General features: G+C 41.1%; 14 protein-coding genes across 21 annotated transcripts; 10 read left to right on the top strand and 4 right to left on the bottom strand.

The window, feature by feature from the left end:
- The first annotated feature begins 14022 nt into the window (after nt 1-14022).
- On the top strand, nt 14023-20801 carry si:dkeyp-84f3.9 (zinc finger protein 62 homolog). The gene is made up of 3 exons (XM_020637447.3): nt 14023-14290; nt 15723-15847; nt 16308-20801. Exons 1-3 carry the CDS (start codon nt 14251-14253, stop codon nt 19581-19583), a joined length of 3441 nt encoding a protein of 1146 aa, XP_020493103.2. The 5' UTR covers nt 14023-14250; the 3' UTR covers nt 19584-20801.
- Nucleotides 20802-21072: 271 nt separating this feature from the next.
- Nucleotides 21073-22429, bottom strand: LOC109986634 (trypsin-3). Its single transcript, XM_020637359.3, has 5 exons — nt 22274-22429; nt 21976-22132; nt 21597-21850; nt 21387-21523; nt 21073-21288 (listed from the first exon to the last, which is right to left on the bottom strand). Exons 1-5 carry the CDS (start codon nt 22311-22313, stop codon nt 21139-21141), a joined length of 738 nt encoding a protein of 245 aa, XP_020493015.2. The 5' UTR covers nt 22314-22429; the 3' UTR covers nt 21073-21138.
- Nucleotides 22430-25184: 2755 nt separating this feature from the next.
- LOC109986635 (trypsin-3) lies at nt 25185-26555 on the bottom strand. The gene is made up of 5 exons (XM_020637360.3): nt 26400-26555; nt 26102-26258; nt 25723-25976; nt 25513-25649; nt 25185-25414 (listed from the first exon to the last, which is right to left on the bottom strand). The coding sequence occupies exons 1-5, from the start codon at nt 26437-26439 to the stop codon at nt 25265-25267; spliced, it is 738 nt and encodes a 245-aa protein (XP_020493016.2). The 5' UTR covers nt 26440-26555; the 3' UTR covers nt 25185-25264.
- A 2438-nt stretch (nt 26556-28993) lies between these two features.
- LOC136179878 (trypsin-3-like) lies at nt 28994-29784 on the bottom strand. Its single transcript, XM_065958168.1, has 2 exons — nt 29342-29784; nt 28994-29216 (listed from the first exon to the last, which is right to left on the bottom strand). The coding sequence occupies exons 1-2, from the start codon at nt 29647-29649 to the stop codon at nt 29009-29011; spliced, it is 516 nt and encodes a 171-aa protein (XP_065814240.1). The 5' UTR covers nt 29650-29784; the 3' UTR covers nt 28994-29008.
- Nucleotides 29785-30313: 529 nt separating this feature from the next.
- Nucleotides 30314-34603, top strand: si:ch211-261d7.3 (uncharacterized). The gene is made up of 3 exons (XM_020637445.3): nt 30314-31623; nt 31926-32351; nt 32452-34603. The coding sequence occupies exons 1-3, from the start codon at nt 31368-31370 to the stop codon at nt 33288-33290; spliced, it is 1521 nt and encodes a 506-aa protein (XP_020493101.1). The 5' UTR covers nt 30314-31367; the 3' UTR covers nt 33291-34603.
- Nucleotides 34604-35141: 538 nt separating this feature from the next.
- Nucleotides 35142-40847, top strand: zgc:66448 (uncharacterized protein LOC327401 homolog). Its single transcript, XM_065958167.1, has 2 exons — nt 35142-35575; nt 35852-40847. The coding sequence occupies exons 1-2, from the start codon at nt 35185-35187 to the stop codon at nt 39424-39426; spliced, it is 3966 nt and encodes a 1321-aa protein (XP_065814239.1). The 5' UTR covers nt 35142-35184; the 3' UTR covers nt 39427-40847.
- Nucleotides 40848-41363: 516 nt separating this feature from the next.
- On the top strand, nt 41364-51862 carry si:ch211-261d7.6 (zinc finger protein 493). 2 transcript variants are annotated; one of them, XM_020656220.3, is made up of 3 exons: nt 41365-41739; nt 44089-45654; nt 50211-51862. In XM_020656220.3, exons 1-3 carry the CDS (start codon nt 41622-41624, stop codon nt 51479-51481), a joined length of 2955 nt encoding a protein of 984 aa, XP_020511876.2. In that variant the 5' UTR covers nt 41365-41621; the 3' UTR covers nt 51482-51862. The 2 variants fall into 2 exon arrangements, with proteins under 2 accessions (XP_020511875.2, XP_020511876.2); XM_020656219.3 differs by lacking the exon at nt 50211-51862 and having other exon boundaries at nt 41364-41739; nt 44089-49411.
- Nucleotides 51863-53333: 1471 nt separating this feature from the next.
- LOC110000856 (uncharacterized) lies at nt 53334-64444 on the top strand. The gene is made up of 10 exons (XM_020656217.3): nt 53334-53383; nt 53883-54419; nt 55003-55506; nt 56515-60134; nt 60223-60493; nt 61314-61496; nt 61597-61689; nt 61768-61954; nt 62477-62684; nt 62777-64444. Exons 2-10 carry the CDS (start codon nt 53927-53929, stop codon nt 64055-64057), a joined length of 6840 nt encoding a protein of 2279 aa, XP_020511873.2. The 5' UTR covers nt 53334-53383; nt 53883-53926; the 3' UTR covers nt 64058-64444.
- An 803-nt stretch (nt 64445-65247) lies between these two features.
- Nucleotides 65248-69804, top strand: znf576.2 (zinc finger protein 576, tandem duplicate 2). Its single transcript, XM_020656226.3, has 5 exons — nt 65248-65404; nt 66337-66528; nt 66618-66733; nt 67384-67527; nt 68020-69804. Exons 2-5 carry the CDS (start codon nt 66372-66374, stop codon nt 68860-68862), a joined length of 1260 nt encoding a protein of 419 aa, XP_020511882.1. The 5' UTR covers nt 65248-65404; nt 66337-66371; the 3' UTR covers nt 68863-69804.
- Nucleotides 69805-70375: 571 nt separating this feature from the next.
- Nucleotides 70376-75813, top strand: wu:fe05a04 (uncharacterized). The gene is made up of 4 exons (XM_020656222.3): nt 70376-70740; nt 70882-71431; nt 71744-72705; nt 73150-75813. The coding sequence occupies exons 1-4, from the start codon at nt 70648-70650 to the stop codon at nt 73909-73911; spliced, it is 2367 nt and encodes a 788-aa protein (XP_020511878.2). The 5' UTR covers nt 70376-70647; the 3' UTR covers nt 73912-75813.
- A 578-nt stretch (nt 75814-76391) lies between these two features.
- si:ch211-79k12.2 (uncharacterized protein LOC568844 homolog) lies at nt 76392-79767 on the top strand. Its single transcript, XM_029281701.2, has 3 exons — nt 76392-76602; nt 76782-77037; nt 77126-79767. The coding sequence occupies exons 1-3, from the start codon at nt 76579-76581 to the stop codon at nt 78604-78606; spliced, it is 1761 nt and encodes a 586-aa protein (XP_029137534.2). The 5' UTR covers nt 76392-76578; the 3' UTR covers nt 78607-79767.
- si:dkey-34d22.1 (discoidin, CUB and LCCL domain-containing protein 1) lies at nt 79570-91357 on the bottom strand. 2 transcript variants are annotated; one of them, XM_020656223.3, is made up of 15 exons: nt 91172-91357; nt 88089-88310; nt 87344-87481; nt 86244-86295; nt 86082-86154; nt 85855-85988; nt 85676-85713; nt 84559-84750; nt 83960-84072; nt 82618-82792; nt 82427-82519; nt 82169-82262; nt 81925-81962; nt 81738-81848; nt 79570-80439 (listed from the first exon to the last, which is right to left on the bottom strand). In XM_020656223.3, the coding sequence occupies exons 1-15, from the start codon at nt 91272-91274 to the stop codon at nt 80045-80047; spliced, it is 1971 nt and encodes a 656-aa protein (XP_020511879.2). In that variant the 5' UTR covers nt 91275-91357; the 3' UTR covers nt 79570-80044. The 2 variants fall into 2 exon arrangements, with proteins under 2 accessions (XP_020511879.2, XP_020511880.2); XM_020656224.3 differs by having other exon boundaries at nt 81738-81845.
- A 429-nt stretch (nt 91358-91786) lies between these two features.
- Nucleotides 91787-101215, top strand: LOC110000864 (glucocorticoid modulatory element-binding protein 1-like). Its single transcript, XM_020656227.3, has 10 exons — nt 91787-92148; nt 93460-93601; nt 93983-94041; nt 94320-94441; nt 94565-94668; nt 96039-96223; nt 96691-96840; nt 98522-98659; nt 99047-99163; nt 99249-101215. Exons 2-10 carry the CDS (start codon nt 93477-93479, stop codon nt 99761-99763), a joined length of 1515 nt encoding a protein of 504 aa, XP_020511883.2. The 5' UTR covers nt 91787-92148; nt 93460-93476; the 3' UTR covers nt 99764-101215.
- A 3020-nt stretch (nt 101216-104235) lies between these two features.
- Nucleotides 104236-266829, top strand: ptprub (protein tyrosine phosphatase receptor type Ub). Of its 6 annotated transcripts, none has more exons than XM_065957541.1 (31): nt 104236-104483; nt 159613-159741; nt 190278-190549; nt 198190-198271; nt 201901-202016; nt 206415-206589; nt 209891-210184; nt 217067-217384; nt 218663-218772; nt 221242-221443; nt 222955-223057; nt 223148-223421; nt 227893-227929; nt 231245-231383; nt 232371-232394; nt 232648-232802; nt 233937-234124; nt 241329-241401; nt 241501-241577; nt 244458-244475; nt 247545-247581; nt 249259-249356; nt 253373-253489; nt 254336-254490; nt 255319-255454; nt 256139-256288; nt 257854-258168; nt 260518-260643; nt 262485-262642; nt 264158-264293; nt 264410-266829. In XM_065957541.1, the coding sequence occupies exons 1-31, from the start codon at nt 104414-104416 to the stop codon at nt 264470-264472; spliced, it is 4347 nt and encodes a 1448-aa protein (XP_065813613.1). In that variant the 5' UTR covers nt 104236-104413; the 3' UTR covers nt 264473-266829. The 6 variants fall into 6 exon arrangements, with proteins under 6 accessions (XP_065813613.1, XP_065813612.1, XP_065813615.1 ...); XM_065957540.1 differs by having other exon boundaries at nt 159610-159741; XM_065957543.1 differs by lacking the exon at nt 244458-244475.
- The last annotated feature ends 596 nt before the right edge of the window (nt 266830-267425 follow it).

Raw genomic sequence — 267425 nt, 5'->3', positions numbered from 1 at the left:
AATACCTCTTTGCAACAGTTCTGCCTGTCTTTGTTTGCCTGGATCTTTTCGAAGCTGTCCTCTGAAGGTCAAGCTATTGGTAAGTAACTGTCTTCACAGCCCATCCCAATGACTACTCGGCTTTCTTATCAACCAGAAGAGGGCTTCAAGGAATGGTGTCACATCTTCAACCAGAGCTTGGAGAGAGAAGATGGACCTCCGCTTACTATTAATCATTTTATACATTTCCTAAGAATATCAGGGAACTATCTTCTCAGTGTATAAATCCTATGAAGCTAAATTATATAAATAATGGTATAATGTATACATGTTACTGATATGAAGAAATTAAGCTTCTGGCCAACGGAAGAATGGGAACTTAAATCTTAAATGTTAACCAAGTCTCCCATTAACAGTATCGCCTTGCAACTTTGAAATATTTGTTTGGCCAAGTTTGCAAATTATTCTTCCTTTACTCTTCTTTTTTTTTTAACACTGTACATAAGACAACAAGGGAGAAAGTGAAGATTATAGTACAATTCATTAAAAAAAAACTTTTTCATCATCGCAGTTTCTCTGAAAGAAAGTACTCAGGTCCTCAATTATTGATTTGAAATTTACCAAGAACTTATATTGGCTTAGAAACAGCATGTTTATGTACAGCTTCAGCTTTACATGCACATGGTCCTGTTGTGTCCTGCTGGCTCCATCATTTACACGAACATGTTCACCTGTTACTGCTTCTACTGTAGGTTTACTGTATAACAGTAAAGCTGTATAATAGTGTAACCATACGTTTTGAACAGGCTGTATTAAAGGTGGATACTGTGTGCTTGCAGCCCTTGAGGTGACACTAGTCATACTGTATTAACGTCTAGTCAAGCCCAAAAGTGCAATAGGGCCTAACAAATAATACAAATGCAATGCATAAGATAAACTAGAATCAAATGGATTGTGCACCGTGGACCCATTGCTGGGAAATTAAGTCCTCTCATTTGTCTGGCTTTAACTTTTTTTTTTCTATTCGCAAATTCTTTCAGCCAGAATAATCACATGGCCTGCAATTTCAATTGCAACCACAGCGACAAATCGCATAGAAGCCATGGTGCAAAACTACCGGTAGGCACTTCACTCTCCTTTCTGTAGTGGGCTGTGGACTGCGCATGCGCGGAACAACCTCTTGTGTCTTTCCGATCCGCGCCTATCGAAGCTGCAGCACTCAACCTTCTCAGCTCGCCGCTCAACCTCTTGGCGGAGTATCACGGTTTTTTTTTCACCGGAGAGCTGCACCGAAAGCCTTTCCCTAGAGAGTTCATGGTCTCTGCATGACCAGATGTCTATTGAGCCATTTCTTCTTCATGCCCAGCCATTGTTGCTTCGCTTCGAGGGATAAGGTCCTGGCTCCTGTGGTTGGTAAGTACATGAAAATAAAGATGGTTGAGTATTGTAGTGCAGAAGCTGGTCCACATATCCATGTCAGTTTTTCAATTCTCCGGCCTTCTTCATGAACGTGGTCGGCCACCTCCCCCTGGTTAGCTTGCACTAGCAACCCATCTGAGATGTTAGTGTCTGTTTATGTGAAGTGCAAAGCTTCAAACGCTGCACATTAATACACTTCGTGTGAAAGTCTTATTTGCATACATGTGTAAGTCATTCAAACTGTAATGCTTTATGCGTTTAACAGTAACGCCTTTTGGAAAACAACTTTAGTGTGCTCATCAGCAACAGCAAGCTAACAATACGAGCGCTGCACCCCAGATATGTTGTGTTGAGAGCAATGGTCCTCTCTGTGTTTGTTGTTTTGTTTATGTTCACCTCAATTTGGAGGCTTGTTAAGCTTGTCTTAATTTTCTCAGTCGGTTAAAGTAAGGTGCTATAAGGCTTCAATCCCCGTCAACTTTGCATGTTCTGATTAAAGATCATAGATTATGTTGTGGTCTTTTTATGTATTACCCAAAGCTCCCCCCCCCCATGTATACGTCAATAAACATAAAGACAGCAACCCAACATCTCAGGATGATTAACATCTTCAGATAGAGCCAAGCAGCCATCAGAATGGTACATCATTTTGAAAAATCAGATATCATTAAGTGGTAAATTGTTGTAGTAGCTTAATTGTTACCCAAGTATGAAAACTACATAACACTGCTAGAATGATCTTAGAACATTAAGAAGGATTGTACTTGGTGGTTATTGTGGATAATTGTGTACATGATGGCTACTTATTCATCCATAAAGACAAGCAGTCGTCTTGGATGAAAGCAGATTAATAGGAATTCCCCTTTTTGTTATTGAGAGGATTTCAAAAACAATGTCAATATGATTGTTGATCAACATTGTTTACCAAAAAATAAATCAATCCTATAGGTCCAGCTGTTTCTGGGAAATCTACAAGTAATGTCAGTTTGCAATAACCGATGTATGTTCTGTCACTGCAGCAATGCAGAATCGTTCACATCCGCACCGGGTTGCATCGTAGAAACTATTCATTTCAACACTCCTAGATTTTGAAATGCTGCAAATATTGGACAGATAGACCATTTAACAGTCCAAGCACCGTGAATAGGTTCCTGGTTTGGCAGTGCTTTGGTGTTGTCAGAAAATAATGAATTCAAATATTTATTTGCTATCAAAAAATTAATTATTACTATATAATAATTATTTAATGGAGATTCCATGAGGTGTATGCAATAGAAAAACATCATTGATTTATTGATTTTATTCTTTTTACCTGGAACAGTTGCTGCTGGGGGTACTCCAACAAAATCAACTGAGTAAAGTGACTCTAGGACCTTGTGCCTTGTGAGTAAATTTAGCACACTGACTCTCTGATGATGTGTGTGTGATATTCATTATTTGTTTACTTTATTTAGACCTGAACATCTGTTACATTAACTTTGTTTTCTTACATACAAGGATGTCAGATTTCTGGTAACTTGTATTTGGGACCAAACATGACTTCAAATTGGGTTCCAGCTCAGTAAGACTGTCATGGTTAAGCCCTTTTCTCAAATCAATATGAATGTATATGTATCACAGGTCTGCATCACCTTTGCCTTCTGCAAATGATGGGATGCAAATATACAGCATGCTATACAAAGCTGTTGGAAATGGGGCATGAATCTGTAGCTGTTGGAGGTGTTCCCATTTCTGCAGAAGACCTGATAGATTTGAAGGCAGGTCTTTGTCTCTTCATGTTGCAATCAAGGGCATTCATTAGATGCTCTGTGAGACTTTCTTTAATGACCATATTTAAAAAATAATAATCTACTTTCCCTATACTTAAATTTCATTTGTTTTGCATCAATATAAATGTAAGTTTGGGCACGCTGGTGGTGCAATGGTTAGGGCGCGCGCCCCATGTATTGAGGCTGTCGTCTCAAGCGGGCGGCCCGGGTGCCTGTGGCCTCCTTCCCGCGTGTCGCTCCCCAATCTCTCTCTCCCTGGTTTCCGACTCTATCCACTGTCCCATCTCTCCATTAAAAGCACAAAAAGCCCAAAAATAAATCTTTAAAAAAATATATATATAAATGTAAGTTCAGAAAAGGGTAAACCATTAAGACTTACTTAGAGTCTTCGGTAGTGTCTTCGGTTTACTTAGAACAACTAGAAAGACTATTATTGAAAAAATATTATTTGCAAATGTTAAACCGTGACATTCTGTTTGTTTTGTGTGATTTACAGGAAGCTCGATTGCATGAAATCAACGCCTGGATTGCCTTGTGTGTTTGGCTGCCATGATGCTTGGGTTACAGGGAAGTACTTCATCATCAAAAGTGTTTCGTTGTGTGGCATGTTCTGCCACCTTCACAGGATTGGCCTCCTTGCTAGTACATCAGGCAACCCATGCGAGTGAACTCCCCAAGGCCCCTGCTCCTCCACAGCCTAGCAGCAGCCCACATGAAACGCTGGTTTCAAGTAGAGACTCATCCACTGAGCAACCAAGTCCATCCACACTTATTCCTGAGAGCCCTTTACCTTCTTTTTATATTTGTGATTGTGGAGAGGAATTTCAGGACTTTAGTCTTATGCTCGAGCATAAGCAATCTCATGTTTCTTGTGCTTCTCAACCACAGCAAATTCCCCCCGTTGATAATAGCTGTACTCTCTCTGGAACTGGGTGTGCTAAATCTCTGACCAACCAAAATGATTTGGTCCTTAGTTGTCCTTCTACCTCAAGGCCCCCAGCTGTTGAACTATCCCCATTAACACACAGTAAAGAAGATGTAAGCTTGGAAGATGGTATTGCCATAGTAACCCTTCCTCAAGGCCAGTGTACACCCCCACAAGATGAAAGTGACAAACTACTTGAGAACATGTCAGCCAAATCAGAGCAAATGCCAGATACTGTAGAGGACACACATTTCCAGGACACAACAAATTCAGTGCATACCTTTGAAAATAGTGAGAGTTTACCCAAAAATAATGCCCTTATGAAGCTGCTAGCATCAGCATACAGGAAGTGTTCTCCAGCTTCTCAACCCCCGAATGAGATTGATAACACTGTAACCCCAAAGGAAGAAGTGGTCCAAGTTGACGTAACACCAAGAGCAAAAACTGAGGATTCCCCAGTAAATGATCTTTCAATTGCCCAGTTGAGGCGTCTGCTTTCAACACCTGGTATAAAGACAAAAGCTCCTTCCATCAGCAAAGTTCTTGAGTCCAGTAAAAAGCGAGTTGTCTCTCTGACTAAGACTTTCTCGCCTGTTGTGGTACTTGAAACTCGTCAAAAGCTTAAGGACCCTGGCAATAATAGCATGTATGGGAGATATCAATGTGGCCGCTGTCGTAGGGTCTTTCAAAACTTGGACAGACTGACAGAGCATCATTTCTTGCACAAAAAAGAGAGGATTAAATGTTGCCGTCGCTGCAAACAACTGATCATTGGGCGTGTACCGTTAAATGACAATCATGTATGCCCTCAAGTGGGAAACAAGACACAGCTGTCAAGCTCTTTCAAAAACAAGTCACCAATTTCTCCTAAAATAATGCCATTCCATAGTCAAAACAATGCAAGAAAAGTTTTCTTTTGTCCGTTGTGCAAGCACAGCTATGCACGGAGATGGAACTTAAAAATGCACAAGTGCCAGGGCCCGAGGTCAGCGCCCCCTGGACTGGCCAATTCCCCTGATCAGAAAATGCTAATACTTAGATCAAACAGTAAGGTCAAAACAGATGAGTTTATTGCTGGATCTCAAATTGCCAAGAGTGTTGCTGTGGGCACTGAAGTTAATAGTCATATCAAGGTTGAGTTTACCTCTCCAGATTCAGATCAGTCTGCAGTTTCACAGCTGGCCTGGGCTCATCCAGAAAAGAGCTTTTCCCCATTTTATCCCAAATCTTCTGTGATGGAGCTGAGTAAGGATGCTGCTTTGTGTGGAGTTTTGCAACAGAAAGAAGAAGGAAAGGGTTGCTGGGATTCATCAGCAGATGATAAAGAAGGCAGTGATGAAGAGCAGTGGACAATGCCCCTGGATGATGAAATGGAGGTTCTTAGCCCTGCAGAGAAAGCTGATAAAGGTGCTGAGGGGAAGAAATCTCCGTTAGTCCAACACGCAGAGACAGCAATCCCTAGCCTACGCTATTTTGTCAGAGATGGTGTAAAACGTTACCCTTGTACCAGGTGCCAGAAAACCTACAGTCGGCCTGCTACTTTGAGGCGCCATCTACGGTTGTGTGGGTTTAGGCCACGGGGACTAAATGTTGTGGCACAGGGTGGTCCTCAGGGTGCCAAGCAACCAAATTCCAACAACAATAGACCAATGTTTCCTTGTTTTGTTTGTGGGAGGGTCTTTAACCGCAAAGATAACATGATGGTTCACAGAAAGAAGTGTCAGTTGCAACGAACAATATCAAATGCTGCAGAAGGGACTGTTCAACAGAGTGCAACAGGCCATGCAGCAGACAGTCAAACCCAGGCGGATGATGGAGGCAACTGGGGTATTATGTCATTGCCCTCAGTACTTCCAAGGAGAGTGACATGCGAGTGTGGTGTTGGATTTACGTCACCTCGGCTTCTCCTAGAGCATTTGCAGAAGCATGCACAGGAATCATACACATGTCCATCTTGTGGAGAGACTGTCAGCTCTTGGGCAGACTATGAAGTACATTTGCAGATTCATATGCATCCTCATCACCAACTGCTGAAAGGATTACAGCCACAAAGATCACAACCTCTTTTACTTCGATTTCAGCAGCAGAGGCCTCCACAGCAGTCACCTCCCTCAGTGCATCAGCCTGCACCAAAGCAAACTGTCAAAGCAGTGCAGCATCCAAATCCATCCTTAAAACAGCAACGGCTTGTTTGCACACGATGTGGCAACACCTTTGCCACTCGTTGTTCCCTTCGAAGGCATTTAACCTGGAATCGATGCAAAGGTGCACGAGCTACAAACCCGTCCCTAAACCTGCCCAAAACCTATCACTGTTCACATTGCAACTCTGACTTCCCAAACACAATCAGTCTTTTATTTCACCAGAGGAGCGGGGCTTGCAAACCGCCCATAAAGCCGTCCATAAAGCCTGTGCGTTGCCCTGTTTGCCTTCGCTGGTTTGGCACTGTAGAAAGTTTGCAGAAACACCTGCTTACCCACAAACAGTCTGAATCATATCGTTGTGATGTTTGCCAGGGTACATATCCAAGCCTAAAGTCACTCAAAAACCATCGCAGAAGGATTCATCGCATCATGGCTGGAGACACTAATCGAAAACCACAAGAACAACTAGCTTCTTAATGTCATTTCATCGTTTCAAAAACCTTAACCTGAAGGTTGTGCATTGAGGTAAAAAAAGGAAATGTTATTATGTTGTGCTCTTCCCATAGGCTCATTTCTAATTTAGTTTTTTTGTTTGTTGATTCTTTTTTTTTCTACTGTCCGGAGATGATGACATTGTACAGCCATTTTTTAAAACTTTTTAAAATTCAACTCTACGAGAGTTTTAGTAGCTTCACAATGTAAAGAAAGCTTTACTACAATGTACATTTTGTTTAATCAACTTAATTTTATCACACAGCCTACTTAATGTGTAAATGAGTGTTTGGTAATCAAACTTTATCACAAGAATGTGATGTAGCTTGTTTGTGATGTTAATAAAGATACTAGTGTGTAAAAAAGAAAGTTTTGTTTTGTCAAATGGCAAAGATGCTGTCCTAGAGAAACACTATTAAGATTATTTAGAAATTATTTTAATATCGCTATCAAAATTTACCAAGTGTTAAGTCAATCATAAATTAAACCTGAAGTAAAATAAATTTGTCGTGAAGAGTGTGCGTAATATGAAATCTGTAAACTGAATTAATACATTTTCTAACTGGGTCTTTGTTCCACTCTTGATGATAATGTGGTGTATTTAGAGTACCCATTGAGTATACCAGATACAAATTGTTGACATTTATTTTCCTATGTTAATAAGAGTTAAGTGGTTTTTATTGAGATGTAGTGGGGTGCGTTTTGGTGTTGATCGGGTTCATCTACTTTTGGGTTATATACGGGATAATGCAAGCTAATTTCTGGTGAGGCTAGATTATTAATAAGATAGCAGCTCAGTATTTATGGTAATGATGCTACAGCCAGGCTAGATAGATAGATAGATACATACATACATAGATATTATACCAAGTAGTTATTCACATACAAGGATGTCTGTGGAGTCCAACTAATAACATGCTGTAACATGCATGATATTTACTCAGGGGTGTTTAAATGTCCATAGAATAATGAATAATGTAGAGTCTAAAAATGTAATGCATTCATGAGTCAGATGTGGAGATTTAAAAATGATACAATATCTTGTGTCCAAAAAAAAGTGGATGTCAGTTGGGGGATCGGGCCTTTGTGATGATGCCGTGGTAGTTGTCCATCATCTCTCCTGCACGTCTCAGGATCATGGAAGAACCCTTTCAGTGGAATCCCTTCGTCCTTGGCAGTGGTAGCATGGACCAGATGACGATAAGGGTGGATTTGAGTGATGGAAGCCAGTATGTTCACCATAATTAACACCAATAGGTTGATCACAAATAGTCCTATTTACTCTTCCAAAGTGCACACAGCTGAAATGCAAGATGTCTTGCTTTACCACTAGGGGATCCTGGTGTTTAGAGGCCACTAGCTTGCTTGTGATCAGACTGAGGATTGTTTCGTCTATTTCCAAGAGTTACCAGTCAAGCTCACATTGCAAACCCATTGTTTTCACAATCATGGACAAGTCTGCTGTCCGCAGATCATATTGAACTCAGAGAAAACTATGATATTAAACAATATGAAAAAGATAAACACATAATCCCCCCCCCCAAAAAAAAAAACAGCTGCTGCGACAAATGCAGGAAGAGCAGTAAATAAAAACATACTGATTGTGAATGTGCAAATCAATGCTTATAATATCACTTAATGCACAATAGATCTATAGTAACCCTTTTATCTCCTTGAATTCGTTATTTAGTCATATGTGGCATGTCTAAAAGTTTAAAATACAGTGGGGCATTGGGCTTAATATTTTAAAATGTTGGAAAGCAGTAAGTACACTAATTTGAAATCTTATATCTACAAAAAGTAGAAGGCTTCAGTTTTTCAGGCTATCTTGTAGGATGATAACTAAAGAATCAATATATTTCATGATCATATACTTAAAATAAATAATAATAACAGGAAACTAAAAGAATGTGTTCGTCTCTCTCTCTCTTCCTCTCTTGAAAAGCTCACAGAGGTATGTGATCAAGAGATCTAATTAGCTAGTAAACTGAGTTTCATACAGGTTGTTTTATTATTTTGAACATTATCTGAACAGCATTAATAACCGTGGTGATGTGTCCTAATAAGTGAACCATTTTTTCGGCCCTCTGAAAGTGGTTGATGAACATCAGTTTTTCCTACTGTGTAATAATCTCTCTCCTGTGCTGCATGTGAGGTGTTTGTGGTTGTTTTAATGTATGCGGGTCACTTCAGGGCCATGACCAGTTCACAGGAATCTAATAAAGAACAGACTTTTAAAAGTCATGTGAACATCCAAACTATACACTCAAATCAGAGCCAAAAATGGGAATTAATCATTAAGGCTTGCAGTGGGCTGCATACAGCTGCGTTCACACTGCAAGTAAAATTCACCTTAATCTGATTTTTTTTTAATGCTCCCATGTGGCTCACAATTGGTTTATTTATGACAATGTGAAACAACACAAGTCACATGAAATCTGATCCTTTCAAATAACATTTTGGCCACTTCTAGATTTGTTTCATTGTCAGCTACACAGATCCTCCATTTCACATTTTGTACATTTTGTGTTTCTTATATTTTTAAATTGTATATTTTATGTTGTAATTGCTTTCATATTTTATTATTTAAGTTCTTGCTATGTTTGCCTTATTTCCTTTATTTACAGTTTTTTGCACCAATAGTGTAGAAAGTGTATGTAAAACCAGTTCAAAACTAGAGCTTCTGCAGTGGTACACCAATTAAAGTGCAGGGACCAGAGGAGAGTTTCTTCATGCTTTATTTCACAACAAACTTCATTCCACTTGTGACAGGCATAGTGGTCAGATGATTTAACTCTTAAAGAAAAAGGAAAACAATAATCAGGGCCACACCAATAAATCAAATTACGTACTAACTAAACAATCTCATAAAGGCACAAAATCATATATTTACACATCAGGTACTCACTCAAATAATGCATCTATCAGAGTCACAATAGAGTTGTCAGCCTGTCATGCAGCTCAGCAGTGTGAAGCAAACTAAAGGAGTGAGCATGGCCTGCTGCAGGTGTGGCCTGATTGGTTCAGACTAGGCTTAAAGGGGAAGTGGGATCTGCAACAAATAGTCTACACCAAGACAAATTCCTGGTATGTGTAAATTAACTTGGCAATTTAATAACAAAAAAACAAAACGATTTTGATCCGATTCTGATATTAGATTCCCACAGATCAGAGTCTGATCCAGGCCAAATTTAAAAAGTTATTTGAACAGCCAAACGAAACATTTGGATCCAGGTAAAGTAGTATTAAGAGGACCTCCAGTCTGTAGGTGTCAGTATAGAGTAGAAGAACACTACACGATTTGTGCCTGTCAAAGCAAAGCGCGCCATACACAGAAGAAGAGGGTGGACACTTCCTCCTCTGTTTTTATGTGGCTAACAGGCTAAGTCCTATTATTAAACACCGGCTTCCAGTGTGTGAATGTCTGAAAAAGACGATCGACACGCTATCGGTGGATTGTTTCAGCCGTATATCCGACTACCGAGACAGCTGGATTTGAAGTAATTTAATGTGAAGGTAAGCCATCTTTACATTACGGGAGCTAGCAGAGGCTATCGATAGCATTGTAGGCTAGTAGCAAGCGCGCCTTCAACAAAATGACAATAAAAGAATAAAAGGTAACTCTCCTACATATTCATCCAGATAGTCAGTTTTAATAGTTAAAACGTAAAGCCTGAATGATTGTATATGATGTGTCGACAGGGAACATGTTTCATATCTGTACAGAGTTCAGATGGTTGTGTTCACATTCAAACAGCAAATACTCTTAAAATGTTAAAATGTTATTTATGACTTTTAGTTAGTGCAGCTGTCAGTGCTTACCCTAGAAAGCATTTCATTTTTGTATGTAGCATTTAGCACGATAAGCTCTTTCTAGTCATATAAATACAGTATGATACGATATATTCAACATTTTGTTGTTTTAATGATGCCCTGTTTGATTTAAAGTATTGTATAACTTGTCTTATAACAGGTTAGGTGCCTAAGTCTGCTCCGTTTCAACAGTGAACACATCCGTGTCCAACGTGAACATGGAGAGAGGGAGGCAAAAACTGCACAACATCCTGGAGGATGGTTTAGGACAAGAGTTGAAGAACGCCGGGAGGTTTTGTTTCAGCTGTGAGCAGATATTTGCAGATAGAAGATGCCTTGAGGAACATATGTGTTCTGCTGCAAGTCACATTTGCTCCTGTGGAACTGAGTTCACCGAATACAATGACATGCTGGAGCACAGTACTACACATGAACCAGGACACCAAGTGCTTGATCATGAAACAATAAGGAAGCGCAGGAATGAGAAGCGCATTGCAGAGGAAGCACAGCTGAAGAGATTACAGACGGGTGAAGTTGTTTGGAAAGCACCTAAATTAGGAAATATGCCATCAATTTCTTTGCCAGTGAAGCCGATGCTGCAGGTACCCATGACTTCAGCTCATATGCCTCAAGTTCCCATGCAGTCTGCGCTGATTTCACGACAAGTGCCTGAGTTGTACCCTTCAATGTCAGAGGCAACTATGCTCCAAAATCCTGTCTCTTCGGCAACAGACATGAAGAATATTTTTGCTGGCGTAGGTGCACCGACAGTGGATCTTTGGACAATTTACCAGCCAGTAGTGTTGTTGCAAACAGTGCGCACGTTTAGCAAGAAAAGAATGTTCTCCTGCAGTAAATGTGGGCAGTGTTTTACTTCAAAGACAGCCCTTATATCCCATCACAGTTCGCATGCTCTATTTAAAGTTTCAGGCTGTATAGGATGTGGGCTGCTGCTCTCCAGCAAAAAGATAGTGCCTCGCTTCCATGTTTGTAGCGCACCTAGCAATACTACCAAATTCAAACTCATTACTGCAAGACCGGCAGGTTACAAGGTGCCAAATGAAGCAGGGCCTGTCAGGAGTCTGAATCTGGCTCTTCCTCCTCCTCAGGAGCCAGAGGTCACGTCATTCCTAAATTTAAAAAGCCAGAATCCCAGTGCAGGCAACAATGGAAGTCAGACAACCCTCGGCAATTCAACCCTTCAGTTGAAAAACTTGAATATCAGAACATACAATCAAAGCAACCAGGGGCTTCATGTCTCTCCATCGCAGCAGTTTAGGAGACAGAATACAAATCCAACCAAACCATTCGTCTCCCTGCCACACAAGACCTACGGTCGAAATCCTAGTGCATCCATCAAAGGCAGCCAAGGGCGTCTTGTGACCCCCTCTGGACAGACGAAGAGGCCCCCAACGGTCTTATTTAGTTTACAAAGTAGACCCACGCAGACATCCTCAAGACCAAATGAATTCACATGTCGAGTCTGTTACGTTCCCTTTGAAACTCCTCAGCTCCTACAGAGGCACAAGTGTGTCAAAGCACAGGAGTTCATGGCACTGCGAGGTAGCAGAAAGAACCACAAATTAAAGATGGTGACACCAGTGGCAGGCCAACATCCAGTTCAGATGAATGGTGAGATAATACTTGGGGTTCCAGCATCCGGCAACATAAAGATACACCAAGTCATGGCTGTCAATCTAGAAAAATCGCAGGGGGTGGCTCCTGTGAATGGCGGAACCGAAGTGGATATGGATGATGATGACTGCTATATCGTGGAAAAGGGTCCAGACAAACCTGCTGAGATGATTTACCAAGTCACCTCATCTGTTCCTATTAAGACCTGATTACCTGAGTGGAGAGGCCCATCAACCGTGCATGTCAATTTAAAAAAAAAAAATTGGACCAAGTACAAAAAGACGGCAGCTTCTGGTTGAAGCATCTTAACTGATCAGGTTAATGGCACAGTATTACACTGCTTCCTGGCTTTCTCCACACTATGTTACAAGATAAAGACAGTTATAACAAAAAGTGACTTCAAACATGCATCTTTATTAAGCTGGATTTATTTTTATTTTTTGTCAGTAAACATTTAAATATATCCTTCCCAATGGTCGATGGTGGTTGTACTGCAATGATCTTAGAAGATGTAACAGTTGATTATATGATGAAAATGTATGTTCATGGTTTACCCGTTGCTGGGATAACCAGTTACAGCTGAATAGTTGTTTTGTGTTTTTTAAATATGTTTTTAAATATACCTTAGTATGATCAGAATGTTTTGTGAGGCTGTTGGAATTTACCATAATACCCCGTGTTCTTACCAGCTTTGTCACTTATAGAATACAGTATGTTGTATTAAACTATATTTTTAAACTGACAATGTCTTTGACCTTTGTTGGAAATGAAGAGCCTTGTGTAGTGGCTATTTGTCCAAAAAACAAACAAAATAAACTAATATCAAAAATAATCAAGTGACCACTGATGCACTGTGGGGGAAGTGATGTACGCAGGCAAAAGAAATCCAATGTCCATGCAAGAGCTGCAGTATTTTGCTGGTTTATTTGAGGAAAACAAACAAAAGAACAAAGAAAATCGTGGCTCCCGCTGCCTCTCTTGACCTGGTAAAAAACAATAGGCCCACCCAGGTGCATGCTGGTCCTCTACCTGCCTCTTACTTAAATAATCTCCGGTGCCCACAGTGTTACCCAAATACCTAACAAAAATACTAATGCAAAACTAAATTTACTAAACAAATAACTAGCAAAAAATAAAACGTTACCCAAAATCTTTTCGAAATAAAGAAAACGTGTAGAATAATTAAATAAACAACACCACCCAAATATTAGTAAACTAAATACAAAAACTAATTCTAACCACAATTAAATAGCTCCAATACCTTGTATAATCGGCAGCAAGTACAATTTATAAAAGGTTTATCACTAGATACATAGACAATGTACAGTGATTTTAACATTAGATCACTGTTTATACTTAGTTGTTGGTAGTTCATATAACAATGTCATTGCAGCTTAAGAAAATTATTTTACAAGACAAAGGTCTGATTAACAGGTCATGAGGTCATTTTACGACTATTTATTGCTCTTTATTGTAGGTGTGGTGGAATTAATAAAATATGAATTGTTCAATTTTGTTACAGCTGCAAGCAATATCCTTTAGTCCAGCAGAGGGACCTATTTCATAGAAAAGGATGTTGTGCGTCCATTTTTGATGAGGTAAATACATCCGAAAGAATGGATGCTGCGTTCAAGTGCTGTTTGGAAGCTTGTTTTCGTTGAAGGAGTAAAAAGTTTTCACCTTAAGGTAGGATAAACAACATATTTGGACAAATATAATTGTTAGTGGTTAATGTCATTACTTGAACTGATCGGCACTGAGTAACACTGAAGCTTACAATTCAATAGTGAGAAGTTGAAATCAAATATTCCAAAATGCTCCACAGCACTTGAAGTATCCACCCAATATGTGCGCTTGCTCGGCGTGATTGACATTTTTTTCGGGTTGCTTTGTACTTGGATATCGAGTGGCTCACTGCTGCAAACTGCCCTGAAAGAAAAGGAGAAAACCAGATCCTCACAAAAAAAAATCAAAGCGCACAGACCAATGTTTTAAAAAGTGCCAAGCAGCAGCATAGCAGATGTTAGTCTCGAGCTAGCCAGTGCTAGCTCGCTAGTTGAACAGCGGTCAGTGCATGGCTACGCGGAGACCAGTGTTGTCTCTCTCCCACGCAGGCAAGCAGTTTTTGTTCACTACCACCTGTCTTATTTCGCAGCCAAGACTGAGAAGTAGCAAGTAAAAGCGGTTATATCATTAAATAAAGTGGATTGACATGGTAGTTCACGGCTCAGTTCGTGTGGCCTGTAATGTGAAATAACAAGAGGTAGCCATTTGGCCTAGCAGAGATAACGCCTTCATTGTTTGGCATGCTGTTTTCTATTAATTACTGAATGCTGTGGCTGTCATGTCTGTCACTGCTGTTTGAAATAAATGTTTAGTGACCCGTAAAGACAGATTTTTGGTTCAGTGTGTGTATGTGTGTCGATAGGTAACCACAAACACAATCCACTTGTTTCCTTTTCATTAGAAACACTCATACCTGAGAGGAGGATGAAAGACAAGACAACATTAGAAACCACAAAGGACATGTTTTATACATTGCCTATTATGCTAACCTCAAGTTCTTAACAAATCAAACTCTTGAATTTTTTTGTTGTTGAGTGTTTTTTGTCCATAACAAACTGAGTCATTCTGGAGATGAAACAGTTGTGAGGTTTCTCTAAAAGTACAAGTAAACTTAGTGTAGAAATTCTTATGGATTATGTCAAATGTCTTTCCTTCTTATAGTTCAGCAAATATGTGTTTTAAAAGGGAACTTACTCTGTTACTATCAGGTGGTAAAAGATAGGAAAGACTTACCAGTTAACTTAACACTCTCACAAAATCTGCTTCATGGCTGTTTTCTTTCAAGCAGGTTTGATTTTGAGTTCATTGAAAGTGTTTTTATTGTTTTCATTTAGAGTCTGGCTCAGTTTTGAGTCAAGTAATAAACTATTTCTTTCTTACAGCTGCCTACAATCTGTTATTTAATCGTTAGTAAATGTTAGTGTTCTCAAATCACTCATAAGAAATATTTTTTCTTGTAAAGAAGTTGTTGCCCCCCCCCCCCCCCCCCCCCCCAAATAGTTGCTGGATTTCCTGGGATGACAATGAGGTTAGCCACCTTTTAAGTAATTGTGACAAATAAGAACATCGTGAGGTTTAATCACAACTGTGATAGGTATGTTCTTTGTACATTTGTTTTTGGAGACCTGCAACAATAAGTCTGTTGTGGCTATTTCTAGGGCTGGGCAATATGATAAAACATTTTATCGTGTTAAAAAAATGTCATATCAGTCGATATTGGACATTTTCATGATAAATGTCAAATCATTATTTCTTTCAAATGAAAAGGCAAATGGTGGAAAAGGTTTGTGGTGTTGCCCCTTTTTAGCCTGACATGTATTCTGGTTTAATTATAAGTTTAAATTTATGAATCATTTGTTATATATATATTACAGTTTTACCTCCCTGGCCTAGTTATTGTGATGTTCTTACATTTTACTGTACTAATCCACCTCAGTGATGAATGAGTAATGAGTTCTTTTATCACTGTTTAATCCACAGATCTGGACATGGGGAGTAAAATGTCCTTCGGCAGAGGACACGGTGACCAAAACACAGTCTCTGAGTTATCCTCTGTGACATCCCAGCTGCAAAACTCCGTACATGCCACTCCTGACTGCAAGCAGGTAGGTTTTGAAAACCACAAATAGACATTTGCTATAACTCAGTTTGTGGAGTAGCTTGCTGTGTAAAAAAATCGAAACCCTGTCCTTATGTGTCTGAATATTAAAAATATATAATATATCGTCATGATTTTGTTGGTCTTATGTAAAACAAATGAAAAGAGAACTATCTCTTAAGGCTGAAAATACTTCTCATACTCAATTGTACTGTTTTATTCTAATTTTAGAAATATCTTTATTCATCAACATGTGAGTTTTCTATTTGTATTCAATGTCTATGTTTACATTTAGTTTGATTAGTATGTATTTATTGGACTTTACTAAATAGAGTTGAGTTAAAAGCTGATAATACCATTGGTGAAATTATAAGCCATTAACAGTTTTATTGATGATTTTAAGAAGATATGTTCTGCAAACCATTACCATGTTTTGACAAACAGATGCATGTTCTTTCCTTCGACAGATACCTGAAGACAAGATATGCAGTGAAGAGGACCTGAACACCAGCAGGGAGGAGGAAATGAAAGCAACAGGACTGACTGAACCTGCCCCCACGTCCCACTCGTCAAGACTCTCAGATAGCCTGGTTAACTGTGAAACAGAAGACAGAACAGACTGTCAATACAAAAAGCACACATCAACAAAGGTAGGGAAAGACGCTAACTCTGAAATGACCTCTGCGACTGTGTGTAGCTCTACATCACACAGCTATGAACAGCCTGTGGAGGTCCGCAAAAAAAGAGGGCGACCTTGTAAAAAAAAAAATTTGAATATTGGTGCAGTTCAAGATGAGGAGGTCAGCACAACAAAAAGAAGAAGAGGTAGGCCAAAAAAAACTGACGTTAAAATTGTCACAACACAGGTTCCTAAAGCTGCTGTTAAAAGGGCCATTAATACAAGCTTTCCTGCACGGATACTGAGGAGTAGAGGAGAACAACAGCCTTTGACACAGGATGGAAAGACTGAGTCTGACATCAAGGAAGACTCCAAGCAAACTGAAGAGACTCTCATAGAAAGTAGCGATACATTTAACTTTCAAGATATTAAAAGACGAGGGGCTGAACTGGCTGACCAGCAAGTTCCATCCAAAGTATCCAGACTGGATGTTTCCCAGGAGGCATCGGTGGTGTTGGGCAATGACGCATGCTGTTTGAAGAAGGAGGAGACAGATAAGCAGGTGAAATTAAACTCTGAAAAGCATGAGACTGATACAGATGAAAATGGAAGACAAGTCTCCCTGAAGTCTGGGATAGGGCAAGAGCTGCAGACAAAACAAGAGGAAGGTGCAAAGCCACAAAGACATTTGCAGCCATCCACCAAGCCATCAGCGGAGTCCAAAGTTATTCCCTTAGAGAGTTTCAGCAGTAGAAACTTGGCAAGTCCCTCTCACAGTGATCAATTAAAACAGCCTTCAGACATGAGTGGCATCCAGATGTCACAATCAAACAGCATGCTTGAATCTACAGAAAACACAAGCTTGCGGGACACTAAGCCCTCCAGCGCAGATGTCTTAACGTCCTCTGAACGATTACCTAAACCTATCGGGGGCCTCCCTGCATTGAAAACTGAAAACACAGAGATAGAGCTGGATTGTTTGACTCCTGTGCTACAGTCAAATACCCGACTCAATCCCTACTCCAACATTAAATCTGAGGGTCCAAATAGTCAGGGAAAGTTCTTAAGACGCAAAAAAGGTGCCAAGAGAAGGAGGAGAATAAATAATGTTTTGTTGCCCAAAACAGAGCTTGCAGAGAACCGTGAAGGCAGCGAAGCCAGCGAAGCCCCTCGAGAAAAAGAAGACTCTAGTGAGGTGGACAAGCAAGCTAACTCAAATGCCATTCCAAATGTAATCATCACTAAAAGAGGGGGGAAAACTCTTTATAAATGTGGTTACTGTGGGCAAATTTGTAAATTTATGTCTCAGTTTGTCATCCATCAACGCATTCATACAGGAGAGAGACCGTACAAATGCACAGAATGTGGCAAAGGTTTTAGCAAAAATTCTAACTTAAATCTTCACCTCAAGGTGCACATGAGGAATAAATTGTATCGAAAGTGTCCATACTGCCAGATCAAGTTGTCATTCGCTGAGTATGCTACACATATAAATACTCATGCAAAAAGGCTGCACCTGGAGCCTGACGACGACAAATCTGAAGAAAGCATCCGAGAGCCCGACTATGAGAACAGCCCTGGACTCCAGGTACCAGTCCCCAAAGAAAAGAGAGAACAAAAGACGTGTCAGTACTGTGGCAAAACATTCCCATTTCAGTCTGCCCTCCTTAGACATGTGCGTGTCCACACGGGAGAGAAGCCTTATAAATGTGACATTTGTGGCAAAGCTTTCGGTCAGGCCTATTTCCTGCGTGTGCACGAGCTGACACACTGGTCTGTGAAGCGTTACAACTGCACACGATGTGAGAAATCCTTCACTCATTACAGTAATGCAAAAAATCACACTTGTATAGAGGAAAGAAGTGACAGACGCGTAAGGCCTTCCCTTACGTACACGTGCCACATCTGCAAGAATGTGTCGAATCATCTGCAGGCGTTCAACAGCCACATGAAAGCCCACTCCGGTGCAAAGTTGTATCGCTGCGTGTACTGTGACAAGCTGTTTGGTGTGATGTCAGAGTACAATGCCCATCGCAGTTTGTGCAGAGGCGCCTCCAGCTCTGCGATAAAAGAGGAAGAGATGGTGACATCAGTACAGTATGCAGTGCCTGCAGTCAGGTGTTCCTCTGGACATCCTTCAGCTTCTACACTCATAGCTGCAAATAGTGAAATACAGAAAAAACGCAAGAAATACGCTGCTAACTTAAAGAAACCGTTCCAGTCAACTATCATACCTGCTCACCATCACTCACACCTTGTTTCAAAGTTAAACAAACTAGATAACCGCTCTGACCCCAGGAAGTATTTATGTCCAAGCTGTGGGAGACTCTTCAGACACATGGGCAGACTCCGAGCCCACATGCTCACTCACGCCCCGGCACAAAGCTACACCTGTGCCTGCTGTGGTAAGACTCTAGAGAACTGGAAGAAACTGTGGCATCACCAGAGAATCCATCGACATAGGCGCGGCCGCTTCACTTGTCCCTTGTGTGGGCAAGGCTTTCGGTTTGTGGAGACATACAAGCAACACATGAGCAAGCACCCGGAGTTCCAGTGGGTTCAGGTCAGACCAAAGAAAGTGTCTCTGCCTTATCAGTGTGAGCAGTGCAGCTGCAGCTTCAAGACCCTGGATTTGCTCTTTAGTCACCAGATTTGCCATTCCTCAACACAAGACACGCACAAGGTCTCTGACATTGATTTATCCATGAATGATCATGCGCAGTCGAGCAGGAAAATGTTTAAACCTCCCTCGACTAACAACAACATTGTTTTACATACAGAACACGAGAACAACCACTCTCCTCTGACCACCTGTTCTAAATATCTAGACCCAGTTATTCAAGAGTCACCCAGAGGGGACATGGTTTCCTCTGTTCATATTCAGGGTGTTGATTCAGGTAAAACTATTCAATCAAGAGAAACCTGTCATGACAGATCAGATGAAAATGCACTCGGAAAACCCATTACACCCCTGAGAACTGTGAAAAGGTACCAGACCCACAATCCCAGCATATCAAATGAAGGGTCATCGGATGGCTTTAAGTGTGCTGTTTGTGGTAACACATATCCTGCCATTTCAGACCTTTATCAACATTATTTGCAGCATGCTCGATGTCAGGTGTAATGACTGAAATGTTCATACTTTACCAAGCCAATATCTAGTCACATTTTAAATTAACACAAGGGTCTTGTATACATGAGAACAAAGTATAAACATTGTTTGTTTCATACCTGAAAAAAAGTTTGAGACATTTAAATGACTTAAAAAAGGATATGGTTTGCTCACAATCATGTGTTCAATCCGTCATGCCTCAGTTTTCAGACTCAAAATTACACACTGAATGTAAGGAAAGCCTAAACTCATCCATTTCATTATTCAACTTCAAACAGAAGCCATCAGTTGCTCCTTAGTCTTTATAACTAGGCTTCTTTCAATTCAAAAGAACAGACAGGCTGAGTACATTTTAGGTTTGATTGATGTGGATTAACAAAGGGGCTCTTGACTTTATGTGATCAAGATATGGAAACATTTTGTATATTGAGCACATTGATGCCAAGCTAGAGTCAGCCCAGGGACAATGTTACATACTTTTCTCCCAAATAAGAAATTGAAAAAGAAATGTATCTTACTGTAAATGACTGATCATGGACTGAAATATACTTCTGCCTGAAAAAAACAGCGAACAATTCAAGCCCTTGTTTGTCCTCATTGCTGTTTAGCTCATGGCATTTTTATTATGAAGTTGGCGGAAACATACATTCAACAACTGATCACGAAGAAGAAAGTCTCGGGAGGTTGAGATTAAAATCTGCTCAATACTGTGAACAATTGAGTTTGGATATCCGGGCAGAGAAAGACAAATTCTTGTTTTGTCACTAAGTAGTATCATCAATCACTTAAATAACTGAATATTTGAATTTCAATCTTTAAAATAAAACTCTAAATCATAAAGACTGTTATTCAAGAATTACTTTCTCCTGGTCAACAACAATGGCATGTATCATGTCATTGTATCTGAAATCAATCTGAATCAATATCAGCTTTTCTTTCGCACATTTTGGTAACAAGTTGGCTCTGTTATCCAAAGGTAACGTGAATGCTGAAATCAAGCGATGCAGAATGTTCTTGAAGTGCTACAGGAGTGTTGTTGAACATCATTTATTGTTTACAGCGATTGAAAAACTACATTTTCATGCTTGAAGGGTCTGACTTGATTTGTTGGAGCCGTGAACATTATTAAAGATGTTTTCCTGTTGTATACAGTTGATGACATGATGTATGTATGATATGATGCTTTAGTTTGTCCTCAATCAATAAAGGTCAATTTTGTATGAAATTTAATCACTTCTGTCTTTTTTTAGGGCTAAATGTCTGCTTACATGGAAATAGACTATGCAGCTCTTTGTTCAGGATAACTGCAATATCTGTGATATAATATTATGCTGAGGCTTCGACGCGCTTGTCACTTACCAAGGGACATGACTTTTGAATGAAGTGACATATCCTCGCAATTTAATACACACAAAATCTACTGGTAGGATGTTGAAGTAAACATATCTGAAATGATGTGAATGAGTACAAAGGTGTACTGCCAGGCAATAGGACAAGAAGATGAGGTATTATTGATTTTTATTTTTTAAAGTTTTGCTTTGGTAAAACAAATAACTGTGAAGTATCTTTAGTTGGAGGACATGGTGTTGCGGATCCAGGAGTTGTAGTTGCAGACCTTGGCGTAGACTCCGGGTTTGTTCCTCTGGGCACAGCCATAACCCCAAGACACCACACCCTGCAGCTGACCATTGCACACCACAGGGCCACCAGAGTCTCCCTGATACGACACAGACAGAGAGGATAACATGTAAGCAGAGATGTTCTGAAGTTTGATTTGAAGACTTGAGAAGCAGTGGTGAAGGTTTTTGCTGGTACCTGGCAGGAGTCCTTGCCTCCCTCGAGGAATCCAGCACAGAACATGTTGGAGGTGATCTGTCCAGGGTAAGAGGACCTACAGCTGCTGTCGCTCAGGATGGGGGCATCAAGGCACCTCAGACGATCAGGGTAGTTGCCTATGAAAAGATAGTACATTACCTATTGTGCAACAGAACTATTTCTCAGATTGACTTGTAGTATTTTACTGACTTCCAGAGCCGCTCATGTTGCCCCATCCAGAGATGAGACAGCGGGTTCCAGAGCTGGCACAGCTGGAGGGCAGGGACACGGTGCGGACGTTGCTGTTCAGGGTGGCGGGGGTGCTCAGCTTGATCAGCATGATGTCATTGTCCAGGTTGCGGCTGCTGTAGTAGGGGTGACGGATGACCTTGGCAGAGTTGATGAACTGCTCTGTGCCCTCGTTGACGGCAATGTTGTGCTCACCAAGACGCACTTGGACGCGGCTGCAGAGATATACATGAAGATTGCGTCTTAGAACTGTGACAATGCACATGGGTTAGAGAGAGTAAGAATCAGGGGAGCAGCAGATGAATGCAACAGAACATCACATTTCAATATCTGTACTTACGACTTGTAGCAGTGAGCAGCAGACACCACCCAGGTGCTGGAGATCAGAGAAGCTCCACAGAAGTGGTAGCCACTGTTCAGAGAGACCTGGTAGGGCACAGAGTTCTTTCTGCACTCATAGCCTCCTACAATCTTGTCATCCTCAATGGGAGCAGCATCTGGTATGAAGAGTTTAAAAGAATATAAACTTTGCAGGAAAGCAATATTCAGAGACATGTCAAAGTTAATGAGTTTCCACTCATACCCTTTGAATGTACAAAAAGACTTTTAAATTTCCCTCAAAGTAAATTCATACTCACATGCCACTGCACAGAGGGCCAAAAGAATGAAAGCCTTCATGGTAGTACCTGTAGGAGTCTCTGTGTCGACTCAGCTGCCCTGAAGCCCCTTTTAAACCCACTGTGTCCCTCTGTTATCTGATCAGCCAAGGACATAAATTTCCATTTTCAGCCCTTTTTTCGCTGAGTTATGTGTGTAAAAACACATCTGGAGGACTCAGGCCAAGTTATTGATAATGCATCCTTTGGTCCCAGCAACACCTGAAACACGTGTGTTTGCATTAACCCTGAAATACAGGTTGGGCAAGGTATAAGCTAAGGTTAGGCCAAGGACACAAATTTCCATTTTCAACTATTTTTTTGCTCAGTTATGTTTGGGAAAGCACATTTGGAGGACCAAGGCCAAGTTATTGATAATATGTCTTTTGGTCCCAGCAACACGTGTTTGCATTAACCCTGAAACACAGGTTCATTTGTTTCTGTAAAATTGTTAAAATGTACAAAAAATCAGGAACATTCTCCCCCATGGATGCATATATTATGTGATGTTTTAAAACATCTATCATTTTAAACTATGGTCAGTTATTGATAAAAAAAAAGTTTGTGACGTGAAACAACTGGAATTATTTTTTCATTTTTTATTGCTTTTCCCTCCAGCCAGTGTTAACCAGAGTTATCATTACACTAAAAAACACCTATGAATAAGCAAACACACTTAAAAATCTCTTGGTTCAGATGGAAATAACATTGTAGTTTGGATGAAATATGTTACATAGATTGAGTAGTGTAATGTGGGACACTGACTCATGTGGGACACCCAAGCTTGAGTGCATTAATCCCTTTTTTTGACAACATGAAGAAACACGATAGGTGTTGAGTCCAAGAAGGGTTATCACGTTATTGAAATCACATGACCTTGCTGATGTGATGTCATAAATCATAGCAGGAGGATGACCAAACAGGAAGTACCCCCTGTGAAGTCCACTTCAAGGCCAGTGACATCCGGACAAAATCAATGTTAAGGATATAAATCTCTTAACAAATAAAAACAACAATACTAATTGTTTTCAAATGATCTCAGTGATGTATTTGTGTATTAAATGATGCAGTAATATTGTACTAATGTGTTGAGATTATTTTTTATTAAGAGCAATCTTTAGTCGTCCCACTTTAGGAAAGGTTGATTTTAAAGTAGGACAGCATGCTTTGACTAATGTGGGAGATTATATACTATGTTATTTAATTGGGAAACTATGCATTTTGGAAATGTCCTGCAATTTTTTTTCACTTTTTAAGCTTGTGATGCAGCAACTGTTTCAAGTTATAGATTAGGATTCAAATCATTGTCATTATTTGCCACTAGGCTAGCTTACTGTTTAACTTACAATAAACTAGCTAAGTCAAATAACTAGAATTTAGTCACAATGATATCTAATATATATAATATAATATATATATAATATAACATGGCACATTTATTAATGTACCATATGAAAAAACTTCTACCCACGTGTTATGTATGAACTTTATTTCCAAATGTGCAATAGACAACGATTTTTACATCCTGTTGTTAAAATTGGATTTAGTCGGGGTGTTGGTGGCGCAGCGATTAGTGCGCGCACCCCATGTATGGAGGCTGTAGTCCTTCAGACGGGCGGCCCAGGTTCAAATCCGGCCCGTGGCTCCTTTCCCGCATGTCATTCCCAACTCTCTCTCTCCCTGATTTCCGACTCTATCCACTGTACTACATCACCAATAAAGCAACAAAAAGCCCAAAAATAATTATTTGAAAGAAAAAAATTATTGGATTTAGTCTTGTCCCTGCAAAATTAACCCTTGTGTTAATACATGATTGTTTAGACATGATGGTAGAATGTTTATTTTAATATCAGTATTAAAGGTTTGGATGGAAAGCTTCAGGCAGATTCTATATTGACCTTTACATTTTAGTGATGAAGATCTAGTTACAGAAGCTGATACGTCTCACTTTTAGCACATTCAATTGTAGCTGTGCATATGGTGCATGCAAATATAACATAGGCTATGCAGACTAAACACCTGACAACAGACCCTGTCTCTTTGTTAGATGATCGCATTAGAAGGTGAACCTAGCTCACCACATCCTTGCTCATGTTTATGCTTGGTCCCTGCATAACAATATGTTGAAACATGCTCTGTCCTCTTGAGTAACCTGCGTGAAAACACACCTGGAGAGCTTATTGATAACAAAATCTCAAGTCCCAGCTAAAGTCACTTACTCTAATTGTTACGACGCAGATGTATTTATGGATTTGCTTAAAGTGCTTGATTCTTAAAATAAATATTTAAATTCAGTCTAAATGTGAATCTACAACAACTTTATTTAATGCAGTTACTACAACATAATAATTTAATTCTACATTCATATTTAGCAAACCCAGGAGTTTTTAGTTGAAACAACATTTGGTCTCTAATATATCCTAAGGTTTCTTTGTAAAGCTTTTAAACAGTTGATGTTGTTCTGACATATAAACTGATTCTCAGTATAAAATAAAGTCTTTAAATACAATATTAAATATTATTGAATGTTGTTACCCTGCTAAACAGAAGCAAACAAGATGCACATATTGCTCAGGGGAAAATAAATCTAATCAATTTCTGATCCAACAGTATTTATTATCCATTAGACTGACATAAATATTTTTACATATTTCTGAAAGACTCACATGCCATCAAAACTGAAAATTATTTTGTTTCTGTTACCTCATAATAAATTGTTCTATACAGTACTCCCTTCATAAAAAGCAGGAAACCTGAGCTCTGCTGTCTTTTTATGTTTTCTGTTTTATTTGTGTTTTAAAAGAATACCTTTAAAGCTTTTGATAATAATGATGTATATTCTGATTTAAATGAAATAAATCACACACAACTAAAAACGAGCATTGACAGAGAGTGGTGTAAATCATTTATTCTCTTGAAACTGATGTCATTGTCAGAGATGACTTTGATCTTTATCACTCCAATAGACTGTCTTTAGTTGGAGGACATGGTGTTGCGGATCCAGGAGTTGTAGTTGCAGACCTTGGCGTAGACTCCGGGTTTGTTCCTCTGGGCACAGCCATAACCCCAAGACACCACACCCTGAAGCTGACCATTGCACACCACAGGGCCACCAGAGTCTCCCTGATACGACACAGACAGAGAGGATAACATGTAAGCAGAGATGTTCTGAAGTTTGATTTGAAGACTTGAGAAGCAGTGGTGAAGGTTTTTGCTGGTACCTGGCAGGAGTCCTTGCCTCCCTCGAGGAATCCAGCACAGAACATGTTGGAGGTGATCTGTCCAGGGTAAGAGGACCTACAGCTGCTGTCGCTCAGGATGGGGGCATCAAGGCACCTCAGACGATCAGGGTAGTTGCCTATGAAAAGATAGTACATTACCTATTGTGCAACAGAACTATTTCTCAGATTGACTTGTAGTATTTTACTGACTTCCAGAGCCGCTCATGTTGCCCCATCCAGAGATGAGACAGCGGGTTCCAGAGCTGGCACAGCTGGAGGGCAGGGACACGGTGCGGACGTTGCTGTTCAGGGTGGCGGGGGTGCTCAGCTTGATCAGCATGATGTCATTGTCCAGGTTGCGGCTGCTGTAGTAGGGGTGACGGATGACCTTGGCAGAGTTGATGAACTGCTCTGTGCCCTCGTTGACGGCAATGTTGTGCTCACCAAGACGCACTTGGACGCGGCTGCAGAGATAGACATGAAGATTGCGTCTTAGAACTGTGACAATGCACATGGGTTAGAGAGAGTAAGAATCAGGGGAGCAGCAGATGAATGCAACAGAACATCACGTTTCAATATCTGTACTTACGACTTGTAGCAGTGAGCAGCAGACACCACCCAGGTGCTGGAGATCAGAGAAGCTCCACAGAAGTGGTAGCCACTGTTCAGAGAGACCTGGTAGGGCACAGAGTTCTTTCTGCACTCATAGCCTCCTACAATCTTGTCATCCTCAATGGGAGCAGCATCTGGTATGAAGAGTTTAAAAGAATATAAACTTTGCAGGAAAGCAATATTCAGAGACATGTCAAAGTTAATGAGTTTCCACTCATACCCTTTGAATGTACAAAAAGACTTTTAAATTTCCCTCAAAGTAAATTCATACTCACATGCCACTGCACAGAGGGCCAAAAGAATGAAAGCCTTCATGGTAGTACCTGTAGGAGTCTCTGTGTCGACTCAGCTGCCCTGAAGCCCCTTTTAAACCCACTGTGTCCCTCTGTTATCTGATCAGCCAAGGACATAAATTTCCATTTTCAGCCCTTTTTTCGCTGAGTTATGTGTGTAAAAACACATCTGGAGGACTCAGGCCAAGTTATTGATAATGCATCCTTTGGTCCCAGCAACACCTGAAACACGTGTGTTTGCATTAACCCTGAAATACAGGTTGGGCAAGGTATAAGATAAGGTTAGGCCAAGGACACAAATTTCCATTTTCAACTATTTTTTTGCTCAGTTATGTTTGGGAAAGCACATTTGGAGGACCAAGGCCAAGTTATTGATAATATGTCTTTTGGTCCCAGCAACACGTGTTTGCATTAACCCTGAAACACAGGTTCATTTGTTTCTGTAAAATTGTTAAAATGTACAAAAAATCAGGAACATTCTCCCCCATGGATGCATATATTATGTGATGTTTTAAAACATCTATCATTTTAAACTATGGTCAGTTATTGATAAAAAAAAAGTTTGTGACGTGAAACAACTGGAATTATTTTTTCATTTTTTTATTGCTTTTCCCTCCAGCCAGTGTTAACCAGAGTTATCATTATGCTAAAAAAACACCTATGAATAAGCAAACACACTTAAAAATCTCTTGGTTCAGATGGAAATAACATTGTAGTTTGGATGAAATATGTTACATAGATTGAGTAGTGTAATGTGGGACACTGACTCATGTGGGACACCCAAGCTTGAGTGCATTAATCCCTTTTTTTGACAACATGAAGAAACACGATAGGTGTTGAGTCCAAGAAGGGTTATCACGTTATTGAAATCACATGACCTTGCTGATGTGATGTCATAAATCATAGCAGGAGGATGACCAAACAGGAAGTACCCCCTGTGAAGTCCACTTCAAGGCCAGTGACATCCGGACAAAATCAATGTTAAGGATATAAATCTCTTAACAAATAAAAACAACAATACTAATTGTTTTCAAATGATCTCAGTGAAGTATTTGTGTATTAAATGATGCAGTAATATTGTACTAATGTGTTGAGATTATTTTTTATTAAGAGCAATCTTTAGTCGTCCCACTTTAGGAAAGGTTGATTTTAAAGTAGGACAGCATGCTTTGACTAATGTGGGAGATTATATACTGTGTTATTTAATTGGGAAACTATGCATTTTGGAAATGTCCTGCAATTTTTTTTCACTTTTTAAGCTTGTGATGCAGCAACTGTTTCAAGTTATAGATTAGGATTCAAATCATTGTCATTATTTGCCACTAGGCTAGCTTACTGTTTAACTTAAAATAAGCTAGCTAAGTCAAATAACTAGAATTTAGTCACAATGATATCTAATATAACATGGCACATTTGTCAATGTACCATATGAAAAAACTTCTACCCACGTGTTATGTATGAACTTTATTTCCAAATGTGCAATAGACAACGATTTTTACATCCTGTTATTAAAATTGGATTTAGTCGGGGTGTTGGTGGCGCAGCGATTAGTGCGCGCACCCCATGTATGGAGGCTGTAGTCCTTCAGACGGGCGGCCCAGGTTCAAATCCGGCCCGTGGCTCCTTTCCCGCATGTCATTCCCAACTCTCTCTCTCCCTGATTTCCGACTCTATCCACTGTACTACATCACCAATAAAGCAACAAAAAGCCCAAAAATAATTATTTGAAAGAAAAAAATAATTGGATTTAGTCTTGTCCCTGCAAAATTAACCCTTGTGTTAATACATGATTGTTTAGACATGATGGTAGAATGTTTATTTTAATATCAGTATTAAAGGTTTGGATGGAAAGCTTCAGGCAGATTCTATATTGACCTTTACATTTTAGTGATGAAGATCTAGTTACAGAAGCTGATACGTCTCACTTTTAGCACATTCAATTGTAGCTGTGCATATGGTGCATGCAAATATAACATAGGCTATGCAGACTAAACACCTGACAACAGACCTTGTCTCTTTGTTAGGTGATCGCATTAGAAGGTGAACCTAGCTCACCACATCCTTGCTCATGTTTATGCTTGGTCCCTGCATAACAATATGTTGAAACATGCTCTGTCCTCTTGAGTAACCTGCGTGAAAACACACCTGGAGAGCTTATTGATAACAAAATCTCAAGTCCCAGCTAAAGTCACTTACTCTAATTGTTACGACGCAGATGTATTTATGGATTTGCTTAAAGTGCTTGATTCTTAAAATAAATATTTAAATTCAGTCTAAATGTGAATCTACAACAACTTTATTTAATGCAGTTACTACAACATAATAATTTAATTCTACATTCATATTTAGCAAACCCAGGAGTTTTTAGTTGAAACTAAAAACTCTCTAATATATCCTAAGGTTTCTTTGTAAAGCTTTTAAACAGTTGATGTTGTTCTGACATATAAACTGATTCTCAATATAAAATAAAGTCTTTAAATACAATATTAAATATTATTGAATGTTGTTACCCTGCTAAACAGAAGCAAACAAGATGCACATATTGCTCAGGGGAAAAAAAATCTAATCAATTTCTGATCCAACAGTATTTATTATCCATTAATAAATACTGAGGGCAGGGACACGGTGCAGACGTTGCTGTTCAGGGTGGCGGGGGTGCTCAGCTTGATCAGCATGATGTCATTGTCCAGGTTGCGGCTGCTGTAGTAGGGGTGACGGATGACCTTGGCAGAGTTGATGAACTGCTCTGTGCCCTCGTAGACGGCAATGTTGTGCTCACCAAGACGCACTTGGACGCGGCTGCAGAGATATACATGAAGATTGCGTCTTAGAACTGTGACAATGCACATGGGTTAGAGAGAGTAAGAATCAGGGGAGCAGCAGATGAATGCAACAGAACATCACATTTCAATATCTGTACTTACGACTTGTAGCAGTGAGCAGCAGACACCACCCAGGTGCTGGAGATCAGAGAAGCTCCACAGAAGTGGTAGCCACTGTTCAGAGAGACCTGGTAGGGCACAGAGTTCTTTCTGCACTCATAGCCTCCTACAATCTTGTCATCCTCAATGGGAGCAGCATCTGGTATGAAGAGTTTAAAAGAATATAAACTTTGCAGGAAAGCAATATTCAGAGACATGTCAAAGTTAATGAGTTTCCACTCATACCCTTTGAATGTACAAAAAGACTTTCCCTCAAAGTACTCATACTCACATGCGGAGTTGGAGGACATGGTGTTGTGGATCCAGGAGTTGTAGTTGCAGACCTTGGCGTAGACTCCGGGCTTGTTCCTCTGGGCGCAGCCATAACCCCAAGACACCACACCCTGAAGCTGACCATTGCACACCACAGGGCCACCAGAGTCTCCCTGATATGACACAGACAGAGAATGTCAACAGTATGATGTCTACACATGATCAAGAGCGTGATAGTATGACCTCCTCATTCAGGAGGTTTCTCACTCATCAAATGACTGACTAGTTAACTCTCTGTTGATACTCTGTTGATTGTCAACTACAGATTATTCAATTCAATTCAATTCAATTCAAAAAACTTTATTTGTCCCCGGGGGGCAATTCAAAGGCACACAGAGCAGTAAATTAACAACAGTGCAAGTAAACGAAACATTTTAACCTAAATATAAAGTGTCAATTTAAATACAACTTAAAGCTTAAACTTAACTTAACAATACAAAATATAAAAGAGTAGATATAAGTGGACAGTGACTAACAGATGTAACCAGGTTAGATTAGATTAATTGACTATCAATAGATTAAGTACTAATTTGTAGTTGACTATCTGTTGATTGTCAACATATATATGACTATCAACAGTCTGGCATTTGTTAACCTGTGACTATCCAATTAAAGTGAAAACAGGCTATAATTGATTTAAATTGCAATGTATTCCATCTCTCCTACCTATAACACTGCTCTATAAAGAAATACATTTTATATAACATAAACCTGTTTGTACGTCCTTATATTTTAAAACATCTGTGTAATTTCACATCACTTATGTTCTCTCGTCTCCACAAACGTTGATTGCTCCTGAACACACCTCCTTTAATGACGTCAAAAGTACGCGACTGACCTCGGTTTGTGTCGGCTGCCGAGCTTAACAGCTGCTGCAATTGTGTTTTGGTTTTGTTTTGCCTATCATGTGCACTTATCATGAGGTAAGACACACAACAGCGTCAGCCTTGTCGTCGATTCTGCTCAGTCGTCGCTGGCTGTCCAGGCTGCTTCTGCACCTGAATACAGTGCTAGCCTGTTAGCTCACAGCTAGCTCCATTGCAGGATCAGCACCTAATGTATGCGAAATGCGCAACCATTGCGGATGTGGTGCAGACAAAATTGCGCATCAATGCGACAGAATACAGAAGTCAACATAACTAAAGAAAACAGAGAAAGCTTTCTGAAAATGAAGAGTTTTAAGCAGTGTTATGTTTTGTTATTGTATTTCAGCTCTGGGTGCGATCCTCTGCCTGGATGAAGCATCTCACAGTATGACAGCTTGTGTGTGTGTTTATCTCTGAGCTACAGTCTGCAGTGTTGTTTCATGTGTTTTATATATCAGCTGAGCATACATGTGAAGGATGTCGAGATTGAAGGGACTGCTACGATAGGAGTTCAGTCTCTCTTATTTCTAATCATACAATAAGATTGTATCCCTCACTCAAACACAGTTATATGTTGATTTATTTAAAAAAAAGGAGTGTTGTTATTCTAAATAAGAATTCTTCAACTCTATATTTCCTATAGTATCAACCAATGCTATGTGTGGTTGCTCTCCCCAAAGCTGGTTTCTGATTATTTGATGCAACATTTGGAAGTTGAAATGTATTTAGTTGGAGGTTTAGTTTCACCTTGAACTTGTGTTAATGGGGCAGCGGCCGCCAGTATCAGAATTGGCCCGCCAGTCAGTTCTGCTGTGAATCAGGTGTGACCCATGACTGAGTACTACGAGGAAGGGGGGCTGCTGTACGAGCAATCACCTCCCATGCACATCAAGGTGGAGTCTCCAGAGGGACCCTTTGGAGGGGGAGCCTCAGAAAACGGCTTCCCCAGGGAGGATGAGGACTCGGAGGGCAGCTGTGACCAAAATAGTGGATTACCTGGTGGGCTTCCCTTCAATGTGGTAGTGGTGCATCCGAACATTATGGCACCTGGCATGTCCTCAGACGACCTCTTGTCAATCGAACAAAGTAAGCCTGAATGTTTAATTTCCACATAGTGTGTGCCTGCTTAAAGGAACAGTGAATAAAACAGATTCAGGTGTATGTGTAAATGAAACTATTGCTTTAATCAGCAGTTGTTATACAGTAATATATATATTTTTAGTCTGATCTTCATGTATCATGTCTTGTTATAAGTAGTCATGGTTCAGTATGTTTTCGCTTGGCAGAGTGTAAACATGTCGGGCTCTGTCATGGTACATTTCTCCTCCTCACACAACTTGATATTTTTCCTTTCTCTAATGGGCTGTCTTCTTAACTTTCCACTGCAGACAGAGCTATGTCCGCTGCATTGGCTGCTGGTGGTGCAGGAAAAAGAAAGAGTCGTTTCAGTGGAGCAGAGCTGGAGGTGTTGGTGTCAGAAGTCACTCGGTGTGAAGGAGAGCTCTTTGGTCCCGCAGGAAGGCTTAGGCGACGAGAGAGAGAGCGCATCTGGGCAGGAATCCTAGAGAGAGTCAACGCTGTTTCGAGAGTACCGCGTACCCTTCGAGAGGTAAAGAAGCGCTGGGACGACTTGAAGAGACGCAATGGAGGCAGACTAGCAGATGCTCGCCACCGCAGCTGTTATCTGCCATCCAGCAGAGGGGCCTCGATGCTTGGCCGTCCCTCCCAGACAAGCCCCAGGCTTCAACATGCCAGGCAAAAACAAAGCACCAGACCAAAGCCCAGTTTTCCATGCTTCCCTGACTCAGATACAGGTAAAATAAATGAAACAGTTGTCAGTTCTGAATGCGCAGCTGCGAGTCCTAAAACAATTTACAGGCGTTACTAATATTTACTTACAATTATTTTTTGCAGTTGTAGGAATGGAAGGATCAGAAAGAGATGGTTTGGAGAAAGATGAGGACAATCCTGAGCACGACAGAGACATGGGAGAACCTGAGTGTGAACCAGGCGAGAACAGCATGGAGGACAAATTGGGATTAGGACTGGGTTTGGGCATAGGACCACCACCTTCTTCAGAACGATGGCTTCCTCCTTCCCCCCTTTACAGTGCTCCTTTCTTAAACGGCAGCCCCCAACCCAGCAGTCCTCAGCCATCGCTTGGAGCACATCAGGGTCCTCTGGAAGCCCCTCCACGCAGCTCCTGGCTGGAAGACGAGCTACGAGGGTTAGGAGAAGCAGCCATTCAACTGGGAAATCGGGTAGAAAAGAGTTTGCAGGAGTTTGGGGAAGGTTTCAGACAGGACATGCAGACACTTGTTGCTTCTCAAGAGACATTAGCAGTCAGTCTACAACAAAACAATGTCCTGTTGCAAAGGCTGCTGGGAGTGCTTGAAGCCCAGCAACAACCACAACCACAGCCGCATCGTGTACAACAAGCACACCAAACACAAACATCTCAACAGCACTTACAACCTCAGCCAGCTCAGCAGCTGCAACACATCGAACCACAACAGCAACAACAACAGCAGTTTGAAACACCACTGCAAACAGAAATTAAAACAAATCATCAACAGCAGCCTGTGGTCACCCAGCTTTCAAATAATCAGTCAGCGGTGGCATCGTTGCCTTCACCATTGTCCCCTGACTTACATGGCACTGTTCCCCCTGATCCACCCACAGACACAAATGGGACTGTGACGAGGCCAAGGCGAGGGAAAGCTGTTGATCACAGGCGCAGGAGACGACGCTAAAGTAGAAGTACATACGCGGACATCATGCATATTCAGTGTCTACAAATGTGACAAGAAATTGTGATTTTTTTTTTTCTTTTGGAAGAATTTTTATGAAGAATAAACGGACTTATTTTGAGTGTTACGTAACACTCCAAATCAGTAATTCATATTGCACTTACATATGTATTCAGAAAGTACTGAAGTAGATAAGCAGATTAAACAAATTACATAATAGGGTGGCCTTAACATATGCTTGGTTCTTAAGTATATACATATATGTATATAATGCGCTAACACTTTCTGAAACAAGTTGCTCATGATGCACTCATGAGATTTTTTGGCCCAGATAACACCAAACTGTAGGTGCTGATGTTTGATGGTGTCACTGCATGTCACTGTAAAAGCCTAGCAGCTGAGCAGCAAAGATCATGATGCTCTCTCTAGTTCAGTACTCAATTCAGTCTCTGTCTCAATTCTTCTGACCCACTGACTACATTGTCGTAAAGTACCTGTAATCTGCAGTTGTTACCCCATATTGTAGTTCTACAGCTAATGTAATTACCTGCTACTGTATGCTTGTGCTTTTTTACTGAGCCCCTCAAGGCTCAGATAAAAAAAAGAAGAAGAATAAAAAGCAATTTGCAAATCTGTTCGCACCGTTTACAAATCTGTGCACACAGATTTTGCGTCAATGGGAATGGATTTTGGAGTTTTTTCAGGGCTGTCAAACAATTCAATTTTTTATTGCAGTTAATCGCTTAATTATAATAGTTAATCCCAATTAATCACATTTTTAATCGCATGTTAGAAGTTCCATCATATCACATTTAAAAGTATAAATTGTAAGGCTTTTGCTTTGAATGTTTGTACTGTCTTGAGCTGAGAGTACTTTACTGTTTGAATTCAACCTTGCTTTTATTTTGAAATAAATGAAGGACCTTCTGGTCGATTGAAGGTTATGACATTAACTTAACCACAGACAGAAACTCGTTTGGGATCAAAAACTAAATCAAACAGCTAAAAGGGAGACACTGTGGAGGCTTATCCACATTTCGCATAAAGGGACAAAATAGCACGCAATTAATTGCGATTAAAAAAACAAAATGATGCATTAATTTCAGACCTTAGTTAATCACGACTAACTAGTTAATGCTTCCAGCCCTAGTTTTTTTTTTACATTTGTATTTCTTGCCTGAGCCTTGCGGGATTCTGTTTTTTTTTTTTAATGGTTTCATGAAACGTTTCCAGCTTTGGTTGGACAATAAAGTTAGACTGTGTTCTGTTTGATGTGTTTTCAGATGAAAATATATACATTAAAACAAAAAAACTGTTTTTTGGTGTTTTGAAAAACAAACAATATTCAGAGATTAACATCACAGCCGTTTCAGACTGTACATCATATGTTTCCAGTGGGATTTCAAAGCCTACATAAGTATGTAGGGGCTAGTATAATCTTGCATGCAGTATACTGGATGTGTTTGTAGATGGATAAAAAGAAAAATAATATGGCCATCTAAGTAGTTTTACAAAAGCTATATTTTGTAGATAACTACTGTTCCATTGAAATGTAACTAAACCTTAATAAAAATCAGACATGGACTGTAAATGAATCCAGCTGAACAATGTATTTTTCACGTAGCATGTTAAAAGTTGTATTATTTATTGTTGTTTATGTTTATGTTGAATTAATGAAGTTGTGAAAGCGTGCATGATGTGTATTCACATGGCTCCACACGGGTAGTGGAAGGGGACGATTTCAAATTAATTCATTCACTGAAATTATATCCTACAGCTAATTGTTGGAAACAAAGGTTTTATTTTGAAAACATGTACCGGAAGTCTCATTCCATGCTCAGTGTGTGTGCAGCGCGATCCTGTGTGTTCTTCTGGACAAGGGGGTGCATGGGGAAACATGGCCGCCGTAGACCCGTCGGAGTCTCCAAAACGACAGAAATCTCCTGCAGAGGAGGTGGGAGCATGTGGGGGGGAGACCGAGGCGACGGAGACGGGATGCAGCCTTAACCAGAACGATGAAACAACTGCTCATGAAACCACACAGAGCCCCGACGAGGTGCAGAGGAGCAGTCCTGGCGACGGAGGTGCAAGTGTTGCCAGCCATTCCGAGGTTGGTGTCGAGTCCGGTGCTGGAGCAGATAAAACGACATGCAATGCACCGGAAAACCCAACAGCGACCGGAAAAAACACCGAGGCTCCCGGCGGCGACAAGCGGGATTTCGACTGGTCGGAAAACGAAGACGACAATGAAGAGGCGCACAACGACAAGCAGGAAAATGATAAGTTTGGTATGCTAACGTTGTTAATGTATATAATAGTTAGCGTTAGCCTCAAGGCTAACCTGAGCTGTAGCTATCTCTCACTATTTTATCATAACAAAGTGTCAACCATGCCTGTGATCATTTTTTTGGACAAACTATAGCAGTCATCATGCTTTATGCATTTTCATGCACATTTGAGACGGATAGGCGTGATTGTGGTTTTATTTTGTGAGCATGTTCTTGTCTGTACACTGTTTATATCTGTTTGCTTAGTCGTCAGTGTGATGTGCTTTCCCCTTTCAGACCTCAATAATGTAACGCGAAGTGCTGAGGAGGCGCAGCAAGATACACATGTCGATGAAGAAAGTACAGATGATGCAGATGAGATAGTTGACGAGGTGGGGAGCTCTCCCAGAGATGTAAAGGGCACCAAGAGGCAGCTGGACGCGGAGGAGCCGGTGGGAGATGTTGACGGGATAGAGGACGTAGCTGAAGACGACGAGGAGGCAGACAGAGGGGAGGGTACGGATCCGACAGCCAAGCAGAAAAAGTGTCGTTTGGTGTGCAAGGAGTGCGGAGAGAGGTTCCCCCGGCGTGAGATGTTCAATCTTCATCGCCATTTTCACGCACACGGGGACGAGCTCACGCCTCTCACCTGTAAAGAATGCGGCCTTACCTTTCAGCACCGCAGCAGCCTCATTAAACATAGAAACGAACACAAAGAAAAGGAGGAGCAGCTCCTCGTTCCCAAAAAGGAAGCGCAAACCATGGAAGTGGGTAGCTTTGAATGTGCAGAGTGTGAGAAGATCTTCTCGACAGTGGATAAGCTGAGAGACCATAACTGCTTCAAAACAGTAGAAAAGCCTTACCACTGCCCCCTGTGCCGCCAAGAGTTCCAGTTTAGGGCGTCTGTCACTAAGCACATGATGACACACTCCCAGGAGAGAAAATTTACATGCCAAGAGTGCAGTCAAACGTTCCCGAACGTTATGGTCCTGCGCTACCACCAGCGATGTCACACGGCCCTGAAACCCTACGAGTGCCCTGAATGCGGCATGGTCTTCAAACACTACTCGGTCATGGAAGACCACCGTCGCAAGCACACAGACAACACACGCTCTCACCTGTGCAACATCTGCGGTAAGGCCTTCAAATACAGCAGCCTCCTCCATCAGCACCAGTATCTGCACACAGGCCAGAAACCCTTCCGCTGCCCTGAATGTGGTAAAAAATTTGCCTTTGCCCAGAACATGAAGGCACACTGTCGCCAGCATAGACGTCGGCAAACAAACTTAACCACTGAGCAGGCCCCTGTGGCCCCACATGTGGCAGTTAGAGGGGTGGGGAAAGAGAACACGCACCAGATTGAGGAAGCCAAACGTACATTTAACTGCCCCCTTTGTCCCCAAACATATTTGGCACCGGCCAACTTGAGAGCTCACATGCTGATTCACGAAGCTGAGTATGAGAAGCTGGAGAGAACACCCAGACCCCCGACTGAGATTAACAAGGTCTGGGAGAAAGGACTCACCTGTCCCCACTGCCCGAGTATTTTTCGTGAAGAATCTGCTTTAAATGTACATCTGTTAAGTGTCCACAAGTCTGTAACACAATTTGCTGAAGAGGTACAAGCCCCGCCTAAAAAACAAATTATTCCCATAAGCAGCGGAACTGTGCAGGGAAAGTGGAGAAGCGAAGGTCTGAAGTCTTACAAATGTTCTGAGTGTGCCAAGACTTTCCGCCACCGCTCAGTGTTAGAGCTGCATATGCGCATACATTCCAAGGACAAGCCTTACCAGTGCAAAGTGTGTGGCAAGGGCTTTAGGTTCAGTAGCTACTTACAGCAGCATCTCATCATCCATACAGGCAAAAAGCCATACAAATGTCCCGACTGTGGGAAGGACTTTGCCTTTATGCAGAACATGAAAACACACCAGAAGCTGCATCAGGAAAAACCGTTTCGCTGCACAAGTTGCCGCAAAGGCTACAGCGATGAAACCCAACTGCAGCAACATATGTTATCACACAATGGTGACAAACCTCACAAGTGTGACCAGTGTGATAAGAGCTTTGGATTGGCCTATCTGCTCCGGGATCACATGAACACACACACAGGGGAGAGACCCCATCACTGCAATGAGTGTAATAAATCTTTTTCCTGGTTTAGCAGCCTTCTTGTGCACCAGAAAATCCACAATCGCAAGCGGCAGGGTTTCAGCCAGTATAATTCTTTCCCCATGGCTACTAGGATGAGAGGCAGGGGCAGCAGGGGGAGGAGAGGAGAGAGGTGGGGCTGGTCTAGACAATTAGGGGGCTCAGGGATCGTTAGTTCTCAGGCATCTCCTTATCCAGTTTCTGCACTGAGAGATGCTGAGTTGCACAGAAGGGCAATCCAGACACAATCCTCCATGCTCCAATCTCGCATAGATTTACAAAGCAGACAGCAGAAAGAGCCATGGCTGCCTGACCTTCAACCTCAACCGGTGCAGTGGAAGGTCGACGGTGATGAGGTAATGCCTGTCCCATCATCACAGCAGCAGCTCGCAGCTCCACAGCAAACACAGTTCGAGAGCCCGCCACTTTCAGGCCTACAGCAGCAGCACCACCAGAGGAGTCCAGGCTGGGCTGATAGCCCTTCGATATCTCAGTCAGGCTCCACATCTGCTCAGAGCTCCGAATCATCACAAATGAAAGAAAGTCCAGCTTCTGTTGTCGGCTCCTTCCTGGCAGCTGTACCACAAAAATCCAGCCCGTTAGGAGTGAGCGAGATGGAGCAGCAGAGGCAGCTCAAACCTGTTACTTGGAGTAGCCCACCCACATCCACAGTTTTAGCTTCCACAAGCTCTTTGCAGCATGATTTTTCTATTCCGTCATATATAGATGCGGCAGCACTGTGGAGTATCAGACCTGCACTGTTGGCAAATTCACAGAGCTCGCCAAAGTTTTGTCCGGAGCTTCAGCTGGCAAGATGGCCAGGCTCCCCAGTGTCAACACAAAAGGAGCCGTCCACACCTCCTAAAAAAGAGGACAGTAGAGTGTGGGACCTGAGTAACCCTCAGGTTATACCATCGACTGTTAGCCAGCACGAGAAGCCATGGAACGGCTGTGAGCTGCAAAAGCAGTGGGCTCCAGGCTTAACGGGTGCATCGACATCAGCTCAAATAGACCAAAGTAGTGCAATGCCAATTTCAACTCCTGTTTCTCACGGGGTAGGTAGCACCTTGTGGGATATACAAACACCACCGGGTATTCCAAAGACCATAAACTCTGAGAAATTAGTAAATAATCAAGATTTTCAGCTGCAGCAAAAGCAGGTGTTGTCTGGCTGGGCCAACGTACAAAGCCAGACATCACAGAAGGTTCCTATCTCCATTCAATACGAGCCTCATCGTTTCAGCCAGGGGATGGGAACACCAGTATGGGGCTTCCAAAGTAATCCTGTGGGTCCTGCAACGCTGCTCACTGGGCAACTCAAACAAGGGAATGGACAGGAGCTGCAGCAACAGCCAATGGTATCAGGAACTCAAATAATCATAAATCAGCCTTCCCCCTTTTTCTCCTCTCCACTTGCTCCACTCCCCCCTTCTCTAGCTTTGCCTGGCTCTCACCCTCTTCACTCTGTCGCAGTTGGTGCTCTTTCAAGGCCGCCACACCCAAATATTTTTTTCACGCCACAGGCAGTCATGAGCGAGAGGTCACACATGCCACAGACTCTAGCCCTACCTCAGCTTGCCCCTCCGACAGAGCCTCACAAACTTGGACCCCGTTTGCCTTTTGCCCCAGAACGGCTCCTCCAGTGCATGATATGTGGGTGCTCTCTACCACGGGAGCTGGATCTGCAAATGCATTACTTGCAACATGCACAAGGGGAGATATGACATTTCTACACTAGCAACAAAACTTAGTTTTTTCAAAATATTTTTTACCCCAGTGGGACCTCATTTATTTCACCCTTAGTTGTGTTGTTTGGCCAGTCAAGTGGCTGGGCATTAGAAAGAAAATATAAAAGTGAAACTTGATTTATGAAAATTTGTTAAGATTGATGCATATATGTGCCATTTAATTACTTTCACCATCTTTTATTATGCATTAAAGTAATACAATTACTTACCTGGTTTAAACAACTCCTGGTGGTGCAGATAGTTGAGGTCTTACACTCTTCATTTCATTTATTGCCTATGACGTTTAGATTTAGATATAATAGTATTTTTTTTAGCTCTGTTCATATGTCTCTGAAACTGTTTCTTCATGTACAGTATACTGTGTGCCTTTTATAAGTACAGTCTGCATGTCTGCTGTCTTGATATTCTAGGCCTAGTTTGTGCTTAAAGTAGACTCAACAATGTGACCTCACTCCCTGAACACAAACTTTTTCCAACATCCTGTAAGGAATTGTTAGTTTTTGCTTTTGAGGAGGGGGGTGGATTGTTGGGCCCAAAGATTACATGCGTCAGAAAAACAATGAAAAGCTGACTGCATACAGTACAGCCTTGTTAGGAAGCACTTTTATTCACAGGGCGAATGTCCAAATATCTCAAGTAAAGTTCACATCATGGTAAATTTGGAAAGAACAAAATAATGTGTAAACAAATCTGATGTTTACATCCTTTCTCAGTACAAATGTTACTCTTAAGATTATAAGAAAAAGGGAGAAAGTTGCTTTAAAACATGATTGATGACACTGTTGTTAAATTGTGATTTTTTTTAATTTAAATTGACTTTGGCTATATGTGAGGATTTGTCATTAATATATTAAATATGGCAAAACGAACATAAACTGATGTTATGAAGTGGATGATATGCTATCATCAGTCCATTTTCAGATGATGTGTACTTGACAATTCTATGTCAAAGTGATTCTGGGCGGCACTATTTGGCACTGTGCGAATCAGATGCATTGTGCATCTCTTAACAGAATGAGTATTTCAGATTGGAATTGATCCATGTTTATAAAACAATGTCTGCTTTTGAGTACAATTCATTGTGTTTTTTGTGAATACTGAATGACTTCATTCCATAACTGTAGATTTAGTACACAATCCCGTCTCCTCTTACAACAACGGGCCATTGAGTAGCTTCGGTTGCCCAAAAACTGACTGAAAATCTTAATTTCTACTGTAAAATAAACACATGGTCAATTTGTTAAAGAAAACTGTCCCTTTGTGTCTTGACCTTTAGAGTCTGAAGGTTAAAAAACATGTGTCCTTCTACCTCTATCCACTGTTTAAGCATGGAAAGAAATAGAAATTTCCCATGATGTCTACATATTGTAATTAATAAAACTTGCCTTTGATTATAATTTTGTGTTGCACTTTACTTGTGAGGTTAATCTGATTTAAGGTTTAGAATTTGTTAAAATATGAAGTATTAGTTTGCAGAATTCATTAAGCTCAATGAACGCAAATCATGAAGAGAAAAATTAAATCTCTTTAATATTATACTTGGAGGCTGAGCAGAAGTACATGCAATAAGTCATCATTAACTGGTTGATTGGAAGATGGAAACTCCTAATGGTAATCATTGAAACATATCCCAGAATCCCACTGACTGTTTCCTCTGTATTTGAGGTGTCAAGGTGTAATTCTGAATGAGCCACGCCTGAAAATAGTAGTGTGGGGAAATAATAATAATGTTAGTCAATGGGTGGGGTCAAATTTCACACATTTATAGAAGTATCCGATCTGATGGGATGGAAGCTTCCGCCAGATAAATAATTTGGCATTAATCAAATTGAAATGGTGTTTTTGATTCAGATCATTATCAGTTGATTAACCTCCAGTCATATTTTTCATTGATTGAAAAGTAACAGCCGAAGAAGAGTCGACTTCCGGTGACGGTCGCGCTGCTACTTAACGCAAAGTGTGCGTGAGACAGCTAACCCTAGCCTACAGTTAATCTTTTATTAATTTAAGAATTTAACATAACTACGCTACTTGCTCCGCAGGCGTATTTATGGTTTTTCCCGTATTGAGTCGGGTGATTGCAGTTTAAAAAAATAAAAATAAACAGGGGTGGCGGCGTGATGCTAACGAGAGCAGGCTAAAGTGAGCTAGCAGTACTAAACAGAGCCAAGATGGACGGAGCTGCTGCGGCTGATGCGGTCAGAGAGGACGGAACTGAGAAGAAACACCACAATGGAGACTCAGCATCTGAAAACAGTGTGTGTGCATCGGCTGAGGACACTGCTGAAAGTAAGTATCCAGGCGCGGTCAATTAAAAGTAAACCTGATAATTATTTAATAAAACGTGTTCAGGCGCATCGATATCCTCCGACCTCAGTGAGGGATTAAAAAACACTTCTGGACGAGAACAGTCAGCATTAAACATGATTTACACCCATATGGAATTATTTTTAAATGTTAACATTATTCATATCGATTTTTTATGTGTTAATAATTGTACTTAATATAATGTTGCTTTTATTTCGACCCATTTAGTCAGAACGTTTGGTTTTCAATTGGTCAAAAGTCAATATTGAAAAAGCTCGTTTGCATCTATGCATTATACAAGGAATGGTCTGTCAATGTTTAAATTTAAAGTTACCATGACCCTAAAATACTGAAGCAGCTTCATCTAGTCTTGTTATTTTTTCAGATATTTTGAAACATATTTGTTTCCCATTTAAGATAAGATATAATTTATTCATCCCAGCAGGGAAATGTAGGTGTTCCAGCAACCAGCATACATACAAACACACAACACATATATACACACATAACCCACCCATACAAAAAACATGAGCCCACAAAAAAAGTGGTGTGGATGGTCCATGTGCATAAGTAGCTGTTACTCATAGATAACAGTACAGAATACTAGCTCTGCCAGTGCATAGTATGATAGATAAATAAAGAATTATTATTTAATAAAGCAGACAAGTGTGCAAATATACTAGTGCAAAATACATTTTGATATATGCAGCTCGGGCTAAAGTTTAAATGTCTTCTGTCCATACTTAAAGGGGAGTTGTAATAAAGTGCAATTGCAGTAGGTAAAAAAAAAATAGGGTTCAAACTTCTTTAGGGTTTCATAAACATTAAGTGACATTTGCAGGGGTTAATAAGATAGAGAGTACAAGAACATATTTGTGGAAGACTAAAGTGTCTTTTAAAGTAGTTTTCTTCCTTGAAAGTGCTTAAACTGTAACCACGCAGATCTTTTGTAAGCAAAATTGTCACACAATACATAATTTGAGGCTAATTCCTCAATTAAGATGTGAAAAGCCAAGGAATGTGTACAGCCTTAAAACTAGTTGCTGAATAAAAAAAAATCGAAACATCAATCAATGTTTATTTTCTTGATTCAATTCCGAAAATCCTGAAAGCAGTTATTTCCATTGTAATGAAGACTCCTCATTTGTGTTGCACACAGGCCCCACTTGACTACACAGCCGTAAAATATTTTGTGGACTCACTTTATTCCAAACCAATACAAGTAATGCACATATTATTGTATAACAACTATCAGAAGGTACAGTCATTCATTTTCTGATTTTCTGTCATCTGTGTGTATGATTGAATCAATATCAATGCATATTGGTCAATAGAGAATATTGAATGAAATCTTGACCCAAAGAATTAAAATCCAATTCAATTAAGGTTTTTGAGAAAACACAGCTTTACTAAAAAGTCAATAATGTCTGTAAATTTGAATATTGATACTGATAGTTTTTAAGTTAATTGACATGTTCTCAATAATGTAATGAACAATGAGGGAGTTAATCTGCATTTTGTAGGAAAAAGAAATGCAAGAAGATCTAAAAGTTGTGTGCTGCTGTTGTAGAGAGAACAGTAAGGGGCTTTTGTACAATCTATTTTTGTTGTTAGTTGGGTTACTGCTTTAACTGCTTGCACGTAAACAATATTAGTTGGCTTTCTTTTTGTGTACTGAGTGTCAGTGCCACTTGCAGTCAGCATCAGTGTTTTGTTTGTTGTGTTTTCTTCTACATACTGGTTCAGCCTTTCTACATGTGCTGCCATGCAGTTAATGACCTGCCGATAATAATAATAATAATAATAATAATAACAACATATATGGCTGTTTAAACAAAATGCATCTCCTACCTAATGCACTCAGGTATTAAAATGTAGCCAGTTTAAATAAGAATAATCCTAGTGTTTGCTTTAATGATATGATTCTCTCTTTTGAAGTATCTCAGTAAAGAAAATCACAGTTTTTTACAACTCAACTGTGCAGTACCACACGTTATTACCATTGGGGCCTAAAAATGCAACAGGGTCTGTTGCAATCCTTTCAAGTAACTGAACGCTTGCCTTGCTTGAACTTAAAAAGGTCATTTGGCTTATGCACTGAGTTGTTAGCCCCTCTGCAATTAATTCCAAGGCTTTTGATAAAACTGTGATCTCTACTCATATTTTAAAATAAATACTTAATTTGCCTCATTGTATTTGTGGTTGTTTTTTAGTTATTTATTGTAATTTATGTTGGATTTTTTTTCTGTTTTTGTTTTTTGATCTGTTGGTCTGTCTTTCACTGGAATCGGGAGTGGCTTTGACTTCCTTCTTTCCCCTCTCTGTTTTCAGGGGTTGGGGTTTTCTCCTGTGGGGATTGTGGAGCAGCCTTCAGAGAAGAGGCAGCCTACTTGGAGCATCAGCATCTGCACCTGCAAGAAAAAAAATATTTAGACAAACCATTTGATGGTTTTCATGATGCAGAAAAGGACAGAGACACGGCTCATTTCTGCACTTTATGTTCAATCTCATTTGTTGAATTAAATGAGTTGCACTTGCACATGGAGAAGGAACATGGTGAAAGCTCCCAAAAGGACTCCAGTGTTGAACTAAACACTGGGAAAACAAATCAACACACATATGAATGCAGTGACTGCGGGAAATGTTACGGTGTGCTCGGACACTTTCTCAACCATCAGCGATCACACACGCTAGCCTCAAAATCTGTTTTTCATGACCTTGAACATTTGAAGAAGAAGTCATTTCAGTGTGAGTCTTGCGGCCGGAGTTATTCACGTGCCTCAGCTCTTGATGCACATCGTCGTTGTCACGAGGAAAAGCTCGTAAAGGCACGCAACAGGAGTTCAGGAGATTCATTTCCCGTTGATGAGTCAACGGTTGATGCCAAGCCCACTATAGACCAGACCAACAACACTCCGGAAAAACCTTTCAAGTGTTCATGTGGAAAAGCATTTCCTGCTCTGGTGCGTCTTAAAACACATCAAAGATTCAGCCGCAACATGCTATGCTCTCCAGAGGAAATGAGAGAAAAACCAAAGAAAATCTGCAGTGAGTTTCACTGTAGTGAGTGTAATAAGGCTTTTCATAGTCATATAGCCCTCTTCAATCATCAGCGATGGCATTCTAATATCTCAAATGATCCTGCAAAAAGGTTTCCATGTGAATTATGTGGAAAAGTATTTATGACTCTAACATTCTACAACAGACATCAGCGCATGGCGCACAGTGATGAGACCCCTGCAAAGTCTTTTCTTCATCAAGTGTATCAGCTGCAAAAGAAAGCATTTGAATGTAAAGATTGTGGGCTTAAATTCTCCAGGGCTTCAGCACTTCACTCCCATCAGATCCACCACACAGAAAATTTTAGAGAAACAGAGAAGGGGGGCAATATCTCCCTTCCTCCCCAACAGAACAGTCCAGAAAGTGAGAGAAAAGACACTGAGCAGGAACAAAAGGAACCAGAGAACGTGATTCCTACCAGTGTGTCAGAAGAAGACTTGGATGTAGTTGAGATGGATGAAGATGCTGAGAGCTATGAACCTGGGGACTTTAATGTACAGGTGATAAGTGCAAGTGAATCTGAGGACGAACCAGCCCAAGACTTGAATCCTGATCTGGAGCTTCTGTGCGAATCAGATCATGAACAAAGAGATGATTGTGACACTGGAAACCTCCACAGCAGAATCTTTTCAAAACCAGAGATGGATTTGAAAATTGTACAAATTGACTTCGAGCCATCTGACATGCAGAGTGCACCGATTGAGAGCGAGCCGGCGAATTACACAACTGGGGAAAGATTTGATTGCCCAGATTGTTACCGGTGGTTTACTAGTGCTTCATCACTGCGTGTTCACAGAATGTGGCACAGCATCCGTAAGAGAAGACAACAGCCTCAAGGTCAGTCAGCGTCAGTTCACACAAACGACACGTACGGCCACGAAGCCAGTAGCTTTGCAGCACACTACAGTCACATTCATCAACACAATAATCAAAACACAAATGATGACTTAATGTATCAAACAGAGGGCTCAGAAAAGAAACATTTGGCATGCAATGAGTGTGGTAAAGGCTTCTCGCGATTATCTGCTTTAGTCTCTCATCAGTTGCACCATCCCAAAAAAAAACAATTCCAATGCCCTGATTGCATGATGTCTTACTCCTATGCTGCGAGCTTATTTAACCATATGAAAAACTGTTCTGCACAGAAGAAAGAGAACATTTCTGTCACTAAAAAAGAGTACAATCCAAAGAAAACCCTTTTAGGCCCAAAGATTTATCATTGTGAACAGTGCGGGAAGGGTTTTTGGTCTCTGGGAGCTTACTCCCATCACAAGCAAAATCCAATTCAATGTGTAGATTTAAGGCTAAGAAAAGGAGTTTCAGGTTCTTTACACTCAGTTAATAGACACCCTCGCTCCAGTGTTAAGGTTGCTTGTCCAGTGTGCGGTATGAAGTTCCGTCACAAGGGCATCATGGCATTACACATGCGAAAACACGAAAACGGAAATCACAAATGTGAACTGTGCAACAGGTCGTTTCGTCTTTTTTCCAGCCTCCTCAGACACCAGGTAGTTCATAATGACCAGTTACTCCCACCGCCCATTAAGTCTTTTCAGCATCAGGTGGAGCAGTTAAAAAAGAACACATACAGCTGTCCTGACTGCGGGAAGCTTTTTTCCCGGGCCAAAGCTCTTCAGTTTCACATGAAGAGCCACGGCTACGAGACCTCACACTCGCCATCGTCGCCCAGATCCTCTGTTGCTCTGGAGGATCTCCAGTGTGCAACATGTCTTGCACATTTCAACAACAAGGCCTCTTTGAGGGCTCATCAGAAACTTTGCAAGAAAAGAGAAGTTCAATCTGTTGATTATAAGGTTGAGCCCCTAGAGAATGATAACCAGAATAATATGGAGGCTAGGACACAGGAAACGTCTAAGCAAAAGTCCTTTAGGCATGAAATTGGAAGTGAGGAGCAAAATATGGGAAATGAAACAGGCAACTTAAAAAACTCAAGAACAACCAATTTGAAATACAAATGCAAAAAGTGTGACAGAAGCTTTTCAGTGATTGGAGCATTAAATTTGCATAAACGAATTCATGTAGAGGGTTACAAACCTGTAGTAAAAACAAAATTGTCTATGTCGGTTATAAATAAATTTAAACAGGAAGACTCGAGTAAAGGACTATTTCACTGCTCAGAATGTGGGAGGCGATTCATGTCAAACTCAGCCCTTGGCTCCCACAAAAGATGGCACAAAGAAAAGAAAATTTCACGGGCTTTGCTAAAAGATGATGATTTCAAATCTGTCAGCCAGAAGACTGAAGGTGGACCTTTTCATTGCAACCAATGCAGCAAACAGTTCTTTAACCATTGTGTTCTTCAGCGCCACCAGATGTTTAATCATCAGTGTCAAACCAAAACTGAGCCAGAGCCTGATGCAGACAGAAGTACCATGAGCAACAGTACACTGAAAAATCCTGAGTTGTCATGCCCAGAATGTAAAAAAACATTTGTGAAGCACTCACTTCTTGCTGCTCACTTTGAAAATGAGCATGGTAAAACTTGCACGGCTGCACACCTTCAAGAGGACGGACCCATCTTGGTTGACCAGCTCCCCCAGCAGGTGGATGTGAACTCTAATAAGAGTGAGTCCATGTCATCAACTCTGAAGCACAAAGTGCACCAATGTCCCCTCTGCTCTATGACTTTTGCTAAAGCAAGAGGTCTGCGTGCACACAGATGGCAGGTTCACTCGAACAGCAAAAAAAGCAAGAAAATGATTATTTTGAGCAAAAAGACACCCATTGCCTCAAGTAGGGACCTTAGAGAGAAGGGGGATTCATCAGTTACAGAAAATGCTATTTCAGCAGTGAAAAATAGCTCCGTCGACAACGAGGAGAAGAAAACTAGATTGGACCCCTCGCCTGTGAAATTGAATTCATGCCTTGACAGTGGAGAGCAGTGCAGTCCTGCAGGCACCCGCTTAGACCAGAAGAAAGCGTACCTGGAGGTAAAACATGAGCCTAATGAAGGGATCCAATCTCCCGACACATCCGCAGACAGTTCACAATCTCTTGGCCGCTTGTCTGAGCATGCAGCCAAATGCCTCTTCAAGTGTGATAAGTGTGGGAAAGCTTTCCAAACAGAGGAACAACTAGGAAGCCATAAGACCAAGGCAAAGAGCCGGCCATATTGTTGCGCCCTGTGCTGCCAAGGCTTTTGGACTGAGAATCAGCTGCAGCAACATCTTGCCTGGCACGATGAAGTCCGGTGTCGTCTCCCGAACGAAGTCCGCTTTAGGCTCAGCGCTGCTTTGAGCTCTAGGCCTCTTAAACCAATAATGCCCTCTGCTGACACCAAAGGAAAGTCCTTTCCATCCTTTTCAGTGACACCAGAAAGCCTGTCACAAAACAGCCACAAGTGCCAACAATGTGGCAAAACCTTCCTTTCACCATCTGCGTTACAGAAACACGAAACTCAGCACTGTAACAATGACTCGTATCACTGCTCTATTTGCCCCAGGACCTTCAGTGAAATACAGGACCTTATTGATCATCACCAGGAATGTATTGGTGGTTACAGAAAGCAGAGTGATGCACCTGCTGCTGTCTCATCTGGAGATACCAGTGGCCTTCCTTGCCTCGAATGTGGGACTACTTTTTGCCTAGAAACTGATTTGCACCAGCACTATACTGAACACGCCCGGAAAGCGTGTTAGACTGAACTACCTGAAAAGGACTAAGATGAGTTGAAGACACTGCAAGAGACTTTTTTGACTAGAGACTAAGACTATTTTGTTTTGCTGAGGTAGACAAACGCTTTCCCGTTTTGATTGTATATTTAAGATTCTTTATGTTGTTAAGTTCTTGAGGTAAAATTCCTTTACCTGGGCTGTTATTTACACTGGAATAGTACATGTTTAAATGTTAAAGAGAACCTCTGTAAAGTTGTGTTTAGATCACATAAAAGGAGTTAAATTTAACCATTTGATTTTCTTCAGTTTGATCTCTTTGCCCTGGTTTTTCTCCTCCTGGTTATGTGATATGCTATATGTATGGTACGTCATATCTAGATGTAGTAAAAAAAATCTGCAACATTTGTGCATGTAACCTAAATCTTGCAAAAATGAATGTGGCAAACTACTTATAACAAAGCTTTTGAAGATACTGAAAACACTCATGTGTAGCTGTTGTGATCACTTTTACTGAGGGTTTGCAGAACAATATATTCTCTGCCCAGTAACGAGAGAAGACATGAAATTCAATAATCTGCATTTTTATGGTAAACTGGTCGAAGGAAAGAAGTGATTTTGAAGATTACAGCCAATAACTACTAGAAATCCAACTTCACAATCAAGTAATCGTGTGATGTGTACAAGATGTTTAGCATTAACTGTTTTTAAAAGCTCCAGTGGTAGCTTCCTCCTGGAAAGAGTATTGATGACTAAAACTAAATGATGCTTTCATGTCGAGTGGTTGTTAATAAGTTGTAAGATGGAAAGGAGTATTTACATTGTAGCAGAGGTGTTATATATTAATAGGATTTCTCTAGGTGACTAACATGTCCCATTAGACTACCTGTTTAACTTGTTTATGAAACAAAGATGAAAACGTTCTCTTGAAAGTTCAAATAAATTGACTAATTTCTCCTGAACTTTTGGGTTGCTTGATTAATTCTGTGTCAGTTACGTCAATCTATGTGATTTCATAATTATCAATCTAGTTATTATAATATATTTACATTTCTTGATTAATGACTCCAGCCTGTTTTCTTTATCTTGTGCATCCAGAATAGATAGAAGTGTTTTCAAGTGTAAAACAATGAAAAAGTTAACAGCCTTCAAAACATTTTAAATCTTACATTTTATTACAGGAAAATAATGGTTGTATTTTCTTTTTTATCCTTTTTTAAGTATTTCACAGTAAAGTAGCAAAAGAATCGTAAAAGTACTCAAACAAATCAATATTTAACTTGAAATTCAATTCACTATTCAAATGTCTTCTGATCATGAAACATTTAAGGTTGGTCTGTTTACTGATTTGATTTTGAAACACATGCAAACTATCTCAAAATAAATTAAACCCAAGTAGCAATTGTGCTGCCATAATTACGAGTTTAAGTCTTGGTAGATTCTTCATAAATACTCGACTTTCATTAAATGAGGGAAAACAGGACTTGTATGTTTTATTGCGCACTATCCCTGTCACCCAATATTTGTACAAAGAGAAGAGCCGAAGTCTTGTAAGATTCACCTGCTGCAGTTGAACTTTGGTAACTTAACCAGTAGTGACAAGATTGAATCCTTTTTGCAAGAAGATTGTAGAAAAAATGTCCTTCATAAATTAAGCTGTCTGCTTGCTTAACAAAGTCCTGATGAAGAAAATACAGCATATGACGTGTTGAGATTTTAACTTGTAAATGATCTAAATTGTTTTTCCCCCTTCTTTTGTAGTCAAACCGAGCAGCCTTGCTTGTATCGATTGTGGACTGAAGTTTGCAGACCGAAAGGTTTTCAAAAATCACCTGCACCAGCATGCCCTGGAAGAGGACGGGGAGGAGGAGGAGGAAGTCGGGAAGGGCGACAACAGGATCCATGAGGAACAACTGGACTTGGAGAAAGTGGTAGATGGTGAAAACACTGATAAAGACATAGGTTGTGATGAAAATAGCTCTTACATAAGCAGTTCATTGCAAACAAACCCCTCCGACTCAATACCAGGCGTTGAAGTTGCCGCTGTCTCAAAGAAGAAGAAACGCAGGAATGTTAATTCTTGTTCTGTTTGCGGTAAGGTTTATAAATACCTCTCATCATTCAAGAAACACCAACAGATTCATAACAAAAAGGCTACTGTAAATACAAGTGTCCCGAACTTAACTCAATATGAGTGTCCAGAATGTGGTATGGCATTTCTCAGGAAAGCGCGGCTACAGGGTCACATGAGAATTCACAGGTCAAGTATACTGTTAAAATCGGAATATCTCAAATGTGATCAGTGTAACAAAAGCTTCAGGTCTGAAAAGTCATGGATGGCTCACCTTGAGCTCCATGAACTAAAACCGTTTTGGTGTTTAAGTTGCAACAAAGGGTTTTTTAACGAAGAGGCGCTAGAAAAACACCTGCAGAGTCACAGTCTTAAGAAACATGCATGCAATATTTGCAACAAGAGCTTCCGCCTGCATACAGAGCTTAAGCATCACTACAACACCCACTCTGGAGCAAAACCTTTCCAGTGCACAATTTGTGGGAAAGCCTTCTCCCATCCTGGAAATCTTGTTTCACATCGAAAAAAGCACGTTAGAGTTTATGCTGGATCCAGTGGGATGCCTGTTGGTATAAAGAAATCTGCTATTATTACCAAAAAGCTAGGGGTTAAAAAGCAGAGACTTAGTCTCAATAGTGTCGATGAGAAAATGGATACAAACATGGATGAGCTGCCAGGAAAGGAAGATTACACTGAGGAAAGCAGAGTCAAAAAGCCATATGTATCCAAGTCGCCTGGATCTGATAGACACGATGAGTTGGGATCAGAAACTTTACAGCTACAAACGGGACAGCAACTGGAAGAGATTGAGACACAAAACATAATCATGTACAGAGAGCATGAGGAGTGGGAGTGGGAGTGTTGTGTATGTGATATGGGCTTTGATGAAGTAGGAAAGCTGCACATGCATTATATAAAACATGCTACTGGGGAGGTGCCGATACCACATGATGATTTCTAGGGTTGAAAGCTGACGGTAGCATTTTTTTTCACACAGGTGCCTCGGGCTAAGAAACACAATGTAAAGATGGTATTTGACTCATTTTTAAAACATTGTGTATCTAGTGAGTTTATTATTTTTGTAACTTGCAGTTTCTTACAATTTTGAAATATCTTCTTGCACCAAAATATGTACGTAATCCATGGGTGATTGATAATAATGTATTGGTGTGTTCAGCAGAGGAAGACTGAACAGCATAAAGCAATTACATGATTTTCATTTTTGTATTTTAAACGGAGGATATTTTCATGATCAAAGTGACATAATCAGTGGTAAAGCTACCTCCCTCTATTTTGAAAACCTAATAAAATGCATTAAAAAAATTCTGTGGGTTTCTTTGTGCAGTGGTCAAATGGAGAGTTTTAAACAACTGACAGGATATTTGGGAGGTAAATATGCATAGCATAGAGGTGACTATGTTCCACCTAGAGTTGTTAACCATACCGGTCATCTGTGGGTTGTTGGGGGTCACATGTTCCAAAGTGGACATTTGTAAGCCCTGTATTGTTTTGTTTATTTTTTCTGTCTGACTCTATGCTTTAAACTTAATAATCTTAATCAAAACATTGTTAAAACCAACGGTCCTCCCTGGCCAGGATGTGCACTTCGTCATATTCAAAGGGGTGTCCTTGACAAAACACAAACACAGGATCGCCAGCTCTTCAGGACAGTATTCTCCTGTCCACTTTGAAGATGACAAAGGGCACACCCAAGCCTCTAATTTACTATGACCTGGATGACTGAGGACATACACAGACAGTAAGTAATGTACCTAATTGTTTACATGTGATTGATAAGTCTGCCAAAATAAGCTGTTTGAAGTGTAAAATACAAAAGTTTTCAAAGTGAAGGCTGAGCTATTAAAACATTGAAAGTAGATGAATAGTAGATGGACACTTCCATACATTCCCTTAAATCATAATAGACATTTGTTATGAGCTCATGACTGGTTGATCAGCTTGCCATACTGAGCAGTTTGAACACAACATACAATGACTGGTTCACAAGAACTGTACAGTGACATACAAGAAAATGATAGCCTACATATCATGTTCAAGCAATAGAATGACTCTTACAAATAGCCTAATTGAATGTTTTGTAAAATCACCAGTGTAGTACTGTGTGCCCAAGAACCTTTTTATTTTGGGATTTAGAGAAAGGTTTTTGTGAACTAGCCTTTGTACGGCAATGTTGAGTTGAGTGTGTCCATCACTGTGAAGGATTATTTACATCACAAACTGCAATAGCGCCGCCAACTGGATATTAATTGTACTTTTGCAAGGAGACTGAACTTATTTTCTACCCTGAACCTGATCTCTCAAAGAACCAGAACCTGATCTCTCAAAGAACCAGAACCTTACTGCTGTAGGCTGGTTTAGTCAGTTAAAAAAGGATGAGAAAATTTAATATTAAAAAAATATCGTTTTTATCAAGGAAAACAAACAACGATTTGCACAAAGTATTCATTGTGTGGTTGCTTATAAAGATAACCTTAATAATTATGAACCACACAAGATTTTAAGTTAGGCCGTGTATGACTAAGGTTATTTTTGTTACAGCTTTAAAATGGGAGATTTTGAATACTTTGGCTACTTAAAGTGTAAAATATGCACGACAGCTACTGTGAAACCCATTTTAGCTTTTCTACGTAATTCTTGACTGATACAGTAGGTGGCGATAATGCTCCGCCTGGTAGCGATTTAAAGAAGAAGAAGGCTGCTCTTGTTTAATCTTGTCAAACCACATTTCCCATGAACCATTTGCGGGATACGTCAGACGTGACGTCAGGGTGTCTGCAGCTGCTCTCTGTATACGCTTTGTGCTAAGCGACGCGAAGATGCTTGGGCCGAGGAGTCAGCATAGGTAACGTAAAATGTACACACTCCTGCATCCATAAAGCTGTACGGGTGTCTGTGCAACCGGGTCCGTCGAGATGAGATAATATTTAGCTTAATTGGCTCATCAACAACCCGGAAATGTTTATATTCGTCCTTATAACCGCATATCAGAGGAAGCTAGCACCGGGCTATTATTATCAATGTATCCGTGATTATTATGGAGAAATTAGTTCAGCAAATGATGAGCCTGTGTTGGGAAAAGTCTCGATTCATGCTAATAAAATTGTGTTATTTATTTATGTTATAGTTATCGTTATACTTGCCCAAAAGGCTGCCCCCACGTCCTTTGGTCTTTTTTCATAATACAAATGTTTTAAACCCATTCCTTCTTTAGGCTCCCAGCAGTCGCGATATTGACAAAAATATGTATTTAAGGCCAAAAAAACTTTTTGTTTAAGGTTGTTGAATTGTTATAATAATTGATGTAATATATAATTACATTTTTTTTTTTTTTTAATTCCTAGATGACTCATATTAACAGTGCATTTAAGAATCTGCACAGAGAGCCATGCAGAGTCCGACCCAGGCAAACAGTGGACAAAACCCTGTGGCCACAGCAACCGCAGAGCCTCAACTGGACATCCAGACTGAAGCTCAGCCAGCACAAAGTAGAAGCGATGCACAAGAGGAGGAAAAGAGATCCACTGCTCCCTCTGAGACTAAAACACCAGTCCCTCCACAGGAAAACAGGTCAGATGTGCAAACTGCAGAAAAATCTGCAGGTGTGGCACGGGCACAAGCAGAGCCGAATGAACCCGCCGTTCATTCACTCACTGAGCCCACAGAAAATACTGAAAGGATGGAGACTGAGCCAGCTTCAAAGCCAAGTGCCCCAACTGAACCTGTATCTGATGGAAATAAAACTCTTGAGTCTGATGGGCAGAGTTCAAAGAAAAAAGATCAAGGTGTCCGGGATGGAAGGAAATATGTCCCCTCTAAGAAAGCAATGATTGATCCACTGAAGATGGACATGTCCAAGCCGTTACTTAATCCTCTCACATGTGAGTATTTAACTTTATATGTGTGTTGTGAACTGTCTTCATTCAATTAACATTATTGGGGAAATTACAGTATTTTTTACTGTGTATTCCGAAAGATACTATTATTTAAAAATACTTCTAAGTTCGACAGATATAGTCTCACATTTAGATAGACATGTACTGTTAGTTTCTGACATTCAGGAGCAGATACAAAAAACACCAAAAGTTGGAACTAGACCACTGTTATGGATGGGCCAATAACATTTCATATACATATTGTAAAGATAGTGTTATGAAGATATACTGTATGCGTTTGTAAACTAGAGAGAAAGTATAAAATACAGTCAGTAAAGTTTAATTATATAGAATTTATTACATAAAGCGTAGACATTAAAAGCAGTTACAGGCAAGTCTAAACAGATGGGTCTTAAACCTAAACTGGGTAGAGTCTCCGTTCAATAGTTGGGCCAGGATGAATATTGTTTCTAATGTTAACACATTTAGATTCCACAGTCAAGTTGCGTTTTTGCAAGCCTTTATTCTTTCTTTCAATATTGGTCTTTTTTTAATGTTATTTTTAATCTTCTCTCCTTCCTCCTTCTAGCATCTCAGCTCTCCCTGCAGTGTCTCGAGTGCCACATAATCTTCAGTGATCACAAGAGTAAAGAGCGTCATCTGAAGCTGAGCCACCCAGCAGAATATGAACAATCAATACTGAGGAATGCCCTTTTTGCCTGCTATGTTTGTGACCGCCACTTCACAAACTCCACAGAGCTCATGGTCCACCAGAAGGCCCACGTGGAGAGGAAACCCTTCAAGTGTCCAATCTGTGGCGAGGCCTTCAACAAATCATCAGAGCTCACCATTCATAAGAAAATTCATTTTGGCCAGGGTGGCTACGCATGCACGGACTGTGGCAAAGCTTGTAAAACAATGACGTTGTTGAAGTATCACCGCCGCACACACACTGGAGAGAGGCCCTATATCTGCAAGGAGTGTGGAAGGAGATTCAACATGTCCAAAGCTCTGCAGAAACATATACTGTCCCACATGCAGGATGGAGTCGAGGAAGATGGAGCAGACAAAGCACAGCTGAAGACAGATGAGGGTAAGAACATTTCCATGTTAGAGAGAGGTTTTCATGTTAGCCATGCAGATTTTAACATGCATAGCAAGTGACACTCTTTGACTCAAACTGAAATTTGAGTACGACTTTAAAGTTGTTACTATGAACGTTTGTTCAGACATTCGTGTTTTCAAAAGCATAAAAAAGGACTTTGTTGATCCCTTGACTTGCTTGTAGTACTAAGATCACGTTCACATTTATGTGAGGGGAATTATTCAACACATTTTGAACAAATTACCATTATATGGCACAGATGTCCATATCGCTATGAAGACGCATTTGAATCTTTTTGGTGGTCCTGTAACCTGACACCTTTTCAAATTTAAAGGTCACAATGTAATACGTCCAATATTTAGTTTCGGAGCAAAGTAATTATATTAACAAATCATATCAGCCTAATCTGGACTTGTCCTGTTAAGCATACAAATGTAAGCACATTGACAAGCACACTGAACACATTAACATAGTAAACTGTATTCACACTAATTCTAGCATTTAGTTTACAGCCCCTCTTAGCCACTCATATTCAGCCTCTCATGAATGGTTTTAAGATGTTAAGGCTCGGCCACATTCTCTGAACCAAAATTTAAAAAATGATAAGGGATACAGGGTATATACGGGGCCTACAGTATATTTTACAAATTTAAAACAGTTATGGAATTTCAGATGATAATTATGACACCCATGAGCAATTTGTCTATCTCTATCACAGGGTAGTAAAGACCTTTTATAATATTGGTGATTAAACCTGTCACTTATAAAATCTTTGTTTATGCTCTTTCACATTTCATCATCTTGTAAAATTTTAACGATATTTGTTTGCATTGGTATCATACAAAACAAACAAATATTGATGGATTTTTGTTATCAACCTTAAAATTTGATTACATTCCATCCTAAAATAAAATTTAAAAAAATGTAAAACACTTTTGTCTTTCAGGATCTAGAAAATATTGCTCTGCAATAACTTTTTCCTTTTATTATCTTTAGGTATTCCTCAAAACTATCCTTGTTCTGTATGCAATGCTCCCTTCAAGAGTACCAAGACAAAGCTACATCACATGAAAACTAAGCACACTTTGCAGCCTGCTGCAGCCAGTAAGGCCCTCCCTGCCGGACACCAAGTGAAGCCTAGTACACCTATCATAACTCCAATATCTATCTCCCAACCTGTACTGCTACAGCTGGAGGCCAATGGACCTCTGCAAAAAGTAGATTGCAATATTGACACAGATCAGATTCGCAGACTCATTGAATCTTTGGGAAATGTGCAGAGAGTGAACCAAGTTGTCATATTGGGGCAGGTGCCCCCTCATGCCCCACCCCTGGAAGTTCAGCAGATATCACAACAGTCTGAAACTATGAATTTGAATCTCAATCCACCCCATATAGATTTCATGGGTTTGAAACAGCCTCAATGTGGGACTGTTGAATTGGACTCTTTAAACAACCCCTGTGACCCAATGGAACAAACCATTATACTGGAGCCCATTACGCCGGATGGACAGCTGGAAAACCCATCTTTCTCAGAACTAGGTTCCCACATAGCAGCAGTTGATGAAAGTATCCAACTGACACTTGTTCAGACTGAACAAAGAGAGAGACCAGAGGGAGATGGGATGCATCAACTTCTTCAACAGCCTGATATTAGTGCTATTCAGTGTGATAATTTAGATCAAATGGTTTGTCAAAATGAACAAAACTTAGAGCAAACAGTCATATTAGAACTTACCCCCGCCTTGATACCAACTGAGGAGCTGGAGCAATCCCAAACTGTGAGTCTAAATGAAATCTCATCATCCACTCTGGTAACAACTACTGAACTTGAGGAAACTCCACATCAGGCTCCAGATCAGATGGTAATAGACGAAGCTGATCCCAGCCTGTCCATCTCATCTCTTACTGTTGAGTTGGAGTTGACACCTTTACAAAATGGATATCAGGAAATTGTCCTAGCAGACACTCAAACACAAACTCCAAATGAATCTGAAACAAATCCCAAAGCAGAGGTTGATAAACAAATGCAAACAGTGAGTCAAGATCAGATCCTTCCTGTCCTGGATAAAGCTTTGCCTCAAGGCACACAGGAAAAGGCTGATCAAGAACCATCTGAACAAGAACCATCTAAACAAGATCAATCTCAACAAGAACGGTCCAAAAACTCGATGGTTGAAAGCAAAGAGGGAGAAGAGAAGGTGGAGAACCTGTCTGAAATGGAGACTCCATCTGCTACAGAAGAGGATCGGCCACAATCAGAGCCCAAAAAGGTATCACAGATTTCAGAGTTACCTGTAAATATAATGTCTGCTCAAGAGCTGGTGAAAGTGCGGAAAAGAAAATCTGCAAAGGCGTTTCTCTTTCAAGGATATATGCAAGAACTGACTGGATCCTTATACAACGACGATTTCCAAATTGATGCGGCCCCTGCCAAACGCCAAAGACGAAAAAAGTCTCATCTTGTTGTTAAATTTGTCCCACAAAGCAAAGAGAAAAAGATCAAGAAACAGAAAAAGCCATCACAGCCGCATCGTTCTACACAGGAAGAAGTGTTAAGGAGTATATCACCAACCGTACATCTCTCAAAGAAAAAAGTATCCTCACAAAAGAAGGCGAGAAAGGGTAAGAAAGGCAAGATAGGGGGACATTTGGTTTCTACAGCTGAAATAAAGTCACCTTCATCAATCAAAGACCCACAGGTTCAACAAAATAAAGAGGATACAAGAAAAAAGAAAAGGAAAAAAGAAGTAGCCACAAAGCATGTAAATAACATAGGTGACCAAAATACTATTGCCTCAACAGTTTCTAAGAAAAAACAGGTAAAAATGATGCAAAGAGATCAGCCCAAGATTGCAAAGGGGGGCAAGGGGAAAAGAAATTTGGCAGCTAAGCAAATAGACAAGACAAAAACAAGCGCAACTTCAGCAGACATAACAGATCCACTCATAATGGAAGACTCTCTTCTTTTACTGAAAGGTCATAAACAGCCCCAGTTGAAAGTATACAAGTTAGACCCTTCTAAAGCATCCAGCAACAAAAAGGAGGATCTACCTAATGAGTCCCAAAAAATGTCCTCACAGAGTAAAAACAACAATCTGAAACATCCAGCAAGTGAGTCTACAATTTATCCCACATCAGAGGTTAAGAAAAAGGGAGGGAGAGTCAAAAAGAACCAGAAAGCCCTTTCATTGTTGTCCTCATTAAAGGTTTCCCGTGAACCACTTGAGACAGTGCCAAACAAGTCAAAGACCACCAGGAAACGTAAAGCCTCTCCGAAAGTGGAAACTGAAGGAGTAATAACTTCTTCTCATACAAAGCCCGCCTTAGAGTGCAAGGACTGTGGGGAAAGATTCAGTGATGTCTCGTCCCTTCAGAAGCACAAGACCATGGTTCATGTCATAGAGAGCCCTGGTCTTACTTACACCAATGGCAACATATTTGAAGGCGTCTCCAGGTTGGATCTTTACCAGCTTCCAATACAGCACAATAAGGCTCTTGGGTTGATGAATGCTGCTACAGGATGGGATACTGAGCCTGAGATGGGAGAGATTGCATTAGAAGATAGAGAGCGAAACGTCTCTTTTCCAGCTTTGATTCCGTCGCCTTCTTTACCTGTTCCACCCTCAGATGTTGAAATAAGGGCTTACGAAGATAAAGATGGGACTAAAATAGAACCAGATATCCAGTCACCATATGATCAAATAATAAATAGTGATACCCATCCCAATATCCCACCTGAATCATCTTTAAGTGCTTCTACTCTGACACAGAGTTCAGAAACAGGAAAGCCTTTGGCGTCAGATGAGGGTAAGCAAGAAGTTACCCTAAAGAAAAGCTTAGAACCTGATGGCCATGGAACTTTGGATGAAAATATCAAGAAGGATTTACTTTTTGAGGAAGATTTAGTTACCTTAGGGGAAAATGATGAGAGAGATGACTCAGCTTCCATCAAAGACACAGTTTGCCGAAGTGAATCAAATGGTTCCTGCAACTCTGAGGTTAGAAGCACGAACAGACATTTTGGGCAGGCTACTAATGAAGCGTCTGAAAAACCTCAAACTTGTCAGACTGTGTCATGCTCCACCCATCAAGGGGAAATCAAAAAAGAGGAGGAAGAAGTATTAGTCCAGAAGAAAAAAGGAGTGAAAGGGATTGTTGTGAGGAATGCTTCAAAAAGTAGGGGAAGAGGAAAAGGGGGTCTTAAAGGGGATGTGGTCTCGAAGAGAGTTTTTGCTGGAGATGCTGTCAGAGAATCAGAGTCAAAAAAAGAACAGGGTGAATGTCAGGTAGTTTACGAAACCCAGCCTATCACCTCTGATTCAGAAATAACTGAAGAAGGTGGGACCAATCCCGAATTTAAGGAAGACAATGCTACTACATCTGCCATGTCTTTGATATCCATGCCCTGCACATCAGAGGAATCTCCTAATGGGCCAGAGTCGGTTCCGACAAGAATAGAGGGGATAATGAATGAAAAGGAAATGCACGAAGGAGAGGAATGCGGCAGAGACAGCTCTCCAGGTATCATACTTGAGAAGGTTGTCACCTCTACACCAAAAGGGACTGCTGACAAGGAGCCATACCTGATGACAGCAAGAAACAGCCAAAGAAAGGTGAGATGCTAACTGCACCAGCAAATGTTATACATCTAAAATCAATAAAGGATCTAACTTGGCTAATTAACATGTTTCCTCTGTCCAGGTTTTGGACAGGTTGGCTGAGAATGAAGTACAGGTCTTTGGGAGCCAGGAGATCAAGGTTGAAGAGATTATTTCAGATCCCTCACTGGCAGGATCGGTCTGCCAAAACAGACAGAGTGCAAGTATGCAACCCCAGCATCACTTTGATATAAGGACCGTCCTGGTGAAAGAGGAGTGCAGCCTTGTACTGAATGAGACTCAGGCCGCACAGGGCAGCAGCAGCATCTGTTGGAATGTGGAGCCAGTCAGTGTTGTAAACACCTCCAGTCCTGGTAAGTATTAGACCACACTGCATATGACCCCTTTGTGTGTCTTTGACTTGGGAGGAATTAATGTACATTATGAATGGAGCTATATCCAGAAGGAGATTAGCCTGTGTTACTGTATAGTATTTAAGGGATTTTGTGTTAATTTTTCATTTCAACACAAGCGGAAGGATGGGTAAAGCGCTAGCTTAGGCTTCTCCCAGAGTTTAGATATTATTTCAGACCTTTAACTTGCACATCAACAGTGTATCTCATACATTCAATTTGACTAAAAAGCACAGCAAGAGTTCTAATTTAAGGGAAGGATGTCACTTTCTGAGTCTTGAGCTCATTACACAAATGCACGCACCCCTTTAAATGAAAGACATTACAAATGGACAAATTTATTGACCCTATAATTATGCCTGGACTGGAAGCTTCACTGTAAGCAAGTGGGTGGGATGATGGGACGATGACTTTGTTGATGTTTAGCAGAGTTTGTAGCTTAAACTTCTTACTGCTTGCCACAGTGTTACGTTTTCAAACTATTGTGTTTGTACCACAGCAGCGTCCTTATACTTGTTGTAGAGATTTGAACACAGAAAGGTCACCATAAAGGAAGCATGCAGCAAACATGCAGATAACAAGTACAGATAATTTACCTTTTTTACACCATGTACCTGCCTTTGAAAAAAAAAACATGATTTTTACACTAAGAGCAATGATATATACAGTATTAGAGATAGAATTGAGCAAAGCTATTCATCCCCTTGCTCCTGCTTGGAAGGCTGGCCTTGTGAGTGTTTTGTATTCAAAGAGATGCATGTCTATGGTGTTTTCTTTTCAGTAATGAATAGAGGGGAAACAAGAGATGGTCACGTCACCCCTGAGTTCAGCACCAACCAGTGTATCTTCTACCCAGTGAAGGAAGAGGAGAGGGAGGTTCTTGTGGGTGCTGCTCAGACCAACAATGAAGATTTATCTACAGGGTCGTCCAGTGAAACCCAGCAGACAGAACTTCAAGCAACAGGTAGTAATTTAAGTGAGTCAATGTGATGTTCAGTGATAGTTGTTGTGAACCAACATTCAAAGGAAGAGCTTTGTTGTAATGTTGAATATGTATCCACCAGATGGAGGGCGCCATTCTGCACCAGACCACCAGAAAAAGAGAGTTAGACATCTGTTGTCAGATACTCGAGAGAGTGACTTTGCAGATGGACAAGGTTTGTCTAAAATTACCATTACATATAGGTATTTTTATTGACAACCAAAAGCTGACTTATCTGTATCTTAACTTTCAGCTGAGACAGACGCTGAATGGCAGCATACTCCAGACGTCCAGGACTTTCTCCTCCAGAGCTCCGATGAGGAGGATACGGTTGGATTTGAACTGGCTGACCCTCAGCTTGACTCAGAGGCAGAAGTGATGTCCTATTTCAACAAGAACCACACAAACAGCGCACAGCGGCCAGATGAAACATCAAAAAAGTACGAAACACTTGACTTCTTTTAGTCTGAAACCCTTCAAAAAAATATACATTTTACTAATGTTGTTTAAACATTAAATAATACTCAAAGCAAGAAGGTTTTAGATTAGTATCATCGTCAAACAGGGCCTTTCTGTGGGGAGTTATGCATCTTCTCTCACATGCTTGCTTGACTGCTCTGGGTACTCAGGCTTCCTCCTACAGTCCAAAGACATGGTCCTTAGTCCGGAGGTGTGGATGTGAGAGTGAGGGGTTGCTTTTCTATGTGTATGTGATTGGCTGGCCACCAGTCCAGGGTGAACCATACCTGTCACCCAGTCAAAGCTGGGATCAAACGAGATAAGCTGAATAGATAATGGATGAATGGATAGTGTGTATAATAGTTTATTGTGATCTTTAATTGGGCAACAAAAGATGAACTCAAGGTTTTATGTATTAAAAACTACTCATGTAATTGTATTTGTTATGAAATTATAATTGTTTTACCCTTGCATATGATGTAATTTTTATTCTTCTCTCATAGTTTTCCAGATTCAGAGGTCCATTCTCAGGCACATAAAGAGGGAGAAAGGACCAGAAGGCCCATTGATTACTTTTCCAAGTATTTTGGTTGGGAAACCTGGGTAGAAATTGCAAATTGCACAAATAAACTTTCCAACACGACCAATCCTGTTACAGCCAGAGCGGTTGCACAGTTTGTTGGGATCCACATTGCGATGGGAACTTTAAAGGTTTGTGCTGATTGGTAAACTATTTTTTCTTGAGTCCTTTCCATTTTTTTTTAGTCAAACTGAAGTTAACTTTGTCTCTTGCTCTTTTCCAGTTTCCCAGTCTGAGGCTCTACTGGGAGGACTTGACAAAGGTGCCCTTGATTGCTGAAGCGATGCCCCTTTCTCGTTTCCTTGAGCTGTCTCGTATGTTGAAGCTTGCTTCTCCTGAAAGGGATCCACTTGACAGAAGTGTTCAACAAAGAACACATGATAGTGATTTACATCACAGTAAAACACTCTCAAGCAAGCAAAGTGATATTTGTCCATCCAGTGATGATCAGAGGCAAGTTCACACACCAAATGACTCTAACGGTTCTAAAACCCAAACTGATCCCCTGGGGAAAGTGCAGCCAATACTTTGTCGATTTATAGCTGGGTGCCAGTCTTTGAGACATGATGGCGGGTATGCAGTTGACCAATATCCATTACCTTTGACTGGGAAGAAGCACAATAAGAAACTCTCTCTCCACTGCACTACATTAGTTGGATTCAGTGGTTTGCTCTTACATGTGGATCTTAAATTGGGTCCGTCTGGCAAAGAAGATGCTGTTGAAAAAATGGTTCCAAAAGGCAGTACGGTGTTTCTTTGCAAACAGGAACTCTCCACCCCTGCCATGCTGGAGCGTCTGTTAGTTGCTGGGGTACATGGTGCAGGCAGGGTGGGAGGGGCCCGAGGACAGATTGGAGATGAGTTTGTGAGCTCAGATGGGAAGCTGATGTTGCGTAGATCACACTGCGGCTTCATACTTTCTACTGCGGGGAATGGCCAAAGGAACATGGCTTCTCTCATTGACAACTTTGAGAAGGCCCAGATGTCGACTCATCTCAACAGAGACCTACTGAAGCTTTACTCCATCCCCCTCACTGCCTCAGCTTCAACCTGCTGGCCTCAAGCTGTGCTCTGGTACCTGACAGATATGGCTTTGGTCAACTCCTGGCTCCTTTACAGACAGGATCACATGGCGGCCTCTGCACCTTTGTCTTTCATGGCCTTTAGGTTGGAGGTGTCCAAGGATTTCATCCTATCTAGCGACTCTGATACCCAGGATTCAGTTCCTCCTCAACCCCCTGTAGAGAAAGTCCATGCAACACATGAAACCCCAAATCTTGGCCTGGTGGAAGAAAATCCTCTCCCAGATGCAGCCACGCGGTACGACGGTTCAGGCCACTGGCCAGAGCAACTTGTTGAGGGAGAAGGGGGAAGATGTCGTTACGGGGACTGTCAGAGAACATCTCGAGTGCTATGCCTTAAGTGCTGTGTATTTCTTTGTATCTCGCGAAACCACAACTGCTTTTTGAATTTTCATAGTCAAGAGGGGTTGGGAGAAAAGTAGTTTCAACAGCTGTGCTTTTGGTGTACAAAAACCCAGTGTATCAAAAAATGGTATTACCTTTTATGTCTTTAAAACTTTTCCACAATGCCTTTCACTGTCCTTGTCATTGTATTGATGAATAATTGTGCTGCAGTTTCAAAAAACATGCTTTGTTCTGTGAGCATGTTTAAGGAAATCAAAAGGAAATGTGAAAAAATGGCTCATAACCATGAATTTTGAGCTGCGGAAATGGTGTAATTTAAGTATTTGATTTTGCAATGACCATGTTTTTTGTGTTACTGAACTGACCTCATTTGCATTTCATACTGAGCTTTTCATTTGGCTCTATGAATTGAAAACGTAATTTATGTGATTTAAACAAAACAATAAAATACTTTGAAAAATGAATCGCTTGTTGTTTTTAAAGACCCTTCTCAAGCAGCTATTTTGACTCATTACAGTAGGAAAAACATGGCTGCTAAGTGCTACTACATTGGTTATGGTTTGGTCATATAGCCTATGTAACATAAGCTGAACAAGAATCTATAGTAGCAGCATTCTGAGACAAAGGCAGCAAAATATTATTCAATCATCATTGGTTATCATTGATCATTGATTAAATTGAAAATAATAATAATGTGAATTTACTATCTGTATTCAGACTCCAAAAGTAGGTATAATGCAGGCTTAGAAATTCTAAAGAAAATTACACATTATTTAAACATTGTGATACAAATTCAAGATTTTTATTTGTCACATGCTCATACAGATGTGCAGTGAAATGTAAAGACTGTTCCGCAAGGCCATGCAATAAACACTCAAATTGCTAATACACATATACAGTAAAATAGAAATATAATGTAAAATTTAAAAAAATATTTGAATATACAAAATACAGAATAATATTGATGGGACAAGTGCCTGTAAGATAGAAACGGACCATTTAGTTGTTTTTTTGTGGGTTACCATGCAGTTTAAGATTTTATAGAAAGGGATGCAGGAAACACAACAAAACAATTACAGTACGGAAACTACAATTAACACTTTTCACTAAATTGGTCTGGGTCACGTGACGGAAATCAGCCATAGATTCGGATTGAATAGAAAAGGGGGCAAGTACAAATCCACAAAGAAAGCATACTTTTTTTGTTTGGCTACTTTTGTAGTTATTATAGTGTGGTATTTGATGAATGGATATTTTTTTCCCATCTAAACATTAAATAATAACACAGTACCGAACAGTCCCCCGGCAGCCATCTTATTTGTAGCAGCCGCTATCACGACCGTACACCAGGAAGTGTCCGATCTATCCGTTGTGTTTCTGTGGGGTCAACTCTCTCAGTAACTACGTTCAAAGAGCGGGCAGAGGTAACGTAGCATGTTCAGTATTCATGTCATTATAAACCTTTCATACATGTACACTACATTACTTGCACCACATTTAAATATATCATAGATGCATACAAGCACCAAAACAACGAGTTAAGACATGGTGTTGGGAAAAGGCTCAAAAAGTATTCTTTCTTTTTGAATGGCAGCCAGTGTTGTTAGCGCTAACCAGTAGCATGCTAGCCAGCGTTTGCTAACTCAGAATCTTGTGATCTTTTTTTATTAGTATTGTTAGCTACGTACACAGATGTCGCACTTAGACAGTTGCAATTTCTGTAAACGTTTCCGGTTCCCAAGACAGAGCAGTTTATACATTTTTACCAGAAAACGGAATGCCGGATGCTCTTGAGCTTGCGCTGAGCTAGTTAGCTTAGCATCAGCTAGCGGCCTTAACAGACAGACAGTAACGTAACGTCAGCCACATTTAGCTGAAACTTGAGTTTTACTTCAGGTAAACACTTAATCAACACACAGGCTGTGCGCGCTGTGGTTCCCTCACAACATGTTTTTATGACAGCTAGCAAATACAAACAAGTTATTATTGAAATTGACGTTTTCATCTGTTGAATATAAGTTATTATTGCGGTAAAATGTCACATAGTGGTTCTAACACTTTTATGTCACTCCTTTATATTCCAGTTGTGTGTATACATCTGATTATAAACATTTTATTTATCTCATCTATTCGGTTACGTATTTACTACTTGTTTTTGCGCTGCTGCAAAATCTGCATTTCCCTTCTGGGGATCATTAAAATATTATCGTATCTTTGAGTGTTAGTACTTTTAGTTACTTTTTATCATTTAAAAAAAAAAAGATTTTATTGTTTTAAAAAAGTATCTTAGAAAATGTTGAGAATCTTATTTATGTATGTTTTCTTCAATTTTATCTTGTTTTTAAATTTCATCTAGGAAAGTTGTTGTGAAGGCTTGCGTAGAGTGCCAGGATGGACTCTGGAATTTTGAACATAGAGGAGATCGTGATGGGACGGGGACTGCCAGATCCACCCCCAGAGGTCCCCCCAGAAAAGCCTGTTGAACCATACAAGCCCAAGCCCAAGCCCATCACTCTGAATGGACCTCCTGCATCAACTGTTCAATCCTGTAAGTATGATCGTGGTCACAGCTTTTCGATGAAGCTGAACAACTAACATTGTCTCACTTTGATCTCTAATTTTCTTATGTCCCTCCAGACCAGCATGAGAATCTGCAGTGTTTCCAGTGCTTCATCACTTTCTGCAGTGCCAAAGCCAAGGAAAGACATATGAAGAAAAGTCACAGAGAAGAGTACAAGCAACAGCTTCAGCAGGTAAGCTTCACACACTATTTTTCTTTTTGTGTTTGTAAAGGTCAATCCCATGTGGTTAAAATACATTCTGGGAACATTCAAGTAGCAACACTTTGATGCAAATTTATTTGGAGATGTCATAAGAACAATTAGTTTTCATCCTTACTGACACTGAGTTGCAGTGTTCATATCTTTTCTCACCTTTCTTATATCTGTGCCTAATAGTCCTCAACCAGTTGTGAAAGTGTGTCTCTTTAGCAATAGGCACACATCTGTATCATTCTGTAACTTTCATCTGTGATCTTTTGTCCTTTCTTTTTAACTTATTGCCCAATATAATAACTGGGAAAATAAATAGCCAAACCCGAAGACAGCTAACAAGCACATTTTTTTTGTTATATTTTGTGTTGGATTTATTGTAAATTTAATATTTATTTTGTATTAAAGATTTATTGGGAATGATGTTGTACTCAAGATGAAGCACATTATATTCACAGCTTGTATGTTTGTTTTCATTGTTACTTTGTCAGTTTACTGAAACTCAATATTGCTTCAGAAAATAAACTCAATTCCCTTAAACGTGGATTTAACCTTAGAAACTATAGTGGGGGGTCTAAATCTGGACCTAATTTACCCATGTCCCTCTAATCTTGTTTTTTATTTTACTACAGGGAAACACCTTGTTCACCTGCTACGTGTGTGATCGAACATTTCCGTCCTCTGAGGAGCTGACACAGCACCAGCCAACACATAGCAAGGACGACAAGCCCTTCAAATGTGTTCACTGCAAGGAGAGCTTTAAAACCTTTTCTGAGGTGAGTAAAATGTTTTTATACTTAGAATGGTTGTCACTGGATGCATTCAAATAAAACATCAGTGGTGCTGGTGTCCTAGCAGGTAGGTCGCATGTCCGACCCCTTCGCTCCTCTCCTGCATGTCATTCCCCAATCTCCATGCCTTTTTTTGAAAGGACAGTAGATAGAGTAGTAAATCAGGGACACAAAGTCCAAAATAATTATTAAAAGTCAAGTTTATTCAGATAGCACACTTCAGCAACAAGGCAATTCAAAGTGCTTTACGCAAGACATCAAAAGCATCAAGACAAAGGGAAAAGAAAAATTTAAATAGACAATTTAGAAATCACCAAAACAAACAATTAACAGCCACAGTGAAGATTCAATATCAAAATATTAGATAATATTTAAATAGAAATACAGAAACATTACATTAAAAAAATGAATGAATATTTAACACATTGTAGCTAATACTAAGTGTTTTTTTTGTTGTTGTACTTTTCACCAACGCAGCTGACTGCCCATAGAAGACAGGTGTGTCCAGAGAAACAGTTGGTATGTAAAGATTGTAATGAAATCTTCAGAAGTGCTGGACTGCTGCGTACTCATCGCCTTACCCAGCATCCGCGCCCAGACGTCGAACCTGCAGAACAGCCAGAGGACCATACAAAAACCCACCGCTGTGCTAAGTGTGGCCAGGGCTTTGAAACAGAGCCGGAGTTGGTGGCACACCAGGAAAAGTATCCTGAAGGTCAGCAATGTAACGGAAGTGCTCCATCTGTCAAGAAACGTGGGCGGCCCTCCAAAACTGAAGACCCTGCGGGCACTGAGAAGAAGGGAAAGCGGAAAAAAAAGGATGAAGCAGATGTGCCTGAGGAGGAGGTGAAGGCCAGCAGCACATCTGAGTCAGCAGCTCCGTTGGCTGAGGAAAAAGGAAAAGCAGGTGCAGCAAAGCGTGGCCGTCCAGCTAAAGCTGCAGCAAAATCAGAAACAGAAGATAAGAAGAGTCCTGAGGATGAAAGTGAGGCTTCTGCAAAAGAGAAGAAACCTAAAGAAGTTCCTGCTCCAGCCCGTCAGCACCCCTGTCCTGAATGTGACCTCACCCTCCCCAGCTTGATCCAGCTCCGAGCCCATAAGAAGGAGAAACACACCCCGCGGAAAGCCCATCCCTGTGAAGAATGTGAGGAGAGCTTTGCCCGTCCTGAGCAGCTGGATGCCCACATGTCAAGAGCTCACGTTGTGGGTCGCTTTGCCTGTGCAACCTGCGGGAAGAGCTTTGGCCGTGAGCGCACCTTAAAGAATCATGAGAAAAGCCACCCAGAGGAGAAGCCTGAAAACCCAAGTGCCAAGAGATAATTGAGACTTGGGGACCTTGCAGAAAGTGCAGTTGTTTTTGAAGATTTTAGTCATGACTTGTCCCTTTTCTTTTAACATTAGAGATCGGGTGCTACAGATGATAGATGCTTTTCAGATGAGATGGTTTCAAGAGTGACATTTTAGCAAGTTTTGTATTTAAAGTTGAGTTTTGATCTCGAGCTGTTGAAATTATGGACGGAGATAAAAAATCCTAAATTGACTAACCAAATGTTGCTGAATCCATCTATTTCACCCTTTGTCACAACGCGTAGTTTATTTGTAAAAACAAAAAAAAATGTTTTAATTAACCTTTTTAAAATAATTTCTTTAAGTTTTTTTTTTACAGTTTGGAATGCGTGTGGTGTGAATTTATTACTCGGTGTTTTGAGTTTTAAAACTTATCTTGTGGAAAAAATGTTTTTTTTTTTCTATTTTTCATTACAGATTGGTAATTAAACATTTTGAAGCCAATTATTAAAAATAGAGATACTATGTTTAGAAAGTTTGTCAAAAGAGAATTGTACTGTACAGCTTCTGGGCCACATTTTTGCATTTTTTTTTTACATTTAATACTTTGATGTTTATTTCTAAATTAAGTCAGATTGGGGAATAATTTTAAAATAATATGATTTACCTCTGCTTAAAATTAATTTTTAAACAATTGTTTCAGATGAACATGTGGAGTGTTTTGCCCATGGGCAGAAATCATCCATTATAAAACTGATTTGTCTTACAATCAAATGTCCTGTTATTTTTTTATTCATTAGAACTATTTTGTGTCTTAGACATTTCTTCAATGGAACTCATGGCCCTTTAATGCCTAAAAGTCCCATAGGGAACTGTGTATATCATGTGTTATTCACTGATCTGATTGTTTCTCTTCCCACTGCAATGTGTCTGGACACTGCAAAACATGTAATAAACCATGCTATTCTAAGGGAGGCTGCTGAAGATATAAGCTGTATTATTTGTCTTTGTCATATTTTTAATGCTGGGACCACACCTGAAATGTTGGTGTGAAGAACATACAGAGCAGGAATCACAAGGTTATAATCTATAAACCAGGGCTTTATGTGTGGCTAACTGTGTTTTAATTGTGCTTAAAAAAATATATATATATATATATATAAAATATGTCAGATGTTTAGTCTCTGATACGATCTGGTTGATACATTATTTAAGCACCAGTAAATCCTTGTGGTATTAGATCTACTTAAGGAATATTTACTTGAAACTAATGTGCATCAATTAAGGTTTCTAGATGTGATTATGTTCATGCATTTTCAGTATAACAATATGTATATTGATAATTCTTCTATAGTAAAGGTACAATTTACCCCGTTCAAGTTGAGCATAGAAGAAGTATAAACAGGCAGACTTGACAAAACGAAGAAAAAACCAACAGAAACAGCATGTTAGTGTAAATTTGACATGCTGGTCAAGCCTTGCAATACCGCCCCAAGACACGGGGTGTGCTCGAGTGCCGACAGCCATTTCCTCTTGCGACGCTCATTTGTGTTTTCCTTTCCCCTTAACCATTGCGTCGCGTGAGAGTTTGTAGCCTGCAAAACGCGTATCCGCCGTCATTCATTTTACACGTTGAGTTGGTGCATCTTTTCATATATCTTACAAAATGTGCCAGCAATATTGCCATGGATAAAAAGGATAAATCCGAGGGTAAAGCTTACTGTCTGAAGCAAAGCGACGCATTGCCACTGCAGCTTATTCTCTTCCAAGTGTGCGAGGTAACAACAGCATAGTGAGGCATGTCCCAGCTGGATTTGCATGCACATCTTGATTGCCAAGCTCTTTAACAAAGAACAAAGAGAAGAAAAAGGACGACACAGGAGCACGGCCACAGATGCAGTCTCCCGACAGGTAAGGCGAGGTGCACTAAACGTGAAAATATCTTAAATGTGTTCATAAAAAGTTGTGTATTTTTTCATAAACTGTTAAATAATTTTCAGTATCAAATGTTTCTTCCACACCTGCTCACCGCTATCTTTCATGTGTCCTCAGCCTGCAGTCATGTCCATTGAATACACCATTGATATCCAGCTAACTGAGTTGGGATTTCCGACTGACACCCTACATGTCCGGGACACTTCGGTTGGAGAAGCACCCATCCGCTCCACATCATCTAATGAGTCATTACCACCCGGTCACCCTCCTATTACTCGTTCAACCACACTCAAACAGAGGCTACTGGTCACGGGCCATCAGTCTTACGATGGGACAGACGCAGGTTCAGTCAAACAGACCTCAAGTTTTGAACAAAATGCAGTGGATTTAATTCCACCTGTGTTAAACCTAACTCCTGCACAAAATGTACAAGCTGAAGAAGACGGAGGACTTCCGGAACAACCTGTGTCTCCTTCAGACCATCTCCATTCTGGACCAGAGCAGCCGATAACTGATCAGAATCACAGTAAACAGCAAGTTGTTGATAATGGGAAGCCCGAGGGTTTGACAGAAGAGCAACAAGATGAAGAGAATGACTCTGATAGTGATGTTTCAGAAGTGTGTGAGGAAGAAGAGGATGAGGAGGAAGAAGATGAACTAAACAGTGGTATGACTCAATCACCTTTACACTTGTTAGCCTACAGTAGAGTATTATTCACAATGTTTTAAGCACTTTGAGTTGTGGGGAATTTCTGTACTACACTTTCAAAGTGTCATAACAATACAATTGCATAGCTTGTTTTCCTATGCCAGAAACATCTTTTATTCCCAAAATCTAGAAAAAAACACAATGACAGGTCACCGTTGCTGGATTAGGGCATTGTAATAATGCCTTTTGGTTTCTCTGCTGATGCCGAGTGTACATCATTAATGGGTTGAACTTTTACCATTGGTTAAACTTTAAATTTCCTTTCTGCAGACACGAGTCAGTCAGGTGACTTCAGCTGCAGCGTATGCAGTCTCCAGCTGACTTCCAAATTCAAACTTCAAGACCACATGAATCTGCACACCGGAGCCCGCCCCTACTGCTGTGCTGAATGTGGAAAGCGCTTCTGCCAGATTAGCAGCTACCGTGCCCATCTGCGCACCCATGCCCAGACCAGAGCGGAGAGCTTTCAGTGTCGTATTTGTCGCAAGGGTTTCTCACACCAGGAGGATTTGAAACATCACTTGGCCATTAATCACTTTCAGGATCAATATTACGAGTGTGACCTGTGCAAACGTGTGTTTGCTTCCTTAGAGGCGTGTGCATATCACGTGAAGCAGCGTGCATGTATGCAGAAAATCGGATGTGATTTATGTGGGCGCAGTTTCTCCTCTACAAAACAGCTTGTTCGCCACAGGAAGAAGACCTGCAATCGCAATTTCAGATGCACTGATTGCAAGGAGTCCTTTACCAAGAAGAATGCTCTCCTGAAACACAGCTTCTCCCATCTTGGTTTGTTGCCTTACACCTGCGTCCGATGCCGCTGCCACTTCCGCCTGGCAAAACTGTACCTCCAACACAAGTGTGAACCTGAACGCATTCACTGCGTGGCATGTCTGCGGGAGTTTCTCAGTCAGAAGGACTTTGAGCAGCACAAAAAGGACACAGGCTGCTGGGGCAATCAGGAGCCGAAAGGGGATCAGATCAGATGTTTGCAGTGTGGACAGAGATTTGACACTTCGGAAGAGCTAAAGCAACATGCCGGGGCTCACCAGAGGGTGCTGAAATGTGCTGAGTGTGGAAAGGGATTCCGGTCGGCATTGCTCTTAATGTCCCACATGGGTGGTCATGCTGGAAACTCACCCTGCCTTTGTCAAAGCTGTGGACTAGGCTTTCCCCACCAGCAGAACTATGACAGCCACCTTAAGACCTGTGGACAAGCACCTCAGCCTAAGGTGAGTGTGAGGCATTCATGATTTGCCTTCCCTTAAATTCAACACCTTAAATCTGCCAAGTAAAACTTCCATGCTGACAAGCAGTATTTAACATCTGACCACAACCACCCTTAACAAGGAATGTGAAGACTGTGGTTAACATTTTGAGTGGTAGTCATCTTTGACAAAGACATTTTAAAACGGTAGCTTAAAAATTGTGTGAAGGCCCAGGCTTGTTTTTTAAGAGTCAGATTCCTTCAGGTTTTACTGTTTGTTGGAAACACCAAATCAAGGTCTTTAGGAAAAAAATGAGTGTTTATGATGTTTTTTGGTAGACTCAGGATGTCTGGTTTGAAGTTAAATGGCAGATTCTGGTGTTCTCCACCCTGATTATACTGACCCGTCTCACTTATGTTTTGTATCATTTATTAAAATGACTGATGTATCTGTTGTTTCTCATTTAAGAGTTCTGCCAAGAAACGCCCAGCCCCAGAGAGCTCTTCATCCGAGACCACAATGCCCGAGACAGTCAATTCAAATCCACACTCACCGACTCCATTTCAAGAAGGCGAAAAAAAACTAATGAAAAGGCGCACTTCAAGACCTAAGTCATCAGGTCGTAAAACTACAAGAGCAACTGCTGATGTTTCAGAAAGCTTTTTTGCATCGGTGCAGGTGTCTCATAACCCTGGACTTGTGCTTGAGGGTGTGTCTGCTGGTTCAAATACAACAGATGGATTGTGGAAGCTAACTCTTGACAAACCTCTTCTTCCAGCTGCTGAACTTGTTTTGCTTCTTCCTGTCTGCGCAACACCAACCGATGGCCTGCCGCTCCCCTCTTCGGAAACTCAAACACCTCCAGCTCCAGCTGTGATAGTCCAGCCTCAAGTAGCTTTCCCGCTTGTTTCAAATGAACACATGGCAGTGGGTGCCATTGGAAAGCCGCTGAATGCCCCTATGGATTTGTTTAAAGAGATTAAGAAGTTTCCAAATTATGTAGCACCATTTGATTTGTCGAAAAAGTCTGCTCTGAGTGCTGTCCCTCTCCTTTCTGTTAAAAATGAGCCTGAAGAGTCTAATATCTCAGCAGAGGCTTATAGCTTTCAAGGATGTGCATTGAAAAACATAAAAAATGATACTTACACTGACGTGAAGAACTGCAAAATGGACCCTTTGGATCTGTCAACTTCCACTGGACTGATAATGGACATTAAGAAGGAGACCTGAGAGACCCACTGCAAACGTGACATAATCGTAGTGTTGTAGTACTTGAGATGGGTCTTGGTCTCGAGACAACTTTTTGAATGTCTTGTCTTGGAATTGAAAGAGATTTTACTCAGTCTTGCCTTATTCTCAGACTCGGCAGACTCCTGATTTTTATTTAATACCGGCGGTCAAGACCACCACTGATTGGCAATTTTTCCACATCATTACTGTTTTTAGAAGGCAAACAACCCTTTCTTAAACAACATTTGTAGTTTTTATCCCCCCCCCCCCAGTTCACAGCTACAACCTTCCCAGTGTTTCGCTTTAAAAGTGTGACACGTCCCCTGCGCACACAAGGAGGATTTTTCATTGATATTTATGGTCTTGTCTCGGTCTCAGTCTTGATCCCTAAAAGTCTTGGTCCTTAAGCACTCTGGTCTCGGGTATACTTGGTCTTGGTTACTGTGGTCTTGACTACAACACCACATAATCAGGCTTTCCTTCGTAAGCTGGTAGGACAAAAACTCAATCAGAAAAAAGGGGTTTTAATGACAGGGTTACAACGGTTTCTTAAAACAGTGGACATGACGCTTCATTTCACTCATCTTCCAAATAAAGCTATGGTGTTCCACCTTCCCTACTCAGGTAGCTATGAAGAACAGCAATTATAAAAATGATATTTTGCTGCATGTAAGGCAATAGAGGAAAAATACATTAAATTTGTTCAAATTTGTAAGCTAATGTATTTTACATAAAGAAATAAGAACAACTGGGTGGAGCGGACCATTCCCTGAGGGACTGGAGGCCAAGATGCATGAGCGGGTATAGGCGCAGCTCAGGATGGTTATGTTGGGACCAACGTTTCATTTTTTATTATGAGTTATTTGTACATATAAATCTTTATTTTGTTACACTTTTTATTTGGATTGATTATATTTCTCTCGGTACTTCATCCATGTTCAGCTCAGACACAGTCCCATAATTAAAAAGAAGAAAACGACTCTAGCCTAATCAGTTTTCTTAATGCAATACTTCCATTGACAAAGGCATTTGGCAGTAATATGGGACCAAGCATCATCAGTTATTAGTTGTATGGCTGATCTGTTGTGTAAAATTCTAGTGTGCTTGTTACCAGAAGCATGCAAACAAACAGTGGGCCTAGTTGTTCAAGATTGGTTGAACAAAATTAGAATGATTTTGCCATCATAAAAGTAGTATCCATCTAAATGTTTAATGTAATGGAATTGAGGAACTTTTAGTTTGTGTGGAGTTTGGCTCTGTGGTGCAAAGTTTTTTTTGTGTAATCCATAAGGTTTTAAAGTCAGTACTCTATCTGGATATGGTTGATCCAAACCAGAGATGTATGTCGTATGGATTTACTTATCACAGATAGCAGAAAAGTGAATTCCCAAGTCTAGATCATTTACTAGATTACATTTTTTGAACAACTGGGCCCTGAATGCAGCATCCTCTGTCGCAGTTTAGGTTTGCAGTATAACTACCTTTTGGACTTGTCTGTTTGTCCACCGTTGTACTTCTTTATGATGAAGCTGTTTTTTTCCCACACTTTTTACAATTATAAATTGACTTAACAGTTGACTGTGTGGCTTTTGGTTCTTGAGTGTGAACTTTTTTTAAATATAAATTGTCCAATGAATACATTCCAAGTTCCAGTTTCTGCTTTGTTTGCATTTTGATGAACGTTCGTAACTCTCACTGGAGCAAAAATGTTTGTGATGATAGACGTCCTGTCCATGCAATATTTCTCTCAGCAGGATGTCTCTCAGCAACATATCCTTGGTTCCTTGGTTTTATTTATATGTATTAAGTTGACAGAAACACTGGATTTATGGTTATACGGCTGTAAACATGATTGATGGATTATTGTGTTCATGCAAATAAAGATGGTGATCAATAACATGACATTATGTCCTCTTGTGTTTGTGATCCTTTGCTGTCCGCGGATATCTTTACATTTTTTCTTAAGGTAAATAAACACTTAAATAGATCCAAAATGTAGGTGTAATGATATTATTTTACAGGAAATAAAAAAATATTAAGGTGCTTTGGTGATCATTAAAACTTTCAGTATAATCAGCATACTTCACAGAGATAGTTTGACTTGACTACTCAGTCTGTAACACTGATGCTTTTTAAGTTGTTCCTGGATTTATTATAAATTCTTCAGTTTTCTCTCGGTAACCATCTAATACTCTTGGTATTCCTTTAATTGGAAACGAGAAGTGTAATTAACAAGATGTTTTGTAGCCTAAATAGAAGTCTGTGAATGTTTTTTAATATTTAAAAATGTACTTTTTTTTTTTTTTACTTGTTTATTAAATAACGACCTATTTTTAGTTTTTCTTTTGATAAAATAAAATACGATGTCGTTTTTCATAGTACGGTAGCATAGCTATTCAGTTTTATCCAAACAATATAGTCAAGGGCAAATAGGAGGGAAACAAAAAAAAAAGAAGCAACTCATGTCACGTGATCGTGGAACCCGGAAACACAATGTATGCTAGGGAACGAGATGACTTGACAGGAGTGTGCAACTGTAGAGATGTAATCATGAAATAAAGAAAATGCTTATTTTCTGTAGTTAACATAGTTCTGTGCAATCTTATAAAAGTAATCGATGAAGTAAATCGATCGACCAGGACACAACAGCAGCGTTTGTTTACATTCATGGAGAAAGGCAAGAGCGACGTTGTAAGTACACAACCCCTTTATCATGCGATTTTTTTAGGGTAACCCATGAATATAGCTTACTTTATGACTATGAAACCACAAGAGTTATACTTTTTATTTTTTACTTTTCAAACAAAACTTTTCTTCTCTCTGTAAAAAAAAAAAAAAAAATGCCTCGTTACTTTCTGCAACATGGTCAGTCCTCCTGGATGGAGATGCATCAGTTCATCGGTGACCTTGTCTCATCTGGAAACAGCTCGAAGAATCAGCCTGATGTGCTGAACGCAGCATGGGGCGTTGTCGACGTCGGTGCTGAGGGCGCCAGTGAGGCAGTAGGGTTCAGGGGTCCTTTACTTGGACTTAAACCAACTCAGGAGAAGCCAGAGACAGAGCCTGTTAAAGAGATCCAGACTGCAGCATCACAGAACAAAAGAGAGACGAGACTTATTAGAAAAGGTAAGAGCCTGAGATCAATTTAATCTTGCTTTTTTTCTTATTTATTTATTTTTTTACATTATCGAACTGTTTTTCATGTTTCCTTTAGATGTGCATTCTGCCTGCACCTGCCCTGGCTGCCCATACTCCACTTTTCCACTTTCATCTGAGACATTAAAACCCAGACAATCTTTGGCCTCTAGCAGCTCTGCTCCAATGAGCCTCAGTATTCGCTTACCAGACACTGAACCAAGCAGCACCTCTATATCCGAGCTAGAGACCAGACCATCCTGCCGCCCCAACAGAAAGGAGGCAGACAAAGAACATCCAGCAACATCCTCAGACTTACCTCCCACTAGAGCTGAGCCTGGCTCCTCATCCCACTTCTCCATGTTTCCCTGTCTGTGTTGCCATCACAGCCTCCAAACCTGCAGCAAGGTGCTGAGCCACCATGAAGGCTCAGTAGATTCTCAATTTTCTCACACCCATGCCCATCATCATTTTCACCATCACCACTGTCCATTAACCTCTTGTTTACCCTGCCCTCAGCTCTCTAGCCCTTTTCCATGCCTGTCTTGCCAGCGCTCCTTTCCTAACTGTTCTCAGTTGAGCAACCATCAGCACAGACAAACTCACATTCAACAACAGGAGGAAAGAGGCAGGGCAGTGTCGACCATGTTTTCACAGCATCCCTGTATGCACTGCTCTGCCTCTTTTTCCAGACCGTCACAGTTGCTGCAGCATCAGCGCGCCGAGCACGCCCACAAACAATCTGGCTTCCTTTGCACAGAGTGCGGCAGGGCCTTTAACTCGCACAGCAACCTCCGCATTCACCTCAATGTGCACACTGGAGCCCGGCCTTACTCCTGCTCTGACTGCGGGAAGAGTTTCAGCCAGTCGGGGGCTCTGAAGATCCACAGGCGGATTCACACAGGTGAAAGGCCATATTCCTGTCGATTTTGTGGCAGGGGTTTCCCCCATCTTGCAGGGGTCCGTGCCCATCAGAGGACCCACACAGGAGAGAAACCCTACCGCTGTAGCCATTGTGGGAAATGCTTCACTCAGTCAGGAGCTCTTAAGATCCATACCCGTATCCACACAGGAGAGAGGCCCTTTATCTGCAGCATCTGTGGGAAGGGCTTTTCCAATCGCTCTGGGATCCGCTTCCACTACCGCACAGTCCACGGGCTGGCACCTGAACATGCTGGAGAAGCTGGACCTGGTCATGGTTTTCCTCTTGGGCGTCCAAAGACTTTTCCTCAAGCCACCATTGGCCTAAATACCCCCAACAACCTCGGTTGTAACATGCATGCAGCTTCAAATATCACAGATTCCCCTGGTCGTCCCGGACTGGCCCCTCTTGTGGGGAATGAGAGCAAATCTCAGTCAGAGACATCATCAAACCCAGGCAGTAACCGAGAGGCGCTCCTGTACACATGTGAAGATTGTGGCCTGCGTTTTAAGGATGCACCTTCCAGGAACAGACACCAGACTCTGATGCACTACTCCTCCGAGGGCAGAGATGAGGAGGAGGTCCAGAGGAAGGACTTTAGCACAAATGAGAGGGTCTGCGCTGACAGTGGAGAGTGAAATCATTACAAAAAACTGAATTTAGGAATAAACCAGGATCATTGCTTAAAACATTAAGTGTTGTAAACTACCTGTGTAAAAATATATATTCTGTATTTAGGCTCCTTTCAAGTTGAATAAGCTTTGATGTTATTATTTTTTTTAAAGTTGTTCCTTCAGTTTTTCCCCCATTACAAACAGCCTGTTTTTGGAAATACATCACTACCTGTGTTTTAGTCCGTTTGATAATGACCTAACTACCTTACTGCCGCAGTCAAACTTCAGTTTGTTATCAAAGTTGTTTTATTGTGCTGTATTCAGCCGTGGAGAACATGGAACAAATGTGACATCATGAAGGATTTTTAGAAGATACACATTTTTGAGGGTCTTTTCTTAACATTTATAGACGTAATAGAAAAAATTACAATCGTATGTCTTATCATATATTCCTTTTCGTATTTACATTTCTAAGAATCAGTGTAAACAACACCAGTTCTTTATTATTACTGTTTTTTAGGGATTTTGTGTTCCAGACCTGTAATTAAAAAAATAAATCACAGAACCTTGAATGGAATAATAGAAAGTAAAGTGGCAAAGGCATAAAAAAATAACATCACTGCCACACACTAGAATTGTTTTTAAAAATTGATTTTACACAATAATCTCCCTTTTCCATACTGATGGCAAGAACAGCTCTGAGGTTGGTTGAGGTATCTGTGTCTTGTAGGATACTTCAAGGATACTGCAGTGGTCTGAATCCCAGGAGCTTTGTTCCATATGAAGGAAAGTCCTTCACCGTGTACACAGCTTCACCTTGTCTGCTGTCTTTTCTTAAAAACAGTATTTGTTATGTTAAATTAGATGAAAATGATCTAAAGAATTAGAATCAGCAGACAAATAATGGCATTACTGTGACAGGTATACAGCTCAAGAGAGCCCCCTAGTGGTCATGCACAACCTCTGAAACAATTACAACCACTTAAGTTACTTTGTACCATTTATAGTGCTTTATAAAAGTTGTTTTAATATGTTGAAATTATACATTATAAATACAATGTTTTGTGAGGACAAGTAACATATTCAGTAGGTTTTCTTTTCACTTAACTGTTAAGTAGGTCAAAACATACGTGTATGTTTTCTGAAAGTGCAGCTTGTGATAAAACATTTCATTAATAAACTGAACATGTTTTTTTTTTTTCAGTGCATCACAGGATAGTTCCGTTGTACAACTTGTTCGTGTAAAGGAAATATTTGCATCCATATGTCTCTCAGATCGGTGAACTATATATGCAAAGTAGTTCACTGTTACTTGTAGACTCTTGGCTCACCACTGGAGTGCAGCTCTGTCAGCATGAGCACACTTTGGACAACACTGTCCAGCTTTGTGTCCAGTTGAGCTCACCCTCTGGTCCCGCCACATTTGATCTCATAAGAGTCTTGTTTTTTATGTCTGAGCTGCTTACAAAGGCTCCTCATATGTGTGCTTCTGTAGTAACGAGTCACATGACTTGGGCTCAGCGTAGACCACACTGATTGGGCGTGGGCCGTTGGTGTGAAGAGCGGGCGTGCAGTAGCCATTTGACAGCATCCTGTGTGAGGGGCAGTCATACTGGGAACGGCTGGGTATCGTCCTGGTACCAGCGCTGAGTGCTGGTACAGGAGGTCCATGTGACTCAGAGGGCTGCTCGCTGAACGGGGTGGCGTATTCGGGCTCCGGGGGAAGAGGCTCTGCGTACTCTGGCAGGCTCCCAGGAGTGTCATAATGGCTTAAAGAGAACGGGGTGGTGTAGCCCTCATCCGAGGACGGTCTAAATGTTGACCCGACTTTCTGTCCGACAGAAGGCTCAGCATAGTCTGAAAAGATGAGCAAACAGAAAACGAGTCAAAACCAGCAAGATAGTGATTTGAGATTAAAGAAATATTGGCATTGGTTTCAGCTAAAAAGCACCATTTCAGTTTCCAGTATTGATCTGTTTAGTATTTTTTACTTCCATGTCCGCGTCACTTCTGTAGGCACTGACAGCTCTGAACAGTTGCTGGGCAACCAGTGTAGAATACAAGAGGTTACTGGTCTCAGCCAAAAACAAACAACCCCTCGTAAAGTGGTGTAAAAGCGCTTTGAGTAGTCGGAAGACTAGAAAAGCGCTATATAAGCTCAAGTCCATTTACCAAGTCCAATAAACCTTTTACACCTACATTTTTTTTCAGTTCAAACAAACAAATAATGTGTGAATCGAAGATGTGCTGTCAGGTTGATTTTCTACTCTTTTCTTTTTTTGTCTTTTTGATACAAAAAGCTGCCAGCCACAAGAATATAACTCTTCTTACTATATATTCTGAGAAATTCCCCTGTGCATAAACGATTAAATCAATCAATATAACCATTCATAACTAACTAATTAACCAGGATTAAAGTAACTCTCAAACTCTTATCTTGAGCACCATATCCACAGACTGTGGAGTAAGTACATTTCACTGGTTTCATGATAAATTAATTTCTTTAAACATACGAGTACATGTCCATACTACAAAGTAGCTTGTATACGGGAACCATGGAAACGAAGAGAGTAGCAAGAGCGCAGGAGAATGTTAGGGTTGCTTTACAATAGTCCAGTTTCAGTTAAATGGTGGAACTAAATGAGTTGGTGGAGTTTTGAATTTTGTGCTAAACAGAACCAGAACTATTTTAATTAAACAGGCTGTAGTGAGGGCTTGATTGTCTTAGCTTTGACCCTCTGTCCTGTTTATCAGTGCACCTCTCAGTGAAGGGCCCCCTTGCTGGGGGAGGGGATGGAGGAGGCAGGGGAGGGCGCGAAACTGGTGGTGGTGGGCAGGGAGTAGGCTGAGCGCCCTTTATCGAGCTCCAATTAAAGGGTCTCTTTCAGAGAGGCTCTGTGGACCAAAGAAAGGAATGTTTATACTGTGGCTGGGTGATGGGCTGAGCTGGGGTGAAAGAATGGAGCACCCGTGGAGAGGACTGTTTGCCTGTTAGGCCTGGTAGGAGCTTCTCAAACTGACCACTGAAGCCAAGAGTGTTAGGGCAAAAAACATGGAGGAGAGAAGGCAGGGCTCAAAACTTTGGATCACCAGTAAACTCTGAATGGGTGATGAAAATGTCAGCAAATAGAGAGTAGTTAAGAATGAAAACTCACCGTTAAGAGGAGGGCTTGGTAGAGCATCGTGAACATTTCTTTCCAGAGGGTAGGAGATGAGCTCTGACTGAGGGCAGGGGAGACTCTTTGCCTGGAAACTCTGACCACCTACTTGACACACAAGCATACAGATGTAGAGGATTTCACATTTGAAAAAAGGAACATGGTTTAAGAGCACTCGACTTACTTGTGGGGAGAGAGTACTTCATTTGTGATTCTTTTTTCCTGCACAGATAAAGAGATGGACAGAAAGCATTGAGGAGCTGGACATAGTTTCTTAAGTGAGCAATAACTAGAGGAGCTACAATGGTTAGTGGATTTAATGGTTGACAGAAAAATGTATGTGTGCCTGTCTAAGTAATTATTGACTCAAAAGATTATCTGAGCATGATACTTGCACAGAAAATGAGAATCTATTTCAAATGTGGTACCTTCGTTTCCACCAGACTCCAGCCAACAAACAGCTGCCGCACATTATCAGGGCCAGGACCACTCCCACTGCCACGATGACGGGCTGACTGGAGCCTGCAGGACAGGAAGTGACAGAGTGAGCAAAAAGTTGTACAAATGTGAGGAAGGAATGCAGTTTATTGACGTTACATGTTGCAAAGGTTTTACTCATCTGACATGTATCTTGATATTAAAAGTTAATGAACACACAGAGCTTAGGAGCTATAAAAGGTACACACTTAGCCTCGTCTCCACTAACACTGGGCCCTTAGTGGTGGCAGGAGTGGGGCTGGGTCGTGGTGTATCCATGTTCACTTTGATGGATGGAGAGTCTGTTTTAACATCACAATATCATGAGCACAGACTTCTCTTCACAAGGACATCGATACTGTCAAGAGATTTTGGGGGATAAGGAGGTGGGACTACAAACCAATGGTTGAGCGTGACCTTGGGGTGACCTTGGCAACAGGACAGCCCAAGACTTGGACCTGAGTCGAGGCTCGGCCATGCCAGCTCAGCGGCTGTAAACGGACAAACCGAGCCACCACAGGAGGAAAGAGGCTGTTGAGAACCCTGAGGTGGCCATCAGTGTAAGCCTTAAACACCTGGGGACCACAACAACCAGGTTATATAATCACAGAGAACACCAGGAAGTACTAACAACAATAATAACAACTGTATTGATAATGCACTTTTCAAATACAAGTTACAAAGTGCCTTTACAATTAAATTAAGCAAAAACAACGACACAAATCAATGTTAAATAAAACAAATAATTAGGCATATCAACAGATATTTGTCTGCTGTGTACACCGGCATCTTGTTTTTATTTTAGTGTTCATTCAGTTTGCACAGCAGAGGCCTTTTTTCAAACTGCTTCCTCTCCACTCACACTCCAGCACCGATTTAACGTCTGACATCACGCCCTCAGCTGAATGTAGTAGCCTTCGTTAAGGTTTGGGAAGAACTCCCCTCATTCCCATGGAAACAGGAACTTTAGACAACCATGATTTTATGTAACTCAAATAATAAGTTGTCTAAATAAATATCAAGCAGACATATTTGGTGGGGTTTCTAATTTTAACATAATTTCAATCTGATGTTTATCAAATGCTCAGTTTCTCCCTGTAAACAAAACACTTCACTGTCAAATAAACACATGAACTGTTTTTTAAGACTAGAAAAATAACAAGTATAATATTCACTTTTTTAATTTACATATTTATATACTTGGACTATTTTTATATTTTCAGAAGGCGTGTACATTTGTTCCGCTGATAACGCAGAATTTTTATGTATGGAGCGTCTCCCATGACAACAATGGTGTGTTACACTGTGAGGGAGCGTCACTTCCTCCCTCAACAATAAGGTGAAACTCCTTTATTTTTCCATTATTTGAATATTTGGGTTGTTTTTTTATTTGATATGTTTATCAGCTAATGTCAGCATTCAGTTTGGTTTGATTAATAAATATGCTTCATTAAGTGTTTTATTTAATTGTTTGTTTTCTTATTTTGTATTGCTTTGGTTATTAATACCATCCAATCTAACATAGACCTGTTCTATAAGCCATCATCATGCAGCCTCGTTATTGGAGGGTTTAACAAGCCACTCTCACTTCACCGTCAGATGTTCTGGACTGCCCTCAGTGAAACAAAGGGAGGGGTGTGTGCATGGAGAGGGTGTAGGGAGTAGTTTGAGAAAGGCCCCTTTTCTTTTTGACTGAATAAGAACCAAAAAGCTAACATCAGTGAATGCAGAACAATGAGCACCTTTTTTTCTTTGCTGAGGGCGCCTTTGTAAAGCTTCCAATTTTTTCTTTCCTTGCTGAAGAAAAGAATGAAGGACTCGATGTAGTACTCATTTGATCCTATTGTAATTATTCCTGAAACAAAAGAGAACACTGTTTTTAGTTTGTCACTCAACATTTGATGATAGTTTCACATAATACTGAAGTAAATATCTGAATAAACAAACTGATAAACAATTTCAATATTATCTGAGTAAATTGTGTTTCAGTTTCTCTCTTTCAAATAATCTCTTAAACAGACCAAGATGTGTGGGGCCACCTGTCTGTACTGTTTGACCTCTCTACACTCAAATGCCAACCAGTACAACTTTCACTCACTGATGTGTAGTCATAGCTTTTGGACAACAATGGAGGTCAGTGGCAAAGAGAAATAACCCTTTTTAAAATAAGAATACAATACTTGTTATCTGTTCTGATCCATTCACTAATGTAGAAGGATTTATTGACAATAAAATATATCCAGAATAACACCTGACCTATCCTTTAACACAGCATAAACACTCTTAAAAAAATCAGCATGTTTTGCAAAATAAAATAAAAAATGATATTATTTTTATTTACCTGTGATAGTGCTTCGATCACTTATCTCCAGCTCCACCCATGGGTCTAGATCATTACTGTCTGCAACCCAGGTTAGGACCTCATGGCTGGTACCCATGTTTCTGGAGGACCAGAACGTTGTTCCCTCCTGGCTCTGCTTATCACGGAAAGACGAGGCATTCAAACCAGAAACACTCAGGATGTTTTTGCATTCTGTTTGTGGACCAGAGGAAACAGATAGACATATACAAGTTAACCCAGAAAGTTTTCTATTTAAATTTAATATTAATATTTAAAGGTAAGACATCTACTGCAGTAGCCATTTTAAACGCTATGTGAGAGTAACATGTTGCTCCTTTAGGGCTGGACATTTCCAAAGGAATTGCATCAATCAATTTTTTTTTTGTTCAAACATCATAAAAGGAATGCCAGTCTGAGTATTTCTTAGGGCACACTCACATTAGGCAATCCATAATGTGCCTAAGCACGCTGCACCCCTAAAGTCCAGTTCCTTTGATAGTGTGAGTGCTTAGATCCGTGCTCAGGTGAAGTACACTTCCTTGGCCCTGGCATGCTTGGAAGAGGTGTGCTTCGGCACGGTACAGTTCATTCACGAGCACAAGCACGCGTACACAACGTTGACAGCCTTCATTAATGAGTGTTATGGCTGTATCTAACTAAAATGACTCAAAATAAGACACAAAGTCAGTGAAGTAGCTGTCATGTTCTCTGTGTTGTTCTCCGATGCGGACTCGACCGCACGTCCCTTTTATTTTTCAGAATCGAGTCCGCCTGTCTGGTAAACTAAGCACGCTTCATAAATACGTAAAGCCATTCATGTCTTATATTACAACGTTATGTATAAGTGTGCTCAGGCCCGGTTAGTCCTGGAGCAGTGTGAGTGCAGGCCAGCGGGAGAATGGGGGGAGGGGGGGGGGTTAAATTGTTAAATTGTTAAATCGTGGTTAAACACGGTACAGGACAACTTGGCCAGGTGTGAGTGCGCCCTTAAAAACCTGACAGCGGGACTGAAAATAATCATGCTTCTTATAGCAGATGTGTTCAAATATTATAAACACTGGGTCTGTCCTTTCAAAAAGTGTAACATGTAGTGATAAAGGTAATGTTGAACTTGTACCTTGACTAAAGAGCAGCTTCTTCTCAGATATTGATCCCCTGTCAAAGGAGGACAGTTAAAAGGTCAATACACCAAAAACAAAAAATCAATTAAAACCCTTTTTTTGCTCTCTAAGACACTCACAATGGCATTGACTTGATCACATTATGGATTTAGAAACACAATAAAAGCAAACTCACATTATTGAAAGGATTCCGTTGGCGAAGGTGGATTCATAGAGTCTGAGACTTTTCTCACGATTCACTGTGACATGACCTCCCAGACTATCAGCCACAGCTCCAGCATGGACAGCAGCCTTGCACAAGACTGAGGTCTGCAGCAGAGGGGACATATGGAGCACTTTTAGACATTATTGAAAAAATGCTTCAGGAGAAAGCTCGGTATAAATGAAATGTGGATTACTTACATCTCTGTAACCCTGCTCAGAGTTCCCCCAAACATCTCCCGTGACATTCTTACATCCAGCAGGGCAGTACATGCTAAGAAACAGCAGATTGACATGTAAGAAACACTCACTGCTCTACTGAAACTGATTTTATTACAACATATCTAGAGGTCAACCACTTACCTAAAATGCTGCCAGCTAAAATGAGATCCTCGTTGTAAACAAGAAATGAGATCTGTTACAGAAGTAAAAAAAATATTACGCCACAGAATTATTTGAACTCTCTTCAATATGGCTCATATCATGCATCCCAAGCTTACATTATTCCCCCTGCATTCACCAAACATCACACAATCAGACTCTGTGTGAGACAGTCTAGCATGTTCTGTGTGTGCTATATTGGGGGATGAGCGGTCGTCACTGTTCATGTGACTAAGCCCTTTGTTTCTGTGATTTTGTCACAGTTCACGAGTACAGTGGATGGTTCTCGTGCGATCAGACTTAACAGACAGTGGTTTGTGCGTCTGGACATGGGCTTAGCTCCAGACACCTAGACACCGCCAGATTTCATAAACAACTCGGTAAAAACAGGAAACTATGATACATAATGTACTGGACGACTTCAACCAAAAGGAAGCTATCTCTAAATATAGACCAGTATTCAGACAAAACAAGCCCACATGGTTATGAAAATGATACACAGGAAGAACCTTAATGTTATTGAAGTTCACTATTCTAAACTGTTGAAGTTACTACCCTTAAACTAAATGTATGTGAGCTCTAAAAAATAGTTAAATTGAGCAGAAACGAATGCTAAATGATCAGCCTCTCGGTTGGAGTAAATGTGTAATAGTCTTGGACTGGAGCTGTTGTGCTGATGAAATGGGGGGGAGTGGAGGGGAGTGGGGGTGTGTGTGTGTGTGTGTGTGTTTGTGGGCTGAGAAAAGAAATCCAGCCCCTACATGGGATAGACTGAGGCCTGAGGCCTCACTCCATTCAGCCCTCGAAGAAGAAGCCTGTCTCTGGCTTTCTGAGCAACCCCACCACGGCAGAGATAGCGATGGAGAATGAATGCCAATAAGAAGTGACTCACACACAACACACACAGGAAAATGTTCACACAGTCAGTGTGTGTTTAACAATATTTTTGAAGTTCAAGTCAAACTACAAGTAAGTCAAGCTACATTCTGGATGTTTGTAACTGAACTGCTGATGTGACTAGAGACAAAATTATGAGCATGAGAAATTTTCACAAAAATAATAACCGGCTCTAAATATCATACCTGGGTACTGGTCTGTGGCATACGACAGTAGAAATCCTCGTCCTGAGAGGTGTGGGCCTGACCTGAAGGTAATCGTCACTTCATTGCTTCTAAGTGTCACATTCCTCTGCGATGCATCGAGCCTCCCGCACACTGGGCCTGTAAACACACACACCCACAATCTACATCCATAAGAGCACACAAAAACATTTAAACAGACATCTGCATGAACTGCAAGCTAACATGTATCAACAGATGTGGATGACTGAAGGCTAAGTTACCATGACAATCATTTCCTGATTTGTTTGTAACCCATAACAACTGTATAGAAAAGAGCAAAGCTATATTGGTCTGTAAAGCTATATATACTATAATATTGAAAACCTGCATGTAGGAACAGCTTCTCATCAGAGAAAACTGAATAAAAAGAACCTTGAGCCAGGATCAGTGGAATGTGATAATGGACACAAAGGCAGCCAAAAAGAACATTTGTAATGCCTGCATTTCTCAACACTTATTTTAGTGCGATGTCAGAATTGCATGCCCTCAAGGCACAACTTGATACACCTGGTTGGTGTTGTATATATCTCTTGCATAAAACGGGTTTGCCTGTGTCAATGGAAAAGCATGCATAGTGTGTATTCCACAGTCATGGCAGGAATGAAATATAGCATTAAACAAAATCTCAGGGCTGTTTTAGAAAAGGATTAACATAAGAGGAGACATGAGAGCACCTTTGTAAACTTTAGTTTAACATTCAGCTTACCCAGACTCTGTTCCCCGCTCTTGTCTGTGATCACAAGAGAGCCATTTCTGCACCCCGGACTGTTCTCGATGTCAAAATCCCCAAACAGCAGTCGCAGCATTCGCCCCTCTGGCACACGGAGCCTCCACATACACCAGGTGTTACTGGGGTATGTACCTGGGTAGTTCTGAGAGGCCAGCGTGCCAGACTCTGTGCCCAGCACTGTGTGTCCACAGCCATTACCTGAAACAATGCAAGGACAACAAGCCGACAGTTCACAAAGTAAATCATCAGGAGATGTTTTTAGGGGTAGGTTTGTTATAGAGTTAGATCAACACCACGTTCTTATGAACATGCAATTGGCTCATAGAGTTGAAGGGATGGGTCATGTTTGACCTAAATCACCTAATAAACTTCTTCATGAGAACACTTGAGGTTTTTTTGTGCTGGCCTAAACTTTTAGAGAAACAAAATGTTGAGTTTTAAGTGTTGTTGAAGTTTAATCACTGAAGTAGAAGAATAAATGATTATAATTATTCAAAAATAACTTTGAACTAGTTGCCTGATTGTTTTAGTTGCCAGATTGTAGCGATCCTGTTAAAAAGGTACTAACTGGGCACTGGTGGTGTAGTAGTAAGTGCGTGCACCCCGTATACGGAGGCTATAGTCCTCCAAGCGTGCAGCCCCGGTTCGAATCCGACCTGAGGCTCCTTTCCCGCATGTCGTTCACCACTCTCTCTCCCTCGTCCTGATTTCCGAATCTATCCACTGTCCTATCTCCACAATAAATGACCCCAAAAAAAATTCTCTCTCACAAAACTGTGGAATTTTTGTTTACTTAATAACTAATTATCCCTGAGTAACTCTGTGTACATCTGTGCCAGTGCATAAAAGAGGAATCAGCTGAGCACCTCAAGTTAAAATAACAACAAATTCCTCTACCGCTGACATCAAAGTCAATCCTCAGAATATTTAGGGTGTTGTTATTGCACTATTTCAGGACAGATAAGTAACATGTCTTTTCTGATCAAATGGTTGATGACACAACTGACAGAGAGGAAAGTACTCCTCAGACTTTCACACACTGGATATAATGCGGAGATACGATTAGAGATTAAGATTTATTCTTGGGCTTCTTTTGCCTTTATTGTAGAGATAGGATAGTGGATAGAGTTGGAAATCAGGGAAAGAAGTCATTTGAGGATACCTTTCCGATAGAACAGGACAGCTGTCATTAAAAGTAACGCATGAACACCAAGATTCCTTCAAGTGTTTGTGTCGGCGTGCCCCCCCCCCCCCCCCACCCCCAACGCTGTACACATAGGGGAAACACTGAATCGTAATGTTTATAGTCTTAATATTGGTATAAAGATTATTCTATTTTCATTTACGTAGAACTCCAACCATGAACAACTTTATTTCATGGTTGATTCATTACATCCTCCGGCCTGAAGTGACTAACACTTCTGACTGGAGCAGAAAACACAAATATTTACCCTCTAACATCTCCGTGGGTTGCAGGAAATAGATGAGTCAATTCCCACAAGTGTCACACAGATATAAGTGCTATGGGGGGCGGCAGAATCTAAACCCCCCCCACTCCCCCCAAACACACACATACACAAAATGTCAAGTGTTGACATGTTCCAAGAATGGTCAAAACTTGAAAAAGGCACCAGGGTCAATCTAAGCCCTCACATCATCCTTGTCCTTGTCTTCCATATAAGGCTACAGGAGATTTGTAGAGGGGTAACCAGAGCATGACCTTCCCCTCGCCGTGTCACACATGTACACATCCTGCGTCATACGGTACCAGCCGTTCCCCTACTTCCCGACAACTCTTCAGCTCCTAACAATACCATAAACCTTCAGATGTTATTTCCCCTCAGCAAACCCCAAATGACTCCCTGGAAATGCCACAGCGACACACTGTTACTGTGGGCAACCGAGCGTGAATCTGTCAACTTCCGCTGGGAGGCCTCAGAAGCTACAATGCTGGGGAAGTTCTGGATGGCTGGCTGGTCATCCTTCCCTGCTCACTAAACCTTTTTCTCAAGACCTGTCTGTTTTTTGTTTCATACAGAGAGTTGGGTATGTGAACAGCCTGTTCTGAAAAAAAAGAAAACTTAAAAAGGTGGATTATAAACTAACTGGGTGGCAGGAGAGCAATCCCAAGAATCCCAATGACATTGTTTTCCACATGCTGGCAGGTCCTTGCAGGTCTACACTAGCAGACGGGATGTTCACCTGTGTTACCTGTCACTACATTGCCTTATCCTGTCTTGTGTGTCAATCACAAAGTTTCAACACCAAGCTGCTATGCCCCCCCCCACTCCCCCTTAACCTGGCCCCACCAAAGCTCTTTGCATACTTTGCAGTAAGCTCATTGTGATTCAGAGGAAGTAATTGACCCCAGACTTAATCATCTTCCCAACAGAGACAAAAACAACTACAAGAGATTTGTGGTGTTACAGTCATGGTCTGCGGGGCAAGTAAATTGTTTCTCTGTTTGTCTTTGTTCATGGTGAATGTGATTCATACTTCACTGCTGTTTGGAAAGAAACCCTGTGGGAAAAGTAGGCTGATAGCTGGGATCAGAAGGTAAACATGCACCAGTATGTAAAGAATGCAACCATGACATCACTTGGTCGACCTTTGTGCCTACCTGGATACTGTTTTTAGACCACTGACCTAAACACACACAGTTAAGCCAAACTAAGACATTAAGACAAACTAGTATCTTTAGGTTCGAGGTAGACTTGTCTGAAAACAGTCAGCAGCTTGTACTTTATAAAATACACGCTTGGGTAAAGGTGTAACCATCTGAAATGCTGACGTAAAATGAAGTCAATGACGAGCCTAAGTAGGATGCAAATTCTGTTTACAGCAGGCTATGCTAGTACTACTAGCACTAACTTTTAACTATTTCACTACATATACAAATATAGTCTACCATTCAATTAAAATGTGCATGCTACTTTTTAGCGTTTGGAGACCAGTGGGCCAGTAGTTTTAGCAGTAGCCTAAGCTAACAAGATCTTAGAAATAAACTCTCCTGCTACATTCTTTATCTTGAGCGGTCTGATAAAAAGGCATTTTCTTACCCTGCTGGCCGTGAACACAAACAGAACAGACACTGATACTAATCCAGAAACCAGCGAGAAAAGACTTCACAGCATCCCAGATGTTTTCGTACTTTCCCAGCATGATTTCCCAGAGCTCTGCATCTAAAAGTAAGGTGCAAGCTCCGACAGCTCGATGTGCTGCCTGCTGTTCAAAGTTGTAGTAGCCTACAAAGTTTTGACTATTTACTATTGGCTAAGAGGCGTGAACTCGACCTCTCATTGGCTCTCCGTTTCTGTCAATCACATAATCCCCACGCATTCCATTCCCAAATATGGGTGTTCTGTTTTGTAGGTGTGTGCTGATCTGAGATCGGCAGTTGGGGGTTACACTAATCATTTACTCACGTTCAATAAAATGCCAACACTGTACCTGCTTCTACAAAGGTTATATGGGCGTGGAGATATAAAACACAATTCGAGACAGCCAATTAGCGTTCAGAGCTGGATTCAGTGAAGACCAACAATTTTAAAATATTATTCATAAAAGAATTACCGACGCACTTACGTTTCTTTACTCAGACTAAATGCAAACCCTGCCACCTTGTGGTGACACGCAGGCAACAACAACAACAACAACATTGTTTATTGCATGAGAGAAACCCACATAAGACCACACAAACAGCTGACACAGTGCTGTGTTGTTGAGTTTGTACCCCAGCACTAGGGCACAGGCTATTTAAACACATTTCTTCTGTCTTTGGAGTTGAGAACATTTTTGCTATGGCTTGAGTCTTGCAGTGTAATCAGAGGTGCTCAAACCAAGCCGTGCTCACACACATAAGAGCAGTCTGACCGATTTACACATCGCGTGCGAACCAGCCGCTTCTCGTGACAGCGGGACAGATGCTTCTCAGGCAAATGCTGCCTTCACTGCAGGAAGTGTAACCAAGCAGCACGGCGCATGCTCTCCAACCTCTCCGACAAGCTGAGGATGAATTATCTCCTGCTGTAAAGCGGTAAGTAAAGCTACGACGATACTGTTCAAAGTGTGGTTTTCTTGTGCAGTTTTAGTGTCCACGCGGTGTTTTTTTGTGTGCTCCCCCCCCCCTGAGCGCGCGCGGTCTCACTGTTGTTGGCCGGGGTGTGCGTGCCGCGCCGCACCGACAGACGTCAGTTTGAGTGGGTGAAGGAGGGTGAGCAAGGCACGCAACTGTCTGTGTCAGAGTTGCTGATCAAACAAGGGCTAGTAGGCTAGTTGATATAGAGTAAAATATAATAAACAGTTTATTGTACTTTTATGTTTATGTGCACTTTGTTATATACAAATGTTGCCTCTTTTGTGTCTCTCTAGAAAGGGATAACCCATAAGCAGGTTGTTGATATTTTATCCTCCATTTTAACGTGCTCTTTTGATATTTTCGCACACTGAGTCTCATTGCATCGAAAGCTGCTTGTAGGACTGAGAGCACAATATTGACAGAATCATACTTAAATAAATGTAAAGTTACCCTTTGATTGGCCTACTGCTCATTGCCTGTTTACCAATAAGATAATGTCATTTTTTTGTGTGTCCATTTCCTAGTTATGCTTCCATTGATAACAGCCTACACCAATTTCATCCTAAAAGTTTGAATATGCTGTATGTCAACACCTAAATTGCCAGTTATGAAAGACATGCAACAACCTTCTTACAACCTTGTAATTTTACTGAAACATTTTCAAAAACTTCAAGGGATAGATATCCAATGACAGCAGACACAGAAAAGTAGAGTCTCCACACATTGTTATCAACTGGAGTGTAATATTTTCCTTGATATGACTTGGTACAACACTTCAGCTATACTTAGTTCAACCTTTTATTGTTTTCATATTTGTGGTTAAAGAAGATGCCTTAATGCAGAGTGGTTGCACAACACAGTACTGCTTTTATAGTTTATAATATATATATATATATATACTGTATATATGTATATATGTGACATTACATTTTTTCTAGTTATATCCACCTTAGCTATCATGTAGCTGCATCATTTTCACACTTCCAGCTTGAACACACAGATGTTTATGTCAAATTTAAGCCACATCTCGTTATCTACCGTATAAATCCATGCATAGTTTTAATAGCAATAAAGGAAGCAAGCCTATATGAGATATGAGGATTACGTCATTTTAAGCTCACTATGGATTCTTTGCTATGACAGTTGCATGCCAGAAAAGGCTGTTGGGTGAGGCTCTCATAGACTTGTGAGTGTAATAAATAGTATCCCTGCGTGCGTGTGTGTGTGCTCTGGATGCTAACATGCGTGCCCGTCTCTCTGTGCGTGCAGCTCAGTGGGGAGGGGTGATGGCGGGGGCTGAGGTCACTGTGTCTTCAGGGGATCTCATGATGCTGAAGGAAGAAGAAAGGGAGGCCAGTGGCAGCAACCATAAGACTCAAGTCATCCTGCACCTGCAGCCCATCCTGCATGGGTAACATTGCTTTTTATCAATACAAGCGTAGTAGATGTCTTGAATTAGCTATGTGACATACAATATTGACAAATATAAATTTAAAGTCAGGTGTTCAGTTTTCTCTTTTCTTATAATTCATATTAAAATAAAATAAAATAAAAACCCACAATTCTACATTAATGCAGTTGAACATCCATGCATCAGTTTAATGCAATTTCACCCCGAAGAATGCAACAGTTAAATGTGGGGTTAAGAGAAGTAGTTACATTTCAAGAGCTTAGGCATGCTGGAGTTATTTACATACTTCAGTGTTGTATTCAGAGCTTGTTAACTCTTAGCTGGCATGACATTTGCGTATACAGTATTCTGTTAAAAGTCACCCTCTGTCACCCTCTGCAGGGTGAACGATGACATTGCTGATACTGGAACGACAGTCTTGGCCATAGAGACACACCATGGTATGTTGACACACCGCTGACATTAAAGCACATAAGCATATGAAATCAATAACTTACTTATTACAATAAATGTGTAATGAGCACAAATAACTCTTTCATTGTGTAGTTAAATGTATTGCCCTATTATTCAACAAATACCAGTTATTATAGAATATTGACCAAATTCATTGTCACATGTTGTCTACATTCATAGCAGCTTGGTTTGTATTTTTGTGTGAAAAAAGCCCATGTAATTATACTTTGATTTATGCACTTGTTTTTTTGCTTGTGACCTGTAGAAGACAGTAAAGAAGAAGGAGAGGAGATCGAGTATGGCTACCCCATCACATGTGGAGACAGCAGAGCCGTATTACTGTTTAAGAAGTTTGTGTGCCCTGGAATCAATGTGAGATGTGTCAAAGTAAGTTGATGATTTGGTGTCATTTATAACACTTTGTCATATCTGTGCCTTTCCTGTCTTTATATTTTTTCAATTGCTTTTTATATTTTAAGAATAAATGATTGTTTTCTTCATCTCTTACAGTTCAATGACCAGCTCATCAGCCCTAAGCAGTTTGTACACCTGGCTGGGAAAGCCACCCTGAAGGACTGGAAAAGGGCTATAAGACTGGGAGGGGTAATGCTCAGGTAAGTGTATGAAAAAAAAAAAGAATAATCGGAAGACAAAGGACTAGATATGCTTCTGGGAGTAGTTATCACATATAGGTGCCCATTGGATACTTTGAGTTTTGAGGATTGCTGTCATAAACCCAAAAGCGTTCATCAGGTTGTGATGAGAAATGAATAAGGTGTGGATTATTTGCATCCAGCTTGACCTTGTTGCAACATGTCAAATGTCTATTAATTTTTTTTTCTTTCACTATATTTTTTTCCATTCTATGATGGAGTGATGAAGTTTCCCTTCCTCCTGAACAAATAGTTGTCCACTTTGAAGGTGAATAAGATAAGTGTAACTCAACACAGGTGTGGAAGTCACTGCATACGATGGCCCTTTCCCAAAAGCCACAGTTCAGTATGGAGTGCAGACTTTTCAGTGCAGGGTTTCAGTAGACTGAACCCTTGTGGTCATTCAGTGGGCATTTTTTGGGTCCACCTCAGTAGATTGAACATTGTTAATCTGTAAAATAGTTTACATGCAATGTGAGGATTTTTATTATTTACTGAGCCATCGTGCATGTCACATCTGAGCTGGAGTGTCATTCACACTGAACGAATCAGACAAAGTAGGAACAAATATCGGCCTGCTGTTACAGAACAGATAGGAGGGACTGTCTACTCTCTACTGTCAGATTGTGTTGGCACTTTGCAATTCAAAAGCACCCAATGGCCCTGAAGAAGACCTATGCTTGCTGTAATATGTAGGCCATTTTATGTAAAGAAAATTTGGCGATTCAAAAATATTTGGGACACAAATCCTAATGTATGCCTTTTAAGGACAGTTGCAATTACGTTTTGGGTGGAGCACACTACTTGTCTTTCTGATCTTGCCCTCAAAGCTCCTTGGGTGTTATATGCATCCTCACTGGTAATTTAAATGACCTTCAGGGCAGGTCCTCACATCATTCTGTTGCATCAGGGTTAAAGTGTCAGACTTTAAACACCTCAATCTTATGCAGTCAACAATCATTCTCATAATGTGCACTTACGTCGTGTCTGCGTTGGGCTTTGCTTCTACATTCCAGAGGTAGTGAGTAAGCAGCAATATCATAAGAGCAGGATCAAATAACATGCAAGCAAGCTGCTGACTGAAACGTCTCACTGGATTTATCATGTCCGCACTTGTTCTTGGTGTCACCGTGTCTCTGTCAATATACTGTATCCACTCAATAATATATTTTTTCTCTAGAGTTCATATCAGTGGGCTCTCTGTAAAACAAACCTCTGGGAAGTCATCGGAAATGTTCAACTTAATCAATCAACACTTTATCCGGCCTTTGGCTCCTGTGGAACAGAATATTTTCTTGTAGTGTTCTTTTGACCCGTTTCTTCCCTCACAGGAAAATGATGGACTCCGGCCAGATAGATTTCTACCAGCACAACACCGTGTGCAGCAACACCTGCCGCAGCACTAAATTTGATGTGCTGATCAACAGTACGCGGCTTCCTCCTGGGGCCTCCGTGCAGCCCAGCACGTCGTGTCTGCCTCTGGACGCTCTCGGAGGACAGGTGCCTCCACTGACAGGTAGATTTAAGCTGGCACTCACAGTTTGAGTTTTTCCTCTCTCCCACCTTTGCTTTGGCTGCTGTTTTCATTGATGCAGATAAAAACTTTAGAAACCAGCTGCTTATATTTTGTCTGCAGTAGGAACCAAGTTAGACTTGTTTTTTCTGACATATGCTGTCCGAGGACAGTAAGGAAGTAGAAGTAGGAATAAGTTTAACAAATGATAACAGACACTATAATCTATTCCTGTGATTGTAGCTCATTACTTAGAGTGAAGTTTTTATTTCTTATTTTATACAACTGCCTAGTCGATGTTTGTTTTATGGATGTCCCAGAAACATTTTAACACAATTTATAACAGACACAAGAAAAATTAGGAAATTGGGAAATTAGAAAGGAAAAGTTGTGTTTTCTTAACTGTCTTTCCTTCCCGACTCAAGATGAATGGAAATAAGAGATGTTTATGCACACTGTTGTCATTTCAGGGGAGCGTGTGCATGATGCAGCCGAGGTAGAGGAGCCTTCTGAGGAGAAGTTCACCGCAACAGCAGAGTGGAGTCCTGGTCGAGCCCGGCCTTTAGTTTCCACAACAGCCAATGGACATGCTGCAAAAAGAAAGAGGGCTGACACACCTGGTAAGTATAAGAAAGAATATACACGTGACTTTTAAACAACCAGAGTAAGAAATGGTTGAGAAAATGATTCAGAAATAGTGATACGTCTAATATATTGACTAGAAAGCTTCAAGAGAGGCTCCATTTATTTTGCTTGCTTAATTTCCTTAACAGCAAGAAACTACTCGCCTGCAGCGCTGCCTTAATAAGAGATGATACATGAGTTGCATGTAAAATCCTGGTAATATACCAAATGTCTACCAGGTGATTCTTTAAAACCTCAATGGCAAAATCTGAAGTCATAGATGTAGCATTCAGTTTTGATATGAACCATTTTGTCAGCTGATGAAGGCCAATATCCTGGAGGTACATTCTTGAAGTTTATATGGTGCAGCCCACTGACCTTCAGTTTTCTAGGTGTCACACACTCCAAAGTTGTGTCCTTTAAGAAGGTGGCCCTGTTAACTGATGAGGAAATGAACTGTAACATTAAGGCCTGAACTTCAACAGTTATCACATAAATAATAAATTAAACACAATGAAAACAGAATATTAACACCAAGCACTGCTGCTTTAAACCTAAACCACTGAGCCAATGAAGCTCTGCAGTTTTGGGATATTCTGCTTTTCTGACACACTTAAGAAGTTGCCGAGTATTTGCAGGCAGAGGTTCACATCCCTTTATATTACTATCTACTGCATCTCCACATTTCTACACGCGCCTTTTCCTGCAGGGACCTCAGCTTTGATTTAAGGGCTTTTAAAGGTGACCTGATTAGGCATGGTTCCAGCTGTAGTTGGTAACATAGCCTCAGGTGATCTTTTTGTGTGAATGGCAAATTGTAGTGCCTCACTGCACAAGCGGTATTGCTTGTCTCAGGGCTTAAAATATATTGACAAATCTCAGTAAAACCATTCAACCTATAACTATTCTCCTCTATCTCAGGAAATGTTCTACTTCCCATTAGTGTTTCTTCTTGACATGGAGAAACGCATGAGTTTAGCTTCTTAAATGGGAGTTAGAGTATCTTTCAAGGACATATTGCATTCATCTTGACAGACATTTAAGGAAATGTGAAAGTGGATGCATTTCTTTCAAGATAAGATTTCAAGCACCTCTGACATTTTATCACTCTAATATACTCAACCTCTATTTTGCTCTGCTTCTAACAGGTCCCAAGTAATTTTTCAGCCTTCATTCAATCTGCCCTGTCCTCTTTCCGATCCTCTATTCACCACCATTTCCTGCTCGTTCCTCTTCGTCCTCTATCACCCGTTTAACATCCTCTCTCCCTCTGCTCCGCTCCCATTTCCTCTATCTTGTTATTTTCTTATTTTTTTTCATTGTTTCTCCAAGCCATGCAGCTTATTTCAGCTTCCCTCCTCAATTTATTACTCTCTTTTAAGCCTTTAACTATCCTCCAACCTCACTTCCACACATTTCCTAGCCCCCATACACCATGGTACTTATTATATGTTTCTGATTTATTTTTCTCTGCCTTTTCTTTCCCATTCAGTTCAATCTCTTTCTTAAAAGCATACACATCCACAGAAGTGCAGATGTACACATATTACCTCTATGATCTCTTATTTCTCTGAGGCACTTTGTCATTTTTGAATGAAAACACAAAACACACACACACACACACACAAAGTTCCCCACATATCTTAATGTTGTTCCATACTTACTGACTTTGTGTAGATGGAGTACTGAGCTTGTGGCAGGGGGTGGCAGACTCTGGGCTGATGGGGGAGGTCCTGTCCAGTCTCCAGACTGAATTATTAGGCACTCTTAAAGGAGTGGAAGCTCGCAGTGAGAAGGCCAACCTGCAGGAGACAGGTGAGTTAAACAGTTGGGCCATGCTAACTGCCAGACAGGGTAAATAATTGTTTTAGATTACGTTAGATAACAGTGAAGTCACAAAAAGTCACTTTAGGTTAGGGTTAAACACAAAGATACTGTAGATGATCCAAAAACATGCTTACAAAGTCATTTTCAAAAAATACCAAACTTACTGCAGCAGAGTCCAGAGGATTGGATATCCAATGAGATAAATACCAATTTCCAGAGAAACTGATGAAACAGTACAACCATGAGGAAACATCCACTCAAGGTGCTGGGTTGAAATCAATTCACTACTAAACAAGGATGATATGTGACTAAAAGTCAAGTTTGAGATTGTTTTTTTTAGAGTTAAAATATCTGACTTAATATTTTTTTTGTCAGATGCCGTCATCCTTAATTCCCTATGTAAGATGTTTGGACTTTTAGACTCAGTGAAGCAAGCTCTGAACCTGAAGCGCCACAACGATGAGGACAACAAAATTCTTCACAATGTTTACGGTGAGGACTGTCACAAAGGCAACATTAAAGTACACGCAGAGATATCATAGAGAACTGTATTAATTTATGTCCTGCTTTTTCTTAGTGTTGGAAGATATTTTGGAGGACCAGAGGAAACAGAGTTTTAATAAATGCCCCTCCATGAAACACATTCGACATCCATGTCACAACTCGTCAAACAGCCAATCCCACAACCTGCTGTCCCCCATCAAAACAAGCCCGGGGATCCAGCCTCTCTCTGTTTCTGGTTTATCTGCCGCATCTTACACTCAGCTCGCCATCGACCCTCAGGTATTCACCCATTCCTCTGCCTCCGCTGGCCGAGTTCACTGTGCCGGAGTCGGCAGGATAGACAGAGACTGCCAAAGTGCTGAGCTGGAGCGGGATCAGGAGCTCAGTGAGATGGGAAAACGAAAGAAGCTTCACAGACGGGGACAGGAGGAGACATCAGGGATCCACAAAGAGCCCGGACAGAGGACTATTAAGTTTCACACAGATTCTCACCCTGGAAGTCGGGCAGGAGAGGAGACAGAGGGATTGCATGACATTGAAAAGGTGGTGATAGGGGAAAAGATTTCAAAGGAACAAAGAAGTAAGTGAGTGTAAGATGATGATGACTACGGAAGCACGAAGCGGACTCACATAATACATCTACTCTGTTTTCCCGTGGTAACGAGTCATTTTTAGTTGTTTTCTCGAGATGTCAAATTATTTATCGCGTTTCCTCAGAGTTGCAAAAGCACAAAACAAACAGAAAGTTTAACTTATATAATTTGTATGGAAAATGGCATGTCATGGTATGATGTATCACAATGGCCAGCCTATTGTTTTGGTTTCTAGATCTCCAGGAAATAATCCCGTTATCACAGAAAAGAAACTTTGCTATCTCGAGATAATGAGAAAAAACAAGTTAAAATCTCAAGAAAACAACTGAAATCAACTGGTTATCACGTGAAAATAAGTAATTCAAATGTATGGATGCATGTCGTCCACTTCTACAGATGTCCTCAAAGGGAAACTAGCTAAGGGAGGGAATGTGCCTGAGACCTGGAGACTAGACAGGCAAGATATTTAAAATAAACAGTGTACTTTGTCACACATACTATACTTTTTTTCTTGTATAGTCAACCATTTTTACGAGTGATTTATTGTTTAAACTGCAAAAAAAAAAAAAAAAATCACTGAACCTACTTTTCAATGTGCACATTTATATGTTTCTTAGCAAACAACAGAAGTCAACAAAGCTACACTATTTTGCATGTTTTTTCAATACAAAGCCATCTTATTAAGCTCTGGGAAATTGCAATCGGTATTTTTTAATTGTATCTTTTATATAGCTAAAGTAATTAAGCAGTTAAAATGATCATGGAAGTCACTGCTGGGTAACCCTCAAACACAGGCTTCTCTCTGTTACAAACCAGGTATTTTGAAAAAAAAGTATTTTAAATTTCATTTTTACGACACTTTAGGTCTGTAAATATAATATTTGGTTGACTTTATGTGAGTGTATTCCCCCTTGTCTTAAGATGGTTGGCAACCTTTTTCAGATTTTGTTACTATTTCCTCAAACTTTTCTAATCAATTTCTTTATACTATTTGTAATTGGAAATACGTATTTAGTGAATCACTTGCGTGGGTGGGATTAAATGTTATCTGTTTTTTGTGGAAAAAAATCTCCCACTCAGGCTTGTATCTCGGGTTACGGTATAATGCCTCAGACCTGCCTCAGATATATGCACGAGACTATCATGGTCTGAATAATAGACGATCCTTCGTTTTTTTTTTTTTAAGTGAAAACAATGTAAAGTAAGTCATGTGACTGGTGATGTGCTGTTACTTTAAACAGGGTGCTGTTAACGTATGTGCTGCAAATACATAAACGTGTGCTTTTTTTTGTCATTTTTGTCTTCTCTTTGTTATGGACAAAATGTAAAGTAAAAAAAGTTATGCACATATGTACGATGAAAAGGACACTGATGTCCCTTGTAACATAAAGAACACATTTAAAATAAACAATATGTTTGATATTTACAGAAGAAGTGTTTTAGCTTGTTCAAAACATGATTTCATTGTTGAGATTTGTAAAATGCATATTGTTCATATAAGTTTACCCGCTGCAGAGACCTGAATTGCCTTTTTGTTTTTCCGTTCATTGATTTCAACATTCTTGGTTACATTAGGTGTTTTTCGGACCGAAGGAACTTTTTCATAGTTCTAGGAACTCTTGGAACTCTACTTTAATTAATTTGGCACCAACAGAAAGTTGAACTATTTTAGCTCCTAGAAATCTGTTTAAAGGAACCCTTTTAGCCCCTGTTTCAGAGTAGGTACCAAGGCGGTGTGAAAACAGACAGAGAAGAGGTCACCACGGTGAGCTGAGGTGCATTTCGGACTTATGGTCGCAGAACAATCACTGATAATTTATATAGTGATTTCATTGACTGATATAACTGTTTGGTGATTGGAGTAGTGCTTCCAAAGTTTCGGCTCTCAGATGCCGCAGCACTTTTCCACCCGGTGATTTTCTATTCCTTTTATTTAAGAAGCACCAGTCTGCATGGCGAGGCTGCCTGAGCTGTGTGATGGACAGTTATAGTTTGATATCCAACCCCCGTCAGTACTGTAATGATATGTTATTATAAATGAAAGCACAACACTGCCTGTGCAGATGTAGTAGTTTTCGAGGGGGATGTGAGTGGCAGCTGAGAAAATGTGCGATAAAAATGACTTTCATCATAGTGCAGCTGTCTGTATCCCTCTGATGCCTGTCCTCTTGTCGGGTTCGAACAGTGTTTTTGCAACATCCTGTTCCTGCAAATTAAAGCATCATGCAGTTGAACAGATTCAAGACAAAATAATCCCTAGTTTAAATAAATTTCTGCTCTGTGCCTTGAATACCCACAAAATGGCTACCATGCATCAGGCTGGTGTAATTACAGGTGTTAGCTTGACATACACTCCTTTAGTTAAATTAAGTAATTTGCCGAGCAATCCGTCGTTCATCTATCATTCGGGGCTAACAACATTAGAGACTGAGATGTGCGCTCATGTTGGAAGCCGCAGATGCGTCTGTTTGTCCCCTTTAATTTGATTCACCACTTGAATGTTCATACAAGAAAACAAAGTGAGTGATGAATAGCCTGCATAATGGCTTCTTGATCCGATTGAGATTCCTGGAGCCGCAGCTAAATGTGTCAGCCAAACTGTGTTTTAACGCCAGGTGAGTTCATGCAGAGGAGCAGCTGCCGCATCAGCACTTGTGCAAGATGTTTGATCTAAAGGTGACTCTTGGAGTCATCCTTATGTTGTGGTGTAACACGGGACGCAGTGAACTTCAGAACCTGGTAATCAAATAAACCACCATATTGATTTAACCTCCTTTTTGCATAACAAAAACAGTACCAAGGGCTTTTCATGTATTTCTTCATGAAGATGTTTACATTTAAATACACACTTAAATAAAACCCAAGGATGAGGTCTGTTAAGTATCCCCCAACAAACATGGCCAGCTGTGAGCTAATCAAATGCAGATTCAATGCACACAGCATAATATATGGAGATATATGCTTTGCATGACGAAATGTGGAGATAGCTGACCTGTCAGTCCTGAGTGAACTTTTTACACAACACATGGACAGGAAGGCGTTGAAAAGCGCACCGTGTATTTCAGTGCTTTATACTTTTTGCAAAACTTGTCTCTAACTCACTCTCATGAGTAACCTGAAGACTTGTCACTCTCGGCATGTAAGCAAGTTATTACAGCCACCTGCTTAAAGGCAACAAAATACCTGCAAATATGCAGAAGAGAATATAGACTCCATTCCAGTTTAAATTAAATAACAAAAATGTATTAAAATATTTATGCACAGTCCTCATGACTTTATGATGCCTTTAAATGACAGCTGAAAGTCAAGTTCATTTAACTATGAATTCTCCCAAATATTTTCTGCTGATTTCAGACATCAGTTCACTGGTTGGCTGACAGGAAAAGATCAAGGTAAAGTCAGAGTGAAACGTTTATTTGTCTTCACACATGCAGCTTGTCCCAGAAACTTCAAGAAGATTTTAGGAATTTTGTGCAAGTTTGAAAGCACCAATAATTCAGTGGAGTATACAGCAAGCCAGACTAATAAACCCTATTGGAAATGTTCTTAAGGCCATCTTTTTGTTGTTGTTAAATTCTTGAATGAAGAATTCTACTGACATTGAAGAACAGCTTACATTGTACAGAACTTAACTCTGATCCAGCCCCACTTATCTTGACCTATGATTGGACTACTTCTCCTCATTTCTGAGTTTACTTTCCTTCTCTTGACACTTAAAATGATAGTAATTCATCTCAAGTGACTTTTTAAAAAATATTATTTGAAATACTGAATAACAAAGAACTACCCAGGGGCCTTTTCCCCATTGGACCTTGGGTAGTCAGTCCCACTAACCCCTATACCATATTGAATCCCATTGATACACAAAGACACACACAAAGACATTTAATGTATTTACTAAAACAAGATTTCATTTCATTCTGAAATCCTATTGAGTGGATGTCTTTTTTTCCAAAACTGAGGATAAGTCCCCTAAATTGGACTGTGTGAACACGATCTGTGTCTCTGTTATTAAAAACAAAGACACACACACACACACACACACACACACACACACACACACACACACACACACACACACACACACACACACACACACACACACACACACACAGATGCCTAATGACATTTCCAAACCTTGGGCTGTCCAGAAACCTAAGCCTGATTCTTATTTCCTCCTCCTAACACTGAAACCTCGAACAACCATTTTGGAGCAGTAAGAACACACAAACATTTCTGCCCTCTTTCTCAACGTCAAACTCCTCCTCATGGTCCCCACAAAGATACAAACACAGCGGCGTAAACACAGTCTGGGTTTTGCATGGCCGACGTTTGAATACCACGGTGTCGCTGCCACACTCGGCCGCTTGGAGGCGCCCGGCTCTTACTTTGAGTGCGCTGGAGGAGAAGTGGAGGCTGGGAAAGTAAAGTGAGCTTGTGAAGAAATCTCTTCCCTGAACTGTTTACCCTGACGTCAGTTTGCAGAACTAGCTCTGCCCTGTCTCCCTCAGTGTCTGTGAAACTCCTCTCAGTGAGAATTGCTGGAGTAGATGGGTTCGGCTCTACCTACTGACGCGCCCGGACCTCACGGAGTGAATGAAATGATTCCCTCTGCACATTTAAAGTGGACTAAAACAGCTACGCGATGAACACCTGCGCCTTTCTGTTGATTTTGGCTGTTCAGATCTACGCCGATGGCATTGAGGGGCCAACAGGTAAGGCACATTTCCATCTTCATCCCTTAAAAACGTAGTTTGGAAGTTTTAACATGCGGATGAAACTCCGCTAGAGGGAAAAGCAGAGCGAGTTTGGTAAAGAAGAACTTTGTGCCGCCTTCACCTAGCATGTTGGTGTTTACCTGGGGCTTGCCGCTGCTTTCATGTCGCCTGCTGGGACAGAGGTAGTCCTCCCAACAACAACATTCAAACATGCCCGTTGAATAACTTTGTAAACTGAGGTATTACGTTTTCTTAGTACCTGACGAATGTAAATATTGTAAGTTATTTTGGAAGAGTGGGTCTGGGATTTCAGGGGAAAAGCTCCCATTTCCCCAAACAGCACACCCCTCGTCTCCTCACTGCTTTTGCTATTTCTGTTATTACCCAGGCAAATGAAAGGGCGCCAGATACCCTGCAAGGTGTGACATTTAGATAAAAACTTAGATGTTAATTTATTTTAGAGCCAAAATCTCCTCTTTAAAGGAATGAAAATACGACCACAGGGCAGTTTAATCCATATTTGTGAGCCTATATCGCCCCCCAATACCAGCAGTCTGAAATCTGCTGCTCCATGCTGGTATTAAGAGAGCAGCTGTAGACATGCATCTTAAAGATCTAAATGTTTTAGCATTGCAATACTGATTGATTTTGTTACCAAATTTCTCCCTCTACAAAAACATTTTCCAATAAGGAAAATGACTGAGATGTGGAAAAAGAGCGAAATTGCATCAAGGTTAGAATGTGTTTTTTTTTTCCTCCTGATAAAAGGACTAAACCGTGTCTTTTATTAAAGTTCTCCTTTAATTTATACTTTCTCATTAAAATGTTGTTGTAGTGATTTATGACTGTGGCCAAATGTAGACTCTGCCAGCCATCACCCATGGAAAGAGTGGTGAAAAAATAAAAGCCTTTTACAGGAATGACATAGACTATTTCATATTCATGTTTACAGGAAATATGCTTTTATTCCCTGACTACTACCAGTTATTCATGCATTGTTATCAGAAAAAAAAAATGCATTTTGTGCCCTTTTAAAAGCTAAAATGTTGTGGGCCATTCAAGTCTCTGTGTCACACACTCTCATACACACACACACACACACACACACACAACTACACACATACATATGCATGATTTTACCCCCGTAGCACATAAAACCAGGCTAATAAGGGAGTAATATTGATGACATTTACACTGCAGGCTCCTTCAACACTGTATAACAATGCGGCACAATGTTTTTCACACGCATGTTCAAGAAAGGCCTCATTATGTTGGGATCAGAGGGAGACTTGACTTTTTGTATTCGTCCTTAGCATTTATTTTCTTTTAATGAAATACTGTAAAAAACATTCCTGCTCCGTATTACACTTGTAGTCCTGTTGTGACATATGCAGCAAAAAAGAAAAAAGAAAAAACAGGTAAAAAGAAAATCAACAAAACCATCCAAGCAGGTTGTGTATTGTCAAGAGCTGAATGGAGCAGATCATTAAGAGGAATGGGCTGCAACATATGAAGGATTAAATCACACAGGTAATTAAAAGAGCTCAGTGGAACAGGGACGCTTGACTACAGCTGTGTGAGAGTGCCAGTCAACAAACATACATGATTTTTTTATTTTTTTATTTTGTTAACCAGAGTGTGCAATGTGCGCTTTTACTTTCCTAGAACAGTTAACCCTGCTAGATTTCTGCTCCTCCTCTTGACTCCCTTCATGCTTCTCCACTCTACTCGCCTGAGGAGGAGAATCTTAAGGTGCTGTAAATGCAGCCTCGACTCCTACAATCTTCAGAGTGTCTCCTTTGATTAACGCTCAGCCTTTATTGCTGTAATCGTTGTGAAGACCACACCTCAACCTTGAATGCTTAATAACATTTAAGGCTGTGCGCTCCTTCGGGGATTTCTTGCCTTTTTTTCACTTGATAATCCATATTTCCCATAACTCTTTTCTTGCTCACGCTACGGTCGGTCCAGCCTGCCAGTTCAGGGGGAAGTGAAATTATTAGAGGCTATGAAATATGGAGGCTCTCTGCTGCACAGGACTGAGAGAAAAAAAAAAAACATCATTCACATCTTATTTGCTCACACATAAAGAGGTTATGAGCACACAGTTCCAGCTTTCCATGCGCATGGATGTGTGGATTTAAATCTTCTGTTGTTTCTTATGGGAATTGTATGGTTGTTCCCTTTCTTTCTGTCTCCTCTATTAGCAGCAAATGTTGTCAACTGAGTGGCGTAATTATCCCCCATCTCATGACTCATTTCTCAGTTTGATCTTAAGTTAAGACAGAATATCCTTTTTGCTTATCTCTGTGAATAAGATAACACTTGGATCTAGATGAAAAGGACTGTGAAGTCTAGACCGTCGACTAAAAGCATGGCATGGAATGTGTTATACTTAAGGGCTTGAATTTTACAGGGTATAGACATCAGCAGTGGTGATGGGACACATAATATCTGACCACCAGTCAGTGGAGCTGCAACGATATTTTCTTATCAAATCGTTAAATTGTTATTTTTCTTCGACTGTTTTCATCCTATAACGGTTTGATGCCTTTCTTTGCCATTTATCAAAGCAAAATCAACACCATGTTTTTGAATTATGGACTTCTGGTTGGAAATAAACATGACATTTGGAACATATTTTAAGTTTTTTGTTACATCCGATCAACAAAACTTGTCACACTGATCCATGCAGGATTAGACAGAAGACAGACCTCTAATATGACTAAAACAGGATATATGTTTTAAAGGTTTCAAAGCTATTTAGTGGATGAGAACAATAATTCTTTATTAGAAACAGTTCAAATGTCTTTTCATTGCGTTATTGTTACATTCTTCATCTCACAGACGTATTTGCAGCTGCTTTACTGTCTCACGAGTGCCCATTAGATGTGCTTCATATGATTGGTAGCTCCCTAACATAAAGAGTCTGAGTCAGTGTTTTTTTTGTTTTTTTGTTTGTAGAAAAAGAGGAGTGTAACCTTCATGTACAAAATGTTGCCTTGCACCACAGAGTTAACAAGAAAAGCCCCGAAGTGGAAGTGTTGCTGTAGGAGTTAGGCCACCATCTGTGGAAAAGAGGGTGAGGGACAGGAGGGATACGGCCCAAAATCAGACTTCTGAAAAAAATCTGGTTGACTTCCATCTTTGTGGGATCACGGGCAGTAAACCAGACAGCAGATGGAAAACTTTGCAACTAGGAGATGGAGGGGGGAAAAAATGGGGGAGATTTTTTTTTCCCCCTATGAAGCTGAGAGTGGCAGATCGATTTATTCACATAGATTGCCAGGATTTTCTGCTTTTGTTTTTGCTGAGGGCATAGCAGGACTCGTGCATGCTAGCCATTCTGCCTCCAGCGCTTATGTGGGTTATTAAACAGGGTGCCTCCTAGGAGTCCTCTGCCTTTCCCACTCTCTGTCTCTGATCTGTTGTATCAAACGGGTGTTTGGGTGATGGGCTTGCTCATGAAAAGATGAACACAGACTCCACATGTTCAAAGTTCTCTGCGCAATGCAAAAGTGCCACATGTCCAATCAGGGGGCGTCATTTCTCTTTTTCTCACCTCACTTTCTGCTGCACTGCTGAGTCTGCAGACATTTCGTTGTGCTACACCGCAGCTCAAGCACATCTCGCGATGGTGTTGCTTAATTAATCTTGCTGAGCATTTTGGTGTTTCTTGTTTTAATCATCACATGTTTCTGCTCTGTTTCTAAATCAGTCCCTCCTTTTTCTTTTGTCTTTGTGAAAGGCATTGCAAGGTTCGGTGTACTCAGGCAGAGAATTGTTTGCTCTTCTTAAAGGTCATGGACGGGTTGGCAGTCATGTTTCTGAGGCAGGAAGAGAAAGAGCAGGTCGTGGCCTTTGAGAAGAGGGCAGTGCCCAAAAGCAGGATTTCCTGCTGCATGTCTCCTCTGCATACACTGTAGAAAAACATGGACGTAGTCTCAGGGATGTCACCCATTGCTATTCAGACCAAAATCTTTTTTTTGAACCAGGCTGATGTCAAGATGCGCATTTTAACATGGCTGTGTATGTGACAAGGCTTTTGCAGAGTGGACACTCGAGGAACTTCAACTTTATTGTCCCCAACACAATAGAAACAACAAACACTGTATCTTAAATACATAAATATCAGGGAAGGCAGACTTGATAAATGACACAGACACACACAATTGGCACAGATTTACAATCAGGACAGAAGAAAAAAAAAAAACCTCTCATAAATTCAGGAAAACACACGACAAGACAGTAACCTGTGAGTGGGCGCTACCAACTGGAACTGAAAGTTTTTGCACTTCCAAATTGACTTCATTTTTCAACACTGGAGGTTGCTGCTTGGTCCTCTGCCATGTAGCCTTCATTGTGTGGCCTGTGCTCCCTTTATATCAAGTCTGACTGATACATCCTTTTGTTTCTATTCATCTTAAAGCATATTTATGAAAATATATGATTATGATACAGTTCATGCATGCATGTTGCTTTTACATTTAGGTGTGTATTCTTAAAATAGCATCTTTGCCTGTAAGAGGTGTAAATACAGCACACTCAGGAAGGTCCCACAGTGCTGAGAATCTCAGCTGTGACACTGATGCTAGCATGGCCCGGAGAGAGCCACTATGAGCCCTTCAGGGTTACCCTGAGACCCTCCTGCACCCTGGAACAGATGCCAAGACTGAGAGATTTACAGTCAGCGGCCTTCCATGGCCTCCCATCTCTGCAGAAGCCGCCTGAGTGCAGGCTTCAAGGCTCCTTCAGCCAGGTGTTATTAATGTGGTATTGATCTTACAGGCTCCGGCAAGTCCATTTTACTTGCATTTGATCAAAGTGGCATCCTCACTTGTGGCCTGCAAGTTTGATGTGGAGTGGGAATCAGCCTCCAACCAGCAGGGACTTACATGACGTAATGGCATACAATGAGCTGGGTTTGCAGCAGAGGAGTGTCGGCATTGTGTGGAGCAAAAAAGTAGAAATCTCCTCAAACATGAAAGAGTGAGCCTCATTTCCAGATGAAGGCTGTATATATTATAACTAAGCTCCAAAATATCCTGTTGATGTACTGGTCTAAAATGAAAGGGCTATTATGTTCATTATCACTTAAAAGCATATGTTTAACTTGAATAATGGACTCCAAAATGTGTCATTCAGCATGGTGTTGCTGGTGTTTAAAGCCTGAATGTGAAGGAGTGTGAGGCTGCGTAGCTCAAGCTCGCACACACACAGATGTGTAATTATCCAACAAAGAAATAAGCAGGGCTGTGAGGTTCAGACGTTTCACTCCCCGTTCTTTCTTCCCCGAGGTAGAGAGCTCCAGACAGCTCAAAAGTGGGTCTACAAGAGTGATGCTGCGAGTGCTGCTCCTTTTTTCCTCCACCCGGAGGAAAGAAAAACCTCCTGAGCAGGTTATATTTAGCCCACTGGCCGTGTTTCTCTACCTTTCTCCTGTGTCAACAAAGTTCCAGCCAGTTTCACCAGCCACTCTGATGTAGTGTGTAACAAATGCTCAGGTCACCAGAGTCAGAGTTCAGGATTAGGCCGGGATTGCAGTGTTGATATCGGACCTGTTGTTTGAGCTGCCTGTAGTGCTCTGCCAGTGAAATCTGAACCTCTAAAAGTCAAAACACTCTTCTTCAGGACATTTTTCTGCCCAGTGGTGTAATGGATGCAGGCTTCACTTTCCTTTGTGCTGTGATGCCTGCACTCTAAGGGGAAGTGGTATTTCTTGTTTGACCAGTGGTTCCTATTGGACAGAGAAATCCCCAGAGACCCCGCCTTGAACCCGAAACACTTATCACACTGATGTGCCTCACGCTTATTAGACTGACACGCTTTCACATAAACTTTATTGGGAGTGGGACAGTGGAAATTGAAGTGCATGAAAGTGTAACAGAGCATGGATAATGTGCAGTTGTGCTGATTATAAAAGAGTGTAATGTTTGAGGCATTCACAGCACGAAATGAAACAGAAACAGGGCTCTTTTAGAAAAACGCCCTATCAGCTCCGTTATACAGCTTTAAGGTTGAATTACTCGTCCTAGTTTGTTGTGGATTTGAAGGCATTTTGTCCCTCTTTCCGTCACATGGCGCCGCGGTGACACTGGGCTGTGACAGCTGCTGTTGCTGGTGGGTTATGGGTAGGTCATTGCAGCTGTGGTTGCACAGGTGCCAGCTGGCGGAAAATCAGTCAGTGGGCTGGTTCCAGACCTGTTGAGCCCACGTTCCGGGTAAAAAGAAGGACCTGGTTAGCAGATTTTGACTAAGTTCATTTTTTTATTAGCAGGGTTCATGAAATCTTAACTTGATGCGGGAATATCCGACTCAGCCAAAGTGAAAATACAGTGACATGGATGTTGCAGGGCGGTTTCATCACAGATATGTACACTGGGAAAATCCCCTTGTATAAAAAATGGTTAGAACTCTCTGCTACTATGTATGGAGTCTTTATGCTTCACTTTACTGCAGTGGCATCATATTTGAATCTTTTTCTTTGATGTTACTAGAAACAGCAGATGAATGCAGAAGGAGGAATGCTACAGTATGATAGCAGCACACTGGCTTCTGACCGCTAGCTGGATTCAAAAGCTTTTGTCGAGTGATGCTGGTAAAAGTCATGACTCTTTGTTCTGCTTCAGGTGTTGAATGTGAGACAGAACAAAAGCAGACCTATTGATTTCTAAAACACAGCTTCTCACACTCAGCTTATTGTCTTGTTCCTCTTGAAACTCTCCTTTCGATCCTAAAGGACCTTCTACTGCAGCCCTCCTCACTTTGTCGTGCCACAACTTCAGCTTCAACTCGCTCAGGGGATTTTCGTTTGTACCGTTTTTCAGGAAAAACAGTCCTTCCCCATGAGCCGTTACACTTTGTTTGACGTGCCATGGGCGAGCCGCTCAGGGTCTACACCTTTTATTTTTAACTATTCCCTTGTGTCATGTCCTTCAGTATGCACTATTCAAGTCACTCATTAATAGCTGATTCATTGCAACAGTGTATTATTCATTTCTTTTGACAAGGAGGTATAATTGCCTGAGGGCAAAGAGATGAACTCTTCTTGCTGCCCAGTGTATTAAGACAGTGCCTGAGTCAGATCTGCTGGGACACTAAAGAGGAGAGCGCTCCTCACCAAGATGTTATGTGTCCTTTATCCTGACAGTACTCATGATGCTTGGAAGCAGATACTACAAAATTCCTCATACCTTTATATATTTTTTGAAGGGTAGTTCTGTTTCTACACAGCAAGAGAGGTGATACTCCTCTCACCTGAATGTCAGGTGGGGCAATCTTGGACAATCATCCCTTCCAGGCTCTCCGGTGCTTCACAGACCCTCTAGTGCCCTCCAGCTCCTTCTGGGCAGCTGATTGCCGAGCTGCTTCTTGAGAGACAAGCTCTTCAAACAGTTACAAAGACCTTTGTTTTGTTCCGGTGCGTGTCCGCCTGACTTGGTCCCTCCGGGTAAGAGGAGGCTAGGAACAGGGAGGAAAATGCCTCTGAGAGACGAGCGGGGAGGGTCAACCAAACTTGACCCGGAGCCTCGTTTCCTTCTACAGTCAGGCAAACCCTGTGTTCACAGAAGTGTTTGAAAATGCTTGTCTCGGCCTGCCATCCATGCTAAGCTGGCAATGAAAATTGACCTTTTTGAAAGCGCCTCCCATGGATGATTCCTAAAACGCCGGTCTCACATTGTGCTCAGGGGAAATGGGAGCTTTTCGAGAAACGCTGACACCACCATTGTGATGTGATCTACTGTAAAGCTGCCGCCGTGAGGGACCTGGCACGCCCAACAGCGGAGATTTTGAGAGCTTTGCTGTTGTTTTCGGCATTTTGATATGAATAGCAAACTTTCTGAGAACTGCCTGGAAAGACTAATGTATACTGAAAGCTTCCATGCCATTTCCTAATAGCGTGGACCTTTTGCATGTCACACATAGGCACACAACCACAAATATGCAAGAATTTCCCGGGAGCCCACAGGGTGTTGTTAACAAAGAGCTTAATTCAAAACCTCAAACAGAAGATTAAAGTAATTGCTCAGCCCTTCTGTGTGTGCGCCTGTGCGTGGGTGACTGAGTGGGTGTTTGTATGCTTGCTGGTAAGCGCTGTTGTGTTTTCTGTGCACTAGTAGGGGCCAGATTGGTGATTGTTCCCACCTGATTATATGTAAATATTTGCTGAACTCCGGTGGCCATTGTGAGCTTCCATAAATCACAACTATGTGGATTATTATGGAGCTTTGGTTTGTTTTGTTTTTTTCTTCCATGGTGGGAAAATGCTAATAAAAAAATTAGCATACTCTGCTAAGGACATATTGCTGTGATGATAAACACATTGCCCTGCATAGTGTAAAAGGCAGGACACTGTTGTAGAAACAGGCTTTGGAAGGCAGTCTGCGTTTAGTGGGTCGCTGGACTATGTGTGTTAGGGACCTCAGAGAGGCAGGTCGGCCCTGGCCTTAGTCTGTCAGGACAGCCAGGGTAATTAAGAATCAGCTTAGACTGGGATTATGACTGGAAGTAGGCTGATCACAGGGGACAGGAGAAAAGGCATTATGGGGGAATGGTGGTTAATATGGGTATTACTCTGCTTAGCTGTGGTATCATGTGACAATGGGAGAATTGACAATAGAGCCCTGTTGATGCTCAGATCCCTTGCTAATAGGCTTTACTTAAGATAGCCTTGTTTACCCACAGTGAGCGCTCTACCTTCATTCTTTATCGCCCTTCCTCACACATTCAAACTTTTAAAAAATTTGTCTCAACCTAATTAGAAAATGGTAATATTTTTGCTGTACATCTCCCTGAGGCATTTTAGCAGTGTTCAGACGCATTTGCCTTACACCAGCACCTTTGAAACGAAACATGGATGATTGTTCATCTCTCTTGTGGATGCGCGCGCGCGCGCACACACACACACACACACACACACACACACACACTCTTGCTGTTTTTGAGATATTTTTCTGGAATGTAATTAATGTTCTCATTAACTGAGTGAACGAGCTGCAAGGCAGAACTAAAAGCCTGATACCCCTTGGGTCCTGGCCCTCCTCCTACTTTAGGAAACATGGCAGCTGAAACGAATAGCCTGTGTTTGGCACAGAGAATGGTGAGATAGCTACTTTCTTCTAAGTCCAGCCTTTGATTGTGAAGCGGTTACCCTATGCCTGTAGCCTCTGCACCACAAGTGAAGCCATTTGTTGCCCTTTAGAAAGGATGTGGAAGCAGGCCAGTGTAAAAGATAACAATGTAAGAAAAGTGTTTATCCAAACACCTAAAGGTTACATTAAATGGCCCTGCTAATTCATCCCATTACACTTATTTACAATGAACTGGTTAAGCTATTCCTGGTATCAGCGCTTCTATTGTATTAGCAAACATTCGTGCAGGTGGATAGTTGGCAGAGTTATCATCGCATGACATGACACAGCATTGCTTTGTTTTTGACCTTGTTGAGAGGGAGCAGGGAATTGTTTTCCACAGTCTTTAAGAGCTAATCCCATCAGAGGGAGCACACAGCATGGAGGGATAGCTCAGTCACGTCTGAGGTAGTGCTGCCAGAACAAGAGGCAGACAGGAATGTGTTTGTCTGGCTAACTTGGCTTTTATTCCCTTCTAACTGGAAAAGCAAAGAAGGAAAAGTAATACCAGACAACTTGACTTCTGAATTCCTTTTGTCTTACACAAGGGGAGGAGCTGGGGTCTGATTCTGTGAGACCCTCATGTGACAGTGAAAGCAGGAGATCACCTTTGGATTGGGATTCAGTTGTGTGTTTTTTTGGGAGATGCAATGGTGGCTCAGATTGTCATTATAGCAGATGAATTAACTAGGTTTTACCTCTCAGAGGAGGGTTCCTCGCTTCACTGGCTATCTGTTGGCTTGGTTAGGCACATGTGCTCCTGGGGGAACAGGCTCATTCTGTGCTTAGGCCACTGAACTGAGGATTTATCCCACTCCAGTGAGTCCCCATGGTGCCACAAACTCCTACTGAAGGATTTAAGGAAGGTCTGCCCGCCTGTCTGATTTTTTTTTTTTTGACAGAACTGTTCCAGAGAGATTCTTGTTAAGCTGTAATAAATGTTTAAGTGCAAACCCGCGGTTTCAATGATTTGTTTGAAAGTAATTGTTGAAGTGTGGGTGAAAGGTAAAATGTAGAGGGTTATTGAGAGGAAAATGTGGTTTTCACAAGTGGTGACAGAACTGCGGGCTCTTAGCAAACCACAGGACTGATATAGTTTTTGGATAGCTTGGAACCACTTGCCTGATAAGTCCCTCTTTATTAAGGTTTTAAAAGTTGTACCCATATGCTCAATACTCTTAAATGACTGTTAACTAAAGCTCTATGGATCAGTTATAGACCATATATAGCATAAAAGGTTGGGATGCCAAGTACATCTTGCAAGTTAGAAGAACATTACAAGGGGTTAAAAGTTTTAAAAAGTTGTTCATCGATCCATTTTCTGTCCAGCGGCTTTTTTCCCAGTAGGTCAGAGGTCAAATAGTCGATGATAGGAGTTTTCCAGATGAAATAAAGAACTAAAAAGTCAGATGGAGGATAAATGTTTACCACATCCTCTTGGTCAAATCTTCCACTTTGGATATTTTACAAAAGTTTCTCGTTTCCCTGTCAAAAGATGGAGCTAAAGCAGTACTTAAACATCACAGCTAATTTTTACTAAGTGTAGTTAAACACTTGCTGTGGTTGCATCTGTTTGTGTTTCTTGCAGGCTTTTCTTGAAAAACAGCTGCAGAAAGTGTTGAGTCTGAATTGCAGAAAGACAAACATTGGCAGCATCGGCTTTCTCACAGCTGTTGTAAACTGCTGATCCTGTTCTTCAGCCAAGTACTGCAGTATTTTAGCAACGCCTTGGTCTATAAATGTAGTATTGATGCTTTGAAAATGTCCATCTATGGCTCTTGTCTTGAACGACTGATCAACATGGCACAAACAAGGGGGTTTCAAAGTCTGGGAAAGTGAGCCTCCTCTGTAAGAACAAAAAAACCCCAGCTCTAATGAGTTTGTGTCTTTTATGCACCTAAGTGGTTGATGTGGCTATACTATAAAGAGTAATAAATACAGACCATGCACCTGCATACTTGACCTGTACTTGCTTTTGATCATGGACACACTTAATTGGAGGGAAAGGGCATGAACACTTTTCAAAGCCTTGTTGGAGAGGTGTGGGAACTCCACAGGCTGGTAAAAGTCTGTATTAAAATCATGGCAAAAGTTAGCTAATCATATGTTTTATTTATTTAGTCTGGTTTATTTTTTTCCTCACGCTGTGGCATGCATGAAGTCCGCTGACGCCCACCCTCCCCCCCCCAGGGCAAAAACGAATGATCTTCCTTTCCTTAAATTCAGCTCAAGCAAGTTTAAATGAAGAAGATAAACTGCTGTGCTATTAGCAGTCCCCCCTGTGGAACTGGTCCGATGATTCTTGTCTAGAAATGGAGTAAAACAAGATATCACATCTTCCTTCCCAGTCCATCATTCCCTCTGTGTTTCTCTTGTCTAGGTGATTCCTCTCCTTCTTTGTCCAAGCTTGTCCTCTCAGCCCAGGATCTACATTTAGGCGCAGTGTTTCTGCAAGGATTCAGAATTCCAGGCAGGAGCTGAGCATGAGCTCAAAGCAGAGCTGTCTTTGAGTGCAGTGTGTGATGATCTGCCTCCACCGGCGCTCATTAAGCCGGTGTGTGAAGGTGTGTGTTTCCGGAAGACTGGGAGGGGAGGTGTAACATTCAAGCATGTAGAGGTTAAAAGGCCCCCTGCTGAGACATAATTTCACAGCCTGGGGCGGTTGGAGACTGTAACTTCATTAGCTGTTTCCCGCTCTGAAGATTAACTTGATTATAGTAACCAAGTCTCAGTGGCGACAGCGGAGCAGAGTGCAAACGTCACACCTGGAATCAAAATCTGTGCATCTTATTTGCTTGGAAGGACTGTGCGCATCTGTGTGTGTTTGTGCGTGCGTGTGTGCGTGTGTGCGTGTGTGTGTGTGTGTGTGTGTGTGTGTGTGTGTGTGCGTGTGTGTGTGTGTGTGCGCTGATGTGTGCACATGAAGGGAGGGAAGGAAGGAGGGTCAGTTGCTACACCTGGGACATTTGGCTGCTCTGTAATTTGCAAAGTGACTCATCTTCAGGTAATGAGCTGGTACACCTTTAAATAATTAGGCGCATGGAAGACACACTCTTGCTTTAATGGCGCCTGTTTGTGTGTGTAAACTCTCTCTCACACACACTCACACACACACACACACACACACACACACACACACACACACACACACACACACACACACACACACACAGTCCTACCTCACAGCATGCCGTTACTACCAGTTTTCCCTGCCCGTGCATTATCTGTCAACACATCCGTTTTCCTTTTCACAAGTTATGCACGAAGAGTTGGGGCCATGCACGGTCACACGGGTTGCCTTTCATTGCTCAGAGGGCAAACAATATTTACCTCTTTTAACTTGAATAGATCCACAGCACCTCTTGACTACACTCTCCACATTAGACGATGGGACTGTTTTGGCTTCACCGATACGCTTTGGCTCTGTTTGCCTCTGAGGCGCACCTTGAGCAACAGATTTAACAAAATTAGTTTGTATCATTCACAGGACGCCGTTCATTGAAACAATAAAATGCTTTTTCACAGTCCTCTACCGTTTTAGTCTCTGAAACTTTACTGAGCAGAAAATAGAGAAATGTAGTTTCCTTGGGCTTGTTAGATTAGAACTGTCTAAGCTGCGTGCGTCAGATTAAACACTTTAAATCTCTTGAGGGGGGAGTTGTGGTGAAGGCCACTTTCATGAATAGTCTTGCCTCTTATCCTGTAGTGCATTGTTATAGCTTTGTGTCTGCACCAACCTGTTGAAACTGAAAATTTTCTTCCACAGTGAATCTGTGGATATTTTGCAAAACTCAGTATTCTCCACACACAGACACACAGTGCTGTAATATAAAATTCATAAGAAAGGCTTTAGCACAGTTAAAGTATTCCTGAGCTCTCTGTCAGACTCCCTGTGAGGATATTATTTTTTTTCTGACCTACAAATGCTTCAGAAAACACACTCACACTCACACACGTACACATGCTCGGGCTTGTCAGCTCCCCAGCCATCTATCCTGGTCAAGGTTAAGGAATTGTGAGGAGAGGGAGGAAGTGGGGGGGGGGGGGGGGGCAGGTGAAGCCGGAGAAATGTAGAAACATGGAGATGAGAGGAGGGAACGGGGGATGGCAAACGCAGACGCTCACATGTTATGCCGACAGCAGCTGCTCTGTTGTTGTCAGTCTGGAGCTGACAGGCCAGATTCCCTGGGATCCTGCCGAGCTGCCGCTTTTGATAAAGTGTTTTCAGGAAATGAGGAAAACTGAGCTGACGGCAACCTCTGCCTTTAACTCTCGTGGAAATTAAGTTGTCCTGGCAATCATTGCTTGAATAGGTTTCTCGTGCTAATTTCTCGCTCCTCAGACGCCACTCAGGACAAACTGAGGACAGAGTGTGATGCTGAAATGCTGAAAAAAACAAACAAAAAAAAAAAAAAAAGAGTGTGATGCTGCAGGGTGAATGAGCAAATGGACACATATATGTTTACAAGTGCATCATCATTTCAGGAAAATTATAGCTTTGGGATTCACTCATCTTTAATATTGTGTGTGTGTGTGTGGCACAGGTTTGCAGTAAAGCCGCCAGGCACCAACAAACCCAGACAAAGGCAAGCACCCAGGTAGATCATTAGTGGTTATATCAACATGAAAGCTCATAACACAACATGGTATGTTATTATCTCAGCAGCCACTATGCTCACGTTGTTTTGGCCTCTAGCGGTACGCAGGGTGGAGAGCTTCCTGTCCCACTCCTATTTGTGTTTGTGGCACCTTTTCAGGGCTGGGGATCTGCTGCCTGTGCGCTGAAACGCTGCCCTCTCTCCAGGGCCTGACGATAATAATCATCATGAAAAATAACAAGGAGTGGTCAGGTGATCAGGAGGATATTTTAACCCCTCTTGCAAACAGGGCCGTGATCAGAGCAGAGCAGGGATACAGAGTGGGGTTTTTACAGCAGAATGGACAAACATAAAAAATCAATAAACTGCCATTATAACTGATTAATTATGTCAAGTCATTCATCAAGAATAAATGCTTAAAGGAATGTAAGGATATGCTCTCTGTATTCTTTGTGACACTATATAGATTCTCTAAAAATGATAATGTTATTTATTAACAGCTCACACACTAAGATTCAGTAATGCTATTCTAGTTTTGCAGGTGACAATGCTTTTTAACATCAAGTCACAACTGAGGAGCGCAACACTATTTTATAATGACCAAGAATGGATTCTAGGTTATGAGAAATGAATGATTGATCAAGCGTTGCTGGTCGTATTTCAGATACAATTAATATGAATACCAGCGGTTACCTCCGGCGTTTAAAAATGAAGCCGATGCGGAGGTGCAGTTTGTCAAGGGTTTGCTTGAGGCTGACTCCAGAAGCACCGCACAGTTTTACAGCAGAAATAACAAATTAAAAAATTGGTCTGATTATCTGAGGTCTCAGTAGAATGTACTTTTTTTGATAACTCATCCAATTTGATTTGATGAAGGAGAAGCGTTAATCACGATGAAGCGCGTAGCTGACCTGATTGATGTAACAGTTTGTAAAGAAGCTTAAAACACACCTCAGCTCCAGCTCTTAGCCCGTCGTTAAGTCAACAGAAAGTTAGATGAGACAGTATTTTCAGCATGGCGACTGCCATCAATGCGACACAGGAGACCCCCGCAGTAACAGATGGGTGATGTCACTCAGGCTTCATCCATTATTATTTACAGTCTATGTATTGATATTGAGACTTTGCTCTTCTTGTTGTTGTTGATGTAAAGTAACTGTGTTCCTCTTTGTCATTATCGAACTGTAACTTTTACATTTTTTTAAACAAAAGAACAATATTTTGTGTGAGTTATCGATTTCATTCGTCATGTTTCTAAAGAAAGAGCTTGAGTCTGAATTCAAATCCTTGCTCTCCTTTAATATTTGCTCTCGTATTCAATGTCTGCTGTTGTGCTGATCTGGCAGCCTCCAGGCAAAACATGTGGAAGGAGTTTGAGCTCATCAAGGCTTTTTTTTTTTTTCTGCCTAAGACAGAACTCAAGTAGATTCTCTCATCCTCAGTGGACATGTGATAAACTGAAACTGTTTGAAGAAATACATTTAATAAAAAATTCTTTATGAACTACAGACAAAAGTTTTGCAGTGTTGCAGGAAGTCCACTCCAGGGGACACTTATGTTGTTCAGAAAGTAACTTGCAAATTTATTTTTATATATAAAAAAAAAAATCTATTCCCTAAGAATTAAAAAAAACAAAACAGTTTTCTTCTAAGTAGATGTTAGCACAGCACACTACAATATATGGATGGAGGGAAAATGTGCAAGTACACACAGCCTTACCTACCTCCTGTCCATACAGCCAGATGGCGCAAACACAGTGGTAAGAAAACCCACACAAACAAGAAAGACATCAAACCTGTAACTAAATAAGCCGTGTGAAAAGCTACTGAAACATCAGGACTGTGTTTATTAGGAAATATAGTTGTGTATACAACAAATGTAGACTATTTACTTCACCAGAACAGAAGTCTGCCCTCTCTCTTTCTGCCTGCTCTTTGTCTTTTCCACATTCATTGTTGACGGAAAGAAATCCTTTATCTCCCTGATTGTGTAGCGATGCATTCAGTCTGTGCATGGACATATATAGTGGCGCGCTGCTTTAGCACCTCCTGGAGGCTTTCAGATTCACTAGCTCTCTTAGCTTCTTTCAGCTCTCCTCTCGCTCTGCCGTGCTCAGCAGAAATTCATTCTTTGGTTAAAGGAGGAACGAGGACTTAGCAGAGGTGGTAATGCTACTGTGACTACTCAAGCTTTGGCTCTGATTGTCATACTTCTTTCCCTGCACTGTTCTGCATTCACATCTTTATCCAATGGATCCATTCATTTGACACAGCTCCCCCCCCTACACACACACCCTCAGGCTACATGTTCACAGGGGGGCTCTATTTACACGGCCGCCTCCTTTTTCCACATTATTTTCAGATATGCTTTGGCATGTTCTTGGCAGCTGTGAGGACTTTGGATGTCTTTTTCACCCACGGCACAAAGCGCCAAGAGTCGGAAATGTTTCTTTTTTTTTGTTGTACAACACAGCGACACGCTTCAGTCAAGTTTCCAGGAGTCTCGCGGCAATAACTGCAACCCGAGCTTTTCATATGGATGTGTTTAATGCTGCTGGAAGTGAAAAAAGGTGATTGCTGGGCAAAGGAGTAACTTCCAGATCCCTCTCTCGTCATGATCCATGTCTCCATGGAGGTTTTTTTCCCCTTCACTCCCTCTTCCTCTCTTGGTGTCGTTCCTTCTCGTTTGGCTCTCCTCACATCTTTCCAGCCCTCACTCGCTCGCTGAGTTCTCATCTTGTCCAGTGTGAAGCCTCAAATCAACACCAGCAGCAAGACCAGGCAGAGCCAGTGTCATCCCACAGCAAGGCCACAGAGCAGTGTGAGATGGACGGGCTGGGTACCCAGATGCGTTCTGCTTCGCCGCACTTTGTGTGTGTGTGTGAGTGTGTGTGTGTGTGTGTGTGTGTGAGTGTGTGTGTGTGTGTGAGTGTGTGTGTGTCTGAGCGTGTGTGTTTTATGATTTGCGGGATGGATGGAGACAAAGGGAATGAGGGAGGAAAACGGAGGCCAGGGGAACCAGCTTTGCGTTTGTGGGGTTTACATAATTAATGCTTTGTTAAACAGAACCGTGTCTACACACAGTATCAGCTCTGATCACAAATGCAAATATTGTCCTGAGGATAAGCATGGAAAACTTTCAAATGCATCGCAATTGGCTGAACAAAGCGGTCCATATACGTTCATTACTCTGGTGGTTGTAGGTAATTAAATCCTAGGTAATGAAAAGCTCTTTACTTTGTCTCTGGGCCACTCAGATTGATTCCTGCAGGAATTTATTATCTTAGGTATATTTGCGTTGTGAGGGCACCAGAGTGACCATTTCTATTGTTGCATTAGATCGCACTTGATTTCTTATTCTCTCTCCCCTCACTTTGGAAAAATCACGTTTGTTCATCAACATCCTGGGGCAGTCAAAATGAAATAATTTGTGTGTGTGTGTGCGTGTGTGTGTGTTTCTCCTGAGCTGGGGTTACGGTTGTTTGTCTGTCAGAGGCACCGGGGCTCGAGAGAAACCGCTATGATTAGCCTCCTGCCCCCCTGGGACCATATAGCTTTTCAGGACCTGCTCTGTCAGCACCAAACAGGACATTTATCACAAATTCTACCTCAGTCCTGCAACCTCACACAGCATGGGGAAGCAAGCTCATATCTTATATGTACTGCATGCAAACACAGAAAGGCAAACACATATATAAAGATAATGTAATACATGCGTGTGTGGCTCGGGAAAAATAATTATGAGAAGTGGGAAAGCAAGTCCCCTCGTGGATTTATGAGTTTATTCAAGCCATGGAAATATAGAAACATTTCCATAATGAGACCTGCTGAACAAAACAAGGAGGGAAAGTTGTTTGATGTGTGTGGTTGCTAGAGGTCACTTGTGAGAAGCATTCAGAGGTCTCCATATACAGCGTCATGGCGGATGTATGTTCAGAGGCAGTGGAATAGTTGAATATATCATTGTGCCTCTGTGTTGATATCTGAAACCTGCATGTAGTCAACTCTTCTGGCAGATCAACAAGCTGTACCCACAACATTGAGATTTCAAACATGTTACCGATGAGTGGCTTATTGACAATCCAGGCAGTCACTAAGCAACAGCAGCACTTGTAGAATTTGTAATCATATAACTTACCGCCTGTTGAGCACCAGTCCAGTGTTGGCTCTACTTTTCGTCCCGTTTGGGTCGTCAGCAGCATCAGAGGACAATATCTGAATCTTTAGTAGTATCTTTAGTATTAATGCTAGTTGCGGTAAGTGTTAGCTGCTATGTTAACTTATCTCCATTTGGGGCTTTGTAGGCCTACTGTGATTTGTTAAAGGCGTCTTGGCTTAAAACAGTTGGTAAGGAAGTTGATGTGAAATTAACATCTCGTAAAACCAGAACTGTTAGCCAAAAGATGCTAAAGGCGAGAAATAAAGTTAGCAACTAGCAGGTAGCATATTCAGTCATTTAGCAGCTTAAATAATGATATAGTACACTCAGTTTACTGCACATTGCACATATTGCACAAGTTTACTTTTTCTTTTAATTTAATTTAATTTTATTTTATTTACCATTTTGTTTTGTACCTTTTGCACAATTTAGAATTTATTACTGTAAATATTATTTATCTTATTTTACCTCATTTTATTTTATCTATTTTACCTTATCTTATTTTATCTTATTTTATCTTATTTTGGTTGTGTTGCACTGTGGGATGGAGACAAACGCAATTTCGATTCCACTGTATGTCTGGGATATTTTGAAATTGAAAATAAAGTTGACTTTGAAAAAAAATATTGTCCAAAGAAGTTGGTGGGTAAAAAAAAAATTCTAAATAGATATGTACTTATACATGAGTATTATAAAAGTGTGTTGTTAACAACTAGTCTGCTGCCCAATCAATTCATGCAGTTGGTTGATTAAAATTGTTTTACCTGCGCTTTGGAATCTGCAGCTAACCTTTTAGTTAGCATTAGCATTTATTAGGAATAAAGCCTAATTGGCAGTCAGCTAGCCCTTGTGACACTCTTTTACTTGCTTATAAAAATGGAGCAAAATAAACACAAGGGCAAGAGTGTTTACTAAGCACTACTGTAAATTAATCTCATTATCCGGTCCATGCCCACACAGCAGTTATTTATTTATTTGGCTTCGGTACAAATGTAAGGCAGGGATGTTTGAAGAACAAGGAAGCATTTTGGGGAAAGTAAATTAATAAAAAAGATTGACATGCTGTATTTTTTTGTTACTTAATGAGACCCTCACATGAACACAAATAAGACAGTTACACAGACACACAAATACACACACCTAGATGAAATCCAGCCAGGCCCACTGCAGTCTGACTCATCAGACTCCGTGGCATGTGAGTGTAAATCAGCCTTAGCGCTCCATAAGTCATGTTCATAATGCACGGCATGCAACTTTATTGAGGTTGTTAATGTAACTGAATCACTTTGATAAATAACTGCAGATGAAATTGCTTTAATACGGTCCTGACTTACTGTTGGTGGGTTGTGATTACGCTCTAAGAAGTATTTTAAAGGATAATGCACTTTACAGTTCTATTTGGAGCAGCACATTAATAATCTTCCTGAAGGCAATTTGGCTCTTTTGTCCTCATTATCAGTAACTCATCGAGGTCTATGTTTGTATAATACAGCAGCACTCAACATTAAATTGTTGTTATATTCATTCATGAAGATTTTTTTTGTTAACAGGATATGTCAGTCCATCAGTGTGAACCCGGAAAAAGAATAAAATACCAAGTGTTTCTGTTAAAATGTGAATTTGATTTCAATCACAAGGTTGAAAATGTCTTTTACAAACGTCCTTATCTTTGGACTTTCGACTGTTGGGTGACGACAGACCGAAACATTTAAGGACATGATCTTTGGATCTAGAAAATTGTTTTATGCATTCATTAATCAGTCAGTTTTTCCAGTTGCATCCCTGCTGCAGTGTTCACAAGAGGCAAGGCCCCATAATTCAGTAAACACAAGCAGATGAAAGTGGCTCAAATAGCTGTTATGACAATCGATTTTCCATTGTGTAAAACATTAGACTGTTTCTAATTATATTTTCGGTCATTAGGAACGTACCTCGTACAAATCTTTAAAACATGACCGCACAGTGTGTGTGTGGAATTGTTCTAATGATTCCTTGGATGCTTAAACTGTCATGCTTCTGCGTGTCAATTACGCCGTGCTCATCATTAGCCGGAGGGTATAAACAGGACTGTATGATCGATACTTTAACCCGCTGCAGAAGTCTCTCATGCCTCTTCCCTTACACTCTTCCGTCCCGCTCTCTGATACACCGAGTGTTTCTATGACTGGCTGCTCGTGTGAAGTCGATAACACATTTGTAAGAAGCCGCCTCCCCCCCCCACAAGAGGGACCACTCCGGGTTCATCATTGGCTTATTAGACATACGTTTGTCTTCCATCGACCTGTTAGGCCTGCTGCATGATCCACAACACTTCCTCTCCACACTCTTTTCATTTTTTGTATCCCGCCGCCTGTCCTGCGCACTGCTCGCTTTTCATACTGAAAAGTGGCACGGCGACTGACAGCAAATTTGTCTCGCTGAGGTTTTGGCTGTAATTGTGCCTGAAGATATGTTGACCCAGTTAAAGGCAGTGAAGTGATAACTGACTTGATGCAAACTGTGGATCAGTTTTATGGAAAGCAAAGAAATATGCAAATAGTGATAACATTCAAGATTGAGACCATTTCAAAGAGATTCTGCACCTCCTTTTTACATGCTAATGGTTTTAATGAGGGTGGTCATTAAGAAGTTTTGTATTTTCCATTTCTCCTTTTTCTCATATTCCATATCCATTTCCCCATGCAATCTTTCCAGGTAGTAGTCCAGTCTTTGGTCCTTTTGAGGTAAAATATGTTGTAAATACATCAAACCATTCATTAAGTGTGTATACTTTACTGTGTCCATGTTTTTGTGCTACTTGTGCCGCGAAGCTTCCCTAAAAAGAATCATTCATCCCCAAAAGCTGTAATTGTTTTTTTTTTTTTTTTTTTTTATGTGTAGAATTATAGCAAAAACGCTGCCAAGCATTAACAAAAAAAAAAAAAAATCCAACAACAATCCAGTTATTAGAACTGTTTGAAAGTCATTTTCTCTGGCTGTGCTTTCAGACAGACAGGCCCATTAATGGCGTAATTGACAGGCTGTCATCTTCATAATTGCTGAGATATAGCTCTCAAGATGGTGCGAATAAATGACTCCTGAAAAAAGCACAATGCATAATGCAGGGACAAACATCGGTAATAATGCTGTAAATGCGGCTGTTATTTTTTGTAATATTCAGAAGCATCAATAAATTGCTGCTTAGTTCTGCAGTAATTTCTCCTGGGCTGTGTAATTTTGATCGCTATTCCTAAAATTATAGACAAGAAAAGAGCAGGAAAAGCGCTTCACTACTAATTGCCTCAGGAGAGAGCTTGCTCTTAAATGTTCTGTTAGCCGAGCTGTTATTACTCTACCTCTGACTCCATCTGCGCCAGGCTCAGGTCTCAGGTGAATGGCTCTTTGTTGTCAACAGGAGACAGGAAGTACTTCTATCTGCGACGTGCAGTGTACTAGTCAGGGTTAGCCGTGCCTTTTTTTTTTAAGGCTCTTTCCACCCAGTTGTCGTCTTCTGTGCTTAGAAATAATGCTAATCATTTTGTGATAATGGTTTACGAAGGATAGGAGGCAAAATACAAACCAATCAAGAGTGAAAAGTGTCAAATGGGAGTACATAAATTTCCATTTGTGAGCACTTCTGTCTCCCTCTCAAACAGACTGCCAAGTGGCTGTTTTTACCGTGAGCTGAGACTGCCACAGGCAAGATGGTTGCTGTTATTTATGTTCAAAGACTTTGGCTGTGATTGAAAAGGCACCCCACTCTTTGATTTACCACTGTGTATCAATCAATCAATCATGAGTGTGTATGAGTGAGCTCGCCGCAGACTCGCTCTGCCTCATAGTTTCAGTGCACTCACATCGTTTAAGAGATTGTAGGGGAAGAGGTCACGTAAGTGGAAGGTGGAGAAGTTGCTTTCACACCTCAGGCTACAGACGTACCTTGATGACGTCTCTGTCTTTAGCAACCTACTGCATTAGACGCTAACGATACATGCCTGTTGCTTGTGAGTGGAAAAATGACACATCCGCGGTTGCTTTTGTTTGACTTTTCTCTGCTTGTTTAAAATCTATCCTGCTGTTCCTTCCTGTGGTGCCACTTTCTCTCCTAAAGATCTCCCCACTCACTGCTTTAAATACCTTGTTCTTTTTTCAAGAATTCTTCTATTTGGAGATAAAAAAAGAGGAACTCGCACTGGCAAGAGCAAAGGGGCAACATGAGAGCAAAGGTAAATAGGTCAACAGAAAATGAGTCTTTATACTTATAAATAGGCGTAAGATATTTAAATTCAGGAAGCTCCATATTCTGGCTAAAAGCCTGAGTTGTGGAGGGTAGGGATTTTAAAGACTTTTGTTAAAACAAACCAAAGAGTATATTCTAGTTAATGAAATAGTACAGTTTGTACTTTGTATCTCTCTTTTTTTTTTTTTTTTTTTAAATTTGTAATTTATTTGAGTAAAAGCAACAGCTCTGGATGATAAATATGCAAAAATGTGAAGTTATGTCGAATGTTGTTTTTTATGTGTGTGGATTGTTTTGTGTTTTTTTTTTTTTTTTTTACCATAGCATTAAGCCTTTTCTCTTTCACATTTTGATCCCACGCTCTTGAATAACATTGCTGTGGAGCAGGTCTGCTGATAGGCAAGCCTGTGCTCGCCCGTGACTGACAAACATCCCCTCTGCAGTCCCTGGAGGGTTGTGGTTGAATAATAAAACCCAAGGACAAATTTTTCCCCCACATTTGAATACAGCAATGGGTTTTCTCCGTCTGATCTTGATTATGAAACAGTGGCTGATCTTTTTAAAAGTTATTTTTTTATGAAAGCACCATGTTAATGTTAATCTGAAGTGAAGTTTTGACACAGGCTGTTTATGGAGTGAAGTCGAGATCGGAGCATTGCTGAAGGACTGATTTTGTCGATTAACTCCCAGCAGGAACTTCAAACGGGAGCCCGGAGTGAAACCTTCCAGAATAAAAAGCAGTGACCAAACTGATTACCCTTGTGTTCACCTTGTCATCTGATCGCTGTGTGGAGAACAAAGGAGGGTGAGCCGGTAATCTCTGACGAAAGACTGATACTTTTTATGCAGATTAGATGCAGAGTATTTTTAACCATGCAAACTCTGGTGGATAGCAAATTATTTGTTTTGGGGCTTTGACAGTTTGTTTGAATATGTAAATATCACTGAGGGAGGCGAGTGAGGCAAAGCAGTCAGAGATAACGCTTCTCATTTGCAATCAAGTCTTGAGATTTCACGATACTTAACCTTTGAGCAACCCCTAAACATTCAGCTTCCACTCTAAAGTCAACTTAGATTGCTACAATTTGGCAAAAAAGATTGTTTGACTTCCATCATTGTTCTCTAACAACTCTTAGTTGAAGCTGTCTGATGTTTGTTTGAAAGGAATATTTTAACTCAAGACTATAGATGTCATGTCTATTTCCATCAACATTTACTAATTTCAGCTTAACATGATTGGTATCTTTGGGACCATTAATATATCCACTTAAATGCAAAAAACCTCTTAATGTTTGTGATCTAAAGTTGTGTTTAGCATGCCGTGGTTAAGAAAGGACTGTTTCTACAGGCAAAGCTCTGAGTCTATGTATTTTCCAGGCTTCACCTATCTGGTCATGACCAAGAACTTGATATTTCGTTCTGCGTTTAGAGATTTCATTGTAGCTATGAAGCCTACCTATGTAGCTGCAGTAGCTGTGCTGTGTACTACCCGGTTATGTCAATGTACAGGTTCTATTCTGCGCGAGACAAAATGTTAGGTTTCATTCAAATGATCATGTCAAACTGATACGGCCCACTTTCCCGAGCTCTGAATTTTCTCAAGCTTTCTCAGATGACTTCTGCAGTATGATTGTATCTGTGGTTGCAGGAGCTGAGCTGAACCCTAAGGGCGTGGTCACACTGGCCGTCTGTACCGTGCTGTACTCAAGCACGATTACCTCTTGTACATAACGTCGTAATACAGCACATGCACGCTTTATGTTATTATGAAGCGTGCTCAGTTGACAAACAGACGGACGAGAGAGAGAGAGAGAGAGAGAGAACAAGAAAAAGAGACGTCCAGTCGAGTCTGCGTCTGCACATCAGAGAAAAATACAGAGAGCATGACAGCTACTTTACTGACTTTGCGGCTATTTTTAAGCCATTTTAATCAGACAGCAATATATAAATTAAAAACTAAATAGGCCGCGTGGACGCCCGCACATCGAAGAACAACACAGAGAACATGACAGCTACTTTGTGTCTTATATTGAGTCATTTTAGTCAGATACAGCCATGAAACTCTGGATTTCTCCATAATGAAGGCTGTCAGCGTTGTGTATCCGCGTGCTTGTGCTCGTGCATGAAGTGTACCGCGCCGAAGCACACCTCTCTGAAGTGTGCCAAAGCCAATGAAGTGTACCATACCTGAGCACGATACGGAGCGGTCACACTAGACAAACGAACTGGACTTTAGCATTGAAGCGTGCTTGGGCACGGTACGGTTGGCCAGTGAGACCGCGCCCTAAGTGTAACATTGACACAGATAGCAAAGGTCAGCAGCATGCCAGTAATTTGCAGCATAATGCAGCAGCAGAGATTTGTGTTAATTTTGTTGAAGAATTGAATCAAACCTTTTTTTTTTTTTCAAATTCTGTGACTTCCTAAATCGTAACGCTGATTCCACTGTTCTAAAATGTCCCCACCCTGTCCCTTTTTTCCACATCATGTAAATCATTGGCTCTGTATACTGCCCAGGTGGATAAATGGCAATAGATGGATTCTTGGCTCGCTCCGATTAATTAGAAGCAAAGGTTATGCACATCCGCCCTCCCTTCGCACCTACTGTCCCCCCTTTTGTTCATGCTCTAAAATCAGCCTAATTTTGGAGGTGACCCGCTGCTCCTGAGATTAAGTTATGTATCATTCCCCTAATCCTTGCCGACAAGTGTGTGTGAGTGGTGCGGCCAACTTCTGCAGCATGTCATCCACTAACAGATGGCATAAATCATTCTCTTAAACGCTGCATTAAGTATTAATCATTCTCAGTGCTGTCACTGTCACACTGTTCGGTGGGCTGCTAGCGTTCAAAGTGTGATTAATTATGGTGGAGATTTAAGTAGCCACTTTTAAGCCCCCACCCTTTTTACCTAGCATCTCCTATTGGCTGAAGATGGACTGATGGGTCCCAACACTTGACCTCGAAGAAGTGAACAAATGAATGCGCTTGCTCTTAAGTGTGGCAAGGCGTAACTGTCTCTTCTAGAATATAGCAGTACAATTGAGGCAATAGTCAAAATGGTCACGATACCAGGTTCCATTTAGCTTTACAATGTTTTCTAGCCTCTGTCTGTGATTCTGTTTTTCATTTTTCTTCAAGGCAATGTTTCAGAAAACCCAGGGAACGCAACTAGAGAGAAATAGTCTGGTACAGCAGGGGGCACAAGATTATCGAGGTGAAAGTGTCTCATTCTCGACTCTATCACACTTTTAAATTGTGGATATTATCTTCGTTATTTACAGCCATTTGGTGGAGGCAAGAAGTTCCATGCAATTGTCTGTCTCAACTAAGTTTTCTCAATTTTCTTGACAAATTGCAGTGTGAAAGAACACGCTAAAACACATTTGTGAACAGTGAAACATTTGACACTCAAGCAGGTGGTGACTGCAGAGCGTTTCGCTGCCTTTTGACAGCTCAGATGTCTTTTCATTGTTCGCTTTTCTGTTATTTCTCTCATTCTGAAAATTCTTGGATTGGTTCCCCCACACCCTTGCACTCAATTGTTGTAAATACTTGTACACTACCCACAGTACCCAGCACCATAGTCCATCATTTAAAAAAGCCTTTGCTACTGCTGATGAATCTGAGAAAATCTACCCAAGAAATATGACTTAATGAGTTGTTTTTGATGATGCCTAATAAAGACATATGCCTGATTCAAACTTACACAGTCAGGGAAAGTTGGGCTGTCAGGAGGAAGAAGCATGATGTAACTTAACTTAGAGAGCTGGTTTCATTGGGTCAGTAGAAAGTGAGACTTCTACTGCTGTTAGGTTTGCTTCTTTGGTTTCTCTTAACAAAAATGATGATACCCCAACCAAATTATTCCATAATGATTGATCCCAAATTGTTCAACTTTTACTTTTTTTGCCAGCTGAGAAGGGACAATGCTTTAACACTGGATACATTTTATAAGACACTGACAAGGTTTGTGGAGAAGGATTATTAGTCTTAATGTTTTCCGTCCCTTACGTGGCCTCCCAGTTATGTACAGTGGCAGCACTGGCTCAAGGATTAACCCTCCCCTCTCCTGCTCCCCTCACATTGCTGCCATCCTCACCCCTCTGTGCCTGGGTTTCCTGTTCTCAATCTGACGTTGATGAAAAGTGAAAGACCACTGGCGCTCCTCCGACATCCCCGCTCAGCTCCCTCTGTGTCTGGTCTCCATTCTACTGCCTTTGCATCCCATTTTCTTAGCTTCAGGCCCCCCTAGCTTCATCTCCCACTCCGCACTCTCCCCTTCATCCCCCCCTCCTCCCTTAGCCGACTACTACTGCTGCTGCTGCTGCTTCTTCTTCTGGGATTCAGGATTGCGAGCTATGGCTGATTTGGTTTGGCGAGCCGTTCCGAGAGAGATACAATGCATAATTATGTTGTCAGAGGACATCATGATGGAAACATCTCAGTCCCACGACGTGGCGTTGGGATCCCATCACTCTGCATCATTTTGTGCTACTGGGCTTTAAAATGGCGACCCAAAATGTCTTGAGAGATCCAAATGGTGCTTGTTTTTACCACTCTGAGCGGTTGTCTCTTTCAAAGAGCTTGTTAGAGAGATTCTTCTTGCAGGGAGAGTATATTTTTAGTGATATGCTTTTCGTCCTTTTGAATCATCTGCTATGGAGTCAGGGTTCATGTGCAGGTTCATCCTAGAGTTTTGTGTTCAGGTTGAAGCATATTAATGTGATGCACATGCTCTACAAGACATGCTACAGAGCTCCTAGAGCAATTAACCTGCCAGATAACCCATTGGAAGGTAATGGACTTTCCCTCAATGTTGGCTCTGATAAATGAACTAGAAATTATTTATCAGCTTCGTGATGATTTTCTTTCAAGTTGTTTCTTTATTTCTTTTTTTTTTTTTTTTACAGCTGACTGAATTTGAGATGCCACATTTGGATGATGTCTATTGATGTGTAATTAATGACAGCTAATTATTTCCCCCAGGCACCACACGCACATTATTTGGTACGGTAGAAGAAAAGACAAGAATGTGCACACGGTACACAAACCGATAACTCAAACAATATGAAGGATTCTTGGTTTTTATTTAAAGAAAAATACACATTCCATCAACACCTGCGTTCAGGCTGAAATTGCAATTTCATTGAACCCGACAGCCGTCCAATTTCAATGTAATTATCTTTTATAATTAGGCGACAAATTGATCTTTCTGAAAATCTTGCTGAGCAGAAGTAAGATGGACGCATGCTGAGAATTATGAAGTGTACCAGCAGGGACTCTCTGCGCCTATAGAGAAGGCAACAGGGGAAATATTAGAGATCTCTCCTCATATAAAGCTGCTCAGCCCCCCTCTCTAATACCATATGTCCCCCAGTATTTACACCTTTAATCTGCACAGTGAGAGGCCTACAGCTACTCTATCCCTGATTGGCTGTGTAATGAAGCTGTAAAAGTGGCTAAGGCTTGGGTAAGTGGTATGTTTGAAATTCTCTGAAACCAATATCTCATGGAATACTTTTGGATTGCTCTGAGTTTTAAATAAATAGAATAAGAGGAGGGACACTTAGCTTTACTAACACAACTTTGCACTTCATGGCAGAAATTATTACACAAAAGTGTCGTACTTATCAAAGGTTGGGAGGAAAAGCAGCAAGTAGACACCTCATGAAAGGATAGGATTATTTTCTGACCTTTCACTAAATCACGTCGCTCTTTGAAAGCAGCTAAAACCTTTCACAACATGCCTCCATGAAAATGTATTTGAAATGCTTTTACGGCCTGTGGAAATGATCCCTCTTCTAAGCCAGGGTGTGGCAAAGGGAGTCCGGATTCATTTTTTACTCAAAAAACTGCTTTTTTTTTTCTTTTTTTTTTTTTTTTTTTTAAACAACATTTTCCAAACAAAATGGCAAATTTTGCTCTGCTGCAAGTCTCTTTTGACATGAGCAGAAGTGGCTAGTTTTGTTCCCAAATGCCTGATTTCCTCCTCGCACAGCAGATGTGAAACAAGTGTAATTTAAAATGATTGGCTTTGGAAGATAAATAGCACTGCAGTCATATTTCAATGATTATGATGATTCGATATGCTACATATTTGATTTTGGGCCCTTCAGTTGGTGTTTGATGTGAGTGGTTGTCGACGTTCCAAAGAGAATATTGAAGAAGTAGGTCATTTTAGATGAATTTATGCTGTAAAATGAAAAATAGATCCACACAGATACATTGCTAAGACATGTTTCATAAACAAAGCTAAAGCTGTTCCCTTTGACATGGCATGTTTAATGGAAGCTTCAGTTTGAGATGATTTGAGTCCGTCAGTAATAAAACATCGCGCCCTGTCTCAGCATAGAAATCAGATCTTTCATTTGTTGTTTGAGTTTGAGTTAGCGGCCATCTGTAGCTGCATATAAACTCTGGATTCCTATTGGCCAACATGTGAGGAGGAGATGAGAGTAGCCTTTAGGGTCTTACATCAGCTGACCAACTGGGGCAGAATTTCAAGCGAGGAAGAGCTGGGTGCAGATATATCTAAAGGCTATGCGTACTCTTATGTTTAAGGTTACAATCTGCATTACCACAGCTGATGTGAGAGTTTGCCACTGGCGTTGATAATCTAAGGAATGTTTGCTGCTGCACAGCTTGTGTCACTGAACTTACATGCATTGTTTCATGTTAATCGTTTCATTGAAAATAAGGCAGAAAAATGTATCTTTGGGCAAAGGGTGTTTACATCTTAGTATGTGCTTTGAATAAGGAATGACAAATATCGTTCAGAAAACTTCAAGTAATGTCTTTCCTCTTCATTCAGGAAATATGCCCGGTGTTAGACCACCTTAACAATAACAGTCAGTTAAGGAAGATAAATGCGTGGAGGTATTTTTGTGTGCAGTCAGAGTGCACATTAGTGTGCAGGGCTCTCGTTCGTCTGGCCGGCAGCCATTTATAACGAATGAACCCCGTTGCTTACCATCTTCCTGAGGCTGTCCTCTACATCTGCCAGAATAATGTCTTCATTCTGCAGAGCTTTTAGAATTTTCTTGAATGTTCTAACTTTACTCTAGCAGTGGAATTACAGTATTTTTCAGGGGACCAATGCTGCGCAGGGTCCAAAGGGACTCTTCTTTGTGTTTTTTTTTTGGATGTTGGATTTGATGTCGTGCAAAATGCTGTGGGAAAAGTGCTGAGCATGTACCTGAGGAATTTTCTGGTTATCTTTTAAGTTTGGAAGTAAAAGGTATTTCAATGCTTAGAATGTGTATTTCAAATGATCAAGGTAGGTAAATAAAAGAAAGAGTCGAATCATCAAATAATTTCATCTGCATCCTCTTGTGTCACTTCTTCAAAGCGAGACAGCTGCTGGTGTCAGTCGGTGGAAGACGCTCCCTCGTTCATTGTCCAATAAACCAGAAGATGAAAACACAGATGCCACAGATTTCTCTGCATGTTGTGTTTTGTTTTTTTTCCACACACGAGGATCTCATTGCAGCTCACACAGGGCGCAGTAATTGAAGCTGCAGAGGGATTCCTGGAATTGCTTTCTTTGGAAGAAGCTAATTCCAAACCGGAGGGAGAGAGAGAGAGAGAGAGAGAGAGGATGGTGATCAGTAGAGACGTACAGAGCTCAGTGATCGAAAGGCTATCGCTGGCCTGTTTGTATGACTCAGTGGAAAATCTGCTTCAGTGAGTAAGGCAGCGCTGAAGTTTCAAAGGTGCTTCCTGGGGCGAGCTTAAGCCCATTCTTCAACCCTCACCTCCCTCGCAAGAGGCCGATAGTTTAATTAGCTTTCTTACAGTGAGTCTTGGCAGCGTTCCTCCTTTTCTGATCCCTACAGGCTTTCTCACCTCAAACACTGCCCCTACTGGTTTGCTGACGTCCACTACAGATGATCTTTAACGCGTTCACTGAGCAGAAAAGCTCAACTTTGTAGATTTTAGAATGAAACAACTGTAGCGCATAGTTTGAGACTAACACAGATTATCACCTTTTATGTTGATGATACTTGAATATATATACGTGGATTTTCTGTGCAATAAGTCTCCTAAATAGTTCATTTGTCCATACTATTTTGTTGATTTTTGATAACTGACTGTCTGAGACTCCAAACCCACTGGGACAGAACAGAAATGTAGATTTGCTCAAAGTGGTATTTTCCACCCGGAGAGCTTTGAGTCTGTCTTCAAAGTGCTGTGACTGAGGCATGGCTAATCATTTTAAACAAGGCTTTTTGTTCCTGTCGTCTCCACTTGGCCTTACATGGCTGGAACACGCTTTTGTCCTCATCCTGTCTCCCCTTGTCGCTGACGCGCCCAGCCTGCTCTTTCTCTGCACCCCCAATCCTCTCCCTTTTCTCTCTCCATGCGGTATCGACAGCAGACAGTCAGAGTCTGGCTGATTAGTCCCCAAGAGACCAGAGGAAACACTCGTACACACTTCTTTATTATGTTAGAAAATACACAGCAACAGTGACCCAAAATGCTCTGGTGAGATTTTCTTTTTCTTTCTGGAACTCGTCAGGGCTCAAAAGATTGAATTCACAGCTTGATGTGGAGTAGGTTACCAACACTGGCAAAAGCTGTCATTGTTACACATTCCATGTCTGCTCCAAAGACCAGCTGAATCAACAAAGTCTAGTGTTTCATCCTTGATCTTTCAGACACCAGCATTACTGTGCAAGGAGGATCACTTTGGGGCAGGCTACATGGCCGAACATTAAACCAATAACTGTCTGAAGTCTTGTGCGCAATCAGAGACATTTACCAGAACTCTGGAAGTCGCCTTAATCACTAAATTGCTTCACCTCTCTAGAATGCAGGGAGGAAAAAGAATGAACAGAGACACAGGGTATGTAGGCCATGACAGCTGGGCCAGTCAGGACTTTTGTGTATTTGTTGTTCTCCTCTAAGATTGAGTGTGAAAGCTCATCCTTGTGTGATTGCTCGATGTCCATTCCCATTTCCCTACACGTCCATCTTCGTATGAGTGACGGCCTGTCTGCCTCAGCAGCAGCAGCAGTGTATATTGCACATATAAATGAATGCTTACAGACAGAGGCACAGATGAAGACTGAGGCATCCACTGGACTGGCCACTTGGCTCTGGCCACAGTGAGATTGATGCAAAACACCACGCGACTGGGCAGGTGGCAGCTGCACCAGGAAGTAGGTCCACAGCAGGCCAAAGGAGCATGTGCTCATAAGAGCTGCCCGGATACGAGACAGTCAGGTGGACGTTGAAGGCTGGCTGGGTGTCAGCCCAGGTCAGGTGACAGAGCAAGTGGAAACTAGAAGGAGAAAAGGAAACTGCTACAAGGTGGACAGTCTCTTCCTTTGAGTTTGACTTCTTGGTCTGCACCAAACCTTTCATTGTTAAGTTTTTGTTTCTTTTCGGTTTTTCTTTTAGTGCAGTAGTGGTTGACTTCAAATTAGCAATGTTGTTGAGAAGTTGCCCCACAGGACAGATGCTGAGTGCACAGAGCCATCTGGAGAACCAGGTTGTTTGTTTATAGGAACTTAGGCTGGTCCCTCAGTGTCACTTCACACATAAATAAATGTGTTCAGTTTGCTTTTTCTTTTCTTACCTTGGCTGGCTCTCATGTAATGTTTTTCCTCTTTTACCTTGACTTTCCTTTGGGAAAATTTAGTATTAAGGCCGTTTAAAAGTCAGTATATTGCCAACAGTAGATACAAATTAATCATTTGGAAAGGTTGGAGCATGGAACCTAAATGTTCACTTTAACTTTAACTGAATGAATTAAAAAAACGTATATGCGATGAGATGAGGAGATATGCAACATTCATCCAATGAATACAAGAAATAAATGAAAAACCTTATTTCCATTGTGGATTTACCTCTGCTTTTCATCTAAATGAGATCCTGTTTTTTTTTTTTTTTTTCAAAGATTATGTTAGGACATCTTTAAAGTGAAAGGAAAATGTGTGGATAGAGAGAGTGGGGAATGACATGCACCAAACAGCGCCAGGATGGGGAGTCAAACCAGCGACCCATGCAATAAGGACTGTAACCTCTGAACATGGGGAGCCTTGCTCTACCAACTGAGCTAAACGAGGGCCCGGCTAGGTCCTCTTTTAATTACATTAACTTGCTGTGCCCTCTTTTTCAGTAACAATTTAACATTACCTGATGGAAAGAAGTACATCTGGGTCAATAAACTCATAATATCTGCAGAACAGTGGAAGGGGATGCTCATTAATTTGCTTCTATTCAGCAGATTTCTTAAATTCAGATTCTAGATGTGCAACATTTGGATGGAAACCAAGCTGACAGTCTTTTAACTTGCAAACCTGCCAGCTTTGCATCTAAACAAATGTGACCTACTACAGTGAGCTACAGCTTCACAGGTGACACTTTCTCTCTCCACTCTTTATCCCTTTAGTGTCATCAGACTGAAATGGGAGGATCATCGCTGTCTGCTTAGCTGTGGAGTCATCCGTTATTGTGATATTTGTTTAAGATTATGTGACAAGCTGAGACTAATTGGCCGTTTAATTAAATAACTGTATGTTGTTGACTAAACCATCAACGTGCTGCTACCATGTTTGATGTAAGTGACATTTTCTGCCATGACATTTTCCTGTTTCATTAATGTGATATATTTGCAGGGATGGCTGCTCTGTCAGTTAGCATTAAAATAGCTTAGCTGGAGTTTAAAACAGGGCATGTCCTTTCAACAGTAATGCAGGCTCTTGAATGCCAAGTTTAAACTGATTTTCCCTTAAAGGCCCAAACCTATATTTATTTTTTTATTTTTTAGACACATTAAACTGAGAGGTTCGTTTAGTTTTTCCATGGTTTGAAGGGTGTGGGGCTTAGAGCTGTCCCTGTTTTACAGCGCAGTCAATTTGTTAAGGCCAATAACCTTATAAAAGATGTATGAAAACATATTAAATATAGCCGACCAAAATGGAGTCAGTTTTGGAAATGCCAAAAACATGCGACCGAGGGAGACTGGGTGCTGGTTGCACCTGATGCTGATTGAATTAAACCAGGGTGGCTACCTTTCTTGCAGATAGATGTAACCTGTAAGCTGTTATGACTTTCCTTGCCCAATACATATTGAAGATTAGCAAGTGTGACACGCCTTACCCCCATGGTTTGTGCTGCACGTGATGCTTGGATCACTAGAAAATGTATGAAAATGGTTCGAGAAATGCACTACAACTAAATTTCTGTGTTTATGTTTACTTTGATTGAAACGCATCTTCAACTTTTTTTTTCTGTTTCATCCCACTGTGCCTACATTTATCATACAGGTATCAGCTGGTGGCTTTGTATAACATCAATCATAAAACTTTTTTGGAATCTGTAGCTGCACACACAGCCAAACAAACTGTCACAGAGCGCTTCAGTGTTTGCTCCAAAAACTGGAGATTTAGTTCCAAAATGCATATTTTCCATTCGTATCATTAACATTGTAAAAGCTCATCGGAGAAAAAAAAAGATCACATTAAATCCAAAAATCCTTGATCCGATCTGATCCGTAAAAATTCTGATCCGTTGCACCACTCAGGATGTCTTTACTGTCGTTGCTGCATGTCATGATGAAGTGTCTAATATAGTGATTCCTAGTTCTTTCTTTCACTGCCTTACTGAGTAAGTGCTGCCGCATTCATCATACAAGTTACTCTGTGAGGTGAGAGAAATGTCTTCTGATGTATAAATAGGTAAAGAAACATGATTAAGGAAAATGTAATTCCTTATTAAACTGTTCAAAAGAAAAAAATCCTTAAAAAGTTCTTTGACAATATCTAATTGTCCAATATTTTTTTTAGTACCAGGCTTTGAACATGTTCATTTCTGGACACTCGACAAACTGCAGGATTTTGCACTTTTGCATTGGCATCATTTTTCGACACCTCGAGGTTGCCGCTTGAATATCGCAGACCCGAAACATTAATGTTAGCTGTCCAACAGTAAAACAAAGCTGGGTATTGTTCTAAGTCAGCTTTACCTGTTTTGAGCAACTTTCCTCTGAACAATCATCTTGTCTCTGCAGCATGAATGAGGGCTGTCCTCAGCCATGAGGTGCACTTTCTATACAGATAAGTGGCGCTTCTACTGTTGTGAATGCATTCCAGTTTTTAAACCTCTAAACCCTGAACGATTTTTTTGACTTATGACTTATAAACAATGAAAATGTGGTTGACTAAGAATATTCTAATTCCCATGACAGTGTGTGCGTCCCATGAAGAAAAAGCTGGTGCCCCAATCAAATGTGCTGCTGTCAATCAAATGTAATCAAACCACACCCTCTGTGTCTGCATAAAGATGAGCTTTTAAGTGTTAAACTCTTTATTAATAATTCATTTTTCAGCCCCCCACCCCCCGTTTATTTTCTCATGAATTTTTAATTGTGTTGAGAGAACTTGAAAATTGAAACCAAGTTCTCAGGAGCTTTAAAATATGCTGCAAATATGCAAAGGTTCAGTAGACACAAAGCTATACAGCAGCTTCACTGTCAGCTGGTAATTAAACAATTACAATCCTGGCTGGTTTAGGGGAAACACTTGCCTGTGAATGCTCTCTGATTTTCAATGTTTACATAATTCTTCAAGTGCATCACATGTTTTTCACTTCTGGTGTTTTTGCTCAACACAGCTTGGATTTTTTGAAAATTTCCACGGAGCTGTTATTCTTTATAAACCATGTGTGCAGGCTCTTACTGTTGTACTAATGGTGATAAAGAGAGCTTATCATGACCTTTGTACTTCCTTATTGCTCACGACAACAGTTTGAAAACCGAAGAACGAAGGTCATGTTTTTCAGTTGAGCTGATTTGTTAAAACTGGTTCCAGATCGGGGATTAATTACCCCAGAACCTTTAAAAAGGGAACAATTATCTGCCCTTTGTATTCCCCTCACTCACGCCAAAGTAAAAAAAAAAGTACAGTGAAAAAGGCTCACAACTGCAATGTTAAAAGCACAACAGGAACAATGAAAGAAAGAAAACAGAAAAAGAAACTAGTCCTCTCCCCTCCCTTCATTTGATCCTGTACGTAGCTTGGAGGAATTAAAAGGCTGCAGGTTGTGGAGACAGCAATTGGCTGTCTTTGTGTAAGCTGAATTGACAGGCAGCAGAGCGGTGAAGCTGCTGTAGGGTATGTGGTTTAGCACAGTTGATAGACACCTTTTTTTTTTTCAAAGCAGTGAGGACGCTACGGGCAGATTTGATTGGGATTCACAGTCAAATGGAGTCGGCTCAGCTGGTCAGGAGTGCATGTGGTTGTTGTGAGGTCAGAACTAAGAGTCTTTGGTTCATGCCTGTGTGGGAGACTATTTGCCTGAAATAATTCTGGAGGCTTAATGCGGACGCTGCCACGACCTTTGAATGACATTTAAGGTCATCCCTTTTACACAGAGCTGAGTCCGACTGCAGGCGATTGTGTAAAAATCACACCAGGAAATTGTGATTGAACTTTACCGTGTCTGTCAAATCAGTTACTTTATTACTGACACTAAAACAATGTAGTGGGTAAAAAAAAATCAACATTGTTTCACTCTTTTGGTGCCACAACCTTTTTGAAAGAGTTTTACTGTGGGGCTTTCTGTGCCGTTATTTGATAGGAAATTGGATCGAGTAGGAAATCTGTTAGAGAGAGAAAGATGGGGAATGACATGCAGGAAAGGAGCCACAGGTCGGATTTGAAGGACGCAATGCTTGGGCATACTGCTATTAATAAATGTATGTTTTAATGTTTGACACATCATAACCATCTTTTATGCTCATTAGAATTAAATAAAAGTTTATGAGATGATTCATCATTTTAAGATGAGTTACATGTTATTATGATAAAGTCAAACATTGGTGTCTTAATTAAAGGCATCACATCTGTAATAAGCGACGTGTCATATTGAAGTGATCTTCTCCTTTTTAATGAGAGACAAAATGACTATGAGACAAATGTTTTCAAGTTAAAATATTTTTGACACTTAAGTCACAAATTCATATTTCCTTTATTTATCAAAATATGTACTGTGCGTACTCAACAGGTTTAGACATTTTCTTCTTCATTCATAAAACTTGTACACTACAACTGATGGTATGGACTCAAATCCTTTAGAGTATGTTGGAGCTGCTTCAGGAGTCAGGGTTAAAAGCAAAGTTGGAATGTGCTTTGTGTACAGTGTGCAGTTCGCGAAGTTTCTTTGAATACAAATAATAAAACTCCAGAAAATGAATGAATGGTGAGAGAAAAAGAACGTGGTTAGCTAAATATCTTTGCTACCTAAAATAAATATATTTGTATGGCCTCGGAGGGTCTCCAGGTGTGCAGGCAACTTTCCATTAACAAGTTAAACAGCCTTCACAATACCGAGAGGTGAAATCTTTCCAACGGTCCTAAACAGACGAGCAACAAGTTATTACTATCAAAGTGAATTATTCAGCTCGTTTTATAAAAAAAACAAACAGATACTTTAGAAATAAATGGCCATCCAAATTTAGCAGAGCTTAAGTCATCTTTTTTCAAACTACAGATGTATTGTTTTCTCTGACCAACAGTTCAGTTTCGTACCACAGATGCCATGGACGAGAAAACTCATCATATTTCAGAAGTTAAAATGAAGAATCGATTGGACTTTTTGCTCAATGAAAACAAACCCTTAATGCCATTCAAATTATCAGCACAGCAGCTCTACACATTTCTGTGGATCAATGAAATGTCTCTAGAGTCTGGAACCAGAACTTAAAGGTCACATATTATTCTCTTTTTCAACCAGTTGAAATAAGTCTCAGAGCTCCCTCAAACATGTTTTCAAAGTTTGTTTCTAATAATCCACTCTGTATTCAATCATGCCTACAAACCCCTCTATTCCAGAGCTGCTCAGAACACGCTGTTTCAGGATCAGGCTTTCTTGCACACATGCTCCTGTTGTTTACGGTGAAAAGGCAAACTCAGGGAGGCAGAAAAATCATGTAACTGTAGAAGTGTCAGAGGTTACTGCCCTTTGTGATGTCATGAAGAGAAAAATCTCCAAACGGTCTGAGCACACATTTTCTGAAAAGTGGAGCAAGGCAAAAGACCAAACGAATGGACTTTTCTCATGTTTGTATGGGCAGTCTAGACACACACATTAGTGTTTGAAAAACAGTGTAAAGTATATTTTGCATAATATGTGACCTTTAAGTTAGAATGATTAATATAACAGAAGTTGAACCCATGAGGTCGGCTTTTAGTTATGTTGGGGTTGTATCAAGTCAACTTTGGTTATATTCTTTAATAATTATACTTAATTATTAATAATATAAATAAAATATCATTAAACTATGTTTAATCTCGTTTTGGGGCACCAACCTGTAATCAGGTAAATATAACCAAAATATCACTCAAATCAGTCTCAAATTAGTTATTTAATTACTAATATTATTAATAATGAATAACTATATTTCATAAATTGAAGGCGTGAAATCCGTACACAAAGCCTTCGCACCCAGCTTATATCACAATGTAAATACACCAGTAACCACAAACAACTGCTCTCTTAAATTATAACAGAATTTATTTAAACAAAGCAACATCAATCCAAAATCAATGAACTTAATTAAACAAATAACTATTATAAACTAATCTAAGCAACAAACATTATCAAGCAAAGGCTTGTGGATGAGGTGTGAATGTAGGTGTGTGTGTGTGTGTGTGTGTGTGTGTGTGTGTGTGTGTGTGTGAGAGAGAGAGAGAGAGAGAGAGAGAGAGGGGGAAGAAGAAAGGGGGGGAGATGGCTTCGTACCCTCGTGGTCGTTCACGATGGCGCAAACTTAACAAAGACCTGGGTGCGTGCACGTGTGGATGAAAGGGAGAGAGAAGGGGGGGGAAGATTACTTCGTCCCACGTGGTCGCCCTTCCGATGGCACACACCTAACAAAGGCCTAAATGTGGCCTTAAGGTCTAAAAGAGACTGAGTTCGGCCCTACACAGTCTGTGTCTCTGAGGCGTCTGGATAGCCGCGAGTGTATAGATCTCTGTGCGTAATGGCGCGGTGGTGGAGTTGGTCTCCAGATGTACGTTTACACAGGAATATGTGTGTATGTGTGTGCGTAGAAGGGGAAATAAAAGAGAATAAAAGAGAAATGCGTGCCTGAAGAGGCCGGATCACAGTCCGACTCCCGCGCCACAACTCGGAGTAATTCCCTTCATTCACAGAAACAAACCAATAGCCGAATTCAGGTTAATACAGCTTACACTGGCCTTTCTGATCAGAAGAGTAATACCCGGTTATAACGCTGTTACGCTAAACACATATAGGACGCAGCGGTCCGAAACAACAAGAGTTTTAAACAGTTAAACTCAGGACGCAGGTCCAACAAAGATAAAAATTACAGTTTCTGCTTTGATCAACAATTGTTAAAAACACTCTCTAAAGCTAATTCTGCCCAGACCTAATTAAGCCTCACTTGTGAATCGCTTTGTCCGCGATTGGTGAAAGGAAAAGAGTCCGGCGATGGAGCAGATCTTCTGTCTGTCCTGGTGCAGAGGCGTCTGATGGCGGCGAGGGTCCCTTACGGCGAGAGCGGCTTCGTTGGTTCTCCGTCGAGTGGAAAGATGTCCGTTGATGTCCTTTCGTTGCAGGACGGAATAAGACCGTTATCTTTCTGATAACCTGTTATAGTCTGACGCTCTCCGAGAAACTGAGATGCGTTCACTGGACAATCCGAGCTCGGAATTTAGAACACTGCCGGCCGCGGATTACCTGCGCGCCAAAACTTAAAACAAAGGAAGATTGTTGCAGGAAACAGGAGATCTTCTTGGGTCTCCGAGCACCGAAGGTCAGCGCGTGAAAGAGAGCGAGCAATGGAAGTCTTGGAGTTTTGTAGCCTGGCCTGCTCCATGGGGGTCTACCTCAGGTCCCCTCCAATGAGGAGAGAGAGGTTCCGGTCCCCCCTTTACTTCACACGTAGGTGTGAAGTACCGCAGGGGATTCTGGGATTAAGAGTCCTTTTAGGCCTCTTTGTGATCTCAGTGAATAACTCAAATGAGGCTTTTACAGAGGTGCAGGCCCAAGTCCATTGCTTGACTGTTCTAAGCCTGCGTGGCCCAACATCCCCCCTTTGTCCTGAAGAATGGGATTGCGGGTCGCGGTCTTTAGGGCAAATAGGGCCAACAGTCCATGCGTGAGGAGACAAATTTTCAAATAGTTAGTGAGCCAAAAGTCCATACATTTTGAGAGGCATTCGGTCTGGGCAGATACTGAGGCAAAGTCTGGGCAGACTGTCTAACCACGTTTAAAGCTAGGCATAAAACATAACCAGGCATTAGCAAACTTCGATACTCAAGGTGCATTCTTTAACAAAACAAATGAAACAAACAGACAAGAGGAGGGGAGAAAGAGAAGAGTATAAGGTGTAGATTTGTGGGCTAACTCCTAGCCTGGGCAGGAGTAAGCCTGTGGGAAGGTGTTTGTGGCATGTAGGTGTGTAAATGTACATGTACATTATGTGTCTCCCTACCAATGTCAAAACACAAAACAGGGACTAGGAAACATTCATGTCGGTAGAGTGACATTGTTGTGTTTCTACAATGGAGGCTACACCCCCACTCCTATGTGGAGTCAGAATCGGGTTCTCTGTAAGCGAGGGAGTCCTTAGGGAGCTCGTAGGAACTCCGATTATACCTACCCTTCTGTCTCAGACTACGGCCATCCCGAGAGTTCCGTTCGGATCTGGTAGCGATCAGTTCTCCAGGCTGGAACCTACTCTGTGGTTGAGTCCCACCCCCCTGGCTCTGTTCTCTATTCTGCCGGTGATATGGTCTCTTATTCTTAGCACAAGGCAGCTTGTTGCCCTCACGTGACACGTGGCGTAAGCGTGTCTGCCAAACCGCCTGTGCGAATCTCTTGATCTCTTTCATACTAAGCTGATGTGTACGACTATGCAGGGTGACATCTGAACGCACGCAGCCATGCAGATTGTGCATGAAGATGGACTTGAAAGTTGGGTTCTCTTCCAAACCTGGAGCCTTACGTCCCTGGAAATATGCAGATCTAAGTCGCCAGTAATAATCTTTGGGGGCCTCGTGCTTCTGATGCAAGACACTGAAAGCACTAAGAAGGGCAGATGCAGGGTCAATGTAGGTGGAGTATTCCTGGCGCAAAGCATTGCAGAGCGCAGAGTACTGGTATCTGATCTCAGGCTGAAGGGTAGTCGTGAAGTTACGGACACTCTTGGAAGTTGTCTTCCAGATCAGCCTGAGTTTTTCTCTTGTGGATGCATCAGGTACCTCACTGAGACACAGGTTAATCTCTCTGAGGTAATCATCGATGCAGAGGTCTGAGTTATCTGGATCAAACCGCTCTACATCCTGTGCCATGGATTCAATGAGCCTTATGCGCATTCTTTGATCTCTGGGTAGAAGGGAGCCATCCCAGTCATCTGAGGTTTGGATATTCCTTAGCCGTGAATCCTGCAATGGGAACCTACAGGTAGCAGGAGGGGGCCTGGTGTTATCTCTGCCTCTGGGGGCTGAGAAGTCACCCCCCTTCCTATGTGGTGATTCAAACCTGTGAAGGTGTGAAAGGGTGTCACAGTTGTCAGAGAACTGGGGCGTTTCCCCAAGGAGCGGGGCTCCACAGTCAAAATCAGGGAAAACTAGACTTATTTCCTCAGTCCTTGGGTTATCCTGGCTGCTCGGTTCTTTACTGAGCTTTTTCAGCAGGGTTGTTTGATCTCTTAAGGGGCTTGGTCCAGGATCAGAGTCATATCCTGACGATGTGTCTTGCTCCATGCTTACCTGTGCTCCCTGAATTAATTCAAGCATGTCCAACACTTTCTGCTTGGCAGTTTGTAAGTGCTGATTAACAGATTTGTTTCCTTTCTGCAAGGATCGGACCTTTGGTGGGAGTGTCCCCATGAAATCACGGACACTCCTAGCCGTAGTCTTCCAGATCCGTTTCAGTTTTTCATGTGAGGACGCATGAGGCAGGTCAAGGAGACAATGGTCAACTTCTCTAAGGTAATCGTTAACACTTGAATCTGGGCTATCTGGGTCAAAACGCTTCAGATCTTTGGCCTGAGGTTCTATCTGCCTGGTTCGCAGGCCCTGACCCGAAGGCTGGCGAGGGTCGTCCGATTCGTCTGATGAATCGTAAGCCCTGTGGTTGTCACGGTAGTAGGGTTGTAACCGTGGCGGGGTTTGTGTTCGGCTCAGACGTGGCCGTCTATCGTGGGACAGGTAGCGTTCGGTGCCCAATTGGGCCCGTGTCTCCTCCCTGTCTCTAGGGGGAGTAAAGCCTCTCATCCTGCGGGGTGAGGGTTCTCTTCGCTCAAAGCGTATGGCGGAACGCGGGGGCCCTTCCTCTTTACTCATCCTACTCTTTACCGGGTGGTCTGAGGACGTGGGCGCTTTTGTGCCTGGGTCAACCCGGCGGTGCCTTCCCCTCTCCTCCAGATCCTGCAACATGTCTGTCTCCCTCCTCCAGGGGCTTGTTTCAGTCTCCCATCCTTCGTCTGAGGTTTCCTCATCTGATCTGGGGGCTGAAGTCCTTCTCTGCCTGTCCTGAACTCTGGGTACCATATCACTTCGTTTCCTCTGTTCGGCCAGTTTGCTGCTTTCGTGCAGTGTTTTATTCTCCTCCTGCAGGGCCTTGCAATTTTCCTGCAAGGTCTTTAGTTTATCCTGCATTCTTTCGAAGTCGTCCCGCAGGATCTGTCCTTCTTCTAGTACCCGGGCTAGCTGTTCCCGGTATATCTCATTCTGCACATTTGATTTGCGCTGATAAAGGAGGAGAATTTCGCCTAGAACATCTGAAGCTGTACGTGTTGGCTTCCTAGTTGGTTGATTTGCATATTCAACCAAGCCCTTTAGTCTCTTTTCACATGTGCTGAGGGTGTAGGAGTTCAGGCTGTCGAGCTGCTCTGTAGGGAGGTGGATAAGATTAGCAACTACGTCTTGAAGGGGTGGATCGTCTGATCCATAGTGAGCTTTGGCCCATAGTTGATGTATGTCTTCTGCATACATTCTGTCTTTATTAGGGGTGAGCCTGGCTCTGTGGTTGATAAGATCAACTAGCTCTTCTAACTTCTTATCACTAATGCTAATTGACTAGCTATATAGGTTGGCACTCTCCTCTGAGGAGAGGTTCGTCAGACCGGCAGCAGTTTCTTGCAGTGCTGCGTCGTCTGATCCAAAAGGAGTCTCAGCCCCCGACTCACCTAGGGTCTTGGTACACAAGAGCAAATCTTATCTAAGTTTCCCAACTGATCACTGCAGTCTATCCTGGAAGATAGGAGAGGGGATTCACACCTCAAGTCCTCAAAGGAAGGGAGGAACTCACACCTCTCAGACAGCTGGCTATGCCACAATGATGAGGTTACACTCTCATCTGGCCAAATGGCTCTCAAACAACAAGGAGCACCACAATCCTTTAGTCGAATACTTCAGGATCAAAATCTAGATTAATGCAACAAATCAAGTTCCTTGATAAAGTCACACTAGCTGCATCATTATGTCCAATTGTTGTATAGACCCAAAGGGGACAACAGTTACGGCTTTAACCATTAACTAACAACATAAAACACAACTAAGCCACAGCTTGATGTCTGCTTTGCTTAAACCACAAAAATTTAAAGAAAATATAATTTTCTTCCGAAGGATCCTTTTTAGGATTTTAAGTTTGGATTACTGTGCATTAACAGTGCAATAAAGCTGGTTTATTGAAGGCCTCACACGGGGCACCATTTGTTGGGGTTGTATCAAGTCAACTTTGGTTATATTCTTTAATAATTATACTTAATTATTAATAATATAAATAAAATATCATTAAACTATGTTTAATCTCGTTTTGGGGCACCAACCTGTAATCAGGTAAATATAACCAAAATATCACTCAAATCAGTCTCAAATTAGTTATTTAATTACTAATATTATTAATAATGAATAACTATATTTCATAAATTGAAGGCGTGAAATCCGTACACAAAGCCTTCGCACCCAGCTTATATCACAATGTAAATACACCAGTAACCACAAACAACTGCTCTCTTAAATTATAACAGAATTTATTTAAACAAAGCAACATCAATCCAAAATCAATGAACTTAATTAAACAAATAACTATTATAAACTAATCTAAGCAACAAACATTATCAAGCAAAGGCTTGTGGATGAGGTGTGAATGTAGGTGTGTGTGTGTGTGTGTGTGTGTGTGTGTGTGTGTGTGTGTGTGAGAGAGAGAGAGAGAGAGAGAGAGAGAGGGGGAAGAAGAAAGGGGGGGAGATGGCTTCGTACCCTCGTGGTCGTTCACGATGGCGCAAACTTAACAAAGACCTGGGTGCGTGCACGTGTGGATGAAAGGGAGAGAGAAGGGGGGGGAAGATTACTTCGTCCCACGTGGTCGCCCTTCCGATGGCACACACCTAACAAAGGCCTAAATGTGGCCTTAAGGTCTAAAAGAGACTGAGTTCGGCCCTACACAGTCTGTGTCTCTGAGGCGTCTGGATAGCCGCGAGTGTATAGATCTCTGTGCGTAATGGCGCGGTGGTGGAGTTGGTCTCCAGATGTACGTTTACACAGGAATATGTGTGTATGTGTGTGCGTAGAAGGGGAAATAAAAGAGAATAAAAGAGAAATGCGTGCCTGAAGAGGCCGGATCACAGTCCGACTCCCGCGCCACAACTCGGAGTAATTCCCTTCATTCACAGAAACAAACCAATAGCCGAATTCAGGTTAATACAGCTTACACTGGCCTTTCTGATCAGAAGAGTAATACCCGGTTATAACGCTGTTACGCTAAACACATATAGGACGCAGCGGTCCGAAACAACAAGAGTTTTAAACAGTTAAACTCAGGACGCAGGTCCAACAAAGATAAAAATTACAGTTTCTGCTTTGATCAACAATTGTTAAAAACACTCTCTAAAGCTAATTCTGCCCAGACCTAATTAAGCCTCACTTGTGAATCGCTTTGTCCGCGATTGGTGAAAGGAAAAGAGTCCGGCGATGGAGCAGATCTTCTGTCTGTCCTGGTGCAGAGGCGTCTGATGGCGGCGAGGGTCCCTTACGGCGAGAGCGGCTTCGTTGGTTCTCCGTCGAGTGGAAAGATGTCCGTTGATGTCCTTTCGTTGCAGGACGGAATAAGACCGTTATCTTTCTGATAACCTGTTATAGTCTGACGCTCTCCGAGAAACTGAGATGCGTTCACTGGACAATCCGAGCTCGGAATTTAGAACACTGCCGGCCGCGGATTACCTGCGCGCCAAAACTTAAAACAAAGGAAGATTGTTGCAGGAAACAGGAGATCTTCTTGGGTCTCCGAGCACCGAAGGTCAGCGCGTGAAAGAGAGCGAGCAATGGAAGTCTTGGAGTTTTGTAGCCTGGCCTGCTCCATGGGGGTCTACCTCAGGTCCCCTCCAATGAGGAGAGAGAGGTTCCGGTCCCCCCTTTACTTCACACGTAGGTGTGAAGTACCGCAGGGGATTCTGGGATTAAGAGTCCTTTTAGGCCTCTTTGTGATCTCAGTGAATAACTCAAATGAGGCTTTTACAGAGGTGCAGGCCCAAGTCCATTGCTTGACTGTTCTAAGCCTGCGTGGCCCAACAGTTACAAAATGAAAACTCCAATATTGCTTTTGCCTTCAAGCTACATTTAAAATCACAAAAGTTATTACAGATATTTTATAAAAGTGCCTCTGTCGTTTCAATCTCCGAAAATAAAATAAAACAAATACTGAAATGTGTTTTTCTTTTTCAGCAGCTTGTCTTACGGTCCTCCATCCACTCGGCACAAAACACTGAGATTGCTTCCTCGCTTTGATCTTGCATAAGCAAATGAGTTCCTTTTAAATGTCTCTTAAAAAATGTTAAAGAGCACTCATGAAACTAGAGCCTGGATTGAAACAGATGTTTAAGATGGAGCCACCACAAAGGAGATATTTAATGAAACGCGTGATTATACGACCCTTGAAACTCGCTTTCCTGCCTCACGTCTCTTGTTCTGTGGAGGTGAAGAGCAACACAAAGTAGAGATTAATGACTGATGCACAGCAATGCAGTTCTTTACCCGGGAAATGTCACCAGCTCAAAATAGATCAACAGTTTGAATAAGGAAAAAGATAATTAAAATGAACTCCGATTTCTCCACCCTTACCCCACAGGAACGGAGAAGTGGAATAATTGATGTTTTCTTTTTTCTCAGGGAAGCAGAAACTGGAGACAACAAGCTCAGATTGCTTTTGTCTTCACGCCCTTGTTTTCCTGTTGTGTTGTCCTCAGAATAGCACACAATAGGATATTGGAAGAGCAATATTTTTGACTCTTATTCTTCTGACATCTAAGATACTTTTTTATCAGCAGCCCTACCTCCAGGATGAAATATCACACTGGTCCTTAAAAGTGAAGGAAAAATTAATTTCAAGATGAATTGCGTCTTACTGGGATCTTGTGATTCAGGCTGAATATAGCTGCAGGAAGCCTTTGTGTCATTGTTCACCCTCGGAAGATGAAAGGGGATATGCTCTTGAGCTGTGTAACTTAATTTGATTTATAACTCTAAAATTATGGTGGGGTGTCAAAAAGGGGGAAGGCTGTGTCATTGTTCATTTTGCCCTTTCGCTTTTTTCTCATCCCAGAGCTCGATTAAAGTTTAGAAGAATAAAACAGAAAAGAAATCATCAAGAACTTGGCTTATGGCTAAACCTTTAATCTTAAAGGTACATTTCACAATTTGGGAATGACAACTATTGAACAGTGTCTGAAGCTGACAGCAATGTGAATGGTTTAATAAAGGGGAGAGTTTGGGAACTTTATATTAGAAATTAAATGTTAAATCGTCAAACAGAGTTTATGTATCGTGTAAAGTAGATCCTACCAAGGGTTGGTCATTTTATCCAGCATACACATGTTTGTTATATTTGTTCAAACGGTCTTTACACCCCAACAGAAGTCAGTAAAAAGAGCTGTCATCTTTAGCCGCTGTTATCCTGTAAAAACTCCCAATTACTGCGCTGAGATCCAGACCAATCAAACACCTCCCTGGCTAACTGTGCATAGTCCAATCGCAGCACCACCACTGGATGTATTCCACGTCTACCAAAGGATAGCCGAGAACGCTCAGCTGACCACTGACCACTGCCACGGTTACTCTAACTTGGTAGACAGAGGTACGTGAGGGGATGTTACGATTCAAATTTTGCTGGCTTTCCACAATTACCCATTCTGCCTTTGAGTCATGAAACCGTGCTTTGACATTTTCCAAGAATTTTAGCAGGTTTACTTCAAAGGTCAAAGGTCAATTGTTTTTATAGCGCGCTTTAAAATAAACAAGGTTTGTCCCAAAGGCCTTTATAGCAAGCATAAAAACAAACTTTCCAAAAGAATTTCAGAAAACACATTACATGTGGTCATAGAAACAGACTGACAAACAGGAATACATGCAAAAACAAAGTTACACACACACACACACACACACAAATGAAGGTTCCAATTAAGCGAGGCAAAATGCAAATCAAGTGAGTGAAGGCAAGTGAATAAAAATGTGTCAGGCCGTTTTTCAAGGCATGCTGCATTTCTAATATGTATTGGAAGGATATTCCAGAGTCTTGTTGCTGCTTCGGAGAGAGAGAAGGTCCCGTCTCTTAACAGTTTACGACGTGTATATGTGGGATGGTAAATAGAGGATCTGAGGGTTCTGGCTGTACTGTATGGAGATACAAGTTCTGTAATATAGGTTGGAGTCAGGTTGGACACAAACAGAAGGGACGGATGGGAAGCCAGTGCAGTGATGCTTGGTTGTGATATTTTCAGCCTGATGGAAGTCTGGCTGTGGCAATCTGGACAGAGTTGTAATCTATCTATGTATGGAAGCCTGGTTGATACCAATAATACATTTACAGTAATCAAGTCTAGATGATATCATGTGCGTCTCCGAAGACTAAAAGGGTTCAGAAAAAGTTGACATGAATTATCACTTGAGTGATGTCATTTAGGGTTGAAGACGGGGTTTGCTATGTTTACATGATAACAACTTTCAAAGTGCATAAGCTGCTATTCATCTTTAGGTTATATCTTCTACTGATGTAAGAGTTACACCTACATCTCAGACCAAACTGGTCAAGATGTATTGTGGAAAATTAAGGAAAATGACCCGGCAATTTAAAACCCTGCCTCCAAACACTTTTAGTGATCAGTTCAAATTATTGTGGAGAGGATTTTTTTAAATTCTAAGTGTCATATTATTTAAAGATTATGGAGGTAGGGTGTTACATGTTTTAAGGAAAGGAGAGAGTCTCAAGAAAATGTTAATAATGCCGGGAGGGTCATCCTTCCCTTCGCTCCCCACCCCATCATTTTTTGGCTGAGCTCCATATTTCTCCTGCTGGAGTCTCTGTTCTGGTATACTTCAGTGTTGTCTACCCTGGAGCTCAACACCTCGACTGTGCATGTTCTCCATCCCCAACCCCTTTTTCTTTCTCTCTCACTCTGTTTCCTGGCCCTGTGTGTGTGACCGGGCACATCCAGGCACTGGGGGTTGAGTTATTAATGCCCGAGGAGGCAGAGAGATGATTTCATTGCGTATTCAGGTGTGGGGATGGATGGCTTTCAGAGGCAGCCAGGGGAGTGCTGGAGAGGAGAGCCTCTGCGGAGAATAAATATACCTGTCTCTGCTGCTGATGCATCGCTCCACACTCACTGCAATGCAAATCAAACCACTCCAGCCCCCCTAACTGCCTTCTGTATTTTCAAAGATTCCTACCTGGACCCCCCACCACCGGGTGCTCAGACCCCCACCCCCCACCCCCCCACATACACTCAGATGAGGCATTCAGGCATGCTGACTTCTCAGGGCACAGTTTGATTCCCATTTGTTGATCATAAGACAGGCATCCGTGCCTCATCATCACACTACATTTCCCAGGTGACTTCACAGGTTCAGGTGTTCATTAGCCATCCTGACTGCCACGTAATTAAGGGCAGATGCTGCAACGTTAAAGTGAAGGTTGTGGATGGATACCTGGCATTGACATCAGCTTTAACATGTTTTTTTTTTGCAATAAATGAGACACTGGTTTGAAGTGTTTTGGTCTCCGTCTTTATATTGGATGCTTTTTCTGTTGTTTCTTTGTCAATTTTAGAAAATAACAAAAGTGTGTGTGTGTGTGTGTGTGTGTGTGTGTGTGTGTGTGTGTGTGTGTGTGTGTGTGTGTGTGTGTGTGTGTGTGTGTGTGTGTGTGTGTGTGTGTGTGTGTGTGTGTGTGTGTGTGTGTGTGTGTGTGTGTGTGTGTGTGTGTGTTCATCACTTGTTTCCTCACTGTGTCTGATTATTTATTTTCCACTGACGCTGAATGTGATACTTTCCTGTTCAATGCCAACTTCTAGCAGCCAAGGAAAACAAGACCAAGGACAATTTATTTTATTTAACAGCTAAACATTTTATTTTGAATTGTTATCAAAGAATGGTTTCAATAGAAATGCCTCTCTTTGCTTTCTTGCAAGTTTAGAAGATTAATACCAGTCATATTTTTCTGCTAACAAGCAAACATTAAGTGCAACTCTTCCTGCTTATAATATTGGGTGTGTAATTGTTTTCAAGTTAGCAAGGAGCCTTCCTTGTCTCCTAGAGATGAAATTTGCTACAGGGAATTTATTTGGACAAATATTTGGAAAATATGAAAGGAGACTAGAAACACTTTTGTATGTATAATTAAGTTAGTTTGGTTGTGTTTAGTACACAAAATGTCAGAAGTGACTTGAGACATACAATCTTTTTTTAAATTAAAAAATAAACATGTGTTTATATTTATCAATGTTTCCTGACTTTTATCAGTGCTTCTTCTCAAACACAGACTGGAGTGTGGATTCAAAGTGTCCACTCTGGTGACACAGTCCTGCACTCTGTATACTTGCCAACTACAAAAGTCAAACCTTTGAATCGAACGATTGAATCGTTTACGACACACAACCAAAGCTCAAGATTCATTTGTTCACATTTTAAGGTCCGATTGTCGGGCACGACCAGAGAGCTCACAGTACGAGTTACATTGGGATGGAGCGTTGACAATCATCAGTCAAGTTTCCTTTGAAAACTCGCAAAGACAAAAGTTAGATCAGTTAGATAAGTCAGATCTCCGTGTATTTCAGTTTTCTCATTTTTAATACAAACACGAAAATCATCCGACCAATTGGCCATCATGGCCCCCTGTACACTACATGACAAACAATGTCATTCAGGCTGAAATTCAGTCTGAAATAGTTCAGTGTACGATAGACTTTAGATGCTGTCACCTTTTTTCTTTGTCATTCAAGCAAAATTACTATTCCAAAGTCACTGGTATTAATTTGAATATAATTCATCTGTCTGTCTGAGAGAGAGACCCCTAACTTTCTCCAAACTCTCTCTGTTTCATTTTCCTGTCAAAGTGTGTTGACTTTTGAAATGCTAGTTTTACCTGACATGTTTGCACTTGTCTTTATTTTCTTTTTAAAGTTTTTTCCACTCACAGTCCCTGCATCTTCCTCAGGTCCTGGATCTGACAGCACCAAAGCCATTTTACCAGCACTTGGCACTAATGACTAATTCGTCTTTGGTTGTATAATGACGGTTAGCAAACAGCTTTCAGATAAGTGCTGAATTACAATCAGGCATTGGTAAAACTAATAATAACTACTAATATTCACTTTGCACGAACACTTTGCTTTTTCATGAATTAATCACTATACAAATATTCTAGAGTCATGAGCCCTCCCTGATTTAAACTTAGTATTCCACTAGCTTCCACTAACAGTTGGAGTCGACTGACAGTGACGCAGAAACCAGATGATGAAACGTTCTGCACTCGTCACTTTCACACTCAGTTCTGAATGTTGGTAGTTTGATAAGAACATACACAGTGTGACTTTATTTGTTTCTTGACACGAGAGGCTTAGCTACCCTCTTAAAACAATCTCTTTCATACATTGTGAACAGTGCTGCAAATCAGTGAACTCCATTTTATTGCAAGATTTTATATATTAAAGGCATGTTGTGATGAAACATTAGTATCAAACTTGCTGTATTAACCAAAACAGACAGAAATATTGTCTCAATTAGTTACTTTCACATAAAATCAAGTCAATGGCTTATGATATATGTTATATTTATTTACACACCTCATGTTGCATGTCATTTATATTTTGACATTTTAAATTCTATTCCAGCTCTGGGCTCCACACCGCATGGTAAAGATAGTTTCTGTTTATGCTTCCAGTGACCATTTTCAAGAGTTCTAGAAATACTGCTCACTCGCATACAACAGGACGTCACAATTATATCACTTTAGTTAATGCGCACCACTCTTAACACATCCACCTCTTTGTGATCTCTCCGAGTGCTTCACATAACAAGTTGGTACTCAAACAAGTACCACTAATTTACAGTCTGGACAGCTCTCGCCTGTGGTGTTAAGACTGCTGTTTCAGTCTGTTCGCTCACTGTGCTGAATCTTTGCGAAGATTAGCGGCAGTGTTTCACATCACATGAATGCTTTTCAATGACAGATCATGGTTTTCTTTGAAATGTTACAAAATACAAAAAGTGAACATTTTCAGATTGTGCTCCGGCGACGGTTCACTCCCTGACTGTGGCTCTAATTTGAAATGTCGCCTTACGTATTGTTGATACTGTGAGGAAGGGCTGGGCCGCTTGTTTAAATTCTCTGTTTGATTTAATCAAGTGGAAAGTTGTCAAAGTGGAAGCACCTTAAATAAGCTTCCTCCAGCGTCCTTATGCTTAAAACATATGCAAATAGAGGGGCTAAGCAAAGACTTTGACAGTGTTCATGGTGCATAGCTGACACTCTAATTAGATAGCAAGGAAGGGGATTATACAAGTAAACAGAGGAAGAGATACCAAATCTAACACACAGGGCAACATGTGACTCTAAAACTGATAGAAGAGCAACCCACTTGATTAACTGCACAAATAAAACCAGGGAGCATGCTCTGTTTTTATGTTTGCTTCTGACTGAGGTGGCAAATTGGGCTGTCTCATAAACAAGTAGCTTCCTTCCTTTATGTCCTTATGAAGTCAAAGAGAAGCACTGCTCATCACTTTCACTGTGTACATCTGAATACATTTGGGTTGGCTATAAAATCAAGGAGGTTGTGTATTGATATATGGATGAATATAAGTCACTGTAAACAAACATGAAATGAGTGTTAAATGGCAAAACTCCTTAAACTGAGTGTATAAATCCCCCCTCCATCATCATCCTTCATCTTCTTCGTCTTCAGGAAGAGACACGGCGTGTTCCTTCCTAAGGCCAACAATGTACGATCAACATGCATCAAAGCCATCCTCATAAATCAGAGACATGGATGGGCATAGCTACAGACAGACTTTGCAAACACATTTCATAACCGTTGAAGATTCATAATGTTTTTGAGTTTGTTCGCCTCTAAAAGAATAAAGTAGCCAATCAATTTTGAGCTTTTGCCTGTAAACATGTTGGCTTAACTGGATGGAAATCCCAAGAAATTAATAATAGAATGATGCTTTTGGGTTAACTGTTAATATCTAAAGATCATCATCAAATTTCTCTCAAACATACCTGGCAAAGACTTTTTTTTTTCTTTTGGAAAAAGAAGTAACAAAGTAGAACAACACAAAAATGTTCCTGTAAAATATTACAAGATTTCATAAAGCTTAGGTTTTTTTGTTTTGTTTTGTAAAACTCTGAATCTATTTATTTGAAAAACTGAAGAGATTCATTCAGTTTTCTTTTTGGGGCACTGGTGTTGCAGTGGGTAGTGCGCGCGCCCCATCTATGGAAGCTTTGCTCCTCCAAGCGGGCCGGCCCAGGTTCGAATCCCAACTGTGGCTCCTTTCCTGCATGTCATTCCCTACTCTCTCTCTCCCTGATTTCTTTTTTTTCTTTTTTGTCTTTTTTTGAAGATTATTTTTTTTATTCCTTCCTACTTGTGAGGCTTTTGTCTTCCCATCACATTGTTTATGTCTGCATGTATAATTTGCCTGTTGTAAATTGCAAATATATATATATATAAAAAAAGATTTAATGACAACTTTATTGCATAGAGCCAACAACCCCTCACATTGGATGGCTAACAACAACAAAAACGGAACATTTCTTGACCTCCGCTACTAAATCTTGGCAGTATCTGACTTTGCTTTGGTCATTGCACTAAATGGTGTAATTATTCAGGTTAAAAGAAATGGCTGCTGACTCCCCCTCACACCTATTGGTCCATGCTGGAGGAGGTGAGAGGCGGAGTGTTTGGTCATGATGGATGAGCTTGATCTCTCCCACTGTGCTGTAAGGAGATGACATTCCCCGAGCAGTGCTGGTTTGCTTCTTCTGCACAGTGAGACTTGAGTGGGGAGGAGTCTGCAGGCTTCATTTAGCGAAGCAGCGGGGAATAATATAGTGGCAGTGTTTGGATGTGTCAGGTCCCATATCTCTGGCTGTTCTATTAGAAATAGACCCCAGTGCGGGACAATTAACCCCTGGCCTCAGCAGCAGATCTGTGCAGTAAGAGCCCAGCACGGGGCAATAAATCAAACCCAGAGGGAGAAACACACACTCCCTCCTCTGCTGTGGCTATCACCCAGCAGAGCCAGCTTACAGGTTGGTAGATATTCACTGTGTTATCGTATAATCACTAGAGGTGCAGGATCGAGGTAATAGGTTGGCTGTGGGCAAAGATACCCCGAGTACTGCAGTGAACAAACGGTGTGGAGAAAGTTCATCCCCGTTGGACCAACTTTTAAACCAAAGATCAACCACATGCTCATCTTCCTTAGTATCTCATGCTGCCTCCTGCCGAGGTGCAAATACATTTCTGTAACAGCAGGCAAGGGTAAAGGTTTTATTTACCGAGATGACATGTTGGTGGTTGTCAAAAAGCACAGCAGGAGCCAATCCTCTACAAGTCTCAGCTTGGTTTGAGGGAAGGATATGATCACTTTTTGACCTTTTTGACTCCTTGGAACCAAATTGGGAGCTCAAAGGTGGTAAGCAAAGTTGAACATTGTGCAGTTAAAGAAATCTATATGGAGGCCAACTGGAAAATGGCATAAACCAGCTTGAGTTTCAACTAAAATGTGTTTGTAACATTGAGTACATAACCCTCAAATAACAGAGGTTGGAATTAGAATTGAATGATTGGTCTTTTACATGTTCAGGTTCAGGTGACTTTATTTGTACCTGTTGGCAGGAATATCTATCCTATTTAATCTTAATTTTATTCATTACATTACATTAGTGCAAAATTTAAACACAGATTAGAAACAATAGCATTATTTGTCACATTTTCAAAAATGTTGTTCCTAGCTAAAAAAAAAAAAAGTTGTATTCCTGAGACTTTGCATTAAATCATTTTACTGTCAAAACCTATATCTATTCTCTTTCATTTATTTTTGTGTCTAAGATTGTTAATTCTGGTTGGTGTTTCTGTTTTGGATTTTGAAAATTTCAAAAAACAGAGAATCGAAAAAGACCAAATACTTTGACGTTTCTGTTGTATCTTTCATCACTAGAAGTACACTGATTTACACAAAGATGTTTGCATGCAGTGAAAATCTATTATTCACACTGCCCATATACCTTTGTTTAGCCTCTAAACTAAAAAAGAAAAAAAAATCAAGTCCAACAATGGCAGTACCCTGTTAGTTACTGAAAGCTGTGGCTATCTTCTGCATCAGTAGTAAAAGAGAGAATTATAAATCCTCTCCGCAGTGAGACCGGCTGTTTTTTTGTCTGCAGGCCGTCATATTGAGACAATTTGTTTAATGGCAGATTAGAGAAAAGAATGAGTGGTGATCAAGCTGTAGACCACAGGGGTCACCTTCAGGAGTGGCTTGTGGTTATTCCTATCATTAGCATGTCACATCTCATGCTGTCCTACTCCAATGATTACTGACACAGGCTCTGGTCTTATGACGGGGCTGTTCAAACTGCCCACTGTTTCACTGTAATTCTCTCACCCATGGACTAATGTAAAATATGGCAACAGATGCAGAGAGCAGCGACTGCAGCACATTATTCAGGAACCAAGAGCCATTAAAGCCATAGCTATTAAATATAATTTGAAAAATTGGCTTTTGGGCGCATGGAATAGCAGGTTGTGAGGTATTACAATAATTACTACATTCCCCAGGGAATCAGCTTCTCCAAAATGTTATCACTGTTTGTATGCTTTTGTGGATTGGTTTTGGGGTATGTCTTGTTTGTGAATGTTTTATGGGATTGGGTAATCCTCCTTAGGTGCCGGGCAAGCACTGTTTTACCCAGGGTTATTGTGGGTCTGAAGTAATTATAGCTCATTGCTTGACTTGTTTGAGAGAAAATGTGAATATTTGAACACATTTCATTTGTGTGACATCAAATATGGACCGCACATCCAAGCTTTTGGACTTTGACAATTCAATTCACGATGGTGCTCATAGTCACAGTTAATGCCTTGTATTTTATGATGCAGTTAGAAGCATTTTGTTTACCATAATCATGTGTTCACATATTGTTGAGATTTTTATTCTGAGTTAGCTTCTACTACACACAATCTGTTGTCGATGTATTGCACTATGTTTTGTATGATTCTCACCTGAAAACAAAATGACCTCTTGCTTTTATATTCATGTTTATGCATGGGCACAATTGCAAAGAGTGGAATATGTGTGTGGGAGGTCCACACATTACCAGTGTGACTGTTCAAGGGTTGCTTTATTCATCTTTTTTTCTGTGCAGCCAGAGCTGAGTGGCATCAGATCAAATGTATGACTCATGGGAAACATCGGTTGTAGCCGCATTGCAAAGCCACATTAGCTTGTCAGGGTGAATTGTTCTTTTTAAAAAGTAAAGTCAGGTCGTTGCTCTGCTCTAAGGGAGTACAGGGAGGAGGTCAGCGTGGCTGCAGAGCACTTTTCATTGTGGCTGGCTGCTGGGTTTGGCAGTAGTTCAAGTTTACATTCAGTGAATATCAGAGACATTTTAAGGTTGTAAATATTTGCTCTTAAAACCAAACTTTCTTACCATGTTTGCTGCAACTGTTTTATAATTTATTCCCTCTTTTTTTCAGCAGCAGGCTGCACGTTTGAAGAGGATTCAGATCCCAACCTGTGTGACTTCGCCCAGGGGGAGGAGGATGACTTTGACTGGCTGCTGTTTCGGACGTACAGCTCACCTTACACCAGCTCTGACCTCCTGCGGGGTAAGTGCTCCTTCCTCCTACTGCTCTAATGTGGATCTGCATAAAATCTTACACTGAAACACAGAAAGTCCATGCTGCACAGACTCAGTAGCCGTTCTTTTGTGGCATCCCTACAGTTGTTGTCTGCTACTGTTTCTTTTAAATGTATTAAATAGTTTTCTGTACGAAGCAGTGAGGCAGGCGTATCATAAAAGTGCGACTGTGTGAACCAGCCTTTATATGTCCAGCCTCCATTATGCATCAGCTTTAATGAAGACCCCAGATTTGCCTGCTTCCCGCTTACCCCAAGGATAATTTTATGTTAACCAGCCTCACAGGACTAATGGAAACCAGCATTTTCCTGCCATCATCCTCTCTACTGCTGGTTGCCAGAGGGAGATGGCATGCATAGTTTATAAGGCGCTCCTCCGTCTCTGCATTAACAAATACCTACAGGGATCTGACAAAGAGAAGAGTGCTGTTTCAGCTTCTCAGCAGAAACACCAGTGGCAGCAGTGGGCTCTCTGCTGGCGTACTGCTACACTGGAAACTTAGAGTATGATTAAGGAGCAGACCAACCAATCAATCAGATAAGGTAATATGGACAAGACCATTCCATGAAAACATATTATCGTGATCATGAGAGGGACAAATAACTAAGAAAACGTTACAAGCTTGGAATAAAGATCAGATTTTATTTGACAGTCTATAAAAAAGATTCATTAAAAGGAACATATTTAAAGATGACGATGTAGGGGAAATACTTGGCAGCTTCAGAAAGTACTTCATCCTGTTACAAAAGGTATCCTCTCTTGTATTCCTGTAAAATGTTCTAAACTGTCCTGCAGGGATAAATGCTGTTATTTTTTAAAAGCTGCATAGTTGTGATTTTGATTCATGGGAACAAATCTCCTTCCTGTCCCCAGGCGTCTTTCAATATAAAAGTGAAATAAATCCCAAATTTCATCCTAAACTTTCAACCTGCACCCCGTTCACCTTCACGTCATCGGCATTCTGGGGAGAATCCGCCTGCAGCCAACTGCCAATTCTCGGCAGGCGATGTGATAATTAATATTTTTCCCTCTGGGTTTAATTAAAACTTCCTGCCATGGCATTTAAAGCGATTGGGGGCCTCCAGTGGAGCAGAGTAGCACAGGTGGAGTGAGGCAGGTACTGTAACCTGCGCATGATGAGACGGCTCAATCGATTAGCTCTGAGAACCAGGAGACAAATTTAGTCTAATTTATGATCTGCTCATCCTTCAGCTCTGCAGTAAAAGCAGTGTAATGCTCATGTTCTTCATGTGATTGGTGGCCTTACATATTGACAACACTGAGCCTTCGTTAGTCGCACCATGGCATTTTCACTGACACAGGAAATGTTTTCTTTCTTGTCTTTTTTTTCCCTTCTTACTCTCTGAATTAATCCCCCTCCATTGACTTCTAAACATGTCTCACATTAGGCAGCCAAGGTGGGGGGATAACAAGAGTTTACGAGATAAGGCTATTTACATTGGACCAGTATTAACTTTGCGAGGCTGAGAAACTGGTGTCGAGGGAAGATTAGTAAACACAGCTGAGATAGCAGAAGCTTGTGGCTCCCTGGAGAAATTACAGACCGCCGCTCCCATGAAAGAGAAAAGAGTCTTACAAAAAAAAAAAGGACGATAAAATGTGGTGAGATCTTAATAAGAATGTCCCATTTTTATCACTCTCGTCTTTATTTTGAATTAGGTGTGAGATGCCTGGTTGCAATTGATAATCTTGCTGTTTTAATGAACAAGTTCAGCTTGCAGGATGACGACCTTGTAAAAAAATATGGGTGTGCATGTCAAGTGTACCCCCATTTTCTGAAAGGCAGATGTATCAGGTTGTACTATCCTTTCCAAAGTATCAGTCTGGCCCGAAATGAAAAATCCATTGAAAACCTCTTAAAGCTTTAAAGAAAGATGATTATAATATATCTCACTTTCCTTGTCCACCTTGTAAAGCATTGTAGTCCACCAATTCTTATCAACGACAGGTTAAACGTGGATCTTTAGCTGAAATACAATGGAGATTTAAAGGAGCCTTTTCTGTTTTTTGACATGAACAGTTCAGGAGAAACCAAAACTAATCTGTTTCTTATACTTGCTACAAACATGAATACAACAGAGTGGGCTATTTAAGTATGTGTCTTAACTCTTTTTAAATAACTGGGAAAAGATGGCAGATTACTTGCATAAAAGAATCAACACATTTATAGGTGGATATTAGGTGGTTTCCACTCACATAAATCACTTATTAACCTGCCCTTTTATTACACTGGTGTATAAAGTAGGCATAGTGATCATCTGCTGAGTGATTGGCTGTTAAAAAGAGCAACTGTTACGCCCCACCATAAGGCGGCTCTATGGGGATAACAACAAACCACACATTGACCCTGGAAAATACCTAAAACACCTTAACAAAGTCAAACCAGTGGATTAATTAACAGGCAAACGAAATGATTAAACAAAGGTCACCTTAAAGCTAACGAAACTAACACAGCAACACACAGTCCCTGCACAGCAGTCCCAACTCACAGAGGCCGCTCCTTCCTGAAGCCAGTGCTGGCCTTTTAAGCACTGAGCCAGGTTGAGTCATTAACAGCTTCACCTGGGCAGAGCTGAAGACAACAGGAAGTGGAGAAGGAACAAACAGCATAGGGAAACATACAGCCGTCACAAAAACTAAGAATCTTTTCAAGGACCTGAATTCAAACAATTACAAGGTTAACAAAACTCCATTTTAAGGTTGTATAGTTTTCTTGAGTGGCTAAGAAGAAAAGTGAAACACTTACATTTCTCTGAATTCTTTGACACCATGACCTGAAAAAGAAAAAGAAAAAAACGAGTGCCTTGGTTACCCACAATGTAGCTTGAAGGCTAACAGTATTGTCTTGAATTCAGATGTCTCATACTAAAAACCTTCTAGCCACAAGTTGATAAAGCAGAGATGAGTTCCAGAGGTCTGGTAAGCTCGTTTTTCTTTTGTAAATAAATCACCCCAAATCCATTTGCTAACTTTAGCCTTTAGCCCCAAATGACACTGACTGCAGTGAATATTATCAGATTGTATGAAGCTCCTTCTGACATCACAAAAGGCTTTATACAAGTATTTTCACACGCTTTTACTTCCCAAGACCTCTAAAAGACTTTGATGTATAAAATATTTTGCTTGCAACCACTCATTAGGGTTCAGTGACTGTCGTAGGAGCTACTAAAAGAACCCCATCTCAACTCTGTGTGTGCGAGGTGTTTGTTTCTGCCACAACTCTCGCTCTCTTATCTACCTCAGCAGACAAAAAAATGTCTCTTAGATGTGCTGAAATTGAGGCTTTAGTTTCTAGCTGAGTCATACAGAAGTGTTCTGACAGTTCTGAAATATAGTGGTGAAATATGCCACTGCTTCTTTATCACTATGTGCTGCATGCTAATCTCCAAATCCCCCCCTCTCCCTATCTCAAAATGTTTCCTATGCTGTCCAGTGGCACACATACGGTGAAGGTAACTTCCACAAAGAGGCTCTGCTGCAGGCTTGTGTATTTGTACATCATTTTTCAACAAGCTACAAGGTGAATTGATTGGTTGTTTTATTAGATATGAGCACAATAGATACTTTAATAAATGTCCTTAGACTTGAATGTACTCTAAAGCTTGATGGGACCTCGTGTCTCCGAAAGGTTAAGCCTTACATGAAGAATTGCTTTGAGCATTATCTTGGGGTCAGAGCCTGGTCATTGGGCACATATTGTAGCAGCAGGCTCAATGTAATGACCTTAACAAAGCTAATTCATACAGTGAAAACACACAGTCCTCCATCTGTATCCGTTCCTCTACCGGTTTTTCTGTGGAGGACAATGTCATATCTTCTGGCCTTTATTATCCGTCACCTCTCGCCCCTGCCTGGCCCCAGGCGCACACACCACAGAGCCACTGCCTGTCAGTGCTTGTGTGTCATGGACAGGACCTCGAGATTCATCTGCGTCTGTGAAAGGACGAGGCAGAGCGAGGAGACAGATACATCTGCTGTAGGAGTGTGTTGTTATCAGAGCTGACCAGCCGTCCTCACCGGTTTAATACCCTATTACACTGCCCTCCTTCACCTTTCACGGCCACAAGTCTACTTTACTTCGTATAAAATATATCACCCCCATTTTAAAGGTCTCGATATATAGTTCTATTGTAGGTTCCAAAAGGTTACTACCGCTCTTATAAGGTTTTTAGATGGATATTCTTGCAGATGTGCTGCTTGAAACTCAGCAGATACTTTTTAATAAAGAGCTTAGTGCTTTCAAATAAACTCTGTGTTACTCAAGACAAATACATAAAGACTTATAAAAACAGATATTTAATTTATAGGCTGTATTAAAATACAAGTGAGACAGAGAAAAGTCAACCTCTGTTTAAAGTTGCTCATGCATTTTTCTATAGAAACAATGACATGTTATTTGCTAAATTTATATATTAGACATTAATTTGTACACAATTATATATATACACCTATGCACACTGACACACACACACACACACACACACACACACACACACACACACACACACACACACACACACAGTTATAGATTTAGTATAGGGGGCTCCAAGGAAAACATGTTGAACCACTGTTAAAGGACATTTGCTTGTAGACAAGTTTTTTCAGAAAGCTGTCCCTCTGTTTCTAAAGGGGTTAGGTATATTTCTGTAATTCAGATTCAGAAAATAGAAGAAAAAATAAACTGGTGAGGATTTGAAAGGCGAGCAGATATATGGAGCCTGAAGTCATGGTTGAGTAAATCTTAATAAAAAGTGATGCAACGGCTTAAGCAGTGTATCAGCTTTAACAGGCTTGGCTTCAAGGATAAAACTGTGGGATGAGGAACAAAATAACAAATGAAAGAAAATGGCTTGTTGTTTATTTTCAGGGATAGTACCACATCTTTTGTACATGAATAGAGGTTGAAGAGAGAGCGAGAGAGAGAGATAGTGTATTATTTTTTTTGTGTGTGTGTGTGTGTGTGTGTGTGTGTGTGTGTGTGTGTGTGTGTGTGTGTGTGTGTGTGTGTGTGTGTGTGTGTGTGTGTGTGTGTGTGTGTGTGTGTGTGTGTGTGTGTGTGTGTGTGTGTGTGTGTGCGCGTGTGTGTGCAAGCCAAATGATCCACCCACTGATTCCTCTAATCAACACACCTTCAGTGAGAGAGGGAGGAACTAATTAGTGAAATAAGCAGCTGGAGTATTGGGTTGGAATGAAAACCTACAGAGGACCGGACACCAGCCGCTCACAGGGATAATAACTTATGACTCATTACTTCTAGACAAAGAAGATCATATTTATTGATCACTGATGTGTAATATAAATGTCTGAAAGCTCTTTCTCCTATTAAAGCACTACTGAATTACCTTTCAACTCATAGAAGCATTAAAATCAAACAAATTAAATGAATTGTTATCCAGGGAAGTGTACTAGGCTCCCTTTATGTTTATTCAATAAGGTAAAGAGGAGTCGTTTATGTGAATGATGGAGATCTTTTGTTTCCAGAGCAGACATAGTGATTCTAACTGAAGTTTACTCTGTGACTGCTTATTTTTTTCTCTGTTTCTGCCCCCCTACACACATACTGTACACACACACACACACACACACACACACACACACACACACACACACACACACATAGGTAGGTATGGTAATGCAGCCCCCTTTTGGCTGTTTCTGTCTAATTAGTGTCGCTTTAGAGGGACTGCTAGAGTGCTTTTATCTGTGAGGTTGCCGGTTTAACAACATAATTGAGGCTCCGGAAGCACACTCGGGATGGTAGCCAAATAGAGGTACTGGGTGAATCACCTTAACTCAGGTGAGATGAAGTGGCATGGTCACTTGAAGCATAAGAGTTCGGCTCATTAAAAAGGCCAGGCGGGTGACAACTGCAACATAGCTGCAGCTTAATTCATCTTGGCTGCATAAATAAGGACTTTTCTTTTTTCCTCGCATATAATTGGACCCATTTGACAAACTTAAGCAGATGGAGATTTATTGTTTATCTCACTCTTTAAGCTTTATCAGCACAGTTTGTAGAGGAATGAATAGTAAAGCTTGCTGACCTGCAGGGTTATACCATTATGAAGTCTAGCTTTTCTCATATTTTTCTGTTGGGTTTTTGTAAGTGATTTTTTCAAATGTTTTATTGATTTCCATTTGCTTAAAATAATGAATATTTGTGACTGGAGTCTACATGCCAAGCAGTCATGGCTTTGTGTGACGCTCATAAGGAACAGTGCCTTGGATTTTAGATTTGAAGGTCAATATCCTAACATGCTCACATTGACATACTGAAATGCTGATGACGAGTTTGTTTTTCAATAGTTTAGATTTGTTAAAGTGATTTCATTAGCTAATTATTCAATTCAAATTCAAACACCTTTTTTAACCCGTTAGGAACTTCAATGAGCACAGCTCCCATGAATGAAAGCACAGTACAAAAACAAACCCTGCACACACACACACACACCACACACCACACACACACACACACACACACACACACATCACATTCAACATCCAAAGTGCAATTGAAGAGTCGAAGAGAGTGAGTGAAGCTCGAAGCTATAAGAAATGATGCGTGACAGATTAGCAATATAATATTAAAAATTCTAATATGGCTTACAATGAATAACCATTCAAGTGAACTTGTGATTAAAAGCATGATACATATAGGTCATGAATAATGTTATGAAAGGTCAAAAAGAGTGGTGGTCAAAAAAAAACCCAGATCAGCCATTCATGAGTCTGATGGATGTGGGTGCAAAGCTTGACATCATGCTCTCTTAATCCCGAAGGGGAGCGTACAGTACCTGTGGCCTGAGGGCTGAAGGTTGTGTGTGTGTGTGTGTGTGTGTGTGTGTGTGTGTGTGTGTGTGTGTGTGTGTGTGTGCGCGTGTGCGTGCGTGCGTGCGTGTGTGTGCGTGCTGTCCATCTAGTTTTGTCCTCCTGTTGTAAATGCTGATTAGTGGTTCCTGCTGCTGTCTGATTATTTTACTGATTATTGTTATGATACCGTTTAATGGATTGCGATGAATGTTCGACAGGGACCCAAATCAGGTGTTATTAAACGTTCAAACTGATTACAAAAAAAAAAAATTGTAAAACACAATCAGGACTGATTGGTGGACTTGAAATTTGTAGAGTATTCTGAGAAAGAAGAGGCGCTGCTTTCACTTGGAGAAGATGGATTCACTGTTTAGTTGGAAGGTAGAGCCTGAGATCAATTGTTGTCCCGAGGTATCTGTATGAGTCAACCCTCTCTATAGGCTGCTTGTTGACTGATGGACTAATTAGCACCAAACCCTTGGTACAGCTGAGGCTAATGGGACTAAAATGTGTCTTATTTGTTGAAAAAACAAATTCTGGTACATATATTGATCAGATGATGGCACTAGATGAAGAGTCAGGAGATTTCAATATTAATACAATTCATGTGGAGAGAGAGACACCGAATGTACCGAATTAAATACGATGGTAATGCAATCAACATTTCTATGAAAAACACAAAGACAAGTTATTGCATTTTGAATGACATCAAATCCATTACAACGTGTGCAAAAAAAAATCCAATCAGAGTTTCAGTACGCTTTTATCTCCTAAAGTCCTCATTACCAACCATAAATAATAAATGTTTCTTATAGCTTCTAATGTGTTTACAGCCAATATTGAAGTGGGAAGTCTGTGTAAGCTCAGAGCACAGAGCTGTGGTCACAGAGATGGTTGCAAAACTCTCTGCAGTTTTGTATCATCTAATCCATCTAGGGCTCTGTGTTACATTCTTAGTAAGCAGAAGATTAACAGAGTTAAAAGTATCTTTGTGATCAAATGTGAACACTTGAATTAACTTTAAAGCCATTCCTGCTCCCACTGGCTTTGAACGTGTTCTCCAAATATTTGAAGTTTGCTTTCTTCTTCTCTTCTGTTCGTCACACACTCCCTCTTTGGTGATCATGAGGCTGGAATAAGCTTTGTATGTGTGCCTGGTGTGGATAGTTTTCAGTGTGTGTGTGTGTGTTTGGATATTTCCCAACCTCTGTGCACTCCACTACTCCCCTGTGTTCAACTTTGCTCCAGCTCTGTCTGAATGTTCACAGATCACAGGCTTCAGGGCCCTGGCAAGTTATGTGAAACCAGAACACACAGATTCCACATATTTCTAAAAATTCTGCTTGTATTTAGGTCTGCTTTCACTGTCTCAATACGCATGAATTAGAAATAAACGGAAAATGTTCACAAAAGTTCTGCGTTCACAATAACTCATTTATGATCCATTCTGTGCTGCGTTTGTTTCAATAGAAGGAAAAAGGCGTCTCAGATGTTTTTGACAGTACTCAAAACGCAGGCTGCTGAGCTGACAGAACAAGATGTATGCAGATTTGTTCATTAATTTAAAAAATGTTCACATTTTTGACAGCTCTCTATGCTCAGAGCAGAGCAGTGAGAGGCAGAAACAGAGATCCTCACTTATATTTCATACCATCAACCTTTTTCTTGCAATTAATCATCAACTGAACGACTCAGTATCATAAATTACATCGATTAATTATTACTCCGGCTTGAACACAGACTTTTCCTGAAAATATCAGCAATCCTTCACCATTTAGTGTCTCATTTCCTGTAAATGCTTGATGGATTACATGCACACACTGCAAAACACACACTGTGTGTGTGTGTGTGTGTGTGTGTGTGTGTGTGTGTGTGTGTGTGTGTGTGTGTCTAGAGTCAAAAATATCTCAGTACAATTTTTATAAAACAGTGAAAAATCCTATCACAATCAATCAAGGCCTAAAACTAAGGCCTGAATTGATTGTAATAGGAAGAAAATATGTGACTGGGGCAAGGAAATTTGACTTGTTAAGAGTCTTAAAGATCAGATCTACTTTCTAAATCTCAGTACCAGACACATGCTCATACTTGATTCTCTGCAGTGAATGGGCTTCACTGAACTGCTTTTCTGTACTTTAATGTACAATTTTTAGTTAATAATAAACCAATCACTTGATTCGAAGTAAGTTTGTACTTTGCTCTTTGTCAGCTGTGGCTTGAAGTAAAATAGGGTCCACAACAACGATATAGTGGCTGATTTGAATTTATTATATGATGTAAGAAAGGAGCTTTCAAATAGTGGGAAAGGGAGCCTTCTCTGAAAGCACAGAAAAACAGTTCTGTTATAAGATTTGTATCATTTGTATCTTGATTTGAAATATCTTTTTTTTTTTTTTTTAAAGAAAAACTTGTTTTTTTTAAGTTTTGAAAGACTTTTATTTTTTTAAAGCAACAATATGTAGGAACTTGGTTTAGTGTGCTTTGGCACCCACCGAAGGTCTCTGAGAGCAACTGCACTGTCATAAGACACACATTGAAATGTTACACCTCCCCCTCTTAAATAACGTGGATTTGTTTAAAATCAGATCGTGCAAAGCCGGCAAAGTCCTTGTGAGAAGCTAAACAAACAGGTCGGGTGACCGAGTTTCTCTCTATTTACCTTCACCCATCACCGCCCTCTTCCTCTTAGTCTCAGACCTCACAGAGATGTGATAACTGGCTTGTTTTCATAACTGAAGGCTACTGTGTGAACTAGTGCAGTGAAGCTGTATGCATTTCTCATGAGATGACCTTTTGCCTGCAATTATACCAAATTAATTGCAAATCTGAAATTAAAGTTTATCGAGGGATGTACGAATTGCAAAGCACAAAACCTACAGGGCTTGCCCTTTACACATGCTATGGTCGGGCTGTGGTGCAAAACTTACATCATATATCAACAGTTTGTGTCAGCGCAGAATGTAGTCTTGACTGTAAACTGTAAACAAACAAATGCAGAATTTACAACACAAATTCATGGATTACGGTCAAAAATGAGTTTCCTCAGAAGCACATTTGAAGATATGTAATTTAATAATAGTATAAATAATAATTAAATAATTGAAAAATATTAATGCGGCAATCTCTGGTGTTGAAATATGAAGACAATGTCAATTTGCTATAAATAAAAAGAATACAAAATATGCAGTTTGGCTCCGAAAGCCCTGGAAGACCCATTAACACTCATGTTAAACTGACCATTTTGACAGCAGAGATAACCATGATTACAGCCTTGGACAAAAACAAAGTTAGTATTGACAGCTCATGTCTTAAAAAATGCATAAATTTGAGTTTCTGAGTTGACTCAAAGGCAAGTCCATTGTAGCTTCAAAGACCCGCCTAAGCTCCACTTCTTTGCCTCGTTCCAGGTTTTAATTTGAAACAGCAACAACCTTCATTGGATTTCATAACGATGCTGCAGAAACTTATGGGTGATGTCCCTGAGAATACTACCATGTTTTATACAGTCTATGGTTTCAGTCTAAAACACTTCCTCAGTTTTTCAGACTATGATGACTTGGTGGTATCAACAAAATGGTTGTAAGATAAATGAATCAATAAGAACAGCAATAAAAGGGCATGGGAGGGGGGAGGAAAGGAGAATGAAGTGGTGCAGCAGTTCTTTAATAAAAAAGTGATTTCAAAACTTGAGTCATCCCGGTTTATTAATATTCTATACAGAAACAAGACGTCCTTATAACATTAAACTCATTTTGCAAAGAGATCACAGCGCTGCACTTCTTGCTGACTTGCTATATGAATGTCATTATTCTCCAGCATACGCTTTATTTTCATTGCCAGGTTGACTGCTCTTCTTAGGGGAAATAAGGTGTTGTAGCGTTCTCCTGTGGGAGTTAGAAGCTGCCGCCATCTGCTTAAAAATGCAGTGCCCTGTGTCCCTGTGGGACCCTTATTCATACTTCACAGGTCCCAGTGGGAGAACTGGTTACACCATCAAGGATTCACAAAAATAGCTTCAGTGTGCAACAGTTCCTAAAGAGCTCATATAAAGCATCCATATCGCCATTCAAGGGTACAAGTATGTTTGATCTATAGAAACAATTAGAAAGCTTTATTTCAAAGTGCACATTCAATTTTATATCGTTATTTTTTAATCACAAAATCTGTAAATTGTTTCCCTTTCACATCAAATGTTTATTTTCTGTTTAAACTTTGTCCCCCCCCCCCCCCCTTAAATAAAATGGCTGTTTTTTCCTTTCAGTTATCACTGTGGCTGAGTTAGAACCAGATGCACCATTTGAGACTGAAACAACATAATGTGCTTCAAGTGTTCCAACCATGATAGAGGTAGAAAGATCTAGATAATGGCAAAGACAAACACCGGTCAATCGGCATGCGTCGCATTTGTAAGCAGTGATTGATCCTCTGCTGTGAGTCGTAATGATTTCAGTGTGTTTCTCCTCAGATGTAGTGGGTGGCGATCCTTCATCCACGAGGGGCTCTGAGTGTAGGTTATTTCATCTCCATCTGCTGGAATAACATTGATTGGAGACGTAGGATCCTCTTGAGGTCCGATGTGGTTTCATTCTTACGATGGGCCGAGAGGGTCCTTCAGCGAATGAAGGTGTGGGAGCAAAACATTTTACCCCTCGTGTTCCCTCTTAATCTCTCCTCCATTCCTGTTCACACAGTTCCTCTCAGGTGTAATTTAATTCAGCAGTGTTACCATAATAACTCTTGTCGTGCACAACACCTCGTCGGTAATTGATATGTAGGCCCGGCTTCTGGGTGGAGCCATTTGCATTAAATTGTGTTAACTGATATGATAATGAATGTGAAAGGCCTGATGCAAGCAGAATGACTATCTAGAGATGGATGGCTACTTGAATTACACACAATAAGTAATATATTATATCAAGTCTCAGGGGAGCTCTGCTCCATCTGCATTTGCTGCCTGTCTTTTGCAGCCTGGATATAAATAGCTTGCATCACATCTGTCAGCTCGTATCATCTCCATTCTCCGTACTTTATTTAATATATGATGCACAGGAAGCCAAATATGTGGAAAACAATACTAGAAATGAAACTTAAAAAAAATGCGATTTGTTAGAATTTTTGTATTTTCTGCATGAGAGACGTACTAAAATGACAGACTGTGTGTTTATGTCTCCGTCTCGTCTGTGCCAATCTGTTCAGTATGTCCTCCATCTTTCTCAGACAGACTGCAGACATTAAGCTTCTCAGGCTTCACCCAACTTTGTAATTCTCTATTAACGCATATGAAAGGCTCTTTGCCACTCAAATGAGTTATTGCTTTATGAAAGGCTCGGCTGAAGACAGGACAGTAGACTTAAAGAAAGAGGAATCATCTGTGCACAGTCAATGACTTTTTATTTGATCTTTTTGTGTAAAACTTCACTCTTGAATCTCTTTAAAGTATTCAGATGGTGGATCCAGCAGCCTTTCAAAATAAGAGATATTCCCCTTTGTGGAGCTGTCTGCTTTTATGGCTTCTGTAGGATTACTATTCTGCATTTACTCCCTCCATCAAATCTCTCCAGTACCTCCTACCTTCAGACATATCGACTGCTATTATAGAGTGGGAATGGCATAAAAAGGCGACCGCCGTTCGCAGTTATGAACAAAATGTGGCTGCAGATGCCTCTGCGAGCCACAGCATGAAGCCTTCAATTACTCTGAAAAAAAAATTATGGAATATTTGTAGCATAACAGAAAAAACATCAGAGACTAGTCGATATGTCTCCGTCGTGGCATCACGGGCCCTGGCGTTGTGAGTGTTATTGTAATCAGAGGAAAGAGCATGTCCCTCTAAGGAACACTCCCAGGGTGTTACAGCTAATGACTGCTGGGGCTTCTCCACGAGGAGCTGTCTGACAGCGCTCGCTCACATTAATATCAGAAAATGAGAAAGAGGATAATGGCACACGCTGCAAATCAGTGCTGCAACAAAGCAACACGTGCATGAATGAAGCTGGCACGGGCACTTCAATGCACACCATGCATTCATATAGTAGGCTGACTTATGGGGTTGTATACAGGATTTAATTCATGTTAGGAAACATGAGAGTGCCTGCAGCTTCATTGCTTCCGTGTCTGTTTATGTGAGTTTTGAGGCAGAGCCATAAAGTGAAATCTGGAAGCTCTGCATCAGGTTTATTGTGACAGTACAATTATGAAGTTCCAGCTCCCACTGCTATGTGGGCCGCTTCTTATCACCTTGCTAAGGGCCCTCACTCTCTTAAGAGAGCGATCGAAAAAAGCCATAATCATAACTTCAGTGGAAAAACTCATATTCTTTTATATGCTCTGCTTGTAATGTTTTTCATTGCAGAGAAAACAGGGAATTTCAGAGTCCAACTTGTGGGAAACATAACCTTTCAAAGCTGTTCCTGTGAACGTGACTCCTACAGGGAGGGGACGCCGTTCTCCTCGCCGTCTGATGTGTTCTTTCTGAGGTGGCAGTCAATGGGCTGCGATACTCAGCTGGATGCCCCTCGCACAGCTTCAGAATGCTGCCACAAACAGCTGCGGGAATTGCACTGCGCTTAACCAAATTTATACTCGGCCTCTCTGGGAGAAGAGCAGCCGAAGATCACATGGACCTATTTTTACACAAACACACAGTGTCACACACTTTTTTATTTTATTTCACTGAGTTGCAGACTGTCCTCAAAGTGCACACTATTATTTGCTGCTATTTCTCTCTTTTTTCAAAATATTCCCGCCTAACTCTTCTGGTGTTATTTCACGTCTGGCTGTAGGATGTGGGATTGCAAATAAGCAATCTTGCAGCTCTGGTTGGTACACTTGTAAGTGTTGACTCACTCCGACTATAATCTCAGCTTCGATTCTCCAGAGAAGCCAGCTGTCTGTGGAGGGGCTCGGGCAGCAGAGAACCATAGTTACCCAAAACTTGAGCTCATGTCTGTAGGCGTGTGTGCCTCAGGGTGAGAGTGCTGATTTTGTTTAATTTACTTAGATATCTGCCTGTATGTCACTCACCAAACTCTTGTTCAACAGTGTGTAACTGCTCTGTGGACCTTCAGGTTCTCTGCAGTCAGATATCCCCTCTCTTTGCTTTTTTTTCTTCTTTTTGGAGAGCTACTGTTTCTCTCCTCCAAATACTGCGTCAAAAAGAAGTTCTTAAAAAAACACACACAGAAACAAAGTTGCTGCAGAATACAGCAGAGCCAATTAGAGCCTAATCTAACGATGCACAACAATTTCCACAATGCACTGGCCTATCTTTTTTAATTGAATTAGGAGGAGAGCAAAATAAAGCAGATATTCCCTCTGCATTTCTCCGAGCCTGATTACAGAGAGCAAACTCTGTTAGAGATTGCGGCGGCTGGGTCAGAGTCGTGCTATTTCCTGCTACGATTAGAGGGCCAGATAACCAAGATTTATTAGCCAAACAGCTCGACAATTAATTAGGAAGCGGGGCTGGACTAATCCTGTTTCCGCGGGTCGAACCTCCTTGCACTACTAAGAGGAGCAGAAGAACACTTCAAAGGCAGGGGGAATAAGGAAAGGTTGAAATTAGCTCCCCCATATATAAGAGAGGCTTCTTACAGAAGAGTTTGTTGCCTGTGTTTGTGAGTTTGCAAGTGTGTGAGCAGAAAATACAAATGCAAGAGTTATTATTAATATCTAACAATGTAAATATGGATGGACACATGATACAGGGTTGTTTACAGTGGCTGGCTGCAGCTGTAAATCTTCCCTCTGACATATTAAGCGTGAAGGTTTTAGCCCATTCCACAGTTCAAAGGCTCGTCTCTAATGCTGCTGGCTTTGCCCCCCCCTTCCCCCCTTCCCCCCTTCCCCCCCCATCCCCCCTGCCGCTCTGCTCGGCTTCATCTCATGGAGACCTCTCGCCCTGGGAGGCTTGGCAGGTCGCAACTCCGCACAGAAATGTACAGTCTGCTCCCTTTGTTCTGAGCACTCTTGGCATTTGGTCTCATAAGACCTCCGGCTCTTTAAACGCAACACACACCAGCAAGCAGATGGCTGGGAAGCTTCGTTTTGGTCATTAATGAGCCATCTACTGTGGGACTGGTGCTATTTGTCTTTTATTACAAAGTCACGCAAAGGCTGGGGCAGAACTTAGCCCAAGGAAAACTGGTATAGAGTGGATATTTAGAATATGGGAGTGAAAAGTGCTCGTAGATCATGGGTCGAATCACGACAGAGAGCAGTAAAAAAAAAGTGAGGGGCTGTGTTGTTGTGCAGTCAAAAATTATTATGCACTCAGTGGAAGTGAAGTGACACCTGATGATTTGGTTGTAAAACACTTGAGGAAAACTGGATGTGCTTTCATTATGACCCACAAAATTTGACGGGGGGTAAACAGGCACGTTTACAAAATCATTACTCTTCTAACTGGAAATGAGCACATGAGAATACAGGCAATCTCCATGTCGACATGACATCTGTGGAACATCAATACTGCAGGGTATTGCAAAACTTTGTATGGTAATGTTGTTTTTATTCCAAAGAAATAAAAAAAATCTCCAAGTGTAAATTTGTTTGGCATTTTCATGCAATTCTTTCATTTTCCAATTTAGCTTTGACAAAGAATCATTTTACCTTCAAAATGAGGCTGCAGAACCCTTTTTGTTCAAGTGACTTTGTTCTGAAAGCCTTCAATAGTACAGTAGTGCACACTTGATTTCATTTAGTTGGTATAACAATGAAGAAGGTCATACGGATTAATATGTTCATGTGCAATCAAATGAAATAGACGCATGTTTTAATGACTCTTGTTTGGTCAGCATGCTTGCCACACTGAACATTGGGGGATTATTTCTCTTCCATTTCTGTAAATATCCAGTTGTTAAGTTAGTATGAGCCTCCACCTCACAAATAGCGAATTAAATATTCATTACGAATCAGTATCTCATCTGTGCAGTTCCAAATACGACGGTTTACATTTCAATTTCTACCACAGAATGCAGACATGATTCAAAACTGTGTTCTGTCCAAAAAAGACATGTCTGCATGACATTTGCAAAATAGTACACACATGATGCAATGGCAAAATGTTGCATTTCAAGTGTAATTATTACTCATATTCAGCCATAAATTATAGATTGCATAGACGATGGTCTGATCAAAGTCCTGGAGAAGGCCTGGAAACGTATTTTTTAAGAGGATGGAAGTCTGCAGACAGACTTGGAAAATCTAAAAAGGGGAATATCACTTTTGAATAGAGCAGCTCTCATCTCTTAATAAGTGTCATGTTTGAAAGTGAGAAGGCACACACTGTGCTTAGCCACCTCCTCTGGATAAAGAGAGGTTAAAGACAGGTACATGTATGCCTCTGTGCACCTGTTCAAACCTGTGAATGTCAGCTCTTTATCGCTTAACAAAGTTATTTTCAAACCTCGCTCTTCTTGGCTAAGTTTACCTCTGAGTCAGATGGTGGATCCTTGGGTTTCCATCCATCTGGCGCTATTGTTGATTGCAGACAGACTGGCTGATGAGCGCAGCCTGCGCGTGGAGGCAGAAATAGGGCCGTGCGCTCAGAGGAGCTCCCTTTAGGCCGGGTCTTGGCAGGGCTTTGCAGAGCTGCTCTCTCGCAAACCTCTGAAAGCGAAGCACAGCAGTCTCCTCGGCTGTCTAATGGCCGTGCTTGGTTTGGCAGTTGACAGTTTCTGATCCTGAGATGAAGCCCTGGCAGACACCGAGAAGTGGAGTCTGAATTGTCCTTGGAGATTTCCGAACTGGGGGATTTTTTTGTGGGGGGGAGGGAAGAAAGGTTTTTGTCCTCTGTGATTTATTGATTATTTTAAAGAGAGCTTTGTAAAACTACAGTTCCTTTCTAGATGTGGTGGAGATGGATCAACAGTCTTAAAAATGATCATTTTGCAAAGGTTGCATGGGTTTCATCCCCTCATGACCAGCTGACAGCTGAAACTACCGACAATACAAGACACACATTACAGTCGTGTCCAGAAGATATCCCTTATTTCTCTGCGGGCCATTTCCAGCGACGAGCTGTATCATCAAAATAAAGGTTAAGTTAATAAATGTTTGTTTCACCATGCGATGAATATATACCCAGTCCAAGAGGCCAGTGCCATGCTGGAGAAAAGACTAGCCCATCATGTGTGACCAGCTCTAATTAATCCCCTTAAGATGCAAGGAAAGACGAGAAAGAGAATAAGCTCGTAAATCAAAAGTGAATCTTTGGCGAGGAATATTAAAAGACAAAACTGGAAGGATAGCAGAAGGGCAACAGATAACATACAGCGAATGGAGGAGAAAGCAACAGTCTGTGGAATTTAGATTCCAAATTTGTTCCCCTCGTGTCTGTTTTAATCACTTCTCATTGTGTTTAGTGTGCACAGTTGCGTACCTAAGGCAGTGTGATGAAAACAAAGGCTCAGTGAGGACTTGGCTGTGCTGCTTTGCTGCCTTACTGCATTTCTGTCTTTTTTCCCCTCCTTTTATTCTGAAGGTTTTTCTTTTTTTTTTTGCTTTCTCTCTCACAGTCTCGTTGTCAGGACAAGGATGTCACACGGCAGACAGGCCTCACAAAGAGGGCCGGAAAAAAAACTCCTGCGCTCTTAGCCGGCAGAGGTAGTAATCGATTGGACAATACACAAAAATATAAAAAAACAGAAGGGAAGCGCACTTTGTGCCAAGCTTTGGGAGACATAAACAACTTTTATGGTGAAAAAGAAAAAAGTCTGTCTCAATAGACTCTTTCCCCTGTTGTACACAGATGTGATTGTGGAGAGTGCTGATATGCGATATGAAAGCCGGAGTAACATCGACCGTTTTTAAACCCGGTGGAGTAATTAGTCATCAGTGTTTTCACAGCGTTGTGTTGTGTTTCCACACGGACACGTAGACACACAGCAGGTGTTTGTTTTCATACAACATGCATTTCTCATCAAGTGACAGACACGGTCACTGAGAAGTCCTCTTGGCACATTGATGCATACATTATTCATAAAAACAGGAGTAATATACAGACACGCTTACTATCTGAGTATGCAGAAACACATTTGAATACAGGTGATCCTTCCTCACTGAGGGTCACTGCACTGTAAACTTTATCAGCCGTTTTTTCCCCCCTGGAAGACATTTTGGCATGTCACGTAAGGAAATAACACAGGTGTAATTAATTACTTTTAAAGGCTGACAGTATCAAAGGAGCTTGTAATATCCCTGCTGTTTCTCTGGTATGCGTATTACCAAAGTGAAAACAGAAGCATTGTTAAAAAGTTCCAGTTGGGTGAACTGGGAGCCTAATGGTTTAAGCACCGGCCGCATAACCATTCAGGGTCTTATTTGTGATGGGGACTTTTGTGGCCTGTCACACCCCACCTTTCTTGTCAAATGTTTCCTGTCTATCAGCAATTTGGTCCTCAAGTAAAAGACAAAATGCCAAACAAAAAGGTGATCCAGGAGGAATGTATAAATGACTGCCTCCATACCTCAGGCTTTCTGCCCCACACAAAGCCCATTAAGGTCTGAAACGTATTACTTTTTCTGGAGTCAATACATTTTCTCAAAGAGAGCATGACACAATCTGTACTCTTACTTGCACAGTTAAGTTGAGCTGAGCTCGATTAGGCCATTTAACTGGACTAATGTCCTTGTCTCAGTCTACAAGCACCGGGGGAAAAACAATTTATCTATGGCAGAATGTCCACCTCCGCTACGGTAGGTGGTGATATGCCCCTTTCAGGAAGTTACTACTAGACCATCTGGTTTGGTTCTTCTGGTTAGCCTATTGCGTCACATACTGTCACAACAATTGAAAAACATGTAAAAAAGGAGCAAACAGGTTGTATGTCAAATGGTTAAAACATGGATGACTTTACAGCTTCGTACACAATCCAGGCTTTACTGTTGGTACAATGAGATACAAGCTGTTTGACATCCGTGTCAAAGCACGGCTCAGGGACTGAGGAGCAACGTCAGTCACGTTTGCCAGTTTGAGGCAGATTGAGGTGTATACATGCAAGAGTAAATTGACTCCAAACTGCGTTATCTAGGTGTGTTGGTCTGGCTACAAGTCTACTTTGGTCCCCAACCCTAACACAATCAATCCACCTTTTTTTAAAGATTTATTTTGGGGATTTTTGAGCCTTTATTGTAGAGATAGAACAGTGGACAGAGTCAGAAATCAGGGAGAGAGAGAGTGGAGAATGACGAGCTGGAAGGAGCCAGAGGTCGGATTCGAACCTGGGCCGCCCGCCACACACACTAACCATTGTGCCACGAGCACTTCAAATAATGGATGAATGAAAGCATCAGGATATAGTTTTGTAAAAACTCTAAATGCAAGCCTTTTGATGAGAGGTAAACAACTTTCAACTGTTTTTCTATTCTCTCTTAATCCTAAAAGCCGAGCCAGAGACAGGGGCTGCAAATTAGCCATGGAAAAACAGAAACCACAGAGACCTGTATGCATGGCATCTACTTTGTGTTTAGCATATGAAGCAATGTTCATTGCATGTGTCCCTTTTAAATAAATAAATACTTTGAAACTTTGAAATTGTTGGAGATGTTTGTTTAATGGAGGTCTTATAAATAATTTCTAAGTATTCCAGAAAGTCCTGAAATCTAAACACTGAATGGCTTCAAAGCCTCCCGACACTTGTGTGTCAAATCTATTTGAACTACAAATGTAAAACAAACATAAACCAGAACAGCTCCCATACTAAAACCCAGACCCCTGAGTACATAAAAGATTCTACATACAATTATGCAATTTGTCAATAGAGATGAGTTTAAAACCAATCAGATAAGTCCTATAATATTTAGGGTTTAGTGTAATGAATGATTTTAGACCTTCAACTGAAGTAAGTTAGATCTATGCTGTTCTTAAAATACATGATTCTGTAACCAGCCTGAGGACTACTCAATTGTAGAAGCTAAATGGAATTCAGCCATCATTCATTAATTCTTCACACCTGTGGGTTTGCTTGTTTTATACATCAAACGGTCTTATTTTTTTTTAAAAAGCACTTCTTCAGGGTTCTGTACCTGACTGTATCATACTTCTATCCCTCTACTTGAAACTCTTGGGATAATAATGAAAGGAACACATTTCTGATGCTTTCATATTAATTGTCAACATCTCTGGATATTCCTATTAAAAAGTCTGCAGCATCTCAGCGGAGGCCAAGGTCACAGCTCCAGTAGCTGTCACAATGATGAGTGGTTCTTTCTGCGATAGAGCGTCTGCCCACCAAACAGGGGGGGATTGACAGTTAATCACAAGCACATTACACCTCCGGGATGGGTGGATCTGCAGCCTCCTGCTTTTGGTTCCAGCCTGCCTGTCATTATGATAACTCTGCAGCCTATCAGTGTCGGCCTCAGATTTATCTGCCAGCCACTAGACTGTGGCCTCGTCCTGGGCCGAGCCTGGCACCTGTCCATCCATCAGACTCAAAACCCTCCTGTGACGTGGCACACGCATTCTCTGTTTCTGTGCAGCACCGCGCTGCCACATGGCAACACCATCGAGAAATTGTTAATTTAGTGACTAAAAGTAAATAATGTTACACACATTGGAATCCATGGAAATGTGTCCTCACAATACAATTCAACAGAGCTGGAGAGATGCTTCCTTATTGTTTGAAAGCCATAAGAGTTTATTTGGACTTGAGTGTTTTTTGGGAGGGAATATTGTAGGCGGACAACTTTGCCGATGCCAGTGTTGAAGGCTCTTTTAAACAACTTGAGTTGTTACTAAAAAAGCATGCTGAAGGCCATTTAAGCAGCATCTGTCGACACTGCTGTGACACAAATATCAAGATTGGCTGTATGTGTGTGTGTGTGTGCGCAGACTGTTCGTGTGGAGAGGACAGGAGCAAACTGTACAGTATATAGGGTTGTTTTGCTTGAATGGCTCATTATGCTGATTCATCACTGTTGACTCTGTTATCCTGGGATATAGAGCGCCTAGAGCCAAACAATTAAATCACTACAGTGTTGGATTTGAGTGGAGCTTTAGAAACTACAAATATCTTCAAAGAACATGTAGCATGACAGTAATGTTAGAAAAAAAAAAAAAAGGCCGGGAGGTGCTTTGGACTGTAAAGCACGTCCAAATTTGTAAACTGTCATTCCTTTCCTCCTGTGACTAGCTCATTAGCTCTGTGTCAGGACAAATGACCCAAACATAGCGTGCGCTATTATGCGGCTGCTCCCTCCATTCCTGGAAGCCTCTCATTCTACCACAGGGGCATGTCGTCATGCTGACATGTTAATGGGATCAGTCATTGATAACAAGTAGCTAATGAAAATCTAATCAGAAAACTAGCGCGTCACTGGATTGTTTTCTCTTTCTCCGAATGTCACTCTGCCTCTCCTCTGTGTCCTGCGAGATTTGCAATGTCATCCCTGGAAAATATTCATGCATAAATTCTGTCTTCTTCAGGTCCCCCTGGGCTAGAAATTAAGTGCTTAAAAGAGATTTTAAAAGCACAGGTTTCCTTTTCGACTGCAGCAATGTTAAATTTAGCTGTTTAAGAAGAAAGGGGCATACAGGAAATGAGTTAATGGAGACCCATTAATTCATTCTATTTTAACTTCTTCCTCCTGGGGTGTTGAGAGGCAGGACAAAGTCTCGGTCAATGCTGCAGCTAAAATAAGGTGTTAAAAAATCTGAGCAGAGAAGGTCAGATGGATCTGATCGCATAGGAAAAAGTCTGTACTCGTGCAACAGATATGGAAATCCAGGATTTCACATACGGTTGCACTGTCATGATGGGGGACAATGTGTTCTCCTTCTGTCTCAGTTCGTGGCAGTATTGCCCAGGGGGGAAAAAGCTAACTGGGATGAAGCCCTGAAGGCCTAAAGGACTGGATTCTGAGGTGAAATAAACGCAGGCTTTACAGAGGAATGCGTGAATGCCCTGTAGGCGTGAAATCTAGGACAGCGATGGAGAGCCATATGTGCATTGTCTGGGACTGAAATGTTAAAGAGCTGCACCTGAGTTACACTGGAACATATGCTCAGTGGTTGATTTAACACAATCAGATGCCATGTAAATGCTCAATTATGAATGTCCCTGCAAATAGACTTTTGATCTAACCGTAATTTTGAGTCCAAGTCTAACATGAGTAAGAGTCATTTTGATTTATTTCTGAGAATTTGTGAATGCAGACACAATTTGAGGCTTTAAAAGGCTATCAGTATCTTTTATGCCTCACTGACACATCTAATATCTCACTTACCTAATGGAGAGAATACCCTATTGATCATGATGGATGATGTTATAAAAACTCCTCTGAACCCATATTTAAGCACTGCACTTATCAATATTGTATTTGCTGTTATAGAAGCCCGAGGCTAATTGTTCTATTGGGGGAGAGCGTGTCTCTGAGGGCCGTGTGATGTGTTCCCTGATGGGGATGACTGGCTGATTAAGTGCTGCTGAGGGCTTTAAGGGCAGTACTATGGATTTCCACAGCACCCTGAAGCCACAGCTAAAGCCAATGTCATAGCTGCACATGCTTAAATTCTCTATAAGGAAATATAGCTGAGATTCATATAAACAGGAATTTGAAGGTGATTGCCTTCCTGCATCAAACCATTGTAGTACTGTACAAACACAAGCTTTATAATGTCTTATTGGTTTATCTGTATATTGATTTTAATCAGTTTGATTAGCATTCAATGTGTTTATGATGCCTGTCCCAATCAGCTAAATCTAATCTAGCTCCTTATTTTTTTTCCCCGCTGCCCTTGAGGCCCTGACATGTTCATTTTGTACAACATCACCGAGGGCTTGCACTTTGACCAGACAGCTAATGGTGATGCATGGCTCCTTTCGTGAGAAACTTTATTTTGTTCTACAGACCTAGCAGAGATTGGAATTAATCAGGGCCGCACGGTTATCTTGTTTGTCTGTCTGTGTTAGAGGTTATAGCCTGAGCACATGGTTGATTACATCCTTGACCAACCTTCAGAGCCCCAGGGGTGATCTTAGCCTCGCTGTCATGAGTGGACACACACTGTTAGAGAACACAGGCCGCTGGTAGGAGGCTGCTGGAAAATCAGCAAGAAGATAGGTTTTTTTTTTGTTTCACTTACAAATTAAGAATAAAAGCACGATCTATTACATTTAAAGTAAAACTTAAAGTGAGTATTGCTAATAGTTGTATGCACAAAATGCTAGGTGGTGTAGCTCGGCTGCAAAATGAGAGTTGCAGTTCCAGTCCGTGCATCAATGCTCAGTTTTAAGGACATTCTTATGAATTTTAACAGTCCTGAATGTATTAAGAGGACAATTTGCAATTGTTCTTTTCATTAGCATTGCTGGCGGTTAAAGCTGAACTAATCTCTTGTAATGAGTGACTCATTCATGTGGTCAAGATCTGTGCAGTATGTGAAGGATTGTCTTCAGTTTTATGGCTGCAGCCGACATCACCTCTGTCTGCCTGGCGGTGTTTCGGATGGACAGCTGGCGCGACAGAATCATTCATGCCTGAAAACCGGAAATGTTTCTGCTCATCCTGTGTTGCGAGTGACCTCTGAAATATGATTTGGACTGAGGATAAAAAGACGAGCAGCCCTAAATTATTACTTTTGATTTAAAGGGATTTCTATTAGGTGTGCATACCTGAGACCTAGACAATTTGAGAACAATAGCTTTTCATGGGTACAATGCATTAAGATAACCAGACATAGCCATACAAAAAGAGCACATCTTCCTGCCTCCCTCTCATTTCACATATGTCGCTCATCCGCCTCTCTCTGGGGCAAATCTGGCAGTTGATCCTGAACTGCCTGGAGGACAATTCAAAAGGTCAACACCAGCAGACTGTTGAGAAAATGCAGCCCGCACCCCCCCTCTCGGCTTGGAAAGAAGACAACACTTGCTGACGTGGACTTATCTTTCTCAAATGCTGGAAGGCACAGACTCTACTTGGACAAAAGCACCACTTGTATTTCATTTATTTTCTGCTGGAACATCAGTCCTCGGCTGCTGCCCCCCCCACCCCACTCTCTCACTCTCCATTTCTTCCCAGGATGTCCCCAGAGGCGTTGGTAATGGTCTACTAGCCCTCTACTTCAGGGTGATAAAGACCTGCAGAGAAACCAGTCACAGCTCTGGATAAGAATGAGAGGATAAGACAGAGTTGAGAGGAGAAATTGAGGATTAGTTGTTTAAAGTGAAGACAAAGGAAAAGCACTCAAAGAAAGGTTAAAATTGCCCCTTGGCGCCATACAGCCTAGTACAATATTGTCTGTCACCTATTGGTCTAATTTTTCATTTTAGATTAGAAACCAGAAGGCAGCAAAGTGAAGTCCAGATCAGAAGAAGATAAAAAAGAATAATGATTCATTGAATATTGTTCTTTTATTACCAGTTAGAAAAGAATAACAGAGGATATTCCATTTGGCCATTCCATTATACCACAGCTAGAGGGCATTTAGTTTCAGAGAACAGAAAACATCAATACTTACTGTACTTTGGATATTTTAAAAGTTGTGAGAGAGAGAAGCTGCGTGATGGATGACAGCAGCGATAATGAAAAATGATATGAAGGGAGGACAATGAGTATGAAGGAGGTGGAGTTGTGAATGATAGAACAAGTGGGGGGTGAAAATGAGATTAGGTTCCTCACTTCAGGTGGTATGTCAGCCTCGGGGATGGAAAAGCTGTCAAGTCGTGCATGCGCTGATGCAAAGCAGCCGGGTGGCTCTATTGATCCAGCTGCAATGGAGTCGGCTTTAATGCAGCTAACGCCCATGTTTCCACTTATCTGACATGGTGTGTGTGCGCGCGCGTGCAAGCTAGCATAACTAGTTATCTATTGAAGCAAATGTCCATCTTTTTAAAAATAAATTGAAATATGCCATTGTCCAAAATCTCAGAGGTTTATAAAGTTTTCTACCATTTTTTTCTTTTTTATCTTTTTACAGATTTGACATTTTCTCAAACAGCCCCCTAAAGAGCCAGTCATAGCTTAGCAGTTGTAACCTAGCATGTCAGGTAGCTACGTTTTAGATGTTTCTATTCATTAAAGCAGTGTGGGTTGAATCATTGTAAGATACCCTGCATGTTAAGATTTTGTTGGCTTGTGTGTTTTCAACTTTTCCAAAACCAAAAGTCAGCTTAACTGACGATTGGGGTCTAAATTTGTCAAGCCTTGTTTTGTCTTTTTGTGGCAATCAAGGATTTATTGATTGTGCATTTTTTAACAGAATATTTGCTGTAAAGCTTTACAGACGTAGGGGCAGTAAGGGTTGTCAGTGGTAGGATTCAGGATTGGGGGAGGTAGGAGCGGTGTGATAAAAAGTAGAGCACGTTGGACAGTATCGTGTGTCTCCAGTTTGTGAAGAGATTTGCTGACACGAGTTATTAAAGAGGAAACACAGTTCAAACCTTGACAAAGCTACTTCTTGAAATTCGGACACAACTGTGGTGCTGCTTTTCTTTTTTTTGGTCATAAGGTCAGCCTCCTAGCAGGACTGCTGTCATTGCTTGTCATTGTGATAAGTTGATTAAGTCTGAGTGCTGTCTTATTGGTTTTTCCCTGTGTGAGATCTTCCATTAAAGAAGGGAACTTGTCCGTCCTCTCAACGAGTTTCCTTTTATTGAAGCCTCCATCAATGTTTCTCACTACACGCCAGGCATTCCTTCGAAATACTCAGAAGGTCATACGGCTTAACACGTCGTAAAATCAAACAAAGACTATGTTTGTTGTTGTGAGGCTGATTTGCTAATAAACACATTAGCGTCTGGTGTTAGCGATGAGGCTTTAATGTCTGGATTGAAAGCTCTTATTGCTCTGTGAACAGCTTTGATACACAATGAGGAGGTTTTACATTTGGGAGCCGATTTTCTCACAGTGAGACAAAACATCAGGGACATGACAACGCTAATGTGCTAATGGGCTAATGTGCCTTTTCAGACCAATGACCAGAGCGCCTTTCTATCCCCACTTTAGCACTTTTTTTTATTTATTATAGTCTTCACTTATATCTAGTGAAGGTTATTGCTGTTGTTGTTGGGGGGGGGCATCAGACCTTCAGATTGAAATCCTTCATGACCTTCTGAGACCAGAGCACGTGTTTGAATTAAAGGCACCTATTAGTGAAGAGAGAAGCATAAAGGCTGATGTGCAGAGAGGGTGCCAGGGTTTAGACTAACCGCAGTGACACAGAGAGCAGCGTCAAGGACAGTTTTTCAACCCCAACACATGTGAATCCCACTGTATTCAGGCCTTTTCCCTGTCTCCGTCTCCCTGTCGCCCTCTTTCTGACCTCACCATGTGTAATGCTGCACAAACCCCGCCCTCTGTTTGTCATCCTCCTCTCCATTCTTAGTCTGCTTCAGATAGTGTCACCTCCAGCCCATGACCAGGTTGCAGTCCAGCCGTGCCCCCGTATGAATTATGATGTGCTGGATCACTCCTAATCTTGTTATGGATGTTCTTTTGCCCTTGGGGAGGGGCATAAATAGATAGAAGGGACTTTTATCAGATTTCACAGTGCTTTGGAGTATAATTCATGAACGATGCCGTCTCTTGTGTAGAGGGGTCATGCTTGGTCGCACTAAACACTACAGTTTGATCTGATTAGCTCTTATTTGTTTTCCAGTGTTAACCTTTATCATGGAAATGTGAACAAGGAAAAGTTATTTTCCTGAAAAAACAGACAAAGACGCAGAGTAAATCAATTAAAATATCAGAAGATAACAAACACAATTTCATAAATAGACGCTCGGTTCACAGGGAAAGACGTGACCTGCACAGTTAGTAACAGATTGATAACAGCAATTCATCCATTAAAAGAGAGTTCAGAATGTATCACAGAAGTATATAACAGAGCCTTCAGCTGCTCTGCTCCCCAGCTCTGGAACTCTCTGCCACCTGACCTACGCAACATTGACTCTCTCCCCATCTTCAAATCCAGACTCAAAACCCATCTGTTCAAGATCGCCTACTCACTCTCACATTTTAACTGTAATTACACTGTCCTACATTTCATTTCTTTTATTGTATGCTGATTTTATCTATTGTTGTTTTTTTAAATGTTGATTGTTGTACAGTGTCCTTGTGTGTCCAGAAAGGCTCTCATAAATAAAATGTATTATTATTATTATTATAATAATATACAAGATCTAAGGATGAATCCATACCTTATCAAACAATAGCACCTGCTCTTCCTACAACTAATGTAATATATAACTAATATATACAGTATCATGGCATTTAGAGCAATCTACGAAGTAGGAACAACATGCAGCCATTGTCATGAGAGCTCTACAGTTTGATGTCTTGAGATTTTAAAAATGTTGCCGTATGATATAAGAAGGCAATTGAATGGATTGCAAGCACAAGTGGCAGAGAACAGACAGCTGAAACAACTCCAGTTTGCAGAACAAAGAGACTGTCAGAAGTCTTCTGCTAGACAAACACATGGTGGCTCGAGTGCTGATGACAAAAATGAAGGTTACAGTCAAAGTGTGCAATCAAGTTGTTTCTTGTAAAAGCTGCGAACTTCCAGTCGAGGGGTTACTTTTCCGATAAGTCCACACATTTCTATGAGTGTTAGAGTGGAGTCGTCACTTTGTGTGGTCAATGCTCCGACCTCTTCTTTACTTCTCTATAATAACTTGATGGAAAGTAACACATTCTTCATGTCCAAACTAAGCTTCTCCTGGACGTGTTTACACCAACTCAAGGTAAAGTCTTTGTTGACTTTACACGAATTGCACGGCTAATAAATTAGAAAAATCCACAGCTGCAAGACAGTAATTCTTTATAACATGGAAAGAAAATGCTACAACTATTGAATAAATACCTGTGCTGGATTATTAATGCAACATGTTTTTATTCTTGCACTCTCCATAAAGTGAAAGCCAAATATTCACCTAGGTTAGTCTGCTGTTGAGCGCTTCCTCTATTTGACTAGACTGTAATCCCCCCCCTCTCATCGCCAAGTTTCTTTTTTTCTTTGAGGCTTTTTATGCTTTCCCTTCAAAGACTCCACCATGCTGTAGCTAACTGTATCACAGTGGCTACCCACACTACCCATTGCTCTGGCAATGCAATCATTGCTGGTTGACTTGAAACGCGCAGCCCTGCTGGTTGTGCCAACATGGGAATGTGACCACAGACAACAGATTTTAAAAACTTTGATGTACTTTGGAATCCAGATAACTGTATCTCTGGATAATAAGCCTGAGCTGTAACTATGCCATCACTGATTAAAACTCTTATTTTGATGTGTTCAATTTCAATTCACTTGTTTTTTTTAATTCCTACTCTCTTATTTTGGAGGTAATATAATTTGATTTTTGGACTGATGTTCAGCCAAGACAAAGAATAAGAACATTTTACCTCTGGACTCAGGATTCCTAAACATGATGTGTTCAGGGCCTACATCTGATATGTCACAGTGTGTAATTTAAGGACCTTTCTTCTCCTGCATCACATTCACTCACCTGCAGCACCGTATTAAAAAGATGACTTCACCTATCTTCGATTTGAATCTCAAAGGAGGTTAGAGAGCAGCAGAATAACTGCTTTATGTGTCCCTGCATCACATTAAAGTAAATTGCAAAGTCAACAGAAAGGTGTTAATAATGTCTATATATAATAAAGAGGGCACACTTCCAGGATATAACACAACAGTGAGGACAGTCTGGCTGCCACACTTCAGCCCTTTGCTATTGTTTTATGACTCCCTTGTGGGCCTGCAGGGTGCAGGAGAGGAGATGGATCCTGAAAGATCTAATTAAGCAGAGCCAAATGAGAGTGCCGAGATCTCAAGCCCAGGATGAGACACAAATCAGGGGCTGTTGACAGTCGGCTGCAGGGCAATGGGGCTTATGCAGGAAAAGGCTGCACTCTTGCCTGCAGATAACGACCGTCTCTGCTCCTCTGCGGTCCTCATTTGAACTATCTTTATAGCTCAGGGCCAAAGGTTGTGAATCTCAATCTCATTATGTAGAACATCAGCCTGTGGAGTTACGCGTTTTGTCTTATTTGCACTTAAACAGGTAATTAGTGTTTTCTCAGTAGCCGGGCGACGCTGCTGAAAAAGCAGATGACTCCAACAGGTGTCTTGATTTTTTATGTAGTCAACTGAGAGAACGACAAAAGAAGCTTTTTATTTTTTTGTGCCTGACAAATAAAACTTTGAACTGACGCTACCTGTTTTTGAATGGTCATCAAGTTTGAGTAAGTTAAAGCATTAGGGAGTTAATGTGGTTTCTTTTGTTGGAAAAGCTTCCTCATTTCATTTTGCAGACACTGGGGGATTTAAAGAAATGATTTCCCTGTCTGACAATCTAGCATTCACATGCTGTAACATCTGAGTACAGAATAAATGTCTCCAGGACACCTGGCGCCATGTCTGCCACTGTCTGCTCTCCTGGGCTCTTTTCTGACGGAGAACAGAAAGACCTTGGAGTACAGAGACAACAGGCTTGATTATGAGAGTACATAGGAAGGTCTCCCAACATTGCTGTGCTAATCACGTTAGCGGGCGCAGACTTCGAGGCAGGACAGATGCTAGGCAAAGGGCAATGGGGTTATGTTATCCTGATTAGAGGAGGCTTCGGGGGGTTTGTGAATCTGGTTTGCTACCTCTGCATCACCTTGCAGTGGGAAAACTGCCGCTGTTTCTTTGTGTCTCGCTCAGGCTGTTGGCTTATCCTTCCAGCTTTCACTCGTATCTCTCTCCAGTATTCACCAGAAGTAGCGCCTCAGCCAACACCGATTTGTGTCTTTTTTTTTCTACAGGGCACATTTTTTTTCCTGTTATCAACCGCCCACACACAGAATGAGTGGTGGGAGAATACTTTCTTTTTTTTTTTCTTGTTGATTCCACCTGCTTAAAGTGGTAAAAAGCATATGTGTTCCTTTGTGACATGTTGGCCTTGGTTAATATGAGTCTGCCTAACTCCAATCCCTCAGTGGCTCAGGAAGAAACCTCCAGCATTTATCTATAAATCTACACCACTCGCGTGAACTGTATTATAGACATATTCACAGCATAAAGGCTGATGCTTCTTTTTCAAATGTTTGTCATCCTGGCTACATCAAAGTGGAAGAAACATGTCATTTTAACTCATACTGATACACATAGCACACTCGTAGGACGTCATTACTCAGTTTCCCCTATGTGGTCTTCCATTTTCAATGAGTAACCATGAATATCTTTAAAAATAAAATACACTGATATAAAAAAAAAAACCTGACTAAAGAGTAAGCCGTTATTTCTTCCTCTAGAAAGACGAGCTTTGCAGGCTCTGCAAGTGTCCGTTGGGCAGCTTTTAATTTCCAATTTAAAATGATTCATTGCTGCAGGCGTCTTAGCTGCTTGTTAACTTTCAAAATTCATGCTTCACCGCAAAAATGTGTGGTTGTGATTCATATGCATATATGACAGTCGGTGCAGAGGGAACACTATTATTTAAAATAAACCAAAAATTACATTGCATCTGAGGCAGAAAATAGCATATACCAACCAGTTAAATTATACATGGATTGGCTCCAAATCAAACAATCCTCACTTTTAATAACTTTTGATATTGGTATTCAGAACATGATTTTTTTTTATATCATACCTAAGCATACAGAGTTTGGTCGTACGTAAAAGAAATGTCATTCAAGTTGTATTTGAATAAATAACTGATGGCTTTTGTCTTTTCCTTTCAGGATCCTATTTGTTGGTGAACTCCTCCCAGCATGCAGTGGGTCACCGTGCTCAGCTGCTGCTGCAGACGCTGAGTGAAAACGACACTCACTGCGTCCAGTTCAGTTACTTTCTGTACAGTCGGGATGGCCACAGTCCAGGGGCCCTGAAGGCGTATGTGCGAGTGAACGGTGGTCCGCTCGGGAGTCCGGTGTGGAACACGTCGGGGTCTCACGGCAAGCAGTGGCACCAGGTGGAGCTGGCTGTCAGCACCTTCTGGCCTAATGAATACCAGGTACGTACTGACTCATTTCTTTGTTCCCTGATGATTTAATGAAGGAATATAACGCTCTGACACTGATGAGTTAAACATTTAAAAGAGGTTTCACTTTCATGAAGAAGCTCTGCGGGCCCGACATCTTCAACAGCTGAAAAATGTAACACAGTAAGGCTCTGTTGATCACTATTCAATTCAGCCTCAAGGTGAATCTGGTCTTAATTACTTACATTTGCAATTTAATTAGCATTGATTCTCCTGTGGATGTAGCCAATGTTAGTGCTAAAGGGCCCTAAATGGGTATGTTGTGGGAAAGCCTGGTAGAGATTCCATCCTCCGAGACCTGAGAGTATCCAGCCATTAGCATAGCATGTCATTACCTACTTACGGCACACAAACATTGACTGGCATCTACTCTGGGTGCCTGCCGTGTTGTGCTCTGTAGACTGCACAGTCAGGTGAGCACGATTGATATCCATCAATTAATCCAATTTCTTTTTTCTGCAAACTCTGCGGAGCTGTCAAAAAGCAATTAAGTTGAGTAGTGTGCATTTTAAGAAGTGCCAATCCCCCCCCCCAGACTTAATGAAATCATGTTCGGCCCTGAAAGATCTGACCTTCACTGTAAGTAATAGTCGCCTCTTCTGCGGAGTGACACTGTTCTGCTATCATCAGATGTAAATGTTTTCAACTTTATGGTTAACAAGCCTCAATACGTACAGTGTATACATGCAGGAGCTGTCAAAGATCGAAGTGAAGGTTTTGCTGCTGTTCTGAATGTACGGGGATATGCACACATTGTTAAAAGCTTTGTTTTCAAAGCTACATGGAAATAATAACAAATAAATAATAATAAATATATAAATAATATGAGCTGGAAAAGAAGCTGCAACACTTCTTCTATCCACGTGTGTCTTGGTTCATAGCTAACATTGAAAATAAGAAATGATATAATAAAAGTAAAAAAAAGAACATTTGATCATATTCGATAAATTAATCCTCCATTTGCGTTCAGAATGGAAATAAAATGTTTGTGGCTGTACCACTCAGTGCTACTGCATTACAGCCCCTCCCAGCAAGCTCTGCTGTCAGCTAACTGTTCATCGGCTCAGTTTTTAAACAAATAAATGATGGTGTTGTTAGTGGGAATTACTACTTCTACAATAGCTGTATTAAATGTTGGAAATAGCTGCTGCTCTTGCGCTGGATGTTGAATAGTGAGGGAGATGAAAACAGTCAAGTGTCTTGCTAAGGACTTCTTCACGGCTGATGGATGCAGTGAGAGATGAGCTGTGATCTCTGTGTTATGAAACAAAACCCAAAAGCACTTTTCGGCTCGACCATCACATCAGGACAGACATGAATGTCATAATCACGCATTTTATCCTGTTTTCACTTTTCTCTGTCAAGTATTACAGCAGAGGGTCAATTTGCCGGTGTACTTAGAGATTTTGTTCTTCAGTGGAGCTGTGTCCTTTTTGTTTCACAGTCCTGTAGAGCTCCAAAAACAAACAAACAAAAAAAACAGTACATGCTCATAGGTGAGACAAACCGGGGCTGTTGCTCGGACTGAGAGCCTCCAGCAAGAAGACCGAGGATTATTATGGCTTCATCCCGGTAAAAAAGCTGTCTTTCTAATGTAGGAGAAGGATGTGAGTCTAACACTTCAATAAATGAAGAGAGTGTATCTTGTCATAGAACGGTTTAAACCAGGAATGACCAAGCTTTTATATAACGTGGCTGAAAACACAGTGTTCCCTTTTATTGGATTAAGTTTGGACACAAGGGCCCAGAAGTTCAACATTTTAATTATCAGGATTTGGAAATCCAATTTTTTTTTTTTTTTTTTTACATTGAGAATCATTCCATTTGACTTTTGTGTTCATTGGATTAGATCTCCCTGAATTTAATCCAAATTTGTCAAGATTACCAAAACCGAGATGGACATAGCTCTAAATGGGACTACATACCAACATTTAGGCCATTAGCTATGTGACATGGAGAGGGTAAGCATATGGTTTTACCACTTTCAATGTTTTATTACTTTCTGTTCTTGGATCCACTCTGATTTCAGCCGTCCTCTGGGATCGGGATGTTCCAGACTTTTCCTTTTTAATTGTTTTTTAGTTTTTTCAACTCCTTCCCCAGTGTTTTAAAAAATCCTGCTGAAGGTTTGACCCGAAACAAAAACAAAACTTGATAAGGTGATCTAATCTGATGAAATATTTGTTTTTCCTTCTGAACAACCTGTGCTCAGGAATTCATTTAATCCCACCGCCAAAATCTGATAAAATACATTTCTAACAACTTGTCTCAGGTATTGGCACTATCAGAAGAAAAGGATCAAATCGCAGTGAGTAAGGAAGCTTTGTCTGTTGTTCCACATTTAACTTCACTCTGCTAAGCTTGTGTTTATTATTAGTACAAAGCAGGCAAAACAAACTGCCCCCCCTCCTCAAAGTCAAATAGTACAGCTTACATGGCTAATCCCTCTGCAGTGAAAAACCTCATCACAGTGGAATGACACGAGGTCTCGCTTTGCAACACGTTGCTGCTTCCTTTTACACAGACGGAACAGAAGCGGGTCAAATGAGTGTAAGGCTGAATGTTTTCATGAATAGCTGTCCTCTGCTGTGAACCAGGTCATCACACAGCAGGATAACAATAGGATGCTGTTTAAGTCTCACGGTTTTCTTGAGATTCATCAGACTTGTAGCTTTAAAACATGTCAGCTGCCTCCTCTGTGTCTTTTAACACCAAAGGGTTTGAGTTATATGAGCTCTATAGCTGATTTATTTGAATCACTTTGGCTTTTAGGTGACAGACAGGCAGATATACCCTGTCATTAAACTATAGCAACAAGATCTTTTTAAAAGCAGAGGTGGAAAATAGATACTTCTTCTCATTATCTCTTCAGCCAAATAAATCCCATTATCGTTTATTTTGGAGAAGGCTTTCCTCTCCACAGGTTGTCGCTGCCTTATTAGATTTCAGGTCATATTAGAGCTCCCATTTCCTTGCCTACAGCACAGAGATACAAAATGTCAGTGTAGCCCTTTCCACTGCACGGATACAGATGTAAGAGATAACCCTCAAGGTCGCCCATTTCAAGAATCAGATTTAGCCTGTAAAAAAACCACAAAGTTTACAGCACAGATAGTCCCAGTTCTGTGTCCTAACAACATGATTTACAAAATCTATTAAAACAGTCAAAGTAAATCTCTAATTAAAGCAAAAATAAGAATATACTGAACAACCAAATCATAATTTGTTTACCTACCTGTTCGTTCTTTTGTTGTTGTTGTGTTTTTTTTTACACCTTTAGTACTTAAAGAAAAGATTGCATCATTCATGCAGGACTTTCTCTCAACATGTTCCCATTGCTTTTATTTCTGTCCAAACCACGAGTTCAGGAATCTTCTCTGATCAGTTTTCTCTTTATATTAATGTCAGGGTTGACGAGCATTACACAAACACAACTTCCTTCTATTACAGTGGGGAAACTGGGATTTGGAGTTGGATGGATTTTTTTGGGGAGGAAATCTAAGAGTGTTAGATCACCTTGACATGTCTCGATTGAAGATGTCGTGTGTGTGTGTGTGTGGGGTGTACTTTGCCATATTTCTCTCTGCCTGTTATTGGTAGAAGTGTTTGCAGTACCAGGAGAACCTTGTTATGAAATATTAAAGATGTTATCCAGCCCTCCAAGACTGACAACTAGAGCGAAGACGTGTCCCACTCCCCTCCTTACAAGCTCTCACTTTCTCTACTTCTTCTCTTTTCTGACTTTCCCAGTTTGGTATCGCAATACTTTTTTCCATACGTTGATATTAAATGTGTGATCAATGAAATTTTACTGATGAGACTTTCTAATTAATCAATAAAACATGAGAGGGAGTGCTTTTCTACAGAACATCAGCACAGCTGTGTTTTGGTCACAGATGGAAATGTAATCACAGTGGTGCTGAAATTCAGAACAACATTGTCTTTTTTCATCATCAGTGCTTATTTAATCAGTAAATGAAAAAAACAGCATGTAAAGAAAGACCATTTTAGGGGTGCCCATGGCCTAGTGGTTACTTCACGCGCCCCATGTATGGAGGCTGTAGTTTGAAGCGGCCGCCCCGGGTTCGAATCCGACCTCTGGCTCCTTTCCTGCATGTCATCCCCGACTCTCTCTGATTCAACACTCTATCCTTTGTACTGTCTCTACAATAAAAACATAAAAAAGCCACTTCCTGGTGCAGTCACTTCCTGGAGTCTTGTCGTCTCGTTGACCTTGCTTGCCTATTTATTGCACATTTATGACGTTGGCAAGAGAGCTTTAGCTTTAGAAAAAAAAACAAGGTCGACCCAGTGAAGCTGCTTTCTTTTCTTCTTCACTCTATGCTAAGCTAAGCTAAGCAAAGTTTACTCATGAAATTGAACTGTAATTTCTTCTGACATGGGAAAGAATGTTGACAAGCTGATTTTCTCAAATGGAGGGTGGGAGTCAAACTGAGCTGAACTAGCACGCAAAGCTGACTGGGCGAATTTTATACAAACTTTAACTCTGAAATAGAGACGTGAAGATTTGTCCCATTCTGTACACACGTAGTCTGAGCTTGACCTTATCCCCCATAGTTAATGAATAATCACTTTTCCCATGACACCATCTTGTTTACTTAGACTCATTTTGTAAAAAAAAAAAAAAAAAAAAAAAAAAAGGAACAACATTTGAAAGCCACGGCACATCAAAGACTTGTAAATGAGAACAATCACATCGCAGCTTTGTCTGATATTATCTCCTATTTTGCGGCGGCAGCCTGCTGAGAGTCCTGCGAGCTCAGCCTGTGGCTAGGTAAAAAAAGAGTTATATTCCTAACCCTTACACTGTATTTTCAGACATAGACTGTTATCTCCTGACATTTTCCACCTGAACAGATTTACTTCACTTTGTGACCTTTTGTCTGTGAATACTTGTGGAGTTATTTATCTCTTACTGCGTGTAATGGTGAGTGAAAGCCCTCTGTGCCTAATGGTGTTCCCCGCCCCCCCCCCCCCCCCGAGTGGAAAAAGGTAAAAGCTGCTTTATGGAGCTGGATAAATCATCTCTTGATTTGTATACATTACAATTGCCTCTAAAAGCCATTTTTACAGGGTAATGTAATATGTTCTCTTAATGTGCATTTTATATCAGTCATAAATCGCTGCACGTCACACTTTAACTTTTTTTCAGGAGATGATTCCTGCATTTTAATCTCATGGAAGTAAAACGGCCGTTCATTAGAATAAAGTTTGGGCAGGCGGACAGCTTCATTGGAAAAGTGGCTTTCCAATAAAAATCTGGGAAGGTTGTTTATTGAAATAAATGCTCTGAATGTCTTCCTCTTAATAACCTCCTACTCTAATGGCTAAGAAGACTGCAGATTAACCAGCAATCAATCTGTTATTGAATGCTTTCGAGCAGCAGAGAGTAATAACACCTCCAATCAGGCCTACGAATACATTTTGAACCATTAAGCCTAATCAATGTTTCTGGCTAATTTTGATGTGAGCCAAACTAAATTGCTAGTGTGTGCTAACACGGTTAATTCAGGTCTACATATTGGAGCATCTTGTGCTTTAATTACTGCTGTAAATATTGTATGTTTATGCAGGTGCACACTAGGAGGGAGGGGAGAAAGAGAAAAACTGCAAACAGTGGTAGAAATAGAGAAAGACGACGCAACACTGAAAGAGTGAAATGAGACAGAAGGATCTGGAACAGGCTTCAAAGTAAATAGACCTCCTGAAATAGGGCAGAAAGTGGGAATGATTAAAACAGGAAATGTTAATATCCCTTAAAAAAAAAAAGCAGCATCTTCCAGCTCTGGTTCCAGCTATGTCTTGAAACAAACAGAAAAATCGACTCTGGCAGAAGGAGATTCGCCTCAGTGTCCTTCTGTTAGCCGGAGGAGAGCAGCCAGCTTCATTCAGAGCTGTGTCACCCTCCAATACTGAGACCCAGCAGCCCCGCACCTTTCCTCCTGCTTTCCTTTTTTAACTTTCCCATCCACTTCTGTCTGCCCCTCTCTCCCCTCTCTCCCCTCTCGGCACACCTAGCTTTCTGTCAGGAGATTTTTATTTAACCCCAATCTCCTCACATCCCATCATGAAGTGTCGACGTAGGTGCCTTTAGGGGGTGGTGCATGACCAGGGTGGTTGTCACACCAATTGTTGCTTAAATCACTCGTCTTCCTTCCCAAGTGGAGGTGGACTATCTCTGTCCTGCTGACTCTGGAAAGAAGGTTTTTGGGCCAGAGGTCATGAGATGTTGTTGTAACTCTTATATTAGGTGTGATAACACAAACTGAGTGTGTTGGGAGGGATTATCTTGATGTCCTACTGATCTATGTTCAGAAATGTTCTGCTTATTGCGTGAAAATGCAATCACTTCTGCATAGAAAGTTAAACTAAGGTAACATGTTGGAGCTGAAGGTACTCTAACATTTATTAATGTCATTAAGTTTCATATGAAATAATGAATTTAAAACTTTGTAACTAAAGGCAACGAGCAAGGCTCCTCTCTCTCTTTATGCTGTGTTTATCAGATCGTACAACGTCTCGGTCTAACCGACCTTCATCAGGCATAATGGCAACAAGCAAACATTTCCATGTACATGTTGATGTCTGCTTGCTGTCATTATTCAGTTTTACCCTCCTCCGACGCACATGCCATACATTCAGGTGTGCAGAGATCTTTGTCTGTGTTTTTCTAAACAGTGTAACTCAACATCAAGGTAGTAGCAGAAATATTTTTTACCAGTCCTGACTTTGGGGAAAAATTAGTTCCACTCTCGCATAATGTGTGTAAACACAGACATCAGACACATTCCAAGTATCTTGAATGATACAAGGTATAGCTGGTTTGTGTGTGTGTGTGTGTGTGTGTGTGTGTGTGTGTGTGAGAGTGTGTGGCCTCCTCAGTAAAACTACAGACCCATTGTTGGGAGCCCTGTTGTAATCATTTGGTCGGAGGATTATGAGAAACAATAACTCATAGCTGGCCTTCGATCAAACGTGCCGATGGAGGACTGTCCTTGCTGCAGCGAAAAACAAACATCACCCCTGTGTCTCATAACTCCTTCACTTTTCCAGAGGATGGTGATTTGATATTGATTAGGTTTCATGAGAGCCTGCTGCTCATCCAGCTTATTGTCTACAGGACAGTATGGAGCTTTGTCCTCCCCTGAGTCTCGTGGCCCTGTACAAGCTGTATTATCTGCTCTTACGGCTTCACAGCAGCCTGCATCCTGAATTTAGAAAAGAGCTCATGACTCAGGCACCACATTTTGTGCCTTCTGATGAAGCTCTTATTTCACCTGGCCCTGCAGACTGCAACAATACTTATCCACCTCTTTATTTTATGCTTCTGTCTTTCCCTATTTATATCACTTTCTGGCTTTTTGTTTTGGGTCAACAGATGTGGAACAACGTGGCGATGGAGTAGTTTGTAATTAATGCGCCTGTCCCTGAGAGGAGGACAAGAGCAGCAGAATGTGTGCAGCTCTTCATGTTCATTATGAAAATGCCTTTTTGCTTCAGCGTTGAGAGCAGTAGGTTAGCCACAAGTGTAAGCTTGATTTGCTGTAATTGTTGAATTAAATCTGATTATAATGTATTTTTCTTTTTTGCAGGTACTGATTGAGGCTATGGTTTCCAGGGAGAGGCACGGCTACATCGCCTTAGATGACATCATGGTGCTCAACTATCCCTGCTGTAAGTGCCACTTCTGATAATGAATTGCAATTACAGGAGGTGCTGGAAGACAACTAGGGTTTAGTGGTTTGGGTGGGAGATGTACTTCCTAGCAGCATGAAGAGGAAGAGGAGAGAAGAAATGGCTGATCAAGCTTTCATATTGGTGTTGCACGTCGTCCTGGGGCGCCCTGCAACAGCAGCAGAGCTGTTAAAACACTGTGACACTTAATGCCAACACTTCCTTCCACCTGCCATCCTGCCATCCTGCCCCGTTTGACAACCAAATGCGTTTGTTAATTTGGTAAACCTTGAATTGTTTTTTGAAAGGCTTCTACACATTCATGATCTTTGGCTTGACCTGACGTGTGGTGTAGATTTTGTCCTTACTAACACTGTACAGAGGTTCCTTTTTCCATACCAGTGCTACATTTCAAAGCGCTATGAAAATGCCTTCTCTTCAAGTTTTTTTTTTTAGTTTTAGCGACAGCTTCCTGCAGCAGGGGCTTTTTGTGTCAGTGGTGTAAAAGTGGGAGTATCAGTGCAGTGTGTTGTCAGCCCCTGAGGACCATGTGTAAGACATATTCAGTAAGCCCCATGAGCTCAATACCTGGACAAACTCTCTCCATGACACTTTCACTCGCTGTATGACCCACTGCTGAAACACAAGTGCTAGTAGCACATTTAACAGCCATGTTCACACTACTCTAAGTGACTCATATAGCTGACTCAAGCTTAGAGGGCTATTTTTGATCTCATGGGGATGTAATGTTTTCTCACTGTCAACACTTATATATCCCTCTATCATCTCTGACATCATAATCAGGGTAAAACTAAAATGCTATTTTAATGTCCGTTGTCTGTTTCAGGTTGTACGTTTTAGGGTAACTGAGGAATGTAAATAATTTCACTGTGTCCTGATTTACAAGATACTGAAAAGAGAATTGAAAGTGAAAATCCAGAGGGACATCAAGCAAAGTAAAATAACATATAAGATAAGCTGTTAGCTACTTTTAGACAACAGCTAACACAAGCATTCAACTGCTCCCTTAATTACTTTGCGTTTTATGAGAAGTTCCAACAAACATAATATTGATAATGAAGTGAACCATCACTTTGTATTATATAGAAATGCTTGTTGTATTGTTTTGTGTAAAGTTATAATCAATATTAACTTTCAGCCACTTCCTAGCTTTTGGTCATATTAGCCAGTAAGTGGCTGAATGCTAATGTCTGTAGCTTTCTGTGCTCAGCCAGCAGGTTAGCAATTTGGATGTTTTAAGTTGAAATATTGCCAGATATTATTTGTCTTCAGTTTTTAAGCAATCAAGAAGTAGTGAATGACACTGATTCATCAGATACTCTTATTTATTTTAAATTCCAACGAGCAGTCAGACATCCTAATAGCATTTGAGCTATCCACCCTTGCATTGTTGGTAGGCTGACTATTCAGACATGTTGTGTTATAGACAACACTTGCAATGTTAAGTTTGGTATTTAACCCTACTGCATGCATACCACCCAGTCAGCCACCATGTTTTTCCCTAAAACAGCAGATGGCATCCTCTGAATGCTCCCACTGTGGCCATTAAATAATTAAGACTCTCATCAAGACCTGAGCATGCCTTATGATGTGGCACACTGCCAGCCTGCACTACTTGGCAACGACAGGGCAGGGAAAGGAGTGAAACCCGGAGGGAAAGTGTCACATAGTGGAAAGAAATAAAATAAAATATGAGCATAACACGTTTTGTAAATTCTTGATAAAGCAGTCTGGACATTTTAGTTTTATTCTCCTGAGACGTAGTCTTTGACTTTGGAAGCAGAAATGCGCCCTAATGAAATATTTATCACTCTAAAGAGTCCTGAGGATAAGATCTGACACATTTAGCTGTATTACACCAGAGCTCTTGCCAAATGGAGTTTTTTTTTTCTTTTTTCCGTTCACACTCATTACCGTGTTTGTTTATGTTCGGCTCTCAGGCATGAATTATGAATTAACCTTAGGAGGGAGAGTCACTCAAAGGAAACATGGCTGCCTGCAGGGTACAGATGTGAACAGTCTCCTCTTACTACTGTACACAAACAAGCTCAATAAATTGTCATCTCCCCATTCTGCTAGATCGCAGCACAAAACCAAGCAGGGGATGCATGAGACCAAAACATTTGCCTCTCCCCGAAGCTTCAGCTTCACTGCCGCTCTGCCATGTCTCCCCGTCAATCATCCTGAGTGACATGTGGACTTCTCCTACCCCATTTCTCAGAGATGGCAGACAGTGCTGCTGGCGTTTACCCAGTGATTTCACTCTGCAGGGGTGTGGATCTCACTTCTCTATTGTTAATCACAGAGTTGGGTGAGAGGGCTACTCCCACACACTGACTCATTTGTATCTCTGCACAGCATGCTGGGACATTATTAGTCAAAATGTGGAGGACTGATGCTCACTCTGAGGCTTTTCTCACACAGATTCACTCCCACAGTTGGCTCATTTATAGATTGCCTCTAATCTGATGTTATTTGGGTCTATGGTAATGGCTTCTGAATGACCCTTTTAACACATACGTTTACAAACTAATCTAAACTTTATGTTAAAAAAAACCCACACACAGAGGCGCTGCTTGTCAACAGGCAAGGCAGGCAGGCAACGGCTTGGGGCCCCAGACTGATAGGGGGCCCCTGAGGGCTGACAAACCTTAAACCACAGCAAAATGTGCAAATTTAGCAGTGACAGTAGGAAACCTCCCTAAGGGTGCCCCATCTGACAGCACTTACTCTCGTTGGCTTATTGCTGTGAAAACCAATGTTTTTTAGTGAAAGTATAGAGGAATTCTCGGTCTATCATAGAGAAATCAGAAACATGACATTAAGAGGAAGGAGTAAGCATGGCAGACATGATGGTGATAAATGCAGGTTGTAGGGCCCCCAATTATTTCTTGCCTGGGTCCCCAGTAGTCTCTAGAATCATCACTGCCCACACACATTATAGTTTGACTTCTTTAATCTTATGTTAAATAATATTGCATTAATATTCAACATTCCTGTTCACATACATTTCTGTGGGCTGTAAAGACTCTGAACGTTGAAAGGATAGATGCAGCAACATCTTTCCTACGCTGTTAATACATCTGAAACACATGAAAACAAGGCCAAAAGAATAAGAAGAAAAGAAACACAATGCTTTTTTTGTCAACCTTTTTCCTTTTTCTGATTTAGCTATTTTCCTTTTTGCAGCTACATTCTTAAGATCATTATTTTAAACTGCTCAAAGCTGTCAACAAGAAGTTGAAAAGAAGTGGAAGAAACATTATGAAATTAAATATAAAATCAGTGTATATGTATTATTTTGCATCGATGGAACAAAAAATGAAAAATAGAATTGAAAAAGGTGTAAAAGAAAGTTTTTGGAGTTTATTTGTACTTTACAAATTCTCAGTCGCTTTAGGTTTGTCATTGCATTTGTGATAATGAATTAAATATGAGCACACACAGGACAAAGCCAGCTGTTCTCTCAAACCAATATGCCTAACATTCGTGTTAATGTAAAGCCTTGGTATAATGGTGCCGTGTGCCTTATTGACATTGTGAACAGCTGAAAGGTAATGGAGTTTTTTAGATTCATTGCTTTCCTCTTTATGTTTCTGCCTCTTTAGATAAAGCGCCGCACTTCTCCAGGCTCGGAGATGAGGAGGTCAATGCGGGCCAGAATGCTACCTTCCAATGTGTTGCTGCTGGAAGAGCTTCAGAGGCGGAGAAGTTCCTGCTGGAGGTCAGTGCTTCAATGGTGGACTTTAGAGCTAAAGTAACCTGTGTGTCTGACTTTGATGTGTGGATATTTTTACCTCTGGGACAGTCAATAGTACAAAAGACAAACTGCTTTCTGTACTCAATCCTCCATCTTTGAGAGGTACTTCAGGTCATGGTCAGATAATGAGGCAGTGGACCTCCTGGGTTCAGATGTCTAAAAGTCTTTTATAAACTTCAAAAATCACCCAGAGACAAGATGATCACTTTCTGTAGTTTTGTTGTTCTTCTGCCTTTTTAAAAAATCATGTATTTGCTGTTATTTGCATCACTTTGAACTGCAGTGCTTATCCTTTTAACATCTCATTAATGACTTTTTTCTCTCATTTTGTGTTGCTTTGTACTGTTTAACATTTCTTTCATGTTGTTTTTGTATCTGTTTTGCGGTATTTGTGGGGGTTTTGTATCTCTTTGAAGCAGCTGATCCTCTTTTTAGCATTTGTGACATTTGTCATTTTGTGTCTCTTTGTTTCCGTTTTATGTCTTTGTTCCAGTTTCACATCTCTGTGTAGTTTTTTGATTACTGACACTGTTCTTCAGATCAATCATTAACTGGAGCCATTTTTGATTTCGATATTCCAACAAAATGTAACTCAGTGTATTACTGCATTATAAGTGCAGAATCAGTGCAACACAGTTTATTGTGTTGTTGTATCATTCCGTGTCCCAGACGTGTTTGTGCTTAAATAAAGATAGCAGAGGCAGTTCTAACGCTGTGAAGGCCATCAAGGCCTTTGTGCCTCCTCACTTCACTGCCTATGTAAAGTAACACTGCTTAAAAGATCATAGTGTTCTCTGCTTTCCTCGCTGCCTCCTGTTTGTATTCAGATCATGGTCTGTGCTTTTGGTCTTTTTTTTTTAATCTAGAATGGCTTTTTTTTCTGTGAAGGTCAGATGGGTCATACAGTCCTTACCTCTGCTGGGAATAATGGGGGACTTAAGATCCCCACTCTTTTTGTAGCCTTGATTAAAGTAACATGGCTTTTTTCTTTTCTTCTCATTGTGGAAATTACAATGCGCAGCCACACTTTCGCTGCTTCTTGCCAACATCTTACCTCCCACTACAGCCAGCCAGAGTTAATCATGGTTAACCTTAGGTAAACATTCTGTTTGGTTTGAAAGTAGAGAGATCTGTGATTTATGTAATTGAAGCCTCCTCACTCCCACCTCTCTGCATTCTTTATCAAACCAGCCATTTGGTCACAACACGAAGATGAAGACAAATTGTTTGGGTAATTAGCTGGCATAACCACACAGGCGTCTGCTGTAATGAGATCCCCCGGCCACTAGAATGGCTCTCCTCTACCTTTAACTGCCCTCTTTGTCGTCTCTCTGTCCGCTGCACACGTGTCAGTCTGAGCTCTTTTGTCAGCATGTCCTCGTATCATTCTCACTTTCTGTTGTTGTGTCCTTCCGTGTTCATTGTTTCTGCTGTACCAGCTGCAGCAACATCTTGGCTGCACACGCCCACCTGATTAACAGACCCTTTTGTCGTTTCCTCGCCAATTAGCAGCAGCCAGATTGTTTACGTTACACGAAGCCACCTCACTTTTATTTGATCTATCCTGATTTAACCCTGCATGCTGCAGTCCACATGCTCGTCAAAATGAAATACGCTCAGTGGATGTAGGAGCGTAATGTATAATTGAGATTTTTTTTTTCTGTCATTGCGGTCACAAGATTTGTTGCCTGCTTAACCCTAACTAGCGGGTGTGTGTTTATGTGTTTGTTTGCAAAGGCCCTGCATGAGGTTTGTGTGGTCTGTGGGTTTTTTGAAGGTCCAAATCAGAAGTACAACCAGGAGCTGAACACAAACCAAAGGTCTCCCTGCTAGTCAGTGAAATACGTCCATGATTTAGATTCTGTGTATCTGTGTAACGTACAGATAAAGAAGGATGAGTATGAAGTTTAATGTTCACTATTTCACACAAAGAGAACGGCCTGAAAACATGGGAAAAATTTTCGGATTCAATGTGTTTTGTAGAGACTCCGCAGAGTTGACGGATGCTTGTGGTTTTAATGGTGTGTAACAATGTGAGAAATGTGTCTCATGGTGTAACAGCGAGGTGCATCATGCAACATTCATGCAAACCGCGCTCTGTTTTCAATATGACTACCTCCCTCTGTTTCTCACTTTCTGCTCTAACTCACTTTTGTTTATGTTCGGTTTCTGCTTTGAGACATGCTTTATGCTAAAACAAGCAGAGAGCTCACAACCATTGCTACTTCTTCTTCTTTATTGTTTTTCCACCAAAACAAGTCGACATGTTTCCTCTCAGCAATGAGCCTTGTTTTCTCGACTGATTAAACCTTAATGCATTAAAGCCCATCTGCCTCCCAGTTCTAACTGCTGAGCAGTGAAATGTTTTGGTTCAATAACATTGCACACAGAGGACTGAGGTTGTAGATGGGCTTCATTAAGGGACAACTCTTATTACATGTATTACCCCCATAATCACTATTATTTTAACAAGATTCCATTTGTTTTTATGAAAACACGTCTGATTGTCATATTGCGTGATTGAATCAGAGAAATGCTCCTGTTACCCTAATTAAACTGCACACAGACGGACAATCGTCCTTTGAAATCTCAAAGCTCTAATAAAAAATGACCCAGATTGCAATAATTAAAGTGGGTTTCTTTACATTATTAGCTTTGTGTGTCCCAGGAGCTCACTGGGCAATAACTGCTTACAAGAGCAAATGTAGATAATGAGTGTTTATGTGTGTGTTTGTGGGGGAGGTTGGTCTGTGTGTGCACCTTATAATAAAAACACTAATAACTTTATAAAGCATACATAAAGACTTCTTAGTTATATTACGACTGTGTTCTACAACAGAGCTAATGTCGTCCAAGTATTTAAACGAGGAAGTTATTTTAAAGGAGGAGGAAAGTAAACCAGTAAATGTGACAGAAAGAAAAATGAAAAATTTGAAAACTCATTTAATTCGACAAAGATTCTGGGGATCAGTCTAGTAGAAAAATGATTGACTTTAATTTAGCAGAACTTTAAACAACCAAATTGAGATGGGATAAAAAAAAAAAAAAGATTTTTGTAAAAATCAAGATTCTTATCTTCTGAGATTTTAAATAGATTCATAACCTCCAAAAACTTTCTTTTTTTTTTTGGCTAATCAGTCACTCCCTGCTTAGTGCTATGGCTAACCCTTTAACTCAGTAGAATACCAAATAGAGCAGAAAGAAGTGCACCCAGTCTCACTGATGTCTGGAGTAGATCCTGAAGTATGTACTAATTCAAAAATAGCCTTTGAATCCAATGATTGATGAATCCAGAATCGTTTTGAATCGAAAATAGATTCTGAATCAAATTGTGACCCCAAGAATAAAAAATCAAAATTTAATCATGAGACACCCAAAGATTCCCAGCCTTACAACTAAATCCTTATCATCTTACACTCCTAAAACACACATCAGGTTAAACAATACTGTATGTTCATTCTTTGATAGATCAGGCTGATCAAGGGTGACTTTTTAACTTTCAACATTTAAGTTTAATGTACAATGTATCTGTATCTGTATGTTTAATGTATCTGTTTCTCACTCAAGAAAACACTGTTTATTTTAGAAGATTGATTACAAACTGGGGTTATGAAGTTTCAGTGACGTTTATTACCATGGGCAAACTAATGAGGATCCTGAAGGTTGCATCATGGGAAGTGTAGGATCTAGGGTTTGAAAGCTTAAAGGTCACATATTGGGCAAAATACACTTCACGTGTTTTTCTAACACGATTATGTGTCCTTAATCGGTTTAGAAACGCTCCAACTATGAGAAAAGTCCATCCTCTCCGTCTTTTGCCTGCTCCACTTTTCAGAAAAGGTGCTTAAACACGGAGATTTTTTAGTTCATGACATCATAAGGGGCAGTAACCCCTCCCCCAGGTGGGTGACACTCCCACAGCTAGGTGTTTGTTCTGCCCTCTGAGTCTGCCTTCTCTCCGTTAACAATAGGGCATGGAGCAAGAAAGCCAAGGCCAACCCCCTGAAACAGAGAGGTTATTAGGCATGATCAAATACAGGATCAGAGTGGATTTTTTTTAACCATGAACTTCACCGACATGTTGGGAGGAGCTCTGAGACGTATTGAAACTGTCTGAAAAGAAGAATAATATGTGACCTTTGACTTATACCAGTAACAGTCACATCTTGGCCTCTGCTGCTTTAAACTGTCTTTTTTTTATATAACTGTGAGTATATTTGAATCAGTGACCTGTGCGAGTCCTGTGTGGCTGTTGCACATCAAACAGTGTTTGAGATGACATGTACCTGTATTTGTGTGGGGGAGAGAGGAACAAGATGACCCGTCCTGTTTTCTCTGACCCTGTCCTTTCTTGCCTTCCAGAGACACAATGGGGACATTTTAACGGCAGCGTCCGTCAAGCACTTGAGTCACTGGCGCTTTGTGGTATCCTTCCAGCTAGACAGCGTCCAGCGAACAGATCAAGACCTTTACCGCTGTGTCACTCAGTCCCCCAGGGGCTCCGGGGTCTCAAACTTTGCTGAACTCGTAGTCAAAGGTAAACACTCTCTTTTCCTCTTCTCTTGTTGTTGTCTTTTAGTATCTCTCTTGGTTTCGCTTGTTCCCAGCCATCAGTTTCCCTGCTGTTTGTATAATAACAGGATTTTCTGCTCTTCTCGGTCTCAGTGGATTACTGCGTCTGATTTAAAGAGGAACTGAAAATGAAAGTGATCCTAACAGGCAGTGATAGCCACGAGTGTGAACACATTTCAAATGACCCACAGGATATTATTTGTGCATGATGGAGGAAATCACAGACACCTATTTGAAATTGATTCCCCTATTACTCCACAATCACAAATTACATGGTTGCGCCCCACACACGAAGGCTCCGAGGACGGCACAGGACAGTCTCCCCAACATGTGTTGTTTTCTGAGCTGCAGTTGTCAAATCGGCTGCAATACTCAGCTCTTCAGCTCCCTGTCAAAAAGATGCTCACTTGACTTGGACTCCTGCAGACCCTGTCATATCATGTACCACAGATGGTGACCTCACTCCCATTACTCACTTCAGCCCCCCAGCCTGACACTGCTTTGACAGCACAGTAATGACATGGCTGTGGGAGGGTTTGATGGCATAACAATCTCCTGCCCTGAGCAAAGGGAAGATGAGGAGGGGAAAGAAGGATGTGAAGGATGCCAAATCTCCTTGTCTTCTACTGTATACCTCAGGGAAAAAAATGTGTTTCAGCAATATTGGGAATAAAGCAAGTGTTGGTTGGACGGCTAATTAGCTGGTAAGCCAGTCCGTCTCTTTGTTCCAGGATAAAATAAACTGTACCAACTAGCCTACTGTTGAGAGGACTTCCATGAATATTTGAAAGACATTTATGGTTTTTGGAAGATAAATCCTAAATACTCTGAATATTCCTGTGAGTGGTTCAAACATTTTGTTTTTGAAATGTATAGTTTTATAACCAAATATCAGTCAAAATGGTAATGATGGTAATTTTGTGTAACCTTTAGCTGCACTTTGTGTAAATTGCTTATTAGTGATTTTAAGCAGTAAATCCTTAGATGGTGAACTTAGGAAATAGGCTACAATAACCGGTGGGATCGGCAGCATCATAGTTCATCATGCGCACAAGGACCAACCACCTGCGTGTGTAGATCATCTTAAGTGTCCAGATTCCCACAAGTGCCCATGCCTGGTTTAGTGCACCACAGACCATTTTCTGTGAGAGCTTCACAGCTGCTCGAATCGCTGTTCACTCTTAGGCTTGTCCTGTATCCATTTGACATGCTGTGCAAGTTAATGTAAACATGCTAACACACTTAACTAAGATAAGCATACCAAACATGTACCCACTAAACATCTGCATTAGCATGTTGTGGTTAGCATTTAACCTTGAGGCAAAAACATAGATAAGTAGATAGACTGATAGATACAAAATTCAAAACCTGATGATTTATAAGAAGCTTTACATAATCAGTAAAGTTAGATAATTAACATGGTAAACATTATCCATTCTGAGCATCAGCATTGGCATGCTTATGGCCTCTAATGTTAGCCTGCTGTAGTTAGCATTAAGCTGTGTCTGTGATTTCCTCAGAAAGCTGCAGGCGTGGCTGCTTACTGTTAGTCTATTTGCATTTTAGCATGAAGTAAATCTGTTTTATTTATTTGAAGCATGGCTTCGGATATGTATTTTGATACAGGCTGATTGCTACAGTTCAAAACGGAATCCCTTTCCCAAATATTACTAAACCCTCTCACCAGCAGTTGCCAGTAGATGAGGAGACAGTAAATGGCTTTGTAGAAGGCCATGAAATCCCATTTTGTGTGCTCACACTCTCAGAAAATAAGAATGATTTGATCTGCATGGTTGTGGTTTTGCTTCTTTTTTTTCATAATGAGGACAAAGATGTTATTTTTGGCACAGCTCATTCTGCCCCTCGAGTGGACGTGATGGCCGGCTGTAAGTCATGTTCACTTCAACTGGCTGTAGCTCGATAATCTATTAAAGAGGAGCCGAGAACGAGTCCTTAACGAGACATTCATAAATCCCTCTCCCCCTATGCTCTGCTCAGAGGAGCCTAATCATCCCCTTAATGAGTTGGATCCACTCATTTCAAGACCATAGATTCCATGCAGGAATCATGATGAAGCCCCTTATTGCCCATTGAGGAAAGCAATACGTCCAATTAATGAATAAAACATTTCCATCTTTGTCCTTAAGGTATTGTATGCCTCTGCCTTTTGTTGTGGCCCCATGGTTGTTATATTGTGACTGTGAGCACATTCCAAGATGTCTGTGCTGGGATTTGCAGACTGATTAAGCATAAATCTCAAAAACCTAAATTAAACAGAAAGTAGCTCTGAGAGCGATGTTTAGTTTGAGAATAACTCCGTATGCAGAGGGAAACAAAGAAAAATGCAAGTCACAATATACTGAGAACAAGACATTGTAAATAAACAAACTTAATGAAGAGATAAAAAAAGGGCGGTGAATGTAATTATGAAATAAATGAGTGAGTTGTTTTAGATTAGGCCTCACTGTTACCTAAATGTAACCTGTCATTATGGATGCAGATGATAGGCCGCTTCAGGCAAACTCCTGGCAGTAGTAAGCTCTGCAGAGTAGAGGTGAGGTTCTGGTTAAGTTGAAAGCCAGCAGAGAGGAGGGCCATAAAAGGGAGAGGCGCCTCTGCAGAATTGAGGGATTAGTCACAGCCACAGATCTAACTCTGATCTTTTCTCATGCTTTGTCCTCGTTTCTTTTGCATTCCCTTCCCTCCCTCACACTGCTGCCCGTGTAATTGTTCAGTCGCTTGGATCTGCCAGTGAGTGACGTTTGACCGATGGGCTCTGGAATTAATCTTTGGTTTGGCAATCTTTACCGAGAGTGATGTAGAGTCTACTCTTTCGTCATTGGGTGGCCGGCTCTGAAGCCAGCACACTCAGTTAGAGAGGATGATGTACAGCAAATAATCCTTCAGTTCCAAAGATCATACACATTCAGTGCAGCGTGTGCACAGCTGTTTCTCCACTCACTAGTTTGCACAAATGTATGCGAGGCAGTAAATGCCTTCTTAATAGCCTTGACTAATCTGCTATTTGAATACAGTTTGACCTACTCACATCCTGCTTCCTCTAGGGACTCATTTAAGACCCAGTGGGCTTTAATGTAATGAGTAATCTCTTTGGATACAGCTAATTAATAAAATTAACACCACCACCTTAGCTCCAAAGTATATGTGCAGCAGTGCACCGTGTCTGCCAGAAAATGCTTTCACTGATGAAAACATGATGCAAGAGAACAGAAAAACAAAACCCTGCTTTTCATTTCCTCTCACAGTACCTCCGTCCCCCATCGCGCCGCCACAGCTGCTGCGTGCCGGCTCCACTTACCTGATCATCCAGCTCAACACCAACTCTATCCTGGGAGATGGCCCCATTATCAGGAAGGAGATTGAGTACCGCGCCAGCCAGTCTCCATGGTCAGAGGTGCACGGAGTCAACATGGTCACCTATAAGCTGTGGCATCTGGATCCAGACACGGAGTACCACATCAGTGTGCTGTTGACTCGACCTGGGGAGGGAGGAACCGGACCACCTGGACCACCACTTGTGAGCAGGACCAAGTGTGCAGGTGAGATTCAGCCTTCTGATGCAGATGTTCCAGGCTTCTTTTTTTTTTTTTTTTTTTCTGTCAGGTATGGTGTTAGTGTAAAATGAGTCACACTCATAGGCCTTTTATAAAAGGGGGACATACCACTGAGATGTCACACATTAATTAGCAAAAACACCATGTCTGTGATATCACATATTTCAAAAAATCTGATACATCAGAAAAAAAATGGTTTGTATAACTATCTCTGCTGAACCCCTCAGATTCATCTTGTGAGACCCACTGGTAGGAAAACAACGGCCTCATGTGATCAAATGTTGTGTACTTGTAGATAATATAGCAGCACATCATTCCACGCTGTTTTGGGTGATGGCGCTCAAAGTGTACATGCGGATAGGTGTAATACAAACATAGCTATCATCGTCAGCATATACACTTATTCATACAACAGTGCCGTGGGTTTTAACGCCTGACTCTAAACATGAAGGTGCGAAATACAAGCTGCTATTCACTGGCCAGTAGCTGCTGCTGCTGCGTTAAGCTGAAAACACACCACCCACCAGCCAGCTTTTATCCATATGTTGTTTGTTTAAAGCTGACTCACGGAGTATTGTTTACCTTATCACCTTATTCATTTCCATGATGTCCATGTATTGGTCATAATGTTTGTCGAGATAAGAGGCTCAAACACCCTGTAGTGCTCTCTTCCCCTTTGTGGTTTTGTGTTTGGGCAGAGATAGTTGAGCTGACGGACTCATAATTAAATATGTTATTCTAAGGGGAATACCAATGTGCACTGTTAAGGTGACACAGCGACCCAGAGCCCTTGTTAAAGTGATACAGTGCTACATGGTCTTTTAATACAAACTCTACAGGATACTGCTGTGTGATTTTTGAAATTGCTTTATTATATATTCAATCTAGATTTAAAATAACACTGATAGATACTATTTCTCCTTTGCACTTTTTAAATTACTCTCAAGCTCCACAGCTCAAAGTCCAGATGCCCAACAGCCAAGCACCGTCATTTAAGAGAGTCTTCAATTATAGGGCTGCATCTGTCGCGATAATCTGCTAAAATTCAATCAGAGAGGAGCTGATGGAGAAGTTCTGATTCAGTCACTGCATACACTTATCTCAGAAGAAAAGGCACATTTGCTATCAGGGGCAGCTCTCAACTCTGCAGCTAAGGAGACTGAGAGGAAAACTTTTTGGCTGCAAGCGTGGCAGGATTGGTTTGACATTTCTAAAATAAGATAACAGCTGGCTGACTGTAGTAGTTAGCCTTGGTGGGGGGGGGGGGGGGGGTTATATACGAAAAGCACAATTAATGGACAAGGATTTATAGCTGGCAGTGGTTAAGACACACTATATGAAGTTAAAATGACTTAATATCGATTCTCTTTAGTTATACTTTATTAATCCTGTGAAGAGAAATTCTAATTTACACACTGTTGTTGAACATGCTACACACACATACTGTATGCTGAAATACACACAGATGCACAAACAGGATCCTATAGACAAGCACTCATGGAGAAAAGACAGAGTGAGGGGGTTGCTGGGGGGGGGGGGGGGGGGGGGGTTCAGTGTCTCTCCAGCTACCAATTTCCAGACTAGGTCCGCACTGGGGCTTGAACCGGTGACAATTTGTTTCCCAACCTAAATCCCTACGGACTGAGCTACTGCCCTCAATAAACTTAAGAAAACTGTGAAATTTTCTTTTCTTTTTCTTTAATAAAGCTCAAGATGATGTCCTCAAATGTCTTGTTTTGTCCACAACTTGAAAAATATATGAATAAGAGTTTTGAGTTATCATAATTTTAATATCTTAAATACTCGATGGTTCTGTTTGGAATTGTTTTTAGCAGACTGTTTGTTTTTGTTCTTTATGAATACACATTTCGAAGTTCGTAGCCCTTTCAACTATTATTTATCCTAAATCTGCTCTTTATGTTCCTGACTATTAAATACAACGTTTTAATATATTTCATTGTCTGACATCAGCCAATAAAAAGCTCATTAAAAGTCTTAAGTCTTGGGGCGCGCTGGTGGTGCAATGGTTAGGGCGCGCGTCCCATGTATTGAGACTCTCATCTCATGCGGTAGGTCCAGGTTCACTTCCACCCGTGGCCCCCTTCCGCTTGTCGTTCCCCACTCTCTCTCCCTGGTTTCCGACTCTATCCACTGTCCTCCCTCTGCATTAAAGGCACGAAAAGCCCAAAAATAAATCTTAAAAAAAAAAAGAAAAAAGTCTTAAGTCTAAAACAAATAGCTAATAATTCTTTCTTCCTCACACTGCTATCTGTTTTCTCTTGTTGTAGTTTTGTTTATTAATGAAGCTAAATGCATCATTTTCCCTTTAAATTAGTCACATTCACATTCATCATTTTTAATTCTCATCCATCCTCTTAGGTGAAAATTTTTCTGCTTTAACCCCCTTTGGTTTGTTTTTTATTTCACCAAATGACATACTTTTTACCGTCTTCTCAAACCACCACTGTAATCCATCAGCGTGCAGACTCAGAACACCCAGGGAGTTGATCAGAATACCTGCGAGCCACACCCATGCTAACTGTATAATATATGAACACACACAGTGTATAGACCAAAGAGCACTGTGTTGTTGCAGATGCAAACACAGAGATGCGGGCAGTCATTACTGCGGGCTACATCTGCAGTGTGTGTGCAGCAGTGACATGAAATGGAGAGCTTTGTGTTACCCAAAGGCGGTCTGTGGATTCGTGTCTTCCATGGTCATCACTCTTCACTATGCCCAATAGTCTCCTGCTGCCACACACCATCCCTCACATATTTCCCTCCGCGGCTTCACTGGAGCTTCCCCAGCCCCCTCTCCAATGACATATTAAAGCTACGCTCCTCTCCCAACAGCCACAGACACCCCCCATTCATCAGGCACCAAGACTGAGCTCACAGGCCTTCCCTCACCAATCCTTGCTTGCCCTGCCCCGACTCAAGAGACACAGGAAATTCACAATAAAGAAGTTAAAAAAGAAAAAAAGAAAAAAACGACGCCGGTATCGAGAGAAAGAAGGCTTCGTTATGGGAGTATGTGTGTGGGAGAGAGGATAGTTTTTCAAAGCGTGAGAAACAGTAAAAAAAAAAAAAAATTAATAGAGTGAAAGTGTGAGAGGTGAAGCGAGAGAGGATCCATGGCATAGGAAAATTGCTTTCGGAGTTGCCGGTATCGCTGTTTGTGAAAGTCACTAAACTCAGCCTTTAATGATGTATTTACATTTCAACCACTGTGACATTAGCTTGTTCAACCATGTGTGGGATAAGTAATACTGCTGTGTTTGCTGAGCTGTTAAACAGGGCATTTAGATGCAGTACTAGTTCAACTCAGGGGAAGTATAGGTGAAATTAATTTTGTCAGCGTGTCCGTTAGATTTTGCCTTTAGGTTGCTGAAAAGCTGTGACTCTCTGCTGGTTGAATTATTGTTTTTGCATTGAGTCCTGCATGGTTTTGTTACAGCTCGTGCCTTAGCATATAGGGGATATTTCATCAATTGACAAAAGAAAATGAATAATCAATAACATAACCACAATCTGGAAAACACTGCCCAGGCTTATTTTACTTGTTTGTAAAGCTTGAAATGAATTAACTCAGACGTCTATTCAGATCTTTTTCAAGGTCCCCTCCTTTTATTTACATTTTCTAAATGTGTCGAGAGAGCCTTTTATTTTGTCATACCTCTAAACTATAAGACTTACTGCGTCTCGATATCTAAATGGCAGGTATGTTTAAATGGAAATTAAAGTCCTATCCGTTCAAGGGAGCTTTTCTTTCAGAGTAATTTTATTACCTGAGATACAGTTTTTATCTTTGTATTTTACAACACCTTTTCCCGAGTGTTTTTATTTATTTATTTAATGTTCAACTAGACTTTAATCATTCATTTCTAATGGGTTTTTAAATGTGTTTGCTGCTTTCTCTTTTTAATGATCATTTTGTGTTCTTATTTCAGTCCATTATTCTCTATGTGAAGCACTGTGGGCTACATGTTTGTATAAAAGGAGCTGAATAAGCTGAGTTTAAACCAAACAGTAACAATGGAAACCTCCACCTGCTTTATTTCACCTTCTTGACCATGTAGGAGACTCTAATCACCACCTGGTTCCCAGATCTCCCTGACCCCGCCTCCAAACCATCTGGACTACATTTCCCCTCCTGACCCCACATTCCAACACTGAGCCCTTACCACCCTCCTTTGCTGTTGGCCTAATTAGGTTTAAGAAAAAGGAAATCCGTGGTGGTGTTGTTGTTGTGATTTCAGGAAGGTGGTAACTATCAAATAAAAAGAAGGGACATTTTGACCCGGAAAGAAAAGTGAATTTCCCCTTCAGAAGTCGTGCCTTTCCACCTTGACTAATTTCACTCTTCCGTGGTCATGCTGAACATTTCCCCTCCTTCACAAACATGTGGGCTACTTGTCTACACAGTATTGCACACAGTATTGCACACACCTCTTTGCAGGGCCGAGCCATTCTCATACGGGTGCTGTAAAACTAATGGCCGTGAATGTGAACATGCTCTCTGTCTGGCTCTGACGGCCATCCAGGTGTGCTTGATGAGCCATTTCTGTGATTATCAGCACGGTGCATTAGCACAGCTTGAAGCCCCTCAAGTAAATCACAGAGGAGAGGCGAGCATTTGTACTGCAGGTGGTCCCCAAACTACGTTAATGGGCTTCCACCTGCTGCTGGGTCACTGAACCTTCTGGAAAGCCTCTAGTCATGATGTTCCCGCTCTGTTCACACTGGAGCATGACTAAAATTAGCCACATTAGGAGCACAAGTGATTTGCCTTTCCTGGCATGTCGTTCATCATATCTTTCTTTCTGGGCCAGAATCCACTATATGATCACATTCAGGGTGTTTGGATTTGTGCATGTTAGAGTTTTCGGTTTAGCTTTGGTACAGGCCTGCATGTCCGTCTAAATGAGGTTTTCCCATCTGACAAAGTCAGTCCAGATCCTGTCCATGCATGCATGCAATCTAAAACAGCCCTGCTCTGTCCTGCTGCTTTACCATGTCACACTTTTTCTGGGCGATAATAAACCAGAACTTGTCACATCCACTCTGAATTCTAATCTCCAAGGATCAACATGGTGCTCTAGGCTTCAGGCCACATTGGGGCGGCTGCAGCTTTCAAGCCACAGGGTGCAGGAGAATGGGTGGGTGCTCGTGGCACCCTGACAAATAAAACGAGGCAAGGGGAAGGGGCTGGCACAAATGTCCACTTTGAGAAAAACCTACAATGAGCACACTGTGGCCTCTTTGGCGGCCCTTTCATCAACTCAGCAGTTAAATGCCTCTCTTTATTTAGCTCTCAGACTGTGCAGACTATCAATTGCACCATTAAGACAATCCTCAGTCACACTGAACAATGGAACATTAACATTTCGCACTGGGTGCAGTCTACTACTTTGTGATTACTGCGCCCACCCATTTATCTGCCGCCACATTAGTCTGGAGGTTCAGATCAATGCTCGGGTCATATTTCCATCAAGCCTGGGATGCCAGACAGCAAATTAAAAGAGAAAGCTGGTGACTGCAGAAGTCTTCAGAATGAATCGGAAGTGTCAGAAAATCTCACTTTAAAAGAAATGCTTTAACACAGGGCAGTATTAAGTGCACAAGAAATGTGTCTTAGGCATGCCTTATAATGTTAGCATGTTAAGTAATCTGCATTGAAACTTTTGTGAGAATTAGATTAAAATAGAGATATTCATGAAGCGATTGGCCTATGTAATGATTTTATACAGCAAATGTTTGTGCTAGAGTGTCCTTGCACAACCACGGAGCACCTTACAAATTCATTTTCTTAGATAATTCTTGTTTTAGTGCATTAGCTCTTGCTCAGTCATGCATTATCCGCTTTATTTAAGTCCCTTGCTTTAATCTGTGCTGCTGTGTGAAACCCACTGAGGGTTTGAGTCAGTGAAGAAATTAAGACCTTGGCCAGTGACCTCAAACTCCACTGATCTCTCCCTGTACCCCATATCTCTACTGTCATTCCCTGCCTCCCTGGCCCATTACTCAACGTGTCCTATTAAAAGAATAAAGCCATATCATACATTATGTAGCATATTGCTTGACAAAAAGGCATTGATTGTGTTAATAATGGCCGCTGATAAATGCCCCTATTGATGCTGAGGATGTCCTTGGCTTCACTCAGCCTCTCTCCAGTTTTCCGATGTCCTCTCGCACACTGGCTGCTCTGTGTGTCTGCGTACAGAGGCTCTCTGTGTCTTACATTTTGGATATCACAGACAGAGCTGTTGTTCTTTGGTCTGAGTCAGTGAAAGTCAGGGTTAACCCTGGCAGTGACCAGAATTAACTTGGTGTCTTCTAAAAATATGCGACAGGCCATCGCGGTGACCCAGCAGTAAAAGTGACCAGCGGAAGTGAGTGCCCTTGTGTGGCACTGGCATTTGTTGTGTGTGTGTGTGTGTGTGTGTGTGTGTGTGCGCGTGTGTGGATAAAACCAGAGGGCAAAGAAGTAGAACTACTGGATAGTCCATTTTCTCTGCGACACAGAGGCTTGGACTAGTGGGAGTGCGACAGCAACCCGCAGCCTGTCCCATTAATTAGCACAATTGGCATGAGTCCCTGCTTCGCCAAGGGGGATGTGGGTGGGATGTGCTGGCAGCAAAATGTTGACCTCCATGTTGTGATTGGGAAAAATGGTGGCATGTAGGAGGGGAGTAGGTAGAAATCTGCAAGGGTAGTCCTGGGTCACTCTGTCTCTTTGTCCAATATGAAATATTTCACAATAAAGGCTTCAGTACTTTTTAAATGACTTTGCAGGTTCTTGGCAGTAGATCTCACATAATGTTCTCCTTTTCTTTCTTTCTGATCTTTTTTTCCTGCTCTCAGAGCCGATGCGTGCATTGCGGGGCCTCACAGCGACAGACATCCAGCCCAGGCAGCTGTCCCTGCAATGGGAGAATTTGGCGTTCAACCTGACACGCTGCCACACCTACTCAGTATCCCTGTGCTACCGCTACACCACGGCGGGAGGCGGCGGAGGCCATAACACCACGGTGCGGGAATGCCTGGCAGTGGAACACAACGCCTCACGCTTCACGCTGCGTGATCTGCCACCCTACCACGGCATCTATGTCCGTCTGTCACTGGCCAACCCGGAGGGGAAGAAAGAGGGCAGGGAGGTCACCTTCCAGACAGAGGAGGACAGTAAGTCTCCAGTGGAGGTCCCAGAAATAGATAGTATGAAAAATAAACATTTGACAATGTGGTTATTGTTTTATGGAGAAATATAAACTGTAAGTAAACATTCAACTCTTAGTTTATGATGCACAGCCTCAAGGATGAAAATGGAGTAGACACATGCTTAGAAACACAATAATTCAATGCAAATAAAAAAATAAATAAAACAAACTACATCCTCAAAATGTATCATAATGTTAAATCAACACATCTCAAAACACTGTCTAATAAACTTAACTTTATCATCTTTTACAGGCTTTGTTTTGCATTTTCTTTAAATTCAACACACTTGAAATGCTTCCTCCGGCTCCTCAGTCCTTCTCTTACATACGCTTTCAGAAAGGTTAACCATCCGACTGAGGCTCAATCCGTTTTTTCAAATGATCCCCTTCATTTTCTGATGAAAGTTACATAAAAGAAAAACATTATATCTAACACTCTGGCAACCCCGAGAAAGGATTTTGTGCTTACGTCTTATCTCCGAGGATTTCTTTGTGCTGTATCTCTTCGTCTGCATGCCGGCCGAGGGAGAAATCAATTCTCCCCCCAAAAAAATCAAAACAAACAAGATTTACAATAAAGTGAAATATATATATAGAGAGAGAGAAAAAAAAGATGAAGAAAGTTTTTGTATTGAAGATAAATGTAGCTATAGATACAGTGCACAGCAATTATCAGTACTTCATCCAAAAGCCTTAATAAGCAGCTCTGTCCTCGATACTGACTCAATTCAAAAATATCAGTCGACTCAGCTGTTCGGCTTGCTTGCTTTAGCCTCAGGCCTGAATCTCACAGCAGTCTTTATCTGTACAGCGCTCACACAGACCATAGGGACTGAGGCTGCAACAGAACAGCCCAAAAATCAGTTCACACATTCAGACATTGAACGTTCAGGCGTTCACGGTACGTTCACTGCCACTCCAAAAAACAAGTTTACTAGCAAGTGTCTGACAAACTCATTAATATATTTTCAACTTTCACCGAAGATTGATATGAAATTTTAATATTCTTTCTATTTTTCTTTCTCTTTTGTGTCGTGGTTACATAAGAGATGCAGTTCATGAATTAACTGTGCCCTTATCTGATGTTCTCTCTCTCTCTCTCTGTCGCTCGCTGTGTGTCTCATGTGCTGCATTGTTCTGAGCCGCTGTGACATTCACTTCTGTGATGTTGACAGGCGAGGCTCGCTGGGGGATTAGTACTTCAATTTTGCCTACAAATGTTTGTTCTGACAATTTCTTATAGTTCCCGGAGGCATTGCACCAGAGTCACTCACCTTCACCCCGCTGGATGACATGATCTTCCTGAAATGGGAGGAGCCCGTTGAGCCCAATGGCCTCATTACACAATATGAGGTAAGCTAAAAGGTTGACACTAAACACCCAATTGTTAAAAAGCATGTAAAGTTACATGCAGGCTTTATTGCTTATATACGTAAATTACAAAAGAAAAAAAAACTTGTAGGATAAGGACTGATTGCTAACTCAATCTGTGTCTTCACCTTTCAATAATCCAATAACAAATACACAGAAAAAGTTCATTCAGGATAATGTTTGCTAAGGCTGAAGAAAGTATAGGCTAACTTCAGTTTAGGCTAACATTAGTTTAAGCTAATTGCAGTTTGCATGCTCATGCAAAACAGAAAAATACCCCAAATTGTGTATTAAGCTAATGCTTCTCTTTCTTTGTGTGCCTAGCCTGGCAACAGCAGACCACTTTTAAATGCTTATGCCTTAAACCTTCAATTTGCGAAACAAGTGACATATGGTCAAGGGTGGTAATGACACAGAAGCTGAGTCCAACACTCAATGAATATAGCTTCTAGTTCAGCGTATACATAGACTTGTGGTGTGATATAAAAAACCAACACTTTTTTCAACATTATGTGAACTTCCACTTACGCAGATCATTTTTCTGATGGCTTATGAAGCAGGAGCCATATTGTTGTAACAATAAAGGCTCGATTAAACATTGAACCACTGTATAAGATAAGCATTTGCGATTCGCCTGAGAGAGGCTCAACTTTTAATATATAGAGACCATCATCAGTGATAAGACACTAAGCTCCAGGACAGCTGCTTTACGGACCTCGTGGTCTCGTTCTTATGTCAGAGAATTTGGGTTTAGTATTAAATTACAGGGAGCTTTTTTTTCTTCACACCATGACTCTTGATTTTAATATTGATAAGGCACATAGCCATATTGCCCAGTAGTAATAGAATTGATAGTAACATGAAGACATTATCAAGCATCTCTTAACATTTTGAGTTCTTTCTTGGTGAAAGGGATATGTGCCTGCACTTTTGGTATTTCCATGCCCAGTGCAGAAATACTTTCCTCTCTATTACATGAGCATTTTCCCTTGAGGGTCACTGCTGCTGGTAAGACACGGAGATGTGCTCAATCCCCAAACCACTTATGTCCAATTTACATTCTTCTTCACCCAACCTTTTACGCATGGCGGGCTTTGCCTACATGCTTGGATCGCTCTCATGACCTCATGCACATGGCCTAGCCGCAACGCTGGTTTGTGCCATTAAAACAGAGCCCTGTGTCATTAATGCAGAACTCCATGTCATGCTGTAGGCCTCATGTTTAACAGGATAATGAATGTACTGGATACCCTCAGCCTGTGCTAAACTGTCAGTGGACCTGCCCACCTATCCTTGAGCCTTCTTTCTTTGGCCTCTCTAGCAATGTCCTCTCAAGGATATTATTAAAAAGGATTTGCGGTTTGACATATAAAGTGAAGCCTGCACAGGATTTTTTTCTCTGTGTTGATCTCCCTTGGCTGACGGAGAAAGCTGTATACAGAGCTGTAGAAATCCCCTTCATTTCTCTCAGATTAAACCGTTGACCACACTGCCTGAGCCCATCAGCCGCCATGCTGTCCTGCAAGCCCTCCTCACAGCTCAGTGCTCTGTTGGACATCTTTTATGTCTGCCTTTGTGGAGGAAACGCAGAGGTCCGTCTGTGTTTAGTTAACAGGATGGCACATAATTCTATCTTCCCACTAAGGAGGCATGAGCACACATTAAGCCCGTCTTATGATAATCAGCCAAGCCTTTGCTTTGGCTTGAGTGGCATCTTTGTTGTGTGCGTGCTGTGCACATTCATTATAGCTTATGGGTTTGTGTTCACTCCTTCTGTAAAGTGGATCTCTTACAGCTTTAATGCATATCCTAATATGCTCACCCTTGTCTGATTGCAGTAAGGTCACCTCATTTAGCTCTCCACCATTCTAAAGAGAACAAGTGGAAATCCTTGGGAGAGTGCTGTGCTGGCGAGGCAAATCACCTCTTGAGGAAAAACTCACTTTCACTTTTAAAGGACACTTTTGCTCATCAGTTTTTTGAGTGTTAATGAACATTAATGCAACTTTTAAACACTTTTCAATATGAGGCGTCTTCTGTCCATGGCCTTCATAATGCATTACGAAGTCAGAAAACCATTTAGCGCTCCTCATACTTTAAAGAAAAAAAACTCCAGGCTCCCTCTGTGACCTTGAATTAACAGTGCCTATGCCAATCAAGTCCTATTCATCTAAATTCATACTCGCACATGCGAAACAGCGCACTGATTTAGAGAGGCAAATTCATTTCTTTCTACGTTTATTATATCAATCAAACCTGAGCATAACTAATTATGACTGAGCCATTCGTTTTCTGACTTAATGACCTCTTTCGATCAGAATAAAACTTAATAAATCACTTGAAATCTGCTAGATGTCACAATAATGAATCATAAAATCAGTGCTAATGTGACTCTAGCTCATCGTTTATTACCCTGAGACCATCTTGCTATTTTTTATGTCCCCAAACCAGATCAGTTACCAGAGTATCGAGTCATCTGATCCAGGTATCAACGTCCCAGGCCCGAGAAGAACCGTGTCGAAGCTGAAGAACGAGACCTACCACATGTTCTCCAACCTGCACCCTGGAACTACTTACCTGATCTCCGTCCGAGCCCGTACGGCTAAGGGCTTTGGCCAGACGGCCCTCACGGAAATTACCACCAACATCTCAGGTATTATGACTCCTGAAGCTCAAATTGTAGATAAAATGTACAGAGACAGAAAGCCTGTTCATGAAGAACCTGCTCTCTATGCCGTCACAAACACCAGACTTCACCCACTGAGTGCTATAATGAGGATCCAACTTTCCTCTCTTTTGACCTCAGCATCTTTTCCTCTCTCCAAAGGCAAAACTACTGCTCCCCCCAGTGTAAAAGCTATTTTCTGTTGCCTCTCCAAACTCCTGACACACTGTCATCTCGCAGTCCTCGAGACATAAATTAAGTCACAGGGAGGGAAGCAAAGAAACACCACAGAGGGGACACTGCTGTGTTTTTTTTTTTTTTTGTGTTAAGAAGGATGCAGTACATTCCAGGGACCAGAAAGTCACCTCAGAGAGTCTCAGAGCTTATTACTGACAATAGATATACAGCTTTGGTGTTTCTGCTTTCTTTTAATAATGCATTTGATCCTGTTGAGGTACTGGATTACGCCTTGTAGGAACCCATAACACGACCAATCCCACCACTGTCCCGCTCACAGATTAACTCCGTCTTCCTCCTCCTGCCTACGTATGTCTTTACAGAGATTCCAGTTTTGTTTAATTATAGATTTAGTGCACAATCACTGCTTACTGGCTGTGCGACAGGCAGAGTACTGGCAGAGAGCCAGACCGCAGATAGAGTCCAAAAGTCTTTGCAGATCATCCTCAACCTCCTCCACTGGCCCACGGTGCAGAACATTCACTTACACTGAGCGTCTCTCAAATCTGCTCTGACAGCTAGCAAACACTGAACACCTTCAACAGCTACTACTGTCAGCGTCTCCGAGCAATACCCACCGCAGAGTCTCCAGCTACACACATTCCCTCATTCGCACACTCACACATACTCCAAGGCATGCGCACTGCTGTTGCTAATAGACACCCGTCCTTCAAAGAGACTCTATCTGGCAGCAGGCGTCAAACCTTCTTTTAGTTGTACAAACCACAACAGACCTTTAATGTCAACAAAGGCACGAGCAGTGCTTTCTTAATGATGTTGGCTCGTATATGCTAACATATTAGCAAACTACTTTTTCAGATGATAATCAGTGATTGCACCTGAATAGTTTGCTCTCTTTCCACTCACTAATTGGCAGCTAATATTCAAGGGAAATGTGCCGGCACATCTTTGCCAGGAGGAGCAGGACATAAGCCAGATTCTTTCAAATGAGAAGCCCACTTAATTTAGCCTCACACCAATGACTTTTAATTGGACTTGTAGCAAAGACAACTGGAAGTGAAATTCGAAACAGTGTCCTTAATATGAGGTTCATGGTTTTGGCTATAGTAGCACTTTAGCCAATTATGCAAAAAAAAGGTATGGCTCTAAAAGCTGATAGTATACGAGACTATGAGGGGATGAACATGCAGAAAACGAGCTGGACTCTTTGTTTTAACCATGCTATTTGAACGCAATGTAAGGCAATCTGTGTTCAACCATCATTATGATTGACGTTTAAGTGTGTTGCCATGTGTTCTTAGCTCCCACATTTGATTATGGAGACATGCCTTCCCCCCTGAGTGAGACAGAGAGCACCATTACTGTGCTGCTTCGCCCTGCCCAGGGCAGAGGGGCACCCGTCAGGTGAGCAAATCATCCTTTAATGTATATATTCGGTTTCTTTTTAAAAAACAAATTCTGTTTATTAAAGGCGCATCTCCACCTTGTGTCCAGTACATACCAGGTGGTGGTTGAAGAGGAGACAGGGAAGAAAGTGAAGAGAGAGCTGGGGCTTCAGGAGTGTTTCCCACTGCCACTGTCTCACGGTGATGCGCAGGCTCGAGGCACTCCGCACTATTACACGGCCGAGCTGCCACCCAGCAGCCTCCCCGAGGCCAGTCCCTTCACCGTGGGCGACAACATCACTTACAACGGCTACTGGAACAGCCCTCTGGACCCTCGGAAAAGCTACCTTGTCTACTTCCAGGCTATGAGCAACTTCAGAGGGGTGAGTGTTTTCAAAATCCCACCAGTGGTGCCGCAAATCTGGCAACCCTTCACTGACTAATGTAGACATTAGTGCTCAGAATAATTCTGAGCCAGCGATGAGGGCTGTTAATTAGTATTTGTATTCACTAATGCTGCGGTTGACGCTGTAGGACAGTTGGCATTGTCTGGGCCCAAAACCCTTGAAAGGGTATTTGTGTGGATTGAGAGTTTGTTGGATGAACACATATTTAGCTGGTAAAACTTACAATTGATGTATGCTTATATCCGACCTCTTTGATTCTTTGCAAACAAAAGCATGTCTGAAGCAGGGAATTAGTTGTGTTCTTTACTTACTTTTAACAAAGCCATGATTAGCAGGAATTACTCAGAGTTGATAAAGTACTTCACTTCATTCATCTGACACTTTCTCCTTTTCCCTCCTATTCCTTTCTTCTTTGTCCTGTAGCTTCATGTCTTCATACAATAGTCATTTTATTGTTGTCCTTATACACCCCCCTAACTCTTTGATCAACCTCGACTCTTGAATATCTTTGAAAAGCCGTGTTCAAGGGGAGTCCAAGGTAACCTGGCTTTATGAAATAGATGTCTGCGTTTTTGTCCATTTAACAAAACCCTTATGAAACCTTGTTAGTGGAGGATCAGGATGGTATTTCACTCTTGTATTTCCATCTATTTCAACGAGCACACAAAGGTCTCCAGTCTCCAGTCGTACCCAGTGGACATCACATTACCTCTCCAAATTCCATTACAGGAAGAGCCGCTACCTGGGTGAGGCAATTACTTAGGGATAATTGGGCACAGGTGCAGATGATCAGAGGCAGAAAGCTGCTGCTTTAATATTCACACACTTGTGGCAACATGGCTCAGACGTGTTGCTGTAGGTAATGCAGCCTTCTGTGAATAAATACCTGCAAGCTGAGCTACTGTTCGGTTTGACTTTAGGAGTCCTGTTGGTGGTTACGTTGTGATCATGTCTTTTAAAGCCCCATGAACAGAGCTGGGTGTTTCATCCCCACCAGTAGCATCTTTTTCCGACCCAGTGGAGAAACACACAGAGGTACTGCAGTGTGAGCACTCTACACAAACCAGGCTACTAAGCACGGGATTAAACAGGGGAGGCCTGGCTTTACCGGCGGATGGGATTAGGTTTTGTTTTGCCTGGCAGGGGGCCAGCACCCATGACCTACAATGAGTGGAGCACAGTGCCAAATCCCACAGCCAGTACTGTCTTCCAGTCTTTGAACCCCCCCGCTACTTTTGCCTGGAAATACAGTCGCAGTCACTGTTGAATTCTGGTCTGGAGTTCTGTGTCGGTGCGGCACGACTCCTAAAGAAACACTGTGATGTGAGGACAGGAACAACATTTTCATAGCTTTCTCTGGACAACAACTGTTCAATGATGCAAACTCTTATCAGACTCACCTTTTGTTTTGGTGTCAGTGTTTCAGACTTCAGACCTTTGTGGAGGCAAATTCTTTCTTGGAGTGTTTCCTGTTTATATTTTGCCAGAAGTCTTTTTTTTTTTTTTATTTGATTTTTTTTCAGGATTTAATCAGTTCCGCACAGTTGAGGGGTGGCAAGTATCTGGGCATGAAACCAGTCGACAGCAGGGCACAGACGACATGCCACAGCAGGACTACAGCAACATGTATGCACACATGAGGCCTGAAGCTGAGAAAGTGCTAACTACATTAAGAAAGATCAAATAAAAGAGCATAACAGCTTTAATTTCAGCACTAACAAAACAGCACTAATGCCTTGTTGATGTTAGTATCAATATAACCGTCATTTACATTTGCGTTTTACAGTCTTTTCACAGCCGTCACATCCAAGTGTAAATGAGAGCATCTATTAAAACCACAAAGCTGATGTTAGGGTTCAGTTCCTGCAGCCTTTATGCTCCACAAAGGTTCAGTTTTGCAAAATGTATTTTGTGCCTATTTGGATTTTCCGTTTGTAATTTTTCTTCTTGCTTCTCTATGTGCAATTATGCCTTTCAGGCCTTTTTTTTTTTGCATTTTAGCACTCTGCTCACTGCCACAAAATTGTGAGTCAAAAAGAGAATTTTTGCATTGTAAATGTGTGTTTGCACAGAAGACCGAAAAAATGTAAAATTCATGTACAATGGGATATTTTTATGGTAGTTCTTGGGACTGTGTACAAACAACAGAAACGTAATCATCTGGTGCCGACTCATTTTGGAAGAGGGGGGAAAAAAACAAGGTACCTACATTTGTACTAAAAGGGTAGCTGGCACTGAAATCAGTTCTCCCTTTAGAACGAAACATCAGAGAAGAGTTGCATATTCATGCAGATAGAACAAATGCCGATAATGGTTACTGCCTATAGAAGGACAGACAGATGGCTACAGATGATGTTTGCATACTGAACACCTTATTGAAATACAAACACAATTGCCAGCTTACCTATTTTATCACTTTTTTTTAATTGTTCTGTGCATTAAATGAGGGTTTGTTGTGTGGTCTTTTTATGTTTGTGTTGAATGTCTTTGTAGAGGGGGTACAGTGGCAGCCATGGGAATAGTTTAAACAGTAAGAGACACCCATATTATTTGGCATTTCCCCATGCTCATTATCTGCAGAGTGGCTGTCAAGCCTCTCTAATTGTTTTGATTGATTCATCTAAAGAGGTACATGAAAGACTGTTGAAGCACACTGTGGCTCTTTAGGCCATAAAATAATGATTTACAACATCTACTCTTTATATCTACCAACTTCACACACACACTTTTAAAAGCCCGAGTGTGTGCCGTGGAGCCTCATGTTGCATGCTGGCGTTAGTGTTTTGTGTTGAGAGTTTCCAGGAAGCAGCAGCCCCTCTGGGGTGACTGTTACAGCACAGCCAGATGTGTGATGTGAGTCCCATGATAGTGAGCACATCAACTAACTCTTCAGCGGAGCCTGCACACAATGAATAAGATGTGCATGTTGCAGAATGGACTTCTATCCATCCTATTTAACCTACTTGTCCTTACTATAATGGATGTGCATGTACCCTCTTTTCATTAACCAAAGCTTGTAATGATTGAATGGAGAGGACGCCTTCAAGTGCTGTTTCTGTAACAGAGGTTGGTTTCGGATGAATCAGCCTTTTTTTGATGGAAAATATTTCTTATAATTGAGTCAGCTCAAAGTCACCCGTCAGTGTTAGAAAGAAAACACAGAAAGAAGAAGAAAGTAACCAAGGTTGAACTTTAAAACAATGTAGCTATTGATTATTAATGAAGATGAATAGCTAATGAAAAGCCATTCAGATCAATTGTTCAAGAGCAGCAATAAAAGCATGCAATAGACAGCTCCTTGTAAACACGCAGTGCAGGGTCTTGTCATTTTTAAAAATAACTGCAACATCTCAGTAACTATTGGAGTCGAGAAAGCCCACGTTGTTTCAGAAAGCGACTATGCGGAATACATCCATAATTTAGGCTAATTTGATTGGCTGCTAAATGGAAGTAGGACAAAAACACAGCTGAAAGGATATAATACCTTTTGCAGAGGGTAAACATACGTTCTGTCATTCTCCAAGCCTGTGCGGTTGGTTTATGGAAATGAAACGACAGTCTGTCTGACAGACAACATGTTTGTCTACAGTCTGGCTCTGTGTTTTCAGATTAAACTATTGGGTTAAGAGCTTGTTAAAGTGGCTGTCTGCTTGAAATGGATTTTCAAATTTTAACTAAACCAATTTCACTGGAGTTTGAGGAAAGCACTTTTTGCTCATTTCCGAACAGGGGAATTAGCATAATTGTCCCATAATGCCTGAATTAGCATCTGTAAATCTTAATTTGATAATGCATCTCCTCCAAGAGGTGGCAGGATGGAATTCGATTACACTCCTGGATCTCATTAGTCCTGTTTGACAAAGGTCCTTTTCATAACACTGAGATGTCATCAGCTGAAATTTAAATAAAATTAATTCCTTTTCATAGCGGTGCACTGGTCTGAAACCCTCCTCTTAATTATGCACACTCGCTTTTAATCTCTCATCTCTTCTCCTTCAGCAAGAATTTTCCAAACTGTCCTCTGCAGCTTTCAGATTTCTGATATCGTATCGTCAATAGGACTCTTAACTTTGTGTCAGTTTGTCATTTCAGTCTGAATCGTTTCTACTTCAGTTTATCTGTGGCTCTATTATAAAATAAGCGATGCTATTTAGAGAAGAGTAATGCAACCCACTCATGTTTAGTGTATTTGAATATTTATTCACAGGATAGAAACAGTAGACATGGGAGACAGCACTCACTTGAAATGTTACCTCTCTTTGTATCGGGGACTTAACATGATTTAATGTTCATTCAGGAGGTATTTTTATCTGCCATTGTGATATATATCTGTGTGTTACTCAGCACAGTGATTCACGTCATCCTCTTTTAATTTATCCCATCTCTTTTTTATGCAGAATTCAAAGTGACACCCTCCCATCTGACGCCTGTTTTCTTTCTCTTTCAGGAATCCAGAATAAATTGCATCCGCATTGCTCGCAAAGGTATTTAAACATGATTTTTTTCCCCACCCTCACACAAACAATGTGACCTTGAATGATTTTCCTGGATTGGATCGTTTTTTGAGTGTTTCTGCTTTTCTCTTATAAGACAACACACGAGGGAATCTAATAGTAGTATTGTTTAGTTTGATCAATACTGCAGCGTTTGTCACCTCTCTGTAAAGTACAAAGGTGGAGATCTGGACAAATTTCCTCTGATGGTTGGGGCTGGTTGTTTAGCGGTGGGACTCTGAGAAAAGGGCAACCGGCAGGGAGGGATTAGAGGTCAGCCTTTCATCCTGTTTGTTTGGGAGCAGGCGCTGGGACACAGTGAATCAAAGGCAGTCTCTTTGTTCTGATCAGCAGCACAATAGATGGCTACATCTGAAGACTTTGACCTCAGCCCGGTCCAGAAGGGTCCTCATGTTCAAAACTTCCAGATGGAGCTACCTTGGCCTATCACTATGAGAAACCCTTGCTGCACCCCACCCATTTTCTCCCCCTCTCCTTTCTGCATCTCCTGGATTCAAAGGCACATGAAAAGGGCATGGAAAATTGACTCTAAATGCTTATGACAGGAGAGCCTCTCTGCCATAGTCCAGTGTCAGATCTAAGTGAATAAAAGTCATGTATTCATAGTTTTCAAAGCACCGCCACAGTTAGCAGAGCCTTGCAAATAAAAGGGTCTAGGAGGGGATGCTTTTTTAAAGTGAAGACCTCTTTTTGTGAGCCGAGAAGAGAAAACGAAAAAGAGATGAGGCACTCCTCAGGCATAACGCCGAAAGGCAAGGCCAGCCTTTTCAGCTGAGCGTCTCACTCCATCTGCCCCACACAGACACCTGCCTGGGCATTGATTAATTATGCTTTCTCACAGCGATGGGCTTTCCACTGTGCTCGCCTCTTTTCTTCTACACAGAAAGATGGAGGGAAATGCACAATGGAGCTCTAAAAGTCAAAATAGATTAATTTTGATAAGTAGAAAAGCAAGATATTAACAATAGGAATAGGAAGAAAGAGGAGACCTGAAGGTAAGAGAAGATAAAAAAAAAAAAAACGAAGGAGAGGAAAGGCCAAAAAGGAAGGTAATGATTTGTAAAAGTCCACGCATTACATCATTCACATGAATGATGATGTAACTGGAAAAAAATCCTGAGAGGCTAACTTGATAGGACAGACATTCTCAGGGTGATTTCCAATTTCAAGGTGCGACAGGTCAGATGTTTTTTTGCAATCCCAGTGATCCCTCTACCTTCATAGTAGTCCCTGCATCATCAGCTCCTAAGCCGTTATTATCAAGCAGCCCATCACAAGCAAAGTGGAGGCAAATGATTCTGGCTTGGATAACAAAGCTGGAGATTACATTTCAACTTCCAGGTGACAGTTTAATTAAGGATCCTCTGGCAGGCTCAACACTACAATAGACTTCCATTTCTCTTCTAAGTGCCAATTTCCAGCATTGGGCAGCTGGCAGGTGCATGGATTCATGTGGAAATCTATTTCATGCTCATGTTTGGCTTAATAGAAAATTCCAGGCTAAATGTGGCAAAACCGCCTTGTCTGTCCAAAAATGTCAAAAAAGTTAAATTGATTTCTCACCTCGTCATCTACATTTACAGTCGATGAAAAATGCATCCTGTAATTCATGTGTTCATGAGATTAAAAACTGGAACTGCAGAGACGAATTGTGGTTGTTTTTAAAAAGAATTTGAATGGAGCAGCTTGAGACAGGATGAAATCTCTGATGGTTCCTGTTCAAAGTTTCTCACATACACAAATGCATCCTTTATGCTGGTGTGTGTGTGTGCGTGCGTGCGTGCGTGTGAGAACAAAACAACATGGAATAATGTTGATTCAGCCTGAATAACCCACTCATAGCACTCCTGCAAAGTAAAGTATGTGTTTATCAGATGATTTACTCTGAACAGCCCACACAGAAATGTAAATGGCCTTGAACTTGTAAAGAGCTTTTCTAGTCTTCTGACTACTCAAAGCACTTTTTTAAAACTGCAGGTCATACCTACCTCACACTGCTGACAGTCTGCTATATTAAGTGTCCATCCGTATATTAACTTATCCATTCATACACATTCACACGCTGCTGACGTAGCAGCGGGAGCAGTTTGGACATGACTGCAGGAGCTGGGGATTGAACCCCCGACCTTCCACTTTAGAGATGACTGACTCTTTGGGGACAATAAAGTATATCATATCTTATCTTATTATCTACTGCTGAGCCTCAGCTGCCCCTGTCACACTTTCAGTGCATGTTGTGGAGTAAGAGACGTAAAAAGCAATTTTCTGAGTAGTTTTAAAAGAAAGACTTTGTTTCTAATATCAAGACAATAAATGATTTTCTTAATTCAAATTTGCCAAACATAATTGATAACAATCCTACTGAAAGATTAAAAAAAATATATGGTCATACTTTCCAGCATTTTTGGGATGAGGGTTCTTAAGGCTTCAGATATTTGGGCTAAAACATGTTTTTTTCATTTCCCCTGTAAGCCAAGCAGGCTATAAGACGGAGCACTATCCTCAGGCCTGCTCTGACTTTCTGCTGCTGCGCAGATAGCTTGTGCTGTTCCAACAGGCTCAGAGGGGCTAGTTTCAGGGCTGTGAGAGCCTGGAGGACAGGGTGACACACACACACACACACACACACACACACACACACACACACACACACACACACACACACACACACACACACACACACACACACACACACACACACACACACACACACACACACACACACACACACACACACACACACACACACACACAAGAAAAAACTAGATCAGTTGCCCCCCTGCAACAAGACAAAGAAAGGCCTGCTGCTCAGCACCATTTACATAAGTATGAAGCTTTATGCCAGAGAAATGAATACCCTGCTATTATGATAACGACCTCTCCAGCAGCTCACAGACACAGGGGCACCTTGAGATTATACTGCAGGGCTATGTGGACGACTTGTGACTGAAAATTCTGTATTTTATTCACTATGGAATAAAAAGGACCTTTAACGTTTAGAGGCTTGTTATGAAGCACCAAAAACGTGTTGTAACAATGTCCCAAAATGTCAAATTAACACTGAAAAGTCATTCAAAGTTTTAAGATTAACAACAGATTGAAGAACAATGTGCTAAAAACCTTTTTTTTTGGTACATGACTCGTCGGTTTTAGCAAATAAGTTTCCATGATTAAGCTGGTTTATTACAAACTTTTAAGTGAACTTTCCTGTGAATCATTTCTTTGACACCTCAATCCTCTATGTTCAGCATTTTGTTAAAATGTGTATTTGCTGTTTGTTTCCAGCGGCCTGCAAAGATCACCGTAAGGCTCTGGAGGTGTCCCAACACTCTGAGGAGATGGGTCTGATTCTCGGGGTGTGTGCCGGCGGACTGATAGTCCTCATCCTCCTGCTGGGTGCCGTCATCATCATCATTAAGAAAGGGTAAACGTCTGCTGATAAACATGGAGCACAAAACATGCCTCATTATGCACAAACCCACCACATCTTCCACATTGTTTTTCTCTGTATGTTTTGTTCCAAACAGTTCAGTAATCAGTTTTTTATGCTTGCTAAACTTTTGGAAAAGGTCACGCTTGTTTAGGGGAGAAGCTGGACAGACAGCCAGAGCTGCATTGTATTCATTCCCTCATGATTCACCAGAGGGACAAAACAACTCTCATCTGCAGAGCCCATCTGACTGTGAAGTATTTAATTAGAGGCGGATGGAATTCAATTAACCACTTAATTACGCACACTGAGCAGAGACCTGACCCTTAAATAAGATGCTAATTGGGAGGGAAAAGGTGTGCTTTTAGAGATTATTAGCCAATGATCCCACAGGTCTTCTGGAGATCATCTACCTCTCTGGCTCGGCAGTTATTTAGCAGCCGGAGTTTAAGTCTCAAATAGGGCTATACCTGCTCTACTTATGTGAGATTTATTTTAATCTAAAGAACCTGCCATGTCAAATGGGAAGTTTCTCAGGGCCCCTGCAATCAATATTAAAAGGCTGACACAGGATCAAGGCTTATATTGAATAATGTTGATTTCAAGGGTTTCCACCTTCTCTGCACAGTAGCCAGAGTTCCACGGCTAAGCCACCATGAAGATCACTCTGAGAGAATCGATTGATACATTTGCTGTGACAAACCCAGTGGTCCAGTCCTTGAAGTGTTGCATTGAGATATTTAATAGACAGAGAAGGTTTTTTTTCTTCTTCTTCTTCTACCTCTCTTTGGTTTGGTCTGCCAGCAGCTGCTCGGTAAAACGCACGTGTCATGTGGCCGCCTGCACAGGCGAGCACATAGGAGGATGCGTCTCATTTTCACTGTGATCAATGCATTCTGCGCTCAGCTGACATTGCTTTCATCTTACATCTCTTCTTTCTCTTGACTTTTTTGTTTTCTCCCTCTCCTGCACTCTTGCCAGAAGGGACTACTACTCTTATTATCCGTAAGTGACTTTGCTTTTCCATCGATCTGTGATCCATCATATACATGCCGTGCTTTGGCTGTCAATCATAAGTTTATGAAGGAAGACGTGAAGCAGTTGGTCTCCTTTCAAACTATTTATTCACTTTATCACTCAATATTTACCTCTTTACCACAAATGACAGTTTTCTTCTCTTGTTCTTTCTCTCTATCTGTCTTTTACAATCCATCCTTCACTGCAATCCCCTTCTTCCATCTTCTTTATCCACCTAAAGGAAACAAGTGAACATGAATAAGACACCCATTACCTATCGGCAGGAGAAGAGCCATTTGGGCTCCATGGAGCGCAGTTTCACAGACCAGAGCACCCTACAGGAGGATGAAAGAATGGCTCTTTCCTTCATGGATGCTCACACCTGTGGCACACGAAGTAAGACAAATGCACTAAGAATTACACATACAGTACAGTGCACACGAACCCTCCACAACTCGCTTACATTGTAGTATTGCTGACTGTCACTCATTCACTCCATATAAATCTGAATAATTCTGGAAAATGGTTATCATGCTGTACGAAAAATAAACAGTCTGTGCTTTGACTTACTCTCAGCTGTTCACTGAATTGCACAAGTGAGGTAACATATTTGAATGAATCAAGAGATGATATGTCACTTTATTTTATCTTGATCTCTCTTCTTCCGTTGTCAGTCTCACTGAGAAGGAAAGACAGATGTGTTTACTCTAAAGTTGGTACTGATCTTGGTCTGCTTCACTTGTCAACCGAGACAGGGCTGCTGTCAAGTCTATGTAAGATCTGTAATGAAGACTTTTTGCCCAGATAAACGTTATCAACGTAGCATTTACTTTGCCGTATGTGTCAGTATGAAGTAGCAAAAATTAAGCAAGTGCAGAAGTGCAAAATCCTGTAGTTCATCAAGTTTCTGAATGAGGCTGGCTGCAGAAGTCACATGCACACTCATTCAAAATGGCCAGTTTTTAAAGAAACAAACATGTTTTTTTAGCCTGGTTTAAAAGCTCATGACCCTTATGGGTAAACACTTCAGGTGGATTGATTTTAAAGCTTATAACAGGGCTGTCGTGGTAACCCAAAAAATGAATTAGCGCGGTAAAAACAAGCCAACTGCCATAACAGCACGTGAAGTCACCTTACCCCAACTAATTTTCAGATGGACACAAAGGCATCTGCACTGGTATCTAATCCAAATGTAACTTCACTTCACCTTTAAAACAGTTCTGCTTTCAGTCAAACGAAAAAGGAGAACCAGCTAATTTAGATGATGTATCTGCAAAATCTTGTCAAATCTGCGCCAAAAAAAACCCCTGTGAAACAAGAAAACACATTTAATTTAAGCTCTCACATCGCAAATGACCTGGAGTCTTTTCAGACTTCAATGAAAGCTTTCCCTTCCATTTAATGTTCCGTTCACCTGGTGATAATTAAATTTTTATATAGATCTTTCAATATACAATTAAGTCAAGTTTCTTTTCGTTTCTTTCAGCCTGAGTCATTCAGAAATCACTCATTTGTCCATGTGTGGTGCAGGTGACGCTCGTAGTTCAGTGAATGAGGCCAGCAGCCTGCTGGGAGGCTCCCCAAGGCACCAGTGTGGACGTAAAGGCTCGCCCTACCACACAGGACAGCTTCACCCTGCCGTACGAGTGGCTGACCTTCTCCAGCACATCAACCAGATGAAGACCGCTGAGGGTTACGGCTTCAAGCAGGAGTATGAGGTGAGAGGGCGCCATTACACTACTCTCTGACTCTCTGACAACAGTGACGACTATCACACTTTTCTCAGGCAATTTGAAATGAGCATGAACCGGTGTCAAGTACTTTTGACTATTATTAAAGAGATTTCAGAGCAGCATTGATCTGCAGAACATTGTTGGGTAAGATGCCTGCGTTTACGCTGGCCTCGTATTCTACAATGACCAATCTGCACTATGATCTGCATTCAACATGATTATAATTGGTCTATTTTTTGTGCGCTGCAGTGAGTGAGATAACTAGAGGAAAATACACTGAAACTGCAGTGTACCAAGGGAAGCCAATATCACAGTTGAAGGCTCTTGTCAGCTACTTTTTCATTGTCAAGCTGCAAGTGAAAGTGGTCTAGTTACTGTCATGTTTATGGAACCTATACCTATATAAGTTTGATTTGTTTCTGTACTGAGCTTGTCAGTGATGTATAGCATCTTAGTTCTCATGGGAAGAGAAATATTTGCTTTTATTGATGTAGCACCAGGTCACAGTCGTCATTGGAACGCCTTCTTATTATTAAAGGAAGGGTTGGTACTTTTCTCCAGATACACTTTTTATGATTTTGGTTGAAATTGTCTTCAGGTCCTGACAGAAATTAACAATTCATGTTCTCTGAAAAAGGAACGAAGAAAATCCGTCAACTGTAGCAGTTGTAAGCATGTTAAAACTTTGACCAATGTCTGCTCGATTTAGTTTCTACACAATGTAAGCGTTGAGCTGAGGTCTGATAAGTGAGGTCTGTGGTTTTATAGGGAGTACAGAGGGGATGGGAGGGGTGTAGACGGATCACTGGGGGAATGCTTCTTTCAAAATCATGCTAGTTTCCGAAAATTACCAACACTGCTTTTAAATAACAATCAAACCATTACCTATTGGGTTAAAGTCAAAGAAGCAGCTCAGTGACCTCTGAACCATATTCGAGATCTACCCTGAAGTCTTCTCCCAATCCAGTATTCCTGTAAAGCTTTGACCTGTGGCCTTCTTTATCAGTTGCCAAAAGCTCTCCTCTTAGTGTGTAAAGGCAGTGGCACAACTCCAAGTTCCCATAAATAAGTTGAGCTCCTTGCCCTCATGAGGCCAAAACACTATTTCAACCTCTTACTCTGGGATCTGATTATTTCATCTTCTGTACAGAGCTTGTTGCCCTTAGGGAAGGTTGCAGCAAAGACAAAACTGTGCTCTATGGAACACCATATGGTCCAGTACAATTGCTGCACTGATGTACTTCCATGTCTGGTTAACCTTAGTACTGCTAACACAGCAGTGAAATCTAGCAGGTCACCAGCCTGCTGGTGTAGGGCCTACAGAAGTTAAATCATTGTTATTGATGAAGCAGCTCTACTTGGTGCCCCAGAGAGGAAGAGAGGTTAGAACTCAGCCTTTGCCCAGGAAGATTGGCCGACCTTAATTAGCAACGTTGTTAGGGGATGGAAGGACTGGTTGGGGAAGTTTTCAATCCAAACGACAAACCCTCTGTTTTTCCAGGTTTTGCTTTAGGAGTCTGGAAATGTTTGAGCTTGTAGAGGAAAGTTAACAGGTAAAATGTGAAAGAACAGGCTGATGCCACACATACAAGAAGAAGTGCCAATGCTGTGCTCCTCTTGGCAGAAGGGTGGATCACCTTAACACCTTCCTCGATAACTGGCATGTCACCTAAGATTGCTAATCCTTTTGGTGGATTTAGAAGACAACTTCCAGTATATCTTGTAGAAACTACTGTGTGAGTGATAGACCAAGGTCCAAAATAAGAATAAAGACAAGCCAATAGAAATGTGTATAGAGCCTCTTCAAGATGGACACGTTTTCTTCTCTTACGCATTGTGACAATACTCCAAACATATCAAGACAAATCCAAGGGGAGAGGGGTTAGAAACTCATATTTAACAAAAGCTGTTTGTCCCATCTAAATAAGACTGATTAAGTGCCTAAAAATGGAGTACTTCAGATACCTTTATTGGCTGTGAGTCAGCGGTAAGAAGGATGTTGCCTAATTACTACACATTGTGGATAACTGCTATCTTAGAGAGGCCATGTTAGCTGGAATGGTTCTTGCCATATTGGTGTGGAGGTCATCAATCTCCCTCTGACATCATTTGTGCCCTCTCCTCACCACCCCACATAAACATCATTACCTACAGAGAAACTTCAGTAATTAGTGCTGAGTCTTTTTAGTCTGTTGGTACTATGGGACTTTAGTGTGAACCTGTTTATCTTTTAGATGCTGTTGATTTAGATGGAGCCTTTGTATTGTCTGTTCTTTGAGCTTCTGTTCATTTATTTCAGTTGTTTTATGACTATTATTATTAGTTATTGTAGATGTGCTACATGTTGTTTAATGTTGTGATAAAAAGTGTTAATGTGTAAATTGTATTGTCTCAGTGTTATAGTGTTATAGTCAAGACCGAGACCATAAATTGTGCAGCTCACTTAGACCCTAACACCGGGAGGATTGTGTCTGTAACCAGGGGATACAAATCAAATTATGAATGAATTTAAAGAGCCCATATTATACCCTTTTTGGGGTTCGTATATTTAATCTATGTATCTACTTTTGTACGTTCACAATAGCTAAAGTCTGAAAAAAGTCTCTGTTTTCATGAACTGCTCCTCCTTGCTCCCTCTCCGCTCTGAGTCCGTCAGCTACGCTCTGTTGAGCCCACACTGTTAGACCCCACGTGGGCCAAGTCTGCTCTGATTGGTCTGCCGATCCGCTCTGTCGTTATTGGTCAGTTGCTCAGCACGCTTCTCGGAAATTTCAACATAAGCTGCTGGGCTTGCCACAACGAGCCAATGGGCTTAGATCAGTGACCTCACACTGACAATGATGCCGCACTGACAAATTTTTATCTAGGGGAGCTAGAACCGAGCGTTACATGCGGCTAATGCTACAGCTAACAGGAAGACGTAGGAGAAGCCGCGTTCCGCGGACTTTGAATTTTTGCACATAGATGTGCCTAGACATGCACAGGACACTTGGAAAACACACTAAAGGGCATATAAAACCAGAAAAGGCATAATATGGGACCTTTAAGTTATTTGTTGTTTTAGAAAGGGGCGTTTTCCTTCGAATCACAGTAATGACTTGCAGTCCGTCCAGTCTGAGGTAGAGACAAGACTGAGTAAAAATGCTTTCGATTCCGAGACCTGGACCTTTAAAAAGTGGTCTCGAGATCAAGACCGGTCTCGAGACCAACACTGATTGTGAGTACTACAACACTACATTATAAACTGTGGATCCCAGGAAGAATAATGTCTAGCTATGCAAAGCTAATGGGGATCCAAATAAACAGACAAAGAAAAATGAGTGGGCTTCTAAATCCCACAGTTGCTGCAATACATCAATAAATCATCCTCATTTCCTCAAAGAAGACCTCAGTCATGATGGCAGGCCTGATAAGGTTAAACATCTCTGGAGGTTTTCCAGCTTTGTGAGTCACCTGTCCACTGCTAAGAGACTGTCAGGTAGGAAAGAGAAAGGTGAGTCCAGGGAGGTTGAGTGGAAAGAGAAGGGAGATGACAGGGTGCAAAGGAAGGATTGTGGAGAAAGAGAGCTCTTGGATCCCGTGCCCTGTTACCACCCTCCATCAAAATGTTAGTATTTACCATCCTGTCCAATGTAGGAAACAATGTGAAAGCTATAATTCCCAAAGGTAACCATCAGACTGTAAAGCATAGCATCTCTTCTTCACCTTAGGGAATACTTGATGTTTTTTCAGATATATTTCGGATGAACAATTCAAGCTTCATAATTTTCCTGCTTATTTCCAAAACAGATGTATTGCCTTGAACAGTATTAATAGTGTTAGTAGTAGCTCAGACTAAAAGCTTATGATAAGCCTGAAACATATTCTCGATTTGAATGCATACAAATGCAGATTCTGTAGGCAAAAGGGGATTATATATGGTGTCTAAAATGTTCTTCTATGAAGTGGTTAAAAATAAAAAATAAATTGTCCACTAACAAGCAGGAGTCAATGTGGAGATTGAAACAATCAACTCTCAATATGAACTCTGCTCTCCTTTTCAAATGTCTTCGAAGGTGCATGGAACAGGAAGTCTGGGCCCACTACTAGCTACACAGGAAGCCCCCAAATTAGCCATTGTTTCCAGATGCTATATAGTTCAGACATTTGCAGTTTAAAGCCAATGTGTTTTTAGGTTGGCCAAGATGTCGTACAGGTACTTAGCAGAAATTGTTCAGAATCAGCTTACCCCACAAATGCGGTTTTGTTTGATTGGCAGAAAACTGCTTGGATAGTTGTTTTTTTTTTTGCACCAATGTTTTACTTCTGAATTGAACTCTTAAGTACAAAATTGCTTTGTTTTGCAGAACAATGCTTATCCCCCTCTTGTTATTGTTGCAGCAGCTTCTACTTCTAATGGGACATTTCAGGTCACAAAATGAAGAGCCCAGATCTCAGAATACCAGCCTCAGTGAAACAATTGCGGCTTAGACTTGTGTTCAGACCCCAGGGAGGACTCCATCCCGGTCACCTACAGCCTGTAGCATTCATGAAAACATCTTTTGTCTCTGGTTCATGGTTTCCCCCTCTGGAACTCTTGCTTCTAGACTCATTAAACTGTCCCTCACGGGCAAAACACACTCAACTGAAAAAATCAATACACACCTCTGTTGTTTTTTTTTACTCTTTGTCCTAGAGTATGTGTTTTGATGGAGTGTCTGTCTCCATTATAAGTGAAGATGATGAGCAGTATCATATTACACTCCCCTGGCAGGTATAGGTTTTTATTTCCCTAAAGAATACCTATGTTGTGTAAAACTGATCAAGAATTTACAGCGAGTTGTAAAGAGGTTTGTATGTGTGGCAGCTGCTGTCACTGCAGTCATATCCCCACTGTGGAAATGTACAAGTAAACAACATCAGAGATTTACCGGACAACTCAAACTTTCAAAGTACCACTTCGCACCTAGAGGGTTAGGTTATCTGTGAAGGTGACCTCTTTGATACAAAGTTTAGTAACAGCAGGAAGCTACTGAATGACTGTGCTTCTTTGTTATCATTAGTCAGGCTTGTTATTTATATTCTTAGTTAGATGTTTCATTTTCCCTACAGTTTCAATATTTTATTCATTGGAAATCTCTGATTGGATTTTCACTGAATGGAATTCACAATTCAAATGCCATCACTTTTACAAACTATTTTTATTATATTATTTATTTTTCTTGTGAGGAAATAAATTATTGAAACGTTAAAATCTCATTGGATGTTAATAGTACATTACGATGTTAGAATATCAAGAGTCTTGCTCCAACAGTTCAGAACTGTGACATTATTTCCTTCATCTCATTTTACTCATTTTATATGATTCTCTTCACCAACCAAACTTACTGATCCCCTCCAATGAGGGTTTCTAATCGATGTTCCACAGGTCTATGTTGATTCCTTTCCTTCCCCTTCAATATACTGACACACACATACACAGTGTTGTTCCCTGCTCCTCTCCTCTCCAGAGGGTTCTGCAGAGGACTGGTGAGAGCACAGAAAGCAAAAGAGCTCCAAGGTCTTGTGTCAAAAATGAAAGGGAAGAAGAGCCATCAGGTCAGGGAGAGAAGTAATGAAGAGAGTTGGAAGGAAGTAAAGCGAACAAGGGATTCAGAGCAAGATTGCTATCCAAAGAAGGAGGAAGGAAAAATGAGCAGTAGGATGTAATACAAGGCAGGATTTGGCTGGTTCTTGGCTCTCTGTGGGGAGAACTGTGTTGTAATCCCCTGCTCAGCATGCAGACTTGGGCAGAGTCTCCCCAAATGTCCCCCTGTGGCTTCAAACCACAGGGGGTAGACTGGTATGGATGTGTGTGTATGAGTGTGTGTGTGTGTGGGGGGGGGGGATTTCTAATCTTATTTCTTATTTGCAGGCTTAATTTGGCCCAACAGTGGACGCCTTAAAGTAGCTTATGAGGAATGTAAGAGAGGAAGCGCTAGAAAGTGCAATAATGCAGACAGGTATATGATAGGGAATGAGAAGACGTTTTACTGAGTCTGATGTGTTAAATTACAGCTGAGCGGGCATCCAGAATCAGGTGGTACAAAGTTTCTCTGCCTTCCTACTACTGACCAGGGAGCTCAACACACAGTAATAAGTATCGTCAAAACATTTAGTGAGTTACAAAAGAGTTACATTCTGTTGAAGGTTAGCCTACAGTTAAAGTGTACATTTCATCTCATCCTGCAACACATCAAACATCAGGCTAGAGGCTAACAAATAGATTTCTGTGTTTTTTTTCTTTCTGTTCTCATAAAGCAATTATTTTGAAGGTCGAGGGTTCGATCCCCAGCTGAGCAACATGTCCGATGTGTCCTTGGGCAAGACACTTAACCCTGCATTGCTCCCGCTGCTTCAGTGGCGGTGTATGAATTAATTAGTGTTGTACTAACTCTCTGATGTACATCGCTTTGGATAAAAGCGTCTGCTAAGCGAATTGTAACATTGACACCTTGGGGCGCTGGTGGCACAGTGGGTGGTGCGCGCACCCCGTGTATGGAGGCTGTGGTGACCCAGGTCAAAACCAACTTGTGCCTCTTTTTCTGCATGTCATTCCCCACTCTCTCTCTCTCTCTCTCTGATTCTCTCCACTGTCCTATCTCTCAAATAAAGGCACAAAAAGCCAAAAAAAATCACCCTGATTACCAGCAGCTTACCTTAGTTCAAGGAGTTGGTGTCAAACAGAATTGTAAATATTCCAGGGGAATGTTTTCAAGAAAAAAAGTGTAAAGCAGTGATTATGGGACTTCATAAAAGTTGACAATCCAATCATGTAAAAGACACAAAAAGAGCTGATGTCCTTGTGTGCCAGTGTAGAGCTAGGTGTTAAAAGTACATTAAGAAAAAGTGAAAGAACTCTTTGTTGTTACAAAGGCCTACCCCTGTTATGCTGCTAAGCTAACATATGTGTTTGATTCTTTTAAACAGTGGCTCAACTTTTTATCTCCCTTGCTTTGAATTGGGTTTGACTTATTATGTATAGACAACCAAACCTTTGTGTAGAATACATTGGCTCTTTATCTCTTAAGCAGTGTTTTGAAGAAGTAATCACTAGCTTTTCTGATGATATCCATTAAAAGATATCATCACACAAAACACATATTTCAGTGGTTTAATATGGAAAATCCTGAATTTAAAGTATTCACCAGAGTCTCTTTTCTCTTCACAGAGTTTCTTCGATGGCTGGGACTGCACAAAGAAGAAGGACAAAACCAAAGGGAGGAATGATACCTTGTTAGGATGTGAGTCATCATAATCCATTTATTCCATTATGAACATTGAAAATTATCTGAAAACTTTGTGTTTCAACATACTTTTCATTAAATCCTTATCTGTTTTAGATGACCGCCACAGAGTCAAGCTCCACCCTCTCCTGGGAGACCCCAACTCGGACTACATCAATGCTAACTACATTGACGTAAGTGTAATCCTTTCTTTCTGCCTCTGTTGTCATGAGCTACAAACAGGGGACTCTATCCCTCCCACAGTGCATAGCTACAGTCCATCTCTCTCATTCCTGTAAGCTCACCAGTCTGCTGGCCCACTTTCACCTGGAAGCTTTCATCCAATCAAACACCTTGCCTGATGGTGTTTGGCTAGATTCCGTGGTTGTCAATTGCTGCAGTGAATCCCTGACCCAGACTGACCCTGCTATCACTTTTATTAAAACAGAGTGCAATGAATGCATTTAATTATTTCAGAGAGGACATAACCCTTTTTGTAAGATGGCACTAATCCCCCTGAATGAAATAGTCGTGATTGATGTTATTCAATCTGTGGATGGGCTGAAGAGATGATCCTGTCCACTGTTCACATTAAATGTCGGCAACACATGCAGCTCCACAGTTACATTCTCACTGATCATATGAAATACATGTTTATGTTGCTAATGTGTCTCACACAGTCTCATCCATTTGTTCCCATCCATAAAAAACAAAAAAAACAAGAGGAGGCTGTGTTTATTCAGGAAGCAGAGGCGGAGGATAAGATGGCACCAATGAAGTAAACAAAAGAAAATGGACCCAGACATTTAAAAGAGATAAAACTCTACCACCAGATAGTACCTTGAGTTTGGGTACCTGTGTGAATTTGCTCTCACGGTCGGCAGATGTTGTCTTTTTATTGGAGCTATGTTTAGGGAAGTCTGGCAGTTTGATATTGCTTTATTTGCTCGCCTCTCGTTAAGTAAGATGGAACTCTGTCTCCACTCCTGTTTGAGTCTGATAAGAGGTAGAAAGATCCTGATGTTTACTCAATATTTAGGAAATAGATATGTTTGAAACTGCTAGATTTGAGTTAGTCAGTGACAAAAAAACAACCAGGTGCATGAAATTCGGTGTGGATTCCTTCTTTTGTCTTAACTGTCATCTAAAATGCTCGACACTCCTGGGCATTCCCCCTCTCTTTTACCTCTCTGTAGAGAGTGGCCAGTGTTGAGATGCTTTTAGAGAGTTCATTAGAAGGAGAGGGCGTTAAAAACCTGGCCTGCTGTCAGGACTGTAGTTATTGTGAGGGTCTCCATTAGCGTTTAGGGCTCAGAGGTGCCAGCATTAGAGGGAAAACACCACTCAGAGGCCACTACGGTGTCAGTGTTGCTGATGTTACTCCCAGAGAAGGGCGAGCCAGCATGCTGAATAATAACTACTCAGCCACAGCAGAGTGTATTCTGGACAGCTTGTGATTATTTAACCAGAGGTTAAATGAAAAAAAAGTTTCTCCACCCTCGAGAGATTAATGTAGTTAAAAAGAAGAGGTGAGAAAGTGCAAGCTCTGTGTTTCCTGTGTCGCTTTGTAGCAGAGTGTTACTCAAGGCTTTGTGTGGTATAGAGATGTGAAGACGTTTGTAATTGTTTCGTTTGTAATGCAGCTTTCTGCATCTGTTGCAAATGTAGAGCAGTGTAGTGTGGCCTGGCTGATGCTGATAAACATGTAGTTTACTTCTAAAGAGTAACGGGTTAAGCCAAAATTTAGAATGGTCACACATCAAGATCAAACCATAAAAAGTACTTTTAAACACACATACACTTTGATATGTTAAAATTAAAGTAACTTCTAACTTTGTGACCTACCTTTAAGTCTTCTTCATTTGCTCTTTGCTGTACATGAACAATAACAAAAGCTTTTTCTACTTCAGATATATTTTCTTTCCCTCGCTTTTCACTCTTGTTAGCAGGTTGGCTTGGCTCAGATTTTAAAAGATGATGTCACGTTTTTCACATTTAATCTGTGAAAGTTAGTGGGTTGTTTGTTCTTTTGCAATGTTCATTTCAGTCCAATTTGATAAAAGTAAACCTACACACAGTCTTGATGAAGGATCAATGACTAATACATTTTCTTTTCATTTTCAAAGTTGATTAATAAGTCATGATTATTGATTATCTTTAAGAAATGCTTAATGGAGAACTTCAATGGTTTTAAGTGTCAGAGACTGATTACAGATCTCAGGGTTGACTATTGTTTTAAAATAAAGTTAAACGAAAACTTGTGTGGCCTCGAAAAACAAGATGAAGTTTGGTAAAGTCCCTCAGGCTGAAAATTGTGTTTTAATAAAAAAAACAACCTTGTGTTGTGGATGCTACTAAGATAATGAACCCAAAGGTTTTGCAGAACTGGTGGCAGATGAGTTGCTCTCCGGGTGAAGTTAACGCCAGATTTGTGTTTCGTTGTCTATTCTGTTTCTTGTGAGAATATCCTGAGTGTAAATCTTAATTGGTGATGCACTATTTCAAATTAGAAGCCATGTTTTCAGGAGCTCTAAGGAGTAACTATTTAGATTGCACTGTTTCACCTTTAAAAGCAGTTTGTTCCACAGCCCCTGTTCACTCACAAAGCCTGGCCCTACAGTGTTCCCTTTATACACTTTACAAACCCAAGGAAATACACAGACTTAGTTATAATTACAAAACCGGTGTGAAAACAACAATTTCTAGTCATCAACATAATGAATGTGGAGAAAAGGAGCCAGATTTATTTTTCTACCCTCCTTCATCAAACAAACAAAAAACATAAAGCCAATTTACGACTGAAAAACATCAAAAGTAAGTTTGATTTGAAAAAAACATTTAAAGAGATTACAGTTAATCAAACAATGGGCTTAAGTCGTACATTTTCCCATAACGAGTGCTCCATTACATAAAGCAAAGTCCTGCTATATTAAATACATACACACACAAACACACTTCCTTCTAACCAGTCTGTAACCATAACTCCTTCTTACCAAACGCTTCTTTCATTAACTAGCCTATATGTCTTCTTTTTCTACTGCCCTTTCCTACTTCCTCGACCTTGGACTCTGTAGATTCGGATAAACAGGGAAGTAAGTACTTCACTGCTCGTTCTTCTGCTTGCCATCGCTCTATTGTTGCTCTTTCCCCCTTCTTCTCTTCACACTTCCCTCTTCTCTGTCCACTCTCCTATATCCACAATTGCTCAAAGATCAGTGTGTTTCAGGTTTGTGCACATGTAGCAAACTAGCAAAAGTAAGACATGTCCCTTTAGGTCATGATTTTAAAAGAACACAAGAAGATGTGTCCTCTCTGGGTGGAGCACCCTGCTGTCTCTGTTAGTTCTCATAAGTAGCCAAGACCCAGGAAGTTTAGTTGCTATGGTGACCATCTTAAGTGGAGGAGTGGTGGCATTGATAGTGCTGATGGTGTAAGGACAGAGCCAGAGGAATTGTGGATAGCAGGCCTCACAGGACTCGTCATCCATCTCCATTTCAAACATGTCCCTGTTTATTTGTGTGGATGCACTTTTGTTATCCATCATCAACTTGGACTGAGTCAACATTTTTTGCTGAAAGACAAAAAGCTGCCACTAACTTGGATTGCCCAAGCGTCAACTTCGGGTTTAGAAATATTGAGCTAATGTAGATGTAAAAAAGGTGAGTTTCTCTAATGTCCACTTGCTTGCTTTGAGAGTCAAAATATCCCCCTTAGAGCCCACGTAAAACAGCACATTTTATTTTTATTCACAGCCTGATACAAAACAAATCTCTGGTCTTAACAGCTCATTTCTCTATTCATGAGAACTGTACAGGATGGGGAATGATTATGACAGTCACCATTTAAATTAAATTAAGCCTTAAAGTTATAGAGTGCAGTCACTCACATCGGTAAGTGGATCATTCTGTTTTTCTAACAACAAAGTTTCTTTACTGAACTTAATGTCTTGGTTGTGTTTGTGTTAATTTTGATATTTTTTAAAAATATGAAAAAAATCAAAAAATGGAAAAGAACCTTTAGCTTTCTTTGGGCTTCATGGCTTTTGAGCCTGTTTAGTGCTATTTATACATTTATTTGATTTTTTGGCCAGTTCATAGGGGCAGAGCCAGGCTTTTGTTGACTGGGGCATTCATCTTTGAAAGGGTGACAGAACATAAAGTACCATATGAATGAAAAGCATTTTTTTTACCCGTTCTGTCTCTACTCACAATATCCAATCCAACATAATCATTAAAATATCTTAAAGGTGTTAGATTAATGTGTTTATTTTTCTTACTTTAAAAAGAAATGAAACAGAGTGTCAAAATAAAAATCTTCTGTGCTCAACTCTTAAAAGAAGTATAGAAGAAGATGGGCAGTAGAGCTGGGAGAGCAGGCCCAATAACTGGAGCTACAGCCTCTGTTAGTGGTGGGTGACTGCCTTGCAGCTTAGACACAATATTTGGGCAAGCAAGTGGCCACAAGCTCATTAGCTTCTTAAGTCTGATAAATTAACAGTGATAGTGAGCCGCCAGCATAAATACAAACCTCACTCTGTGGTAAACATCATGGTGAATAATCAAATTCTCCCGCTAATGAATTAGCCACTGGTGTTGACTGTACAGCGTTCTTTCTTCCTGCTGCCCAACCCCCACTCTCAAAAACCACCACCTCCTCTTAATATGGTCACTCCACCCCAGAAAACCAATGTGACAGTCCAATGATAAACTCCAGGCTACATTTGTCCATTGGAGAAACGTAGGGTCACTAGGGTCACGTCCACTATTTCAGTGCCTCATTAAATTGATCTGCAGAGAGACGGTCTGCATGAGAGTTTGATTAGATAGTCATTCTTAAACCGACTTTGTCACTCCACAAGAAAGTCAATAGAGGATCAAAGAGATCAATTATCCTTATAGCTGCATCCTTCAGAATGAAAAAAAACATCCAAGGTGATGTCTATGCAACAGGTTAGATACACAGCACTTATTCCAGGAGTTCTTATTTCCAACAGTTTGCTGGTCTTTTTAGTGTTCATGTCTCACTTCAAAGCCTCCCAGGTGGTCTTTTACCTGTTTTATTCCCCACAAGGTTGTAGAGGTGACATCTCGTCATTCATCCATATTCACTTCATTCTCACCATGTGAAAATGTCTCTCATCTGTATCAAACGCTGTCAAGTGCTTTGATATAAATGATCTCAGAATTCCTCACCATATGTTTAAGAGTTTACCTTTGAAGTTGTAATCTTAGTGAGGATATTGTGCAATTATAAAAACCTGTGTTTTTGTCTTAGTATGAATGTAAGAACTGAAGGAGGATATTTTACGAGGGATGACGTGATTTTGCTTATTTCATTTCATCATCAAAATACAGTTCATAGCCTTTATAGTCACCCCCATTGATGTGTTCCTTACATTAGAATTTTACAACTGAAAATGTAAAATTATAAATATTTTTATTGTGGTTGTATGCAATAGAACAACACAAAATAGTCCTTAAATTAAGAATATTAAGGGGGATTATATATATATATATATATATCTCAAATCTATGAGTGCTTTATTGTGAAACTGTTTACTATGAGATTAGGTGAAACCAATGGCCTTTAGATTAGCTTGTGCATCCAACAGGTGCACACCACCTGCTTTGGACTGCACTTGTTTGTTTATCAAACAGGAAAAAGCGAGAATATGTCCATGAATTCCACATTATAAAACTGCAAAATGTGCTCAAGTCTTAGGCAGGATACTACTTATGCAAGGCTCTGAATTGCACTTTTTGAACCATTAATAAAAATTGATTTCTTCTTCTGGGACAGCACTGTATCAAACCTTCTCAGGGATTCAGTCATTGCTCAGTCAGCTCGTCTCACAGTAGGAATTTGATTTTCCAGAGATATATGAGCAGTTTGTAAAGAGAATGTGTTTACCGTGTGATGCCTCAACCAGCTCCAAACTATCCAGTGAGTCCCTGAGGACAAAGAGGTGGTCTGAAGTCAGCAATAAGTCAGACAGTCCTGTAAAATAATACAAGAAATTGGCTTTACAGTTACATAGAGTGGGTCAGCATGCAGAGATGAAAGTGAGAAAAAAAGGGCGAGCCAAGAGGACACTCCCCCGTACAGCTGTGCCTGAGGTGCAGATGGCTTACTCAGCATGTCATTCCTCTTCTCTCTTTCAGGGCTACCATCGATCCAACCACTTCATCGCCACTCAGGGTGAGTATCCCAGCAAGCCGCACACTGTAGTATGTGTGTGTATGTGCAGGATGGCAAGTACCTTTTGTGGAGGTGTGATAAATGGATGATGATCCAGCCAATGAGCCTACTCATGCTCTGTCCCCCTGTCCAAAAGCATCTCAACTGGATATAGTGGATATGAACCTGTGACGGATGTGTTCCTGTTTTTACTGAATTAATCATTGAAAAAGATGAAAAACTGATTTATATCCTCTCACTCCTCTATTTAGAGATTCCACATAATGAATGAAGAATCTGTGATTTTAGTATGGGAAGTGTTTTGGTTTCCTTTTTGGAGTAAGCTTGTAGATTTGATTGACCAATCATGTTTCAGCAAGATTTGGTGTTGGCAGGAAGTAGAGTTTGATTGGAAAAGTGGGAAGCAATCCGATGTTACCGGGCTCCAACAGCACTAATGTGATGAGGATTTATTTACTTATAAAAAACAAATATCGACATGCAAGTGCAGCTTACAGCTTGTCACAGGTTGTAGCCCGGGGGTGCCTGGGTTCCAGTCTGGCCTGTGACTCTTTTCTCATATGTTGTTCCCAACTCTTTCTCTCTCTACCTGGTTTCCAACACTTTCAACCCTCCTGTCTCTTTAATGTAAAAATAATTATTAAAAAAGGCAACTTGGGCATTAAATGTGCCTGATGAAATCAGCAGTTTGATTTCCTGACTTTCTTGAATGAATCACAAATGATCAATCCGACCTTCATTCAACAAACAAGGATTTTAAAAGTTGTTTTCTTTTCCAGAGCTGACAAAACTTGCATTTTATTTTTTTACATATCAGATGGTTTTATTTTGAAAAGTTTACCATGAATATATGTAGATCATATGTAGATGAAGATAATGTTTTTTGTTTATGTTCATACCACTGACAAAAGACAAAGTTAAGCCTCAGTGTTACCAACTACAGCGAAAGCTAATGCATTCAGAGATTACAATCCTATTGACATATGGAGTGTTCACCCTCTATCACTTAAATACAGATCTGCTTCTCATGGACAGACTTAGCTTGTGCGTGTGCGTGTGTGTGTGTGTGTGTGTGTGTGTGTGTGTGTGTGTGTGTGTGTGTGTGTGTGTGTGTGTGTGTGTGTGTGTGTGTGTGTGCGCGTACATTTTTCCCACACTGCTGTTTCTTAAACCCAAGGAGTGTCGATGTCTAGGGAGCTCCCGTCACAAAGTCACTCAAGGTCTGCTCTCCTGCTTATCTTGCACCAGCATCTCCTCTTCCCCCTTCTCTGTGAGACAGAGAAGAGAAACATGCAGGAGAGGAAAAAAAAAAGATGTCAGCAGTGTTTTTGTCTCTCTGAGCATTTCTTTCCTATGTGATCTTTGTTTGAAAGTTGTATCTCCCCTCCTAAACGTCTCCTCCACCGATGACAATGAGTGACTGATGGTCCTTCGGGCTTTCATCATCAGCCACTGCTGTTGTTTTGTCACCCAGCGCCCCTTCCCTTCTGCCTGGAATTCTCAATAACGGCACAATCTTGAGAGATCAGTACCCTGTCGTTGAGGAAGGACACTTACGTCGCATTGATATGAAATTTCACAACAGCAAGGAATCTCTGATTTAGAGCACGGCTTTGATGCTGTCGTTTCTCTCTCTCTCTCTCTTTCACTCTCTCTCTCTCTATTTCTTCCCAACAGGACCCAAGCAGGAGACTCTGTATGACTTCTGGAGGATGGTGTGGCAGGAAAATTGTTTCAGCATCGTCATGATCACTAAGCTGGTGGAGGTTGGCAGGGTAAGTGATGTACACCCCCCCCCCCCCCCCCATAACCACCCAGTGCTCAGAAACATCCTCCATTCTCCATAAGGGAACACTTCGGTTTTGTAGGAAAGGCTGTCGTGTTTTTGATAAGTATAGCGCTCACTGGCGTTTGCTGGACAGACTAAAGGCTGTTCATTGTGATGTAGTTACCCTGCATTTATGTGAAACTACATACCTTAGCTGCTGTTGCAGTAGAGGACCTCAATGTGAAAAGGGACAGATCAACACTTAAGGAAAAAAACACTTGTTCTATTATTATTATTTTATCTGAAAGTCAGAGGAGAAACTGATATCACTCTCATGTCTTTACACATGAAGGTACTGTTGGGGTTGTATCAAGTCAACTTTGGTTATATTCTTTAATAATTATACTTAATTATTAATAATATAAATAAAATATCATTAAACTATGTTTAATCTCGTTTTGGGGCACCAACTCAAATCAGTCTCAAATTAGTTAGTTAATTACTAATATTATTAATAATGAATAACTATATTTAATAAATTGAAGGCGTGAAATCCGTACACAAAGCCTTCGCACCCAGCTTATATCACAATGCAAATACACCAGTAACCACAAACAACTGCTCTCTTAAATTATAACAGAATTTATTTAAACAAAGCAACATCAATCCAAAATCAATGAACTTAATTAAACAAATAACTATTAAAAACTAATCTAAGCACCAAACATTATCAAGCAAAGGCTTGTGGAAGGGGTGTGAATGTAGGTGTGTGTGTGTGTGTGTGTGTGTGTGTGAGAGAGAGAGAGAGAGAGAGAGAGAGAGAGAGAGAGAGAGAGAGAGAGGAAGAAAAGGGGGGGAGATGGCTTCGTACCCTCGTGGTCGTTCACGATGGCGCAAACCTAACAAAGACCTGGGTGCGTGCGTGTGTGGATGAAAGGGAGAGAAAAGGGGGGGGAAGATTACTTCGTCCCACGTGGTCGCCCTTCCGATGGCGCACACCTAACAAAGGCCTAAATGTGGCCTTAAGGTCTAAAAGAGACTGAGTTCGGCCCTACACGATCTGTGTCTCTGAGGCGTCTGGATAGCCGCGAGTGTATAGATCTCTGTGCGTAATGGCGCGGTGGTGGAGTTGGTCTCCAGATGTACGTTTACACAGGAATATGTGTGTGTATGTTCGTAGAAGGGGAAATAAAAGAGAATAAAAGAGAAATGCGTGCCTGAAGAGGCCGGATCACAGTCCGACTCCCGCGCCACAACTCGGAGTAATTCCCTTCATTCACAGAAACAAACCAATGGCCGAATTCAGGTTAATACGGCTTACACTGGTCTTTCTGATCAGAAGAGTAATACCCGGTTATAACGCTGTTACGCTAAACACATATAGGACGCAGGGGTCCGAAACAACAACAAGAGTTTTAAACAGTTAAAACTCAGGACGCAGCGGTCCAACAAAGATAAAAATTACAGTTTCTGCTTCGATCAACAATTGTTAAAAACACTCTCTAAAGCTAATTCTGCCCAGACCTAATTAAGCCTCACTTGTGAATCGCTTTGTCCGCGATTGGTGAAAGGAAAAGAGTCCGGCGATGGAGCAGATCTTCTGTCCGTCCTGGTGCAGAGGCGTCTGATGGCGGCGAGGGTCCCTTACGGCGAGAGCGGCTTCGTTGGTTCTCCGTCGAGTGGAAAGATGTCCTTTGATGTCCTTTCATTGCAGGACGGAATAAGACCGTTATCTCTCTGATAATCTGTTATAGTCTGACGCTCTCCGAGAAACTGAGATGCGTTCACTGGACAATCCGAGCTCGGAATTTAGAACACTGCCGGCCACGGATTACCTGCGCGCCAAAAATTTAAAACAAAGGAAGATTGTTGCAGGAAACAGGAGGTGAGCTTGGGTCTCCGAGCACCAGAAGTCAGCGCGTGGAAAGAGGTCGAGCAATGGAAGTCTTGGAGTTTTGTAGCCTGGCCTGCTCCATGGGGGGTCTACCTCAGGCCCCCTCCAATGAGGAGAGAGAGGTTCCGGTCCCCCCTTACTTCACGTGTAGGTGTGAAGTACCGCAGGGGATTCTGGGATTAAGAGTCCTTTTAGGCCTCTTTGTGATCTCAGTGAATAACTCAAATGAGGCTTTTACAGAGGTGCAGGCCCAAGTCCATTGTTTGACTGTCCTAAGCCTGCGTGGCCCAACAGTACAATCAATAGTTATTTAGCTTAGCACAGTGACTAGAAGCAGCTAGCTGTGTGAAGATTCAATCATAAAACCCAACGGCCCGTACTGTTTAGAGTGTGTGATCAAGTGAACTTTGTGCAGAGGTATCAAAATTCTTCCTACTTGCACCTACAAAGTCAGGTTAGCTTTCTCCTGTTTCCTGGCTTTATGCTAAGCTAAGCTAACTTAATAGGGGTTAAAGGTACTGTAAGGACAAGAGTGTTTGATGGAATTCAACGTCTAACTCTGAGCAAGAGAGTGAAAAAACAAGTTTCTTTACATTTTCTGTCACGTTTTCTTAGTGTGGAGTGGATAACAAGCCACAGGAAAGTCTACACAAAGTCTCATTGAGCACATGCAATTTACTGGATCACTGCATTGATTATCCCTAATCTGTATGTTTTGAAAGCATCAGGCTCTGGTGTTTTATATAAATGTACATCATGACATTTAATGATAATGGAGTCCATAAAATGTGCCATACAGTACTTGAGATACATCAAATGTCTTCTGTTCCGGGTATCTATTTTCCGCTAACTTCTCCATACACTGCATTACTACGCAGTTTGAATGGCTTTACTGTCAGACTGTTATTTTCCAACTCACATAAACAACCGCAGTCTATGAATTCTGCACTAAGCACCTCGTCCTTTTCAGTCTCGGCAAGAGAAACATATTACCACAGTGGATGGTTAAAATGACACCATTTTTCTAGCAGCAGTTCTCGTACATCCAATTTAGTTCTCCATCCTAACAATTCTGGGAACAGTCAACAAACGAGGACTGGTCTGTGCAGCTGAATCCAAATAACACCTCCATTAAATAAATAAAAATTGCCTCCTTTGTGCCTGGTGTTGGTGCACAAGATTGCTGCCCGCCTGTTCATTATGCTTCCCTCCATTATGTGATTATTGTGTCTTTCTTTTTTTTGCCCTCTCAGATGCAGAGGAACAAGTTGTTTTTGTTCTTTCCACAGAATTTGCAATCTGACCTCTGTACATTTCCAACTCAATAAATGCTACCAATATTCCTCAGTTCTAGTTAAGCCAACTAAAGAGGAACTTTACATTTTTATTTTAATCACATAATAAGAAATTATGACACAGGTAAATCTTTACCTCATTTGCTGTAAAATTCATTGTCTGGGATTTAATGTGTACATTTCTAAAATGTATAGGACTTGAAAAAACTAAAAAATCCCAAACTGGCCTTACTAAAGGTATAATCCAACAGTACATCAGAAGAAACCTTAATTTAGACCTACTCTCTGTCACTGTCTCAAAGATGATGTATCATCCAGTGCCACTTGTTCAACAGTTGAACCTTGGCCTTGCAGTGCATTTCCTCGGTTTAAGGTATTTATCGGGTCCCTTCCCTTACATCCAAATTTAAAAAGAGGAAGAAGAGAAATTCTCTTTTAGAGGGATGCATCCTGGATTTCAAGACTAGCAGCTAAGAGGAACTAGATTTTAGACAACTAGATTAGATTTTCTATCAATGAGTTGAAATGTTATTGAGGGAAATATGAACAATTCACTCAAAATGCATTGAAACCATTTTGACTTGGTTTAGTTTTCCTTTTTCAAAAGGATATTCGAGTCGACTATGTGTTCAAAAAGAAGGTCAAAACAATAAAGCTTTTTTGGAATTGCTGGGGGGGAAGGGGGGGGGCGTTGTAATGGAGATTCAACCTTCATAAGCATTTCTCAAACAGATTTATTCATGATACAAAAACTTCCGTTTTGCATTTTCATTTTCCTGACCTGTCAGCTGGAGGTTTACCTCTGTTGCTTCTCTGTTGTTGTTTTTTTTCCAGGTGAAGTGCTGTAAATACTGGCCTGATGACAGTGAGATGTACGGCGACATCAAAATCACTTTGCTGAAGACAGAAACGCTGGCTGAATACACAGTTCGCACCTTCGCCTTGGAGAGGGTGAGTTTACATTTTGTTTACTCTTAGCATTTTTTATACTTGTTATAGTAAGCTGAAAATGAGCAGAAGTCCATAAATCACAGAGCTGAGACACTTGACATACTGCTCATGTGTATGAGGGTCACATGTTCAACTGAGAGGAATTAACACCAGGAGCTGTGTGTGTGCCCCTGCTGTCTTTTCGACATAGCTGTAACAGTGTTTGCGCCCCTGTTGGCCTTCATCCTGTCAATCTCCTGGGGGATCTCTCATTGGAGGAGCTCAGAGCAGCGCTGCAGTTGACAGTGGCACAAACACAGCGTTATCATCACACTGTCACATTCGCTCTCCACAGACGCATGCTGCTTCTGCTTATTCAAATCGGAACAAATTTAGAAGCTGGTGACAGCTTGTTTTTCATAGCTCTTTTTTAAATTCTTTTTTTGGATTTCTCTCTTCAACAAATCTTTGCTTTGCGTCACTTCACTTTGTCATCGCTGTACTGAGGAAGAAACTGCTGTGACTGCAGCCGCCTCCCAGTAGAGAAGAGAAAACCTCCCAGCTCTCCCCGAGCTCAGAGAGCCTCAGTTATTACTCTCTGCGTGTCTGTCACTGCAGCGAGCTAGCATGTGATGCCCAGAGGCCTTACTGTCCTGAAAGAGCTAGCACCCCACGTAAATAATGTCCTGGTTGACCCCACACTGAGCTGAAAGATCTGCCACATCTATCATAGAGGGGAAATGTCTCTGAATGGATGCATGTCTTTGGATGAAAAAGTGTCCCTTAAGGCTACTGAGGTTATGGTGAATGCCATTTAAATGTACTGTTAAACATGTAATGCTAATGTATGCTGTGTTTCCCTGACAGAGAGGATACTCAACCAAGCACGAGGTGCGTCAGTTCCACTTCACATCGTGGCCTGAGCACGGTGTGCCCTATCACGCCACGGGACTGTTGGCCTTTATACGAAGAGTGAAAGCTTCTACACCTCCTGACGCTGGCCCTGTTGTGGTCCACTGCAGGTAGTCATGTGTAACCTAGCAACAGCTGCCACCTGCGGTGTTGGCAAAGAAAACGAACAGTTACCTTATTTGTAATTTTGAGTGGTTATCTCAGTTCCTTTTTCAAAAGTTCAATAAGAAATAGTTCTGAGAAAGTAATCTCTTTGGAGACTGAGAGACGCTGAAATGTTAAAAGAGGGAGAGTCCTGTCATCGACAGGGAGAGCAGTCAGCTTTGCTCTTTTAAAACACCAATTACTCCTCAAAATATTGGAAAGGTAAAGTTTGACATCATGCATTTTATCTCTGCACTGATGGTTTACACAACACCTCTGTCTTTTTCTTTCTTTCTTTCTTTCTTTCTTTCGCTCTCTCTTTCTCTTTTACTTTCTTTATTTCTCCCTTTTTTTAAATCACCTGTAATCCTGAAAGTTAATGTTTAGAAGAGAAAACTCAGACGTTTTAAATGAAGACTGGACTTCAATGGATATTGATGCAAACTCATCTCTCATTCTCTTCTTTTTAATCAAATATTTTTCTGAGATTGTGTTGCTAGCTTTTTATTACTTTAAAAATACCTCTTATGGAACAGCTTAAAACCAATGTATTCAATTAAACAATCGTTCTCACATTGACCCTTATATTGAACCTTTTAGCCCTCCTAAAGACCCCCCTCCCCTGTCCTCTTTGCTTCATGTATTAGTAATGCCTTCTACTTCCTGATCAGAGCGGCTGTGTCCTAAAAAATAACAACTGTTTTTACAGGTCAAAAGTCTGATAATTGAATGCTTTCAGAGTGCACAGTCCTAATCCTTGAGAGTCCTAATGAAAGATTTCCTTTGTGTGCCAGTGTGGGGGCGGGCCGCACCGGCTGCTACATCGTGCTTGATGTCATGCTGGACATGGCCGAATGTGAAGGCGTGGTGGATATCTACAACTGTGTGAAAACCCTCTGCTCCCGACGCATCAATATGATCCAGACAGAGGTCAGGTCAAGTGCACAGCCGGGAACTGCTTCACATTCAAAGTCACATATCACAGATTTCACTCACATATCTAGAAGGTTACATCCCTGACCAAAACACAGTAACCTCTCTCCACTGGAAGCATTCTACAGAATCAGGTTTCATAAACATTTGTCGTCGTCGTCCCCCCCCCCCCTGTTGTTTTGAAATTCAAAGAGCGAGGGGCGTGTATTATCATACTCCCCCTGTGGGACATATGTAAAGGTCATTGCAATAGTTTGAGAAAAAAATACTCACATTGTCTTTCAGTGTGCTGCGGAGGCACGTGCTGTTCTTCAGATGTCAGGGTTTTTTCATCTTTCAGCCCTTATTATGTAAATCCAACATTGACTTAGCTGTTATTACATTTGTACTCAAAGGCGGGGGGGCTCTCATTGAATGCACAGCCCATGTGTTTGTTTACTTAGAGATGTGTTTTTTTTCCACATCTGCTTTGATACACCATCAACATTAAAGCTTGTGTTTTGTGTTTGATATAAATCAAGAAAGATTATTGAAAAAATGGTTGAATCTGCATATGTTCTTGACCCGCCTCCTTTGTAAAGTCTGTTTTGAAACACACTTTCTCATGTTATCTGTAACCCACTAGAGTACAAATGTAGGCCGACACACAGCTCTTAATTGTGTTATCTATCGTCCCTTCAGGAGCAGTATATCTTCATCCACGATGCCATTCTGGAGGCATGTCTGTGCGGAGAGACGGCCATCTTGGTGAACGAGTTTGCAGTCACTTACAAAGAGATGCTGCGAGTGGATTCCCAGAGTAATTCCTCTCAGCTGCGGGAGGAGTTTCAGGTCAGCACGGTGACCTCGCTTAATTACTCAGAAAATTTTTGATTGGTAAAAAGTATGCTGCCCTCAAACCAAGGAACATGCAAACACACATTCTGACTTACATCGCCCACACACTGTCATTAGCATTCAGCACGGAAATTATTAAATATCACCAAGAACCTTTTTACTTTAATGCACCATTTAAGCACCTTTACAGTTACAACAACATCAGACTCAAACTAAGCATCCTGCTACCACAACATGTTTTGTAGAACTACTAGTACTAGATCTACTACTTGTGCTGGATTTCCTCTAATAACAATAATACAGTCGTCTTATTCATTGAAGTTGCTGTTTTAATACGGATGGTTTGTATTGAAAGAGAATACAAAGGGAAACATATCAGTACTCCATTATGAGCATGTTCAAATGTATTATATTTGCATAGATGTTTTGCATATATTCTGCTGTGGACTAGACCTAAAAGAGTCTTGTTTGGGGCGAAAAAATAGCATCTCCTCTGTAGTGGAAATGATGTACTTCCCGGCATGGACATTTTGAAAGAAACAGAGTTTGTGTTGTTTGCATATGTGCAGGATTTTTGTTAGATTCCCTTTCTCTTTTGATTCTATGTGACTGTCATTGAAATCCTCTGCCTGGTGCTTTGTAGGACTGCACTCTCAGAACATTTTATTAGATGTTGATTAGGAGAGAGGAGAGCCAGCTGTGTTCCCACATGCTTCACCTGCTCTATCCACCTCCCTCCGCTGAGCTGTTCAACCAGCAGCCGCATCGATTTCAGGTTTAGCATTTCAAAGTAAAACAGGGAAAGGCATATGCTCCCCCCCTTTCAATTTAAACAGTTTAACCATTATACTCCACATCACATAGGAAAATCAAACAGCTGTTGCTTAGAAATGCAAAATAATAGGGAATCGTAATGAAGGTGTTTTACACACTGATTACAAACTCTAACTTGTTCTTAAAGAGAAATGTTCAGCCCTCACTTTGATCTTATACATACTACGTCTGACTTTGTCGATGAAAGCCTCCCCTCCACCAATTGAACTCTGGCTTTGCCTTTTACTCTCTCATCATGCAGAGAGCAAACAGCACACCGCCAATACTGGGATCAGCAAGTCACAGATCTATTATTGATGCTATGTATTATTTATCCAAATATATTTTGATGTAGTCTAATGTAATAACAGGGTAATGAACAGAGAGTTCATCAAAGACTCATTTGTATGCAGCTTTCTGAGTTCAAAAAACAACTTTATTACCTTTTATAATACAACTGGCCTAATTGGTGCTTTTAAATCAGTTTGTCAACAAGATGTTCAGAGTTCGAAAGACTCTTACCATTAAACTTATTAGATTGTTGGCATCCTCCACATCCCAGCCCTCCATCGTTCTGTCTGATTCACTTCTTTCCTCCTCCTCCTCCTCCTCTCTAACATCTTTGACTCCTGTGCTGTCTCACCGCTTCTCAAGCTTTCCGTCTTTTAAACGTTCTCTTCGATTTTCTTTTTTTATTCCCGCCTCCTCTCGCTCTCTTCTCACCTCTTAAACATTTCCATTCACAGACCCTCAACTCTGTGACCCCCCACCTGGATGTGGAAGAGTGCAGCATTGCTCTGTTGCCCAGAAACCGAGAGAAGAACCGCAGCATGGATGTGCTGCCACCTGACCGCGCCCTGGCCTTCCTGGTTACAACAGAAGGGGAAAGCAACAATTACATCAATGCTGCTCTCGCCGACAGCTTCCACCGGCAGGCTGCCTTCATTGTGACCCCTCACCCTCTGCCCGGCACCACGGCGGACTTCTGGAGGTTGGTCTTTGACTACGGCTGCACAGCCGTGGTCATGCTCAACCAGCTCAACCAGTCCAACTCTGCCTGGGTAAGGCCAAAGTGTTATATATTGTTTTATTACCATTGATTTGCCGGAACTGTAAGGTGAAACAGACGTTACAAATGTATTGAGTTCACTCACAGCAGCCTCAGTTTGCTGTAAGAGTTTTTATTTTCAGTCTGGAGGTTATCTGAACTTTACTTGAGACTTTTTCCTGACATACCCCGCCCTTGCTTCTCTATCTTTCTGTGCTTAGGATTAGTTCCTTCATGCCATTTTGTCGGGCTTTGATCCCTGACCACATTGATCTCAAGGCACGACTAGATAACACCCGTCCCATTTCCCCCCCTTCCCCTCTTCAAGTGATGTCTCTGTGGAATAGCCTTGCATTACCCTCCAGCCACATCTCAGGGTTCTTTTTGTTGTTGTCCCACTTTCTCTCATCAGCATATGTTCTTCTCTGTGCTGCAACACTCCCTGTGCTCTATTTGACACTTACAATAATAGCTACAATAATGAGCAACACGAGATTCAAGTTCAAGATTTAATTAAAAACACAACAGAGCACAAAGAACAAATAATTAAAATGAATGTCATACATTCATTTTTAAGTGGAGAATTCAAAGTAGTTAAAGCATTCTAAGCAGCTTTGTTGAGCTGTTCCATTTGGTTGGAGCTCTAACAGCGATACCTGATCTAATAAATAAGGATTTAAGGGCTCTACCACAAAGTAAGGTGCTATAATGACAGAGGCTTTAAAAGTAAACAAAAGATCCTAAAATCTTTTCAAAGTAAAGACATTGAAATGTCATCATATCTTACTGATGAACAAACTGAGCTGTCTCTTCAATATAAAGATAAACAGAACATTACAACAATCCAAACCCAACTAAAAATAGTAAAATATTAAGTGTGAATAATACAAAAATAAATAATAATAATTAACCGTCGAGATATTTCTCAGGTCTGGAGACAGACTCATACAAGGTTACTGTAGTAATATAAGTCTTGAAAAAGACGGATTAAATAGAAGTCCCATATTTTCAGTAAAATCAACAACATACTCGTTATTGTGCCAAAAGCTGGCACAACTTTACAAGGTAAGTATTGAGACATTAATTAATTTCTCAGTTTGGTTGGAGTAAAGCTCTGGGAAATTGGCAGACATCCAGTCCTTAATGGCAGATAAACAGCTGCGCAGAGATGACAAAGCTGCTGAATAATTTAAGCCTTTTGGGCAGGTACAAACGATCATAAACAGAAAAATATATATATATATATATATATGTAGCTGTCTATCAAAGCCGCCTAGTAAAAATTGAAAAGAGAGATTATGACCTAAAACAGATCCCTGTGGTACGCCACAACGGGACACAGCATGCGAGACAGACCAAAGAGGCATAAATGCAAAATGTATACATTTTACAGTGTCAAATTATAAATGTTTACAATTGAATTATTACAACTTGTGAAAGCAGGTTATTTCTCTTAATTTTAAATATTGTTTAAGGTCCGCATTGAATTATTGTAAAATCTCTCGTTAAAAATGTTTTCAGTTTTTCTTTAACGGTGCTCACGGAAACACTTGTTATTGAGTGTTATTGGTAGCAGTGACCCCATTGACACACAAGGTTCAGTTATGTAATAATAAAAATAATAAATTGGTTTTAATTAGCGCTTTTCTAGAAACTCAAAGATGCTTTGACAAGGGAAAAACAACAACCATGTAGTCTACTAAGTTGATTTGGATGATGTGAATAAAGAAAGATAAAGATGATGTGGCAACGAAAAGAAACTTAACTGTCAAAGAACTAAATCAACAACTGAAATCCACACTACACTGATTTAATTAAGAAAAGATGGTTTCCAGCATTTTGCTTTGTAACACCCCATGTAGTTTGGTTAAAAGTGAAAAAGAAATTGCAGGTACCCCTGCTCAGTCCCATTTTGTATCCATCCCCCTTTAAATCTTTTTCATCTTGTTTCAACCAGTGCAATACAGTTCATTTGAGGCTGTCTCGCTGAAAATGGATAAATCCCCACTTTAGGCATTTATTGCAAGATGTTGTTATGAACTCTGGTGTAGAGTTCATTTCTGGTGCTGGAGTACTCAGTCTCCCTCTGGTTACACTCTCTCAAAGAAACATTACATCCCTCGCTCCCAGGCTGCCTCTCTCCCCTTATTAACATCAATGTTCCACTCCGAAACCTACCGTTTTTATGTTTGTTTGTTTCATTCTTTAAATTCTCCTTTCTTAGACAACCCTACATTTGTAGAGTAAATGCCAGGGTTTGGTCTCAACTCCAAAATAATGCATGTGTAAAAATACTGTTTAAATGACAAATTTAATCACTGATGAATCCCCCCCGGGTTTCTGATTGCCCCCCCACCTGCAGCCTTGTGTTCAGTACTGGCCAGAACCCGGTTTGCAGCAGTACGGGCCCATGGAGGTGGAGTTTCTGTCCATGTCAGCAGACGAGGATGTCATTACTCGTCTGTTCCGGGTCAAGAACGTAACAAGGGTGAGTCACCGCACTTTCAACAAAACACCTGCACAGAACATGTTGTGCCACTCTGTGGTATTTCACAAATGACGGCTTGAACCTCATTTGAAATGCATTAGCTGTGGTCCTCTGTGAAATTTTACCTACAGTACATTTAGAGCTGTCAGCTGTAATGTGCATCTAAAAGCCTGACACAAGTCGTCAAATTCAAAGTACTAATTCTGACTTGGCTGTAATGAAATACCTGAAAACTTCAGATGTGATTTGAATTGCTTTACATCAATTTGTGTGTGTGCAAAGGTGGAATGCTTCACTGGATTCACGATTTCTTATCAGTTGGCACAAGTAAACTCTTAGCCTTCCATACAGCTTTCTCATGCATCCTCAACAGCACTTATTTAGTGTTTGGTCAAAGACTGTTGTCCAAAAGAAACCACATGATCAACTTTAGATTTCTTTGTTCTGAGGACGATGACAGATCAGTCAAAATGTATCTATGGACTGAATAATAAATATTAAAACAAGCAATGTTCTGATATTTAGTTTTAACATAGTGACTGTAAACATAAGATTTTCCCATAGCAGTCATGAATATAAAATATTTTTTCTATAGATTACTTAAAAGAAAAGCCTATTGACATGCACGCTGTAAAGGTCAGCCTCTCCCTTTTCAATTACTTCTTGTCATTGCCTAGATAGACGTCTTCCCTCTCACAGGTGCATGTTGGCATATTAAAGAGGGGGCTTATCAGACTGCAAAGCAGAGTGGCTTTTGATTTGTTAATAGACATACAATAAAAAAGAATCTGAAATTTAGAGAATTATGAAACAGGCTAAACCTAGAAATTGATTGCTCTGTTTTGGAGCACAGGGGATGTCCTTGTAGTCTTTATTAAAGTTTATTCTCCAGCTGTGTACATATGTATGAAACAATTATTTTCACTTCACACACTTAAACACCTCAGTCAGTGTTGATCAGTGTTGTGTGTGTGTGTGTGTGTGTGTGTGTGTGTGTGTGTGTGTGTGTGCAGATTTGGTTGAAGCCTGGGAATTTGCATAAGCACATGCATGCTCTGCTCCGGATTCACTGTCAACCAATTATTAAAGGGATCTGTATGCAAGGCATTTCCCCAGCTGCCATCGCGACATGAAGTGCCCAGAACTTCCTCTCTTGATTGGCATCCTCACCTCCTTTTCTTTTTTTTTCGATCGCCCTTCTGGTTCCCCTTCTCTACCTGTGTCACCTTATTTTGTACTCGGTGCACACCACTGTCAAGGAGAGGGCACCTCGACACAGCATGGGAGAAATCAAATCACAAAGAAATAAGACACACCACGCCCTCTCTGGGCCTCTCTCTCCGTGCTTAAGTGTGTATGCTTCCTGTGTGTGAAAATGATATACAAGGGAAGGGAGTAAAAGTCAGAAGAAGTGCACTGTAAGCATGTGTATATGTGTGTTAGAGAGTTGTAAAAAAAAAAAAAAAAAGAACATTGTGAAAATCCCCCCTCCTCTCAAGCAATTCCTCCATGCATCGTTGGTGTCTCTGCCAGCCCAATTTGCATGACTTACAGTTCTCTGCTGCTCCTTAAGTATTGGGTGAGATTCTACAGGACAAGGTTATGAACACACAGGGACCTTTTTCACACACAGCTCGGGCCGTGCTTACACCTGCAAACCCATAGATCTCAAAGTCAGTGTGCTGAGCGAGCATAGCTGAGAGTGCCAGCACGCAGCTCGGGGAGCACTCAAACTCCGGGTGTTAACTGGCACTTGCAGAAATACTGAAACAACCAGGAAAAGTAACACAGCAGTACAGTTACACACACATTCAATGTGTTTATTTCTGTTGCATCTTAAGCTCCAAGAGGGCCAGCTGGTGGTGTGTCAGTTCCAGTTCCTGCGTTGGTCGGCGTATCGTGATGTTCCAGATTCCAAGAAGGCTTTCCTCAACCTGCTGGCGCAAGTGCACAAGTGGCAGAGGGAATGTGGAGAAGGACGCACTGTGGTCCACTGCCTGTGAGTAATGTGTTTACAAAATGCATCATGTTCTGTAAATGAAGAGAAGGAGACAAGGCAGAAATAAACACAGTCTCTGTCTGAAAGGGGGCGAATTAGCGCCGGTGAAGAGTGACATTTAAAAGTGCATTAACACCAAAAGCTTATTCACAGAAAGGAGAATCACAAAGATGTCTGTTCGAACATGCTGAAGCATGACCACGTCTGATGAATTATGACAGAGACTCCTTTGTTTGTTTTTAAAGCCTTTATTGCTCGTTGCATAAACACAGAGCAGAGGTGGAGACATATAGTGAGAGGACGTGAAATGACCAGACATTTCCTAAAATAATAACATCCCGACAGAACAGAGACAAATAACAATAAAATAACCAGACTATTACTGAAAGCCAAGATAGAATATGAAATATGACAAGATGTAGATAACACCCTGTAACACTGTGATGTTATAGCAAACAAAAGAAAAACAAGTTTTAGTTCTGTTTTTGTCTGATGACGGAGAGCTTTTTGTTTGTTGTTCTGTGTGTGCGTGTGTGCGTGTGTGGTTTGGTGCAATGAGATTTTGGTGCAAAGTATTCTTTCTAATGTTGCCATAGAAAATCATACAGTGGTAAGGTGCAGTTTGTGGTGTGGTGGGCTCCTGTGTTGTCCTGAGCCCCCCCCCCCATGCGCCTACCCGCTAATGAATATGAATGTGGCGTCCAGCTCATTGCCAACCCATCACACGTTTCTCCCCACCGCCCCCATCCAAAAGCACATCACTCAGCGCTGTCACACAGTGTTACCCACGACAACCAGGGAAAGAGATTATGGAGATCAAATCAATTATGGCTTAATTCAGAATGCGATGGTTCTCACTACAGTAAATCCGGGACTGCCAAAGCACTGACGACGATTGATTACCTTAATATTGCTTGTATACGCTGCCCAGGCTGCCATGCCCACCTTCCCTGCCTCAGTGTCAGGAGGCGGGTATTGGATTGTCCTCCTCTTGTTTATTGATGCTGCCTTTTATTTATGACGACCAAGTAAATATTTTTTAAGGAAACGCCACGTTTGTGCTGTTATTTCTCAATTTTCTTCCACCTTGCTGCCTATTTTTTCTTGTTATTTATGTATTAGGGTATTGTGAGCACATGCTGTATGAACTGTATCAAATGGATGTTTTTTCATGAGGTAGCATGAGCACGAAATGAAGGTTATCAGATTTCACACAATCTGTCCTGCTTCTGTGATGTTATTGTTTCTCAGAAGCCTCTTAATCACATTAGGAGGCTTATTCCCATTAGCGACAGCGATATGTTTGCTTATATTGAACTTTGCTGTACATACTGCACTGTCCATGCAATGTTATTGGATTAGGTTTGTGTCATTTTGACAGTGAAAGTCTAATATTTAACTGACTTATGGAAGCAAGATCATTCTTACACATTGTTATTAGACACAAACTAGCTGTTAATGCCATAAAAAAAGAGAAGGCACCGATCTATGTTGACTGTTTCTACTCCTGTGCAGTAATGGCGGCGGTCGCAGCGGCTCCTTCTGTGCCAGCAACATTCTGCTAGAGATGATCCAGTACCAGAACATGGTGGACATCTTCTACGCTGTCAAAACTCTACGCAACTGCAAACCCAACATGGTGGAGTCTCTGGTAAGAGAGTTAGAAAATATGAAGTCAATAGAGCATTTATTTTTTCTAAAGTGGTTTGTGTAATTATTCTCATGTTTTCACATCTTAACTGAAGGTTTTTTTGTGCTTTTCTTCAGGACCAGTATCGATTCTGCTATGACCTTGTCCTGGAGTACTTGGACTGCTTTGATGATAGATAGCAACTAAATGTTTACCAGAGCGGCAGTATTCCACGCGCTGCAGATTCGATTTTGATGCCACCCGGTGACCCCTCTAGTTTAATGTTTGGACCTGCAGACTCGGCATTGAAAGGAGTGCAAAAGAAGGCGAGGAAAAAGAAAACGTGGTCTTGGTTTTAACTGCAACCTTTAATGTACAGCTGTGATTTCCTCCATGTCGGTGATGTTTATCTATTTGGATATTTTTTGTGCTTTTGTTGGTCCTCTTTGCCTCTGGACTTCAGCGCTTTTGTGCTAAGGGTTTCAGTAGCAGCAAAACAATACTGCGGGTTACGAAGTGGACCTGTCTATTCTGAGGAGGGGGCACGTTTGGCAACAGGAAAGCAATTGGATGAAAGACCAGACTTTTAACAGGATTATCAAAAGGTGGAAGAGTTCCCCTCACTCTTAAGAGCTACATACAACAGCAGTATACTGTGGTTGTGGCATGACTTACCTACCATACCATAAACTGCCTTATATTTGATGCTAGGACAGATTTATTCAAACCACTAAATACATCCAGAAGGTTTTACTGGTGTAAAAACAGCAACAGGGGAATTTTAAGATGCCACCTGTAGGATTAAGACGAAGCGCAGTCCTGAACAGTATCGATGCAGAAACTGTACAGTTGTGAAATGTGTTGTATTTTGCCATAATGTCTGTGCTGGATAACCATGTGTGCTATAGGTGGACGATTCCAGGGACCACAGCTCCGGGGGCCCCGAGCCACCACTGGAGATTCCTTTTCCATTACTGTCACAGTGCCAATCCCACTGACTGATTTGAATCCTCTGATTGCTTTGTTCTTGATATATGCCTGCAAACATTCAGTATTTCCCACGCTCTGAAGTGATTGTATTGTTTACCAAGCGAGAACGAAAAAGAAAAGAGCCGATATAGAAATATACTGAGCTGCCATAGGTGTGTGTTCCATCAGTGCTGTGGTGAAGTGTCTACACCAGTGCTACATCACAGATTTGAGTCCGTCATTTCGTTTAACCTTTCATTGTCCGAGGCATTTAGTTGAACTGTAAACGTGTCAACACAAGGTGAACAAGTTGTCTGAACCCTTTAGGGATTTTACGTATGTTTAAAAAAAAATGGGCATTAACATTATGTAGAGGAGAACATGCTACATTGAGTCGCCGCTCACCCCTGAATATCTGTGAAGATCTCACGTGATCCTCTTTAGTCTCTTAAAACAGAAAAGTATTTGAAAAAGGAGGTTTGGTGAGAAACAGTTGCCCTCAGAACCTATTGTTTAAAAATCACTGACAAATAAAACCCCCAAAAATCCCAAATCCAGCAGGTCTGCATATGTGATACCCATAATGATCTGAGTCCGATTTAAACCCTCATCTGAAAAGAAACTTGACACACAAATTCACTTGTTTTTACTTCAAAGACTAGAAAATAATATTCCTACACACCATGATTAACCTTTAAAACCTGTTATTCTCCACTGCGTCTCCTGACACTCCTCAAAGTGCAGGTTTTGAAAGAGGGCGTCTCTCCAGGACCTGCCCTAATAAACAAGGAGAGATACCTTGAAGCCCACTCACTCTAAGAAGAGGCAGCTAGGTGAACTCTGCTGCTAGTTTTGCAGCTCACGCTCTGGTTCAGGTGGGGAAATATGAGAGGAATCTTTAACAGTATGCCGAAGTCAGCAAGGCCCCCACAGGTTCACTGATAGAGCAGCTCGTTCCTGATGAGGATGAAGTCATGAGGAAGCCGAAGTGAAGTCAGTGATCTAACTCAGGATCACTGGAGGAAGTGCCTGGACACTTTTTCTAGAGGGTAGAAGGATTGTGTACATACAGATGTATATTATGTTCTGTGAATACTTTGTGAATAATATACTATATGTTTGCCGAGAGTAAAGACGTACAGTAAGTAACCACTACATAACCACCAAGGTGAATGTGCTGTAAATGAACATTTTGTGAGTTTTATTGCCAGAAATTTTAACAACAGTCTGAGTAAAACACATCTGTTAAAGCATGTATGAATCCATTACATTTCATGACGTTTGTTTCACAATATTCAAATCCACTTCTTTTATTTAAGCCGCAGTGTTTAACAGCAGCCACAACTGTGTGATTGCATTGTTCTTTAACCATTCCAAAGCTTTTTATTCTCTCTGAAAGTCCTGTAGATTTCACTTGTGCGTCTCCGTATGAACTGACAGAAAATGACTACTGTGTTTTTGATCATTGTATTTGTGAGGGAAAGGTGTGTATTTAATGAGAAACAGATGGAGAAGACATGTATTTTGGGGTCAGGATGGGGGTTCATTCCAAGGAATAACAATAAAAGAACAAGGGGGGAAAAAAAAGGAGATGTGTGGTTGTCATCATATCATCGGATGTTCTGTCAAAAAATGCAAACACAGCGAGAAAATCCAGTGTGGTTTTTATAATTGGTTTGTCAGCAGAAGCAGAGAACTGACAGCTGGGTTGGACTTCCTGTCTATAAGCCTCTGACCCTGGTGCGGTTTCTCAGACGGATGTGTTCTTTTAGCAGCTCCCCTCGCCTTGAACCACATCGACTATTTGATCTGGCACTCTCTTTTTAATCTCTCTCTTTATTTCTTTCCCCTTTTCATCATCCCCTCTCCTCCTCCCACCCAACCTCTCTCGCTCTCTCATCATCTCACCTTCCCCCATCTTCAACGTCTCTTCTATCACTTTCATTTCTTCCTACCATCCTTCTCCATCTCCTCGCCTGGAGTAAGGTGACTCCAGACCGCAGACTTCCTCTTTCACCCACAGCCGGGATGAATAATGCAGGAGTCCTGCAAACTGATCCAGTGTTTATAGCAGAGGGACAAGCCGGATTAATTAGAGGACAAGACCCCCTTAATGCTCGGTTTAGAACACTGAAAGGGCCTCTCAATTATTCTGCTCAAATGGTACAGAAAAGTGTAACACAA

This window comes from Labrus bergylta, chromosome 8 (assembly GCF_963930695.1).
Source record: "Labrus bergylta chromosome 8, fLabBer1.1, whole genome shotgun sequence".
NCBI lineage: Eukaryota > Metazoa > Chordata > Actinopteri > Labriformes > Labridae > Labrus > Labrus bergylta.
The sequence above is the reverse complement of the archived record's forward strand: the minus strand, read 5'-3'. Positions and strand labels throughout refer to the sequence as shown.

What these genes read in the sequence shown, in the direction of transcription:
- znf576.2 (XM_020656226.3), top strand. Translation starts at nt 66,372, where the DNA reads ATGGACTCTGGAATTTTGAACATAGAGGAGATCGTGATGGGACGGGGA. An exon ending in TGCATCAACTGTTCAATCCT is followed by an intron (nt 66,529 to 66,617) that starts GTAAGTATGATC and finishes ATGTCCCTCCAG; the next exon opens with ACCAGCATGAGAATCTGCAG. An exon ending in GCTTTAAAACCTTTTCTGAG is followed by an intron (nt 67,528 to 68,019) that starts GTGAGTAAAATG and finishes TCACCAACGCAG; the next exon opens with CTGACTGCCCATAGAAGACA.
- si:ch211-261d7.3 (XM_020637445.3), top strand. Translation starts at nt 31,368, where the DNA reads ATGACTGAGTACTACGAGGAAGGGGGGCTGCTGTACGAGCAATCACCT. An exon ending in CCTCTTGTCAATCGAACAAA is followed by an intron (nt 31,624 to 31,925) that starts GTAAGCCTGAAT and finishes TTTCCACTGCAG; the next exon opens with ACAGAGCTATGTCCGCTGCA. An exon ending in CTTCCCTGACTCAGATACAG is followed by an intron (nt 32,352 to 32,451) that starts GTAAAATAAATG and finishes TATTTTTTGCAG; the next exon opens with TTGTAGGAATGGAAGGATCA.
- LOC109986634 (XM_020637359.3), bottom strand. Translation starts at nt 22,313, where the DNA reads ATGAAGGCTTTCATTCTTTTGGCCCTCTGTGCAGTGGCAT. An exon ending in GCTGCTCACTGCTACAAGTC is followed by an intron (nt 21,851 to 21,975) that starts GTAAGTACAGAT and finishes ATATCTCTGCAG; the next exon opens with CCGCGTCCAAGTGCGTCTTG. An exon ending in GAGGCAAGGACTCCTGCCAG is followed by an intron (nt 21,289 to 21,386) that starts GTACCAGCAAAA and finishes GTGTCGTATCAG; the next exon opens with GGAGACTCTGGTGGCCCTGT.
- LOC110000856 (XM_020656217.3), top strand. Translation starts at nt 53,927, where the DNA reads ATGCAGAGTCCGACCCAGGCAAACAGTGGACAAAACCCTGTGGCCACA. An exon ending in CAAGAAACAGCCAAAGAAAG is followed by an intron (nt 60,135 to 60,222) that starts GTGAGATGCTAA and finishes TCCTCTGTCCAG; the next exon opens with GTTTTGGACAGGTTGGCTGA. An exon ending in GACAGAACTTCAAGCAACAG is followed by an intron (nt 61,497 to 61,596) that starts GTAGTAATTTAA and finishes TGTATCCACCAG; the next exon opens with ATGGAGGGCGCCATTCTGCA.
- LOC136179878 (XM_065958168.1), bottom strand. Translation starts at nt 29,649, where the DNA reads ATGTCCTCCAACTCCGCATGTGAGTATGAGTACTTTGAGGGAAAGTCT. An exon ending in GCTGCTCACTGCTACAAGTC is followed by an intron (nt 29,217 to 29,341) that starts GTAAGTACAGAT and finishes ATATCTCTGCAG; the next exon opens with CCGCGTCCAAGTGCGTCTTG.
- wu:fe05a04 (XM_020656222.3), top strand. Translation starts at nt 70,648, where the DNA reads ATGCACATCTTGATTGCCAAGCTCTTTAACAAAGAACAAAGAGAAGAA. An exon ending in CAGATGCAGTCTCCCGACAG is followed by an intron (nt 70,741 to 70,881) that starts GTAAGGCGAGGT and finishes ATGTGTCCTCAG; the next exon opens with CCTGCAGTCATGTCCATTGA. An exon ending in AGAAGATGAACTAAACAGTG is followed by an intron (nt 71,432 to 71,743) that starts GTATGACTCAAT and finishes TCCTTTCTGCAG; the next exon opens with ACACGAGTCAGTCAGGTGAC.
- si:ch211-261d7.6 (XM_020656219.3), top strand. Translation starts at nt 41,622, where the DNA reads ATGGACGGAGCTGCTGCGGCTGATGCGGTCAGAGAGGACGGAACTGAG. An exon ending in GGCTGAGGACACTGCTGAAA is followed by an intron (nt 41,740 to 44,088) that starts GTAAGTATCCAG and finishes CTCTGTTTTCAG; the next exon opens with GGGTTGGGGTTTTCTCCTGT.
- si:ch211-79k12.2 (XM_029281701.2), top strand. Translation starts at nt 76,579, where the DNA reads ATGGAGAAAGGCAAGAGCGACGTT. An exon ending in AGAAAGGCAAGAGCGACGTT is followed by an intron (nt 76,603 to 76,781) that starts GTAAGTACACAA and finishes CAACATGGTCAG; the next exon opens with TCCTCCTGGATGGAGATGCA. An exon ending in GACGAGACTTATTAGAAAAG is followed by an intron (nt 77,038 to 77,125) that starts GTAAGAGCCTGA and finishes TGTTTCCTTTAG; the next exon opens with ATGTGCATTCTGCCTGCACC.
- si:dkey-34d22.1 (XM_020656223.3), bottom strand. Translation starts at nt 91,274, where the DNA reads ATGCTGGGAAAGTACGAAAACATCTGGGATGCTGTGAAGTCTTTTCTC. An exon ending in CTGAGCAGGGTTACAGAGAT is followed by an intron (nt 85,989 to 86,081) that starts GTAAGTAATCCA and finishes CCTCTGCTGCAG; the next exon opens with ACCTCAGTCTTGTGCAAGGC. An exon ending in GAAGTACTCTCTCCCCACAA is followed by an intron (nt 81,849 to 81,924) that starts GTAAGTCGAGTG and finishes TTGTGTGTCAAG; the next exon opens with TAGGTGGTCAGAGTTTCCAG.
- si:dkeyp-84f3.9 (XM_020637447.3), top strand. Translation starts at nt 14,251, where the DNA reads ATGGCTACGCGGAGACCAGTGTTGTCTCTCTCCCACGCAG. An exon ending in GTTGTCTCTCTCCCACGCAG is followed by an intron (nt 14,291 to 15,722) that starts GCAAGCAGTTTT and finishes TTTAATCCACAG; the next exon opens with ATCTGGACATGGGGAGTAAA. An exon ending in CCACTCCTGACTGCAAGCAG is followed by an intron (nt 15,848 to 16,307) that starts GTAGGTTTTGAA and finishes TTCCTTCGACAG; the next exon opens with ATACCTGAAGACAAGATATG.
- LOC110000864 (XM_020656227.3), top strand. Translation starts at nt 93,477, where the DNA reads ATGGCGGGGGCTGAGGTCACTGTGTCTTCAGGGGATCTCATGATGCTG. An exon ending in CTGGGAGGGGTAATGCTCAG is followed by an intron (nt 94,669 to 96,038) that starts GTAAGTGTATGA and finishes CTTCCCTCACAG; the next exon opens with GAAAATGATGGACTCCGGCC. An exon ending in AAAGAGGGCTGACACACCTG is followed by an intron (nt 96,841 to 98,521) that starts GTAAGTATAAGA and finishes GACTTTGTGTAG; the next exon opens with ATGGAGTACTGAGCTTGTGG.
- zgc:66448 (XM_065958167.1), top strand. Translation starts at nt 35,185, where the DNA reads ATGGCCGCCGTAGACCCGTCGGAGTCTCCAAAACGACAGAAATCTCCT. An exon ending in GCAGGAAAATGATAAGTTTG is followed by an intron (nt 35,576 to 35,851) that starts GTATGCTAACGT and finishes TTCCCCTTTCAG; the next exon opens with ACCTCAATAATGTAACGCGA.
- LOC109986635 (XM_020637360.3), bottom strand. Translation starts at nt 26,439, where the DNA reads ATGAAGGCTTTCATTCTTTTGGCCCTCTGTGCAGTGGCAT. An exon ending in GGCCCTCTGTGCAGTGGCAT is followed by an intron (nt 26,259 to 26,399) that starts GTGAGTATGAAT and finishes TCTTCATACCAG; the next exon opens with ATGCTGCTCCCATTGAGGAT. An exon ending in CAACATGAGCGGCTCTGGAA is followed by an intron (nt 25,650 to 25,722) that starts GTCAGTAAAATA and finishes ATCTTTTCATAG; the next exon opens with GCAACTACCCTGATCGTCTG.
- ptprub (XM_065957540.1), top strand. Translation starts at nt 104,414, where the DNA reads ATGAACACCTGCGCCTTTCTGTTGATTTTGGCTGTTCAGATCTACGCC. An exon ending in CATCCGCATTGCTCGCAAAG is followed by an intron (nt 227,930 to 231,244) that starts GTATTTAAACAT and finishes GTTTGTTTCCAG; the next exon opens with CGGCCTGCAAAGATCACCGT. An exon ending in AGCTGCGGGAGGAGTTTCAG is followed by an intron (nt 256,289 to 257,853) that starts GTCAGCACGGTG and finishes TTCCATTCACAG; the next exon opens with ACCCTCAACTCTGTGACCCC.